Source organism: Lynx rufus, unplaced genomic scaffold (assembly GCF_022079265.1).
Source record: "Lynx rufus isolate CCGP_SWC_20201006 ecotype Redwood Valley unplaced genomic scaffold, mLynRuf1.p SCAF_11, whole genome shotgun sequence".
Taxonomy (NCBI): Eukaryota; Metazoa; Chordata; class Mammalia; order Carnivora; family Felidae; genus Lynx; species Lynx rufus.
In genome coordinates, this window is record NW_025814825.1 from 16,536,692 (window position 1) to 16,820,858 (window position 284,167).

General features: G+C 41.3%; 4 protein-coding genes across 7 annotated transcripts; 1 reads left to right on the plus strand and 3 right to left on the minus strand.

Moving 5' to 3' along the window:
• The first annotated feature begins 15,877 nt into the window (after positions 1-15,877).
• On the plus strand, positions 15,878-206,466 carry KAT6B (lysine acetyltransferase 6B). 4 transcript variants are annotated; one of them, XM_047073003.1, is made up of 18 exons: positions 15,878-16,441; positions 26,837-26,906; positions 31,073-31,951; positions 137,792-137,900; positions 149,790-149,905; positions 150,154-150,235; positions 152,707-152,839; positions 155,595-156,526; positions 157,541-157,662; positions 159,259-159,374; positions 161,641-161,782; positions 164,826-164,987; positions 168,256-168,349; positions 195,104-195,335; positions 195,640-195,799; positions 196,398-196,787; positions 199,507-199,798; positions 202,347-206,466. In XM_047073003.1, the coding sequence occupies exons 3-18, from the start codon at positions 31,331-31,333 to the stop codon at positions 204,872-204,874; spliced, it is 6,231 nt and encodes a 2,076-aa protein (XP_046928959.1). In that variant the 5' UTR covers positions 15,878-16,441; positions 26,837-26,906; positions 31,073-31,330; the 3' UTR covers positions 204,875-206,466. The 4 variants fall into 4 exon arrangements, with proteins under 4 accessions (XP_046928959.1, XP_046928960.1, XP_046928962.1 ...); XM_047073004.1 differs by having other exon boundaries at positions 15,879-16,441; positions 155,595-155,977; XM_047073006.1 differs by having other exon boundaries at positions 15,880-16,441; positions 155,595-155,650.
• Positions 206,467-211,923: 5,457 nt separating this feature from the next.
• DUSP29 (dual specificity phosphatase 29) lies at positions 211,924-234,145 on the minus strand. Its single transcript, XM_047072041.1, has 3 exons — positions 233,946-234,145; positions 219,726-219,946; positions 211,924-212,168 (listed from the first exon to the last, which is right to left on the minus strand). The coding sequence occupies exons 1-3, from the start codon at positions 234,143-234,145 to the stop codon at positions 211,924-211,926; spliced, it is 666 nt and encodes a 221-aa protein (XP_046927997.1).
• A 34,098-nt stretch (positions 234,146-268,243) lies between these two features.
• LOC124507304 (dual specificity protein phosphatase 13) lies at positions 268,244-279,015 on the minus strand. Its single transcript, XM_047073703.1, has 6 exons — positions 279,007-279,015; positions 276,856-277,059; positions 275,755-275,849; positions 272,013-272,186; positions 269,168-269,388; positions 268,244-268,446 (listed from the first exon to the last, which is right to left on the minus strand). The coding sequence occupies exons 1-6, from the start codon at positions 279,013-279,015 to the stop codon at positions 268,244-268,246; spliced, it is 906 nt and encodes a 301-aa protein (XP_046929659.1).
• A 309-nt stretch (positions 279,016-279,324) lies between these two features.
• On the minus strand, positions 279,325-282,265 carry LOC124506038 (dual specificity protein phosphatase 13). The gene is made up of 3 exons (XM_047072051.1): positions 282,117-282,265; positions 281,128-281,345; positions 279,325-279,524 (listed from the first exon to the last, which is right to left on the minus strand). Exons 1-3 carry the CDS (start codon positions 282,263-282,265, stop codon positions 279,325-279,327), a joined length of 567 nt encoding a protein of 188 aa, XP_046928007.1.
• Between the last annotated feature and the right edge of the window lie 1,902 nt (positions 282,266-284,167).

Below are 284,167 nucleotides of genomic sequence, written 5' to 3' on the forward strand. Positions count from 1 at the left end.
TCATTATCTGAGCCAGAGTCGGACACCCAACTGACTGAGCCACCCAAGCACCCCTCAAATAATGTTTCTTATAAAAGTTTTAAACATCACAAATGTGCAGAACAAAGACTGTGAAAGCCTCCCATAATCCCACATTCCTGAGATAATCATTGTTTGTAATTTAATGTAGGTTTTCCAGATTTTTTTGCTATGCATATATTAAAATATAAACTAATGAATATTCTCACAATATTAATAACCGTATCTAATCTGTTTTGCAAATTGTTTTTTCCATTTAACAATATATATTGGACGTGTTCCATACATATTAGATCATGCAGATCTACCTCATTCTTTCAAAGCCAATTGACAACCAATTGTATCATCCTATATGGTGTGCCATAGTCTGTTTAATCAGCCCTTATTGGTGAACAGTTGAGTGAGCAGTTTCCATCTTTTCATTATTACAGAAAAGTTACAGAAAGCATGTTTTTTTCTGCACTCGTGCAAGTATTTTTTATAGGAAAGAGACCCAGTGTGGAATTGCTTGGTCCACAGGTAAAGACATCTTAAATCTATTTATTTATTTTTTTAATGTTTACTTACTTATTTTGAGAGAGAGAGTGAGAGAGAGAGAGAGAGAGAGGGCATGCAGAGAGAAAATCCCAAGCAGGCTCTGTGCTGTCAACACAGAGCCCAATGCAGAGCTCAATCTCATGACTGTGAGATCATGATCTGAGCCAAAATCAAGAGTCAGACGCTTAACCCACTAAGCCATCCAGGTGCCCCAAAGACATCTTAAGTTTAAACAGATGCCATAAATGTGTATGAAAGTGTATAAAAGTATTTTTTGCCACATTCCTGGGATATAATTAATCTATCTAATCTTTGCCGGTCTGATCAATTTAAACTGATATTTCATTATAGTTTAAATTTGTTTAATTCTCTGTGAATTTGAGCCTCTTTTAATCTATGAATCAAACATCAGAACTTGAGGGAGGAGTGGAGAAAAAGAATAATGGAAACAGAGAGGCTGGGCCTGGAGAGGTAGACCAACTCTAGCAGGCTAAGTGCCTTGAGCTTTAGGCAGACGTGACTATGAACCATACTACAAGTTAGAAGGTTCAAACTAAGGAGTGACTGAGGTCACATTCTCTGCATTCAGATTTGGTGTCGTTCAGTAGAGCCTGAAAGCCTCCAGCCTGTCTCTGCCTGTATTTCTGGTTTCCTCAGAGAAACTCTGCTGCTGACCAGCCAATTCCCCACCCCCATCAGCAGCCTTCCCTTTTCAAATACACTAGTGCTTAAGTAGGGTTTCACTCAAAGATGGTGGACTTTGGGCTCATTGGAAGATTGAAATACTTAAATCGTTAGTAGAAGAAATTTTTGTAAAATTGTAATACATGAATTCCTATATTTCTCCATGTGTACAGTTAATAGCCAAAACCATTTCCTGCTTGGGACCTGAATTCAGAAAATTCAGTGTTTAGCCTCAGAATTAATTCACTGAGTCAGCCAATGTTTCCAAAAGGCTTCCTGAGTGTTACCAGGTATTGTTGCTAGACACAGGGATGCAAAGGAGAACAAAAGAGACCTGGTCTGGGGAAAACAACTTTTTTATTTTAATATAAACTGTCAATATCCAAATATTATAAACAGATGCAAAAAATGACTGACATGTGTTTAAATGAATAAACACAAGGATCACCTGGCTGACTCAGTTGGTGGAACATGTGACTCTTGATCATGGGGTGGTGAGCTCAACCCCCATGTTGAGCATAAAGGTTACTAAAAAAAAGCAAATCCAAAACCAACAAGAAAGAATACACACTAAGTGAAAAAAATTTATTTTATCGTGTTTATTTTTTTTTTAATTTTTAAAAATGTTTATTTATTTTTGAGAGGAAGAGAGTGTGAGCAGAGAAGGGGCAGAGAGAGGAGACACAGAACCCGAAGCAGGACCCAGGCTCTGAACTGTCATCACAGAGCCCAATGTGGGGCTCGAACTCACTGTGAGATCATGATCTGAGCAGAAGACAGATGCTTAACGAACTGAGCTACCCAGGAACCCCTATCATGTTTAAAATTTACCAAGTTTGGGGTGCCTGGGTGGCTCAGTCAGGTGAGCGGACGACTCTTGGTTTCGACTCAGGTCATGATCTCACGGGTTTGTGGGTTCGAGCCCTGCATTGGGCTCTGCATTGACAGTGTGGAGCCTGCTTGGAATTCTCTCTCTCCCATGCTCTCTGCCCCACCCCCGCTCTCTCTCTCTCTAAATAAATAAATAAACTTAAAAAAATAAAATTTGCAAGATAGTACAAATATATAGAAAATAGTGTATTAGAAAGTTGCAAGTGAATATGAACTATAATGAAAAAATTCATTTCAAAATGTGACTCACTTGATAATTTGGTTACAAATGCATGCGGGGTGCCTAGATGGCTCAGTAGATTAAGCATCCAACTCTTGATTTCAGCTCATGTCATGATCTCATGGTCGTGGGATAGAGCCCTGAGTGGGGCCCTGCAATGACAGTGCAGAGCCTGCTTGGGATTCTTTCTCTCTCCCTCTCTCTGTTCCTCCCCTGCTCGAGCTCTCTCTCTCTCTCTAAGTAAATAAATAAACCTTTATAAAAACAAAAAGAAGAAGCATGAGCAATCAAAGGTATTTTTATCAAAAATGCATAATCTGAATCTAATCATGGGAAAACATCAGAAAACCCAAACTAAAGGAAATTCTACATAACAACTGGCCAGTAACCTTTAAAAACATCAGGATCATAAAGACTAAATTGAGGAACTCTTCCAGTTTAAAGGAAATTAAGAAGACAAAACAACTAAATGCAGCCACGATTAGATCCTGGTCTGGGAACAAAAAAAACTATTAAGGGCTTTATTGGGACAATTAGTGAAATTTGAATACGAACTGTAATTTAACAATGTTAGATTTTCTGAATTTGATAATTGTACTATAATTATTTAAAAGGCTGTCCTTAATGTTAGCAGCAAAGATAGAACTATTTAGGGGTAAAAATCCAAATTTGCTCTCATAGTTCATTAAAAAGATCAATAGCATGTATTGCATATACAGAGACAAAGCAAATGTAGCAAAAATAATGGGTGAATCTAGGTGAGGAGTGTATTTGTTGAATTGTTTTTGCAACTTTTCTGTAAATTTGACATACTTTTCAAAATAAAAACCTTGAAATAAGGCTTTAATATGTGCAAAAATATAAAAATAATCTCTGATATCTCTGGTCTGGCTGGAGTCATAGTTTAGAGGGGTTCTTTCTTGGAAGAGGGGGCTAAACCACGTGAGTAGAGCAGATCAGACGCCTGAACACAGCCCTCCTTGTGTCACATGGGTGTCCCTTGCTCATGAAATGTGGCTCTTACAAAAATGATACTGATGGCTAAGCTCCAAAATTCAGTCAGCGCGAGGACAAGTTTTAATTTCGTATGTCTGCCCAATTTTGCTCCTGATCAGCAAGCAATATATGAGACCTTGGCAGCAACACTTAGCCTGGCCCACCTCTGCTAAAGCCTGAAAATTGTTCTGTACTCTCTTCCTCTTCCTTTTTTTAAGTTTGAATTTTCTTAGTCCTTCCTGGTGGGGCCAGGAATGCTCCAAAATCTCCATAGATTAGGGTTAATCATTTGCATGACACAATCTGAGCCACCCTGTTCTCAGTTGTTTTAGAAAGGGACTTTCCTTTTTCTCCCAGGCCTCTGAGAAGACAAGTTGAAGAAGGTCTTCTGAAGCTCACCCAGGCTCTGTGGGTGGGAGTGTGCCTGTCAGCCTGCTTACTGGGGACCCAGAGCACAGTGAGTCTACAAGGGGCTGAGCTGGGGGTGAGGTGGGTGGGAGGCTGGGGGTGGATTTGTCAACTCATGTGTCCTTGAATGTTGAGGCTGCTGACTCTCTGAGGCTGGGATAATACTGTGAAAATTCGCTACATTTTGGTCACAATTTTGTCACGTGATTATTTCATGGCAGTGGCAGAAGTTGATAAAAATCGAGAATGTTTTCTTTGTGTACTATGTAAATTTACCTGCAAGACCACAAGTTCTTGGCACTTAACTCAAGGTGGGACTACTGTCACTGTGGGTGCCCACTGGGGCTTCACAGGGTGAACTAGATGGTAGTTATGGTCCCTGCCCTGAAGGAGCTCCGAGAGAACGAGAAGTCAGTGGGTGCGGCCAGTCGAGAGTGTTACAGCACAGAAAAAGCAATTGTTTAGAACCTAGACAATGTGCATTTTTTAAAAACAAGGTGAATGGCAAAACCGCCAAAAAAAGTTTTAAAATAAGTGATTTTTAAACTGGAGGAAAAACACATTTGTTTAAGTGTCAGCCAAAGTGGTAAAACAATGCAAAATGAATAAATAAATAAGACCCACTACCCGATAGAAACTGAGACCAATGGTACTTGAGCCAACAATTCAGTGAAAAGGAAATACAAATGGCTCTTAAACATATGAAAAGGTGTTCAACTTCACTCATAATAAGAGAAATGCAAATTGAATTTCAATAGGATGCCACTTTCACCTTGACCAAGAATAAAAGGTTGATAATATTGTTGTGGAGAGCTGGGGAAACAGCGAGAGTGTGCATTGGAGCCCCCTCCCTGTGGGGCAAGTTGGCCATAGCTTTTGAAATTTAAAATGTACATCCTTTGACCCAACAGTTCCAATGCTAGACACTTACCCTGCAGACACGCTTAAAACTTGCAAAATGTCATACTATTAAGTGAAAAAAAAGCAAGATACAGAACAGTGCATATCATATGCTATCAACAGAGTTTATATATAAAACCATGTAGCTCTACCATAATTTTCTTAACTTTTCCCCTAATGCTGGGTACATGGTTGGTTTCCATGATCTTATGATTATAAGCAATGCTAGATAGACATCTTTTGTGCATGAATCTTTCTTACATCTCATATTATTTCCTTGGGACAGTCCAGATTACTGGGCTAAAGAGAATTTATAACAACCATTGCAGCAACCATCACTATTTGTTAAGCAGCCTTTATTTTTTCTCTTCATCCTGACGAAAGCCCTGTGAGGTAGGGAGGAGCGAGCGGCCCCACTTTCCTCATATTTGAGGAAAGGGATTTAAAAGAGGCAAAGTGACTTGTCCTAGAGCACACAGCAGTAAGGGTGGGTGGTGAGAACTCATATCTTGCTTGACTCCCAAGCCCCTGACTTAGAGCCCACTCCTCTGAGTGGAGTTTTTTTAAGGCTCTCGATAAACATTGTCAAATTACTTTCCGGAAGTCTCACACCAGCTCCCAACTATCACTCCCAACTGAGTGCTAAATTTTGTCACACTTGGGCCAGTGTTAGGGATTCCATATTTTCATTTTGCTATTTTGGAAGGAAAAAAATATCGTCTCACAGGTCTTCGATAACTAGTGAATCTGAACATTTTTCATATATTTATTAGCTATTTGTGCTTTTTCTCTTTTGTTAAGTGTACACAGTTGACTATATATATTTTTAAATATATAAAACTTTATTACAAATGTAACATGTCAATGGGGCACCTGGGTGACTCAACTCTTGCTTTCAGCTGAGCTCATGGTTTCACGGTTTGTGAGTTTGAGCCCAGGGTCCAGCTCTGCGCTGACAGTGTAGGGCCTGCTCGGCATTCAGTCTCTCTCTGCTCCTCCCGTGCTAGTTCTGTCTCTCAAAATAAATAAATAAACTTAAAAAAATGTAACATGTCAATTCTTATCTAGTCTCAGTTAAGACACCTGCTCAAATGGGCAAAAGCAGCAGGGAAGACAACCAGATGGGTTCTGGCTCTGGAGATTTAAGTCCAGGAGGCGTGCGGCCACTGTGGGAGAAATCGGGCACATTCAGATTGAGACAGGTGGCAGCAAGGACTTGGGTGTGGTGTTTAAATAAACCCAACACTAGGATGTGCCATCTATGTATTGCTTTCTGCTAAAGCAACAGATGATGGTGGTCTGGGGCCATCATCCCTGGAACGGCCTTTCTTTCTGATTGTTGATGTCAGGCTGGTGATGGCCTCACGACCCGCTGGCTGGAGCGCCCGGAAACAGACGCACATTTTCAGCGCAGAGTAAGCTCTTCCAGGAGCCAACCTGTCAGTTTCCAGAACCTTCTGCCTGATTTCCCCAGCCACTAGGGTCATGACCAGCCAGGAGAAGGAAGGCTGCCTGAGGGTTCCAGGACTGTGGAGGGTGCAGAGGCCACGCCAGGCCCGGACTCAGGCTCTGGCTCACTCTTTGTGCCAGGAAGGGAGCAGGTGCTTTGCTCAGGGAGGCAGGGGATACGGTGGCCTGGAGGTGCGGGGTTCCGGGAGGCAGGCCCGCGGGGAAGTGAGGCCAAGACACCAGAAGTGGGGAGGGCTAGCAGGAGGCTTCTGTCAAAGCCCGCTTCTCACTGTGAGTTTTGTGCGCCTGACAGCGGCCCTTCAGCAAGGTGAATTCTTTCGGAAAGGGTCTCATTCACACACTGCCAAGACAGCCGCGACCTATTCTTGAATTCACACAAAAATTAAAAGCAAGACAACAGCCTGGCTAATTTAGCAACTTGCGGGATGCAGCTGGTGCTCCTTTGCACGCCGAAAAGGCTCGGCCTTCCGGCCCCCACCCCCGCCCCGGGGAGGTCTCGCTGGAGTTATTTCGTATCCTGCAGTTCCAGGCCGGATTGTGACAGCTGAGTGACTTAGCTGGCACCGTGGGATGCGGAATGACAAAGGCTCAGAGCATCGCCCGGTGGCGGGGGGGTGGTGAGGGCTGGCGGGGGAGGGCACGGCGGGCACCCGGCTCTCGCCGCTGCCTGGGGGAAGCCTTGGTGTCTTCCCCCCTTCCATCTGTCTCTGTAAAATGATTCTTGTAGGAATTAAGTGAGAGACTTTTCCAAACCAAAAAGTGGTTACTACGGTGTCCTTACAGCCTGGAAGTGGTTGGGCCTCAGGCTTCTTCAAGGCTTGGCCTTGGACGGTTGTTTTCTCTGCAGCTGCCAGCAGCGCCTCCCCTTTCTCTTTTCCATCCAGTGCCAGGGTTCCTTCCTTCTGCCCGAGACCATATTGCTCTCCCTGGCCTCCCTCCGTCGTGCCTGGAGGTCTGGCCGGTCTGGCCAAGGGCCTCGGGCCTAGGTGACTGGGAGAGGGCGTGGGTTCTCAGGGTTGCTCCTGGTCCACAGGCGCCCCCTGGACAGTATGAGGAGGGCAGGTTGCTCAGTACTTCCCCGGATCCTGAACAGCCCCAAGCACCTTCATGGGGCAGTGGCCTCAGGGGGCCAGGCTGAGTGTAAGGTTGAGCCAGGTGGGAATTCTGATCTCTTGCCAACTGCTGACTCAACACCTGGGGAGCCACAGTTTCTTTGTTTGTAAAATAGAAGTTAATAGTATTTGAAAAGGAATTTTGTGATGATGAAATGAGCCAATTCAGGGAAATCAGTGCTCTAAGTACTGCCCAAGTGCTAGCTATTATTAATAATATAGTTACACTGAGCACCCTAAAACCATGTTCAGCAAACATGCTCTGTCAGTCCACTTGAACATCCTAAGTTCCCACACTGTTTATCCTTAGAGGTTTCACGTGGAACGACAGAATTATACAACCCAACAACCAACATGAGCCCCCTTACTCCTTTAATTAACAGGAATAGCATGTGCTTCTAGCCACATTGCAAATCAGCTCCTAGGTCATTTGTCATTTTTTAGAGCTCCAAGACTAGGTTGAAGGGCTACAAAAAGGGTACTGAATGGATTGGGACAGAATTTCTTTCTCTTAATGTTTTATTTATTTTTGGGAGATAGAGAGACAGAGTGGGGGAGGGGCAGAGAGAGAGGGAGGCACAGAATCTGAAGCAGGCTCCAGATTCTGAGCTGTCAGCTCAGAGCCCAATGTGGGACTCGAACCCACAAAGCGCAGGATCATGACCTGGGCCGAAGTCAGACACTCAACCGATTGAGCCACCCAGGTCCCCCTTTTAATAACTTTTTTAATGTTTTATTCATTTTGGGGGGCAGAATTTCTTACTCTTAAGAAGCAGCTGTATTCCCAAGGAATGTCCGTATTTCCAAAATCTCAACTTAAACACTGGTAAGAAAGTTAATTATTTGGAAGCCAACAAAGTCACACTGAAGAGCTAAGGTTATTCTGACTTGTTTTTCTCCCCTGTTAGGGCAAAGCAGTAGATTCTAGCCTGAGAATGACATCACTGCTTCAGGCTTTTTCAGCTTTTATTCAGATGGAGAAACAAATCCACTTTTTAATTCTTTTGGTCTCATCAATAGTTTTGCTAACTTACTACAGGGAGGTTCCAACATAACTTGATATATCTGGTGTTTCTGTCACAACCATGGCTGGTGGGCAGTCAGCTGGGGTGTTTGGAGGAAAGGATAATTAGTGGGAAGGGAAGTGTTTTTACCTCGATGGCACAGTCACTGAGATGTATGTAAGAAAGGTATTTGTAAAGTATTGTGTTTTACGAATATATTAATTTAGGTTATGCAACCCTACTACCTGCTGTGGTAGACAAACTTCAACATCTCTTTGGCTTCACACAACAAAATTTGTTTCTCCTATTACATGTCAAAGCAAGTGGCGTGGGTAGGAAGAAGATTGGGGAGAATCTGCTCCATTCAGTCACTCAAGGGCCCAGGCTAATAGTGGCTCTGTCAACTTGTAGCTCCTTATCTGGGACACATGACTTCTCAGATGCTTCGGAAGGGAAAGAGGGAGATGGAGAATTAACACCCTGATTCTTAACTTTCTTGACCCAGAAGAAATGCATACCACTTCTGCTCATTATCCATTGGCCGAAACTAGCCACATGGTTCTAACCTAATTGAAAGGAAGGCTGTGAAATGTAGGGGAGCACAGGGAATAGCTGGTGAACATTAATCTCTCTGCCAGAGACTAAGATACTACAAACTACAAATCAACTGAACATGGAGTTACTTCAGGTCATTTGCTATGATTCAGGAAACAAAATCAGGAGCCGTTATAGACTGTTTACTAAAGGTTATCACTCAGTGTGTGGCATTACAATTGAAAGAAAACAAGAACTCAGTCCCAGCCAATAGATATGTGTCAAGTGACATCAGCCACTGAAGTGAGGCACATAAAGTGGATTAATAGGCCACAAACTCTAGAAGGGGGCAGTTAAAACTTTTGTGGGAATAGAAAGGAGTGCCTCAAAGTATGGAACTCTTGATCTTAGAAAATTAGAAGGAACTGGTTTCAATCTATGTATGTATGTATATATACAGTAGCAAAAAAATTAGCAAATGTAGTATATGATAAATAAAACACACCCATTGGTCAAATGCTAAAATGTTAAAATGTCCAAAGATATTCCTCAACAAACATACATAAACTTAGAAAAAGTGGTTTAGATTTGGTAACAGAAAGTACTGTTTTACAGTGGTTAGGAAATGTATCTATCCAAACTTCATATATTTAATGAATGCCCATGATGTGTAAAACACTGTATAAGAAATCTTTAAGCTTATGAAGTTTATAGCCCAATTTATGAATTTTAGAAGACAGGCTTTAGATAAGCAGATAGATAACAGATTATTTTTTAATGTTTATTTATTTAATTTTTTAAGGTTTATTCATTTTTCAGAGACAGAGACAGAGTGTGAGTGGGAAGGGGCAGAGAGAGAGGGAGACACAGAATCTGGAGTAGGCTCCAGGCTCTGAGCTGTCAGCCACAGAGCCCGATGTGGGACTGACGGACCTTGAGATCATGACCTGAGCTGAAGTTGGACACTTAACCAACTGAGCCACTCAGGCATCCCAATGTTTATTTATTTTTGAGAGAGAGAGACAGGATGAGTGGGGAAGAGACAGAGAGAGAAGGGGACAGTTTCCAAGGTAGGCTCTGCTGCTGATAGCAGAGAGCCCAACGAGGGGCCGAAGTCTGATGCTTAACTAACTGAGCCACCCAGGAGCCCCAGATAACAGATTCTTAACCTCTATTTTACTCAGTATCATTTATTACCACCATGTTCAAGGCTAGTTGGGGAATATAAAGGTGAACCAAACCCAATCCCAACCTTTAAGGAGTTTATGGCTAAGTTTGTTATGATCAAGCTCAATCATGTTCTCCCACAAGCAGTTTGTTACTAATACCAGGAAGGGCATCAAGCTGGTAAAATGGCTCACCAGACTGATCTCCTTAGCCTTTTTTGAGGTGTTTTATGTTTGTTAACTGGAATGAGGGGAGGTTGACTGCTGGAAAGACTATGTTAGGCTCTTTGTAATTCCATTGAAAATTGGAATTTTTCTAGACATGGAATTATTATGATATATGCCTACCGTCTGATAGTCTCAACATTCTAGTATGTTCTAGTAAGTTACTTTTTACTACTCTAGTTTCCTTAGCGGAAAAAAAATTTTTAACGTTTATTTATTTAGAGAGGGTGGGGGAAGAGAGAAGGAAAGAGAACTGCAAGTAAGCAGGCTCTGCACTGTCAGTGAAGAACCTGATGCAGGGCTTAATCTCAAGAACCTGTTGAGATTCTTAATCTCAAGAACTGACAGAGTTGCCAGTTTCCCCCAAATTTCAAAATTGAAACAAATGGAGATCATTAAATTAACAGTTGGGTAGTTCAAATTTTCTTTGGGATAGCCTGATGCTAAAAACTGAATCCTTATTAAGACTCTCTTATGATTAGTAAAAAAAGGCCACCACACCTTTGAGTCTCAACAAAAAAAGATCCCTGAGAACTCTGTCCTCGCTAAAATTCGCAACATTTAGCTAATTTTGATATCTTTTACCATCCTCATTTCTTCGGAATTTCTCACTTGATGCTGAGGCATCCTGCTGGTTTGTATAAATCAATGGTTATTTACTCTGATGGCACAGGGTACTTAAAAAAAAACCTGAGGGGTGCTTGGCTGACTCAGTAGAGCAGGTGACTCTTAATCTCCAAGTCATGAGTTCAAGCCCCATGTTGGGTGTGGAGCCTGGAGTCATGAGTTCAAGCTCTATGTTGGGCGTGGAGCCTAATGCAACAAAAACAACACATACGAAAAAGACACCCCCCCCCCCATGAATGGGGCCACACCCCCAGGGATATTTATTTAAGCAGCCTCAGGTGGTTAAGGCTGCTTAAGGTGGTTAAGCGCTAGGCTGGTTGAAAAATTCCTCAGGTGATTCTAATGTACACCCAGTCCTGGGAACCACAGGTATGTATGGATGGTGTTTCTTTATTAAGTACCGTTTATTGTCAGGTACAGGGCAGTTACACAAATGATCAAGCTGGTCTATGAAGTAGAAAAGCTAATGAGGAAAACAGGAAGGCAAAATGTGACAAGAGAGTGTGATAAGCACTTTTATTTATTCCGTAGTTCAACAAATAATAACAGTGTACTTAACAAATGCCAGGGATGGAGTAAAGGGTATTCTCAAAGTCCTATGGGCTAACTGCAAAGACCAGTAAAACTTCATAGAAGAGGCAGTAGCCAAGGAGGGATTGGGAGTAATCCTTCTTCAAGGTTTCCATCAGGTAAAGTAGGGAGGGCGGGTATGGCTGTAGAGGGAACAGTGTGTGCTGTGTATGGAGGAGTGTGTTGGGCTGGGAGAAGCTAGAGATGAGTGATAGGTTGTGTGCAGATGTACAAGCCTTAGAGGTAGATTAAAGAGTTTAGACCCAATCCAGAATGCATTTTAAAGACATTAAAGGCTTTTAAAGGATGCACAAATGGGGTATAGATACAGAACATCAGTATTTAGGCTATTCATACACAAAACTGTAGATTGAATTTGTTAGCCTATTTAAAACTGATGATGTGACCTATCATCCCCAACCCCCTCTGCCCTTGACTGATATAATTAGATATTGTGACCTTGTGGGGACAGTTTCGGTCAATGAGAGAGGATTCCATGTGGCAGTGGGAAGTAGGATGCAGACCAATGCTTTTTAAGTGACTTACTGAAGTAAGTAGAATTCACCATGTACTGAAGTCTGGACAAATCAGTTCGGGTTCCCTGTTTGCTGCTTGCTTACCTAATTTCCTTCAGAAGGACTTGTTAGTACGTCTGTAGATGTGATACCTCTTATCAGGCTGTTTGTCTGACTTGCCTCAGAGCTAGTAAACAAACCCAATAGATCAAACCCTCCAGGTTTCCTTCAGCTCCTGAAGCTCTTCTGCATTCTTTTTTTTACCCTTACTTAGGACTCAAGGACAAATAGGCCAAACCGTGGAATCATCCCAGTACTAGAGATATACTTAACCTGGTTAAGACATTCACGGAATAAACATTCCTTTTCAGCTGGGGAAGAAGAGGATTCAGCCTAGCCAGTGGTTCTCCAATTCAGTGATCATAAGCTTGAAGTCAAGTCTTGGGCTAAAAATGTAGAGCTGGGAGCCCCACTTGACACCTATTGAATCAGAATCTCTGGGTAGGCCAAGGAAACTGTGTTTTAAGCACTCATTCCCAGATCATTTTGGTGCCAGTGATCTGTGAACCACACTGAGCAGTATAAATGTAGTTGTCAGTAATTCTGGCCTGAGGTGGCCACTGGCAGCTGTTTTGGGGGAGGGAGGAGTGGTTAAATGAGCCCCTGTATTCATAATTGTCCAGCACAGTCAGCTTGCGAATTTTGCAGGATGCTTGGTTTTCAGTTCAAGTTATTTCTAGGTTAACTTCTTAATTGAGCTGTTTAGCTCAGCAGAGGACTTGAGATACCACAGATAAGAGACAGGTTTAGGAGTAAGCATTAAGTATCTCTGGCTGTGTTTCTGTTATCCTTTCCAGTCCCACTTAACTGAAGAGCCAGGATTTCTCAAAGGACAAGTAACTTTAGAGGGAAGTATCAAGGGGAAAGCAACACATTCCCTTTCCTTGCCATGCCCGTTAGAGAACTATGTTTGTTAAGAAAAGAATCTCAAAAAACACATCAAGATGTTGGCTAAAGATGTTTCTTCTGTGTTTGCCAGCTCCTGGGGTTACAGGAGTACAAGTTTTAGGCAAATAAGGCCCACTTCTCTCTAAAGGTGTCTCTTCTTGATGCACTGGAAATCCATGTGGCTAACTCATTAGTGATAGCAAGTGTTAGATGCTCATAAATCTCCCACAATTCATTGGCTGAAGACATCTTAAATGTGGACATTTTGGCTTTTAGTGTCTTTGGTTGCTTCTTTAGCGAACTTCAGTTTGAGTGTACAGATTTGGGGTCTTGAAACTTGTTTTCAATTAAGACATGGTTTATTTTTATTGCTTGAGATAAAATGCAGTCTGGGGGACTCAAATCTAAGTTACAAAATAATGTGCATCTGGGCAGACCATAGGGGGAAAAAAAAGAACATAAAGGCTAACTTGTCTGCCAGGATTCTTAAGTTTACTTAGTAACTTCATGGAGAATAAAAACCCCAGCACCTGCATTATAAAAAGAGCACACCTTATAAATGTCCTACTCTTTGAAATACCTAAATGAACTAGGCTGAATTATGAACTAATGGCTTGTAAAAAATTCACCTTGAGCCAGCTACTGAAGATACTAAATAAGAGATAAAGGCTGAGGAAACCCAACACGCTGTTTGTTTGTTTTATCAGTAATGTAGCTCAAAAGTAGCCAAGCCAGTGGTGGATGGGGAACTTTCCCTGTGTTTTGTTTCCCTGAGCTGAGCCTGCAAATGCCAAGATTTAATCTAAAGAGGTTTGTGTTTTAAAAACTAACAACCAAGTAATAAAACACCTATAAAAGGGGTTTATAATGGAACTGGTGACAGTTTTGAGTGTAGTATTACAACTCTTCTGCTCCCCTCTCCCTTTTTCTATTCTTTCATCCAACTCCGTGCCCTTTGTCTTAGCTCCTTTCTCACCTTGTTGTCAAGAAGCATGTAAGTAGGGGCAGCTCACACCCCAGAGGTGCAAGCATCTTTAAAAAGTGAAGTGTGTATTGTGCTCTGCATTTGATGACAGGGTTGTGCTGCTTGTTTTGTCTGAGATAAGTTGCTCTAACAAAGTACCTACCTAGTTTGCACAGTGGTTTTGAATGGGAAGTTGGAGATGCTGCTGCGGTGTCAGTGGCATGAGGATGTTGGGAGTCAACCAGGGCAGGAGGCCCCGGGCCTCTCCCTGGCACCCTGCCTCACCCTGATCTGCTAGAGCCCAAGATCTGCCTGACTCCAGGGTCAGACTTCAGTCAACAGGTGGTTTTCCACCCAGGCCATCAAGCCTGAAACTTGGTTCTTTTACAAAGCCAAAGTTCTCCCCCTCCGGAAGAAATGGCGCCTCAGAAGGGAAACTTCATACTCAAACTCTGTAGGAGCCATTTCTCGGGACTACTTTTCTTATTTTCCGAAGTCGCCCCTGCCAGCATCCCATCCATCCTCAGGAATAGCGAGGGACGGTCTTTTCAGTCTGGAGGGCGCTGGGAGGCACGAGGGCAGCGTGAGAGTGGCCTCGCCTGGGCGGCCAGAGGAGCCCCGGCCTCCCTCGTGTGGGCCTCAGGAACTCGGGGGGCCCAGGGGAAGCCTGGAAAACCGAACTTAGCCATCAGCCTTCGTTCGAACGCTGGCTAGAGGGGGAAGGGCCCCCCAGCGGTCTTTCCCCGACTCCCCCCCGCCCCCAGCACCTCTGCCATCCCTCTGCACCGCCTAAGAAAGCACTCAAAACGCAGCTGAGCTCTACAGCTCATCTCAGGCTGGGAGAGGGCATCTTGAGGGGGCAGTTTCCCCCTCCAGCCCACGTCTGACATCCCCACTCCCACCCAAGGATGCTGCCGCCGTGCCCTGTCCGCGGTCGCTGAATGTCACTGCTCCCTCTTCCTCCTGATCAGGGTAGACACAGCTCCCGAGGCATCTCCCACCCCAAAACTGCCGCGATCACCCGAGGGTGTAACGCCCGGGCGGAGGACGAAGTTTGGGGCCCACAGCAGCGGGAGGGGGGACGCGTTGGCGAGGACCGCACCTCTCAGTCCCAGCCCTGGCGGGCACACTCCCCGCCCCAAACGGCCCAGGCTTCCCCATCCTCCCGCGGACACCGGCATCCCCGCCCTCCCCCGAGGGCGGCGAGCGGAGCCCCCCAGGGCGGAGGCAGGTACCCCCGGGGCGGGGACTGGGGCGGGCGGGGTCCAGGCTGCGCCCCCGGCCGGGCCGGGCGGGCTAGCTGGCGGCGCGGGGGGAGCGGGGCTGGGCGGCGCTGCCTCGGGCTCTGTGCGCTGCAGCCCGGAGCCGAGGAGGAGGAGGCGGAGGAGGAGAAGGAGGCGGCGGCGGTGGGTCCCGGGCGGGGGGAGCGCGGCGCTGCGGACCCGGGCGGCTGGCAAAGGACGAGGCGGAGGCTGAGGAAGGCAGCGGGGAGACCCGGGCTGCAGCAACAAAGGGCAGCAAGCGATTGGCCGGGCTGCAGGCGAGGTTAGCCGGGGACCGGGGTGGCTGGAGGCAGCGGCGAACGGTGCACGTGCTTGCAGACACGGGCTAGTGTGGAGCCGGGGGGTGCACGCCCGGCGGGTAGGGGCTTGCTCCCCCTCGGCATGGGATGGCGAGTAGGCTGCAGCGACATCGCTCTGCCTGCACCCGGCCTTGGGCTTGCAGGGTAGGGGTGTGTGGGGGGTAAGGATGCGAGCCAGGGGGCGGGCGAGTAGTCGCCCGGGACGGGACGGGAGAGGGTGGAGGAGGGGGCGGGATGGAACGCTCCGGGCGGCGCGCCCGTCCGCGCGCTCCACCGCGGGAGCTGGTGACTGAGAACCTCGAATTTTAACTTCGCGTGCCCGCCCGCGCGCGCCCGCCCGCTCCCACCCCTAAATCCTGCGGCCGCCGCCAGCGATCAGCTCTCACACAAACTTTAGCTGCGGGCTAGGGGATTTGGGGTTGAGTGGGGGAGGGGAGAGGGAAAAGGCCCTCTGATTGGCGTTGTATGCAGCCAATAAGGCCAAGCGCCTCTTCTGCCAGTAGACCCAATCCATTTCTAGAGGTTGAGGGGGTGGGTAGGTGGAAGTAGAGGTGGCGCGGTGTCTGGGAGAGAGAAAAAGGGCTAGACCAATAGGTGCCCAGAAGAGGCGGGCCCAGCAGTCTGTTGATTGGTACTGGCAGTGGACCCACCCCCGGGGTGGTTCCGGAGGGGGGGGATGATGGGTCGAGGGGTGTGTCTATGCGGAGGCGAGATGACCGGCAGGAACCTGCCCCAATGGGCTGCAGGGTGGTTAGTGTGTGGGTGACGGACAGACCCGCAGGCCAACGGGTGGCCATAAGTGTCTGTGGTCTCCTCCAATGGAGCAGCGCCGGGGCGGGGCCGCGGCTCGGGTTTAATGAGACTCCATTGGGCTGTAATCAGTGTCATGTCGGATTCATGTCAACGACAACAACAGGGGGACACAAAATGGCGGCGGCTTAGCTCCTACCCCTGGCGGCGGAGGCAACGGTGGCGGAGGCGACGGCACCTCCTCCAGGCGGCAGCCGCGGCTTCTTTCTCAGGCAGCGGCAGCGCCCCCGGCAGGCGCGGTGGCGGTGGCGCGCGGCCAGGTCTGTCACCCACCCCGCGCATTCCCAGGGGGAGGAGACTGGACGGGAGGGGGGGCGGAAGGTGGGGGAGATCGGGAGCTTGTGACGCCCCTCCCACAGGCCTCTGCGCGAGGGTCACCGCGGGGCCGCTCGGGGTCAGGCTGCCCCTGAGCGTGACGGTAGGGGGCGGGGGGGAAAAGGGAGGAGGGACAGGCCCCGCCCCTCAGCGGGGCCTCCAGGGCAATGGGCGGGGCTCGAGGGTGGAGGGGGCGGGGTCATATCTGGGTGGGGGCGGGGCTCGGGTGGTCGGAAGGCGAGGGTTTGGAGGGGTTTTCTGAGTGGGAGTGACCTGGTAGGAATGGTGGTGGGGGGGGCAGTGAGTGTCTGGGCAAGACTGGTGAGGGGGTGGCGGGTGGGAGGAGAAACTGGAGGTGTGCAAGCAGGTGTAAAGTGAGAGTAGGGAGTGGTGCAACATTGGAGATGTGGAAGGGGGACCGAGGGCTATGTGAGGGCAGGTGAAATGATGCAAAAGGATGGGATTGCAGTTATCTGAGGACAGTAAGAATAGGTTTGGGTGTGGTGGATGTGGAGTGGAGTTGAGAGAGCAGTAAAGAGTAGATATCGGATTGGGGGAAGTATTGGGGAAAAGTGAGGAGCAAGTACAGTGTAGTGAAGCAGGTATCTGGGTATATTGGCATATTGGAATTGTAAAGGAGGTTTGGGGTCTATGAAGCATTAAAAAACATGGAAGAACGGTATGGATATGCTTGTGAGAGTCTTGAACGATAAGACTGCAGAGCAGAACTTGCATAATATATCTGTAGTAGATCTTACGAAGATGGGGGGATTCAGGGGGTGGAGAAAAGGCGGCAGGTGTGAAAAAAAATGGGTGGGGCTGGGCAGTGGATCTAGGTGAATGTGATTTGGTGGACTAAACCAGGATTGGGGATAGGGCAAAGAAAGGTGTTAGTTTGGGAGACCAGGTTGTTGACAGGCTGAATTTCTTGGGTGAAACTTGAGCTGGAGTCTTGAGGTAGGGCAGGGTGTCTATTTCAGGGGGACACCTTAGTACTACCTTGGGAAAGACATTGTGTCTTTTGAATGTACAAGTACTAAAGTACTTGGTATGGCAAGAGTATGGGCAGAGTGCAGGAAATTAGTTGTGGGAGACAAGGGGCAAAGGCAGAGGGACTAGATTGCAAGTGGTTTCCTGTGCTCCATGAAGGTGTTTAAGCTCTGCAATTGGGAGAAGGTGTTAGGATGTGATAGAGAGAGTATTGCACAGAAGTTGTGAGAGAATAGTGATAAAGAATGAAAGACGTGGAAAATAGGTAATGAGAACCAGTGAACCAAGTATCAAGTATGTTTGGGGTGGAGGTAGGTACTAAGAAATTCAAAGTAAAGAGTATAGAAAGACTCTTCGGAATATGGACAGGAGGTGAAAGTAGCAAATGGGAATTAATTATGCTAGGATAATGTTAGTTTTGTGGTGCTCCAAAAAAGTTATCATTATTATTTTGGTATAAATGTGAGTAAAGTACATTCTTCCTGTCTTACTTGTGTAGCCTAGATTTTCTGGGATAGCCCTGAAATAACACACTCCCATTTTTACATAAATTCTTCACACATGTATCAAAATGAATTGGGGCAATCTTTTTATGTTTTTAAGAAGGATAGGAAAATATTGCATATTTCAGTAAGCGGTAAGATTTTTACCTGAGAACTTCTACTTAGGGTTGAAGGTTGGGGAGCTGAAATGATGATTTAAAAAAAAAAAAAAAGGGAAGATAAAGGAAGGTTGTAACGTTAAAGGAGGAACTTAGGGGAATGACTGGTCGGTGCTGATGACATGGTCAGTTGAAGTTTTGCCTACGAGCTACACTCAGGCCTCTGAGTAAAGTGGGTGTTATGTCATTGCCGTTATGCCAGATGTTTATCTCATGTACTTTTTGTGAAGATAAGATGGAAACTGTCAGATGTAAGGCATAATGTGAATGAAAAGTAAAATAGGGTGAGTGTTGGAAGGTAGTTGAGGAATTTTAATAAGTAATTTTAATGGACTTCAAAAAACTTCATGGGTTTTTACATACCAGTTAGAAGAATCCTTAACCAACTGGTCTGGCTTTATTAAATGCCAGGATTCTTAACAGGTGACTTTTCAGTCTCTTAGATCGTTTTCCTCAAAATACCTTCAGTTTTCCACATGCGTATACTTGCTTGTATTTGTATAAAGTGAGCAGGAAGGAAATTGTTTTATGAAAGTGGGGATGTGTGAGCTATAGTGATCAGTCTTTGTTTGCAGAATGGTAATGATGCATGGATGGGAGAAGTGTGATGAAGGGATGTTTTTCTTCTCTTATAATGCTTGAATCTGCATTTCCAAAACACCTTACAGCACCTTTTTGTAGGACTCACAATCTTGCACAATTTGTTTTTTTTTTTTTTTTTTAATCATCCATTCTACTGTTGCTGGATATTTGAGTTTTTTTTAAAAATGTAGTTTATTGTCAAATTGGTTTCCATATGACACCCAGTGCTCATTCCAACAAGTGCCCTTCTCAATGCCCATCACTCACTTTCCCCTCTCCCCCGCCTCCCACCAACCCTCAGTTTGTTCTCAGTATTTAAGAGTCTCTTATGGTTTGCCTCCCTCCCTCTCTGTAACTTCCCCCCTCCCCCTCCCCCATGGTCTTATGTTAAGTTTCTCAAGATCCACATATGAGTGAAAACAATATGGTATCTGTCTTTCTCTGACTGACTTATTTCACTTAGCATAATACCCTCCAGTTCCATCCACATTGTTGCAAATGGCAAGATTTCATTCTTTCTCATTGTCAAGTAGTATTCCATTGTATATATAAACCACATTTTCTTTATCTGTTCGTCAGTTGATGGACTTTAGGCTCTTTCCATAATTTGGCTATTGTTGAAAGTGCTGCTATAAACATTGGGGTACATGGGCCCCTATGCATTAGCACTCCTGTATCCCTTGGGTAAATTCCTAGCAATGCTATTGCTGGGTCATAAGGTAGTTCTATTTTTAATTTTTTGAGGAACCTCCATACTGTTTTCCAGAGTGGCTGCACCAGTTTGCATTCCCACCAACAGTGCAAGAGGGTTCCCGTTTCTCCACATCCTTGCCAGCATCTATAGTCTCCTGACTTGTTCATTTTAGCCACTCTGACTGGCGTGAGGTGGACTGGTGTCAGAGTGGACTCACAATCTTGCACAATTTTTTTTTTTTTTTTTTTAATCATCCATTCTGTTGCTGGGTATTTGAGTTTTTTCCACTTTGGGGAAATTGTGTACAAAGCTGCTGTGAGTGTTCTTGTACTGTCATGTGGGTACACGTGTGCATATGTTTCTCTAAGGTGTACACCTGGGAATGGAATTGCTGTACATAGACAGGGTGACCATTTATCCTAGCTTATGCCTGTTGTCACAGTGTATAACCCCTTTAATTCACAAAAGTGTCTGGATGATGAGTTGTATGATCACTCTAGTCATGAGGTATGCTTGTCTTCAACTTGACTAGGTACCAGACTGTTTTACAAAGTGGTGTACCAGACCACAGTCCTTCCTATGGTATGTGAGAATTCCCATTGCTTCTTGTCCTCTCCAGAACTCCGATTCATAGCTTTTCAAATTAGCCAATCTGAACTGCATTTGACTGGTTAGTAATCAGGTTGAGTGGCTTTTCATATATTTATTGGCTACTTGGATTTCCTTGTTTGTAAAATTCCTGTTCAGTTCTGCCCCGTATTTATTTATTTTTTAAACTGGACCTTGTGTCTTTTACTGGTATTTCAAAGTTCTTTATGTACTCTAGATACCGATCCTTTGCATATGTATGTTGCAAACGTCTACTTCCATATTGTGGTTTGCCTTTTCACTCTCTTTATGGTGTCTTTTAATGAACAGAAGTTCTTCATTTTAATGGAGTCAAATTTATTGGTGTTTTCTTTATGGTTAGTGCTTTTTGTGTCCTGTTTTAAGACTCTTTTCCCACCCTTAGGTCAAGAAGATATTCTTGTATTATTTTCTAAAATCTTGATTGACCTTAAAAGATCTATGATTATGAGTAAAATACACTGTTCTTGACCCCATCCTTGCCATTACAAATCTATTTTTGGTTTGGCCACTTTCTTCTGCTCTGTCTTGAATTTTTACTTGTGCTGACTTCCCCTGTCTCTTAGGAGAAAATGGTCATATAGACAGAAATTCAGCTAGATTAGATTTCACAGGTCTCCAGCTGACTTGTATTGCCCTTTTTCCTTTTATGAGCTTGCATTTCATTGTGTTCCTGCTATATGTCTGCCACCATCCTTGGTTCTTTCATATTTGTTATCTCAACTATTCCTCTTAACAGTTCTGCAAAACAGAGATGTATAATCTTTTTCATGGAGGAGAAAACGGAGACTTAGATTGATTGACGTGTCCGATATCCCACAGTTTAGGTAGCTGGCAAAGTGGGGACTTGATCCCTGAACTCTCTAGGTATGTCCCATCCCAGCATACCTCCTTGTTGAATAAGATTTCAGATGCCTATTTGATAATATCCAAAATCAAGGAGAGTAACTTTCTTACCTATAATGTAACATGTCCCAATTAAAGCACATGTAGTTACTGTGAAACTCAATAAAATTATTGGCCTCTCTGTGTATATTAAAGTAAGTAAAGTTAGGGGCACCTGGGTGGCTCAGTTGGTTGAATGTCCGACTTCAGCTCAGGTCATGATCTCCTGGTTTGTGGGTTTGAGCCCCATGTTGGGCTTTGCACTAACAGCGCAGAGCCTGTTTTCGATTTTCTCTCTCCCTCTCTCTCTGCCCCTCCCCTGCCCATGCTCGTGCACGCACGCGCGCTCTCTCTCAAAAATAAATAAATGTTAAAACAAATTTTTAGAAAGTAAGTAAAGCTAGAGTAGTCAGTGGACCTTAAGGGGTCCTGGGATAGGTGATAGAGGTCCTGTAAACCCTTGAAATTGTATGCAAATGTCATACATTTTTAAAAATAGATCTTTAATTTTCTTGAGGTCCTCAAGGGGGAACCCTAATTTGTTTTCAGGCTGTACAGGATACCCTGTTTGAAGACATTTGTAATAAAGTTAATGGAGTATTCTCCAATGATCTGTATTTTCAAAATAATCTTTTAAAAATTCAGAGTTTTTTTCCCCAATACATTATTCTCAGTCTTTGTCATTAAAACCTGGTTAAAGCTAATTTACAATTAGGAAGAAATCCAGGATTGAATAGGAATTTTTAAATGCCAAAAAAAGACCTTCTAAATTTAGTTGATTATTTCTTAAATGAGAGTGCTTAGTTATAATATCATCATTACTAATCAGTGTACCCTGGCTCCAAAGGCCTGATGACTTCAAATGACTTTTCATCTTGTCTCTAAAATCCTCTGTTTTACAAGGGATCAAATTTCCTGTGAGGTTCCTAACAGTGTGATTAAAGTTTAGAGACTGAAACTATTGAGCGCTTAAATGTAGGAATGACTATGCAAGCCTAATTCTTGGGCTTCACCAGGAGATTTGGGGCATGTCTCTACTAATTTGTGATGATGATGCTGAAACTAATCTTTGCTAGGGATTATGGAAGCCATAATAGTTTATTGATGGTTCAGTTATTGTTTGTTGAAGCAGATATACACAATTATAGTTTAATGACATAACAAGGATATTGTCAACTAGGAGAGCATGACATGAAAAATTAAACTTCCAATTAATATAATATGTATTAGTTGAAATGATAATTTTCATGGTGATTTAGCCTCTTAGAAATCCTTGGAAAACATTATTAGCTTGTGAATTGGAAACTCTCTATGTTAATGAGTAGTGAGAAAGAATTTAGTATTATTCCCAAAAAAAGGGGGGAATTTAATATTCATTTCAATTAACAGTTATTGAGTGCCTACTCTGGGCTTGCTGCTGAGTTAGACTCTTAAGTTGAACAAGATTGTTGTTGGGAGAGATGAAATACTGGTTGCTTTTGTTTGTTCAGTCATCCTTCACTCCAGTCTATACTGGATGGATATTATTGCCAGAGTGATTCAAACATTCAACAAATTTGTGCATGTGTGGGTGCACTTCACTATGCCGTACTGTGTCACTACTCCTGCGTTAGCTTCCTATTACTTCATATGTCATGTTCACACACCTCAGCCTGGCTTTTGTTACATCCAGCTTTATTTCTTACTTCTCTTCAACACATACTGGCTCTAGGCATGCATATGGGCTCAGCGTCCCTTTTATTAGGCAGTTCATTCTTAGCTCCTGTGCCTTCTGCTAGATTCCCTTCATTCATTCACTGATGCATTCATTTAACAAATAGGCACTGAACCCCTCTTATGTTCAAGTTGTGGTCCTGGGAAATCTAGGGGCATACAAAGGTGAAATCAAACATGAATCCTATTTTTTTTTTTAATGTTTATTTATTTGGGGGAGAGACAGAGACAGAGAGACAGAGAGGGAGAGAGAGAGAGGCAGAGAGGGGAGGACAGAGAATCTGATGCGGAACTTGAACTCACAAACCTTGAGATCATGACCTGAGCCAAAGTCAGATGCTTAACTGACTGAGCCACCCAGACGCCCAAACACGAATCCTGTTCTTAAGAATTTCCCAATTCTGGTAAGGGAGAGGAGGTAAACACATAAATGAGCACAGTACAAAGTAGAAAATGAATGCTAAAATACTAAGATAGCTAAAAGCTTCCTGTTAGACAAAGACATGTAGGGCTTCTGAGAAGGTGTTCATTTTTACTGGACCATGAAGGATTTGAATTTTTACTTCATTTGGGTGAAGAAACTGGGCGGTTATCCAAGTTCCGCCTGGTCTTTCAAGGTCCAGTTTATGTCCCATCCATCCAAGGGGTGTTTTACTCACTCAGCAAGGTAAAGTTACAGTTGTTTCCAGACTTTTTCCCTTTTGTAATCAGAGGAACCCTTTCAGTGAAGCAAATCTTATGGAGAGACCCATTATAAATGGGACAGTTAAAGTAGAGCTGCTTAGTTGGGTGCAAGGAGTTATGTGGCCTTAGTGTTTAAGCCACAGGGGTACCTGCAGGTGATATCCAAGACACTTACTCACAAGAGATCCAAGGAGTCTAGTTTGAAAGCCAGTGAAGAGACAGGAAAGAGTTTAGGTTTTAACATTTGAATTAAAATCCTTCATGACTTAGTGGTCTGAAGTCTTGACCAAGTCATGTCTCAGTTTTCCTTTTGCAAAATGGGGCAACAGTGCTACCTTACAGGGTTGTTTTAATGTTTACTGATAATCTGTGTAAAGTGCCTGTTCCACAGTAGGTGTTAGAAAATGGTTAGCATTATAGTTTAGTGCTTTCTTTTTTTTAAGTGATATATTGAGGTGAAATTTACATAATATAAATGTAACTGTTTAAAGCGAACAATTCATTGGCACCTGGGTGGCTTAGTTGGTTAAGCCTCCTACTCTTGATTTTGACTCGAGTCATGAGATCCAGTCCCATATCCAACTTGGGATTCTCTTTCTCCCGTGCTTTCTCTCTCTTTTAAAAGAAAGAAATTGAACAATTCAGTGACACTTAGTACATTCACAGTGTTGTGTGACCACCACCTTTGTCTCGTTCCAAAATATTTTTATCAATCTAAAATAAAATCCCTTACCCGTTAAGCAATTTCTCCTCATTCCTTCACTCCCCGGGCCCTACCAATCTATATTCTACGTATGGGTTTACCTATTCTGGATGTTCCATATAAATGGAATTATACTATATGACTTTTTGTGTCTGGGTTCTTTTCTAACAAATATCACCATATGGATGCTGTTCGATGTTGTCAGACAGCAGATATTTGTTAACTGAGGACACTATTTTGAGCAACTGTGCCAATAGTCTGTGCTGGATGGTTATAGAAGAAAAAAATTAAGGTCTCTTTAAGCAGTGTATGTTCTGTTTCAGAAGATACTGTTAAGATTTGTGGGTCCTCACTCAGTTACATAACAGGCTATGAAAAAATCCAGGAGCATATAAAAGTGAGAGAGCTAAAAATAACTTAGCAAGTAAGACCCAGGATGACAAAAGAGTAAACTCTATTGTTAATCTTTACTTTAAGCACTGTTTTTGGCTCATCTGTAATCTCATGACTCAAGTATTATGACATTGATTTTGAAACAACACACAGCTTTATTGAAAGCTGTGAGGAGGTTTCACATAATATTTATGATCCAGGGTATTTTGACTCTTCTTATGCTGACATGAATATTTCTGAATAGTGTTGATATTTATATGATACTAATGAAGCCAAAAGCTCGTGTTGGACTAAGCATTTCTCTAGATCTGTTTAGAATAGTTTGTAATGAATGATGTAAATACATCCATACAACCATATAATTTACTGATATTATTTTCTAGTTAAAAATAAAGTGATTGAAGCCCTTAGAAAATAGAATAATTTAATTTGATGTAGCGTGAGTCCTCAGAATTAATTTGGAATAATTCACTCCCTTTTTGGTAGCCTTTTAGTCCAACTTTCATTTTATAGAAAAAAATGAAAAGAGAATAATGATTTTTTAGGGTTGTTCTTGTGATAGAATGTCCTATCTACATGTGAAACAAATCTTGGTGCTCTGAAAAAGAGAAGTGGTGTGGATAATTGCAAATTGGGGAAAAAAGCATTTCTGTTTGACTTTTGAATGAATTATGCTTTTTTTTTTCTTTTGCTTATAGATTTGTCTTTCTAGTTAGATACTGCTTAGACTAAAATTAGTTTTCAATCTATTCTCTTAGTGTATACCAATTTACAGTGTGGCCATTGGGATGTCAGAAACAAACTTGCCTAAGATTAAAAAATTTGCTGTGGATAATATACAAAGTGGATGTGTTTAGTTGACAATTGGCTACAGATAAGAGACTACTGATTCTTTTCCTCTCCTAGCTGTGTGTGTGTGTATGCTTTAACACAGATTCCGCTTGTAGCATAGAGCTGCTGAGTTACATCTGCTTCTGCCTAATTAACTCTGTTGGTTGGTGTCAGATGAGAGCTAATTTTAAGATTAAATTGAAGAGTGTGGTGTGTGTCTAGTTGGGGGAGGGGAGAAGGAGGATGTAAGGTTGCTTGGTTGTTTTGTATAAGATAAAAATGAAATTATTCACGGTATTGCTTTAAATTTATTTTTTGCCTTTGAAGTGAACATGATCACTGTTGTCCACTGTTGTCCTAAAGTGTGATCTGTGTTAATACATATTTAGTATTGTGAAAGCTGGTACATCCTTCTCTTAGGTACAATTATTGGCCATATCTTGATTATCCAGTCAGTACATTGATGCCAGGTGACCTCTGGGTGAAATAGTGAAAGTTTCCTGGGAAAGTTAATACTGAGCTTCAAACAATAATTGACTTTTTTTCCCAGACAAAATGTTATACCTGCCTGGCTATTTGAGTAATACCAATTTTTTTTTCCTCATGATGAGATTCTTGCTTAGACTCTATCACAGTCTGGAGGACAGATCTGGTTATCTTAAAGAAGAACAAAATTTCTTTCTTTTTTTTTGAGAGAGAGAGAGAGAGAGAGAGAGAGAGAGAGAGAGAGTGTGTGTGTGTGTGTGCGCGCGTGCATGTAAATGAGCAGGGGAGGGGCAGAGAGAGGAGAGAGAATTTAAGCAGGCTCTGCTGAGCACAGAGCCCTATGCAGGGCTTGATTTCACAACTCTGAGATCATGACCTGAGCAAAAATCAGAGTTGGACGCTTAACTGACTGAGCCACCCAGGCACCCCCCCAATTTTTTTTTTTAAGTTTGTTTATTTTGAGAGAGAGAGAATGTGCACATGCAAGCAGAGGAGAGCAGAGACAGAGAATCCCAAGCAGGCTGTGTGCTGTCAGTGCAAAGCACCACACAGGGCTTGATCTCACTAACCTGGAGATCACGACCTGAGCCAAAATCAAGAGTTGGACGTTTAACCAACTGAGCCACCCAGGCACCCCCAAAATTTCTTTTTTTTTTTTTAACGTTTATTTATTATTGAGAGACAGACATAGAGCATGAGCAGGGGAGGGGTAGAGAGAGGGGGAGACACAGAATCTGAAGTAGCTCCAGGCTCTGAGCTGTCAGCACAGAGCCTGACGTGGGGCTTGAACTCACAAACTGCAAGATCATGACCTGAGTCGAGGTCGGTTGCCTAACCAACTGAGCCACCTAGGCACCCCCAAAATTTATTTTTTTAAGCACTGCTTTGGGGCTTCCATTTCCTGTTCTGAATTCCATGTTCTTAAAAACCCTTTAGTGGTAGGAAAGAGTTAATACAACACCAAAAGTAAAGTGCTAATAAACTCATAGTAGTTGTTTGTATTGGATAGTTGTGAAGATCCATAGATGGTTCCTGAATTTGAGGGATGTCCTTATGCCCAAATTAACATTTACTTTTTTTTCCTTTGGCAGATTTGCTTGAAGATCTGGACAATCTTCTTTTTTGTCATGGACTGTTAAAACATTTGGAGTTCCAATTCTGGTATTTTCCCTTATTTTATTATATTTTTAAGATATAAAATGTCAGTCTTATTGAAATGTGTTGATAATGGATATGAACAATTCTTTTGATTGTATGTAAAGATTGTGGTATTAGCTTGTCATGAAGGTATATTATGCATGTTTATTAGTTTTTGTTTTTTTGTTGTTTTTTTTTTTATTTTTTTTTCAACGTTTATTTATTTTTGGGACAGAGAGACAGAGCATGAACAGGGGAGGGGCAGAGAGAGAGGGAGACACAGAATCGGAAACAGGCTCCAGGCTCTGAGCCATCAGCCCAGAGCCTGACGTGGGGCTCGAACTCACGGACCGCGAGATCGTGACCTGGCTGAAGTCGGACGCTTAACCGACTGCGCCACCCAGGCGCCCCTAGTTTTTGTTTTAATGTGTGTTCATTTACCTGTGTAACCAGAGTGCCTGAGAGCACTGTTGGATACTTTTCTGTGACCTCTTCTTCTGCTTCCTGCAGTTGTATTTTGTGCAATCAAATTAAATTAGTTGATTTATCCTAAATAATTACTTGGACATCGTGAAATGTCTTCTAATGAAATTTTGCCCCAAACCATTTTACTTTGGAAAGACGTGTCCTATTCTAAACTTACTAACACAGAATGATTCCATGTTCCATCTTGAAAGTAGTTGCACAATGAAAGCCAGTGATTTCATTCCTAAACACACCATATTCCAAGTCTAACATTTTTTCAATGATTTATATAATGACACAAGGGGAGCGTTTATTAGATTTGCAGATGACATAGATGACAGAACCAGGATCCAAAATGATCTAACAAGTTGGAAGATAGACCCAAACCAACAAAATGAACTTGAACTGTAATAAATTTTAAATCCCGGCATTTATATTTGCACAAGGAAGGGAATGGAAGGAGTCAGCTTGACAGCATTTTTGAAAGAAGATCTGGGATTTTTTGTTGGACTGCATGCTTAGCATGAGTCAATTGTGTGGCAAGGCTGTTAAGAAAGTTCATGTAACCTTGAGTTCCATTTATACTTGGATAATGCCCGGACTGCCAGATTTTAGGATGGACGTTAGCCAAACTAGTGAGCCAACCAAAAGAAGGAGGTGCTTGGAAACCATGTGGTAGGAAGTGTTAAGGGTGGATATGAGTGGTCTAAATAAAGTAGGTAGAATGGAGTTGACTTTTAGTGATTTTTTTTTAAACAGTTCTTATTTTCAAATATTTGAAGGCTTGTCATATTTAGAATTAATAAGAGTTTCTTGAGATTGTTCTATGGAAGCCAGGACTAGAGGGTAGAAGTTAGAGGAGGACAGATTTTGCCTTTTGTGAACAAGAAATATATTATTACAGTTAGAGCTCTCCAACAGTGGAGAGAACTCCCTCAAAAAGCAACAAATTCTCCATCACTGGAAGTATTTTGAGACTTGATGGCCCATCTGTTGAGGTTATTGAACAAGGGATCTTTTACTGGATAACTAGGGATTAGATGGGATGACCTGTACAGTCCCTTTAGCCACACATTTCTGAATCTGAAAAAATGGAGTGAACCTACAGTTTACTGATTGCAAAGAGGACAATCCTTTTTAAACTGCCTCTTTCAAGCTGACTGAGCAAGTACGGTTCAGTGGCCCAGTTTTTCAGCAGCAGAGGAAATGTTATGTTTTTCATTATATCTGGCTAAAGTTTTGTGTGGTTTTTTTAAATTTTTTTAAAGTTTATTTTTGAGGGGCGCCTGGGTGGCGCAGTCGGTTAAGCGTCCGACTTCAGCCAGGTCACGATCTCGCCGTCCGTGAGTTCGAGCCCCGCGTCAGGCTCTGGGCTGATGGCTCAGAGCCTGGAGCCTGTTTCTGATTCTGTGTCTCCCTCTCTCTCTGCCCCTCCCCCGTTCATGCTCTGTCTCTCTCTGTCCCAAAAATAAATAAACGTTTAAAAAAAATAATAATAATTTAAAGTTTATTTTTGAGAGTGAGAGAGACATTGCAAGCGGGGGCAGAGAGAGAGAAACATAGAATCTGAAGCCAGCTCCAGGCTCTGAGCTGTCAGCACAGAGCCCGACGTGGGCTCAAACCCACAAGCCATGAGAATCATGACCTGAGCTGAAGTCGGACGCTTAACTGACTGAGCCACCCAGGCACCCCGTATCTGGCTAAAGTTTTGAGGAAAGACACTTATTTTCCCTTTTAGATACATTAAATAAATAACCAGAGATAAATTTAATTTTGTATTTTATGAGACATGTTTCAAAGCATGTAGATATTCTATTAATGGAAGTGATGATAGCTACTGTATATTGTATATTAGATATCATATTCACTTAATTCTCTTAATACTCCTGTGAGGGACATATTATTACCCTACAGGTAAGGTGACTGACACTCATCCAGGGTTTCTCCACTAGATGTTGGTAGAGCTGGTATTCATACCATTAGTCCGATTGCAGAGGCAGATCTAGCTGGCACAGGCAGTTGTGGCTCAGGTGAAGATAGCACAGGACTTCGATTTTAGAATAATGGCATTTGAGCCTTAAGTTTTACTATTGACTGTAACCTTGAGTTCTGTCTTTTCCTGAACCTTAGCTTACCCACAGAATTGACTTGCAGATTAAATGACAAGTTAGGTGTGTGCATACTCTGTAAACTTTAAACTCTAAAAAGAGTTAAGATGTGTATATTACTAGTGGAAGGCAAGATTAGAACCCAGATCTGATCTATCTCCCAGGCGAGGGCACTTTCTTCTGGTGTTCTTTGCAAGTGTACCCAATATATAGATTGGCGATATAAGGTGGTTTTGTTGTACACCAGAGGCTCTCAGAGAGCAATACCACTGTTTACCTGGAATCAGATTTGCATGAACCTTCCTTGTATTGAGCCAGGTATTAAGATACCTAGAATGGTATATTATTTAAAAGGTGAAGGGTTAAAGGGGTGCCTGGGTGGCTCAGTCGGTTGAGCGTCTGACTTCGGCTCAGGTCATGATCTCGCAGTTGACAAGCTTGAGCCCTGCGTTGGGCCTTGTGCTGACAGCCCAGAGCCTGGAGCCTGCTTCAGATTCTGTGTCTCCTTCTCTCTCTGCCCCTTCCCTGCTCATGGTCTGTCTCTCTCTGTCTCAAAAATAAATAAACATTAAAAACAAAAAATTAAAAAAAAAAGGTGAAGGGTTATGTTACCATATTAGTTTCAGTTTTCCAACCTGTGGGTTAGAGAGTGTCACAGACCCTTTGCAAAGGGATGGGAGGATATGATTCCATAGAAGTGGCTAGATGAGAAATTTTCTTATGTGTGACTTGGGAAATATCTAGCTGAAATAGAAGAATCAGGATTATTGGATTATTGCCTTTTTTAAGTTGAAGATTTTTTTTTTTTAAAGTATTTATTTTGAACAAGCATGCATGCCAACAGAGGAGGAGCAGAGAGAGAGAGAATCCCAAGTAGGTTCAACGCTGTCAGCACAGAGCCTGACATGGGGCTCATTCCCACAAACTGTGAGATCATGACCTGAGCTGAAATCAAGAGTCAGACACTTAACTGACTGAGCCACCCAAGCACCCCTCTCATCCTTATGATTTTCTTAATAACATTTTCTTTTCTCTAGCTAACTTTATTTTAAAAATACAGTATGTAATAAATATAACTTACAAAATGTGTTAATCAACCGTTTATGGTTATTGGAAAGGCTTCCAGTTAATAGTAGGCTATTAGTAGTTAAGTTTTTGGGGAGTCAAAAGTTATAGGTAGATTTTTGACTATGTGGGGGTTGATGCCCCAATCCCTCATATTGTTCGAGTCAGCTATACTTTCATCAGATTTTTTGTGTCGTAGACTTACTCTTTGAGGTTGGTTTTATGTTTAGAATAGACATATATCTTGAGCTACTCATGTAATGTTATTAATTTCAATAAAGGTTAATCTATTAAATAAGTACGTAGGTGTTATCTTTTCAGTGCCCCATAATGACTTCATAATAAATAACAAGTGAGAGTCCTAAAAAAAATTTCCTTCTCAGACCGTGACCCAATTTCTGGTTAGGAAATATAGTCACTGTGGCTTTGTTACATAACACTTGCCTGTCATTACTTCTGTGGGCCTTTTGCATCTGAAAAGTAATACTAAAGAGTCTTTTATTTTTCAAAGTTCCATTATTAAGGACCTTTTCCCCCTTTTTATCCTTTAAGGTCTTGATTTCCTTGTTAAAGATGTTCTTCACCGGAATGCAGTCTTTCCCGTTGGTCAAATAAGACAACTATCAACATTGCCTGTGTGTCCTGTTTTTAATCTCTTAAGGATGGATGTTTGTGAGGTTTTGTTTAATACGGTCTGGAATATTTTGCCCATTTGTTGAATTGTAAATGACTTTTAAATGTTCAAGTTCTGTTAAATACAAGGAGAACCTCTATGGGTAACTTTGGTATTGAAGAAGTCATTTGTCAACCATGGTAAAACTTGCAAACCCACTTTATACAGAGTGGATTCTTGAAGCTATACAGAAAATAAAAAAGCAAAAGCAAAGGCCCTCTGAAGAGAGAATCTGCCATGCAGTCAGCACTTCCCATGGGTTGGATAAGAAGACAGTCTCTGAACAGCTGGAACTCAGTGTTCAGGATGGCTCAGTTCTTAAAGTCACCAACAAAGGCCTTGCCTCCTATAAGGACCCAGACAACCCTGGGCGCTTTTCATCAGTTAAACCAGGCACTTTTCCTAAGTCAACCAAGGGGTCTAGGGGATCATGTAATGATCTCCGCAATGTGGATTGGAATAAACTTTTAAGGAGAGCAATTGAAGGACTCGAGGAGCCAAATGGCTCCTCCCTGAAGAACATCGAGAAGTATCTCAGAAGTCAAAGTGATCTCATAAGCACCACCAACAACCCAGCCTTTCAGCAGCGGCTGCGACTAGGGGCCAAACGTGCAGTGAACAATGGGAGGTTACTGAAAGATGGACCGCAGTACAGGGTCAATTATGGAAGCTTAGACTGCAAAGGGGCTCCCAAGTATCCCAGTGCTTTCCCGTCCTCGCTACCACCTGTCAGCCTTCTACCCCATGAGAAAGATCAGGTAAGTAAAGACAATATATTCTAAGTATTGCCCATCTGTCTTGTACAGTTTCAGTTAAATTCTATATGTACAAAAGTTCTGAGTGAAGTTGAATAAAATCATATCTTTTGCTTTAGAGCAGGCTTTTATATTTTAAAGTGTATATATTGTTTTTTAATATAAATTGTTCTATACTGTTTTACTATGTATTAGGGGTTTCCTTATTGGGAAGAATTTAATGTGATGATTATGCAATTTGTTTTTTAAACACTAGTTGCTAATTGGTGAGTTAAATAATGTTTCTTATACTAAGAAAGGCCATTGTATATTTTTCTCTTTAAAAAATATTAAATTATTTATAATTTATCTTTTCAGCTTTATTGAGGTATAATTGATACATTTTTCTCTTTATTATTTTCAGAGAAGACAGCTCTATAGACTAGTTAATTATATTAATACCGATAACCTGTGCATTCCTGGAATTGTTTTAATGTGTGACCTAAATCCTGCGTATTTCAATTTGAAGTAATTTATTATTATCTGATTCTCAGTGGGTGAAAGTGAATGTTTATTTTGTGTCATGCCATATCTTTTACTGTTTAGTTTCTCTGGGTCTTATGTTATTTCTGGAGTATTTATACATATATGACAGTTTTCTCACTTATACATATAAATGACTTCTGTAATTTAAATCTTTGATCGAGTAGGATTTTTGTTTCATTTCAAAGCTACTGAAGGTGTCTCCCAAACTAAAACCTAAGTAGAGCAATAGCAAATTGTTTATAATAATTTAGGCCTTTCATTGTTGGCAGAAAGAGTAGTTGTAGGCATTGACTACATTTCTAGGAGTGATGGAAACACAAGTGTTAAGGAAAGTTGTGCACCTGATAGCTTGTTTTTCTTCTTTGGGTACTGCCAGCTCTTGAGATGGACTCTACTTCCCTCAGTGGTTTAAGCTGATAGAGACCCAGCTCTAGAAACTGGGTAGGACCCAGTGATTTGCCTTTCTAGCCTGCCTGCCTGCCTTCCTTCCTTCCTTTCTTCCTTCCTACCTTCCTTCCTTCCTTTCTTCCTTTCTTCCTTCCTTCCTTCCCTCCTTCCCTCCCTCCCTCCCTCCCTCCCTCCCTCCATCTTTCTTTTTCTCTTTTCTTTCTTCCTTTTTCTTCTTTCTTCCTTTCTTTCTTTCTTTCTTTCTTTCTTTCTTTCTTTCTTTCTTTCTTGAATTTATTTATTTATTTAGAGAAAGCATGAGTTGGGAAGGGGGCAAGAGGGTGAGAGAGAGAATCTTAAGCAGGCTCCATGCTCAGAGCCGAGCCCAGTGCAGGGCTTGATCCCACAACTCTGGGATCATGACCTGTACTGAAATCAAGAGTGCTCACCGACTGAACCAACAAAGAGCCTAAATCATGATGATCAACAGACTGAACCACCTAGGTTTAATTTTTTTTAAGTACTCTCCATACCCAAAGTGGGGCTTGAACCTACAAACTCTAGGTTGAGGGTCGCATGCTGTACTGACTGAGCCAGCCAGGTACCCTCTAGTATTTCTTTCTTTCTTTTTTTTAACATTTGTTTATTTTAGAGAGGGAGAGAGAGAGAGAGAGGGAAAGCACACATGAGTGCAAACAGAGGAGAGGCAGAGAGAGAGAGAGGGGACAAAGTATCTGAAGTGGGCTCTGTGCTGACAGCATTGAGCCCCACCCAGGGCTCGAACGCATGAACTGTGAGATCATGACCTGAGCTGAAGTCGGATGTTCAACCAACTGAGCCACCCAGGCACCCCTGTATTTATTTCTTAATTTTATTTTTATTAGTTTTCCTCACATTTATTTTATCTTTCGGTGGTATTTGTGTTAACAACCCTCAATTCTTTGTGAGAAAATGTGTTCTTAAAGAAGTAAGTTACCTATAAAAAATTTTATTTTAATAATATTTGTTTCAAAAAAGTGTACTGAGTGACTCAAATCCTAATTCTTGTGTCTGACAAAGCCACGTTAAGCACTTAGGTTTCTCATTAAATATTTTTTATAAAAGCTTATATATACCATGAGGAAATTCCTTAAAGGAATATAGATCCATTTCTTGATGGATTTGGATATCTTTGTTTTCAAAACCTGTACATTACCCTGAGGTATATTAAGATTTTATAATTACCAGGTACCTGGACTAATTCAGGCAGCTTTAGGTAATTTAATAGTATTTTTCAATAAATTTGTCATCCAGGTAGAAGTCACTACAAATGCTCCAGTCCCTTTTTTATCCTTTCTTTAACCTTGCCCATCATTTCTTGCTAACCTTATCATTTTTTTTTCATGCGGCATCTCTTTAGAAGTATTTTTAGTCTAAAGGAAAATTCATGTCTGGAAGTGTCTAGGATTGAGAACAGAGTAATTTATTGCTTAGCATGCAATTGTTACTGCTCCTTCTATGATGCTGATCTTTTCATATTGTCCAATTAGCATCATCATAGAACAAGGAAAACAGAGGAAATGAGTCCTAGAATTTTTACTTTATGATTTTACTTGATCTAATTCTTAAAAAAGAACAAATAAAAATAAAAATCTTATCAAGTCAGTTTGGCCACAAGGTATTGGATTGTTTGTGTGGTATATTTGCAATAGTATTTTACCTTGGTGAAAATATAATATTGCCCTTTGAGATTACAAGTGGTAAATAGTTTAAAACCATGTAAAATTGGTAAGTAATTGTAATAGAAATTCTTAACCTGGGTCTATGAATGAACTTGGGAAAGATAGGTCACAAATCCCCAGAAATCTAATATAAAGTTATCAGTATCCATGCGTTTTTCTAGAGTTAGGGCCTATTGCTTTTTGTTGTTGTTTTTGTTTTAATCAGATTCTCAAAGGGATCCAAAATGTCAAATAGCCAATGTAAGTATGTTAATACTGTAGAAAATATTTGTTGTTTCTTATACTAAAACCATAATGTATTGCTGGTTTTTGATTTTTCTTACTTTAGCTTCTGTACTTGGATCTGAATGTAGACTGGTTGTACTATGGTTTCGTGTATATAGGACTTTCTCTAATATATTCGAAGGGCAGATTATCATTGTTCTTGATGTGCTAGAAATTTATAGATTTTGCATTGTGGGAAGACATTTATGATATAAAAGACAACTGTACAGAGATGGAGTTATCTCACAATTTAGTCAACTAATGTCTCAGAGAAGTGTTTTTGCTGTGCAGTTCCATTTAATTGTGAAAATGAAACAAAAATAGTAAAAATAATAACTAACATTTCTTAAGTGTTAAATGCTGGCAGTATTCCAAGTGCTTTTACATTTATTATCTCCTTGACTTGTCACAATAACTGTGAGGGCCATAAGATTATTATCCTTGTTTTGCACATGAAAAAGTGGGACTCAAAGCCTAAGTAATTTGTCATATCACTTATAGAGCTAGTGAGTGGTGAAGCCAGCATTCTAAGAAGATAGTGTGATTCCAGACCTCTTTACTGCTGGGCTGTATACTGGTTAACATTGCTGGCTTTTCATTAACAGTAAAAGTATTTCTTACATTTCCTCAACTGTTTAGAAGCTGTTTTCCCCCAACAAATAGATTTCTGGTATTTTAAATTTGATAGTTGCAGTGAGCTTATTACAGTTTTTAAAGCAGGTGCTATTTATAATATTAGCAATATGGAAAAATAGTAGGGAAAGTAGTAAATCTGTGTCTAATTAGATTTAACATCATCATCATTCCTATGCATGGCTGCTAGGAAGAATACAATGCAAGTTAAAATAGAAGGGCTTCTTCCTTTCTGAAATGTAATTGCACATCTTCTGATAGTCTAGAATTCAAATTGGATATTACCACACTGGCTCCTTAGCATAACTTCTTTGTATTTATTTAAGAAAGCTCTCTTTGGTGAGGTGATATGGAAATGAATTAAACCACTGAAGATAAAACTTTATCTTTGACTTGGTGAGGGAACTCCTAAAGGATAGTATTAGTGTTTCTCATTAAAAGTGGTAAAGCTCAATTAGGTCAGATTATGAGGACTTTGGAAAGTCAAATATTCTAAGAGAGACTTCAGTTATCACCACACACTTTGTAGCATTAAGATTCCATTTGAATATTTGAGCTTTAGCATTTTTATGAAATCAGTTCAATTTTAAACAGAGTCCTTGGTATTTCACTTTATTGGGAGTATTTTGCTATAATTTATTAAGTATCAAATATTGGTATGTTTCCAGTACAGTACAAAATATGGGAATTCTCATTTTAGGCTGCTATAGTTGGAAAGGGAGATGCTTCTAATATCAGGTAGGTCTTTTGATGTTTTTTGTTGGAGAAATGAAATCTTACAGAAGCCTTCAAACAGAATTACAAAAACAATGATACTGTCCCTAAGAAAAAAAGTGAAGATGAGTTTATGGTCCAAAATGGGGCTGAGAGACAAAATTGTGTTAAAAATCACTTGTGGTCTTGGCTCGTTCAGTTTGTTATTCTGTTTGCCCCCCACTCCCTTCTAGGGAGATATTTTATTAGGGCTTTGGCAATGTTATTAGTATGAAATATTTCCATAAAAATAATATTAACATACATCCTACATCACTTTTGTGTAAATGTCATAAATAAAAGAACTTTATTTTTAGATTCCTTTCTTTGGTTTTCACCACTTTGTCTTCGCCTCTCCAGTCCCATTATCCCTGCCCTAGAGAGACCCTCCTTGTCTTTTTCTGGGACTTTTCCAATTGCCTGTACTTTGTGAAGGACCATTCACTAGTCCATATTGTTCTTTGATGTGGCAGGCTTCCAGAAGTCTCTCGGCCCTAGGGGAATCGTTCATAGTCTCAGACTCTGGATCTTTTTGGCAGAAATGTGTGTATTTTTTTTATCTGCTAATTATAGAGAGTCCAAGTGTCCTCCTCTCTGTTGACCTTCTTAGTTTTCCTTTGAATTGGTGTCCTTTGTATTGCAGATGTCACATTTCTCAAAGAGTGCTTAGCTATGTGTATTCAGCTGAAAGTTGGATAAAGCCCTAAACATTGCAAAATATACTCTTTGTATAACCTGGATTTTGGAATTGGTATGGATGAAAGTCAGTTTTAGAATGACTAAAGTCAGACAGAAACCTATTACAATGTGGAAGACTAGATAGATCAAATACCTGCTGTTTCAGGGTCAGGAAAGAAAAAAATATTGTAGTTTATGTTGTTCCTATAATTAAGCTTCAGTAGTTCTTCCAAATAGCAGACTATCTAAGCACTGCTTTTGTGAGCAGATAATACCAGTTGTTGAGACATTATTGAGAGAGCACTTGGATTGTCTCAAACTAGTTAGTTGGGTCAAGGGAAAGATAAAATGAAGAGTGAATGAGTCTTTCTGTTGTACTCAGAGGCATGACAGCTTGTTCCACTTTTGAGCTTTTATCAAGATGGGACTTGTCTAGACTTCTAATGAAATAGGCTTCAGGTAAAGTAGTAACATTAGGTCAGGATTTTTGACTGTGAAAATGAGTCTTAAACATTCTTTTTAACTCTTTGGATCTTAGACAGTTTTGATACTTGCAGCTGCCTTTTCGGCAACACATCATCTTGTCCTGAATCACACACACACACACACAGATACATACATATACAACACACATACATACACACATACATACGTATACATACACACATATGTATACACACACATATATATAGTCTATTTTCTTATTTCCTAATGGTATTTTCCAAGCATTAGGGATGCTAAGGGTGTGGTGTTTTGACTAATTCTGGATATTTTCAGCAGCTTTCAGGGACTTACTGTTGTATTCCATATACCTGTTTGGCTTACATAACAGCTACATTTGTTATACTCACAGTGCCAAGAAAATCAATGTTTTATCGCTTTGAAGTTACTTAACAGGTGATGTTTGCTAATTTATTATGATGGTATCTGGGATGGCAAAGGTTTTTATTCATTCTTTCTCTTCAAACCTTATGTAGTAAGTAGTACATTTTAATGTTTCTCAGAATGAAGGTCTATATTTTATGTATTTTCTTTGTACCTTAATGTACAAAGGGTACATGAGAAAATGCCATTGTTTTATCTTTGCAATGGCAAATTTTGATTGTAAATCCATGACTTCTTGTTTTGTTTACAAACAATTTTCTTGGCTGGTACATTAAACCACAGTAGATTTGATGAAACTGTTCATCTCTAGTTATGCCAACATTCAAATGTGAATCTGCATCTTCTCAGGTACTTTGATCTTTCTGATCTATTAATATTTCTTAGTACATAAACATCAATTAGCTTACTAAATTAAAGTTAGCAAATGAGTCAGCCATGTAACTTGTTTGTGACATTTTGAGTTAGCAGGGCCATGAGAAAAAAATATTTTTATTTGTGTGGAGGTGCTCTTATCTCCCTGTCTTCAGGTGGTGATGTGAGTTTATACATGTAAGAAATGGAGGTATGGTGGTGCACGTTGTGAAATGCTAATCCCTATTATTGGGCTTCTGCTTGGGGCTGGACTGCTTTCCCTGAGATGTCCTCAGGAGTTGCAAACTGCATACTGTTGTTTTCCTTTTATAAATGAGCTTTTAATTAGCAGAATATTAATGTGGAGTCTAACTTTTTTGTTTTATGAAAGGTAGTATTTTGAAAAATCTGCAAAATGAACTATATGGGCAAAAGTTCTAGAGTGAATGGTATTAGATTTAAACTGTGAATCTGGCCTTTACAAAGCTACAAAATAAATACTAATCAGTGGTGTAAGTAAAATCCAGGAAGGATTTGTGTTAATTTGACAAGTAGGTTTAGAGTTCTTTAGCCATTATTTTTTAGAAACCAGCTTTGTTCATACATCCTTTCTCTAATTTGCTTCACTTTTGATCTTTGATAAAACCAGCTGCAATTTTGTTTCATTAACAAACTTAACTGTTTAACAGATGTTTGTTTTGGCTTGATTGTGTCCTTTCTATTAGAAACAGCATAACATACATAGAAACCATGCTGAGCCTTTTCCTGTCTGTAGCTAGATAGGCGTTTCAGAAGAACAACTTAATTTTATTTACAAGTTCAATTTTTGTTCTTCTGTACTATTATTGTAGGTATACAAACATTTTAGCTCTTGTTCCCCCTGTCAGGGAGGTCTTTTGTTCTTAATCCTCCATCTGTTAGTCCGGTACCCTCCCCCTCCCCCCTTTTTTAGCTTTACAAAATCTTAGCATGCAGGGAAAAAGGTATTGCAGAAGAGGTAATTGAGATATCAATGACTCTTCTACAGTTCAAGGGAGGGAATGGGACTAGCCTGGTGAATTTAGATAATTTCTTCCATCTTCTTTGATGTCAGTAAGCTGCCATATGGACAGCAATGAGGCCTACAGGAAGGAGGTGAGCTTTGGTCTGGGCTGCCTGTGATACTCAAAGAGATGTGGGCTGGAAGCCAGAGGCAGGCAGTCCTTGAATGTTTCTGTAGTTGTTTCTGATACGGCCAGTCCCGATTTTTGTCCGTGGTTTATTGCCATGCTTGTGACTCTCTTAGATCATACATGGGAATGATAAAATTCAAGAGAGGTAAAGTTTATATGCAGTAAGAGAAATAATAATAAGAGAAGCAAGGAATACTCAAACTAAAATAAAGTATTAAAGGACATCAAATGATGATTCCTATTTGATATTTGATCTTGTTTCCAAAACTGGTATTTTAATAATCATATAGGAGCTTCTACCTTATATCAAAACCCAACCTTAGGAGCACCTGGGTGACTTGGCTTAGTCAGTTGAGTGTCCCACTCTTGATTTCTGCTCAGGTCATGATCTCGGGGTTGTGAGATTGAGCCCCCCCCCACCCCTCACCGCATCCCCCTTGGGCTCTGCACTGGGTGGGGGGGCCTTCTTGAGATTCTCTTTCTCTCTCTCTCTCTCTCTCTCTCCCTCCCTCCCTCCCTCCCTCTTGCTCTCCCTCTCCCCCTCTCTTCCTCCCTCTGCCCCTCCCCAGTTTATGTGCACACAAGCTTGCCAGCCTCTCTCACAAACAACCCAACCCAGAGCCTTGAGATGTGAGTAATGCTGCAGAAAACAGGATCTGCTAGTGGAAGAATGTGGGATCTTTGAAGAACATTAGCTATTCCAGTTAGATTGCTGGCAGGTTGTGAGGAAACTAGAAAAGATAGGCAGTGGAGGGAACCAGAAAGGTATTTCCCCCTTAACTTTGTAATTTGTGAAATTGCAATATTTCAGAAAAGTTGAAAGAGTAATACAGTAAGTGCTGTGTTTCTTTTACTTGGATTTACCGATTGTTAAGCATTTTGTTACATTTGTTCTTTCTCCCTCTTTTAAGTGTGTATGTATACACAAATACGTATACTTACTCATAATTTTTGGTTGAACTGTTCGAAAATAAGTGGTAGACACTATGATACTAAGATGTTATGACATTAAGTCATAATAATTATATACTGAGGAACATTTTCCTATTACTATTTTATGTAAGAAATTTAGTAGTGAAACAAGAGTGTTATCCAATAGACAGTCCATATTTTCCCAAATGGCTTCTTTTGTTTTTAATGTTTATTTATTTTTGAGAGAGAGAGTGAGCGAGCTTGAGAGGAGGAGGTGCAGAGAGAGATGGAGACACAGAATCCAAAGCAGGCTCCAGGTTCTGAGCTGTCATCACAGAGCCTCATGTGGGGCTCAAACTCATGGACCATGAGATTGTGACCTGAGCTGAAGTTGGGCACTTAACCACTGAGCCACCCAGGTGCCTCATAACTTTTGTTTTTAATCTGGGATCCAGTTAAGGATTGTGCATTGCATTTGGTTGTTAAATCTTTTTTTTGTTTTATTTTAACTTTATTTATTTATTTTGAGAGCAATAAACTGTGCAGAGAGGGAGAAAAGAATTCTAAGCAGGCTCCACAGTGTCAGCACAGAGCCTGATGTGGGCTTGAACTCACAATCTGCGAGATCATGACCTGAACAGAAACCAAGAGTCAGATGCTTAACCAACTGAACTACCCAGGCGCCCTTCTTTTTTTTTTTTCTTTTTTTTTTTTTAAAGACAGTGAGAGAGTAAGCACTAGTGGGGAAGAGAAGGGGGGGTGGAGAGAGAGAGAATGAGAGAGAACGAGAGAGAACGAGAGAGAACATGAATCCCAAGCAGGCTCCATGCTTAGCATGGAACTTGACATGACACTTGGGCTTGATCTCATATGACTCTGAGATCATGACCTAGGCTGAAATCAAGAGTCAGCTAAGCCACCCAGGCACCCTGATTATTGTATCTTTAGTAGAGAACAGTTTTCCCTCTTTTTTTGCTTTTCACATCAGTGACTTTTTTTGTTGTTTATTTTTAAATTATTTTTTAAAATTATTTTAAAAAATATATTTTTGAGTATAGTTGACAATAATACATCAGTGACATTTTTGACAAGTCTAGGCCATTGTCTTATAGGATGTCTCACAGTTAGTGTTTATCTGATTGTGTTCTCATGATCAAAATCAAGTAAACATTTTTGGCAAGAATATTGTGGGAGTGATGTGTATTTCCTCTTGTCCTGTCAGGAGATAATATCCTTTTAGATTGTGTCATTACTGGTGGTGCTTATTTGGCCATTTGGTTAAGGTGCTTATCTGTTAGATCTATCTTTATAATGGCATGTTTTCTTTTTTGTAGTTAGTAAGTAAGTAATTTGTAGAGTGATACTTAGACCATGTGAATAACTTTTCATTTGTGTCTATTATTTCCTATTAGTGCTACAACAAATTACCACGGACTTAGTGTCTTAAAACAATGCAAATTTATTGTCTTATGGTTCTATAGGTCAGAAATCCAACATGGGTCCCATTGGGTTAAAATCAAAGTGTGGGCAGGGGAGTCTCTAGGGGAAGAATGTGTTTTATCACCTTTTCCAGCTTCTGTGTGCTGCCTAAATTCCTTGGCTCTGGCTCCCTCCCTCATCTTTAAAACCAGCAGTACTGCATCTCTCAGACCATTTTTCCGTAATCACATCTTACTCTGACCACAGCCTGGACAGCTTTTAAAGGATTCATGTGATTAGGTTGGAGCCACTTAGATAATCCTGGATAATCTCCCCATCTCAAAGTCCTTAACTTAATCACACCTATAGGGTCACTTTGCCATATAAGGTGACAGATTCACAGGTTCTTAGCATTAGGAAGTGGACACTGGTGGTGTTGGTGGGGATGCATTATTCTGCCTGTCACACAGTGGTTTCAGTATCCTCACCTAAATTAGTTTTTACAGTGGAGGTTGCAAATCTTGGAAGGTTTGGGGGCTATGATATAACACGGTCTAAGTCTGCTTAGCAAAGAATGAATCACAGTTTATGGGGGTAATGCTAGCTGAAGGCTGGGAGTCAAGAGGCCTGAGCTCTAGGTCTGACGGTACATCCTAAATCATTTCCATGAGAGCAGGAACAGGGACTTGCCTCCTGCTTCCACTTAGCGTTTCTTTACTCACAAGTTGAATTGAAGGATGGATTTGGCACTAATAGCTTGAGAGTTTTTAACAATGGGAGTTTGGATATCCAAATGTTCCCTGAGAAGTGCATTTAAAGTTGTAGAGAGAAAGGTCTGTCTTTAAATGCCCACAGAATGCATAGGACAACTTAATAAGATAGGCTCTTTTGTGACATTTTAAATACTAAGTAACAACTGAAGAATTTTATGTCTATTATTTAAATTTGAATCCTCAATTAGAAAAATCTAAATAGGCTGAAAAAGAAACTGAGTTATTTTAAAATGAACGATTATCATGCTTACAATGTTATGTCAATTATATCTCAATAAAGGTGGAAAAAAAGAAAAATATGCAGGTAGATGGATGTTGTATTTTCAGTTCTTAGTAAAAACTCAGAAAAGATAAATATCAAATCAAGATTCACAAAGGCAGTTAACCCCAAGGATTCTTTTCCTTTCATTTCATAGTGTTTTAGTAGAATCTTCTGCAGTAGCTGTACTTAGTTGGAATGTTTTGGAAATACTGACTGTTCCAACTGTTAAAGAATAACAGTTTAGTTATCAGCCTATAAATGTGCTTTCTAGAGCTGAAAAAAAAGATGATCTTCTCATCTAATGAGCTCTGACCCTCTGTAAACCTTCCAACTTATCTCATTTTCCACCAGCTATTGAAATATAACAAGATGCCAACAATTACATCCTCACAAAGCATTTATACCAACTTATAAAATTACCTCTTTATTGGAAAATTGTGTAATATCTTGATTTCAATTTAGCATGGCATGTTGGTTAGCAATAAATCTTACTGGGGTATGAACACAATCCTGTAGGCAGTTCGCAGAGCATTGATCAGGTGCAAATTGTGTGTATTTTTCTAGCTTCTGAAAATTTCAGAGCAAAATGAAATAAATAGGTATCACTGAGACCAGTGCTTTTTAGGTCCTATTTTAATCTGACATAGAAGAACATCGCCATGTATCTTGCAAGAAATGCCTTGACCCTCCTGAAATTCATTATTTGTGTTTTTGACTCTTGCATTTCCCCATTTTGTCTGTGATATACAACAGAAACAAAAGAATATGGTTAAAACATGTACCTTGTAAAGTGTGCATAATAAACAGTTCATACTAGATTTGAAGGCTCTATATAGAGTACATAAGAAGATGTTAATATTAAACTCATACTGCTTACTATGGACCAGGCAAAGTTCTAAATATTTATTATATACAAAATACTATTCTATGGACTCTGAGAAATAAGTACTGTTATTAACGGAATTTTACAGATGAAGAAACAGACCAGAGAAATCAGTGATGAGGGTGGGAGCTAGACATTAGAAGTTCTTGAAAAGCTGGGTAATGTCAGTGTGCAGCAGAAGTTTGGGAATCACTGCCCAAGGCTAACTTTCTTTTATAGATGTGCAATAGAGTCTACTCAGGTGGTTGAGGAAATAGTCTAGATGTGTTAATTGGACAAGGCCCTTGTTCCTCCTGAAAGGGATCTTAGAGATGATTCTAAAGAAGGAGGCTCTGGAGCCAGAATGCTTGGTTCAAATCCTGACTTTTTCCATTGCCCAAGTCGAGTCTGTCTCAGTTTCCTCAGCTGACAAATGGAGATAATAATAGCCCAAGACTGAGTAGGGATAGTTTGCTCCAACTGCCTAGCCCTCAGATAGCGAGGTAGTGAGCTTTTCCTGGGCCATGCTAGAAAGGGCACCTGAGCAGGGTCCAGGGTGTGGAAGGGGCAGTGGCCCTTCTGCTCTTGAGGGAAAAGTGTAAATTGATGTCCTTATCATCTTCTAAAGAAGATCTCCTTTCCTACTGGACACTTGCTCTAGTCACACAGGCCATGAGTGGCTAAAATCCACATTTCTGTGTTGTTGTTTCCCTACTTCTTGTTATTTAAAAATCAGAAAAAGCATATGTTTTTAGAGGAATACATGCTCATTGTACAAAACTTTGAAAAATACAGAAAGGTTCAAGGGATGATGCACCATGACTGCAAATTTATTCCAAAGGTAATTACTGATAAAAACTGTTTTTTCTTCCATTCTTTTTTTCCCTACATGTATATATTTGTTATATTTAAATAACAAGAGGAATATATTAACTATATATATTTATATGTTCCTTTCTACATTTAAAATCTGTTGTGAGCCTTTCCCCATATTCCTTATTCTTTGCAGTGTGACTTTTTTTTTTTTAAGTTTATTTATTTATTTTGAGAGAAGAGAGTGCGAGCAGGGGACGGAGAAAGAGAGAATCCCAAGCAGGTCCCCCACAGCACAGAGCCCCATAGTAACAATGGAACCCAGAGCCTGCTGAATCTCACAAAGTATACCTGAGCTGAAATCAAGAGTTGGTTGCTTAACTGACTGAGCCAAGCAAGTGCCTCACAGTGTGACTTTAAATGGCTGGTAGTGTTTCCTATGTCTTTGTGTTTTAACATTTTTTAAAATGTTTTTTATTTTATTTTTGACAGAGAGAGAGATACAGAGCACGAGCGGGGAGGGGCAGAGAGAGAGAGAGGGGAGACACAGGATCCGAAGCAGGCTCCAGGCTCTGAGCTGTCAACACAGAGCCTGACGAGGGGCTCGAACTCATGAACTCTGAGATTATGACCTGGGCCAAAGTCAGCGCTGAACTGACTGAGCCACCCAGGTGCCCCTGTGTCTCAACATTTAGGACGTTCCTAACTGTTTTGCTATTACAGATAATACTGCTACTAAAAATTTGCATATACATAGGTAATTATTTCCCATAGGATAGATTATTGAAGGACATATACTGGGGCATAAACATGAATTCTTTTTCTAAGGCTTTCGGAACATATTGTCAAAAAGTAAGCCGAGCATGAGAGGCCTTAGGCGTCTACTTGCTTCCTAGCCCTTTTTATCTTGCTAATGTGGTAGAGGGAAGAGTGGATTCCTGTTAGTTTCCTTTGCAGTTCTTTGATTATGAATAACTTGAACATGTTTTATGTTTAATGGTCATTGTTCAATAACTGTAGTGTGACTCTCTCCTCATCCTTCATCCTGTACCCCAGAGGCAACTGTCTTCAACACTTTCCCCCCGCATCTTCAACTCTTTATGCCACATTTAGTCATTTCTTCTGGAAGTTAGAGTTCTGTGTTTTTAAATAACATTCTTATAATGCTGTTTCTTGAATTTCAACGTTAGCCATTTTCTATTGACCTCTTGTCGAGGGAAAATAAGGATAAAGTTCTCTTATATGCATATTCCCTTCCCATTGCCTTTCATCTCAGTGTTAAGCCTTCATTTTTGCCTAGGTCATTATTTGTATTCCGTGTTTATATTTTTATGAGATTTTTATGAGTATGCAAATAGTATTCTATTGGAGCCGTGGAATATACTATATACTATTATCAATTTTTGTAATTTTTATTGGTTATTTTTAGAATACTCTTCCCCATCCTGAATTCAGAGAAGTCATTTACTAATATTTCCTTCTAGTTTTTTGTTGTTTTTAGTGGTGTCATACTTAAGTCATTAAAATCATCTATAATTTTTATTTTGGTAAATGGTGTAAGGATCTGCTTTTTGTTTGCTTGCTTTAATAGCAAATTGATTGTTTCAGTAGAATCTATTACAATTCTTACTTTCCCCACTAATTTATGATGCCTTTAGGAAATTATATAGCAACTTTATATCAATCAGAAATCTAGATCTCTCTTAAACAGTTTCACTTTTTGCCTTTGAAAATTTTAATTAAATTAACTTTCCAACTTTTATTTCACTTAACCTCATTTAACCTGTGGTGCTGTCTGTCTCCAGTTTTACTTTGGAATGTAGGGGAGGAGGTGGGGGGAGCAAAATGCAATTGGCCTCCTTGGTGCAGTATTCCCATTTCCAAGGATTGCTGGAATACATAGATTCCTTGAAATCACTTGCCCCTTAAATTGTGCAGGACTCCAGAGGGTCTTAGCTGTGTCAGCCAGCCTGTGTTTCACTAACTTCCTGTCATCATTTTGTGAAACTGAGTGTTCCAATTTATTTTAGCTGATTAGCTGTTGGCTTTAATGATGTAAATGCGTTTGTCAGAGATCCTTGCTGTATTAAATCTGACACAGTTGGAAGAGAGTGGGTTTCTTTTTGGGCACGCCTTGAGCTGCTGCTTATCAGACTCTGGCCCCTACCCTGCCGCCTGACTTTTCCAGCCACCTCATCCTCATTTACCATTGTTCAAAGGTTTACACTGGGCTGTAAATTTCCTAAACTTACCTTTTTTTTTTTTTTTTTTAAACTGGTTTCTAATTTCATTCCATTGTGGTCAGAGAACGTAGTTTGTGTGATTTCAACCCTTTTTCATTTATTGAGGCTTGCTTTATGGCTTAACCTATGTTGTATCCTGAAAAATGTTCCATGTGCACTTAAGAAGGTGTACTCTGCTGTTGCTGGTTGGAGACATCTATAGATGTCTATTAGATCTAGTTGATTTGTAGTGCTGTTCAAGACTTCTGTTTCTTTGTTGATCTTATGTTTGATTATTCTGTTATTTAAAGTATAATATTCAAGAGTCAATAATTGTTAGATTGTCTGTGTTTTCAATACTGTCATTTTTTCTTAACCTATTTTGAGGCCTGTTGTCAGGTGCATATATATTTGTTATTGCTATATTTTTGATTTATTGACCCTTTCATCATTATACAATGTCCTTTTTTTCTTCTAGTAAGGACTTTTATCTTGTCCTTTTTCTGTTATTAATGTAGCCAATTCACTTTTCTTTGGTTACTGTTTGCATGGTATGACTTTTTCCATGATGTTAATGAATACTAGTGATAGTGAATATGTTTTGGGGGTAATACTTCAATATGTCCCCTAAAACTTGATGCTGGTTTATGTACTTATTATGTTAATGAGGTTTTATCAGGTGTGGATTTTAAATTTTATTAAATGTCTTTTCAGGATTTGTGGAGATGATTTTTCTCCTTTAATCTTTTTTAAAAATTATTATTATTTTTTTTGATGTTTATTTATTATTGAGAGACAGAGAGACACAGAGTGTGAGTAGGGGAGAGGCAGAGAGGGGGGAGACACAGAATCTGAAGCAGACTTCAGGCTCTGAGCTGTCAGCACAGGGCCCGGCACAGGGCTTGAACCCAGAAACTGCAAGATCATGACCTGAGCTGAAGTCAGATGCTTAACCAACTGAGCCACCCAGGTCCCCTTCTCTTTTAATCTTTAATGTCATTAATTATACTAACCAGTTTCTTAATATTTAACATCCCACATGTTCACGGTATATTCTTAGTTTAATGAGTGACAAGTGCTTTGAATAGTACATTTTCCTGGCATATTTTAAAATTTCAGTCTTGGGACGCCCGGGTGGCTCAGTCGGTTGAGTGTCCAACTTTGGCTCAGGTCATGATCTCACAGTTTGTAAGTTTGAGCCCCACATCGTGCTCTGTGCTGACAGCTTCGGTTTCTGTGTCTCCCTCTCTCTCTGCCCTTCCCCTGCTTACACTCTTTCTCTTTCTCAAAAATAAATAAACATTAAAAACATTTTTTAAATTTCAGTCTTAGTAAATATACCCCCAACATTTTATAAACATGTCTGTTTAGTAAAGAAATGTTCTTATTAGTAAGCTTATTCCCTATTGCCAATCCTTTTGTTATGCTTATATTAGGGGACCAGATTGTGTGTGTGTGTGTGTGTGTGTGTGTGTGTGTGTGCGCGTGCGCGCGCACGAGAGGGGCAGAGAAGGACGGGGAGAGAGCCCTGCATGTTCTTCCCCTAAAACAGCTTTCCAAAGACAGCCACAATTAGTGATTTGTATGTATTCTTCCAAGCCTCCTTTTGTGAATTAAAAAAAATTTTTTTAATTGCTTTGGAGATAGTTCTCTTAAAAAATTTTTTTTAGTGGTCATTTATTTTTGAGAGAGAGAGAGAGAGAGACAGAGCATGAGTCGGGGAGGGGGCAGAGAGCAACAGAGGCAGAATTCAAAGTAGGCTCCAGACTCTGAGGTGTCAGCACAGAGCCTGATGCTGGGCTCGAACTCATGAACTGCAAGATCATGACCTGAGCCAAAGCCAGACACTTAACCTACTGAGCCACCCAGGTGCACCCCCACTTTTTAAAAATTTTTTCCGAAGCCCTTTTAAAGCAGTTGTAAATAAATATTTTGTGTGTGTGTATAACAAAAAATAGATCCATACTTTGGTGTTTTTTTGTTATTTTGAATTTTTTTTTTAAGATGCATAAGAAATGTATGAGGGGCACCTGGCTGGCAATAGAGCATGTGACTCTTGATCTTGGGGTTGTGAGTTGGGTGTAGAGATTACTTATAAATAAAATCTTAAAAAGGTTTTTTTTTTTTGTTTTAAATTAAAATAGTATGAGTGCATTCTTCTTGGGAAAGTTCTAATGCTAGAAAGAAAACAATGGCCCATACAAACTCCCTGAATTTCAGTCATCTTATCTGTAACATAGGAATAAAAAAATATTCTTCATGGGACCATCAATTAGGATTTGATGAGATAATGTGTTTAAGCACGTAGCACAATGTTCAATAGAAGAGACGAGTTAGTTATTTTGAACACGTATCAGCTCTGGAGTTTCTAATGAAACGCATTTTGGCACGTAACTGTATGACCTGACAGTGATCTTTTGACTTTTGTCTTTGTTCAAGATCCTCTAAAAAAGAGAAGGTCTTAAATATTTTCCTTCATAGCTTTGTGTGCTATAAATATAAGTTTAGTTTAATAGCAGAGGTCTTTTTTTTCTTCTTTATTAATTATTTACATTATTTTCCCCCTCATTCCCCTCCAGCCATTACTCAATTCATTGTTTTTGAAGTAAAATGTGCCTCCTTCACAATTTTTGCCAGTTTTATATATTGTCTGTATTAATGATTTTCTTAGTGTTTTCTTTTAGATTACCCCACTAAGAGAGCTATAACAAACCAAATGCCATGAGTAACTTTGGTTTCTGGACCAGATATTGGGGGATAATTAGATAATTTGAATTTGAATCAGATATTAGAAGAAATTAAAGCATTAATGGGGCTCCTGGCTGGCTCAGTCAGCAGGGCATGTGACTCTTGATCTCGAGTTTGTAAGTTTGAGCCCCACATTAGGTGTAGAGATTACTTAAAAATAAAATCCTAAAAAAAAAAAAGACATTAATGTTAATGTGCTTCATGTGCTAATGGCATTTGGTTCTCTATGATCACGTCCTTGTAAGTTAGGATGCACTTTCTGAAATATTAATGGTGAAGTGTTATGCTGCTGCAACTTGTTTTTAAATGGTTCAGCAATTATAACAAAAGTGTGTGTGTGTAAATACGTGTGTATAAGTATAGATACAGGTGTAGATAAACATATGAGGCAAAAATGTTAATTGGTGACTCTTGGTGAAGGGAATATAAGCGTTGAGTGTACTACTTTAGTTTTTCTGTAGGCTTGAAATTTTTTAAAAATGTAAACTTGGAAAAAGAAATGTAATTAGAATACTAATTAAAAATTAAATCACCTCACTTTCTTTAATAGATCTGCTGAAAAAGGAAATTTTATTATTACCATAAGTGGAAAACAAGCATCCGTTGTCATAAATAGAAGGTAACCGTAAAAGTTACTTTCAAAGTTTTATTAAAATGTGGCTGGATCTTTTTATCTGCCAGGACTCTCAGCCTGAGGCTTGCTCTCTCAAAGGAACACTAGCACTAGCAAACATTACAGAGGTGTTAAAGACATATTAGCACCAAACTGAAACTTTCTCCTTGACTTAATGAGAGAATATGAAAGAAAATTAAAAAGGGAATAGCTTTATGATTTTGTGTGATTCAGGTCACCTCAAAGCGTCACCATACTTGGGAAACACTGACTCCATTGATGTAAGTGTTAGAAAGAAAATAAACTTCTGTACTGAATTCTGCTTATAATGCTCTTCTATGTTGAATTGCCATCTTTATTATTTGGTAGTTTTGATCACTACAGATGTATGTAGAGCTGAATGGTATCCTGGCCTAAGGCAGATGTCAGATTTCGCAGTCTAAATTGTCGTTGGTTTTTTGCTCTGATGTTGCTCTTGTGGTTGAGGTTTTGCTGAGGTTTTGTTTTGTTTTTTTCTTTCTTTTCTTTCCTGCTATATTGTTCCTGCTGTTATTTGGAAGCCACTAGGTTGCTTTGCCTCTTGAACAATGAAAGGATCCAGATCGAGTCTGCCTCACATTTTGTTATCCCAGTACAAGACTCAATTGAATAAAACATATTACCCATCTGGCCTGGAAATCTCAGTGGCACTCAAAATAACTTACTAACAAGTTGTTGGATCATGATATCTTGATTTTCTGAAAGTTCAGCTTCTTTTTAGCTGTTGCTAAGAGAGAAATTTCATTGACATGAGGGACACGAGGACATGTCTGCACGCTGCCAGTTGTTTTATAGGCATTTGGCTCTGCCGCCTTGCAGATGGTTAGACTCTGGGTGGTGGGTAAATGAAATGTGTGCTGATTATCTTATTGAATTAAGGTAACCTTTTGTCGTTCATTGAATTCTGTAGACCAGTTGGTCAGTGAGCAGCTGCTCTGTGTGGCTTGGTTTGAGTTTTGAAGCACACAAAGACTATCTTAAAGGGTGGTCAGTCTAATCCAGGTATTCAACAAAGCAATAGTGAAAGCCTTCTTCTCTTTTGACACTGTTTTCTGTTCTGATGGAAATGATTGAACAAAAACGTTTTTGCTTTTTGCTCAATTAACTAAGTGATTAAAGCAATGGTTTTTTGAGTGTTTGGCTGAATGCTTCAGAATTTTTTTGACCTAATGTTTTAAGTGGAAGAAAATATCTTATCCCAACATTTGATGTTAGAAGCGTTCTAATTTAATGGCAGAGTCTACGTTTGAAGATGCGTGATAGACTAGTGGAATTGTTTTTTAAGATTATCTTCACAAATATTCTGGAAATTAAAGCATGCTTCAGTGGTGCCGTTTCTTGGCAAATTCTAGCTGTGAAAATCTACCATATTTAAAAATTTTTTCTAAATGTTTATTTATTTTTGACAGAGAGAGAGACAGAGCATGAGCGGGGGAGGGGCAGAGAGAGAGGGAGACACAGAATCCAAAGCAGGCTCCAGGCTCTGAGCTGTCAGCACAGAGCCCGACGCGGGGCTCGAACTCACAGACTGTGAGATCATGACCTGAGGCAAAGTTGGACGCTCCACCGACTGAGCCACACAGGCGCCCCTAAAATCTACCATATTTTTATATGGATTCTATCTCAATGTCTGCAAACTGTTTCAGGTGGCTGCTGCTGCTGCTGCTTCTTCTTCTTCTTCTTCTTCTTCTTTTTTTTTTTTTTTGAGTAAACTCTACCTTGAGCTCACAACCCCAAGATCAAGAGTCACCTGCTCTACCAGTTGATCTAGCTGGGCGCCCCAGGAGTGCGAGTGGGGGCGGGGGGGGGAGAGAGAGAGAGAGAGAGAGAGAAAGAGAAAGAGAAAGAATCTTAAGCAGACTGTACACTTAGCCCATGACCCTGGGATCATGATCCAAACTGAAATCAAGAGTTGGATACTCAACCAGTTGAGCCACCCAGGTGCCCCAAATATTTTCCATTCTAAAAGTAATTCTTTAAAAAGGCTTTTCCAGAACTCTTTGAACTTCCCATCTAAATGAAGTCCATTTAGTAATTCCAATGAAATGCTCTATACTTTTTCTTATTACCCCTTCTTATAGTCTATATATTTATTGGTCTGGTTACTTTTTAACTTCAGTTGTCCCCTCCAGGTGGGAAAGCTTCACAAACACAGAGACCTTACTTCTTTGCTCACCTCTGTTGAATGAGTGAATGTGAATCATGTTTTCTGATCCTGTGTTAAAGGTAACATAAAGACATTTTATTTTATTTTATTTTATTTGTTTTGTTTTGTTTTGTTTTTTAAATGTTTTATTTATTTTTGAGAGAGAGAGAGAGAGCAGGAGTGGGGGAGGGACAGAGAGAGAGGGGAACAGAAGATCTGAAGCAGGCTTTGTGCTGACAGTAGGGAGCCTGATGCTGGGCTCCAACTCACAAACCTTGAGATCATGACCTGAGCTGAAGTCGGACGCTTAAGCAACTGAGCCACCCAGGCACCCCAACATATAGACATTTTAAATGTGAGATTGAAATGGAAAGTCCTAAGGGCAGGTTAGTTAATTGGAATTTCAGACTTTGGTTGGCATTTTACACTTGAAAGCTGCTCACTTGGGCTATTCTGTATCTTGATCTAGGGTGAGGGAAGTCAAGAATCTATTTAATGATGACCAGTGAGTCTCCCAATCAGATACCTGCTAATTTCAAATAGATCCATTTTATCTCTTCATTTTCATTTTACTTGTTTGAACTTTAAATTGTCTATTGAAAGAGATTATTTTAGTTGCTTCTTTTCTCCTGTGAAACACTTTTATGAGCTAATGAAGCAAATTAAACAATATGAATGTTTGTAGTATAAAAGACATTAGGATTTATAACTATTTGAGACTTGAATTTGGTTGAAAGAAGAGATTGTATTATACCTAACCCTGTGGGATATACAGTGATTATTAGGAAGGTCTAAAATAAATCAGATACTTCAGGTGTGTAAGAAAGCCAACTGCCTGATACTGTAACAATCTTACTAGGATAATCTGTAGATATCTGCAGATGGAAAAAAAAATAGAGTCAAATAGAAACAAAAGTCTTTTTTTTTTTTTAAGTTTATTTATTTTGAGATGGAGATAGCATGAGTGGGGGAGGGGCAGAGAGAGGGAGAATCCGAAGGAGGCTTCACGCTGTCAGCGCAGAGCCCAAACCCATGAAACATTAGATCATGACCTGAGCCGATACCAGGAGTCAGAGGCTTAACTGACTGAGCCACCCAGGTGCCCCCAAAAGTCATTTTTAATGTCTGACATTCTAAAAACTGGTTTTGAACTTAGGGGTGAAGATCAGCCTTTGAGTCATTGGAAAGCAAATGGAAACAAGAGTTCATCTCAAACACCCTTCTCTTTAATTCTTCAGGCTTTGTCCATGTATCCTCTGCTGCCAGAGCCTGCTTGTTTCTTCTGTAAGCTCATCCTTCTCATGTTCCTGTGGATTCTTCCACAGCCCTTCCTCTCTCCTTTGTACTGTCCTATGTCATGATCCATGTAGCAGAGTGTTTGCTAAGTAACCACATACTCCAGAACTTGTGCTGCACATTCAAATGGAAGTTAGATGTGCCTCCTGTACTGGCAGTGTCGGTGCATGGATGTGCGCGTCAGGCCGAGACTAGAACCAGCAGCACTAGAAGAAAACTACCACTAGTATTAATTAACAGAGATACACCCCTCATGTGGCCACATGTTACACGGCCATAACATTCTAGCAGCCTTTTTGCTTCTTCTGCTGCTTTTTTTCTTTTAACAGAGGTGTAATTGACATACAACATTATATTAGTTTCAGGAGTACAACATAATGGTGAGATATTTGTGTATATTGTGAAATGGTCACCCCAGCAAGTCTGGTTAGCATTTGTTACCGTATGTAGTTACGGAATTTTTTTTTCCTGTTGTGAGAACTTGTTCACTTCTTCTTTGACAGCCTCCTCACCTCTAGTAATTTCTCCTCTGAACTATTGTAGCGTTACTGATTGTCTGTCTTATTGGTACTACCTATAACTCCTCAGTTCTGTGGGCCTTGACATTATGGGCAATAGAGATGAAGACTATGTCGTTTTTAAAATTTAAATTAAAATTTTTTAAAGTTTTATTTTAATTACCTGGTGCTCATCGTGACAAGTGGCACTCCTTAATCCCTATCACTTATTTCACCACCCCCTCCTCTGGTAACCAGCAATTTGTTTTCTGTAGTTAAGAGTCTGTTTCTTGGTTTCTTCATCTCTCTCTTTTTTCCTCCTTTGCTCATTTGTTTTGTTTCTGAAATTCCACATATGAGTGAAATTATGTGGTATGTGTCCTGCTCTGACTTATTTCACTTAGAATTATATTCTCCAGCTCCATCCATGTTGTTGCAAATGGCAAGATATCATTCTTTTTACAGATAAATAATATTCTATTTGTGTGTGTGTGTGTGTGTGTGTGTGTGTGTGTATACACACACCACTTCTTTATTTATCAGTCCCTGGACACTTGGGCTGCTTCCATATCTTGCCTATTGTAATAATGCTGCTGTGAACATAAGGGTGCATACATTCCTTTGAAATAGTGTTTTTGTATTCTTTGGATAAATACCCAGTAGTGTGATTGCTGGATGATAGGATAGTTCTATTTTTAACTTTTTGAGGAACCTCCATACTGTTTTCCATAGTGGTTATACCAATTTGCATTCCCACCAACAGTGCAAGAAGGTTCCTTTTTCTCCACATCCTTGCCAACACTTTTTGTTTCTTGAGTTTTTTATTTTAGCTGTTCTGACAGGTGTGAGGTGATAATCTCACTGTAGCTTTGATTTGCATTCCTTGATAAGTGATGATGAGCATCTTTTCATGTGTCTGCTGGCCATTCATGTGTCTTTTTTGGAGAAATGTCTGTTCATGTCTTCTGCCCATTTTTTTTTTAAATTGGATTATTTGGTTTTTGGGTGTTGAGGTGTATCAGTTCTTCATATGTTTTGGATACTCTTTATCAAATATGTCATTTGTAAATATCTTCTCCCATTTAGCAAGCTGCCTTTTAGTTTTGTTGACTGTTTCCTTCAATGTGCAGAACCTTTTTATTTTGATGTAGTTCCAGTGTAATTTTGTGTTTATTTCCCTTGTCTCAGGGGACCTATCTAGAAAAAAGTTGCTATGGCCAGTGTCAGAGCAGGTACTGCCTATACTCTCTTCTAGGATTTTTATGGTTTTAGGTCTCACATTTAGATCTTTAATCATTTGGCTTTGGCTATTTGGGGTCTTTTGTAGTTCCATACAAATTTTAGGATTTTTTTTGTTCTAGTTTTGTGAAAAAATACTGTTGGTATTTTGATAGGGATTGCAATAAATTTACATTTTGCTTTGGTTAGTATGGACATTTTAACCATATTTGTTCTTCCAGTCCATGAGCATGGGATGTGTTTCCATTTGTGTTGTCTTCAATTTCTTTCATTAGTGTTTTATAGTTTTCAGAGTATAAGTCTTATACCCATTTGGTTAGATTTATTCCTAGGTATCTTATTATTTTTGTGCAGTTGTAAATGGGATTGTTTTGTTAATTTTTCTTTCCACTGCTTCATTATTGGTAGAGAGAAATGCAGCAGATTTCTGTAGATTGATTTTGTGTCCTGTGACTTTACTGAATTTGTTTATCGGCTCTAGCAGTTTTTTGGTGGAGTCTTTTGGGTTTTCTGTATCATGGTATCTGTAAATAGAGAAAGTTTTACTTCTTCCTTACTGGTTTGGGTGCCTTGTATTTCTTTTCATCGTCTGATTGCTGGGGCTAGAATTTCCAGTGCTCTGTTGAATAAATGTGTTGAGAGTAGACATTCTTGTCTTATTCTTGACCTTAAGGGAAAAGGTCTCAGTTTTTCCCCATTAAGGATGATGTTAGCTGTGAGTTTTTCATATATGGCCTTTATTATGTTGAAGTATGTTCCTTCTAAACCTACTTTGTTGAGGGTTTTTATCATGAATGGATGTTTTACTTGTCAAATGGTTTTTCTGAGGATAGAGAATATGTCTTAACCTTATTTTTATCATCCGCTCTGTGGTCTCTCTCTGCCTCTCCCCACTTTTCTCCTCCCCCCCGCCCAAACAAACAAATTTTAATAAAGGATAATTTACTGTTGCCCAGTTGTGTGCCATAATTTACGTCCTCCTCATTTCTGTTCAGGAGCCTATTTTCCTTTTAGGTTTAAAGGGCCTGCACTCACTCTCTTGCTTCCCTGTTCTCTCAGATGGGCTAAGGAATAGACATTATCCTCACTAAACATGAGGAAATTGAGGCCCAGAGAGGTAGGGTCACACATACAGGAGTCAGACCCCATCTTCTGACTCCAAAACCAGTCCTTTTTTTTTTTTTTTTAAATTATTATTATAATTTTTTTATACCACTGCAGGCTTCCCTTTCAGGCTGAGGATGTGTATCTTTCCAGCACTATAAACCACCTGGTTCTGGTGTGTGTTCTTGGGCTTTTTTTTTTTTTTTTTTAATGTTTGTTTATTTTTGAGACAGAGGATGTGCGAGTGTGAGCGGGGCAGAGAGAGACGGGGACAGAGGATCCAAAGTGGGCTCTGTGCTGTGACAGCAGCAAGCCTGATGCAGGCAGGGCTTGAACTCATGAACCGTGGGGTCATGTCCTGAGCTGAAGTCAGATGCTCAACCAACTGAGCCACCCAGGTGCCCCTAATCTATCTTGGTCTTATTCACCTTGGTAACCTTCACAGTGCTCACCTTAGGGCGATTGTTAATGTTGAATCCCTCCCAGTTGTGACTATATACTATCTACTGTCCTTCCTGTGGAAGAGAAGGGGTCTTATTGACTTGTATCTATCAGTGTGCAGTCTTACCCAGGGATGTCATTGAAATGACCACTTTGGTTTTTTAGCAGTTTATTTATTCTTTCATTTAGTCATTCAAAAATATTTATTGAGTGCATACTCTGAGCCAAGCATTGTTCTCAGAGTTCTCACCCTGCTTTCATGGAATTTAGATTTTCCTTGGACAGTTGATGATAAACAAATAAACCAACAAGGTAATTATAGACTGTAAGTGACATGAAAGAAATCAAGAGAAAAGTGAGAGAGAAATACCAAGGAGTGAGGCTGTAGACATCATGCTCTGGAAAGTTCCTGAGGAGAGATGAAAGGATGAGAAGGGGTCACCTGCGGGGAGAGCTTAAGGAGGGAAGGCTTCAGTGCTTGTGTTTGAGGAAGAAAAAGGCATCTCATGTGGCTATAGCAGAGAGACCCAGAGAAGGGCAGCAGAGTTTAAAGCTGGGGAACAATATAGTCCGATTTGTGTTTTTAACATCACTGAGAGACATGATAATTAAATGAAATGTGTGTCCCTGGACTGGATTTTTTTTTTTTTTTTGGCTTCCAAGGATGTTATTAAGACAAATGGCAGAATTTGACTATACATCAAATATTAGATAACAGTATTATATCAATGTTAAGTGTCCTGAATTTGATAATCCAATGTCTTCATGAGGAGAATGTCCTTGTTCTTAAGAGGGGTGAAGGGTTGTGATCTTTACAGCTTATTCTCAAATTGTTCAATAAAAAAAGAGGGATCAGAGATGGCAAATTGTTAAGAGGATATGTGTGTTTATTGTAATATTCTTGTAACTTTACTGTAGAGTTGAAAATTTTTCAAAATAAAACTTTAAAGGTCACTGAGGCTGAGGTATGGAAGAAGTTATGGAGGGGAAAGAGGCAGGTGGGCTCGCAGGAGGCTGTTGGGATGATGGCTGCACACACTGGGGTGTAACTGGAGAGGGAGAGAGGGGGACAGATCAGGAAATATGTTTTGGAGATGGAACAGACAGCTTGTTAATGGATTGGATGTGGTGGCCAAGGGGACAAGCAGGAGGTAGAAGTTGTTCCCTGGGGCTCCTTGATAGTTATGGACTGAATTCCAGTAGAATCTTACCCTTCCTAAAGTGCGTTCACTCCCAGTCTGCCTTACTCAAGTCAGCCCCTCTATGGGTAGTTACCACAGGAATTTATTTCACAGGTGAGGGGAGGCCCAGGGAGGTGAAGTGACTAATTCGAAGTTAGCACATATAGGCAGAAAATTTATTTTCTTTCTCCCTTTCTTCCTCCCTTCTTCCCTCCCTCCCTCCCTCTTCTTGCTTTCTCTTTCTTTTCTTTCTTTCTTTTCTTTCTTTCTTTTTCTCTTTCTTTCTTTCTTTCTGAAAATTTACTTTCTTTACCCAGAAAACTAAATGCAGTCATGGGATTAGTGCTCTTCAAACTGAATTCTCTCCCATTAGATTGTTGTGTAATCAGTGAAATAAAGGGCTACTATCATCAAACAAACAAACAAACTGAATAAATAGCATGTACTTACCCATGTAGAAAGGGTAAATAATGTCTCATGGAACTTCTGTTTCAGTTAAATAGGTATATACTAGGTCATGATATAAAACATATTTTTTACTTTGAATTACAATCAAAAGTTGGAAAGCCATGCAGAGGATTGTTGTAAACAGAAATCTTGCAGTTCCCATGGGAGTAAGAAAGCAAAAGACAAACTCACTTGGGTGGCTACTGTTGGCTGTCTTGTGTTGTTTATTTCTTTAATGATTGATGGGCTATAAGTCAGTGTTTTCTTAGTTGACTTCATAGTCATCCCCTACTTTCAGTCTTAAAGTGCTTGCTTTGTGCCAGGCATTGTTCTAGGCAGTAGGAGTGAGGAGGACAGACATGACTCTCAAGCAGCTTACATTAAATGTGTTACCAAGTACAAACATAAGATTCCTTCAGTATTAAGTGATAGGTGCTCCAAAGATCCAGTAGGACTGGTCTGGGAAGGTGATGTTTGAGTTCAGACCTGGGTGAAACTGAAGATGCAGCTTTGCCTCAGGGAAGAGTGTCGCAAGCAGAAGCAGTAGCTGTGGCAAAAGCCATGAGTTGAAGACAAGCTAAGGGTGTCAGAGGGACAGAAAGATGGCCCTTGAAACTGTAGTGTGGGGATCCAGGCAGAGTGGAAGGAGAGGAGATCAGATTTAATATATTTTTTGAAGATAAAACCAACAGGACTTAATAATAAATTGGATGTAGGATGTAGAGGGAGGATGCATCTGGGTGGATAATGATGCTGTTTACTGGTAGGGAAGGCTGGAAGCTGATGCAGAAATGTGACTTGGGAGCCAAAGAAATCTATAGTTCTGTATCTGGCCATGAAGTTCAGAGGCCTGTTGGACATCCAGATAGAGACCCACGGTGGTCAGTTTGATAGTCAGGATCTTGGGTAGGAGGTCTGAACTAGAGATACAAGTTTGAGACCCATGAGTGTATAGCTGGAATGGGGCTGATAAGCTTATCTGGGCAAGGATGTAGATTGGAAGAGCAGAGGTCTGAGGCCAGATTCCCAGGACAGGTAAGAGAAAGGAGCATCAGTGACAAAGGAGGAAAGCCATGTAGGAGCTTAGAGGAGAGGGGAGGACTTACTACCAATTTATGTAGCATTGACTCCCCACTTTTGAGCCCTGGACTTATTAGCAGTAAGGGAAGTTACTTATCTTGAGAACTTAATCCTCTGTGTGAGATATACGTGCTTTAAACTTCTAAAATGTTTTATTTAATACATTGGTGATAATAGTACTCATTTCACAGAGCTGTTTGGTAAATTAAATTAGTTAATACACACAGAGTGCTTCAAACAGTCTCTGGCACATAGTAAGAACTTAATAACTGTGAGTTGTTTGTGGCAGTGGTGCTTATTATAAGAAATCAATTTGGGCTTAAGGTCTAGATTCCAGATTAGTAAAGAAGAAAGAGAATAGTAGTGTTGGCTTTTCATCTGAATGTGTTATGTGATAATCAATTTTGTTTAGCTGGTTCCCTGAGTTGCACATTAAAGCAGTCTTGAACAATGAGGGGCCTTGTTACTAGAGTGCCATTAAATGGTGATATCAAGTGACCCTAAAAATCAAAGTAATGGAAAATTGTCTTTTTTTTTTTTCTAAAATATTTAATTTGCTGTTTTTTCATAACATCTCAACCTTCCTTTCAAGGTCAGGAGGAGATACTAATTTTTACTATACTGCTACATCTTCACACAAATTATCATCTGAAGGAGCTTCTTAGAATTGACAAATGAACTTTGTTTTCCTTCCCAGGAGGAACTTGTTAAACCAATAAAGTTCAAAATTCTAATTCCCATTCCTTACTAGTGTGTACCATTTTATTCATCTCGAATAAACATACAACCTCAAGCACCCTACTAGGCAAATAGATTCCTTTTTAATTAGTGGTTCTATATACAGAATTTTATCATAGTGAAATTTATAAACCAAAAGGGAACAAATATTTACACTTGCAACTTCATGTCAACATTGCCCTGAAAATGTAAATGTATCTCCCATGTTTCTACTACAGCAGTAGAAAAATAAGCTTCAACTTCTTAGGAGCATGTCTGCTCTGTTATGTAGGGAATGTGGAAGATACATAGAAGTGTTCTTTCTTCGTGACTGGCATTAGTTTTTTTCACACAAAGACTTGTTTTATTAAAAGCTAATCTTTATTTATCTATCTATCTATCTATCTATCTATCTATTTATTTATTTATTTTTGTAGTACTATTTCTTAGGCATCTTTAAGTACCAAGGCAAAGTTTTATTTTGAGGAGTTATTGCATTTGTAGTTACCATAAAGAATTATTTCTCAATTTAAGTAGACCTTTTTTATTCCAAGGCAAAATTAAGCCAACCACAAGGGTTTCTGGGAACAGAATAATGCTGAGGTTTCGTGTGTCAATATGAGCAGCCTAATACTTTACAAAGGAAGATTTTATTTATTTACTTAGTTATTTATGTTTTTTATCTTGAGAGAGAGCGCGCGCCTGCATGAACTGGGGAGGGGTGGAGAGAGAGAATCCCAAGCAGGCTCCGCACTGTCAGCACAGGGCTCCATCTCATGAACCACAAGATTATGACCTGAGCTAAAATCAGGAGTTGGATGCTTTACCGACTGAATTACCCAGGCACCCCTACAAAGGAACATTTTAAGTGATGCTTAAATAATAATGGTTTAAAGATCTCAACTGAAATGAAAAAGCTTATTAAAATGTATTGAAATAATTTAGAAAAGGGGGGATGATTTTGCCAAGATTTCGGAGAGGACTAATTTTTTTTCAAGGTTTTACTACAGTTTTGATTGAGCTGCATTAAATGATTCAGTCTAATTTCATCTATTACATGTAGTTATACTATTCCTGCATCCCAAAATGATTTTAGGTCACTTAGGTCATTAAAATATTTTTTATATAATAATCTGTTTTTCAGAGCATCAAAAATAATTAAGATGAAAGAACAAGATCAACCCTGTGTCTAGAATGAATAATTTAGTTCTAAATATCCTAGAAGCTAAGGAGACAGCTGGGGTTTTTAAGATTTTCATTGTCAGATAGGGAAGCATAGAAGTTTGAGAAGAAAGAATTTTTTCCCTGCTTTTTCTGAATTTAAGGACAATTTATTTTGGATTCTAATCCTATATAGTCAACAATGAGTAATACCGTTGACAGTCTTTCTTCCCACTCCTCTCTCCTCTTCCCCCAAAGGGAAACACCTGATTGTAAAAATAATGCATGCATACTGTTTATATTAAAAGAAAAATTTCAGACAAGTCAGAAATACATGTATTGAAATTTTCTTGAATGATACTATTTCTCAATTCACAGAAAGGGGTGGCATTACATCATAACTAAATGGAGATGCTTTGTGTGTGTGTGTGTGTGTGTGTGTGTGTGTGTGTGTGTGTGTTTAAGACTTTTTAATGTTTATTTTTTGAGAGAGAGAGCATGAACCGAGCATGAGCGGGGGAGGGGCAGAGAGAGAGCGAGAGAGAGGGAGACATAGGATCTGAAGCAGGCTCCAGGCTCTGAGCTGTCAGTAGAGAGCCTGACAGCTCGTAGAGGCCACGTAGAGGCCACGAGATCATAACCTGAGCCAAAGTTGGACACTAAACTAAGTGAACCACTCAGGTGCCCGTGTTTTTTTGTTTTTAATTTTAACTAGGCCCCACACCCAACATGCAGCTCAACTCATACCCTTAAATGAAGAGTCCCATGCTCTACTGACTAAGCCAGCCAGGTGCCCCGGTGGAAACATTTTTGTGAGCCACTTTGATGATAATAAGTTTAGCATTTATTGGGCATCTCAGATTTGCCTGTACTAGGAATATAGAAATGAGTAAGACACCACTCTTTACCTTAAGAAACTCCAGGATTAGTGGGGTTCACTTAACTCATCAGATAAGTGACTCATCAGATATTTGATATTCGCTGAGTACCTAATATGGATATAGTACATAGTGGTCAACAGGGTCTAGTAAGGTGTATCAGTAACTAACCATACAACTCATGCTAATGTTGTGTCTTGAGTGCCTGGGCTTGTAGGGAACAAATTACCTTGAGAGCAGAAAAAGAATTTTGTTTTGTTGGGGAAGACTTTCCCCAGAGGGAGGAACTTTTAGGTTGCAAGTGAGTATCACAGTGTACCAGATAGCCCAGAAATGGGGAGGGCGTTCTAGGCAGAGGGAATAGCAAGCCGAGTTTTGGAGTTTTGGAGGTGTGATCAGACCCGTATCTATGACCAGTGCTAAGTAGCAGATGGCCAAACACAGTGTATGGCTCAGGGAAGTGTGTTGGAAAATGAAGCTGTGAAAAGATGGTAGAGTTGTGTCCAGCAAAAAGAAAAAAAAAATTGGCCCTTAGTTTGTAAATAGACTTAAAAAAAAATTTTTTTTTTTGTTTATTTATTTTTGAGAGAGAGACACACACAGAGTATGAGCAGGGGAAGGGCAGAGAGAGAGAGGGAGACACAGTGTCTAAAGCGGGCTCCAGGCTCTGTCAGCAGCGGATTCCTATGTGGGGCTGGAATTCACTAACCATGAGATCATGACCTGAGCCCAAGTTGGACGGAGACTTAACCGACTGAGCCACCCAGGCACCCCTGTAAATAGGCTTTTAAGGCAGAGGAGGAAGGATTTATATTTTAGGTACAACACAGGTGGAAGAGCGGAACATTGATTGTGGGGTGGAAAGATTAGAGGCATGGATTGAGATGCTAAGTGAGGTAAGAACAGCATCTGTGTGGGTTGAGAGAATGAATCAAAATGCAGAGACATTTCTAATCTAAGTTGTGTGCTCTGAGAGCCAGGAGTCTGTGAAGGATGATGGTTGCAGAGGAGAGAACAGGGAATACAGACCTTCAAGGATTAAACTAGGAAGTGGGCCTGTTCATTATTACTGTATATTCTGAGCAGTTTTACTTTTCATATTGTTTCCTTTAAGTAATAATTGTATGAGTAAATATCTTTTTTTTTTTAAAATACAAAAACTGCTCCCTCTTGGCTTATTCTGGGGATTGAGCCCACGATGTTGGTGTTCCTGCCACATCCTACCTAACTGAGCTAACTAGCCACCAAGCAGCTAGCCCTCTATATTAGTATCTTTTTTTTTTTTAATTTTTAAATGTTTATTTATTTTTGAGAGAGAGAGTGGAGAGAGAGGAAGACACAGAATCTGAAGCAGGCTCCAGGCTCTGATCTGTCTCCACAGACCCCGACATGGGGCTCAAACCCACGAACTGTGAGATAATGACCTGAGCCAAAGTTGGACACCCAACCGACTGAGCCACCCAGGCGCCCCTATATTAGTAAATATATTAACAGAAAGGTTACCTTTTGGGGGCACCTAGGTGGCTCTGTCGGTTAAGTGTCTGTCTCTTGGTTTCAGCTCAGGTCATGATCTCACAACTCGAGTTTGAGTCCTGCGTGGGGCTGTGTGCTATCAGCGTAGAGCCTGCCTGGGATTCTCTGTCTCCCTTTCTCTCTGCCCCTCCCCTGTTCACATTCTCTCTCTAAATAAAATAAATAAATAAATATTTTAAAAATAAAATAATTAACATTAAGAAATTTCACTTTTATCCACAGGATACCTGATTATCTAATACATATAAATTTTTAAGTCTTTAAGAGTAAAGCCTCTTTATAATAAAATCAAACTTGTTTGAAAAATATTTTTTTAAAAGAAACCATGATAAAGATGCATGTGCCACTGTGTAGCCTCGAATTACCCTCTCCTCATTTAGGCAGATGTTGCACGTTTTAGGACATCCTAGTCCATTCCCCATAGCCCTGGGGCAGAGGCAGGGGCAGTCTTCCGGCTGATACTGGATTTGGATACTGGCTCCTCCACCTTCAAACTACGTGACTTTGGGTCTTTCACTTTATCTCGGAGCCATAGTCTTCTCATCTGCCAAGTGGAAAGATTAGTATCTTTTGAAGCTTTAAAAGAAAAAGCATTTGTTGGTTCAAATTGGAACATATCTAAGAAAACTGGCTGACACTTTGAAGAGGCCAGTTTGAGGTTGTAGACTTGACATTCACACCTATTTCATGACCATGGAAAACAAACTATTCACATTTCAGCTTTTTAAAAATGACCCAGCTGTATACCCAGCAAACACCCCTAACCCATGTCTGGCCCAAGCCTTATTCACCCCTGAGCTCTTTTTTTTTTAAACCTCCTTGGTAAAATATACATACCTGCTGTAAAAAAAAAAAAAAAAAAACGAGAGAGAGAGAACAGTTTGCTCTTTTAAGTTCTTTTCCACGACTATCTTTAGGTCTGGAATAGCCAGACCTCTTAAGCGGTAGCTGCCTCTTAAGAAGTCTCACAGATAATGTAAGTTAGGGATATGCCCACCTCAAATAATGGAGAGCTTCAGTGGAGATTGAACATGTGGGAGTTCTTTGTCTCTTGCAGCAGTCGTGGGGAGTAACTCCGAGGCTGGCACAGCCAGCTGCCTGTACTGCCACAGTGTCATCCAGACCCAGGGCCCGTGCATGTCTCCCCTTCACCATCTTTAGCATAGAGGTTTTCCTCATGTTCTTAGAAGTAATTTCGTGTCTAGGCATCACTTCTCTATTCTAGCAGGAAACAGAGGGAATGGGCCAAGGGTAACAGCAAAAGATTTCTCTTGGTGAGGCTTTTCCTTCTTATCAGGAAATGAGGGAACCCCTTTCCCACCAGGGGCTTCTGCTTATATCCCATTAACCTGAGCTGAGTCACATGGCTATCCGTAGTGCAGGTAGTCACGGAGGTCAAGAAGTTAGCTTTCCAGTCTTCTTGGTTAGAAATGCAAAGGAGAAGGTGGTGGGAATGGGTTTGTTTGTATCAGTCTACACAGTAGCTGCTCTTCTTAGGGCAACATTATCTTACAGTTACCCATGTCTGGGTCTTATCTAGGATGACCAGTGTCCTGGTTTGCCTGGGACTGAGATTTCCTGGAATGCAGGACTTTGTGTGCTATAACCTGGACAGTCCTAGGAAAACCAGGATGATTGTTACCCTAGTCCTTTCATATTCTCTTTGGCAAATGTATCATCTCTTGAGGATGGAGCCACCTTGACCAGGCTTACAAAGACTGAAAAGCAGCTTAATAATTTAATTAAAAAAAATTTAATAACATAGGATAGTAACTTAATTATAAATTATACAAAATAATGACTAAACTATTAAATAATAATTCACAATGAGAAATAAGTGATATTGAATCAGTGGAGCATATTGGAAGAAGAACTTCGTGGAGCTGCCTAATGCATGTGAGATTTTGACCAGGTATCTTAGAGCTGCAATGTTGCCCAACTCTAGCGGGGCTCTGATCACAGCAGCCTGGGATTAATTCTGTAATATTTTTTAGTAATTGACAGATTATACCAAAAAGAATTGTATGTTATCTCAGGCAGGGTGTATGCGTGAAACTCTGTTACAGGCATGCACTAGCTAGCACACATGTAGGGGTGGAGTATTAGACATCAGAGGGTCTCCTGACACTGAGCTTTCTGCTGAGGTTGACCTTGAAAGCAGTCTTAATGGGGCACATGGGTGGCTCACTCAGTTAAGCATCTGACTTCGGCTCAGGTCATGATCTCATGGTTCGTGGGTTCGAGTCCCACATCGGGCTCTATCCTGACAGCTCAGAGCCTGGAGCCTGCTTCGGATTCTGTTCTCCCTCTCTCTCTGCCCCTCTCCTGCTTGCACTCTGCCTCTCGCTCTCAAAAATAAATATTAAAAAAAAAAAGAAAGAAAAAAGCAGTCTTAATGTAGACCCTTGGTGGGTGACATGGTTGGGAGAATAGGATCAGAAAGAACCTTTTTTCCCCCTCCTCTACCCTTCTGCCTGAAGCTGAGATCTGGTCTGGATGGATGTATCTGCCGGCTGCAGGAATCTGGATCCTCCTCCTCTTCACTTCATTTAGAACCGGAGCCCTGCCCCTTCTTCAAGATTTCCTCTGCTCTCCTCCCTTCCCTGTTTGAACAGATTCCTCTTATTTCTCCTCTTACTAGGAGAAATAGGAATCTGGCTCACTGCCTCTTTTCCTTCACTTCATTATAAAACTGTGTGATGCATATTTTATATTTTCTTGCATGTTTGACTTTCAGTTAATATTTAACGATAATTTCATTCTGTAGACATCCTCTTATCTGATATCTTGGAACTCGTCCCTGTACCTCTTAATTCTAGCCTCTGATGGTAAAGTTTTTTGGGGGTTGGGGGGGGGAAGTGTGCTATTTAGACATATTCTCTTATTAGTGAGGTATTACTTAGTATGTGACTAATGCTATGCGTCTGTAACCAGTTGTTGTTCCACCCCGTGAGTCCTGACGTAATTTAGAAAGAATTCTTTCTTTGTTAAAGACCTTTTCTACGTGGGCCACATGTTTACAGACCTATTTCGTAGTAATTTGTGGTTTTTTAGGTATGTCAATAGAGATGCTGTAGCAGTATGCCTGGATTCTGTTAGATAAACATTTTGTAAGATTGCTTACTTTAAAAACCTGTCTTTGTTTAAAAAGTTAATTTCTTCTCTAATGTCTTAGTAAAGAAATTTTTTAGTAAATCTGATAAATTCTAGTTAAAACATTTTGTTTTTAGTATTTTAAGCCTTTTAACATTTTGTTTTTTAATATTGTAAACCTTGAAACCTCTTGAAGGTTGATATATTAGTACTTTTTTTTGTCTGCATACTTTCTTTTGAATTTTAAGAAATCTGTACTAGAATCTGTAACATGCTTAAAATATACTTTTGATGATCATATGGGTTTTTATTACAAACAGCTAAATAAAATTTTCAATGAATGATAGTGTGCATATGGTAATATATTTCTCATAATTTATATGCTATTGGGAGAGTGACTCACGAACTGTTTTCTCTTGAGTTCCTGAGAGTTTATAAAAAGATTACAAACAATTGGCGACAGAATTGAAATAGTGAATGTGTAAAGTGGAAGGGAAAAATATTTCTCATTTGTTCCTCTCTTACCTTGGTGAAATTTTTACCACTTAAAATTTTCCAGTAAATTCAAGGTCAGTACATGAGTCTAATATGGTTGTACGCATCATGGTCTAAGGATTTCCTGTCTTGTCACATGACATGTGTGTTCCCAGAGGAGAAAATACAGTTTGATTCCATGATGATAAATAGCAGTTCAAGGACACTGGAGTCAGGTAGAAAAGGATGATCACTGTTTGAGGACTATGAGGTAGTATGAAGGGGAAAGGAAGGGATGAAAGGGATGATATCACTAAGCTCCCAATTGTTGGTCACCGCTAATAACTCTAGCTGCCCTTCTGGCAGTATTTGAGGCATATATTTCCTTTGACTTTTACATTAGTAGGATGTCATAGGCCTTAGGATCCAGCATAAACCTGAGCTGAAAACAAGTTGGAGTTGTTTGTGACTTGCTAGAGTTGTCCTTAAGGTAGAGCACATCTCTGTGAGAACTAGCGAATGACCCTGGCCAATTAAAGCTCAGTTTATTAGACAGTGTCATGGACAACCCAATGAGAACACACAAATACTTAGAAACATGTGTAAAATTCAGACTCCTAATGCACTGTTTTATACCTTGACACTCCTGGATAAGTTATCTTGGTTTTTACCCCCAGGCTTCCCCTTCTGTACATCGTTATCCACCTGGGTTTTGATTTATTTTTCATTGTGCACTTATTATCCCTCTCATTGCCTCACTCTGTGGGAGAAACTTTTTCATTGCAGTGTGGTGTAACTTTGCTGCCTGGGACTTTTAACTTGAAAGTCTTAATGTCCTAGAAGTCTACAAAAGAAATAGATCCTTTTTCTTTTACTCCCTATATGTGTGTTTTATCTTTTAAGGAATGTTGGCATTTACTGAGGAGTGGGATGGGGGATGCCCCAGGTAGAGGTTTGTTTTCATTCACAGTTTCTTAACATACTCATGGCAACCTTGCTCCTAGCTTCAGATTTTGAGTTCTTAGAGGACTTGGATGTTTTGGGTTTGTATGCATACATTTTGAAATCCCTGGGTTGAAAATTTCCTAGATGTTTGCACCCTCTACTCAACCTAGGACATTAAGGGTTATATACAAATTAGCCCCCTAAATGACCATTAACTAGAAATGTTATCTGTCCAAAGAAAGGATTCATGTGACTCCAAGTATGCGTTACCCTCTATATAGCATATTAATTTTGGCAACAGAGATAGATGAGAATTTTGCTGCGTTTAAATTTTTCATTGTGATGAGACAAATCTATTATTATAAAAGCTCTACTCATCAGTGAGAGTGTTTCCTTCTGTTGTTTTAATTAAAGGAGCAGTGTATTTTTAAATTTAATTATGGCACTTTGATGATCTGATACTGGCTTCAAGCTAAGAGTTCTTTAGGTTTCCAAGATTTATGATGCATCTAGAGCAGAGCTGATCAAAAGAATGACGGAAATCTTCAATGTCTACACTGTTCAACAAGATAGCCACATGTGGCTGTTGGGCACTTAAAATGTGGCTAGTGAGACTGAGGAATTAAATTTCAAATTTTCTTTAAAATTAGAATTTAAGGGGTGCCTGGGTGGCTCAGTCAGTTAAGTTTCTGGCTCTTGATTTCCACTCAGGTCATGATCTCACAGTTGTGAGATCGAGCCCTGTGTTGGGCTCTGTGCTGACAGGGCAGAGCCTGCTTCAGAGTCTCTCTCTGCCCCTTTTCCTGCTCTCTCTCTCTCTCTCTCTCAAAATAAATAAACACTAAAAAATAAAATTAGAATTTAGTCACACATGGTTAGTGGTTACCATATTAGATAGCACAGATCTAGAGCATGTAGAAAATGTCCATTTAGTATAATGGCATCCTGGGCTTTCAAGTTTCCTTATTTTTGGTTGGGAAGTTGAGGCAGGTTAAATTTGAAATTGATAACGGATAGTATTGCTCTTAGCCATAGAGAAAGACTTCTTTAATGAAGATGTGAGTTTATCAGACTTAAATATATTAGAAGTGAACTTTTTTAAGAAGGTAAATACTCATTCCAAAAATAATTCCAGTATAATTAATTGAACAAATATTTAGAAGATATTTCCTGGGGCGCCTGGGTGGCGCAGTCGGTTGAGCGTCCGACTTCAGCCAGGTCACGATCTCGCGGTCCGTGAGTTCGAGCCCCGCGTTGGGCTCTGGGCTGATGGCTCGGAGCCTGGAGCCTGCTTCCGATTCTGTGTCTCCCTCTCTCTCTGCACCTCCCCCATTCATGCTCTGTCTCTCTCTGTCCCCCCCAAAAAATAAACGTTGAAAAAAAAAAAAAATTAAAAAAAAAAAAAAAAAAAAAAAAAGAAGATATTTCCTGTGTATAAAGAATCGTACTAACTGTGGAAGTCAGAGGTGAGTGGAACTTAGGTGGTCCCCTCAAGGAGCTTTCTATTTGAGTTTCCGAGAGGCTCTGATAGGCCAAAGGGTGAGCTCTATCCTTGAGCACAGAATGCCTCGTGGGGCATTATCATCAGGATTTGTCCTCAGTGCTTTACAGGAGGACTGGGTCCATAACAGTACGAAGAGGAACTGTTTATATCTGGGAATATAGAGTTTCATATCAACTCTGACATACAAGATTAATTTTGGTTGAGAGAGGGTTGAGGTAGGATTGGGATTTCTTCAGGTGTGCAAGAAGTCCTGCTGAGTTCCAGATGTGTTTGAGCAGGCCCTTCGGGTCGTCCCCACTTCTGGGAGATGGACTTTCCCGGGACTCTGGAATGCTGGAGGAAGGGACATTGGACATGGACCCTTCCCCACCCATGCGCCCCCTTACCTAGGTGAGGAGGAATTCTTGATAATGCTGAGTTTGGCTCAACAACCAAGCGTGTCTAATGGAGGTAAATATTCCCTTAAACAGAAATACAGAGATTGTTAGACAAGCCAGATTTTTAAAAGTCACAGTAAGAATCCAGTTTTTTTCCCCCTCCCAACTGGCAAGACCCTACCTGAGTTCACTTTGCTGTGCTCTTAGTTGGAAACCCAAGGGCGAAGGAAAAGCCACAGAAAAACAGGTTGCATCTACTGCTACTGAACAGCCACCTTACATGCTCTGTGTTTTTAGCTAAATAAATCATGAACTTATAGCAGAGAAGTGTAGGTTCCCACCAGTCTATGACCCATCTACAACCCTGTGCTTCCTACTGAGCCACTAACCAGAGCTCACTGAACACTGCTTGGAGTCAGGGAACTCGGAACCCAACTGTCCTGGGCCCTCTTTCTGGCAGTTGGGTGAGTTGTGAGGGCCTGAAGGGTGAAGCTCAGACAGGCTGGAGCAGTAGGTTATAGATTAAGAAAGGGAGACTGTGTAAACAGTGGTGAGCTGGACACAGAGGAATTATTGATCTGATCTTATGGTGCAGATGTAGAAGGAGAAGAGCCCTCCTTTTCCCCTCTGCTCCCTGGGACAGGGGACTTGTGTCACGTGGACTGTGTCTTGGCGGCTGGGCCTGTCAGGATCGAGTCAGCAGAGTTACCCAATGCTCTGGGGTTTGTTTTTGCCAGGTCAGGGATACAGTAGTTCTTCAGGCAGTCTCTTATATCTGAGACTGAGAGAAAATGGGGAGATGGGTTAACAGTCTTCACACGAGTGACCAGACACTATTGGCTCAGGATCTCAGCCATGAATAGTGGGATGCTTGCCTCTCTATGCTTGGTCCTTGGTGTCTGGCCTTGGGCCATGATGTCAGCCTGGCTAGGCTGGCACATGTAGCCTGGAATGGGTTGGCGCACATTGCCTGGAATGGGTTAGGCTTCTGCTTCAGACAGTAAGGAAGGGAACTGGCTAGTCCTTCCTGAAATAGTGCCCACAGGCTGGCAGTGCACTGACTGGCACCTGCCCCTTTCAGAGGTGGGCTGGGGATAATTGTAGAAATTTTTCAGTGTATGGGTTGTGAGAGTACCCCAAGCACTGTCAGGCCAGAACATCAGTGGAGTTTGCAAAGAATGGGTTAACTATTAGAAGAAAATATTTCCAAAAGTAAGGTAATCCCGAGTGCAGATGAGAAAAGATGGGTAAATTTGACTTTTTAAAGATTTGGAATGTCTGTATCACTAAAGACAAAAATGCAAATATAATTAAAAGATAAATGGGAGACCGGGAGAAAATAGGCCATGTGTAATAGACAAAGGATAAATACAGAGAATATAAGGAGCCTTCTGCAAAACAATGCAATATTATTTTCTCCCATTAGATTGGCAGAAATTAAAAAGATTAATAATCTGTTTTGATAACTGAGGAAAATGGGTATCATTTATATATGGTGAATGTATTTGTTCAGACCTTTTTGGGAGGGCAGCTTGGCACTATTTATGTAAATAAGGCCAGGTATCTTTGATTCAGTAATTCTGTGTCTAGCAATATACACATGTGTACACTCTCATCCCATCATTGTTAGTAATAGTTAAAATATGGAATAATTAAATACATGGTGGTATAGCCAGCATATGGAATATTACGCAACACCTAAAAAATGTAGATTGGTAGGCAGCTGATGTGGGAAACTCCCCCTGATATATTTTTACTGAGAAAAATAAATTATAGAAATACAACATTCATGTAAAAAAAAAAAAACTTGCAAAACTAGATATATTTCTATATGTATTGTATTTTATAGATTCTGTATGTGTTGTGTGTATGAAATCTCTGTATAAAATCATTTCAATTCAATCCATGCTTTTCATGGATTCTAAAGCATGTTTTTCACATGTCAACATTTCTAAAATCAGTATATCTAACAAGTGGTGGCATGGTTTAATAGTTAAACTTTTTTTCTTTCTTGGTGAAGCGTAATGTATATTCTAAGTGATAAGATTAGATTTAATGGCCAACGATACATAAATGCATTGATAAAGGACTCTTGGGAAGGACTGAGATGGGATTGAGGAGATGTCAATAGACACTTGACTTTACCTGTATTATATGTATTATTTGAAAAAAAATTTTTTAACAGTGAAAATGAATTCCCTTCTCTGAACCATATCTCTCTACCTCTGACCTTATACTTGATACTGAGCTTCATCTGAGAACTTTAAGGCCCAGACAGCTAAGAGATTGTTCAGCTCCATTAAAAAGCTAAGTAGCGGGGCACCTGGGTGGCTCAGTCGGTTAGGCGGCCGACTTCAGCTCAGGTCATGATCTCGCGGTCTGTGAGTTCGAGCCCCGCGTCGGGCTCTGTGCTGACAGCTCAGAGCCTGGAGCCTGTTTCGGATTCTGTGTCTCCCTCTCTCTGACCCTCCCCCGTTCATGCTCTGTCTCTCTCTGTCTCAAAAATAAATAAACGTTAAAAAAAAAAAATTAAAAAAAAAAAAAAGCTAAGTAGCTTTAAGATTCAGTGAGAGAGAATTGTGTGCTGAGGTCCAAGGGGGAACAAGACTCTAGAGCCCAGGGCCAGTGCTCCATCTTAACCTCCACTGTCTATGTGAAGAGGCTGAAGGTTTCAATCTACAAGTTGGTGCCTGGTTAGCCAGGGGTAATTACTGCAGGGTTCCCCATCTACCTATTGGGGCTTCCCTCTGGCAAACCCAGTCGGTGGTATCCCATCCACTGTTTGGATGAGGAAATTGTATGGTGAGACAGAAGATAGGCCAAACGAAGGAACGTTACCAACGACATTGAAAGGAGAATGGATTGTCTTGGTAGAGAACTGAACCTTAGTGGGGAAGAACCAAAGTAGTTAAATGGGTTTTTATATCTGCAAGGTGTAACAAAGCAGGTAGAAGATGACCTGCCATAGGTGAGGGGTTTGGTGTGTTGTGCCCTGAAGGCTGGACCCTGGGACCCTTCTATGTAAACAGGGTATTGTATGGGTGTCTCCCCGTAAGTGAGAGCTGTGTTGTAAAGATACACACTGAAAGTTTAGTAGGGATGTTATAAACAAAGATGCCTATTAAAAAGGTACAGAGTGTAGTCTATTATAAGAGAACAGCCAGAGCTGTGGGAGCCAGAGGAAGGAAAGAGCAGTCGCTGGAAAATCCAGGAAGACTTCTTGGCCAAGGTGTCATTTGGGGTAGTAGAATTTGGATTTTTAAGGAGGGATGCAAAGGAAAGGAAGGAGGGCTCACCACTGTGAACGGAGGCACAAAGGAGAATATGAGCAACTGTGTGAGCAGTACAGTTTCCTTGGTACAGGCACACAAACAGGCATATAGAACAGGTATATAAAAGGGAAACAGTAGGAAGTAAGATTTAAACAGGTAGCTTATGACCAGATCACAGAGAGCTGAGAATGTCAGGTTTAGGAGTTTGACCTTGACTCAGTAGGCTCATGTTTTACATTTAATCTTTGGGTTACCAGGTGTTTTTGTAACATCACTGGTTTAGCTTTTATTTAATTCAGTCACTTCAAGTTCATTTTCTAAGGGTTTATGATATAGGTTTAAATTTTATGTTAAAAGTATATGGAACATAGGAGTTTCTTGCACGTACTACAAACTTTGGTTTTTCTCTCTGCCTGCCTGCATTTGCAAATAACCACTTCACTTTCAAAGGAGATGCTAGTATTTACCCCTGCCTAATGAAAGTAATGAACGGACTCCTGCATGAAGAGGAGAAATTGATCATGAAAGATGTACAGAGTAAAGTTAGTGAGAGATAAAAATGGGTGAACATTGTTTAAGCAAAGCTGTGATCCATATTCCCTTTGCTCTACCATGATCTGGAAAATCTTTTGTCCTGGCAATTCCTTACAGCCTTCTTTTAAACCTGGCTACCTTTCCATTGCCAGCTCAACCTCCATGTTAGCTGATGCTACTACTTCAAGCGCTGCTTTGGGTAAGGAGCCTCCTTTCTGGATTCTGGCTTGGGCTCCCCAGGTGCCTTGCTGAGCTGAGCTGACCTTAGGAATCTGAAATGTAGAGGGTCAGTTTGCAGTAGGGAAATGTGGTAGCAACTTGCTTTTTTTTGCCATGATGTAACTTAATCAGATCCTCTTGTCTTTCCCTGAATGGTATGAGCAGTTGCACTGAAATGCTTACTCATCTGTGCCTGTGATGCTTTAAAAAATAGTAATTTTACTAATATGTTACAACATGCATTATTTATTATTTTAACAAATGGATTTTTAAACAAGCAACAATTTACAAATTTAAACATGACAATTAACATGATATGACATAAAAAATTAAATAATCTCCTGGCGTCTTTGTTATCAGGATTGCATTAATGATCTTAGCCCTTCTGGGAGCTTTCATTTTTTGTTAACTCTGACTGATGATGGCAGACTGTGGTGGTAATATGCTTTTATAAATTATTTTTTAGACAAAATGATATTGGCATGTAATGTGGACTGCCAGAAATAACATTGTTTATCATTGCCAGTATTGTTTTGTTTTGACTTATATTCTGAGTTCTTTAAAGATGTCCACTATAGGTTGCATACTGGTGGGCCGTGGTAGGGTTTACCTTCTGCTTGGAAGCCGGTGTAGGTCAAATTGATGGGGCTTTGGGGTGATGGTGGGGTTCGGATCTGACAGCCAAGAAAGAATTCTTGAAGACATCTTTGGTGCAAAAGTGATTTTATTAAAGCATGGGGACAGGACCCACGGGTAGAAAGACCTGCACTGGGGTTGTGAAGAGGGGCTGCTTATATACCTTAAGGTTATGGGGATGGGGGGGGTGGTTAAGGGCAGCATAAGTCTCTGAGGAATTTTGGAAGCAAGGTTTCCAGGACCTTGAGGGACTAGCTGTTGTTAGAAAAACACCATTTATTACTGTTTAGTAAAAGCTCAGTCATGAGACCCTTCAGATGTATTACCAGGCCATGTGCTTGGAGTATAATTACCAACATATAATTGGGGGTTAAAGATAAAGGAGGCTTGCAAAGGAATTTTTATGTGTTTAAGGAGACTCACAGGATCCTGGGGGGTCAGGATAATGTTAAGCCAAGATCCCCTTTTGCGCCTAGCAAAGTGTCATCATTGAGGCAGCTGAGCTCCTAGAGGAAGGTCACTGCCTGTTTCAAGGACTTGTCAATGAGCTGTAGGCAGTAAGGGAATTTAATTTTTCATTTGCCTGTGTTTCCCACATAAGCACTTAAACCCCCTTACATCTTGATGAGGGTGATATTAGGGCTCCAGGAAACAGAGTCTATAGGTTTCTGGAGATTAGGCTATGGATAAGATTGCCTTTTTCTTGCCGTTTACTAAGTTATGTTTACTAAGTTATCAGTAAACTGAAGGAGACTCCTGTCTTGCATGACTGTGATTTCTATCAGTCAACCATCTGCTTTCTTCCCTTTCCCCTACTCTTGGGCAGCCAGCCAGGAGTGTCCGAGGAATATCACACATATCCCACCTGGGCGGGGGGAGGTGCTGTTACCCTGTACTTCGCCCTCAGCTTGTCCCGCACTACCTCATTAAAATGAGGGTTTCCTGTTCTCGCCTCCTAGGAGTTATGGTGTGGGTTCACTACTTAGGCCCAGCGCTCTGACTGCTCTTACCCTGGAGTTTGAATCGGGAGAGAAAGTTCTAAAATGCAGAGACAGTTAGTGGCAGAGTTATTAGTAAAATTACCAAGATTTCCTTCCTGCATAGTCTTACTTGAACATGGGCCTAGCCTTTACTTTTGTATATTTTGCACTGATACCTCTAACCACCTTTGTGCACATAATCAGAACTTTTCAGCATTGGGTGGCAGACAGTCCAAGCTTTTGCATGGTGACACAGCCTGCCAATCAACGGTTTGTGTTTAGTGTTGATATCTTCTTCTGTGCTTGTTTGTGCTGTTATTTGAGTTTAATAGAGTTGAATTTCACATTGTCCTCTGAGGAATTTTAGGCCTCATGGAGGTACCTTGGGCACCTGATAACAAAGTACCTCAGTTTGATGGAGTCCTTATGGTTTTTCTCTCCTATTATTATACAGATATATTACAGCAGGTTAAATGGGAGTTTTCCTGTTGTCTAAAATTTTGATCCAGGTCCCAAAGCTGTTGCCAGTAGGTGTTAAGTACACACATTGTCTGAAGAGAGACTCTAGAATCATCCATTGCAGGGTTTGTCAAGCGGTGGCCAAATGGGTTTAACAACTATATGCCCTCCACCCTATAACCCAGGCTGTGTCAGGGAGACTAGAAATGTATTCCATGCAAGGAACTCCTAGGAGTAGAGAGTGTTCTTCCCTGGGGGAAGTGAGAGTCCCCTCTCCCTATCCTCCTCCCAGTCATTTGAGAGAGGCCTGAGCTGGTATGTATGGGATTAAAATGGAATCCTATGGAAGAGTTGTTGAGACTGTAGTGTGTCTCTCCTGGAGTTTGGAGATGTTTGTGAGCACAGATACTGAAAGCAACGTTGTGGCTGGAGCTACCCTGGGGGGTGGGAGGTTAGTGTGTGGAGAGGGGACAGCAAATGCTTGACATTTCCTGCTGGCCAGGAGGTCTGCCTGGAGGGCAGCTGTGAATCATCTTGAAAGACTTTCCCTGGTACAAAGACAGCCTGCTGGGCCAGCTGTGTAGGACCCCAGCAGAAAGAAGCTGTGGGTGAACTACAGGGGCAGGAGCTGAGAGGAGGTAGTGAGAGATGAGCCAAGGGCCCCCATTGCCTGCATTTGAACTCCTGCAACTGGGAGCTGTTTTACAGGCCAGGGGACCACAGACGATTGGATAGACTTCTCTGTTTCCTTTTCTTCACACTTGCCTCTTGTCACTCTCTGACCCCTGCCCTGTCCTTACACTGGTATCAGGGGAAAAGCTTCACATTGGATGAAATTGGTTTTGATTTAGACTAGATTGGACCTGAAAGTTTGGCTATATTCATTTAAGGTCATGATTTCTTTTTTAAACTCTAGCTAACCCTCAGTAGTTCTAGGTTACTGAACCCTGAAAACTCCATCCATGATGGAACAATCAGCAGTCTCAGCACCAGTAGACTAGAGCTGTATTTTATAATTCTGTGCAGTTTCATTTATTTTGTGCCCTGCAGATTTCAGGCATTCAGCTTACCAGTAATTACTGTGTCATCAGAAAAAGTTCAAACTTCACTCTAAACAGAACACTGTAAATTTGATAACTCACTGTACAGCTAATACGTGTTGTTTTCCCATATTGACATTAGGAACTCTTTATGAATTAGCCTGGAACTTTGCAACCTTTAATTGTAATTTTTTGTTTTTGTTATTGGTTTGTTTGTTTTATTGTGAAAAAGGTAACATAAAATTTACCATTCTAACCATTTTTAAAGTGTAAAACATATAGTACACTATGTTAAAAAAAGTATAGGATAGTAGTGTTATGTGTGTATTATTGTGTAACAGTTCTCTACAACTTTTTTATCTTGTAAAACTGAAACTCATTACCCATTAAACACTAATCCCTTCTCCCCCAACCCTCCTCCACACCCTTAACTACCATTCTACTTTAAAAAAAATTTTTTTTTAGTTTATTTTTTTATTTTGGGAGAGAGCACAAGTGGGGGAGGGGCAGAGAGAGAGAGAGAGAGAGAGGCCAAGAAAGAGAGAGTCCCAAGCAGGCTCTGCACTGACAGTGGGGGCTGGAACTCATGAGCTGTGAGATCATAACTTGATCTGAAGTCAGATGCTTAATCAACTGAGCCACCTGGGCACCTCTAAATATTTTTAATATTTTATTTAAGTAAAGGGATTTAAGTGTAAAGACACCGAATGTGGGGCTTGAATTTATAATCCTGAGATTAAGATTATGCTCTGCCAACTGAGCCAGCCAGGTGCCCCTAACTATTCTACTTTTATGGGTTTGATTACCATAGATACAGTAAAGCCTTGGTTTGTGAGCATAATTCATTCCAGAAATATGCTTGTAATCCAAAGCACTTGTATATCAAAGCAAATTTCCCCATAAGAAATAATGGAAACTCAGATTATTCGTTCCACAACCCAAAAATATTCATATAAAAATGATTACAATACTGTAATGTAATACAAAATAATAAAGAAAATACAATAGATAAAAAAATAAATTAACCAACCCTTACCTTTGAAAGCCTTCGTGGCTGGTGTGAGGGAGAAAAGAGAGAGGAGGGTTATTCTGTAGGACGACTTTCACTATCACTAAGCAAATCACTGCTATCTCTTGGCTCAATGGAATCTTCTTCTGCATGGGGGCCATTGTATACTCTCACATGGATGTTGACTACAGTACAGTATTAAACTCTTGTCAAATATTGTATTTAATGTAACTGGCAATAAGGCAGCAGTGGAAAGGGTCTATATCTGTAGGCACCCTGGTCTAGAATGAAGCAAAGCATTTCTCAGCTTACTCTTGTAGGGAAAAGCAAAGGACTGTCCATAGGTGCTTTGAAGTGACAAAACATACACTAATCCAGTTGTGGGCACCTCCCAACATTCTGAAAAATCACTGATTTCTGCCAAACACCACCACCTGAGACTGAGCATCTGTGCATGGGAGATGATCACCCACAGTCCACAGCAAGTGAGCGAGCGAGTGAGAGAGAGAAGAACCTTTGGCTTAGTTGTGATCATGTGACATTTGGCGTCATATACTACTCATATTGCAATTCATTGCTCGTTTGTCAAGGTAAAATTTATTAGAAATGTATGCTCATCTTGGGCAACAGTCACAGAACAAGTTACCTGCAATCCAAGGTTTTCTGTATTTCACATAAGTGGAATCATGCAATATTTGTTTTTTTGTGACTGGCTTATTTAAGTTAGCATAATATCCCCAAAGTTTATCCATATTGTAGCGTATGACAGGATTTCCTTCTTCTTTTAAGGCTGAGTAATATTCCAGTGTGTGTATATATGGCAGTTTCTTTACTCATTCATCTGTTGATGGACATTTGGGTTGCTTCCACCTCTTGGCTATTGTGAATAATGCTGCAATGAACATGTTGCAAATACCTCTTTAGGATACTGTTTTCATTTCTTTTGGATATATTCCCAGAAGTAGGATTGCTAGATCATATGGTGATTCTATTTTTAATTGTTTGAGAAGCCTCTATATTGTTTTCCATAATGGCCACAGGAAATTACATTCCCACCAATAGCGCGCAAGGGTTCGAACTTCTCCACATCCTCACTAACACTTGTAATTTTCTGTTCTTTTGATAGAGGCCATCCTGATGAATGTGAGGGCTTCTCTCATTGTGGTTTTGGTTTGCATTATTATTATGATTAGTGATGTCGAATTACTTTTCATGTACATGCTGGCCATTTTCAAGTCTTTTGCCCATTTTAAAAATCATATTTTTGGTTGTTGAGTTGTAGCAGTTCTTTTTATATTCTGGATATTAACTCTTATCAGATACATGGTTTGAAAATATTTTCTTCCATTTCTTAAGTTGCCTTTTCATTTTGTCTTTTAATCATATGTGTGTGTGTGTGTGTGTGTGTGTGTGTGTGTGTGTATTGCAGTTAAAACAGTATAATTGTTAAATACTTTGGAATACTGAAAAGTTTAGGAGATAATAGGACAGATTTTGATCAGGTCGTAAGTATCTTCCCAGCAAGCTCCATTGAGTGTGGCATAAAGCTTGAACTAATTCCATAGTTTGACTGAAAGAAATACTCTTCCATAATCCTGTTCCCATCAATTTCTCCAGCTTTGTGCATCCCATCTTCATGCCTCCTTATTATCCCCCACTCCTCCTCTGCCCAAAGATTCCCTAAAATACTCTGTTTCATCCATGGTACCCTTTCCTGTACTGTTGTTTCTTTTACTTGGACTATGGAATGCCTTCCTTCCCCTCTTGTTTCTTCCTTCCCCTCTTGTTTTACCTTGTTTTTCAGACTCCTTCTCCTGTAAGACATGGTTCAAAGACATCCTGGGTAGCTCAGTCGGTTGAGCATCTGACTCTTGGTTTTGGCTCAGGATGAGATCATCATCTCACAGTTTGTGGGTTCAAGCTCCCCATCGGGCTCTGCAGCTGGCAGCATGGAACCTGCTTGGGATTCTCTCTCTCTCTCTCTCTCTCTCTCTCTCTGTTCCTCCCCCACTCGAGCTATCTCTGTCTCTCTCAAAATAAATGAATGTAAACAAAACAAAACAAAACATGGCTCAAATGTGGAGATTCTCCACTCAACCAGTCAGTCACAGCTTCCTTCTCTCCATAACTTCTTAGATGTCGCTTGTGTTAGAACACTTGTCTGGAGGTAATATGAGGATCTTTATAACCCTCTTCCCTTCTACCCCAGCACTATAAGCTTCTGGAGCATCCAGCTTGGTGTTCTCTTATTTTTCCTTCATTCCTGAGGATCTACCATAATATCTGGCACATGATGTTATCTCTACTTTTAATGATTATGGGTGGAAAGAAAGGGCAAGTGCTTTTTTTTAAAGAAACAACAGAACTTTTACCAATTGTGCTTCTAAATATCCTTTCTCTTTTAATTTTATCTGGTAAGATTTTGGCAGCTAATTGTGGATTTTATGAACTTACACTGGGTTGCTTTTGTCTTCTGTTATAAAAGCAATAATTAGAGGAAATGATCCTTTTGAGAGGTTGCTTAATGAATTCTGCTTCATTTAAATGTGCTGCTTTAAATCTTATTTCAAATAAACTGTACTAATGCCCAAATTATTTCACTGTAGCTCAGTATTGAACTAAAGTATTATGATGATTAATTTCCTTCTGTTAAATTCCTCGTAGTCTTCTCTGGTGGTTGTGGTGGGGCTGAACAATCAAAAAAGAATTTATTGACTTTACATTTAGTATGGTTTACTCTGCTTGATTATATTGTTCCAAGTATGAATTTGTGTGTGGTATAAGATTTTGCTGTATTGGAGTTCTGTTAAACAAATTACTTTGTATTTTATTAACTTGGTGTTTAATGGTTTAAGATTTCAAAAAGCCTTTTCCTAAGTATTTGAATGCTTTTGTTACGATACCATGGCCTAACCTGGTCTCACTGCATCCTTCTCCACCCTTGAAACAAGCCCAGGCACAGACAACACACTCAGGCACACATCCCAGGGAGCCCTTCCTGCTCCCCTCCTCCTCACCTTAGCATGACATGAAATGTCTGTCCCAGAAATAATCTGATTGTATACCTAGAGCAGTACACAGAGTGGTGGCCCATGTCTAGTAGCCATTGTTTTGCAGCTCCTCTCCCCGCTGTGGCAGCCCGCGGGCATGTGTAGCTTCCCGTTGGTCCATTAGGTTGATTAGTTCCTTTAACTTCCTTTAAGCCTTGTGGGCAGGGGACGTCCAGTAAGGCACAACTACCTGGAGACTTTCTTTTTTTCTGTTACCTCATAACAAGGCATGCTGCTTGCATCCTGCAGAATATAAAAGATGTACTGAGCATCTATTTTATGTGGTAGCAGTGAGCTTCATCTGAGATGGACTTGATTTTTAAATGATTTCAACTTGCGTCATGATTTAAATCACTAGTCAGGAAATGTCAGCTTTTCTATAAAAAATACATCTTATTAAAAATTTAAATGTATTCATCACAGTTCACTTTCAGTAAATGAACACTATGAACCTAAAAGTAGGAATCTATGTTGCTTTTTTGACTCCAAAAATTGAAAATTTATGAACTATTCTGTTTCTTAGTACTTGAAAATTTCATAGGAAGTTAGCTAGAATTCAGTTGCAGATATTTTTGCTGTGTTAAATTAGCTTTTTAACCATACCAAGCCTAGCATAGACATTTAAAATTTTTTTATTCTACAAAACACAATAGGCTCTTATATATATTTGCTGGACATTTTCTTTGTCAATAATAAACTGTATGTTTAATAAAAACAGACAATAATAATACCTACTATGCAACTTTTTTCAGTACATGTGAAATGTATTTGTCAACCAGGCAGAGTGACCTAGAATTTGGAGCCTCGTGAGTTGAGGTGTGTAGCTTCCTTGTTTTGTAGTCACTGGAGGCAGGGTTTTCATGGGGAACTCTGTAGGCCATAAAAGGACCTGTCTCTTGTACCGGCCCTGTGACTTTGTACAAGTTGGGATTAATCTCTTTGAGCTTCGTTTTCTCATAAAATTGGAAGAGGATTAGGATCATAGCACATGATATTAACTACTTTATTTTTTCTAAATTCTAGATTTTTCTGCTTCTATTTGTATATTGTTTTTATTTTTGAAACGATGTTTTATTTATTTTGAGAGAGAGAGAGCAAGAGCACGTGTACAAGTGGGGGAGGGACAGAGAAAGAGGGAGAGAGAATCCCAAGCAGGCTCCGTGCTGTCAGCACAGAGTCTGACGTGGGGCTTGATCTCACGTGAAATGTGAGATCACGACCTGAGCAGAAATCAAGTGTGGGATGCTTAACCGACTGAGCCACCCAGGCATCCCTGTGTGTTGCTTTTAGATGTTGAAATGTCAGTGGATTTCATCTCAATGAGCCTTCTGCCCACTTATATAGTGGGTAAGGTGGGTATTACTCTTGTGAAGCTAAGAAAACAGGGTCAAGAGAAATTTTGTGTATTGTCTGTTTTATCTTCACATGGTCAGTCAGTGGCTGAGCAAGAACTCCTGCTTGGGTCTCCTGGCTTCATATCCCGTGGTCTTTCCATTGAAATGCTATTTAATATGCTGTGGCAGAAAAAAAGAAGCAATTCTCTACTAATAGTCACCTTCATTTTCCAATGTAATTATACCTTCGGGGAGAAAAATGAACCTTTGATTTTTCATCTCCCAAATTATTCCTTAAATTAGACAATATATCACCATTCTAAGTGGATTTTAAAAATTCCACAATCCAACAAATGGCTCTTGAATAATTTTTCCTTAGCTTCAAGTTGGATTGTAGAGGTTTTTAATGCTAGGAATCTGTACACTATAACCACTTCTTTGGGGATGAAGTTGATCTCTACTCCTGAAGAGTGATCATCTGTTTTCTTGTAAAGAAACCTGAACACATGATGTTTGGCAATATTGTAGTGAAACAGTGTCCACAAGTAACACATTAATACCAGCTTCTTTATTTTTGGTCAGTTCTTACATAGCTGGAATGTATAATCCTTGTTCTAGTCTATATTGAACTAACTACATTATTTAAAATACCTTAGGTTTAGGAAGCCTTCATGTTTCTTATTTTCTTTCTTTTTTTTTTTTTTTGATGTTTATTTATTTTTGAGAGATAGAGACAGAGTATAAGTGGGGGAAGGGCAGAGAGAGAGGGAGACATAGAATCTGAAGCAGGCTCCAGACTTGGAACTGTCAGCGCAGAGCCTGACAAGGAGCTCGAACCCACAAATCGTGAGATCATGACCTGAGCAAAAGCTGGATGCTTAACTGACTGAGCCACCTAAGGCGCCGCCTTTATATTCTTTTTAATATACAGCAATAAGAAATTTAAAACTTTAAATCAATTACACATATGAAACAGTAAGAAAGCAGTGCAAAATAAAAATCTCTGGGTAATGTAGAAGCTGAAGTTCTATAGAACTTAAGAGAGAGATCAGTAGGATTTCGTACAGCAAGCATGTGATTTAACTGTGCCTTGGGTCAGAATAGCAATGTTAATAGTTACCTAGAGACATCTAATATTCAAAACAGAAAGTGGAGGTGGACTAGGCTCAATTGGCTCCTGTTGTCCAGAGGATGTGGTCAGGGCTCTTTCTCTGCATCTTGACGTCTGCTCCCTCCCTACACACATTTTGCATTTTGGCTCTCTTCTTGGGATGGGAAAATGGCTGCCCATATGTCCTGCCAGGTGAGCAATTCCAGCCCCCAAAGACTTTTCTATCCTGGCATGCATATAGAAACACCCTGCCTGAGGCATGTGCCCAACCATTAGACCAGCCACCGTCCCCAGAAGCCTGGGGATTGTGGTTTGAGGGTGTGTCTATCCAAGGGAGTGGGGGGGGAGGGCACCGTGAGTGACACCTCTCCAGGACCAGTAATGGAAGTGGCGCTCCCCAGAAGAAAGGGGGTTGTGTATCAATAAAAAGGGAAGATAGGAAATGTGCATAGCAACCACAAATTATAGCAGTTACAGTCTATGTCATATGCAGTTTTTAAATTGTTCACTGGGTTCAGTTATAGGGGACACATACCTGTCACCTGTCAGGTATGGGAGACACCGAAAATACTCTTAAGTAATTCTAGACTGTTTGTCTGGTGTCATTCCCTGTTATAGGAGTTTTTAAAGTAGCAAGTCTTCAACTACTATTTTAACTAATGCACCATGAAAGTTTATACTCTTAGTGTCCCAAATGTTTGTGCTTTAAAATATTTATATGTGCCTTTTATATTCATGCTTTTGTAAGTTAAAAAAATGTAGTCACCATGGTCATCTATTTGGATGTGGCAACCCTCCATTTTATAAAATAATTACTGTTGAATCAAAATTTTTGCTCAACGTGTGCTATCAAGTTACCTATCAAAGCCCACTGAATGAATGATTAAAAGGTTCAGATCAAAAGCAACTGGCTTAACTTCGTGGAGGTTTTCATCCTTTAATTTAAAATGTGTCTGTGTCTAACTGATTATCTCTCACATTTTGTAAAGAAATATTGACGTCCTGTAAAGTGTGCGGTGACCTCACTTCTGGCTGTGTGGGCAGGTTTCACTGCAGGCCTCCGAAGCATTGATATTCCTGTAACCTTTGAGGCAAGATGTGTGTATAGTGTATTAATGAGCTGGTTGAAGTGATGTACAGTAATTTCATCCTTGGGTAAAAACAGATGTGAAAGATTCTGTTTTAATATTTAATCAGGCTCCAAGCCTCTGTTGGCTTGTTTAAGTTGACCTGACAGCATTATACCTGGAAACACTTTGAATTAAACTCTGAGTGCTTGACCTTGTTCAAACAGTTGTAATTTAATAAGGCTGCTGTCTTGGTGGAGATAGCGTGGCTAATAGGCAAATCCTTTTCTGGCTGGGATTGCTCTGTTTGTGAGTGCTGGGGGTGGGGAGATTCAGAGATTCCCATGTTCCCACCAGCTTTTGGGAGGAACTAGACAAGAAGTAAAAAAAAGAAAAAAAAAAGAAGGAAGAAAGAGAATAAAAGCAAAATTAAGAAATTGTCTTTTAGAACACCTTTAAAAACTTGTCTTTTATTTTAATTTTTAGCCTTATAGAAATAATATTTTTAATGTCATTTTACTTGGACTCATTTTGGTCAAAAGGAATGAAAAAATCGTTTATTAGAAAGTGGGGGCTGGAAAATTCTCAGAAATCAAAGGAAGAGCCTTAAGATGCTAACTCTGGCCAAAGGTCCACCTGTCCATCCATCCCTCTGTCTGCCCATCTGTCTGCCATCCACCCATCCATTCTCCTCTAGTCCCATCTGCTTTCTGTCTTTGCCTTCCTTTGCACAGGGCTTGCTCTGTTCCCTGCTCTCCTGTGTTGCTTCCTCCTTCACTCTGCAGCTTTTCTTCTACCTCATAGCATCTGTTTATTCATCATTTCTGTTCCCCATGCTGTCAGTTTGTTGTGGCCCTTATTAGTTTCATCTCTCTTATATCCTTTCAGCTCTAGTTTCTGCTATTAACAAGTTTTTCTTGTTCAGATTTCAGATAATGGGGTCTCTACTAATGTGTTGTGTTATATAAAAACTGCCTGTGTTTTCTAGATCAGGGGGCTGTGGCTATGCACAGGACAGGTTTTGGCTTAAAGGAAACGTTGGTTGGACTAAATGCCATGACTTCCCCAATATAAATTGTGTGTGTGTGTGTGTGTATGTGTGTGTGTGTGTGTGTGTGTGTGTGTATACTATATGTCTATATGTATTTTTTTTCCCCTGGTTATAAAAGTGCTACATGCTTATTGAAAAAAATGAGAACATTTAAAAAATTAATAAAAATATGATTTTATTAAAACCTGCTATAATCCCACTATTGAGCGAGCTAACAACTTTGGTATATTTCCTCTTATATTTTTTCTTGTTTACACATGAAAATTTGTGTATGCATTAAATACTCCCCAAATTAAGATCATATTGGTAATTTTTTCATATTGGTAATATTTTAAAGGTCTACATATATATTAGTCACCAGTGACATTTGTAGGAATACTTCTGGCTATGAGCATTGTGTTAAAAGCCCTGTAGTTTGGTGTGAATATTAATTCTTGTACTTCTGACTATATTAAGTGTGGCATCGTTAGTCATTTTATATTATCTTCTCTTCAAGTTGCATTACTTATCAGTCCCTTTGAGAGGGCTTAACTTGTGTATATTTTCATTTTGTATGTATTTCCATGCTTAACGTAGCGCCTCATAGTAAGTGGTTGTTCAGTGTTTGGTCTATGCTTTTTGCTTAGTTCTTTTTAAATGTAATTTCTGTGTGTGCTCAAAGTATGTTGATAAAGGAAATACCCTAACTGCTTTAAGATGAATTCGATTTTTGACAGTCCATGTGGTATATGAGATATCTTCTGTAGGGAGCTGACTGGTTCTTCTCTTTCAGGAATGCTCCCAGGGCTAACCTTCATTATCTTACTAGATTTGCCGTGGTCTGGGGTCCCTGGGTGGCTCTGTTGGTTGAGCATCTGACTCTTGATTTCATCTCAGGTCATGATCCTAGGGTCGTGGGATTGAGCCCTGCGTTGGGTTACACACTGAGTGGGGAGCCTGCTTAAGATTCCCACCCTCTTCTCCCCCTTTCTCCCTCAGCACCTCTTCACATCTCCCAATCTCTCTCTCTCTCTCTCTCTCTCTCTCTCTCTCTCTCTCTCTCTCTGTCTCTGTCTCTAAAAAGATTTTCCATGGTCTGGTGTGGTAGGCAGAATTCTAAGAATGACCTCTTTAATGACCCTTGCCTTTTGTGTAACCCTTTGAGTTTGAGTGGAACCTGTGAATGTGTTGAGGTAGCACTCCCATGATTACATTACTTCACATGGCAAAAGCATCCAGGTTGGCTAAACTAATCACACAAAGCCCATTGAAAACAGTTTGTTCTGGTTACCGGGAAGAAAGAGGTTAGAAGCATGAGTAGGATTCAATTAAGTGTGTTGTTGCTGGCTTTGAACATGGCAGGGACATGTACCAAAGAATGTTGTTAGCTTCTAGAAGCTGAATGTGACTCCCCCAGCTGACAACCAGGAAAGAAACAGGGACCTCAGTTCTATAACCACTGGGAACTGAATTCTGTCAAAAACCTAAATTATCTTGGAAGTGGATTCTTCCCAAGAGGCTCCAGATAAGAGCCCATCCTAGCCAGAACCTTTATTTTGGCCCTTTGAGACCTTAAGCAGAGAACCTAGTCAAGGCTGCCTGGACTTGTTTTAAGCCACTGTGCCAATAGAAAACGAATATATTTCTGGGTCTGGCTGATTCTAAGCTTTGTGAGATTATTCCTGACTTTCTCAGGATATCAAGGGTAGAGCTTTCTTGTAGGGACAGACTTGCATTAGCCTAGCCAAAGAAATAGATATATGAAGTTAGGGGACCAGTAAATTTATTTGTTTGCCTGAGGAGTAATTGTCCCAAGGACCAAGATAGTCAGTTTGTATGGTCAATATATTATCTCCCTGAGGGGAGACCTGTGTAGGAAGCCAAACTTCTATTAGTGAGCATGGCATTTAACCAGAACAGTTAGATGATTGGAGTTTTTCTGTCTCACGACAGGGATGCCTTCCCTCTGTCCTGGACAATTTTTAGATGGTCGCTGCCAACTTATCTGGAGACTTGCTGTATTAGTTTTCAGTTGCTGTGTTAACAAGTCACCACAGTTGGCAGCTAAAACCAACACATTTAACATCTGACTCCTCATAGGTCAGGAGTCCAGGCATGGATTAGTTGGGTCCTCTGCTCTGGGTCTCACCAAGCTGAGATCAAAATGTCAGCTCAGGGCTGTGATCTCATCTGAGGGTTAGGGTCTTTTTCCAAGCTCACTGACTGTGGGCAGAGATCAGTTCCTTGTGGTTGTAGGACTGAGGCCCTGTGCTCCTAGAGGGTGTCTTGCTACATGGCCCACTCTACTGCATAGCTTTTTGTTTCTTCAAGGTCATTTTGACAATCTCTTATATGCTCCCCATCTTTCTATTCTGTGGTCCTCTAAAAAACCTCAGTTGGATTAAGGCAAGCCCATCCTGGATGATCTCCCTCCTGATGGGCTCAAAATAAGTGGATGTGGGATCTTAATTACATCAGCACCCCCCCCCCCCCGCCTTGGTCATCTAACATAACCTAATCATGGGAGTGAACTCCATCATACTCCTGGTCCTGCTCACACTCACGGGAAGTTGTATATTCTAGAAGGCCATCTTAGAATCCTGCCTACCACTCCATTAGTCTCTGCATCCACTGCTGACTGACCACCTTGCTGTCTGACACTTTCTTTCTATAGCTGCGTTAATATATCCAGCGCTTAGCGGTCCAGGCTTGGAAACTATTTCGTGTCCCCAAAGTTACTACATAGTTCTACTCTTCTTCAGAATGTGTTGATCTTAAAGTTTATATTTGTGAAGGCAATTTTATTTCTCTTCTCTTTCTCCCTTACTAATTGAGGGATGGGATGACGCATAATGTCTACTGTAATTTCCAAGGTCTTGACAGCAGTGGCCTCTCTTTGTAATTTTATGGTCTAAGGATTTTAGATTATTAAACAGATTCTACCCTCACTGAACTTTTGAGGATTATAACTTAACTTTCTACTTACTAGATAGAGAAATTGAGAAGAAATGAGTTGCTTGCACAGTTAAATTTTTAACCGTTGAAGAAATGCAAATACATTTTTACTTATTTATTTCCTGCATTCTCTCAATGTGATGACTTCCAGTAAAAGGCATAGTCTAAAATTGAAGCAATTAAGAAAAAAATTTTCTATTATGGAGATTTTGACAGTACATAAACATAGATGTCTTTGCTCATTAAAATGAATGCTAAGGAGTCTAGAATGTTTTCATGAGGTAGATTTTTGCCCATCTGTTGTGAGAGATCATTGCCTCAGGCCACAGTGGCCAGGAATATGGCAGAATTAAACCTGCCTCACTCTCTAGGGAAACTGTCAAGAAATGGGCAATGAATTAATAAGTAAAAAGTGTTCTGTGAGCTATAGGCAGTCAGTTGTTGATTGATAGAAAAGGTAGGAGGAAGGCTAATGGAAGATGACATTCAAACTCAGCTGTTGACTCTCAAGTTGAGTAGAACTTGGGGTATCTGCTGTCTTTTGCTCATTTTTCCTGAGTCGTAGTAGCTTGTAGGTTAAACCTGCAGACCTGGAAATCGGGCTGCACAGAGTAAATCCTCATTCTCCCATTTACCCCAGTCTCCTGAGCCTCTCTTTCCCTATCTGTGAAATGAAGGTTAAAAGAGACCTGCTGTAAGACACTTTTACTGTATGCTGAGTGCTGGTACTAATGGTGGACCAAGGAGAGGCGGCTATGTGGGAGCCATCAGCCCCAGCAGGGAGAAGTTAGAATTGTTTAGCATTGCCAGTGCAAAATGACAATAAAAAGCAGACTGACTTTTAGTCAGTTTATTACTGTTTTAAAATTCTCTACAGACAAGGTACCCCCTTATTCCCTGCACCATGGGTAGACTACTCCTTCTGTCTACCTCTTGAAATGCCATTCACTGCCTTGCATGTAAGTGTCCAAAATGTATGCTGTTACTGCTCTTCTCGCATTTGAACTCAGCTCAAATGTTTTCATTAATATCTTTTCATTATGTTTTCATTAGAGAGGAAATGCTTGGTAAACATGGTCTAATAGAAGTATGTACAAAAATTGATGGAATAAAAATAATGAGGCATTTTTAGTATAGTTTATAAACGATTAAGGTTAAAATTCAGCAAATCTGACCTGAAAAATGGAAAAATCAAATAACTGATTAATCAAAACATATTTTTGCTTTTTCTCTGTCTGAATCCTAAATTTTGTGATATTTATATTTCAGACATGTACACGAATACATGAAATGTATCTTTTGGTCTTCCATTTTTGTCTATAAACCATGCTTAAAAGACTTTAGTGAACAAACTTACAGTGTAAGCCTGTGCTTGGCAATCAAGATGATTTCCAGTCTTGGCCTCAGCCCACTTTCCCTGACTCATTACCCCAGACTCTCTGTTCAGCTAAATTTATTGTCTCTCTGCTCTGCCACTTCTGGAGCTTCAGCCCCTGGAACACTTGCTCTCCACTCCACCTGTCCCAAACTACCCATCCACACCCAGATACACAAACCTGCCCGGTCCCAGTTCTGCAATTTTTTTTTTTAAGTTTATTTTTTAAGTTTATTTATTTTTGAGAGAGAGAGAGAGAGAGCGCATGCAGGAAGAGCAGAAAGACGGGGAGAATCTCAAGCAGGTTCCCCACTGTCAGCATGGAGCCAAATGCAGGGCTTGAACTCATGAACCATGAGATTTCATGACCTAAGCCGAAATCAAAAGTTGGACACAGTCAAATGAACCACCCAGGCGCCCCCAAAGTTCTGCAATTTTAAGTCCCTTTAGCTCAGGGAAACCTCTCATTCCAGACCCCTTTACTGCACTTTAGTGGTGCTAAATCCTTACTGTACTTACAGGGCTCATTCTTCCTGCCTACAGATGCTGGTTGAATTTTCTCATGACATTCAAGACTGGGTGGTCTTTAGGTACTGCAGAGGGTGGGCTAAAGCTGGTGGAAATGGTCACTCCTTTACTTGCCTTCCTCAATTTCTCTTGTCCCATTCTCTTTTCAGGACACATTCTTCTCACATCTACCTCTCCTCTCCACTCTCACTACAGACAGCCAAACCCACCAGAATTTGCTTAGACTAAGTAGGCGAGAACCTTCAGAATAATTCAGAAGGGATCTTAGAGATCACTCACTGCAGAAGTCTCTTGAGAAGGGTTATCCTGTTCTGTTTGCACACCTCCAGTTTCCAGTTTGGCTGCCCTGTTTGTCAGGTACAACCTTCATATGGAGCCTAAAACTTCTCTTCCCTCTGGTGCTCTCCAGTGCAGTTTTATCAGATAAGCCTTTCACAGTGTGAAATATGTTAAAATATTAAGTTATTCATTTGAATCTTGTGAAATTGGTGATGTTGGACTGTTTTTGACCTATAAAAATGGCAACTTTATATGGGTCAACCTAATATATTCTTCTTGATTTTCTGCTTTTCCAGTTTTATATTCTTCTAATTAAATACTGTTCTATCCTTTAAGTCTTTAATATAAGTTCTTGGTTCCTTTTTACTTTCTATATATATTTTTTATTATTTTGTGTTTATCCTTACCCCTGTAGACCCCAAGGATTTGGCCCATTGCAGCTCAGATTCCACCTTGGCTCCTCTTCCCCAGATGAACTAGAGGAACTGTGAATTGTTCCCCAGATTCTCAGAATTTTAGACTCTGAACCAAGGTTTGTTTGTTTCTTTCTTTCTTTCTTTCTTTCTCTCTCTCTCTCTCTCTCTCTCTCTCTCTCTTTCTTTCTTTCTTTCTTTCTTTCTTTCTTTCTTTCTTTCTTTCTTTCTTTCTTTCTTTCTTTCTTCTTTCTTTTAAATTAGGCTTCACACTCAGCATGGAGCCCAACACAGAGCTTGAACTCACCACCCTGAGATCAAGACCTGAGCTGAGATCAAGAGTCAGACACTTGGGGCACCTGGGTGGCTCAGTCAGTTAAGTGTCTCAGTGTCTCTTGATCTCAGCTCAGGTCATGATCTCAGGGTCGTGAGTTCAAGCCCCACATTAGGCTCTTCGCTGGCAGCTTGGTGCCTGCTTGGGATTCTGTCTCTCCCTTTTGCCCCGCCCCCACTGGTGCTCCCTCTCTTTCTGTCTCTTCCCTGCTCTCTGTCTCTCGCTTTTTCTCTCAAAATAAATAAATAAACTTAAAAAAAAAAAAGAGTTGGACACTTAACTGACTGAGCCACCCAGGTGTCCCTGAACCCAGGTTTCTTAATCATAATATCCACAAATACAAAAAATATGATGAGGTTAAGGGTGGTGGGAAGTAAATAATGAGGACATGAAAAACCCGAAAAGTAATGGTAAAACATGGTTATCTCAGCCTTACTGAAGTGTAAATGGGGCCGGGCCTGTTCCCTAAAATCAATTGCAAAATTTATCCTCTTGATTGTGTAGAAGGATGGTTTCTTGTCCAGTTCTTTATTGGCTAGATATTAGTTCTTTACCTTTTCTCTTTTCAGATGAACTTTTGTGGAGCAGTTGTAGTATTTATGTGATGAGCAGAGTGCCTAGCTTCCAAGCCGCACCCCCAACAACTTAGATCCCAAACCATTTTCAGGGAGGAAGTTAATATACTTTTGTATTCAGCTGTCTCTTTCCCCTAATGTTCTCACTGGTTTACTCTACTGCTTTATTGAAGTCGTGGACCTACTGAGTAGGATGGACATAGGAAAGACCTTCCATTGCCCTTGCTCTATTAATCAGTCTTTGGTTTTCCAATAAATTTGTGAATTCGCCTGTCTTTAAGCTCATTTTTGTCTTTAAACCATTTTTCTCATTTCTCCATAATTATAGCATGAAAAGAATGTATTACTTGGTTTTGTGGGTGGCATTTTCTGTCACTAAGTTCCAACAACCTTAATCAAAGTTGCAGTTTAGTGCTTAGTGACTCTCATGTTGGCTTCATTCATTCACTCATTCATTCATTCATTTAAAGTTTTTGCAGAGAGTAAGTGCAGTGTTTTCCTGTCATTTTCTGAATTTTTGTCCTATGTGTGCACGTGTGCGTGCAGGCATACATGTGCCATTTGCTCACGTTCAGATTTCTGGCATCTCAGCCACTCCCCTCGACTTTTCAGACTTACTGGACTACAAGTCTGCAACCTCCTTGTATATAAGAGGAAGTTTGTCTAGGCCTGGAAACTTGAACTTCTATAGAGCAGATAGCATCACTCATCTTTTATGGACGAAGGCAAGGAGTATAAATGTATATATATACATATATATGTTTATATATACATACATACATACATACATACATACATACATACATACACATACATGCACAGAAGCCATGTCCTCTCTTACCATTTCTTCTCCCATCTTGGGCTTGAGTTGTTTATCTTGTCTAGCCTACTCCTTGCCATTTTCAAGATCCTTTCCTTTGACTCTTGACAGAGGATTTTGTGTATTTTTCTTCATTCTTGAAAGAACATATTTTTAAATATATTTTGAGATTGGGTACTTTATTTTGTAATGGATCTTTCTTCTGAAATCTTCAAAGTAATATTTTTCTTTGATTTCTGTGAGTAGCCTAGCAAAATGTGGTATGTGTGAGAATATTTGGTAAACACTATTTGGATTCCTCTGAGATTCATGCTCTTATGTATATGTGGCTCTATGTGGGAACATTTTTTTTAATCAGTTGAACATAATTTTTAACTGTCTTCACTCACTTTAGGTCTTGGTCTACCTGCTATTCATGCCATGCTTATAGAACAATGTCATTGGTTTCTCTTGATGCCTTTTCTTTCTTCTCATTATGATTTATTATTATTCTTTTGTAATATTTGAGATTCTTGCATCCATTTCAAATTATCTTTCTTTTAAAATTTTTTGATACATTTTCTAGAATGACTGTGTTATGTCCATAATCTGGAGGAAGAACATAGTGTTTGTGATTACTTTATATATATATTTTTATTTTTAAGTAATCTCTACACCCAACGTGGGGCTCAAACTCAGCCTTGAGATCAAGAGTTGCATGCTCCACCAACTGAGCCAGCCAGGTGCCACTGTGATTACTTTTTAAAAAGCAAATTGTTTTCCAGAATTATATTTCCTTTTATATTACAAAGGATTTCTAGACTGGTTTTCCTTCTAAGCATATCTTTAGTAACTATTGAGTTCAGCGTACAAATAATCCTAATTTCTAGGCTGCCTGGGCATGTTCCTCGAATGTCTTGTATATATATGTGTGATAGTTAAAGGTTGAAGGGGAGAGGGTTGGAAGAAGAATTCCAACTTTTAATAGATTTTCTCAGCTATATAACTTCCTATATTGTGAATCTGTTTACGCAGAAGTTCAGCCATGTGTCTTGGATTTAGCTCTCTGTATGTATTGTAGAAAGGTTATTTATTTTGTGGGCACTTTGCTTTCCCCTTTTTCTCCATTTCTCCCTTTTTTTTTTTAATTTTTTTTAACGTTTTATTTATTTTTGAGACAGAGAGAGACAGAGCATTAACGGGGGAGGGGCAGAGAGAGAGGGAGACACAGAATCAGAAGCAGGCTCCAGGCTCTGAGCCATCAGCCCAGAGCCCGACGCGGGGCTCGAACTCATGGACCGCGAGATCGTGACCTGAGCCGAAGTCGGACGCCCAACCGACTGAGCCACCCAGGCGCCCCGATTTCTCCCTTTTTAACATCAATTATAACACTTGTGAATGCACTTTGCAATATGGGCAGCCATATTCAATTTTTAGGCTTTCAAAATTGCAAGTGCAAAGGAAGCTATGATGTACTATCCTGTATTTTTTTAAAATTCTTTTTAGAGAGAGAGTGTACTAGCGGGGGAGAGAGGTAGAGAGAGAGAAAGAATCTTAAGCAGGCCCCACACTTAGCAGGGAGCTTGACACGTGGCTCGATACTGTGACCCTGGGATCATGATCTGAGCTGAAATCAGGAGTTGGACACTCAATCAATCAAGCCACTCAGGTGTCCCTGTCCTGTATTTTTACACATATTGGGGGACTTTCCCTCATTTCTTGCTAGGTGGTATTGCCTAGTTATGGCCAAGTTCATTATTGACTTAATGTAATTTAGTGCTCTCCCTGATGTCCGTGTCTCTGTGATGGAACAAGCAGAGTGATCGTGTCGCAGTGTGCCTGCTTGGCAGGGGCTCTTTAACATGGCTCCCCAACATTGACCCCAGGGGAGTCTGCACCTGGAGCAGCTGTCTGCCCCTGACAGTAGAGTGTCCTTGTTGCTATTGATTGGGTTGTTCAGTCAAGTACAAAAAAGGATCTAACCATAAATGTTAGTTATATGGTGATCCTGAAGATAAATAAGTGTCATGTGAAGTATTACTTGAATTTGGGATATAAAGAGAGGGAAAAGAGTAGGTAGAGTAGTTAGAAGGTTGGTGTAACAAGCTATTCAGTGTAGTTATTTTGTATGTTGGGAAAGTCTGCAGATATCTTTTATTAGGGAAATCTGTAGTTAAGCACCCGCCTGGTAAAACTTTCAAATAGATTTGTAAATACTGTCATAATGTTAATTGCTTCTAGAATTCACAAAGATTGAATTAGACTTGGGTCATTGTAAAGAAGTGCATTCCCTGACATTGGTAGAGCAAAAACTTGTATCTTAGTAATTTGCCCTTTTGAGAGAGTGCACAATGGTGAAAGAAAACTTGTATGCCCAAGGCCCGCTAATAGATCTGCTTCTGGAGACATGAAAAACCTGACCTGTGGGCATCACCTAGGGCTTCCCTAGCAGACAGCTGTGCCTAGCACCTGTGCCTCCTGCTTCTCCAGCTCTCGCAGGCCTGTACAACAGACCCGGCCTCTAGCCTAGCATGAGCTCTGTTATTTATTTAGCAAGACTGGTAGCATTTTCTTCTGACAGTGTATCACTGTGCTTTCTCAAAGTATAATTAGTTAATCCAGAAATTAAAAATCCTAGGACAGAAAACAGATGCTGTTCTCACACACACATACAAAAAAATGAGAAATAAAATTCAATCAAATTTATTATTTAAATGAATTCTTTTTAAATTGAATTGTTATGTGGGTAGCTTTCAGCATAATTTTCCTGATATTAGATGCTTAAAACTAATTTGGATTTAGTTAATTCAGTATTTATCATGTTTAATTCTTATTTACTGCAAAGATTAAAGCAATTTATTTCTTCTGGAAAATTTTAGGATCTTATGAGTAAGGGACTTCAGCCAAAATTGGTAACTTTTTCAAGCAGCTGGCTCAAGAAATTAGGAATTTCTTTAATTATAAGCCATCTTTTTTAGAATTCAGCAATTTAAAAGTCCTTCATAGCTATGTTATGATTCCAATGTGCACTCATTACAAATTGATTTGTTTTTCTGTTGACACATTCTACTTTGTATTCAAAGCCCAATTTTATACAGTTTCTTTAAAAGCAAAGAAAACATCTTTGAAAATACAGCTTTTCATTAAAACATTCTCACTTTGGCAAAAGTAGTGGTAAACATAATGATAAATTATTGCTATGTGTAGCTTAAGAGATCCAGCTGTTTAAAGCATCAGTGCAAGTCTGTGTGTATTTTTGAGAGTCATGCTACAGGCTGATAAATACATACCTCATCCATACATTCCATTGTAAGCATTCTGATTTTTCCTCGCTTCCTGGAATAGACTATGCTCCATGTACTTCCACTTCTCTTCATATAAGGTGCCTCATCTGCCAAGAACCCTACCTCACACCTCTACTCCCTTTGTCTAGCTAACTTGTGCTCACCCGTTAGATCCCCAGTGTAAATATGCCTGAATTCTGGGAGGCCTTCCCTGCCTAGATCCTGAGCTTCCATTGCCTCCTGTTTTTCACTAACATGACACAATCACATTTATTAGTATTGTCTCATTGTAAACCCCAGTAAAGCCAGGGCTTTATCTTTCTGTATCCTCCACTCTACCACAATGCCTGACGCATAATAAATTTCAGGAAATATCTGTAGAATGAAAGAGTGTTTCCTTTCTTCATCCTAGGTCTTTCAGACAAAGAATTATCTAGTTACCTTTGTCTGAAATCGAAACGGTTTCAAAAGATTACATGTGCTGGTGGATCAGTTCAAATCCACCACTCCAACATTGCCCATTGCCACTGTTACCGGTGTTCCAAAGATGATTTAAAATTCAGTTATATTCCTTGTGATTGGAGCACTTATAATTTTTTTTATACCTATGTTGCCATTGTCGTGACTCTGTGAGACATCATAATGCCTTAATGGTATTGTAGATCACTTTTGCATGTTCACTTCCATCTATAGTTCTAAATGTTTTATTGAATTGGTGCTTTCCTTGATAATTGACATTTTTCCATAAGTTAAACTGACCTCACATTTATATTTTTACAATCTAAACAATTTTATCAGTGACATAGTTTTCTATTCTATTTTGTAGCATGGTGCAGTGCTTTTTCTATAGATCTTAGTTTTATGTCAAGTGATGTGTCAGAATGAAATACCTACCCAGTAGTGCTGCATTTCATGTATTATGATCTACATATTCTTCTGTGTATTACCGAATTTCATATTATCCACAGAGTGCTTATGGTGATGGCTCAGAGTCATGTATCTTTATTGACTATATTGGCGGTAGGCATATTTGCAGCTGTATTAAATTTGCTTTGTACTTCTTACATAATTTATTTGCTTGGCCTTGTTTTTTAATTAATACTTAATGCATGTGTTCATGAATTTATTCTTGGTGAAAATTCAGATTGTATACATATGGCAGTGGTTTCTTTGACCTGACCCATTATTTATTTACATTGTGCATCTGATTACTTTGTATGAAACTGAACATTTCCTTGTGACATTTCTATAATTTTGATGAAATAATCCAATTCTTCAAGCATTTTTAAAAAAATTATTTTGAAAATAATACAGAAAAGTTACAAAAATAGTAGATTGGTATATACCCTTTACCCAGCTTCCCCCAAAGTTAACTACTTACATAACCATAATACTGTTATTAACCAGAAATTCACCCATATAATGCTATTACAACTATTTTTTAAAGTTTATTTATTTATTTTGAGAGAGAGCACATATGAGCACATGATGTGAATGAGGGAGGGGCAGAGAGAGGGAGAGAGAGAATCCCAAGCAGGTTCATCATTGGTATAATGCTATTAAGTAAGCTACAGTCCTTAGTTGAATTTCACCAGTTTTTCACCCACTCTATTTTTTCTGTCCCAGGATCCAGTTCAGGATCCCACATTGCCTTTAGTTGTTGTTTCTTGTTTATCTCTTCCAGCCTGCCATGCTTCCTTGTTCTTTTCATTTTCTTTCATCCCCTTAGCCAATAGTGTGGAATGCTTACTATGGCCTCATCACTAAGATTGGTCTTGGAAGCAGGGAGATAAAAGAATGGGAAAGACATGACCCTCACCTTCTAGCTCCAATGACATAGACAGCATATATACAATGGCAACACAATAACTTAGTACCTTCTATAGAAGGCATTTGTACCATATGAATAGAAGAGAGTTACAGAGGTAGGTTTTCCAGAAGAAATGACATCTGGTAGAGGTCTTACAGAATGAGAGAACTTTTGTTTTTGGAGAACTGGCATGAAAGAGGAAGACATTGGGAGCAGGCAACAATATTTGGCATGGGTGCATGAATGACTGTGGTGACTTTGCAAACTGGCAAATACTGAAAAGGAATGGAGCATAGGGTATATGGTAAGCATAGTGAGAGATGAAACTAGAAATATAGTTAGGAACCACACATTTCATTGTTTTTAAATGATAGATAAATATATTTATTCTCATACTTCTGAGTCAAGTTTTCGCTTTTTTTTCTTTCTCTTTCTCTTTCTCTTTTTCTTTTTCTTTTTCTTTTTCTTTTTCTTTTTCTTTTTCTTTTTTTAAGAGAGAAAGAGAAAGGGTGGGGTGGGGCAGAGAGGAAGACTGGGGATCTCTCCCATGTGAGGAGACGATGACATTAGCCGAAGTCTCAGCGATGACCTGATGCCCAATCACTCAATCAGTTGAGCTACTCGGGTGCCCTTTGGCTTTTTTTCTTTTCTTTTTTTTTTTTTTTTTTAATTTCAAGTTAGCCATACTTGAACTTTTAATTTGTGATTCGTGTTTCTAATTCTAGAAGGCACATTAAGATTTTATTGTCTTTTTGGAGAAACAGAAAACAAATAATTATTTTTAAGTCTTTCAGTAGCACCTAATATTTTAAAAGTTCTCATAATAATGATAATATGAATTCATTGTATAATATCTATTGAGCAGCTATTATGTGATAGACACTGTCTTAGGTGAGGGACATAGCAGCAAAGAAAACTGAAAAATTCCTGCACATTCCAGTGGTTCTGGTGGTAATATAATTTTACCTTTATTTCACATTCTGGGATTATTTTTGCCAGATATAGATTCTGGGTGGTCAATTTCTTTGGACATATTGAAGATGTTCCATTGTCTTATGACTTTGTTTGTCAGTCTAAGGCAGGTGCCTTTTCTCTGTTTTTTAAGCTATTTTCTTTGGTTTTTATCTTTAAAGTTTAGCTATGATATGCCTAGATACAGATAAATTTCACTTTGCTGTGGCTCTGAGGATTGGTATCTTTCATTAGTTCAGGAAAATACTCAGCCATTATTTATTTACATATTGTTTCTGCTTCATCCTCTTTCTTCTCTTTCTGGGTTTTCAATTAAACATGTTATAATTTCTCACTATATGCCTTGTGCCTTTTACCCCCTCTTCTGTATTTTTCATTTTTTATCTCTCTGAGCTATAGTCAGAATAATTTCTTCTCAATTGCAATTTACTAATTCTCCCTGCAGTCTAATCTGCCATTAAACTCATTCATTGATTTCCTAACTTCAATTATTACATATTTGTATATTTTAGTAACATGATTTTTAATTTTTTTTAAATGTTTATTTATTTTTGAAGGAGAGAGAGAGAGAGAGAGAGTGTGTGTGAGCAGGGGAGGGGCAGAGAGAGAGGGAGACAGAATCTGATGCAGGCTCCAGGCCCTGAGCTGTCAGCACAGAGCCAGATGCAGGGCTCGAACTCATAAGCTGTGAGATCATAAGCTGTGACCTGAGCCAAAGTTGGATGCTTAACTGACTGAGCCACCCAGGAGCCCCTATATGATTTTTATTTAGTTATTTTTCTTTAAAAATTTTTTTAAAAATGTTTATTTTTTGAGAGAGACAGAGGACAAGCTGGGGAGGGGCAGGGAGAGAAGGGGACAGGATCCTAAGCAGGCTCTGCGCTGACAGCAGAGAGCCCCATGTGGGGCTCAAACCCATGAACCGTGCAATCATGACCTGAGCCAAAGACAGATGCTTAACCAACTGAGCCACCTGGGCACCCCAGTTATTTTTCAAACTTGTCACATTTTATAGTTGACCGTTGCCGAATTTTTGAGCTTGGTTTTTATCTCTTTGAATATAGTAAGGGTAATTGTATTTTAATCTTTGCTTGTATTTTCAATATCTGATATATCTGTGGGTCTGATGCTGTTGTTTATTGTTTCTGCTAGTTCTGACTCATGGCATCTTTTCTTTTCATGTACTTGATTATATGTTGGATTTTTTTTTTTTTTGGAAAAAATACTTATAATTTGAGGTCTAGAATTTCCATGTGCTTCTGCCTTATGCCTATGTTGAGCAATTCAAGGCCTCAGTCCAGGTTCACAATTCAGGTATTGTGATTTAGGCTGCAAATCCATGTGTAGGCTCATTATGTATAGTTCATGCCCCTGCACCCCACCCCCCCCCACCCCCATCTTATGTGTGGCTTAGCTCACATTAGGGGTTAGCCTGCTGGAGACCCCCAACATTTTAGCCATAGAGGCCACCACAATTTCATCTCAGGTTCTCTTCTAGATTGGTAGATAATCTCAGGACCAAAGTGTCTCCGAGGGTTGGGATTATTGCCCCAGCTTCCTTTCCTCACCAATCTTGGACAGATAATTTAACCCTATCTCAGCTCTTTTGGTGCTTATGTGAAGTTATATTTATTTTCTTCAGCTTTTTACATGTCTTTTTAGCAGGAGGATTGGTGTGAATTGCCTATTCTGCCATCCCCAGAACAATGTCTCCAGCATTTACTGCCTAAACTCTATCAATGTTTTAGTTGGATTTTTTTTTTTTAACATTTGTTAATCTTAGCTTTTCAACCAGATCATAAACTTTGTGGGTGAGGGCTTTGTTTTATATTTCTTATCTGTATCACATAGCATTTATTATAATGGTAACTGGAAATTGGTTTTTTATAACTATCTCTTGGTTGATTGATTAGATTAAAGCAGCAATTTTCCAACCTCTGGTGTTTTCCCCTCTTTGTTCTTAAAGCTGCTTTTGTCCCTCAAAAAGAGATTTGTTATAACTTAAAAATAGCATGTCCATTTTTTTCCTTTCCTTTAACTGTTTCACCCCAAGGTGAGAAAACCCAAATTAAACTAACCACTAAAAGCCTTACATAAAGTGGTGTGGTACACAGGGAGCTTTTCTGAATATTAATTTGTGTGTGTTCTAAAAGGAAAGATTATTTAGATGTTTAGGAATCTAAGATTTTGGTAATGAAAAATTTATATAATGATTTCTTTTGAGCTTGATTTTCTGTTGATTTATTTTTGTTTCTTCCATTTCGCCTTAAATGGTTTCCTAATGTAAATGGATTATTATAATCTAAGTATTTTTAAAGTTTTACTGAGTACAAAGTTTCATCTTTTTTGTGCATCTACCCAAGTATGTTCTAACCATAGAGTAAGAAGCTGTAGATGTGCTTCTCTTATTATCTTACATTAACATGCACCGAATACTTGGTATATTAAAATTGAACTTGCCTATTATATTCTTGATCCCCTTCCAAATTTATCCTTGCTTTGGTGGGCAGCGGGGAGATCCCAAAACCAGGACTGCAAGACCCTTATAATTCTTCCTCACCATTGGTTCTTCAGTACTTTTGGCAATTCTCTAATGGCTGCTTGAACTATTGGTTGTCAGACTAACCTGATTTGTTTCACTTGTAGACGAAATGGCTTAAGCCACTGTTGATTTTTGTGGCAGCTCAGTTGCTTGGAGCAAGGTGCTAATGAGACATGGGTCATAGGTCCAGGCTCTGAGTGGGTTGGTAAGCTTTGCTCTGGCCCATGGCCACAGACCCTGACTCCCCCTTGCCAGCTGTCTTGCACATGTATGCCATGGCTCATTATGGGGACAGAGCAGGGGGTGTAGATAAGACAAGGCAAATCTATCATCTCTGCCAGAAAAGACAACTCCTACTGATAGGTCAGTAACCTTTTCATTGGAAGAACAGCACATTAGTGTTAGCTTCCATAGACATGTCCATCTGAGGCTTTTTCTTAAAATAACTTTTGTGATTGTATGGGCTGTCTGAAGCAAATCTAGAATACTGCTCAATTAAAAAAAAACAAACCTGAGTATAAGGATGCCACTTTAGTTTGTAAAAGATCTTTGTTCTCAAATCAGAGGCTTTTTTTTTTAAGTGTCTCACCCATTATATTATATACCACAGGGAGAGCTTTTAATTTTTTTTTTTTACGTTTATTTATTTTTGATAGAGACAGAGCACAAGTAGGGGCGGGGCAGAGAGAGAAGGAGACACAGAATCCAAAGCAGGCTCCAGGCTCCGAGCTGTCAGCACAGACCCCGATGTGGGGCTCGAACCCACAAACCGCGAGATCATGACCTGAGCCAAAGTCGGACGCCCAACTGACTGAGCTATCCAGGCGCCCTGCAAATCAGAGATTCTTAAGTCAAATTTGGTAACGCACTAGAAATGAACTACAAAATTGCTATTATGAAGAAACCTATCAAATTTAGGAACCATCTTCCAGGCAACTTTACCTCCACCCTAAACCAAAAAAAGGCCCTTTTGATCCTCCAAAGAGAAATAAAGGAAGTAGGGAGGAAGGAAAGAAGATAAATACATATATAGATAGATGGAATGGTGCTCAAAGATGGAACTTTTCTAGAAAAGCATCAGAGTTTGGTCTTTTAGAGCATTTTAGCAGGTAATATCTTGAAGGACCCAACAGATAGTTGAACAGATTTTCCCTTTGGGGACTTAGTTTTTGTGGTCTAAATTAATCTGTCTAGGGGCGCCTGGGTGGCTCAGTTGGTTAAGTGGCCGACTTCGGCTCAGGTCATGATCTCGCGGTCCGTGAGTTTGAGCCCCGTGTCGGGCTCTGTGCTGACAGCTCAGAGCCTGGAGCCTGTTTCAGATTCTGTGTCTCCCTCTCTCTGACCCTCCCCTGTTCATGCTCTGTCTCTCTCTGTCTCAAAAATAAATAAACGTAAAAAAAATTTTTTTTTAAATAAATTAATCTGTCTAGGGATTTAGACATTTCTCCATGATATATTTCGAGTTCATAGATGATCTGATTCTGTTATGACTTGAATTCTTACTTGGTAGAAAACAAAGGAAGAGGGGAGAGTGTGTGCACACGTGCTTGTGTGTGTGACTTCCTAAAGGTATTGCAGGCTCCATGGTAAACTTTTTGGCTTATGTCAGTGAATCCTAGAGTATGGTGTTGTACCACTGGTGGTGGACTGTGGACAAACACCTCCCTTCTATAGTCCTACTTTTAATACATATTAGAGGTGGGGTGGGGGAATGCTTGCTTCAAACCTGTCATTTCATGGATATTATTGCTTAAGATGAGTTTCTTTTTATATACATTTTTTAAAAGAGCAAAAGTGAGTCAAGTTAAAAAGTTAGAAAATAGTAGCATAGATGATATGTGGATGAAGCAAAATCACTGAGGGTAGTCTAGGAATGACAGAATTGGGAAACACTGAATTGTACCTTGTGGCAGAAGAAACCGCAGGCCTTCAGAAGCAGGCAGAGGTTATTGGAAAGATTCAAGTCCTGATATTAACTAGAAGGTAACAAAGTTGGTTTCTTAAGTTCCTGTTTACTGCATGTAGGCTCAAGATCTTAAGAGTTATATTTAATACAGATCTTTGAGAAATAAACTCAAGACAATTTTACTGAGGAATTATAGGCAAACAATCTTATTGTTAGAAGTAATGTGGAGTGCGAGAAGTCTCACATTCATTCATTCACTTATTCATTAATTCAACCAATATTTCCTGAGCACTTACTGTATGTCAGGCACTCTTGTAGGCACTGGGTATATAGTAAGGAACAAAACATGCCTCTGCCCTCATGGAATTCATTTACATTCTAATGGAAGAGACAGATAATAAACCAGTAAATGTATAGTATGTCACCTGGTGATAATTACTATGGAGATAAGTAAAGAAGGGTTACTGAGTGACAGGGTTGGGGAGACAAGATTGCTATTTTAATTAGTTTGATTAGAAAGGCCTCCCTGAGAAAATGATATTTGATTCTGAAAGAAGTGAAGGAGCATGCCATGCTTGGGGAAGGAGTATTCTAGAAGGAGGGAAACGCCACCCCAAAGTACCATGATAATGAAAGTGTGTTCTGACATGTTTGAGAAATAGGAAGGAGGCCAGTGTAGCTGGATTAAGTGAGAAGGGCCAGTAGTAAGGGATGAGGGTAGAGACAGGAAGGAAGGGCTCCAGCCAAGCCTTGGGATCCAGTGTAAGGCCTCTGGCTTGGTTTGGGAGTAAGTTGGGAAGCCTTTGCAAGGTTTTGAGCAGATGAGGAAGATAATCTGACTGACTTTTTTAACAAGGCTGCTGTGTTGAGAATGAATTAACTGTAGGGTAGCACCAAGGAGGCCAGCTTAGGAGGGTATTGCTGTAAATCAAGCAAGAGATATGATGGCTTAGACTAGTGTTGACGGTGGAGATGGAGGTCAGATTCTGTATATATTTTGAAGTAGAGCCAACAGAATTTATAGATAGACTTCAGTGTACAGTATTATAAAAAGAGAAGACTTCAAGGTTATTGGCCTGAGTAGTTGGAAGGATGAAATTATCATTTACTGAGATGAACAGAGGTAGTAGTGAGAGTAAAGGGGAAAGACTGCATGTGGTAGATGGTGGGCTGTACCTTTAAATTTTTTTAAACTTATCTTTATTTAAAATAGTCCCACTGCTTGCTCCAGTACACACAAAGGACCTGTACTTGCTTTTATTCTGAATTTGTTACTGTAGATTTCCTGGAATACGTCTTTAAAAACTATAAATAACATTGTCATAATCTAGTTCATTTTGCTCAGAATTTTTTTTAACTTCCTTCATAAGCTCTTGACTTCCAAATAGCAATGTATTCTGCCAATTTGGTGACTAATTGGGTTAGAGGTTAAGAGCAAGACATTCTTATAAACATCAATGGGAGTGGTGTATCCAAATGAAAGCTTTTATTAGGCAAAGATTCAAAGAATGGGAATGACTAAAAAATATGTTCCAAGTGAAGTGAATATTAAGAGTTTTAACTTTGAAAGGAAGGGACATTACCCTTGGAAATACCTTAGGTTGGATGTTTCTGACTTAATTCTTCTGGTCAGGTTTCAAAAATGAAGAGGTATTCATTACCAATGAACATCACTTTTTAATCATGAAATTGACATTTAAAACTTGGAAATTGTACTACTTGCTTCTCACTGTGCTGATTGGACATTCCAGTCCTTTTGCCAAAAAAATAGAATGTTGGGTTGCGTGTCTTGCAGCCAAGAGAGCCACTCTTCTGTCTCTCCATAGGCCAGTTAAATGTTTCCTAGTGCTCTGTGATGAAATCAGATGATGGAATCTGTCAGTTTGCTCTATTGAATTATTTTTTTCAACTTTGTTTTAATTGAGCCTTTGGGACATAAACTATTTCTTAACATCTGAAAGCTGAAGGTCTAATACTGGAATTTATGGGATGTTAGAAGAGATCTTTTAGCCTCTATATCCAAACCAAAATGTAAAATCTCTTTTTTTCATTGTGGGATAATCATTCTATACTTCCCTCCCCCTAGGCCTCGCCCCTACTCTCCCCTCCCCCCAACCCACAAAATTTTCAATGAAGAGGATTTCCTAAGTAGGTCTAGGGTTAGTCTGTTCCAGTCTTTCTTTATAATAGCATTTCTTTTTGATAATCCTCACAAAGGCACTGGTAATCACAGTGGTTGGCAGAGAATAAAGCATTCTGTGAAACCTATACCTGGAAATTGAGTCACTTTTATTGCTAAATTTCTTTCACAGAATAACATAGGTTCTGCTGGACAAGTATTTGTTATAAAAGCAAATTATTAAGGGGCAGAAACTGTCTGTATAGGGTTATGTGTAGGAGGATAGCTGAACTGGATTATTTGTTCCTTTATCTGTGTTTTCAAAGCTCTTTAACAGTAACTTTTATAACACTCATTACATAGTGTTATCATTAGTTTTTAGGTGTCATTCTATTTTGTAGAGTGGGAATTCTTTTATAACACAGTGCCTGATAGACCTTTATTCATTCACTGAAAGAATGTATTGAGTGCTCGTTATGTGCCAGACATGGATATGCCATGTGTGCAGGAGATAGAGCAGTAAGCAGAACAGATGCAGTTTGTACCACAATGGAGCTTACAACCCACGGCGGGGCGGAGGGCAGGGCAGCCAGGACACAAATCATCACACAGATAGATAGCCATGCAGTTGCGATGGCAGTAGGTGCAAGGCACAGTGGCTGTGTAACTGGGTATCCAATATGGATACTAATAGGTACATTGTGAACGCAATAAATAATTGTTGAATTTGATCTTGGAATTGGATGGACACTTGAAGTTTTAGACTACTCAGAAATGAAATGTGTTTTTAAAAACAAGACCCCACTGTATGTATATTGCTTAGGAGAGAAGATATAAATGATTTATTTTATGTAGTTTTAAAAATAACCTGACCCAGGTCCTTTCTTGGGCTCATCCTCTGAACATGTTGTACATGCTCTGGTCTTCTTCACCTACCCATGTACACAGCCTACACCTTTCAAGACCCAGCCTACATGTCACCTTCTTCCTTCCATGTCATCTCACAACCACTTTAGGACAAGGACGACTTTATATTTACCTGGGAAATCCTAGAGGTTGGTCCTCCACTTCACATGGAGGCAGACAGAAGTTCAATGAATCAGTGAATCTGTTTCCATACCTTCCTTGGTATATATTGGAGACCTCTGCTTGGCTCTCCCAGGAAGGAGTGACCTCTAGTCAAGTCCCCTGTGTGTCTCATTTGGGGATATCCATCCTTCCTCTTCTTATACAGGGTTGTGAGGATTAAATGTAATAGTGAAGTGAGAGTTTAGCGTATTCAGTAAATGTAACAAGGCGGTGGAGTCATCATAATCAACATTAATTATTACTACACTACTGTTCTTCAGAATGCACATTCCAGAAATATAATTGAAAATCTTACTGAGGGCACTAGTGTTCTAGGTTTGACCTGGATGTAGACGTAATGAACAGTTCTCTACCAATTAGTGTGTTGGCCCAGCATAGGTGCTTGACAAGGCCCCTTTCAGACTTCTGTACATCACTTCAACCCTCCACCCCGATAGTACAGACTGCTAATGAATTAGGAGTCCTATCTGTCAACTGGCAAGGGACTGCCTAGAGCAGATTCCTGTGGAGTGAGACCTCACTGTTTCTGTGAATATAAAGAAACCTCTCAGGAAAGCCTGAATGATTCAGGAAATCTGAACTGAGGAGCCAGCGGCTCGGCAGGGGGCACCTCTCTTTGGCTGACTAGAGCCTGCTGTAAGAAACATTTTTTTTGACCCTGACAGACTTGTTGAGGAAATTGAAAATCTCCTTAAAAAAAAAAAAAAAAAAAAAAAAAAAAAAAAGTTCATTTAAAATCCTTTCTGGCTTGGAATATCAGGAAGTCATGATGGGCTAGATTGTTCCCTGGGCGGCCAGGGGATAAGGAAGCCTCAGGGAGCCCTGGGTTCTCTCAGGCACCCATTTCCGCAGCCCCTCACCCCTCACCCTTCCTCAGGTGTCTTTCTCAGGCAGGCTTGCAGCGGAGAACGCTGTTTTTCCTGTCCACTTGCCTTTGTGGATACCCCCTGGCCATTTGCAAGCATCCAGTACCACTGCAGTGCATCTGGAGACTGGCAGCTTTACAGTGATCTTTGCCCTTGGACCCCGTGCTCTCAGCCTAGGGACTATGCAGATCACAGTGGTCATAGTGCTGCTTTACAGTGCTTGTAGATAGAGAAGAGGAGGCTTATGCCAGCTGACCCAGGTCATGAGTCAGATGTCTGAACTCATCAGCGAAGAGTGCTCCAGGGGAAAGAAATGGTATACCAGGCATTTGATTATTTGGAAATTTCTTTTAACTGAAACTCCTGTATTTCATCAAGGGTAATATGGATGGGTGTACAATGCAAAACTCGAGGAGAATAAATTGTGTTTTGTATACCTGGTAATATCCTATTCTTTACTCTGCTCAAAATGGGTGAAATTGTTAATCCTACCCTATAAACCAGGATATTTGAATCAAGCAAGTATCCCTTGCCTGTGCCAGATGCAAGAGTTGGTTTTCTCTTTGCCTGGTTAAATTATCACTTAATAGGTAAGCAGTATTTTGAAAGTCTGTTATATCCTGATGGTGCATTAGGCCCTGAAGAGGATGTAAAACGTTTAAGACCCTCTTCCAAGAAACTAGTGGTGTGATTGAGGGAATAAGACTTACGCATGTGAAACAGAGAATGCTAGATGGTTTCAGTAGGAATCATTGTGTAATAGTGTATGATTTCAGTTTTAAGTACTATGCATGCGGGAAGGAAAAAAAGATGAAAAGTAAATATTATTTAGTAAAATCTTCCAGTACAGGAGAAATAAATGTTTGCAATATTTTCTATTCTCTCAGTAAGAAAAACTTGAATTACTGATTTAATCACCATGGAGATCCTGGATTTTATTCTGTACCTTAAAATCCTTAGCTTAACCTTTTTGGAGAAAGACATCTTTAGTTTTCTTACATAATTCTTCAAAAGATTTCATAGTCCTTTTCTTGAAAAATTAAGACATCAAGTCGGCAAGTATTTACTGAGCACTGACCTTGGGCCAATGCATGTACATTTTTTAGTTGTTAGACCACAGTAGAGTAACCCTAGAATAATGCCTTGTAAGATGACTTTGATAAGTGCAAGATGGTGAGTTGAGCTTTAAGCCAAGAACCTTGGTTTTCTCTTACTGAATGTTTTTCTCTTTTGTTGTATGGTAGGACTTAGAAAATGTTTGGACTGTTTTTGTCGAAGGTGTGTTCTCACCCTTGTCAGGGTTTGTTTAGTGATTTATAATTAGATAAAAATTTGCAAAGTTTTTGAGCTCTATGATGGGAAATGCTATGTAATATGAGGTAGTGGTGATTTGGGCCTCGTCACAGATCTGCTATGATTCTATGCCTATCTCTACCAGAGATTCTTTCCTCTTAATGGAATTTGAAAGTAATCATTTATCTTGAATGAAATTGGTTTCTTCTACCTAATGCTGGGGAATTTAGTTTTCTAACTGGAATGTCTGATCTATTTTATGTGCCTGCCAAAAAAAATCCCCAAATACTGGCCGCCTGAGCTCTGGCTAATGTTTCCAGGCTCTCTGTTTTGAAAACATTCCGTTTCCACCCTGTGTTACAGATGCTCTTGCATACAGTGAAATCCTGTGATAAATATTTTTCAGTGAACATAAAGTATTTGAAAAATAAACGAATGGCAGTGTTATCATTAGTCATACATTGACTGAGTGCCACCAGTGTATTCATCGTCATGTGTCGGACATAGTCCAAGACACAGTCCCTGCATTTAGTGGTTTTAGAGTCTAATTATCTGTGAAATGGTCATGTTGAAAAAAACCAAGGAACCATCGGTTGAACAATTTGTTTGCAATTATGATTAATAACCTGCTCTGGGTAATTAATGGGAAAATATATGTGGCTCTTACTGGGCTGCTAGTTTCAGATATATAAGCACTAAGTGTGTACTCAGTAATTCACAGTAAATAAAATAATTTCTTTATACATCCTAGATCTCTTTCTTAACTGTGTTTTAACCCACTCAAGAAAATAGTGAGCGCAAACAGGTGGTTCTGCCATTCTTTATGGTAATGTTGTTTAGGTCTCAAAAATCCATCAATAACAAATTATATTATTTGAAAAATGATTGCTTTTCACAGACTCATTATCCTTACAATATTTCTCCTTTCGAGATTATTTCATGATACTGTGAAAATACTTAATATCTATTTAGGCTTCTTTTGTCCTGCATATACAGTATTTATTTTGCATTAGATAAAATGAAAACATATGAAGGATAGGTCTACAGAATGTAAATATCTATTTGCTTTCAGTATTCAGATGGGAGTTTTGTGGGCAAAGTATTTAACAATGTTTGTGTAAATTTACCTGTAAATTTGACTCACATAGACTTAGCTGAAATGAGATGGTGAGTATAGATATAAAAAATTATGGGGGCACCTAGGTGGCTCAGTTGGTTAAGCATCAGACTCTTGATTTGAGCTCAGGTCGTGATCTCATGGTTCATGAGATCAAGCCCCATATTGGGCTCTGTGGTGACAGTGCAGAGCCTGCTTGGGAGTCTCTCCCCCCCCCCCCCCGCCCCTCCTGTGCGCCTGCGTGTGCGCGCGCGCACACACACACACACACACACACAGTCTCTCTCTCTCTTTCTTTCTCTAAGTAAATAAATAAACATTAAAAAATTTTTATGTATTTGAGTAGGATTTCCCCCCACTTGTATATAGGTGAAGTTTTTGGTAATTTTTTCCCAAGAATGATTATATATGGTCCACTTGATTCCATTATAGAAACTTTTTTTATTGGATGTGATAAGAATTGGTTGGTTAATTTAAAAAATTGGTTAAAAGTAAGCAATAGAAAGGAGCGCCTGGGTGGCTCAGTTGGTTCGGCGTCCAACTTCAGTTCAGGTCATGATCTCATGGTTCATGAGTTCGAGCCCCACGTTGGGCTCTGTGCTAACAGCTCAGAGCCTGGACCCTACTTCAGATTCTGTGTCTCCCTCTCTCTCTGTTCCTCCCCTGCTTGCACTCTGTTTTTCTTTCTCAAAAATAAATAAAGATTTAAAAAAAATTTTTTTAAAGTAAGGAATAGAAAATGATATATAAAAACATTTAGTTAATATTTTAATTTAATAAGATACATATATTTGCCAGTTATATAATGGAGGCTCCAGGCTTTTCTTTGAGCATGGGTTGGATTTCCCCATCTTTTTTGTCAAGAATTTTCAATCTCAGTTTCCTTAGAGGTACTTGTGAAGCAGTCTGAATACAGAGTTCTTCTAGATTATGATTTTCTCCAAATCTTATAATAATTTTTTTCACTGTTATTCACACTGATCTAAAAACATTCAACTAAATGTCTATAGAGACTATAACTCTTTTTGTATGCATAGGTTATTGGATGTTGGAGAACAGTGTTTAATGAAGGTATTTAATTACAGTAACAGGCATAGCTCACATAAACAGATTTGAAAACACACAATTAAGGACAGAACTCAACAGGTGGAAGCAGAAGTGCACAGGTGTCCTGGACAATAGTTTATTAGCCACTAGTGTTGAGCATTTTGTGGGGAAATAAAGAACTCTGTATTGCTGAGGCTGTCACATGGTGGACAGAGAGCTTTGGGCTTTTTGTTTGTTTTTTTATTTTGAGAGAGTGAGAGCAAGCAGGGGAGGGGCAGAGAGAGAAGGAAGGAGAGAATCTCAAGCAGGCTCCTTGCTGAGCATGGAGCTGGAAGTGGGACTTGATCTCATGACTATGAGATCCTGACCTGGGCCAAAATCAAGAGTAAGACGTTTAACCGACTGAACCACCCAGGCTCCCCTGCTTGTTTGTTTTTTAATATGAGGCTTTTGCCAGTTTGGTTCTCCATCTGAAGGATCTCCTTTTTTTCCCTGTTCCTGCCTGGATCCTTGCTCAAGTCCAAGTCCATATATTTTAATTGCAATAGCCACCACCCCTCCCTTTGTATCCATGTCCTTAACCTCTGCTGTTTGTTTCCAAATAAAATCTCTCCCACCTTCCATTTAAAAATTTGCATCGAAATTCACCTCTTTATAGAAGCCCTATGTATTAACTCAACTTTATACTTCTATTGATAATTTATGTTCTATCTGTACAACTTTAATGAGACAAAACTTCAAAAACCTGAATTTTAGTATCAAGTAAGTGTGCAAATATTTCTTTGGCCATATGAACTTCTAAAAGAAAATAGGACAAGTTTTCTTCCCTAGTTTTATTGAGATACAATAGAATGTAACAATTTTTGGGATGTTTAATTGTCAAAACTGCTCCCACTACCTTCATTAAAAGAAATTTTTTTAAATGTTTATTTATTTTTTGAGAGAGAGAGAGAGAGAGCGAGCAGAGGAGAGGCAGAGAGAGAGGTAGACACAGAATCTGAAGCAGGCTCCAGGCTCTCAGCTCTCAGCACAGAGCCTGACATGGGGCTTGAACTCATGAACGGGGCTCAAACTCATGAACGGCGATATCATGACCTGAGCTGAAGTTGGATGCTCACCCCACCCTGCCTTCATTTTAAAAGGGATAGAGGTAGGGAAAAAATTGTGGCCAAGGAACTGGCCTTTGAGAATGTGACTTGCTAACTTTCCACAGTATATACTATTGAAGAATGCAAGAAACATGTGTTTGTGGGATTTTGTTGTCTGACAGCATGTCCTTGAATTGCATATGTATATTCATTCCCCATGTAATTTGTAAGCTCTTAAAGGCACGGGTCATATGTTCTCAGTCTTTGAGTTTTCTATGGCATAATGGGTAGAGAGTCGGTGCTCTTGTAGCATGTGAAATAAGTAGCAGGTACTGAAAAAAATGTTGGCCAAAAAAAAAAAAAAATCTACATTAAATACAAAACAGCTCATAGCTGCTAACATTTTTTTAATTTAATTAACACATGCTATACACTGTCTAAAGTACTTTATATATGTGATCTCATGTAATTTACACAACTGTTGTTACTCCCATTTTACAGATACAGAAACTAAAGGAAGAGTCAAATACTTGGCTGAGGTCATACTAGAAAATAGTAAAGCTAGGAATCAAACCTTAATAAGTCTGATTTCAGATTCTATGCCCTTAATTCCTTTCCTACACAACCTTTCAGAAACTTTCTTTAAGAAGTTCTGAAAACTTAGATGAAATATAAATTTTCTCTTAACCAGACTAAATGAAAAGCTAAAAAGTAATCCGTAGTAGAAGTAGATTTATGCTAAATAGGAAGCCTTGGAAAGACCTCATTAGCAAATGAGAGACTGGGAGACCAATCATGGTATTGTCTGCTACCCAATGAGAACAATATCTGCTTATGCTGTGAACCCTTTCATTTATACATACAACACCTGAATGAGGAATGTATATTTATCAGCTCTCACATCTCATTGCTGGGCGACATCAGGGAGCTCTTTTTTTAGGATAGCTGTCCATCTGTTCTCCTCTAGGAACTCCTGGATCTGTGCCACTGCCACTTGGCTGCTGGCTTCAAGAGAGCCTAAATCAGTGAGTTGCTCACACCAGGGAGAACAAACAGGCTCTTCTCCTTAAAGTGTCTGTAATTATATGACCATAATTAGAAATAAAACCTTCTTTATATAATTTGCAGCTCATGAGGAAAGACTTTCTGCTTACACACCATTTTCCCCTCTATTGTCTCACATGCAGATCAGGAAATAGGTTACTTGGCCTAACAATAGACCATTGAATCTAGTGGAGAGATCCAGATTCCCTACACCCCCTCATTTTGCCTTGTGGCCTTGGGGTTATCCCTGGCCCTTCCTCAGCCTTTGGTGTGTAGTGTTACAGGATTTGCTAATATAGCAATATAGGAGGTATTGCATGTGGCAACCTTAATTTCTTGCTCTTAGTTCTTTGGGAAAAAAGAGATAACCCAAAAATAAATAATTCATGAGTGAAGATACTAGTTTTGTTGCTTGTTTTTGCGGGTTGAGTTTGTTGTCATTATTGTAAACATTAACATTGTTGGGGTGATTCTACAGTGTTCAAAGAGATTTAGGTCACTGTTGATTTTTGCCTGATGCTTTGGGATTGAGTAGATGCTGATTAATTCATGAGCCCCAACTGCAAGGTAGATGTTCATTATCGATTAGATATGCCCCTGGTTGTATGCTGTTAAAAAGGAGGGCTCAGTTGTGAAATACTCCTAAAGCTAAATCAATAAGCTACTAAAGTTGTTTCTCCCCATAAATGTTTATATTTTATCCCTTCAATGAAATGAGAAAGACTGGTAGGAATTCTGTGATCTGGACTGTTAAGAAAACTGGTCATATCTTAGGAACAGTATGCTTGTATGTTAACCATTCCAGATGAGTATAAATTATTCATATGCACATCTTAGCTGAGGATAACTGACTTAATGGAGGAGACAACATAACAGTTTTCTTTGGAAAATTATCATCTTTTTTCTGGTGACATGGGTAGAGAACTTTGCTCAGAGCATGCCCAAATACCACTAAAAATTTCAAGGGATTTGAGATATAGTTCCTCATAGTGTAAGAGTTTTAAAATGTCTATGACTTCTGTTATGATCATGGCCAGTAACTGCTAAGCAATTAGCTGTACCAGCAAAGGCATTAGGAAATTTTCTGCCTTGGCAATATTTTCTGAAGACTATTGAATTTAGAGCAATTTCTTGCTTTTGCCCCTCAACATACAGACTTGTCCAGAATAACAGCAGTCTTTAGAAATCATCATGAAATCCACTAAATTCAGTAGTTTCTAGGCCTGTCCATCTCCTCTCCTTGCCTTCTCTTCCAAGTTCCTAGAGTGGGAGATTACTCCTGCTGTGAGGACTTCCTGACCATGCCTACCCCTTCCTTGAATCTTTACAGTGGTTTCTCATTTCCTTTTGGATCTACTATAGTTGTTCACCCCATGCATCAAAGCCAGTCACCAGCAGGCTCTGGATTATCTCATTACTCTCATCTGCTGCTTAGGTCCCCAGCTTTCTCTCTCCCTCTCCTGTCTCTCTCTCTCCCTCCCTCTGTGTCTCTCTCTCTCTCTCTCTCTCTCTCCCTCCCTCCCTCCCTCTCCCTCTCTCTCCCTCCCTCTCTCTATCTCTCTCTCTCCCTCTGTGTGTGTGTCTCTCTCTTTCCCTCCATCTCCCCCCCTCCCCCCACACACACTCATTTCAGGTTGCTCTAGAGAGCACCATGCTTGTGGAACTCATTACATTAGTCTTTTGAGCCATCTCCCAAATTGTCATTTTCTTAGACTCTTGTTCTTTTTTCTTCTGGTCTAAATAACTCCTGAAATCCCATCTTCTGTAAAAGTCAGTTTGAATTAAGTGGAGAATTGCTGATGGTCTCCTCTTCATCTCCTTTCACAATAATAGACATCCCATAGCTTCTTCCTCTAATATTTACTCCCATTATAAACTCCCCTCCTCTTCCCACTTCCCAAATGACCCTTGCCCTTGACTTATGTGTAATAACAGTGTATCCCATTCCTGTTCCGGTTACTGTTCTTCATTTAGAGACTCACACGGGGGTGAACTAAGCAGGTTCTAAGGTCAACTGCCTGACTTGGAATCTGAGCTCTACCACTTGCAGCTGTGCTCTTTTGGGCCCATTATGTGAGCTGTCTGTGCCACAGTTTCCTCCTTAATAAGAGTGGGACAATAATAACACCCACCTGAGATTTTGAAATAATTGAAGCACTTCACACAGTACCTGGTGCAAAATAAGTATGCAATAAATATTAGCTGTTATTATTATTATTATTAACAGGGTGGAGATAATGAAGGGCACACCGCCATATTTTATACACACACACACATCTACACATACACATTCATAGTTACATAGTTTGGAAAAACATTCAGAATTGCAATATAACTTTTTTTTTAAAGAAATGAAAAAAATACATATTTGTAAACACAAAACACACAAAGTAAAGTTGAACAAAATCCTGGCTGAGGCAAGGGTTCAGGAAGCACTGTACCAGTTGTTTCTGCACATATACTAAAGATCTGACATTAGTGGTTTGGTCTTTGCTTAAAAGCACCAGAGCCCCGCGTCCAACTTTTGATTTTTGCTCAGGTCATGATCTCACGGTTCGTGGGTTTGAGCCCTGTGTCAGGCTCTGCGCTGTGCAGAGCCTGCTTGGAATTTCTCTCTCTCTCTCTCCCTCTCCCTCTCCCTCTCCCTCCCTCCCTCCCTCTCTCTCTCTCTCTCTCTTTCTCTGCCCCTCCCCCATGCACTCTCTCTCAAAATAAATAAATAAATACATATTAAAAAAAATAAATAAAAACTAAAAGCACCAGAGCCCCCATATGTATGTATGGGCACTTGCGTGCTGTTGTGTGTAATGATTAGGGTGACAGGGTTTCTTTAAGAAAATATCAAAAGCAGACACTAGTCTACCTAATTCAAGTAAACAAAAGAGGAATTACTTAAAATTTAAAAAGGGGATAGTGTAAGGGACAATGCCTTCTTTAAAAATGACTTGGGGCGGGAACTGTTCACATAAATCTGGATCTTTTTATGCATACCCCTTTAAAGTCAGATATATCTTGGGGCGCCTGGGTGGCGCAGTCGGTTAAGTGTCCGACTTCAGCCAGGTCACGATCTCGCGGTCCGTGAGTTCGAGCCCCGCGTCGGGCTCTGTGCTGACTGCTCAGAGCCTGGAGCCTGTTTCCGATTCTGTGTCTCCCTCTCTCTCTGCCCCTCCCCCGTTCATGCTCTGTCTCTCTCTGTCCCAAAAATAAATAAACGTTGAAAAAAAAAAAAAAAAAAAAGTCAGATATATCTTCAGTGCAGCTTGTATTTGGCATGAGAATAATGAATTGCTTTTGTTTTCCTGATTTTGTTGCTTGTAAATATTCTGTTAAGGAATTTTATAAACATGGTGAAGGTAATCCCGGGCTGATGTGTATATTTTCTTTCTTTCTTTCCTTCTTTCCTTCTTTCTTTCTTTCTTTCTTTGGTGTATTTTCTAAGTAGAAAACTTACAAGCTTATATTGATTACTTACATTTTAAAATATTGACTAGATATTAGTGGATTGCTTTTAAATTAATGTGTTATTCCTGATTTACCAGGAGTGTATCAGTGAAACATTTATTTAGAAAACAGAAATAATTTTAAGTAGGAAAATGGAATCTTCTAAAAATAACAATAAATGATTTAATGTACTGATATTGTTTGTGTGATATTGGTGGACCCAGAAGTATGAAGTGTGCATATGACTAATAAAGCCATAAATAAATATATATATTTTTATTGACATTACTCATATCTGAGAGGTTGCTACTCTTGTTGGTATAAAAATTTCTTGGATTTCCTTATTTTTATTTATTTAGGTCATTTCACAACTTCTATCATTTTAGGTTTTATTAATGCCTGTTTTGTAAAATAAAATTATTAGAGAAATTATGAGGGAGTGTAACATGAAAGAGGTGACCAGAGCTACCCTATTTCATGTTTATAATTTTCGTTTCTTTTCAAATGTAGATTTATTCCTAGTGATACAAATTGCTGTTTTCTTTGGCAGGCACTAGAAGCAAGTCTATGTGAAATTATGTAATGTCTGAAAAGTTATATTCATGATTAATTGGCCTATCCGAGAATGGTATTTGTGTGGAATAAGGCGATCATGCTTTTTATTTGGCATTGAGTTAAAGCGCCCCTGTTCAGATCAGGTTACTCTACAGGGCTTTTTGACTGAGAACTGTATGTTTAGCTTGATCTCTAAAAAGCATAAAATGTAGCTTCGAAGCCAAATATGCTGGAATTCATATTGTAACCAAAGTTAGTCTTCGGATAACTTCAAAAGAAACCTCTTTGACTCTGTCACACTTTAGTTAACAAATAAAGCCAAGAGATTTAAAAGCAACATTATCAACTCTGTGGCCTTTGAACACATAGCCAGTCTTGATTATCCTGGGATGGATTAGTCGTAGTGTCAAATAATAGTTTAAAATTCCTCCTGACCTCGATCCAAACTGATCAGTTGAAACGAACTATTTATTTATCTGAACTGGGCTTTACAGGAACTAGAAAGTAAGGCCTGGAAATAATTGTCTTCTCCTGTGTGTCAACTTGAGAAATGATGACATCCATTACTACAGAGTGATGTTCAACTTGATAACCGGAGACAGGGCTCTGCAGTGGTCCTGGAGCCTAATTGTCTTGGGAAAATCAACTTCATTTTTCTCATCTATAATGTGGAAATAATAGTATTTACCTTCTGATACTTTAATGATTAATTAAGTGCTTACACAAATATCTGTTCAGAGTGAGTACTCTTCAAATGTTTGCCGCTACCAATCCCTGTCACTACCACTGCTGCTGTCACTACTGCTACTAACTACAAGTGCTCCCCTATCAGCTACTACTGTGACTATTATAATAGCTCCTCCTTCAAGGCCTTAATGCCAGGGTTTTGCTCTTTGGTGAATCCTCATCCTGAAATGGGAAATCCTATCCCAAAGTTGAATATTAGTAATTTGGAGGTTACTGTTTAAAAGCGTCTTTATTCTTACTACTTAAAGGTGTGGACCACAGATCAGCAGCATCAGGATCACCAGGGAGCTTGTTAGAAATGTAGAATCCTTGGCCCCATCCCAGAACTGCTGGATCAGAATCTGCATTTTACCAAGATCTCTAGGTGTTTTGTTTGCATTTTAAGGTTTGAAAAGCACTAATCTACGTAATTTCCTGTCAGCCCCCCCCTCCCAAACTATCCTCAAAATCATCTGAATAATTGAGAGATCACTACCACCAGTGGACTACCAACAGTATCACGTGAGCCAGGCCTTCACAGTAGACATATGGCAGGTAATTGGAAAGAGAAGGAGGTAGGGAGAGAGGAATAAAAACCATGCCTGACAATACTAATGTTATAATTCTCTAGATGGGTCTGTGCTTGCTGATTTCAGATTGTTCTTTGTTGGGACACTGATTATGGAGAAGAATGCTGAAATTTTATGAGTTGATGTCTGTCAAATTTACTTTGGAGAGTTTCCTTTTAACTCACAGTCTCAGCAATTATTACACACACACCCTTTTTTTTCTCTTATACACGCCCGCGCGCGCGCACACACACACACACACACACACAGCAGTTCTCTTATGATCATACTTTAATTAACTCTTTGGTTTAAACATGATGTCCTTTATGTGCTGATCCTGCAAGATCATTGAGTAAGAGAGTAGCAGTTCATTTACTGTTCTTCTCTCTGTTGTTTGGCTAGTGTTTTTACCGCTGTGTGGCTTGTTTCCTTCAATGTAAATGTTGTGAGGATATACAAAAACATTGATGAACCGCGAATTATGAATGGTTGTGGAAGCAGAGCTTTATTTCTATTATTATATAATAGGGGAGAAGGAAAAGTACTCATTTTTGTTTTAAAATATGAACTTTGAATCCATTGTTTGTAAATTGATTGAAAAATTTAAGTTAAATTGACAAGAAAAAATTGATAAAATGTTAGGAATATACAATAGCACAACTTCATGCAGTTACAAATGTCTGTGTTGTGTGACTTGGCAATCTCACATCTAGGAATTTATCCTACAGGTATATTTGCACATTCAAATGCACACATGTACATTTTTGTAGAAGCAAGAGAGGTAATAACCCCAATATCTATTAGAATGAGAGTGGTTTAGTTGTACCTCACTTTTGTTTTTTCCTTTTTAAAGATGTTACATGTTTGTATATGCTAGGCCTGTCAACAAAACTTTGGAAAGGGGATTTGAGTGCCCAGGGATTAGACATAACAGGGAGACTTCTTTTCTACTCTGTATATCTTTGTACTTTTTTTTGTAACCAGGTATATATGTAATTTTTAAAACAACAAAATAACCCTAGCATTGAAGATATTTAAGCCATGTCTTTTTAAGTAAACTCTCAATGTGGGTCTCAAACTTGTGACCCCAAGATCCAGAGTCTGATCCAGAGTCAGTCTATGTTCCACTGACTGAGACAGCCAGGTGCCCCTTAAGCCATATCTTTTAACACTTAAGTATTTTTTGTTGTTGTTACTTTTAAAGCGTGTTCACGTATATAAACTCATGTCTCTGGGGCTCTTAGAACTACAGTTACTAAGAGTAGGCAATGAATCTCAGTAGTCTCATTGCTTTGTACTTAGTGTCCCACTCTTTAGACTCTCCTGAGCATAAACTGCTAGATACCCTAATCACTGGAAGCAGTGATTCTTTAACCTGGGGTACCACTGGAATCTTCTTGAAGCTTTTAAAAAATTAAGATGCCTAATCCAACCCTAGATATATAAATATAAATCATAAATATTAATATTAATATGTGTGTGTATGTATATGTATATATGTTAGGGGAGGGACAGGAAGAGAATCTCAAGTAGACCCCACACTCAGTGCAGAACCACACAGAGCCCGACCTGGGGCTCGATCTCAGGACTGCAAGATCATGACCTGAGCCAAAATGAAGAGTCAGATGTTTAACTAACTGAGCCACCCAGGTGCCCCTAGGCACGCGTATTTTTAAAAAGCTACATAGGTGATTCTGCTGTTCACACCTGGTTAAGAACCACTGTCTAGAGAACAATTCCTGGTAGGATTACTCTTATACTAAAATACTAGCTGATATCCCCTCCCTCCCAAAGCCTCCAAGGAGTGAATGAGTGAATACTCTACATCCAAGGGAAAGGGAGTCTCACTCTGAATAGCCACATGGCTCTCTCTGTTGTATTAGGATAATTATGAAAATGACAGTGATGATAACAAACCAGGTTTCTGCATTGGAATCAACATTTTCTGCGAATTAAGAACGTTGACGGTAAATACGGTAGATCAAAAGCTGGTTCTTTGAAAATCTCCAGATAGATCCAAAAAAGGAGGAAAACACAAATTAACAGTATCAGAATAGAAGAGGGGACATCACTAAAGATGTAAAAAAGAATAATAAAGCAATATTATGAGCAATTTTATGCCAGTAAATAAACTTGGATGAAATGGGAAAATTCCTTGAATGCTCAAATCACCACAGCAAACCCACAAATGTGCCAGTGCACGCATGCGTGCGTGTACACACACACACATGCACACACACAAATCTGAATAGCTCTATATTTATTAAAGAAATTGAGTTCATAATTTAAAACTGGGCTACAAATAAAACTCCAGGTGCAGACAACAGAAATTGTGAAGTCTATCATACATTCAATAAGGCAAATATTAGAGAATTCTTTCAGAAAGTAGGGCGAAACACATTCCAATTCATTTTATGAGACCAGCATTACTTGGATACCAAAACTAACAGAAGACATTGCAAAAAAGAGAAAATATGGAACAGTATTCCTCATGACATAAACACAAATCTTTCAAAAAAATATATTGGCAAGTTAACCAGAAACATATAAAAACGATAATATATTGAGGTTTATCCAGAATGGGATTTATCCAGAAATGCAAGGATGGTTTAATACTTTAAAATGAAGACAACATTTGATTATCTCAATAGACATAGGAAAAGCAATTGACAAAACTAAAAATCGATTTATGATTAAAAAAAAAAAAAAACCTCTCAGCCAACTAGGAATAGAAGGAACTTCATCAGCCTGATACAAAGCATCTTAAAACAAAGCACATAGCTAACATCATTACTAATGGTAAAAGACCAACCACTTTCTTCCTAAAGTGAGGAATAAGACAAGTATGCCCCCTTTCATCATTCCTATTTTGCAGTGTACTGGGGTTCCTAGCCAATGTAATAAGACACGATAAAGAAATGAGAAGCATACAGATTGGGAGAAAGAACTAAACCTGTCTCTAGATTTAGATCATAATTGTCTATACAGAAGATCTTTTTTTTTTTTTTTAATGTTTACTTTTGAGAGAGAGAAAGAGACAGAGTATGAGCAAGGGAGGGGCAGAAGGAGAGGGAGACACAGAATCCAAAGCAGGCTCCAGGCTCTGAGCTGTCAGCACAACTGACAGTCAGACACTCAACCAAGTGAGCATAGAAGATCTTTTTTTTAAATTTTTTTTTTTAACGTTTATTTATTTTTGAGACAGAGAGAGACAGAGCATGAACGGGGGGAGGGGCAGAGAGAGAGGGAGACACAGAATCAGAAATAGGCTCCAGGCTCTGAGCCATCAGCCCAGAGCCTGACGCGGGGCTCGAACTCACTGACCGCGAGATCGTGACCTGGCTGAAGTCGGACGCTTAACCGACTGCGCCACCCAGGCGCCCCTACATAGAAGATCTTAAGGAATCTTCTGTAGTGGAAAGCTACTAAAACCAGGGTGAACTTAAGTAAAGATATAAGATTAATATACGAAACCTGGTTGTATTTCTATATAGTAGCAACAAACATTCAAAAATTGAAATATCATTTACAATAGCATCAAATAATATGAAAGGATATAGGGATAAATTTAGCAAAATATAAACAAAAGGTATACCCTAAAAACTGTAAAGCATTTTTGAAAGAAATTAAAGAAGATGTAAGTAAATGGAGAAATAACCGTGTTCATCAATTGGAAAACTCAGTAAAGTTTCAAAGTCAATACTCCTCAAACTTATCTACATAGTCAACACAATCCCAGTAAAGATCCCAGCAGACTTTTTTCTAGACAAGCCAACTTTAAAAGTTATATGGTGATGCAAAGAACCTAGAATAGCTAAAACAAATTTGTAAACAAAAGAGGAAAGTTGAAGAAGTAATACAGTGGAAAGAAGAAAATTTTCTCAATAAGTAATTCTGGAATAACTGGATATATATATATATATATATATATATATATATATATACAGAAAAAAGTGAATTTTGATTCTTATCTGACTCCATATGCAAAAATTAATTAACCAAAAATGGGTCATAGACAATATAAGGATTAAAACCACACAATCAGAAGAAAATACAGGACAAAGCCCTTGTACTTGGGAATCGGCAAAGATTTCTTAGGTGGACATAAAGATTAGAGTTGATAAATGGGATCAAAATTAAAAACTGATATTTTTCAAAAGAAATTGTTAGGGAAATGAAGAGACAAGCCATAGTATGAGAGAAAATATTCACAATACATGTATTTTATTATATGTATACATATGTACAAAGGTACAAAGGACTTGTATTCAGTAGACATATCTGAGAGACTCTTACAACTCAGTAAGACAACCCAATTTAAAAAATTGGTGTTGTTGGGGCACCTGGGTGGCTCAATCCAACTCTTGGTTGTTCAACTCTTGGTTTGGGCTCAGCTCATGGTCCTAGGGTCGTGGGATTGAGCTCTGTCGTGGGATTGAGCTCTGTGTCCAGCTCCACCCTGAGCCCACGCTCAAGCCTGCTTGAGATATTCATTCTCTCTCTCTCTCTCTCTCTCTCTCTCTCTCTCTCTGGCCCTCTCCCCCACTTGTGCTCTCTCTCAAATTAAAAATTAAACATTTTTTTTTTTAAGAAAAGGTGTTACAGGTTGTGTTCTTCAGCAAGTAGTTTCTGAGAGAAAAGTTTTGTGTGTAGGGCATTTATTAAGGGATGCCCTTAGTATTATCACCTGCAGTGAGAGGAAGGGCAACAAAGCTGCATCAGGTAGAGAGAGGAGTTGAGCAGTGATACAGCTTCGTAATAACCTTGGCTGACTTCATATGTAGTTCTGGAGCTAGATTGATTCTTCAGAGTTGGGACAATCTAGACAAGAGTTGGGTCACGTTGAGCATGCCTTTATATTACTTTATCAGTTGGTAATGAGGACTTGTAATACTTGGATGTGGGCCACCCCAGAAAGGGGCATGTCCCATGACCTTGGGTGACATGACTCTACAGCTGAAGCAATCCCTGAAGAGAGTGACAACTGAAAACTACCGGTAGCATTCTCACTAGCTGGGGCAACAGATTTTTCACCATAAAAGGGTCTGGCAGTATGTTGCCGTAGACCTTGATGACAAGCTGAAGAGTCTAACAGAAAATGAACAAAAGAAGGTATATGAATGGCCATTAAGCACATGAAAACATATCCAACATCATTAGCTATCAAGGATATACCAGTTGATAAGCGCAATGAGACAGGCCTATGCACTGTCTAGAATGGTTAAATTAAAAAGACTGGCAATGCCAAGTGCAAGTACTGGGAGTATAGAATGGTACTATCACTATGGAAAAAGTGACACTTTCTATAAAATCCAACATGTACTTACCATTATGACCCAGGAATTCCACTCCTGAGTATTTACCAAAGAGAAATGAAAACATACATACAGAAAGGCTTTGACACAAATGTTCATATAAGCTTTATTCCTACAGCACAAAACTGTAGGGTGCAGGGTGGTTGGGTGGCTCATTCTGTGGAGCAGCCAGCTCTTGTTTTCAGCTCAGGTCATGATTCCAGGGTTGTGGGATCAAGCCCCACATTGGGCTCCATGTTGAGCATGGAGCCTGCTTAAGATTCTCTCTCTTCCTCTGCCCCTCTTCCATGATCGCTCTCTATCTAAAATAAATTTTAAAAAACACAACACTACAGTGTGCAAATGTCCATCAATAGGTGAATGGATAAACTAATTTAGATATATGGATACATTGAAGAGTAAACTATTCACATGCAACAATATGGATCGATGTAAAAAAACATGCTGTGTATAAGGATATAACAAAATTGAGTACATACTGTATGATTTCATATATAAAATTCTAGAACAGCCAAAGTAACGTAGTGTTAGCAGATCAATAGTTGCCTGCGTCTACAGAGGAATGGGACTGCAGAAAGGTTTAAGGGAATTTTTTTTATTTTTAATTCCAGTATAGTTAACATACAGTGTTATATTAGTGTCAGGTGTACAATAAAGTGATTCAACAATTCTGTGCATTACCCAGTGCTCATCATAAGTGTACTTTTAATCCCCTTCACCTATTTCACTCCTGAGACAACTTTCTGAGGTGATAAAAGGGTTTTATTTCTTAATTGTTGTGATAATTATATGACTATATGTATTTGTCCAAACTTTAAAAGGGTGCATTTTGTTATATTTTTTTATACCTTAGTAAAGTTGATTGTTTTTTTTAAGTAAAATTCAAGAAGAAAAACAAATGAGGGTTTATGTTAATGAGGGACATTAGTTGTTCTTTTAACTTTGTTTTCTGGTAATGTTTTCATCTGATTTGGTATCAGAATTATGCTGGCCTAGTAAAATTAGTTGAGAAATATTTCCTCTTTCTCTGTTTTTTGAAGTAGATCATGTAAAATTGGTATTGTATTCTTTTTTAAGTTTATTTATTTATTTTGTGAGAGAAAGAGAGAGAGAGAGTGTGTGTGGGAGAGAGAGAGAGAGAGAGAACAGGAGGAGGAGGGGCAGAGAGAGAGGGACAGAGAGAATCCCAAGCAGGCTTCACACTGTCAGCATAGAACCTGACATGGAGCTTGATCCCACAAACCTTGAGATCATGACCTGAGCCAAGATCAAGAGCTTAACCAGCTGAGCCATTCAGGTGCACCTGGTATCTCATTCTTAAATCTTTGAAAGATTTAGCCAGCAAAGCTGTCTGGACCTGGAGTTCTTCATAGGGGTTTTTAAGTTATGAATCCTTTTTTTTTTTAATGGATTTAGAGTTATTCAGAGGTTCTATTTCCTCTTGTGTTGGTTTTGTTAATTCAGTCTGTCAATAAAGTTATCATTTTATCTCAGTTGCTAATTTATTGGCATAAAGCTGTTCATAATATTTCCATCATTTTAATATCTTCAAGATCTGTAGTGATATCTCCTTCTTATTTTGGTAATTAACTTTTTTCCTTTTCTTGATTAATCTAGTTACAGGATTTTAATAAAGTTCAGCATCGGGGCGCCTGGGTGGCGCAGTCGGTTGGGCGTCCGACTTCAGCCAGGTCACGATCTCGCGGTCCGTGAGTTCGAGCCCCGCGTCAGGCTCTGGGCTGATGGCTCGGAGCCTGGAGCCTGTTTCCGATTCTGTGTCTGCCTCTCTCTCTGCCCCTCCCCCGTTCATGCTCTGTCTCTCTCTGTCCCAAAAATAAATAAACGTTGAAAAAAAAATTAAAAAAAAAAAAAAAAAAAAGTTCAGCATCTTCTTACCTTATGACACAGCAGTTCCATTCCTAGGTATTTACTCAAGAGATGAAAACACAGGTCCACAAAAGTACTTATGTAAGAATGTTCATAATAGTTTTATTCATTTTAACTCTAAGCTGAAAACAAATGCTGGGCAACCAAAGAGAGAATACACAAGTTTTTGTGTATTTTATAATAAAATACTAGTCAGTAGTAAATAGAAATGTATTATTGATATGCAGCAGTATGAATGAATATGATAATACAGTGAGTTGAAAGAAATCCCACTAAAAGAATTTGGTCTTTGGTTCCATTTACATGCAATTCTAGAGCAGACCAAATCACACTGTGGTGGAAGTCAGAGCAGTAGCTGCTTGGGAAGGAATGTAGAAAGGAATTGACTGGGAGGAGTCAGGAGAGAACTTCTGGGGTTATGGAGTGTTCTCTATCTTGATAGAGATGTATGGGTTACGAGTGTATGCGTTTATTCAAAACTCCGATCTGTCCATTTCATTATATGTGAAATACACATTAACTCGGTTGTACGATAATGTGAATGTACTTAGTGCCACTGAACTTTACAGTTAAAAATAGGTAAAGTGGTACATATTATGTATCTTTTACAATTAAAAAAATGTAAGAGGGTCATTGTGAAGGTTGTAAATGGGCAAACAATTAAAAATTCTTTATTGTTCCCCATAACCTTGTGCTGTTATATTCTTATTTCTTTATTTACCATTTATATACTAAAGTAAAAATGTAATTTAGAAGATGATGAGAAAGTACCAAGTATGAGAAGTAATGTTATATTTATATATTCAACACATTTATCAAATATCTACAGTGTGTATAATTCTTCATTACGTGTTGTAATTTAGATAAACAAACCAGGATCTCCTTCAAAGAGCTCACTGTGTACTAAATTTTGACTTAAAATATTTAAAAAAAAGATTTCACAGAAATAAAGAGCTTTCCTCTACCTAATGAATACCCTTTAGTAGGTTTCTGTAAGACTCGAAATATTCTAGGAAATTGAGCTTAAAAATCTTTGCCCCAAGGGTAAAGCCTATGACATCTGGTGTTTCTCTTCCTGGCCTTGCTGTAACTTGCATTGGTAGGGGTGAGGCTTATGTTTTGTGCAATGATGTGCAGCCTGCAGTGATGCTGGAGCACCAAAGAGCAGAGTGTCACCAATAATGTTCATATAAGTGCTTGGGTGGTGCCTGACCTAAAGCATTAGTAGATCTAGAATCCCCACCACAAAGAGGTTTAGGGCAGACTCCAAAAAAACAAGGTCAGAGCTCTTGACATTCAGATAGTGATTATCCAAACAATCCTCATTTCCTACCGCTTATGACTCCTGTAATTGAAAGGGTCAAAGATAGTCTGAAAGTGAGGAAAAAACAAAAGCAGGAAAGTCAAGGGCATGGAAATTCTGTACACCAGATGGTTTATGTGCCCACAGGGCAATTGAGAATTAAGTATGTTAAAGGAACTACACTACTTCTGTTGGTTCTGTGACAACAAGCACTTGGAGTACCAATTCTGTTTGGCATAGTTGGATGCCGAGTAAACATCAGTAACTTATTGAATAGTACATAGCATCTCAACTGACATATAAAACTCTGTGAATGCAGAACATTGCCAGGGGCGGCGGTGGTGGTGGTGATGGTGATAATATTGACAAAGTGACTAACGTGATTTTTCTAGCTTGTTAATATCCACCTACCTGTGTCTCCTCTCTTCACTCCCCTATTTGGATCTAATTACAATATATTCAGTAGCCTGTGTGTCCCCTGAGCAGTTAATGTAGCAATTCTTGGTGGAATTGGTAATGAGAATGGCTGTGATTCACATTGTGCCTAGGTGGACTAGTAGGCACTACATCTAGATTAAAATGGATGCCTTGGGGAAACTGAGGAAGCCAGCTATAGGATTCAAACTATAAGACATTCTGGAAAAAGTAAAACAATGGATACAGTAAAGAAAGATAAGAAAGGGAGACAAAGGATCCAAAGTAGCCTCCATTCTTATAGCAGAGAGCCCGATGTGGGGCTCAAACTCACAAGGTCATGACCTGATCTAAAATCCAGAGTTGGATGCTTGGGGTGTCTGGGTGGCTCAGTTGGTTAAGTGTCCGACTCTTGGTTTTGGCTCAGGTCATGATCTCACGGTTCATGAGTTCTAGTCCCACATCAGGCTCTGTGCTGGCAGTGCAGAGCCTGCTTGGGATTCTCAATCTCTCTCTCTCTCTCTCTCTCTCTCTCTCTCTCTCAATAAATAAACTTAAAAAAAAATGAGTTGGATGCTTAATGTACTAAGCCACCCAGGTGTCCTGAATAGGCAGATTTTTTAGGGCAGTGAAAATACTCTGTATGGTACCATGATGGTAGATACATGTCATCATAAATTTGTCTAAACCCATAGAATGTACAACACCAAGAGAGAAGCCTGATGTAGTCTGTGGGTGATAATGATGTGTCAGTGTAGGTTCTTCACTTATAACAGAGGTACCACTCTGGTGGAAAATGTTAATAATAGCGGGGGGGGGGGGTCTATGCATGTGTGGGGCAGGGGAATATGGGAAATTTCTGTACCTTCAATTTTGCTGTGAACCTAAAACTGCTCTAAAAAATAATGAAGTTTGAAAAAAATACATTAAAGATTTGTGACACTTGAATATGAATTGATTTTAAAATTCCATTTTTCAAAACCTAGAATAGAGTTTATATTATATTGCTAATATTGTGACATGCTTGCCAAACAGAATAGTTTGTAAATCCTAAGCAGACTTCCTGTAACCATGTGTTGAATTTCCAGCTGTGTTGAATCAGACTTTGATCCCTCTTAAGAAGATAAATGCAGTATCTGCAGTTTCTAATGGTAAGGGTGGAGGAGAGATGTTCAGATGAAATCTTAAAAGCCAAGTAAGTCCCTGTCCAGATAAGAAATTAAAGATGCTGGGTAAGCCAATATTATTTCATTGGCTTCCCCACCCCCATTCAAATTTGTAGGCTTTATCTCCAAAAGCAAAAACAAACAAATAACAACAACAACAAAATATGAGATGTTATTGTTAAATGCAGTGTACCAGATTAGATTTGATTCCTTCCAATAGAATCACTTTCCTTAATCAGCACTCTTATAAATGGCATACCTGCCTAATTAGAACAAGTTCTAGACTACAGATACAGTGTGAGCATTTCAATTAGCTCCACACAATTGATAACTGTTGGGGCTGAGGTTCTTAGAAAGTCTTCCCCTCCTTCCTTTTCTTATTTCTTTTTGGCCATGCTTTTAATGTTTTATACTTTTGAATTAGCCTTTTGATTGTGCGCATTTCCCAGTATTGGTCATTGATACTGTTTTTGTTTCTAAGTGATTGTTTAAATGAAAAAGGAAGTGACATATTTATGGATATGTATAGTGATGCTTTTAAATATTTTTATTTTATTAGATTTAATTTACTTGTCACTCTTAAAATACAGAGAACCCTCTTCATGGTGACAAGAAGGTAAAATACAGCAGTCACATTTAAGATCTCCATACATTAGCAATAATAAATCCTTTTGCCCAGAGTAATGCAGAAACTCAATCCAGAGCCAGTGGGGATAATGTAGTGCTCCTTCACAGAACCAATTACCCACAGAGAAGTATAATAAGCAGGGGAGGCGATATAATAAAAATCTATATGGTAAGTGTAAAATTATGGTAAAATTGTTGCCTGTGAAAAGTCTTACACTTAAGTGTAATTATCTTCTGGAAAAAATTATTTAGACATATATTGAGGTCAAAATTCATAATAGAACTGCAAGAACAGCCTTAGAGTAAAACAAAAGGGTCCGTTTGTGTAGAGAAAATGGCAATAGACATGTTACAAACAAGGTTCTGTTGTGACGCTGAAGGATCTGAAGTAGTCCTGATACTGCCATGAAAGTGAGCTGGTCACCAAACCTTCCTGCAGAGGCATGGCTGTACTGACCACAGTGTAGCACATGCCGATGGGAACAAGATAATCCTCTTAAAATTCAAGACATTTTAGATCATCACAGGAAGTCTCTACGTTTAGAGTTAGTGTATTTCCATAGACTACATCTTACGGCAGATTGCCCTAGAGGGAAATCCTGAGTGTGCATGATTTATATCCTAATTAGAAGTGGGCTTGATCAGTTGAATAAGTGGGTTAAGTGGCAGGAAATGAAATCTAGTTCTTTATTTGGTAGGTATCAAGCAGAGTACCTAAGTGGCCAAAAAAAAAAAAAAAAGAGTTACCCTAAAAACAATGTAAACATTTTTCAACCTCTCTTGTCCCACTGCTATCAGTTGTGAAGTTTGTGGGAAATTATTCACTACCAATAATAAAGCACCAGAGTTTGTAAAATACTAGGGTGGCTCAGTGGTTAAGTGGCCACCCATTGATTTTGGCTCAGGTCATGATCTCATAGCTGTGGGATCGAGTCCTGCGTCAGCTTCCATGCTTAGCATGGAGCCTGCTTGGGATTCTCTCTCTCCCCCTCTCTCTGCCCCTCCCCCAGTTGCTCTCTCTCTTTCTCTTTCTCAAAATAGATAAACGTTAAAAAAATCTAAAAAAATTGTAAAATGTTTTTAATAAATTGAACGGATTTAATGCTCTTGTTATAATTTTGTTATTCTCACTGCAATGTATTCATCTTCCTTGACTATTACTACTTTTTTTTGTATTCTTTTCTTTTTTTTTTAATGTTTATTCATTTTTGAGAGAGAGACAGAGACAGAGCACAAGTTGGGGAGGGGCAGAGAGGCAGGGAGACACAGAATCCAAAGCAGGCTCCAGGTTCCCAGCTGTCAGCGGAGAGCCTGACGCGGGGCTCCAACCCACAAACTGTGAGATCATGACCTGAGCGGAAGAGGGTCGCTTAACCGACTGAGCCAACCAGGCGCCCCTTTTGTATTCTTTCTTAAGAGGGAAGAAAGGCAAGGAGGCTCACAATTAGGTACTGGCACGGCCTCAGATCTATTTTATATATAACCTATAGTGAGTGACTTCTCGCTGAGCAAGCCCCAACCCATTGTGGTGAGATAATTTCCTTCCAGCTGATATTTAAATTTTGGTTCTGTCTTGTCAGGTTATACCCAGAAAAGTATAATTGTGCCCAAATGGTCATTCATTATCAATGATGAGAGTAGAAAAAAAGCCTTCAGATTAGACAGTGATGGAAGCCATCTTGCCACTGATGACTGCTTTACATGTCATATTATAGTTATTAAGGATATATGTTAAAGGACAATACTCTTTGGAACCTGTTGAACCAGAGGATCCACTTCCTAACCTAAAAGCAGTTTGTTCATCTATTCAACAAATGTACTTTGAAGCTGGAGCTACAGCGGTGAACAAAGTCTCTGCCCGCAGAATGGAGCTTTGATAGTTCAGTAAGTGAAACAAAATAGGCAAATGATAGAATTTGTCAATATGTCTAGCAGTAAGGAATGCTATGCAGAAAAATAAAGCAAGGCCTGGGGGACCCAGAGTGGTGCTGGTGGAAAGCAGTTTCAGAGAGAGAATGGGCAGGGATCAGCCTTTCCAATAAGGTGATATCTGAATCAAGCTCCAAAGGAAATGAGGGACCAGCCGCGGGAAAGTGGAAGAGCAAAGGGCTTGCAGTCAGCCGAATGGGTCTTTCTGTCTTGATAGTTATGTGACCTTAGGGAGGCCTTGAATTTACCACAGCCCTGTCTCACAGGCTGTGTTTGTCACTAGTGAGACACTTGAGGAAAGCATTTGGTAAACAGCAAAGCATTACCTAAACATCAGGTTTCAGTACAAGATGATAAAAGGGTGCAATTTATTTTTTTTTTTTAATTTTTTTTCAACGTTTTTATTTATTTTTGGGACAGAGAGAGACAGAGCATGAATTGGGGAGGGGCAGAGAGAGAGGGAGACACAGAATCGGAAACAGGCTCCAGGCTCTGAGCCATCAGCCCAGAGCCTGACGCGGGGCTCGAACTCACGGACGGCGAGATCGTGACCTGGCTGAAGTCGGACGCTTAACCGACTGCGCCACCCAGGCGCCCCAAAAGGGTGCAATTTAAAGACATGCATACGGAAGAGACTTTTTATACAACTCATTCTGAGTTACTGAATTAAGTTGTCTGAGCTAAAGTGTTGAGAATACTCCAAAGATGAACTGCTTGACACTTAGGTATAAAGGATTTATGTTCGTCTTTGTTTACTTTTGTGGTAGTATTCATTTACAGTTTTGTATTTGTGCCTTACTTCCTTGGGCATCTTTTTCTTTTCTCTTTCTTTGAGCTTTCCTTTTATTAGATCAGGCCTCTTGGCTCTCAGTTGAGACATTTTCTATCCTGTTCTTTTATTCCTTGATTAATTCATTAAAAAAAAAACACACATAACAACCCTCTAAAATTAATATTTATCATGGAGACTCACAGAGTCAAAGTCTATTATATAATAATTCTAAACTCCACAACAGTTCATTTGTGCTGATATTTATTAAGGACTTGAAGTTGTTTGTTCTTTTTATTTTTATAAACAAAGTGAATTTTGCAATAATCATAATATTTGAATAGAGCTTTATAGTTTACAAAGTACTTTCACACATTCACATTTGGACTTTAGTGACCCCAGAGCCAGACAATGCAGACACTATTGTGCTGCCCTATTTTACCGATGAGGAAACCTGAGGTTCAAAGATCAATATTTAAATCCAGGTTTTATAATGATGTAAGTATGAATAGATGAATGAAAAATGCTGAGTTGTTTTTAACATTTGGAACTACTTAAATGGTGTGTATTATAAGTAGATTTAAGAAGGTTCTAGAAGACTCGAGATGAATCATTCCATAGGGGATGATGGAAAGAGAGAGCTGTGTCCCTGATCATTGTGATTGGACATCATGGAGACAGAGCCTCTTTTTGTGTCATTGTCAAAGAGGATGTGCACCTGGCTCCAATCTAGCATGAACTTTTATTTTTCTTTACTTACTTAGACTGATGTGATTTACAAACGTGTTGTTTCCTTTAGGGCAGAAACAAAAGTAGCCATAAGCAAATATAAAGCTAAAAATTATCTGAATTAATTAATCCAATTATTTAATTGGAATTAAAGCCTGTTTTCTCAGAAAAGGTTATTTTATTTTGTGGTCAAGGGTGCTGAGGACTTTTAAAATATCTTTTTAAGTAAAATAGAATCAATAAAAAAAAAAATAGAGCAGAGCTGGGAAGAGCCTTAGATATTATCGATCCATGGAACCATTAAAATATCTGATCTTGAAGGGACCTTTAAAGAGTCCCAGATCTCCAATTTGTTTGAGGTTGCTTTGTCTACTGTAGTACCCTCACTGTCCTGATGGAGCCCATCCAGCCTCTCCATGGTCTCTACCGATTACAGGGGCCATCCCAAAATAATCCATTCCATGAAGACTGTATGATACCACTTGTATGAGGTACCTAGAATAGTCAAACCCATGGAGACAGAAAGTAGAAGGGGGGAAATAGGGAGTTAGACTCTAATGGGGACAGTTTTATTTAGTTTGGGAAGATGAAAAACTTCTGGTAATGGTGTGGTATTGGTTGCATGAATATACTTAATGCCACTGAACAGTATACTTAAAAATGGTTAATGTGCTGGGGCGCCTGGGTGGCTCAGTCGGTTAAGCGGCCAGCTTCAGCTCAGGTCACGATCTCGCCATCCGTGGGTTCGAGCCCCGCGTCGGGCTCTGGGCTGATGGCTCAGAGCCTGGAGCCTGCTTCCGATTCTGTGTCTCCCTCTGTCTCTGCCCCTCCCCCGTTCATGCTCTGTCTCTCTCTGTCTCAAAAATAAATAAACGTTAAAAAAAAATTTTTTTTTTAAAATGGTTAATGTGCTAAATTTTGTGTTGTGTATAATTTACCAAAAATTTTAAAAATAAAATAAAGAAAGCAATTAAAAACAATCCATTCGATTTCTGGACATTTCTGTTGGAAAGTTTAACTCCTTCTACCAGAAGCCCTGTTCAAGTTTATATTCCGGAGCCATGGCAAGTTTCCCTGGAGGAAGACTTCTACCTTGTCCCTTCCGAGCAATCTGTTCGAGGCTGACTAGCCCCAGTTCCTTCAAAAGGTCATCCTATTTTGTTTTATTTTATAATTTACCTGAATCATTATCAGGATAATCTATTGGTTCTTATTCCATATGTATTGCTCTCTTTTCCTTGCTTGTTCAGTGTGTCTCCCTTTTAATTTATTTGTTGAAGGAAACTGGGTCATTTGTCCTCGAGAGTGTTGGTACTTTCACCAACACTATAATGAGTTGACAGTTCTTCTGTCCTCTATATTGCCTGTGAATCATTAATTGGATTGAGATTCTTTATTTTATAAATGCTTGTAATCCAATTACATAATAATCCATTGTTGATCTTTTTTTAATAGTGGAAGGGGTACTGTTTTAGCCCCTACCCCCATCCCCAGTAATTTGTTTGGAAAATTGTACACATGCAGAAAAATTGAAAGAACAATATGTTGAACACCCATGTACCCTTTACATAGACTCACCAACCTTTATCACCTTTAATACATGTACAAATACACAATTTTCCCCCCGATCTTTTGAGCCAAAGTTATCAGGACACTTTACTCCAAAATATTTTAGCACATGATTGCTAAGAATAAGGACATTCTCCCATAGAAACACAATTGTGTTGATGTAGGAAATTTATGTTCTACCTAATTTATATATTGTCTATGCTTTATGTATTTCCCACATTATCCAAATAATGTCCTTAATAGCTGTGGGTATTATTACTATTTTTAATCCAGAATCTATACAAGGATCACAAACTGTATTTAGTTTTCAGGCCACCTTAGTCGCCTAAATTGGTTCTGTGCTTTATTGGGTCTTATGTAACATTGACATTTCCCAAAGATTCCAGGCCAGTTGTTTTACAGAATGTCTCTAAATTTGGATTTGCCTGATTGGTTCCTTATGATTAGATTCAGGGTAAATAATTCCAGCAAAAATACTACGTAGGCTGTGCTGAATCCTTTAGTGCAACACTTGGGAGGCACATGATGTCAGTTTGTCATGTACGGTGATAGTGTTGATCACTTGGTTAAGCAGGTATCTCTATTGTAAAGCTACCTTTTTGCTTTGGTGAACACAGAGTTGTGTTTCAATTCCCGTTCCACAGTTGAACTCATGCAATTTTAGAAAAGCTACCTAACTTCTCAGATCCTCAATTGCCTCCCTAAAATGGGTGTTGTATAAATATTTCTGGCAGAATTGTTAAGATAATTAAATGAGATAGTGTATAAAGTGACCTCTAACCTATCAGCTACACCAGGACCTTTGCACGGGAGATGAGGAGGAATTGCTTCCTGAGCAGGTTGCAGAGTCAGAACCTATCCATGGATGTTAATTCTCCAGATTAGTTTGAAATTTTCAGTAATGTTGATAAGAAAATGTGATCAACACGTTAGGTACCTTTAGGAAATTTCAAAGAAAGTGATTAAGAGTTAGGAGATGTTTGGTTTCATTTTCAGACCTCTTAAATATGATTTGTCTGCAGTGGTCTTATGTAGAATCGAATTGCCATTTATTCAGACCTCTTTCTGACTGCAATCCATTTTAATCTATTACCAGGGATTATTTTTTGAAACAGTTTATATGAAGTCTGATTGAGAATAGTGAATCATAATAATTTTGTGACCCATTTACATGCATTACTGTAAAAGTTTCATTTCTTACAAGTGACAATTTTTTAAAGTTAATTAGACTCGGCTACACTGAGGTTAGCAAAAAGTGCTTTGAATTATCAATAATTCAGCAGGGCAGACATTTCTGTATAATGCAGTGGTTTTATAGAGTATTGTGAGATAGTTATCCCTAAAATAAATGGTTGTGAGCATACATCAGCGTGGTGGGGTTCACTTGAATGTAGCGTGAAGTGATAGCATCTATGCTTTCTATTATTGGGCAGAGTGTGGGACATCAGTCTTTCTGGCCATGAACTACTAGCAACCTTTGTCCTTTGTGTTACCTTTAGTTAAAAACGAAAAATGAGCACGAGTGCTGGCTGATGGCCATGTCTTTCTCACAGCTAAAAATTCATCAGGGAAAGAAAAATGGGATTGCAGATTTGGATTTGTTTCATTGCATGAATGATATGTGACATTTTGTAAATTATTTATCACCGCAAGGATGGCAGCAATGGCTTGAGCATTGTTATATCAAATGAAAGCAGGAATCCCATTAGTACAAGGACTGGGTTTTAGCTAGAATCTATCAGGGGAATGTTGTCACTTTAAAACCAGATTGTTCTTTTAATTGCTATTTAAAGGAACAAAAGTGTTCCCAAGGTACTACAGTTGAGCAGTTGCAAGTAATAACTATGGATCCATAATTATGCCGTGCTGATTATCTGGCATTTAAAAAATTGTGGCTGGAGTCAGTGACCAATTTGTTGTTGCTTGTCTTTTTTGGTTTTTCTGGTACAAAGTGTTTTATACTCTGCTTTTTAAATGTGGCTACAAAAATACATTTGCGTAGCTACTTCAGAAATTAAAGCCTGTGCATATTAAGAGAACAAATTAAACTGAAAATAAGGGCAAGATAATGAATACTCACATTGTATGATGAAATTAATAATCATATTGAACAATTTTGCACATCCTCAGTCATAAGATGAATTGTGTTTTTTGATGACATGTTTTCACAGTGAACCAAGACATTTGTTGGAATCATTATAACCATTTGAAATCATATCTTAGAGATGAGGGTTTCTTCTTTTAACTAGCATATGTTCCTTCCGTTTATTCAGCTAACATATATTTTGAGTGCCTACTATGTATCAGGCAATGTATTAATTAGGCATTTGGGATAGAGTAGCTGAACAAATAAGGGTTTATTTTGTGCTGATACATATTTAAGAAGTTAGACCTTGCAAAATCTTATTCTTAATTTACATTAAAAAGATTTATGATTATGCTAACTTTTCTTGCCCTGAATTTTTGATTCTTGAGATTCAAATATAAATACATATAGCTACATTCAGATGGCTAGAGACAACATGTGTGAAGCCTTGGAATATGCAATAAAATTTTAATTTTCATACAGTTTTGGCTGTTCAAAATAAATGTGACCAGATCTGTAGACACAGTCAACTTATTCATATGAATGGGAATATTAGCATCACTGGTAGTCATAAATAACAATGCAGACACTGAGATGTATATGCAGACTTATACATTGTTAACAGCAGTTTCCTCAGAGGCAAGGGGTACTAGGGGATTAGACAAATGTTTTGTTTTTTATTTTATTAATGTGGGGATGTCAGAGATTGAGACTTTATCTCCTTTGTGTGGCATGGTGTGGTTTAATTTGGAAGACCTTGGTGCCAGAAAGACCTTGTTAGTGATCCTTTGAGCTTCCCAAGTGATCTGACATCATTTTAAAGTTCTTGTTTATTATGTCACCTAACAACATGCCAATATTGTATATCAAAAATTTAAGAGATGAATAATAGTGGCCTGCACTAGAACATTTGACAAAGTTTAGTTAAACAATCTGAACTAATTAGATGGTATTCATAAATTATAATGCTGAATAGATGAATCAATTTATTATAGGCATATGGATTATGGGAACAATTGATATTTCAAGTGAATCTGTTTGTTTAAAGTAATCTCTGTACCCAATGTGGGACTTGAACTCATGACCCCAAAATCAAGAGTCACATCCTCTACCGACTGAGCCAGCCAGGCACCCCTGAAAAGAGTCTTTAATAATATTCATTTCAGGAAGGTTATATAATGTATAAAGGTCTTAGATTTCATTGGCTTACTATAAATTACTTCTGAATCTTACTATTATACTTCAGTGCATTATTCAGGTAATACTTTAGCATCAAATGACTGAAGAGATTTTTTTAAATTAGAAAATGTTGTTTTGTATCCCTTACTCAGCAGTTTCTCTTTGTTAAGGAAATACATAAGAAGCTTTGAGTTTAATATTTTGTCGTTAATTTTGAAATGGAAAACTGAGTATTTTTTCATTTTAATTTTGTCACAGCCCCGTGCCGATCCCATTCCGATATGTAGCTTCTGTTTGGGGACTAAAGAATCAAATCGTGAAAAGAAACCAGAAGAACTCCTCTCTTGTGCAGATTGTGGCAGTAGTGGTAAGTTGGTATTTTTTTGTATAGTTGCTCCTCTATAACTTGTATGCTATTTATATCTCTATCAAAACTGCATTTGTTTTTTAAAGCAATTATTTGGTAATAGCATAGGTTTTAAATTTAATAAGTAAGTGCAACTAGAGAGGAAAAATGTATGTTTATATTAGCACTGACATAAAGGTACCATGTATGTTTATATAGTAGTAGTAGTATTAATATTTATAATTAAGCTTTGATTTCATACCAGCATTGGTAACTCAATGTGGAGTATTTTGCAGGAAAATTCAGTGTAGAGAATTCTACGTTTTCAGGCTGAATACAACTAGAATCGCTTGTTTTATATAATCTGCAGTTTCAATTTAAGAGATCCTGGAGTTGGAATATATAGTGTTTCAGGTCATGACACCTACTGGTGAAATATAATATTACAACCCAGCTCTGTGTGACTCTGAATGAAAGGGACAGTGTTCTGGAAACTGCAGGACAGAGTCAAGAAATCATCAGGCATGAAAAAATTCAGATTGCCTAGAATAAGATAGGAAAAGAGTGGTCTATAAAGAAGGCGATGTTGAAATCAAGGAATTGCTGGGTAAGGACTCTGGACCAATCGTTGGCAAATTGTAGTATTCAGGATGCTGTCAAGTAGCTGTCACCTGTGCTTTTTTCCTCAATCTGAGTTTTTAAGACCACATCTCCAGTTCTAAAATGGAAAATAAAAGTCAAATTGTGCTTACCAAGCCAGTCTTCCTTCTTGCTAATTAGATGATAGTTGCCTACATTCTCTCTTTCTGTCTCTCTCTCTCTCTCTAGTTGTATGTATGAATATACACACACAGACCCTCCAGCCGACTGAGTGGCAGTTAATTGGATTAAAAAAATAATCTCTTTGTTAATCTTTAAATTTCCTTCTCTCTGTTCTTCTCTCTTCTATCACTTTTCCCCCACAGTGTTATTTTAACATTCATAAGCAAGTATTTCTGTAGTTATAATTATCTTTAAGAACAACAGCAAGCCTGCAAAAAGCCACAGAATACCATCATTTAGGAAATCAGTATAGTGTAGTGGTTAAGAACAAACTCAAGAGCCAGCCTTGCCCCAGTTCCTGTACCTTGAGTTAGTTACTTAACTATTTTGTGCCTTGATTTCATCACTAGAAAATTAGATAATGGTAGCACCTACCTCTTGGATTTTGTGGGAGTTCAATGAAAGAACACAGGTAAATAGCCTAGCACAGGGTCTACAGTAACTATGGTAAGTGTGCTGTAAATGTCAGCCATTGTCATTATTTGCCATGTTTGCTATTGTCCTTGATTGCTCCAAGTAATTTCAAATCTTATCACCATTTTTGACAGCTGTTTGATGGTTGGATAGAGGAAATGTTTCATGCTGAGGAATGACAGTGTTGTGTAATGATTCTCCCTCCTCCTATAAAGGTTTAACTTGGTAGGCTGTATGTGGTTCTGCAGTTTTCAGGACCCTTCTAGGAAGGGAGAGCCTTGCAAATAAGACATTTCAAACTCTGCCTGAGAAATGCATTCTGACAGTCTTTTTGATGGGCTTTACAGATTCATTAAAATTCTTTACCTGCCCATGGTATCATGGATAGTGACAAAAGGGCATGGAAACATTATCTGTATGTTCAGTTTAATAAATTTCAACCCTACAATCTCCCTGTTTTATCCTGGTAAAGTAGTCCCTCACTCATCACTTCTGACTCTGGAGTTATCTTTTGGGTTTTCTCACGAGGCTCATTCTGAATGAATTATTCTTTTGTTTAACTGCCTGATCAGTTTAGTGGTGTTCACTTGTCTAGGGTTTACCCTTTGTTATTTTTAAGGTGGTACTTTAAAAACTACCTTCACTGGTTTGTTTTGTTTTTTTTTTTTTTTAGTGTATCTATTTGTCTGGATGCCGAGACAGATTAAAAGTGCACTTAAATGTAGGAAGAAAAGTTCCCTTCATATATTTCCTTACCTCTGCTGATACACTTACTTGAGTTGATAAGGAATTTGAGATCATTATCTACCAGATCATAACTTCAAGGCCTCCTTCACAAGGTATAAAGGTGTAATTCTAAACAGGTAGATCTTAGATTTTCTGATGTAATCAATCTCCTTCGTCTTTCCCAGATTGAAGACCTGCCAAAGGAGAGGTTTGATCTCCTTTATACTTTGAGGTCACCGAAATTTTTTCCCCCTAAAGTTTCTTATTTTACCAGGGTATGTAGGTGTAATGTTAGGTTTTCTCTTCAAAAACACTTTTGTTTTCTCTTTTAACAAATGGAGAATGGACTAAGGATACCGTCTGGAAGGCTTATATAACTAGGGTCATTTTGTGAGCCGGCCTTTCCTCCTCCTTTCAGGTAGAAAAAGCCAGAGGCTTTGGAGTCAAGGTATGGGTCATGGCAGAAATTCAAGCCCTTGGGGGCATCGTGTCCCTTTGTTTAGGATAGAGGATCTCCAAGAGCTGCTCTGGACTCCACCATGGGGACTGGCTCAGTGTTGAGGTTCACCTAATATTCCCTTCAATGTGCTTTGCCAGTCTGGATTTAGCTACTTTAGTCAAAACAACAACAACAACAACACTGTTCCTAGCTCAGGGCGATGCATTGTAGACATTTACTTCATCTGGTACATCAGAGGAGTAGACTTTGTTATTTGCTACTCTTTAAATAGAAGAATCAAAATAAAATATGGGTCATCTTTGGAGAGCTTGAGGGGATTCTTGTAGTTATAATGTTCTGTTGTGACACTTGATAATTATAGAGGAAAAAACAATAACATAGGCTGGCATGGCTCAACAGTACCCTCTAATAATGGTAGAAACCCCATTGTCCAGTCCAGTCCAGTCCAGTTTCTCCAATGGGAATTACAGAGAGGTTGGTACCCCTAGTTGGCCTTATGGAAATGGCCACTATCTCACACTCAGAAGAGTCCACTGGTTCTAGGATTGAATTGAAACTGTTTGTAATGATCAAAGGACTCCCTAATGTAAAATGTTCATGTGAAAAAAATACCCAAAGCAGTATAAAACCAGAAAAAGGAAATATAGATGGCAGCCTATAAGGAGGATCATTCTTAAATGTGTTTCCCATATGTGCCTTTTGGTTTGTAGTTGCCTCTGTCTGAAGTACCATTTGTATGATGTCACACTTAAGCTCTGCTTAGATTTCATAGATGAGAGTAATAAATGTTTCCTTCTCCTTACATCATAAAGTAAGCCAATTAGAAATGTCTCTATTTTTAAAGTGGCTTAGTGCTGCAAATGGGCAGTACTTTATTTAACTATGTTTTTCCTGCTGAAAGTTCCTTTGAGAAAATAATTCAGGTTTACAGACAGTAAAAATAAGAGGTGAGGTGCCGAGTGCACGGAGCCCCAAATGTGGTTTTCCAGTTTTCTGCTTGCTGGCTGTGTAAGTGCAGTTTTCATATCTGTAAAATGTGGAGGGTGATGTCTGCAACCCTGCACCCATAGCGCTGTTGTGAGCATCCAGTGAGATAATGATATGAAGATTATCGGTAACTATAAAACATTACACAAGCATGAAGGATTATTCTAACCACTAATATGAATGAGGGAATCATCAGATAGTCTTCAGGTCTTTGGAAATGTTGGGACTAGGAAGTGATTTTACTTGACTTTCATGGATCAGCCTACTTTGAAATTAACACTGTTATATTCTCTTTGCCTCATTAAGACCAAATTATCTTTAATTAGCTTCACATAAGTATTAGATATTATACCAAATGAAATTTTGTGTCTGCTGCTCAGATTGCTGGGTGGTTAAATCTTACTTACAGATGAGTTGTGTGCATGTGTGTTTTCAAATTAGCAAATCTAAGATAAGTGTACAGTTCCAAATTACAGCTTTATTCTAAGTGGAAGCTCATGGAAACTGGAGACAGAGGCCGCTGTGATGCAGCTGGGAAGGCAAGAACCACACCTTTGTACAGTAAAGGGAGCACAAGCTGTGGCATCAGATGTCATTCTGCCCTCAGACCTGAAGTCTCTGCTGGGTTTCTTTAATTGTGTGTTAACCCTGAACAAAACTTGCCTGCCTTCTTCTCCCAGACTGAACTGGTAGGTGCAGTATGCAGATAAGTAGGTATATAAAGAAAGATCACTCGTTTCTTTGGGTCACTGTGAAAAAATTCCCAGGGATTGGTTGGTTAGTTATCCAGTTTCACACCAAGTCGATCCTGATTGAATGATTAGGTTGGGAAGGAGACCCTTGACTACAGAGAAACCTAAAGATGGACTCCAAAGAGGAATACATAGATTGGAGGAGGAAGGACTGATGAACCCCACCTTCTCCAAGCCCGCAGCTGGATTGATTATCCAAGTGCAGAAACTTTGCTCATGGCCTTTTATTTCACTGAAATTGTGCTTGTTAGGATTAACAGTGACTTCCATGTAGCAAAATCTGAAGGTCACGTTTCAATCTGTATCAGATTCTAGTGCACATCTCTCAATTCACACCAGGTAGTCCTCAGCCCCGTGTGGCCTGTTGAGAATCTTTTTCCTTAAGTGTTCTTTTCTTTTGGCTTCTGTGATCTCATATTCTCTGTGTTTTCTGTCACCACTTCCTTGTATATATTTTTTGTTAGCTTCTTTGTCTCTATCCATCCCCTAAATGTTTCTTCAGGCTTCTGTCCTTAGCCCTGTGCTTCTTTGCTTCATAGCTTCAGATACTTAGATATAAATGCCTTCAGAATTTCTCCACTTGGATGCCCTGTAGGCTTTGCAGAATTAAGTATCCCAAACAGGCTATCAACCTTGCAGTGCCCCTGCCACCCCAAAACAATGAACACTACGATAACAACAGAAATCTCAGCAAACTGACTTCTTTCTTCTCCTCAGGGATTTCCCATTTCAGCGAATGGCTATTCAGTCAGTTCCACAAGCCATCCTGTGTTCTGTTCTCACACCAAGGAATCGCTGAAAATACATGGATTCTGTGTCCTAATCTATATTACACATCCTCAGTAAATCCACACACTCCCACCAAACCCGCTCAGATCTGTTATTATAATAACCTAAATAGGGGCGCCTGGGTGGCGCAGTCGGTTGAGCGTCCGACTTCAGCCAGGTCACGATCTCGCGGTCCGTGAGTTCGAGCCCCGCGTCAGGCTCTGGGCTCATGGCTCAGAGCCTGGAGCCTGTTTCCGATTCTGTGTCTCCCTCTCTCTCTGCCCCTCCCCAATTCATGCTCTGTCTCTCTCTGTCCCAAAAATAAATAAACGTTGAAAAAAAAAATAAAAAAAAAAATAAAAAAAAAAATAACCTAAATATAATCTTGACTCTCTTTCCCCTCCTCATCTATTTTCCATGCTGCAAGGCTAAGTGAAAGTTTTAAACTTTAAATCTATTCACAGATTTAGTGGCTACCAATTACCCTTAGGAAAAATCCAAATTCTTTAATATAGTCCCCAAATCCTCTTCAGATTGGGCTCCTGTTCGACCTATTTTGCATCACTACCCCCACCCCGTATATTGTGCACACTAGTTCTGTTGAACCTTTCTTTTGTGAGTGTGCGGTGTTCCCCTGTCCCTCAGCACATTCTAGCTTCTCCCACCTTGCCCTTCAACTGGTCCCATCTAATCCCATTCATCCTATGGGTCTCTCTTCTGTAGGAAGGTGTTCTTCTAACCTGCTAGATTCACCCATATCTCTGAGCTGCCCATTGTTACATATTAGTTCTAATTCTTATTTAATGTGTCTCTTTCCTGCTAGACTATGCCTGTCTTGTCCTTACCCTGTCTCAGATAGACAGATGGTTGATCAGATAGCCAGTCCGAGGGTCCCAGTGTCAGAGTGTTTATTAGTTTTCCATTGGTGCTGTAACAAATTACCACAAAGTTGTTGACGGAATTCATTTCCTTGGGTTTGTTTCTAGGACCAAGACCCCCATTTTCTTTTTCTTCCTTCCTTTCTTTCTTTTAAAAATTTTTTTAACGTTTATTTATTTTTGAGAGAAAGAGACAGAGTGTGAGGGGGAGAGGGACAGAGAAAGAGGAAGACACACAATTAGAAGCAGGCTCCAGGCTCTGAGCTGTCAGCACAGAGCCCGATACGGGGCTCAAACCCCTGAACCGTGAGATCATGACCTGAAGCTGAAGTCGGATGCTCAACCAACTAAGCCACCCAGACGCCCCGTCTGTCTGTTCTTCCTTCCTTCCTTCCTTCCTTCCTTCCTTCCTTCCTTCCTTCCTTCCTTCCTTCCTTCCTTCCTTTCTCTCCCTCCCTCCCTCTCTTTTCTTTTCTTTTCTTTTCTTTTCTTTTCTTTTCTTTTCTTTTCTTTTCTTTTCTTTCCCTTTCTTTCTTTCTTTCTTTCTTTCTTTCTTTCTTTCAACAAATACTTGTCTATATGTGTGTATATGTGTGTGTGCATATATATAATATATTATTTTAATTCCAGTTTAGTTAATGTACAGTGTTATATTAGTTTCAGGGGTACAATATAGTGATTCAACAACTTTAAATATTACTCAGTGCTCTATCAAGGTAAGTGTACTCTTAATCCCCTTCACCCATCCCCCCACTCACCTCCCTTCTGATAACCTTCTGTTTGTTCTCTAGATAGTTAAGAGTCTGATTCTTGGTTTGTTTTTTCCCCTTTGTTTTGTTTCTTAAATTCCACATATGAATGAAATCATATAGTATTTGTCTTTCTCCGACTGACTTATTTCACTTAACATTATAATCTCTAGATTCATTCATGTCATTGCAAATGCCAAGATTTAATTCTTTTTTATGGCTAAATAATATTCTCTCATACACACACACACACACACACACACACACACACACACACACCACATCTTTATCCATTCATCTATCAATGGTCGCTTGGGCTGCCTCCATAATTTGGCTATTGTAAATAATGCTGCTATAAACATTGGGGTGCATATATCCTTTCAAATTAGTGTTTTTGATTCTTTGGGTAAATACCCAGTATTGCAATGACTGGATCATATGATAATTCTATTTTTAACTTTTTTGGGAACCTCCATAATGTTTTCCACAGTGGCTGCACCAGTTTGCATTCCCACCAACAGTGCACAAGAATTCCTTTCTGTCCACATCTTTGCCAACACTTGTTGTTTCTTGTGTTTTTCATTTTAGCCATTCTGACAGGTGTGAAGTGATAACTCATCATAGTTTAGATTTGCATTTCTCTGATAAGTGATGATGAGCATTTTTTCATGTGTCTGCTGACCATCTCTATGTCTTTAGAGAATTGTCTATCGGTGTTCTGCCCATTTTTTATTGGATTATCTGTTGAGTGTTCAGTTGTATCAGCTCTTTATATATTTTGGACACTAACCCTTAATCGGTTATGTCATTTGCAAATATCTTTTTCCATTCAGTAAGTTGCCTTTTAGTTTTATTGATTATTTCCTTCACTATGCAGAATCTTTTTATTTTGATGTAGTTCCACTGGTTTAATTTTGCAATTATTTTCCTTGCCTCAGGACACATATCTAGAAAAATATTGCTACAGACAGTGTCAGAGAAAGTACTGTCTGTGCTTTATTCTAGGAGTTTTATGATTTCAGGTCTCACATTTAGGTCCTTCGTCCATTTTGAGTTTATTTTTGTCAATGATGTAATAGAAAGTGGTTCAGCTACATTCTTTTGCATGTAGCTGTCTAGTTTTCCCAGCACCATTTGTTGAAGAGACTATCTTTTTTCCTATTGCATGTTCTTGCCTTCTTTGTCAAAGATTAATTGACCATATAATCATGAGTTTGTTTCAGGCTTTTTATTCTGTTCCATTGACCTATGTCCATTTTTGTGCCAGTACCATATTGTTTTGATTACTACAGCTTTGTAGTATAATGTGAAATCTGAAATTTTCATACCTCCTGCTTTGTTTTTCTTTTTCAAGATTGCTTTCGCTATTCAGAGTCTTTTTTGTTTCCATACAAATTTTAGGGTTGTTTATTCTAGTTCTGTGAAAAATACTACTGGTATTTTGTTAGGGATTAGGATTAGGTTAAATCTGTAGATTACTTTGGGGAGTATGGACATTTTAACAATATTTGTTCATCCAACCTGTGGGCATGAACATCTTTCCATTTCTCTGCATCATCTTAAATTTCTTTCATCAGTGTTTTATAGTTTACAGTGTAAAGTCTTTCACTTTTCTTGGTTAAGTTTATTCCTAGGTATTTTATTATTTTTGATGCAATTGTAAATGAGATTGTTTTCTCAGTTTCTCTTTATTCTGCTTCATTATTAGTGGATAGAAATGCAGCAGATTTCGGGGGCACCTGGGTGGCTCAGTTGGTGAAATGTTCGACTCTTGATTTCCGTTCAGGTCATGATCTCATGGTTTGTTGGCTCAAGCCCCACATCTGTCTCTGCACTGACCGTGTGGAGCCAGCTTGAGATTCTCTCTGTCTGTCTGTCTGTCTCTCTCAAAATAAGTAAATAAACATTAACAAAGAAATGCAACGGATTTCTGTACACTGATTTTGTATCCTTCGACCTTACTGAATTCATTTATCAGGACTAGTTGTTTTTTCATAAAATCTTTTGAGGCTTCTATATATAGTACCATGTCATCTACAAATAGTGAAAGTTTTACTGTTTCCTTACCAATTTGGATGCCTTTTATTCCTTTTTCTTATCTGATTGCTATGGCTAGGACTTCCAGGACTCTGTTGAATAAAAGGGGTGAGAGTGGACATTCTTGGCTTCTTCCTGACCTTCAGGGGGAAAGCCCTCAGGGTTTTCTTGTTGTTTTGTTTTGTTTTGTTTTAAAGATTTTATTATTTTTTTAAGTAAACTTTCTGCCCAACATGGGGCTTGAACTCAAAACCCCATGACCTAGAGTCATATACTCTACCAACTGAGCTAGCCAGGCACACTCAAAACTCTCAGTTTTTCACCATTGTGTACGTTAGCTGTGCCAAGATCCCCATTTTGTTGTTGGCTGATAGGTGAATGACATTTCCTGCTTCAAAAGGCCACCCATATTTCTTGGCTTCTGGTCTCCCCTTTCTTCCATCTTCAAAGCTAGCAAAACTGGGTGGAGTCTTTCACATCTTCCTTTTATCATCTCATTTTACTAACCCGTCTGGAAAAGATGCTTCTGTTTTTAGGTACTTGTTATTAGGTCGGGTCTACACATATAACCCAGAATAATTTCCTCATCTCCAGACCTGTACCCTTAGTCATATCTGCAAAGTCCTGTTTACTGTGTCAGGTAATATAGTTACAGGTTATGTAGGGATTACAGCATAGACATCTTTGGGGGGCATTATTCTGTCTACTACAAAGCCCATAGTTTTTTTCTCCCACAGAGAAAAAGTTTTTACTTCCTCCAAAAATTATTTTTACTGGTTTGTGGTTTCATTGGTATTTTTTTAATTTTAAACAGTATTCCTTTGGTTTTGCTAGATAAAACTGCTGTAAGCGACTATGCTTCATATGTATTCATAATAAGAAAGAATGAGTGAATAAATACACATTATTCTTTCAAATCTGGTTGACTGCACATCACAAAACAAACTCCAAAAAGACAAACCACTATGAATTGTGTGAGCAGAGGGAACTTAACATTTTAGAGGGAATTGTTGAGTTTTTGGAATGAGTAAATAGGAGGTAAGGAATTGCATTATCAATAGCATTTTTTGTCCTTTATCTAATTACTATAATTGTGTAGTGGTGTTTCAAGCTCAGTTACAGTCTTTTGTGTTAATTTAAAGTGGCCGTGAGAAAATAAAATGGAAATGTTTCTTCATCCCTCAGCATCCTTTACAGAATCATAGAAATTTAGAGCTGGAAGGGATCTATGGCCAATTCTCTTGAGCTAAATAAAGGTAAGATTGCTGCCTAAAGGGAAGATAGGCTGAAGATTTTAGAATTTGACAGGGTAGCTTAAATGGTAGTTTTGAGATATAATAGTGCTTAAAGTGAGAGAAAGCAATAAGAGGAGGAATATTCCTTGCTCTTGATTGACAGTGGCTGAAATCCTTTAATTTTTAAAATGTGTAATTATTAAAAAGTATTTTCCATAGGATCTCAGTGAGAATAAGTAGTAAACTAAAATAAGATGTGAATTACCTTAGTTACTGAATATTAAGCTAAGGTACAAAAGCAGATTTAAATGTAGAGAAAAATTCAGTGCATGAAATTGAGGTCATATGTGCTGGTGATGTATGACTTACAGGAAGTAATAAAAAGGGGGGGAAAAGAAGTAAATGGTATACTTTTAAGCTGATGGGACCCATTTTAAGCGTGGAATTTAAATTGCTGTTCTTTAAAACTTGAGTTCTTACCCCCATAACTATATGGGGGGGGGGGGAGGGAGAACCCTGATCAAAGTAGATCTCTCCCCTCTCCTTTCAGAGTACACTTCTTAAAGTAGGCAAGCAAGCTGTCTTTGTTTGCTATTCCTGAGCAGAAAGAGGTGATTGATACCATTTTTATATATTTAAACTTCCTCCCCCTGTACTCATTTGAATGAGAGGAACCCTTCTAAAAGAATGGTGTCATAGGTTAAATGCATCTGCCTGGGTGTCTCTGAAGCCTGAGTTTGTAATCCTATGACAACATTTTATTTGCTCAACATCTTAAATACAGATGTTTAGAATTTTTTTTTTTTTTTTTTTTTTTTAGCTCAGGAATAGTGTGCTTTTATTAACGGTATTGATGATTGATTTTGAATGTTTTTACTTCAAAAAGCCAAATCTCCTAGTGGGTGGAATTTTATGAAGCACCTGTTAAGCTTTAGGGAGGAGGACCTTTTTGGCAGCAACCCAAAAAACATATTTAAACAATGAGCCTGCCAAAGTCAGGAAATTATAAAACAGTTTTGAAATTGCAGAATCTGCTTTTTTTATTACCCTCAGGTTTCTTTTGCAGCTTGGTTATAAGTTCTTTCACATGGGATTTACTAATGTTCTTACTATTTTAAGACCAGATTTAGAAAAAATAAAATCAAGTTTAGGGATCTCAGGTTTATGTGATAAAAGACCATCACATTTTAAACTGAACTGCCTTCCAAAGAGACTAGACTCAGACTCCCAAGCCTTTTGGAGGAATCTATTACTCAGTGTAGGTTGGGTGGCTTCCTTGAATGGTGTTGCTGCTTAGGGTCTCGAGTTTTGCTCTGTGAAGTGAGTGCTGCTAGATAAAGTGTGCCCAAAACTGTGTGGAAAAGGTGAGCACTCAGAAAAATGGGGGAAACCTGCTGAGCGTGTTCTTCTTGGCATATTCCATTTGGCGTGGATCTTCCAACTTCTTAACTCTCAGATTCACAATTTGTGCTTCTACTTTCAGAATTTAAGTTCAAGGACCAGGGGCAAGATGGCAATAGTATCTTCTTTCCATATCCCAGCAATGGGGTATTCTCTGTATACTGTTGGTTTATTTATTTATTTTTATTTTTATTTTTTTGGCATTTATAGTTGTATTATTAAGCAGCCCAGTTTACTTAGCTGTCATTTTAAGTTTTATGATTCCAGTATACAGAGCAGGAATTATTTGAACTTCGGTAACTCCTCTCACCATCCAGCACACCAGCAAACATTGGGTCATTGGTGGCTGATGAGGAGGGCCAGGGCAAGAGGTTAACAGAAGGCACAGGAATGAGAACATGATTTGAGCATGTATCTTCAAGTTCTCCAAGACTTTTGATTGGAACCTGGTATAAATTTTCCAAATTTCTCTTAAGGAATCATTTGTATAATCACTCAGTTACATACAGGGGAAAAAAGGCAGAGAGGGAAATATCATTTGGATTCTCTGATCTTTTTGTATTTTCCAGTTCTTTAGGTCTTTAACTGGCATTATCACTATCTATGAACAATGAGGGAATGGGAGTTTAAAAAAATCTAAAGCACCATTCCCATAAAGCAATTTGCTCTTTATTCTTGTAGGACACCCATCCTGTTTGAAATTTTGTCCTGAATTAACAACAAATGTAAAGGCCTTAAGGTGGCAGTGCATCGAGTGCAAGACATGCAGTGCATGTAGAATCCAAGGCAAAAATGCAGTAAGTATGGCTTTCAGTAGTCCATCTCCAGGTAAATTGCTAGTTCTCAGTGTTAAGGTTTGTCATTCTTGTAGACAGTTGCTATTTTCTATTTGAAGATTTAAATACACGTGATTTCAAGTTTCAGCAGGGATCATGGTACCCCTTCGTTATATTTAATTACTGTTAAGCAGATAATAAGAGAATTTGTGGCCTTTTACAGTTAGTTGGTTTCAGTCTCAACGACTCTCTAATATGTTATCTTACAGGATAATATGCTTTTTTGTGACTCCTGTGATAGAGGATTCCATATGGAGTGCTGTGACCCCCCACTTTCCAGAATGCCAAAAGGTGAACTTTTAAAACATAGTAAAAATGTGTTTTATTACATACTCATTAGCCTTGTCCAGCTCAGAGGGATACAGGTTCCTTAAGCACTTTTTCATCCCTTCCACCTCCTTATACTTGTGGGTTTGGCACATGTTGTGAGCAGAGAAGTGTAAAAGCATTTAGTTTATGGGTAATGTAATAAAGACTCTAATTCAAGCACAAGGGTAAGAAAGAGACCATTCCTTTCCCAAAACCATTCCCTTATTAGGATCAATTTAGATTAGGTAGGTCAGAAGTTTCGAACACTCTCCATGTTATTCAGTACCATGCTCAGAGGTGAGAAATCACCTATTTCCCATAATGGTTGTAATGATGTCTCCAAATTCCTACGAAATGAGCTACCCCCATTTTCTTGGCCATTAGTTGATAATTTGAACATGAGCATCGGAACTATTTTATATGGATATATCCATATGGAATATGGACTTTTGTCTCTGTCTCAGTCTCCTTTCATCATTTTATAATATATTAAACATTAAAAATAACTGCCATATTACAAAATTTATTCATTTTTATTGTGAAAGATTTAGTAAATACAGAGTGGCAGAACAGAATAAAAAGAACAGTCCATTAGGAATTCCCTCTCAGCTCGCTACACACCTTTTAAAAAGAAACAGAACATTTTATACATGTTTTTGTAATCTTTTGTTTTTTCCATCTTTATAAGATTCTAACATCCTCACATCATTAGATGTTCTCCTAAACACAGTTTTTAATGAGTGCATAGAACTCCATAGTATAGAGCTGGGGTAGCAAACCTGTTGACTGTGGGCCACAGTCATACTTTGTTGGTACATATACATATACATATACATATACATATACATATACATATACATATACATATACATATACATATACGTATACATATACGTATACATATACATATATTTTGAAGACTTCTTTAAAGGCATTACAGGTGAGCTGATACAATATTTTTAAAATTTTGAATTTGCTTCCTTTAGGTGGAGTTTGCATGTTGCCCCAATCTCACTACTCCCTCTTGTCTTGAATTCCAGCTTGCTTCAGTTGGGTGGTTCCTGAACATATTTGATTTTGCAACCCCATGTATAAACAAATCATAAGTTACTTAACCCCCAATGGTGGATATTACAAATGTTTTCAATTTTTTCTACCACAATTATTTCCTTAAGATAAATTCCTAGGGGAGGAATTGCTGGATCAAAAGCTATGTACATGAAAGGTTCTATCAGTTTTCAGACAGACCACCAGTGTGTGAGAATATCTGTTTCCCTGTATTGTAACCAACACTTACCATTACTCTATTTCATTGAGTGTGAGACACATTTTATAAAAAATCAGATGCATTTTATAGTCCATAGTGTCTCATTCTCAATGAAATACAGTGGTATTATTTACAATTTGTACCAATTTGATATAATAGAAAAAAGGTCTGATTCTTTTTTTAAGTAATGACATTGAACATATTTTATGTTTGATTATTAGCTATTTGTGTATCATTGTAAAATGCTTGTTTTTACCCATTAATCATTTTTCTGTTGGGGTTTTAACCTTTTCTTACTGATTTGTAGAAGTTCTCTATATTTTTATATAGTCCAGTCCATGAATCTTTTTCTTTATGGCTTCAGTCTTAAACACCAGTCATGCTTAAATTAAATAAATAACCACATATTTTTCCTGGTACTTGGTAACATTTAATTTTGTCATAATATTCATCTGCCTAGAATTTATTTTTATAAAGGATAAGAAATAATTCTTTTCCTTCCATATAGATGGTTATTTGTTCTGTCACCACTTCACTGAGTCATTTCATCCTTTCCCCACTGACTTGAAATATGACCTTTTTGATAGGCTAAACTTCTATAGGTTTCAGTTGTTTTGGTATAAAAATTCTTGTCCAGTGACCTATTTCTCTATACCAGATGTATAGTTTTAATTCTTGTAGCTTCAGAGTCCTTAAAAATTTTGTTTTAATTAAAAGTTATATTTTATACTGATTTTTTTTTTTTTTTTTTTAGCGTGGAAGATTTCCAGAAAGAAATAAAATAAATTCCTTTTCCCAGAGATTCTAAAAACCAATTAACTTAAAAACATCTCCCTCTAATCAAAAGATATCTAATATCCGGCAGGATCGGGTTTTCATGTGTGTTTATGTGGTAGAGGGAGGTTTGGTGACATGTTGCAGAAAGCCTCATAGAAGGGTTCTGAGATAGGGACAGCCCTCTGTTCTCACCACCTTGACCCTGGTTGGGGCAGGGGCGGGGGTGGGGGGAGTGACCTTTAATGAAGGCTTCCTGAGGAGAATGACAAAAGGGAATATCTACGTTCTAGAGTAAAGTTCTGCATACAGGCATATATCCTTGGACAGCTTATTTCCACTGCAGTTTATATTTAATATCTTTCCTAAAATGAAACATTAAAATACTTTTCTCATATATATATTAATTCAGGGATGTGGATTTGCCAAGTCTGCAGACCAAAGAAAAAGGGAAGAAAACTACTTCATGAGAAAGCTGCACAAATAAAACGACGATATGCAAAACCCATTGGACGACCGAAAAATAAATTAAAGCAACGATTGTTGTAGGTTGAGATCTTATCAAAAGAAATCTTTTATCTTATGCTTTAAAATACAGGCGATTGTAACCCCCTTAGATTCTATTATCTTTTTAGCATCGTTTTAGAAACTCAAGGGACAAGGAATAGTGCTCCTTTTGCATAGCTGTGGAAATTTTTTGAAAATAACATTTTTAATTACAATTGGCATTTGGGGATCTTCTGTTGGCAGTATCTGTGATGATAAGTGACATTTTTCAAGCAGCAAGATGGAAGCAGAATGTAAGAATTGGAAAGAATCATTCTGCCTACTTTATTACTGGCTGAGCATTAGAAGAGCTTAATTACATAAATATTTTTGTGGGGATTTTAAAACAAGAGAGGGATTTGTTCACATCTATAGTGAATCTCTTATCACTCCAGATAGCATTTTAGAAACACGACTTCTCTTTTCTGGTGCTAATTTAGTATTACAACATTTAAGATCCCTTGTATGAAATAGGAGTTTCCAAGAAACCTATAAATGACTCTCCTCATGTTTGCACACAAAGAGTTAGAACCATTCAGTATGTGCACATGTGTTCAGATATACAGATGAAATAATATGTTCGCAGTGGCCTGCACATCTACTATGATAATCTACTAACCTGTTGCCATATAGTTGCCATTAAAGCCCAGTGGAACATTCAACCGGAGTTACTTAGAGAAGTAGAGAAAAGATAAGGGGAGAAGTGGATGTGTTTTTTTAACCTTCGAATATAGAATTGGCTTTCAACATCAAATAAGGTGTTAATAAATGAAATCAACAGAGTTGCATATCTGAAGTAGTTCTATCAATAAGACCTTCTCCAGTCTCTTTAGGCTTTAGTGAAAGGGCCATTGTGATGTAGAAATGAATAGATGCTCTGCACACACTGTGAGCAAACACCAGTTATCTTACTTGTTACTCTTCCCCCTAATTTGATCTGAAGCAATTCACTACCTTACCTGCTCTCAGAAAAACAATATTCTCCTGCACCTCTGTCTCCCAGAGGAGAAATAGAACAATGAATAGAGTTTTCTGTGAAAGCCCTTTTAACTGGTGGACATACTTAAATGGAATTTTTGTTAATTTCTAGAGGCACACATGAAACATTTATGAATAAAATCTTTCATATTAGCATCATTTGAAGTAGAATTTATATGTTTTTGCATTCATCCTGTGTAAGCATTGTTCTCAAAATGGGACTGTATCCTTAGGGCCCAATTAAAAAAACCAAATTAGGATATAAACTTTCTAAACAAAGGACACAGCTGAAAATTGCATCTGGCACCAGTCCTAACTTTTTGTTTGTCCAAAATTGTCCTTTGAGCTTAGGAATTTTTAAGACAGTCTAGGGAGTTTTCCTTTTTACATGCTTTATAAGCATATTATCCTTTCTGGGCAATCGATTCCAGATACAGTCCAAATGCGGTATTGTAATGTGAAACATTTTAGCTTGGATGACTGTTTATTGGTAACCCTTCCTGTGACACAAGATCTCCAGTGAGATCTCCAGCGTTAACCCGATTTGGCTCTATCAGTGGTGTCGGGCAAAGCTCCTGGCCGCAGAGCTGCCTCAGATGAGCCCGGTGGCTCACCCTGTCGTTCTGCACCAGAATCCACTTGAGCCGACTGCTGAAATTCATCATTAATGTGCAAGATGACCACTAAAATGTGCTCTTCTGTTTGTAATTAAGATATTTTTATAATTTGATATCATATCATTTTCAGGCTTCCATTTCTTCATTATGAGCCTTCAGCTAAATTGATAATTTTGAAAGTGCATTCTTGGGCCCCAGCACTACCATAATTCACATGCAAATGTTTCTATTGTATAAAATTCTGCTGCAAAATGGGTAGCTTTCCAAGCCCTAGCCTGAGGTGAAGGCAGGCAGCTGCTGTTCCTCTAAGCAGCTGTGGTGGTGGAGTGACCTCTGGTCCATGTTGACCACACACAGCTGTATGGCAGAACCATCGTCAAATGAACTGAAATAGCGTACAGAGATTCTGATGCCAAGTATCTGATAATGACCATGGTAAATGTGCTGCTTCTTCACCAGACTTTCCATGCCATGTCTGACCCGCTGTAGCTTTTCTTTAATCATTTCTTCAGTTTTTGCTATTGTTGTCCTTTTCTCAGCAATATTTTATGCTGTAATTAATCGTCTCCTCTACTTAGAGAGTATTATTGGTTATGTTATCATCCTAAGCATAAACTGCCCAGAGGAAGAAGCTTTCTTTAACATTTTCTTAAAAAAAAAAAAAAGTTACTAATTTATAGATCTACCCAAATTCTATTTGTATATAAATTTTCCAATTGAGTTAAAATTGCTTCTAACTAGAGATTAGATAAGCTTATTCTTTCACTTCTAGATAATACGACTTATTAAAAGACGTAGGAAACCATAATTATTTGTGACTACACAAGGGGTAACTTTTTTATTTAAGTATAATGAAGGCATTTGTGTTATTTTAGTCTCTTCAAAACTTTTCTTACTCCTATTGCCCTTGGGTCCACATGGCTTCTTCCAGTGCCTCTTGGATGGGTCCTGGGAGAATCATGACATGCAAATGTGACGGCTGCTACTTGTTTCTACAAACATCTTGGTGGAGGCACACACACAAAAATAGTTCTTAGGGTTGCAGTCCAGCTTCTTAAGTTTAAGCACATTGAATGCATCTAGTTGCTATAAATTTGTTTTCGATACCTTTATAATTCTATTATTAAATGCTGATACTATTCTCTAAATTTTTGCCTAGGTCTGTAACCAGTGATGAAGGATCCATGAATGCATTCACAGGAAGGGGGTCACCTGGTAGGGGTCAAAAGACTAAAGTCTGTACCACACCTTCATCTGGTCATGCTGCATCTGGGAAGGACTCAAGCAGCAGATTGGCTGTTACAGACCTCACTCGGCCTGGTGCCACCACCAAAATCACCACCACCTCCACCTACATTTCTGCCTCTACACTTAAAGTTAACAAGAAAACCAAAGGGCTCATTGATGGCCTTACTAAGTTTTTTACACCATCACCTGATGGTCGCAGATCACGAGGTGAAATAATAGACTTTTCAAAGCACTACCGTCCAAGGAAAAAGGTCTCTCAGAAACAGTCATGCACTTCTCATGTGTTGGCTACAGGTACCACACAAAAGCTAAAACCTCCACCTTCTTCATTTCCACCCCCAACCCCCATCTCCGGTCAGAGCCCCAGTTCACAAAAGTCCAGCACTTCCGCCTCTTCTACCTCTCCCCAGAGTTCTTCCAGCCAGTCCAGTGTGCCCTCCTTTAGCAGTCTTACTAATAACAGCCAGCTGAAGGCACTCTTTGATGGACTTTCTCATATCTATACCACTCAGGGACAGTCTCGAAAAAAGGGACACCCAAGTTATGCACCACCCAAACGTATGCGTCGTAAATCTGAATTATCTTCCACGGCAAAATCTAAAGCCCATTTCTTTGGAAAACGAGATATTAGAAGTAGGTTTCTTGCTCACTCCTCCTCCTCTAGCTGGGGGATGGCTAGAGGACGTATTTTTAAAGCAATTGCTCACTTCAAGCGAACAACTTTCCTTAAAAAGCACAGGATGCTAGGCAGATTAAAATATAAAGTGACCCCTCAGATGGGGACCCCCTCACCAGGGAAGGGGAGCTTGACAGACGGAAGGATTAAACCTGATCAGGATGATGGTAAGCAAAAGGTCAAAGCTCCAACCAAACCTGCGTCCCGTCCCTTTCTCCCCAACCCCGAAAACAATAAATCAATCAATTCCTATTTGTCACATAGGTCTTAGCTATTTCTCTTGTTCTCACTTCACTTTCATACAGAAGCAGTGAAACTTTGACCTTTTTCTAATGCTGACTAAACCTCCAAAATCTTGGTTTTTTTCCAACTAATACTCTCCCACCTTTTATTATTTATTTCCATCTGTAGTGACACTAGGACCCCCAGATGCCTTCATAGTGTTGCTTATGGCTTTGTAGTCCCGCATGAGTAGCCACTGTCATGCTTCTGCCACGCACTTTGCTATGCCCGCCTCCTCAGCCCCAGCGCTGCCTGCACACGCTGTCAGCGCTTCCCACGGCAGGGGGGTAGGGGGGTGGGGTGGGTTCAGCTGCTCATTTCAGCTCCCTCTGCTCCATTGCTTTCTCATGACAAAGTTCATCCTGCTTCCTTCTCAACAACGCCTGATCTGTGATCCTGTGAAGTGTGCTTTTGGGTGAGAGTGTGTCTGTGTGTGTAGTCACAGTAGGGAGAAAACTGATTTCATGATTTCCTTGAACAAATTGGCCCGTTACATTTGCTACCCTTTATAAAACAAAAAACAAAAATGTGTCATTTCGACAACGTGGTTGATTTTTTTTTTTAATCTCAAAAGGGGTAATGGGAATTCTATAATGAGACATTGATGTAATTTCTGATCTCAGTTGAAAAATATGATTTTGCTTTGTGTTACTCTTACTTTCCCTCATTTATTTATTGAAACTATAAACAGATGACAGTGGTAATTCAGATAAAAATTTGGGTCCAGCAGGGAAAGGGCACTGCTGGATCTTTGAGCAGTGCTTGGATATGAAAGTTTCTAAAGCTTAAAAACAATCCCTATTTGCCCGCTATGCTAATTTGGTGCCATTTTGGTAATATATGGTGGTTATTCATGATTCAAGTCAGTGAATACGCTTTCTGCTGGTTTTAAATGACAGATACTGAAATCAAAATAAGCATCAAACAAGAAAGTACAGATATAAATGTGCTTGGAAACAAGGATACCGTTACTGAAGAGGACTTGGATGTTTTTAAGCAGGCCCAGGAACTTTCTTGGGAGGTAAGGCTAGGATACCACATTATAGCAACAAGGATAATATGTGAGTTTTACATAGATGACCATTATGAAATTACTGCTTTGATTTGATAGAAAATCCCCCTCAAGATCCTTTGTGGTCCTTTAACTGTTATCATGATGGTTTTTGTGGAAGAAGACATAGGTTCAAAAGCAGTGGCTCTGTAGAGTTTTCTGTACTCTCAAAGTTGATAAGGGCTCAGCTGGTCTCACAAAAGGTAACAGCAGCTGAGGCAGATTTGGGAAGGTGCTTCTAGGTGTGAAGGACTAGATTTCTGATTATTTTTGCTGAAATTTAGAAAATAGTTTTAAATGGTTAAAAAGAAGAACATCACGTTTAAGTTTACCAGTCCATCTTCCAACACAGATGGTCAGCCATATGAAAAATGTCTTGTAATTTTAACACTTTGGCATTGATTAAGGCAATATTTTGTTGCATGATCAGCTATAATCACTTTTAGTTTCATTGTCCAGTAATTTATTTAAATGATCCCACTTAAAAGGGTAACTCTAGTTAGTTTATTGTCACCAAAACATTGAAAGGTAAGGCTTTGGGACTTCCCAAAAACAGATTTATAATGAAGTATGAATTTTTATGTCAGTAGACCACATTTAGTTTCTTTGGCAAACTATTCACAGAGAGACTCCCTATCCTACCTAACCCACCTCACTTTCTTTTTTCTGGGGGGAGGGGGATAGCAGTCTCTTAAGCTTTATTTTTTCGTAGCAGCCACTTGGGCTAAATACTTCTGATGGTTTCTTATTTAAGGGGCTATTGGATACTTCCATTCCTCATTCTGCTCCTTCAGTATGCTTTGTAATTGTTTTCATTTGGCTAGGATAAATGTCAAAAATTCTCCGACTTTGAGATTTGAAGTCCTTAAATATTATCAAATTTCCAGCCTACTTCTGGCATTCATAGGTAGACATGATGAACAACAACAGGCCATTATCTGAAACATGTAAACATTTAAGCCCTTCCTTTCTTTCCAACACAGTAACACCGGCATTTCATTCAAGAACATTTCTTGTCTATATCAGGCACTGTGCTAGACACTGGGAATAACACAGTGAATCAGGAAGGCAAAGTTCTTAACCTCGTGCTTGGAGTGAGGGGAGTAAAGGAGATGGATATTAAAATGCAGACTTTCACAATCTTAGGATTGTGATTTCACAATTTTGGGATCACTGGTAGTTCATGGAGGAACAGTGCTCATGGAGGAACTGTAAGAGTGTGTAACAGCCATGTCATCTTATAATTTATTCAGTTATAATACATTGTACCAGATCATTAAATTCAGTTCAATAGACATTTTTATGTATTTACCTTTGTACTCATTTCCTGTCTTGGTAATACTGTTTCTTAGGGTATTAGTTTGTTTGTATATGAATCTTACACTGAATTTATTATTTTACAAGGCCCTATGATGTGTTTTCAACAACCTGAAAATTCACAATTAAGATTAGTGTTCTGTTCTTGATAGGTTTTCATATCCACTAGTGAAAGAACCAAAATGTAAGTGAATAAATTCTCTTCTAATACATGTATTTTATTTCCTTCCTTTTCTTTTTCTCTGACAGAAAATAGAGTGTGAAAGTGGGGTGGAAGACTGTGGCCGGTACCCTTCTGTAATAGAATTCGGGAAATATGAAATCCAAACCTGGTACTCCTCGCCTTACCCACAGGAATATGCAAGGTAATGGAATATCCTGGAAGGTCTATAACTTTAATGTCATGTATGTGAGGAATGGAAATACTCAGTTCTAAAGCAAGAATTAGATGATTTTTTTAGGACATAAATTTTGATCGTCAAATCCAAGTGCTTCCAAGTCCAAGACTATTACTTTGTGCCAGCATCGTTTTATACTAGTATTCGCTGTTCTATGTAAACTCCTTCCACTCCTTTGTTACACAGTCATTGTAAATTTTTCCTTTTAGCTTTTAAGACCATGCTTTGTCTCTGGTTAATTGGACAACTGTTCTTTGTGTTTGAAACCAAATAAGGAGGAAAAAACCTAGCCATTGTAAAATACTTGGTAGTTTCTTCTCAGTTGCCCTTTTCATTTTCCTAATTAGGCTTGTTAGTTTTCTCTCTGATTTCTGACATTTTGTTTTCAAGTTTTTTACAGAAATGTAGCAGAAGAATGAAAAATCAAAGAAAGTAGGTGGTCGTGGGTAGCCTTAAGAGACCTTTCCCCAGATCTTTTAGAACTATTTGTGACTAACTTGTTAAAAATGAAGAGAAAATAGTGATATTAGAGTTTTCTTTTGTCTTGATCTAAGATTAGCTGTGAAATTGTCTTGAACTAATATATCTAAAAGTGGGTATCTTGTGAACAGATTTCTTCCTTCTGATACATCAGGATACACTTTAATAGTATCAAATGTTTTAGCCTGCAAAGTTTCTGGTAATCTCAAACTTGCTTTTCTTCTAGAATAGATCTTGTCCTTTTCTCTACCTGATGGGTGGCTAACCCATCATCTACTAGAGAAAATGAGGAGGGTGTTTTAGAAGTTCAGTGGCAGAGTAAGATTCAGGAGTCTTGGTTTCTCTTTCCAGCTTATATCACTTGCCTATGTGTTCTTGAACAATTTTTTTTTTAATTTTTTTTTCCACGTTTTTATTTATTTTTGGGACAGAGAGAGACAGAGCATGAACGGGGGAGGGTCAGAGAGAGAGGGAGACACAGAATCGGAAACAGGCTCCAGGCTCTGAGCCATCAGCCCAGGGCCTGACGCGGGGCTCGAACTCCAGGACCGCGAGATCGTGACCTGGCTGAAGTCGGACGCTTAACCGACTGCGCCACCCAGGCGCCCCTTGAACAATTTTTTTAAAAAATACTTAGGAGCTTTAATTTCTTTTTTTTTTTTTTTTTTAATTTTTTTTTTCAACGTTTATTTATTTTTGGGACAGAGAGAGACAGAGCATGAACAGGGGAGGGGCAGAGAGAGAGGGAGACACAGAATCGGAAGCAGGCTCCAGGCTCTGAGCCATCAGCCCAGAGCCCGATGCGGGGCTCGAACTCACGGACCGCGAGATCGTGACCTGGCTGAAGTCGGACGCTTAACCGACTGCGCCACCCAGGCGCCCCAGGAGCTTTAATTTCTATGGATAATCTTAAGTCATGTGTTCTGAGAGCTTTGAGTAAAATTTGTATATAACTCCAAGATTTGAAGTTACTATTATCTGAGTCTGTAGCTAATTTTCGCCCAAATCATTCTATCCTTTCTTATACCCCAAAGACCTGGAAAGTGCTTCTAAACATTTTCTTACAATACTAGCAATGTGTTTAAATGTGATCGGGCACACATTAAAAATGTTACAATTTTAAAGGTGGAGAAAAAGTCATCATGGGTGAGAAATCTGTGTAATGTTATTCAGAGTCAGTGGAATTGGTAGAAACTAAAATCTTTTTGATTTTTCTACATTTATTGTCATATATATTTATGATAATAATTATATCCATAAATGGAAATTTTAACAATTAAATTCCAGGACTTCTCTGCCTTATAAATCATTTTTTAAAATAATGAATTCACCTTCCTCTGGGTAAAAGACTATTACAGTTACACCACTGACCATATATACTGTTGAAACTATGACATGAAATCTGAAATTTGAAAAATGTGCATGGTTACCTGACAAGAGGCCATCTTTATTGTCGATTTTCCGAGTAGTGGTTCCAAGTCTAAAAACCTGTCTGTTTGTATGACATTTCTAAGGAAACAAATTATTTGTTCACAAAATAATGGCAGCAAATATTATTTTACTGAAAAATAGTGTAAGGTTTGTACATTCTCTTTACTACTGGCTTTTTTTTTTTCTTCTTTTGAAACGATTTCTTTCAAATACTGTTGTAGAGTCTTATTATGATTTGGAGAAAATTGAACGGTGTTTAATATTTTTTTCCCTGAACAGTATAATCAATCTGATAGATTCTTTGATTTTAAAATTTTAACAGATTACCAAAGCTTTACCTGTGTGAATTCTGTCTTAAATATATGAAAAGTAAAAATATTTTGTTAAGACACTCAAAGAAATGTGGATGGTTTCATCCTCCAGCAAATGAAATTTACCGAAGGAAAGACCTTTCAGTATTTGAGGTAAGCATGTGTAAATAAAAAACTCAGCTTGTGAAACCTAGTACTTACAGTTGTTGATTATGTACTGATTTGTTTCTAGAAGGTACACAGTATATTCGATTTCAGCATTCAAATTCAGACTGCTCTGTAAAATATCTCCATGTTTTGGAATGTTTAACCATATTGAGCAACCATTTAGATTGATGATGAATTCCTACTTCATCACATTAACTTTTTTGTCTTCTCCCAAATCCCTGTCTGCACCAGATATATTCACCAGTGAATTTATGATCTTCTCAGCTCTTTGTAAATTCTACTTTCTTTGGCAGGAGAAATTAGCTTTGTTCAGCAGCTCCAGCCAATGTCTGGCAGGTGCTCACTCTTCCAGGGAATTGAGCAGCTGTACATATCTCCTCAGTACACAACCACCTGTATTTCCATCCATTTCTTGGCAGAGTGGATAATCCTTTTGGTGAGACCCCAGCAGATGCTGGGACTGCCCCCCTCATCTGGAGAGATGGCCACCCCTGGAGAAATCTGCTGTTCACAGGAACCCCTTGTGGCCACGTGTCTGTCATTGTGGGTTCTTAAAGACATTTTGTGTTTTCAGAATTGATTTAGTAGCAAAGGTCTTTGCCTGTATACCATTTCATTGTTTAATCATGTTCTGTTGTCAGTTTCAAGGATCCAGTTGAGCTGTGTCACTTGTGCCTTGAGGAGACCATGCCTCTCTTTTGTGTTATTACCTATTCTCGGGGATCCTTAATTCTCTCCTTTATTCTCGTTACTCCAGTTGAGCACTTCCATTGCCCTGTCTTATTTTTTTCTGTTACCCATCTTGGTGCATTGTTTTCATGCATGGGTGCTCAGAACAAGCCTTCCTTACATAGACGTGATGTCTTTTTCTCTGAAATACACTTTTTCCTTAGGTTTCTCTACTTTTGAGTTGTTCAGACTGAAATTTATTATCCTGCCCCACATTTCACTTTAGTTCTGGTCTGTAATGTCTTGCATATATTTAATATTGGGAAGAGTCATACATAGGTTTCTCTCTCGCAGACGAGACAGGGCCCACTACTTTTTCCAAAGGCTGATCAGAGAACACAGTAACTCCAGCTGCACCTTAGCATTTTTTAAAGACCCTCTTCCTTGTTATATCAGGCTCTTTTGATAAGCCTAAAGGAAGGAAGGGTATTGTTGCTGGGAAGATTTAATAATATAGTAGTTCTTAATAAAGGGTAGGCAGAGGGTTTCTCAGCCTGGGCACAATACACTTTTCAGCCTAAATAATTCTTTGATGTAGGGGCACCCTGTGCATTGTTGGGTGTTTAGTAGCATCCCTGGCCTCTATACTAAATGCCAGTAGCAGCACATTGCTTCCAGTTGTAACAAGCAGAATTTCCTCCAGACATAGTCACTGTCCCTTGAGAGTCAAAATCACTCCCATTGAGGACCCCTGGGCTAGAGGGAGATCTGAATGCAAGTTGCGTAGTCTTGGGATGCTACTTAGTCAGCCCCACCTAATTGAGTCAACAGAGCTATGCTCATGTTAAGTAACTGTTAAGTAAATTAGTATGAATCTGCTTGTGGGGTTGAAGCTCTCATAAATCCTAGGAGAGTCTTCCAGTCTTGTTAGGCTGTTAAGAATGGTCTGCTATTTCAGGGCAGGTGCTTTTGAACCATAACCAAGATGAGAGGGGAAAAATGAAAAGCCAATTAGTAAAATTTATACATAAAAATATTTGAAGGAATTGGATTATCTGTGCCAAGATCCCTAGTCTAGAATCCGAGTTAATACTTAGAGAACAGCATGTAGGAAACTTTTCTCTTAGCAGTTTCCTAAGTAACTTATAAAATAAATGAAGAGTAATCATAAATTCCTATTTTTCTTGTCTTTATCCCTCTTTAAAGCATGGATATTAGACCTTACACAGCTGATAAGAATTTGCTTCAGCATCATCCTCTCTCTGTTTTTCTGCTTCATGGACACATACATCTCTGTCTTTCCTTTTTGTAATGTCCTATCATTTCCAAAAGGACCATACTCTCAAATACATAAAAACTTCCTTTAATTAAAGAGAGAATTGTATCCTCTGTATCTGTTGCCCATATTTGATTATGTTGCTATGTGTGGGACCTAGGTTTCATCCAAGGGAAATAGTTATATGAAGTCTAAAAATAATTTGTGCAATATGAGAACCTGTATGGTCCACAGGAGACTGGAGAATGGTCAAGTTCATTGTTACAGAGCTCTGGTTAGCAAATATCCATTTCCCCTAAGAATAGTGCTAGGGAAATTCTTGAATCTGCTGTGCTTTTGGTTTTCAACATGTAACTACATTTGATCAAAGAAATTGGCATCTGTGCCTAGCCTCCTGTCTATAACTATCAGTATCACAGCTTGATTCTTTTATTTTGAAGACAAGTAGACTGTAATCATGGTACTTATTGTAGGTTGAAATTCATCTCACTTTCTCAGTAAGTATTCCCAACATAGAAATTTGATCTCTTCCAATTATATTTAAAATGATGCTTGGGATAAAACCAAAATGGAATCCTCTTTTGCTAATCTACACTTCTGAGGAATCAGAATAATACTGTTCATTTATTTCATTTTTACATGAAGTCCTTTTGAAAACAATGTAAAGTTTAACTTCCTTGAGCAGTATTTTGATGTGTTGACATTTCTTTAATTCAGATTTACTTCTTTCAAACAGAGAAGACATGCCTGATCATTTTTTACTTGCAATACATTACAATTAAAAATGAGTCTTTCACTGGTGCTTTTGGCTCTCTTCATGTAGCTTAAAGAGAAATTTAAGCTAACTTAAATTAAATTAAAGCTAACTTAAATTCACCCTAATTTAAGAGAAAAAATGGAATTTTTATTTGCCAAGTGACAGCTGTTTTCTGGTTGACTTTATATGTGCTTAATGGAGTATTTTAATCTCTCAGTTTGGGATTTGGAAATAAAATTATATACTTTCCCAAATATCATATAAAAATGATTTTATATTGAGCAATATTTTTATGTTAAATAATGTTGTCTGTTTCTCTTTGCTAGGTTGATGGGAATATGAGCAAAATTTATTGCCAAAACCTTTGCTTGTTAGCCAAGCTCTTCCTGGACCACAAAACGTTGTATTATGATGTCGAGCCATTCCTTTTTTATGTCCTTACAAAAAATGATGAAAAGGGCTGTCATCTGGTTGGATACTTCTCTAAGGTAAAACAAGAGCCAGTATGACCTTCATTTTCGTATTCAAAATGTTTTTGGGAGAGCCCAGTTCTTTGAACAGGGCCTTTTTTTTATGACTATAATTTGAATAAGTGACACATTCTGCAAAGCTCGGGTTCTTGTTCAGAGCTTATTAAGACAAACAAACAGTAAAGGTTGTGCCTAGAAAGTGTGTAGAGGACCTCAGCACAGTTTGCTGCTGTCTTGACTGTCAGCAACCATGTAATGTTATAATTGCTGCCTTGCAGACCACCTAGCATCTTTGATTTTTTTTTTTTTTTTTAATGTTAAGCTTATTTTCCTTTCCCTCCCTAAGTGGTGTCAACCTGAAGGTTTCAGAGTAGTGTAGCATTTAAGAGATGGTTCTCATTTCTCCTCACTGTATTCCCTCTGTGGTCATCAGTATCGCAGTGAGTTGGAACGTTGGCATTTGGACAGTCAAGGTGATATAATGACTGGGTTTACTCATTTGTCTTTTACACTCTATGCTATTGTTGTAAGATCTAAAGCGGCCTCGCCTTTAGAAAGCCTGAGTATCTCCAGCTGTTAATACAGGGAAGCCCTTGACATATTGAGTGGTTAGTTTGTCTTTTTTACTCACATTCCTCTGTTCAAAGGCTTCTGAAAATAACTCATAGGCAATAAGGAAAAACTGAGTCAGGTAATAAGCTTAACTTTTCTTAGGCACCTACAAGATAGTTTAATGTGCCAGGGTGGTAAATTATAAGATTTCTATGCACACGGTAAATGATCTGAACCCTGTATTTTATTTATTTTATGATACATTTTGGCATGTTGAGTGATAAATGAATTTTAATGAATCTTACATAATGTAAATGGAATGCTTATGGAAGTGTCATTTTCATGGAATATCAAAAGATAGAATATATTTGAAGGTCCTTTATAAACTGCAATTCTTCTAAATTTGAGAATCAATCCAGAAGTCGTAAATGAAACTATGAATGAGTGACAGCATTCATGAGAAATAGCCTCAGTATTTTAATCCACACGTTTGGTAAAGCTCCAAAACAACAAAAAAGACAAAGTTAATTTGCACATAACAGATTCAAAAGATGACAGAGCATTAACACAAGATAAAACACTAAATAGGAAATCTGCTTATATAATGTGTAAAATATCTTACCTTTGTATAGGTTTATAAAAATCGTTTTCTCCAATGACTCAAAAAGAATAGTGGTCATGGGGTGCCTGGCTGCCTCAGTCAGTGGAACATGTGACTCTTGGTCTTGGGGTTTACATTCAAGCCCCACATGGGGTGTAGAGATTACTTAAAAATAAAATCTTAAAAAAAGAGGAGACAAGAATAGTGGTCATGATTTTCCTTCCTGTTAGAAAATGGCATTTCTTTAAATGTGTCTGTATTTTAATGTAGATGCTTAATGGTGCCTGCTGTTTTTGGTCCTGTCTTGTCTCAAGTTGGCCTCTGGGTCTAGAGTTGATGGTGTCTGTTAAGGTTTTAGTCTCTGCCTCTCTTCTCCCAGGGGACCCACCATCATACTTAGAACAAGCTAAACTTTTCTCATTTTGTCACAGCTTCTTTTACAGCATGGCAGCAACTACTGTTATCTCTTACTGTACATGGAAAACTCATTCTTTGGCAGTGCTGTAAAACAAAAATCTAAAAAATAAGCATTTTAAAAGTCTAGGTGCATGCAAATTAAACCATATTGTAATGTGCCATTTGGAGTGTGAAGGACTATGGCCCTTTGGGGTTATACTTAAACCAAATTCTAGAGGTTATAGCCAGAGGAACGTCCAAGATGTCCTAGAAGAGTTCGGTGTAAATCATTCCATGCTTTTGACTTCCCAAACAGATAGTAGTAGATGATTTTAAACAGGAGAGAAAGAAGAAACAGTTATTTTATCCATAGATTAGAATTTAGCTGTAGTAACACGTGTTAAAGGGTAGGGTGGGGTGGAGGGGAGGGTTGGACTGTATTACAATGTCTAAAGGAAGGAATGGTTTGGGACCAAAAAAAATGACATAAAGGAGGAATCCTTTCAATCCACAATACTTGTCTTTTTAGATAGAGTGACTCATTTGTCTGACTTTGCAAAGAATACTAATTACTTGAACGCTTGGCACAATGTGCACATCCAGTGATGGACAGTCCAGTTTCTTAGGGAAACTGACACATGATTTCTTCCTCCTCATTTCTTAGAGACTCCCAAGGACAGCTACAAATGTGCAAGTGTTGGGAGCACATCTTTTTCACAAAGAAGTCTCTAATTCTGCCCTGTAGGGTTTTTTCCACAACAATTTCCTGTGATCTTTCAAATAGGTTCATTAAAGATCTGGGTGTTCTGAAGTTATTCTTTCATGTGGTTAGTACCATTTGTGGTCAGTCTTATTTGTGGTTTATATTTGGCCAGAGCATTCACAACCTCAAAAGCCTTTTCCAGATCTTCTCGGTGCAGGCTCTGGCTGCTTCTGTGTACTCTCAGTTAAATATTGCTGCTTTGATGCCACATCCTATGAGGATTGCAAATTTTTCCTTAACTATAAGAACTGCTTCCCTCCATATTCTTCTCATTCTTCCTCCTAGTTTTATACTGTTGGTAACATTTTGGCCTCATTTTTGTGTGGAGGCTTTGGGGTTTCTTGTTGCTCTTGTCTTTTTTGTTTTGATTTGTTTTCTTGGTTTGAAACGCAGATTGATTATTTCTCGAGCTTTTTACTTTGAATGTTTATCCATGAGACAGATGTATTTGTGCCGCTCTACCTGCACATACACTATTTTAGTTTTCACTGGTCAAGTCAGAAGACAGATGTTACAAATTTGTAAGTTATTTAGCAAGGTAGCCAGCTAAATCCTACCTTAACCCCCTGGGTGACTCTCTGGATGGTTTTTTGGTGTTGTTGTTGGTGTTGTTGTTGTTGTTGTTGTTGTTGTCATTGTTCCCCCACCTCCCAAGTTGTCTGAGCAAAGAAGTCATTTCTTGCATAATGTCTGTGTTCGGTTTCATTTGGCTCATATTTACTTGGATTCTTTATTCATATTTTATGGTACCAACTTTCAAGGATAAAAATGCAAATTGAGAGGCATGCCTGGAGTTGATGGTTTGTTGTTAGCTGATAGTTTGATTGATCAACACAGTAGGATTATTCTGCTTGATCCTGACCTAACACATTGGCTCACCTTAGTGGTCTATTGTACAAGGACACTGGCAGGTGCAGGGAATTGCCCACTTCAGCAAAGCTCTGACATACTTGATCTGTTTCTCCTTCCCTCAGGAAAAGCTTTGCCAGCAGAAGTATAATGTCTCCTGCATAATGATCATGCCCCAGCACCAAAGGCAAGGATTTGGACGGTTTCTCATTGATTTCAGTAAGTGAAGTGCTTTACTCACTTTCATGATCCAGGGAACTGATGGCTGTTAAAGGAAAGAGTAACACATAAAACTTTATTTAACATACTTTGTTGTTTTTATCAACAGATAACAGGTTTTCTTTTTATATTTGCATAGGTTAGAAAATCTTCCTCAAGTGAAAAATGTACTGCTGCTCACTTATTGTGCTCTAGGAAATTGAGACTAGATTTCTCAGCAGTGTCACTAGCTCACAAAGCCATTACCCTGAATGAACCGGCAGAATTACATTCCATTCCATGGTGCTCATGCTCATTAGCACCAGAAGAGGCAATTATTTGTGATTAAAGCTAAAGGAAGTATTATTTAAAAGGATTTTCAGCTTTCTAAAATTTTACCTATAATCTTATCAGTACAGAGCAAGAAAGGGATATCTGTATTTAGAAAAACAATTCTTTAGGTGGCTTATCCGATGAGCCTTTGTACTAGAAATAACTATCTTGTTTTGTTAATTTCCCTTTTTTATTATAGAAATTATTACAATGTTTTATCTAGAGGTTGCCCAAGAAATTATTTTTTATACACAATTGTATCTTCAGAGTCTCTTCGATTAAAATTGGAATCCTCTATAAAAATGTGCACAGGATAATGTAAAAAATATTGGTAGTTTTTCCTCCTTGTTTGTATTATGTAGGGTATGTAAATGTAGTGCTAAGGCGACGTATGAAGAATTGATTCAAAATATCCAAGTAACACAAAGGCCAGGTATCTCATGAGAATAGTAATTTCTGACCATGTAAAAATCTGTCACTAGGAACGGTGCACTCCTTCATTAGCAGATTGTAGTCTATCTGATTTTAAACGGAAAGAAGGAAAATGTAGGAAATGACTTCATCTTCATAAGGTGCATATCACATGCAAAAACCACAGTGTAAATATGCTCGAGGAAAATCACCAAGAAGTAATGTTGAGTTCAAATCTATATTATAAGATACTGAAATATTAAAGCTGGGGTATGAAATGACCATATAGTAGTTTTGGACTGATTTGCACACTTTATTGTCATTGAAAGATATTGTTCTTTTTTTTTAAGTATTTTTTATTGACTATTTTTATATATTCAGATAACATTTCTAGTTATTAATTAATTATCTTAGTCTTATTTTTTGTTTCCTGATCTAGTTATCCTACAGAGGGCCATCTTACTAGGAGTTTACCATTTTTATCTTACAGAGTTCTAGGTGCAATCACTTCTATGGGCAAGTCCCTTTTTTTGTGTGGCCGCAATTTAGAAGCTGTTCATCAACATTATAGTTTCTAATGTGCATAGCAACCATCTGAGCCTTAACCTTTTGATACTTTGAGTATCTGCATGCCCACAGAATAAGGCAAGCTCCTTGGCTCAGTGTTCAAGGTCTCCCAACACCTAGTTCCAGCCAGTTTTTTGAAGTGTTTTCATGGGCTAATCTCTTTTTCTGTAGATTTTCTGAGCATGTTTCCATATTTCCATTCTCTGTGCAATCCCTTCCCTGAAATGACCACTTTTTCCTTCTCCAGCCTCAGTCTGTTCAGAATCCTACCCATTATTAAGAGCCACCTCAAGAGCGTCTTTTGCTTGATCCCACCTCTTGGAGATTCATCTCATTCCCTTCTTGGCTCCATATCTCTCTGGCATAGCACTTAGACTCAATTCCTGCTTTTGTGGTGATAACTGATGTTGAATGTCATATTTCCAACTCACTGTAAACTCCTTGGGTAACTTCTTCTTTGTTTTCAGTAGGACAGTACAGTCAATAATCTGCATTGGATGTATTTTTTTCTTGTTTTGAATTGAATCTCCAACGTGATATATGGTCACTGCCCACAATAACTTTCCACCTAAAATTAAAAAGGGACTAGTACTGACTGGATAAAAGTGCAAGTCTCTAAATATGGTAGCATCTTATTTGTACAACACAATCTGGTAATGAGGCGTTTTATTTTACATAAGAGAATAACCCAAGAACAAAGACATTCCCTTCAAGTACTAAATCTTTATGTTAGCCACTTTAGTGAAAACTGTATTTGAATCTGCCCTGTATTTTTAAACAGGAACTATGGAGCCCATTGGAACTTTTCTGGATTGCTCAGGGCCATCATGACAAATGCCATCCATTAGGGTGTGCCTGGGTAGTACAGTGCGGAGGGTATATTTTTAGATTTTCTCTTTCCTGTACCCTTGACATTGCCCCTAACATGAGATTGGGTTAAGGAGTGTGGGTGAATGATTTGAATGAAGTTGGAAAGGAGTTGGTGTTATTCCTTCAGAGGAATGGAAAGTAGGGGACGGATTTTATAATACTCAAAAAATGGGAACTGGTGTAAGCCCAATAGAAATTAAATTTAAAGCCAAAAAAATTCCTTGGTCACAAAGGTTTTAAAGAAGATAGAGTAGGCTGCTGAAAAAATGATAGCATCTCCTTCTTTGGAGTTACTTAAAATAATGGTAGATAAATATCTTCCCAGAATGATTTAGATCCAATCTTACAGAGTGAGGAGATAAACCCCATGACCTCTCATAATCCTTGTCAACCTCATAATTAATTCAGAACTCAGGGCAAAACAGATAACCAAGGTTACTGCTTTTCTAAAATGTGCTATGTTTTTAAGGTCCTTTTAATGGTTAGATTTATTTTATTTCTATTTTGTACGTGAGCCTGAGGGACTTTTGGTCAGGGGATATATTTTCAGTAATTCAAATAAAGTTGTAAGGCAGGAAAATGTTTTGTCTATAGTAACTGCTAGTTTAGGAAGCCAAAACGAGATAGCAGTAGGAAGAAAGCTGTCGCTGCCCACTTACACAAAGGATTAGAGATACAGGTGCAATGCATTGTGTAGTGTGTATGTAAAGAACTGCAAATCCAGAGCTTTGAACACTATTCTCCGGGATAGTCCAAATAGGAGGAATGGTCATGTATGGGATCAGATGCTGCCCTTGGAATAAGTTGTCTTCTCACTCTTCCCGGGACAGCCTGTCTCCAGTTTGTCAGAGCATGGCTCCCCAGTACGTCATTTGCAGAACTTGGCCAGAGTGATTTAAGGGTACCAGCTCCCAGCCTGCTTATAAACCACCTCATGGGTTTTGTGACTCTTTGCTCAGAACTTAAGTGGGAAGTGAAAGGAGTGACAAGGTTGAAGCTGGTAGCACATCTCTTTCTCCTGGAATCTGAGATTCCTTCTCTTAGTCAGGAAATTTTTAAGTCCTCCCCATCTCTGTCCACACACACATAGACACACACCTCAATCATGAGTTCATACTGTAACCTTGCATTCCAGATCAACGCCACCACACGGTTTTATTCTATCTTTCCACATTTCTATATTTGTAAGTCTCTTCTCTGACAGTGAGAAACTGGACTTGCAATTATCCACAACATATTTCCTTATGTGCTCAGCCCTAGACTACACATTAAGTAGTTGCAGAATTGCTTACTCATACCATCTAGAAATCCAAACCTCCTAACTAGAGGTCAATATTTGTATATGGGTTTTTCTTTTTTTTTCAACTTTATGTTGAGTGTATTTAGTCAAAATACTGTGTTCAAATGTTACTTGACTTCATTCTTTTTGATTTTTCCACCTTCAGTGTAGTTATTCATTTGAAATATAGTTAGGCTTATTTGTTTGTTATCCACATTTCAGTTTTTTCTCTGTCTTTGTTGCCTTTTGTTTTGAAAACATAAAACATGATTTTCAAAGTTAAAACTGTATTAAAGGGTACACTCAGAGAAGTGTCACTTCCCTTCTTCATTCCCTCTACCCACCCCCAGCCCTCAGTTCTTTCCTGCAAAACACCAGCCTCATTGGTTTCTCTTTTATCCTTCCCATGTTTCTTTTTGTACAAATGAGAAGATGTGTGTTTTCTAATTTCTCCTTTCTTACACAAAAGTGATCATACTATAGATAGTCTTTTACAGTTTGCTTTTTTCCAATTAACTGAAAACCCTGGCTCACTCCATTACTACTTCCTAGGGATTTTCTTACTGTCTTCTGTAGCTGCATGGTACTCCAATCATGTGGATGTCCATAGTTTATGCACCTGCTCCCCTGACATGGGCATAGAGGGTGTTTCCAGTATTTCACAGTTTTAAAAGGGTGCAATGAGTAGCCTTGGGCACATTTGGACTGATACATACTAATGTAGCAGTTTTAGTTTGTTATGTGTACTGTTGTTTAGGACTCTGCTTGGCTGGGCAGTAGATAAGCTGATAATGAGTTGTCTTTTACTCAGGCCTGCAGAGCCAGAACCCTGCCTGGGGAACAGGATGCAAAACCCATCCTCCTCAACTGACCCAGTGAAAGCAAACTGATTCAGCAGTAGGTTGCAGAATGTTGTGCCAGGTAGTGGTGAAAGAAGTTGGCATCATTAACTTACTGGTGTGTTTGTTGTAAATGCACTTATCTGATTCTAAACTGGATAATGGAGGAGAACGAAAAGAGTGACTTCATTCATTTTTTACCTCTCCGTGAAACGTTTGGTGACTAGGGGCACCCTGGTCTACACTCTACTAAACACCAGTGACAAAAATGAAGAAGACATAGTTCTTTCTGGGTGGTCAAGTTCACTAACAAGTCAACAGTTGCTGGATAGTATGTTCGTATAGTATATATTGGGAGCTCATAAGAAGTTGCATGAAAACATTCCTGACTAAGGGGATCTAAATCATGACTGTGTGAGGAAACACATCAGATGTTTGGGCAACTACAAAAGAAACTCCAGGTAGATGAAAGACTTAGATAATTAACAAAAAATGAAAACACAAAAACTTTTAAAAAGTGAAAAAAGGATATAAAATTATATGGTCAAGGACATCCTAAGCAATAAGCATTAAACCAATGAAAGAAATCACAAAAGAATATACACATGGGATTGACTATATAAAATGGTAAAATGTATTAATATTTAAAAGCAACCATAATGGGAAAGACGTTGGCAACGCACATGCCAAACAACTCTTTGATGGCTATAGTATTTAAACAAATATTTAAAAGGAAAGGTTTGATAGTGTTAAAGCATAAACCTTAATAGAAAAACGAGCAGACGACATAGAGGACATGAATGCAGAACGCACAGAAAAGGAGCATCCTTGGTGGCAGCCACACTGCTGACATGTACTGAGAGTCTCCTGTGTGCCAGCCACTTTCCTAAGATTCCTGACCCATCCAACCCTCACAACGCCAATTGAGACATTTTATTCTTGGTATATGTGTAAGGAAACCAAGGCACAGTTAACACAAACAATAAATAGTGCACCTGCAATTTAAGTCCGAGCACTTGGACTCTTAGCCTCTTTGCTCCAAAGTCTGTCAAGTACAAATGGCTAATTAAAATGTGGGGGGAAATGGTTGGTGATTTAAAAATATAAATTCAAATAACTGAAAGATTATAATTTTTTGCCTACCAAATTAGCAAAGCCTTTAAAATATACCCATATTTGGGGCGCCTGGGTGGCGCAGTCGGTTAAGCGTCCGACTTCAGCCAGGTCACGATCTCGCGGTCCGTGGGTTCGAGCCCCGCGTCGGGCTCTGGGCTGATGGCTCAGAGCCTGGAGCCTGTTTCCGATTCTGTGTCTCCCTCTCTCTCTGCCCCTCCCCCGTTCATGCTCTGTCTCTCTCTGTCCCAAAAATAAATAAAAACGTAGGGAAAAAAAAAATTAAAAAAAAATAAATAAATAAAATAAAAAATAAAATATACCCATATTTAAGTTGACATAGATGGACACTGTTACATTTACACTGGAAAAAGTATAAATTGTTAGACATTTTCCAGAACTTTGACAGTATATATCAAAAACATCTGAAAGGAATTTATTCTAAGAAAATCAACATACTTTAATCAGTATGCATTAATTTCATATTTAATGTAACAACATGTTTTGTGTTATTTTTTTAAATACTGGACATCCCTCCTCACTTCACCCTCTTCCCCAATTATAGCAATATAAACTCATAGTAGAAAGTTAGAAAAACATAGATAAATTACCAAGAGAAAATTAAACCCCTCAGACTTGTGGTACTCAAAGAGTTAATGTTTTAGTATATTGTCTGTCACAGTGTCATTATTTATTAATAGAAACAAAAACTGAAATAGCCTTGATAATTCAAAGATAAGAGAGAACCATTCCCCTGAGAAAATTGTGGTACATCCATATAAAGGAGTATTATTAGCTACTTAGAATTAAGAATTATGTTCTAAAGAATTGTTAATAAAATAACAAGATGCTTATAATAAGCAAATTTCAAAATTGTGTGTGCGCACACACACATACACACATATATATGTTCTCAATTGTGTAAAAAGTATACGCAAAGAAAGTAAAGAAACACAGTTCTAGATCATCTCTAGAATTAGAATTACAGGCAATTTTTCTTTTCTTACTCATACTTTTTACTGTAACTAAAAAGAAAACTAAGAAAAATCTGTGAAGGCCTGACCTAGGGGAGTGTGGCAATGAGGCTACATGGAAACAAGGCAGGTATTTTCCTGTTTATTCTGCAGCAGGTAGAACTCTACCTGGCACCTCGTGGTGCTGAGTCAATGCTAGATGAATGGATGAATGAACTGAACTTGGAAAGGTAGTGAGTGCAGCTTTGATCATGTTGCCTGCACTTTGATTTTGAAGATCCACATGCAGCTTTCCTTGGAGTTTGGAGCTCAGCAGGGGTATGCATTAAAAGGAGCTCCTGGCATACTGGCATAGTGGGCATACTGTGGTAGTTGAAACCATAGTTGTGGGTGAGGACAACTCGGGGAGAGTGTAGGGAAACAGCACTGAGGGTGGAGTGCTTGAAGTTCCAACATTTTAGGGACTAGGAAGGGTTTTGAGGATGAGGAGGTTATCAAGGAAATTGAGAAGGGTCCAGAAGTAGGAAGAGGATTGAAGAGAATGGTTTCAGGGAAGCCAAGAGGTCAGCCTTGCAACAACAGTAGTCAAAATCATAGCTGATCTTTGTGGACCACTTAAGTGTGTCAGGCACTTGTCACCTATCTGAATTACACAGGTTAATTTGCTCAATCCTTGCAGAGACCTAAGGAGGTTGGTTACTGTTATCATCTCTCTTTTGGAGGCACAGGGACATTAAGAAACTTGTCCAAGATCACTCCCCAGCCAGTGTTTAGTGCCCCAGAGAAGATTAATACACAGTGTAAGAAATATACTTTCAAGGACTGTGGTTTGAGTGGAATTTAAAAAGTGAATTCAGAAAGCTTGACCATCAAGGGCTGGGGGCACAGGAGCCTGGCTTTTGTTTTTAAGCTCCAGAGATTGGAACACTGGTGGAAAGAAGACCGGGGAGTAGTGACGGAAAAAAACAAAAGGTGATATCTAGATGGGTTGTTTAATACAGATTCAGAAGATGGGGCGCCTGGGTGGCTCAGTCGGTTAAGTGTCCAACTTCGGCTCAGGTCATGATATCACGGGCCATGAGTTCGAGCCCTGCATCGGGCTCTGTGCTGACAGCTCAGAGCCTGGAGCCTGCTTCGGCTTCTGTGTCTCCCTCTCTCTCTGACCCTCCCCCGTTCATGCTCTGTCTCTCTCTGCTTCAAAAATAAATGAACATTAAAAAAAAATTTTTTTAAATACAGATTCAGAAGAGGCATTTGACGAAATTCAATCTTCTTTCCTAATTTTAGATAATCATACATACTAACTAGAATTATAAGAATTCTAAATCTTATTATTAACTCTTTTTCTTGTTCGTTTTAGCCTTGGCATAATCTTGGAGAAGCTATAAAGAGTAGATGATAGTGGGTCCAAAAGTCTACAAACTTACACCTTTGGTTTTTTTGAGACTAGTGTATAGGCAACATGTTTATCAGTTACATAAATTATCTGCTAACTGTACATTTAGGCTTTCTTTTTTTAATTAGTGTCTGTTTATTTGTAGACTAATCATGTAAGTTTATAAGCAGATTCAATTCTTGGCTTTCTTTATCCAATATTAAAATATCCTGTAATGTCTCAGGGTTTGTCCTTCATGGAATAGGACTCAAGAGGAAGTAGGAGTGATTGAATTAGGTACTCATTTCAGAAGTCTCCTTTACTGACCTTTTCTGTGATTTAAATAGAGGGGTTTCACTGTGGGTTTCATGAGGAGTATCTACTATTTAAAAACTAAGTCTGTATTTAGTGAGTGCTGCTGGAAGGTGGGTGCAGATGACCCAGTTTTGTGCCTACAAATTATGACTTCGGTCACATTTTAAGTATAGTTAGCAATGTTCTATGTACTTCTCTTTTCTTAAAAATGGCACACGCACACATGCGCATAAGAAAATAAAAATGTAAGAAAAATAAAAAATATAAGAAACCTTGAGTACAGCTTAGTATCTAGTTTTTTTTCTCACTGAGAATTAGCAGGTTAATCTTCTACACCTTATTCTTTAGCCCTTTTGGTTCTAATGACAGGCATCTGTCTCTTAGTTAGGTACCTAGAAAGTCCCAGGCTTATCTTTTCTTAGTCTCCTTTTTAAAACTCTTGGCTGGTTTCCTAAGGAAGTGCTCCTTAGAACAAGAAAGCATTTTCTACCTGGTTTCCCGCTTCCTACTTCTCTGCCCTTCTAGGTCCATCAAGGAGAATTAGAAAGAAAGCTACATACCTCATCTCTACCTAGTGATCTTGAGAGGGTAACCATATCCTCTCTCAAAGAGAAAACTTCTTCCTCCACATCTTAGATCCTACTGGCTTAAATGTTGTAATGTACAATACCTAAATTCAGGAATACATGTCATAGTAGTTGAGATTGTCAGCTAGCAACTTCCAGTTTTAACAGTCTGCCTTCTAAATACAATTTGAGTTAAACTTAAGAATACTTTTATTTTTTAAAAAATAGAACTACCCTACGACCCAGCAGTTGCACTACTAGGTATTTATCAAAGGGATACAGGTATGCTGTTTCAAAGGGACACATGCACCCCAGTGTTTAGAGCAGCACTATTAACAATAGCCAAAATATGGGAAGAGCCCAAATGACCATTGATGGATGAATGAATAAAGAAGATGTGATACACACACACACACACACACACACACACACACACACACACACACAATGGAGTATTACTTGGCAATCAAAAAGAATGAAATCTTGCCATTCGCAACTACGTGGATGGAACTAGAGGGTATTATGCCAAAGGAAATTAGTCAGAGAAAGACAAATATCATATGACTTCACTCATAAGAGGACTTTAAGACACAGAAGAGATGAACAGGGAAGGGAAGCAAAAATAACTTAAAAACAGGGAGGGGGACAAAATAGAAGAGACTCTTAAATATGGAGAACAAACAGAGGGTTACTAGAGGGGTTCTTTGAGGGGGGGATACTAAATGGGTAAGGGGCATCAAGGAATCTACCCCTGAAATCATTGTTGCACTATATGCTAACTAACTTGGATGTAAGTGTAAAAAAAAAAAAAAAAGAATACTTTTATTCTTTTATTTTTTATTTTTTAAGAAATTAAGTTGAATACAAACCAAGCTATGACAAACTTTGATTTTGTTTGTTTGTTTTATTTTAAGAGAGAGAGAGCATGAGCATGAGCCAGTAGGAGCAGAGAAGGAGAGAAAGAGTATCCCAAGCAGGCTGTGCACTGTCAGTGCAGAGCCCGGTGCAGGGCTCAAACTCACAAACCATGAGATCATGAACTTAGATCAAGAGATGGATGCTCAACTGACTGAGCCACCCAGGCACCCCTAAGTAGGAGTGTTAATTTAGGAATCCAGTTGGTTGGATTCTAGTAAGCCATGTTTTTTTTTTGTTTTGTTTTGTTTTTTTTAATTTTTTTTTTCAACGCTTTTATTTATTTTTGGGACAGAGAGAGACAGAGCATGAACGGGGGAGGGGCAGAGAGAGAGGGAGACACAGAGTCGGAAACAGGCTCCAGGCTCTGAGCCATCAGCCCAGAGCCTGACGCGGGGCTCGAACTCACGGACCGTGAGATCGTGACCTGGCTGAAGTCGGACACTTAACCAACTGCGCCACCCAGGCGCCCCATAGTAAGCCATGTTTTACCTGACTGTTGGTAAACTCTAAGGAGCTGAGACTGTATATACAGGGGTCACTAACTTCTCTCTGAAGACAAGTCAAGTATAATTTCAGGATAAGCAGATTCTTCCCAGAAACTGGGTCCTAGCCTGACAAGCCCTGGTGACATATCCCATTTCTCTAGCAAGAGTTTTTGGGCGTTGCTGCACTTTCCTTTAGGTGATCCGAGAATGGTTATAGGTAAGCTCAGATCGTAATACCTTCAGCCCCATGGTGGCCAGAACTCAGATGCCTCTCACCTCATCCTTAGCAGCCTTTTCCTTTTACCCCAGCGAGACATGGGAATTTTGTCTCATCCATGATGGGGTAGAGGTCATGAAGCACACAATTGGGGCATCGTTTCTCCCTTTAGGTTGCAATATAAATATTTCACTCTCCCCCATTTCTGAGCCCCATAAGCCAAGCATCAAAGGTGTGTTTGAGGGACTGTAACAATGGCTCTTGGGGACATGTTATATGACTTAAACCCTCTTACTCCCTGTAAACAAATTGAATAAAGGAGCTATAAATTTGACATGTGGTATTTATTTGCTTATGCAACTTTTGCTTAATCGTTTTCTCTTTTTTCAGTGGCACTGACCATAAAAAATGCTAAAGGCTGAGCAAGTGCAAAGTCATTTAGAAAGTTGCATGGGTCTTTCATATATTTGTTGTTTATTGCCCATTTCCTTCACCAAAAGTAAGATTCCCAGGGGTAGAGACTGTTCTCTAGTCCCACCTCCTAGAAGAGCCTGACACGTAGTAGGTCCTTACTATTTGTTTAACTAAATGTTAAATGAATTACCATGAGGGGAGCTTTCTTGATGTGCTTTCTCTCCCCATATGTGATTCTTATGAAGAAGAATTGTGTTTTATTAGAACATCATCAGTCAGCTGTTGGTTCACTTCCTTCCAAATGCTGTCCGGTGTGCCCTGCTCCTTTCGAGGTCTGGTGCTTTTGTTTCAGTGCAGCCTCTTCAAAAGAAAGAAGATTGCCATTATCCACTATAAACCTCAGGCAGAGATGAGGGCTGTGACAGAATTCACAGTTACACACGGTTGGAGAAAAACTTCTCTTTTCCTGACTTTTATCAGATAATTCATTTCTTTATGCATTTATTTTGGAAGGAAAACTCCCAACTTTACTGTTCAGGAACTGTCAGGAAAGCTTTTTGCTTTGCGTAACTTTCCCTGGCAGCTCACCTCCCTGGGTGAGCGCAGTCAAAGCGATCACTGATGAATAGTAAGTTAGGCTTTTGAAATGGGGCTCAAGTCTTTTCCAGCCTTTTCTGAGAGAGTAACCCGTCTCCACACCTCCACCACGACACTTGATCAGACCAGCAGCTGTGTCTTCAGAGTTTTGCTGGCTTTTGTTAGACATGTTTGACTTCTAGAATCAAGTATAATTTTATATTATAATATTTTAATAGGATTCTAGTTTATAATATGATAAGGAAAATGACTACTTTTCCTTATTTTCTCATTATGTTGCGCTAAAAGCCTTTGCCATGACTGTTTATTACACTGGGCTGAAATGCAATGTATTTTAATATGTTAAAGATAACATCAAGGTTGGAAATTGAGCTCTCCGTGATTTATTCAGAGGTTGACTGTTACCGAATGCATTGAAATGAGTTGCATGAGGCAGTGTAGCTAACGATTTATTTATGTATCTTTTTTTTTAACAAAGCTTGTCATAAATATGAGCAAATAAATATAGCTCTTATGCAATAGTTTATATTCATTGTTTCAATGAAAACATTGTAAATATGAAGCATACAGTCTGTAGCTACCATTTTGCCTTACATAGTTCCGAATTTTTTCAAGATTTGGCACGCAGGTGGATTTTTACTAATCTTTTGTCTGTTTGGATTTCTAACATTGACCGGCATTTGTAGTGAGTCATTTCAAAATGCTGCTACCAGGGAAATTCTGTTCACGTAATTAATATCGACAAACCTGTGTTCAACAGTAAATGGAACCTTAACAGCACCATCACGAGAGCCAGGCTGATTCACTGCTGAACTCCAAGCCATGAGCACAGTGGGATGCACATAGTAGGCGTGCCAAAGAAAAATTTGTTGTGGGAGTGAGTGAATAAAGGCATGCCCAGATCTTATCTGTGCTCTTCTCTGTGTCCCCGACAACACCTGCCTCATTCACCTGGCTGCCTTATGGCAATTGGTGCTTAACCTGAGATCTCTACCCAGTCTCTGTGTTTTCCACTTCTTTATACCCTCCTCACTTCCTTCAGGAAATATGCTTTACGTGGGCTGTACCAGGGTTGGCCTAGGTGATAAGGATAAAGGATAAAGGTGAGGATGAAGGATGCCAGCCTTGCCCACAGAGCCATGGGTGGTCAGTGGTCAGACACACAGGATTCATCCCAGGTGTGTGATGCTCCGTGTTTGGGTGGCACACGGGGTTGTGCCAGTACTGAAGGGGAAATGCCTCCAACTCCCTTTTCATTTTCCCAGTTAAGCAAATGCATCATCAAAACAAGATCAAGAAAGATTTTGTTCTGATTGGTTGAGATTAATACTATACCTGGTTTTAGTTTCGAGGGAACCATTCCCCTTAAACGTATTTTCCAGCTTGTAGAATTATGTTTGAAACACAATATTCTAAGGTAATAGTTGGATGATGTCCTCTCATAATGGTGTTTCTATCCAGCACATCTATAATTTCAGCTGTCTGTAGGGTAGTATTTTTTTTTTCCACATCAATTTGTTTTGGGTGAAGCAAAAGATTTTCTCTCATTTGTTTAGAATTCTGGTAGGAAAATACGAGTTAGGAATCTGAGTTTTTTCCTCCACCATCAATTTGTGGTTAGTTTGTTTTTACTGTAGTATTAGTCCTACATTTTTACATGTACTAATACAAAAACCTCTGTTTTGTAATTTTTTCTATGGAGTCCTGCTTTGGGTTAACATCGTAGAGGAGCTCCTTTTTTCAACAAAATTGTTTTAAATTAAAATTTTAAATGCTTTCAAATAGCTGAGTGGATTAAGAGCAATTCAGTTATGCATGTAACTATTTGTCCACATTGAAAAAATATATATAATGTGATTATATAGCAGGAGGAATTGAGAAAGTGTTGGTGACATCTTGAGAAAATATAGGCAGACCTTACTGTATACGGTGTATTTGCATATATCCTTTTTGAGGGGCAAACTGAATCATTTAAAGTGAAGTAGAGTTCTTAATGTAAAAAGGAGCATTTCTTCATTCATACTAGACAACAAGAAAGAAAAAATTACTAGGGTCTTGTCAAAAGGATTCAGGATTTAACTTGAAGAGGTTCCCACTGGACAACGAATATAACAGTAAGGACAACAATTGCGATTAAAACTCATTAAATGTTTAAACTCACACATTTGTAATGACATTTAAAAACAAATTAAGGGGCTCCTTGGGTGGCTTAGTTGGTTAAGTGTCCAACTTCGGCTCAGGTCATGATCTCACGGTTCGTGAGTTCGAGCCCCACATGGGGCTCTCTCCTGTCGGTGCAGAGCCCGCTTTGGGCCTCTGTCCCCCTTCTCTCTGACCCTCCCCCATTTGCTGTCTCTCTCTCTCTCTCTCTCTTCCTCTCTCTCAGAAATAAATAAACATTAAAAAAAATTTAGAGGATGATAAGAATCAGTTCATTATCTTAAAAACTGGCAAAAAAGCATTGAACTTGCTTTTGATACCACTAAGTAACCAAATAGTAAATGAGGGAAGACATCTTTTTTTTTAATAATAATAAAAAAAAAATGATTACTATTTTTTTTGAGAGAGAAAGAGACAGAGTACAAGTGGGGGAAGGGCAGAGACAAGGAGACACAGAATCCAAAGCAGGCTCCAGGCTCTGAGCTGTCAGCACACAGTGCACAGTCCAATGCAGGGCTCAAACTCACAAACCACGAGATCGTGACCTGAGCCAAAGTCGGATGCTTAACAGATTGAGCCACCCAGGCGCCCGAAGGGAAAACATCTTTTTATAAACATATTCCAACTAACAAGTGAAATGACAGAATTAAGATATGACCATTTTGCAATTCTGCCAATGAATTAACTGATCTACCTAGACATCGAACTTCAACAGCAGCACACATTGTGAAAAGGGGGACAACCAGAAATTACATGTCTCCTGATCAAGGGACATACCGTCACCTATAGTTTTGCCAGAGGATCAAGCCTAAAGTCTGATCAAGCCTCTGGCATTTTTCAGAACACAGAGGAAAGAGAAATAAATAGAACTGCATCACGTGAATGCAATCAGCAAAAACCAGACTGGAAACTCTGTAGGTCAAATGGCCCTAGTTCATCAATAGATTAATTATAAGGAAAAGAAAGGGGGTGGTGAGGGGAACCCATAGACTAAAAGAGACTTGAAAGATATATTTTTTCTAATGGACAATACTATATTGTAGTACCTGGGGACATTTGAGTGATAAAAGTATAAGGAAACACAAAGGATTGTTATGAAAGTTGGGATAGTGGTTACTTGTGAGGGGAAAAGGAGGGATGATTGGGATGGGACAAATGAAACATTTTTCAGGACGGCTGGCAAACTTCTATTTCTTGGTCCTGGGTGATGATTACAGAGGTAACCAGTAAATGTTATTTGTTTAATGGCATTTTCTAGATCTGTGTTTTATTTTTGCCTTTTTTGTTTTTAACAAAAGTGAAGGTCTTAAAATGGGCGTTCACACCCAATGGTATCTATTTTGGAGCTTAGATTTTTGTAACTCTTAAAATGAAAACTTTGGTTTATTGGTGGCATTATGTTAATGATGTTTTTAAAAGAGATACAGTTTTTCATCTTTACTGCTTTAAAATCAAAATGCAAGTACATGGGTATTTGGGTATTGGGATCTTCTCCACTTCAGACTTTGCAGAGCCAGGTTTTTTTTTGAAGGAAATGTACTGAAATTTACCAGAATCGTATCCTCTGAAGTGCTGAGTTGAGTCCATTAGAAAACTGCATTCCTGTAAATTGTGCTTCCACTCTTAAACCTGGAGAAGCATAATTCAAGGGTGGTGTGTTAACAGATGGTGATAAAATGGTGTATTTAGACAAAGAATGGCCAGGCAGGTGTGGATGGGGGAGAAAATAGGGAACAGAGAGGCCAGAGAGATGGAGAACAGACACTGTAGCATTGGAACATCTCTTGTTGCCTTTCTCTCCATCCCTCCATCTGTCTCTCCCCTTTTGCCCTCTCCTCTCTCACCCTGTCTCACTTCCTTTCTTTCTTTTTTTTTTCTTTTTGATATAAAATGAGGGAAAGCAACACTGGCAGACACCATAACTATATAAAATTGCCCTTCCTTCCTCCTAGAATGCTGGGTGTTCAGCAGTTCCGATGTTTGGGACAGATCTTTAAGCACCAGGAACCATGCTTTACAAAAGAGAAAAGATGTTAAAATTTAGATTTTAAGAAAGGGAAGGTAAAAGCCTGGAATGTCTTAAAATATGCTGAGATGAAGTTTTGCTGATTATTTATTGCAAAACAGGCTTCCGTCTTCTTAAGATGATGGTTCTCTGTTCATAGATTAGAAGCCCTGCCCTGTGGTTTGCCCAGTGTTGAAGCTATTCCCCATGAATTTCAGGAAGTTAATGAGATTTTTTTCCTACCAAAACAGAAGATATGTCTGAGGACTCTGACAGCCTTCTACCCCTGCAGCTTTTCCCTTGCATCCTGTTAAAAACTTGGAAACCATAATGAATGTTTTTAGAGAGAAAATAAAATGAATGACGCCTGTGAATTTGTTTTAAATGTTGTTTATTTTAACAAATAATTTAGATAAATCTTTCCTGAAAAGGAAGAGAAATCATCAAGTTTCATCAATAATCTGGAGCTTTTCAGAGGATTACTTTGAAATACCTCCCTGCCAACTTTTCATAAATTGAGTATAACCTTTCTTTGACCTTATCACACATAATTAAATAGCTGTTGAAGGGTTAAAACCAACTAAAAAGCAATTCTGTATCTTGATCTCTATTCTCCTGCAAAATTATACAGGAAGTTTCTTTTGGTTCTCAAGCGGGGTAATTACAAGAGACAGTTACATAATTTACAGTTTCAATCTGCTCGTCCATAATCACACACTTCCACCTAGTTGTATATACCCCCATGAGTATCTGCCTTGTACTTTGATTTGTAAATGATGATTGCAGTGTGATTGATTGCTTGCCTGTAGCATATTGAATTGATTCTTAAAAATGAACTTTAGCTGTTAACATGTCTATTTGAGTTCCTGTTATTTATGTAGTTTGTGGTTCTTGCGTTCAAGCAGATGCATAGTAGTTAAGAAATTAAACTCCCAGAGCTTTTTTCCTTATTAAATTTAGAAAAGGGAGTGTCTGTATACAACCTAACTAGAAGAGTGCCCGGAACACAGTAGGCACTCAACTGTGGAACACACTACGAAACCATTCCAGTCCTTTGAAAGTTGAATGGAGATTCTTTGATTAACAGTGACCCCACAGTAAAAGGCTTACAGGGATAATATTGGTATATCGTGGCCAAAGCTGGGCTAATATTAATACATTGTTACTGAAATCTCAACTCTTAAGTGCTGCTGGCATTAGGGAGGCAGTCTCAACAGTGGACTTGGAGAAAGCTATCGCCTACTAACTGAAGGGGTAGTAACTGACGTCTTTAAATACTGCTGGTGATGATATTTCATACGGTTTTGTGTTTCCCAACAGCTAACGTCTAATTTAGCCAATTTGGACTTTAAGATTCCTGTAAGATCAACGGCTAGATGCCTACATGACACCTAATCTGCTGGCAAACCAGCCAGTCTCTTGGTTGAACACCTCATGCCACCCCAGCTTCCACCCTAGCCTGTATGTGCCGCATGTGTGTCAGAATGGGCTCGGTGGTAACCCTGTGGGGACACCACCATTTATCGCCAGAGGCTTTTTACCTCAAATCCTGTTTGAAAGAGAATGGGAGATAAATAAAAAATCAGCTTAAAAGAGAAGCTTTCGATTTCTGTAGACCAGTGGGATAGGACTGTTTGTCTGGATGACCTGAGGAGAACCGAAGATAGTTTCTTTACCTTTACATTTTCAGCATTAATTGATCAATCAGATTGGGTGATGGTCTGTGCTTTGATTTTAGAATGTTATCTCAAAAACTGACAGATTCCCTTTGAAATGTAATTCAAAAACAAAGAAAACTTATAGAGAGATTTGTATTCTCCACTTTTTCCTTTCTTCAATCTTGCTCTATATCTGTGTTTGCTGTGTGAAAGCTTATCACTTAGAATTACAACATTGTTCTGTTTTAGAAAATTATAGCTGGTACACACACACACACACACACACACACACACACACACACACACGATTTGGGGCGGGTTGTGGGAGAACAAATGGAAAGGAGAGTCGCTTAGGGCTTGGTTCTGAAATCACTGGCAGTGTCCACGCTTCCCCCTTAGTCTACGGGTAGGATTAGACCCTACAACGAGATGTGAACTATCACAGCTACACCCGCAGAACCTTAGACCTATAATAGTGAGCAAAAGAAACTCTAGTTTTTGCTTTTATTAGCTTACTTAAGGAGCATTTCCATTGTAATGTTTTAGCAACAGGAGAATGGTCTTACAGGTGAGGCATTACAAGTTATATGCAATTATTCTCTTGGAGCAGTTGCGTTTTTTGAAGTATGCATGTTTTTAATGCAGTGTTTAAAAACTTACAATTTCTCAGTGGTAAATTTTTGTTAGCAGGATTTTGTTTCTTAGAAATTGTGAAAAATTTAACCGAGTTTTAACTTGGAAAAATTAAATTAATTTCTGAAACAGTTTTTCAGATTGAATCTCTCACATGGACTTTTACCTATTTATAAGAAAGGAAATAATTTTAAAATGCCAAATAGTTTCATCTTAAGAATTTTGTGTGTGTGTGTAAATTTGTTTTTCCTAAAATGTGCCAGGATTTAAAAGTGATTTGAGCTGTGGAAAATCAAAAGAGGTCAAAGAGGAGGGCATTATTCTGACATGTCTTTCAAATTTGTATTCAAAGGCCATGATAGTGCTTTATCATTACCTAACTAGATGTGCCTCTGGGGGTGAATCAGAGCTTTAGTTAGATTTGTAATAGGCAGTGGGCTTCATGAAGAATGTGGTTACTTCCCAGTTATATTTAAAGAAAGTTATTTTTAAAAATTCCTCCCCAAACAGTTTAGTTTGGGAATAAGTGATATTGACGAGACCTCTTGTTCTATTATCATTTAAACCTTTGTCAGCGGTGCAAGGAAATTGAGAGAGACTGAATCTATTTCATATATGGTCATTTTCTTGGAACAGAAAATTATATTCTCCTAATCCACCAGGCCAGAACCTTGCTGGTGTGGTGACTCAATGCCATATATAAACAAATATTCCTTAAACTTCTAAATAAATAAAACTCCTGTGAAGTCTGTCACAGAGCTTTCTTTCCCCAGTGACCATCTCCTCCCTAGCCTCAACTCTTAGATGTGTCCATTTCCCCCAGGATTCACCATCTACTTGGATTTGTCATTAGTCACCACTGCTACTAGCATAGCCCTTTGGGGTGGCAGAGGTGGAGAAGGGGGATTGGTGTTTACCATTCTGGCCATGGTGTCATCCTCGGGACCCTTTGCTTAATATAACCCGTAATGCATCTCTGACCAGACTAACCTGAAAGAAGCAAGAGTTGAGATTGGGGTAAGGCACAGACATCTGTAGTTTGTAAAAGCCCCTACGTGATCCTAATGTACAATCAGGGTTGAGAACACTGGGCTAGCCTAGAGGATAAAGAAAGGAGAAATAGAGACATTCTTGGTGATTTAGATTATCAGTTACACAATTACCATTAATTCATTTTTGGCCTCTGACTGTGTCATAGAGGTCTGTCTCTGGCCCTGGTCATCCTCAATTCAGAAGCTTGTTCACAGGTGTTTCACCCTCCTCAAAGGGCACCACAGAGGAGGAGCATCCTCTTTCCTGCTGCCTGATGCCCTATTTGTGAGTTCATATAATAGGTGAGTTCCTATATTCCCTGGGTGACTGACATACAGAATGACCACCTCCTTCAAGGGAATCCACACCCAGTCACAGAATCATGGAACTCATCTGTTAAGTTCCAGCATGATCTGTAGGTTGTGCACAAACATACAGCGGCAGGGGAGTCATGCCTCTACCATACACACCTTCCACTGGGTAGGGTTGAAGAAGCATCATTCCTCTTGCAGTGGACTTGGCCAGGAAGCCGGGGGGGGTGGGGGTGGTACTCAATTCAATAAGAAAGTCTAGAGGTACCTCCACATAACTGAGCTAGAGCCCAGTATCCTAAGCAGTCTATGAGGAGCTTGTGAGAAGAGAGATCTTAAAAGGGCACTTAGAGAGACAGTCTAGTTTGTGACCCAGAGTAACCAGCCTTTCTTCCCCAGAGACCCGCTGTCTCCTTCCTCTGGGTTTCACAGGCTCAGACCATTTTCCCAGGGACACACTTGGGTCTTCGAGAACATTTGGGTCTTTGTTTCATCTGTCCTGGGACTGTCTCAGGGTTCTTCTGACGCCCTCAAGCAGTCATTGTTATTGTGGTTTGAAGGGCTTGCTGTTTCCTAAGGATAGTCCTTGAAGTTAAGGACTTAAGGGCCAAAGGGAATTTGGGGGGCACAGAACTATTCTTGCTGTGAACTGCAGTCGCCACTTTCTTAAGATCATTATTGAGGCAGAATATGTGGGGGTTTTTTCATGGCTTCTTTCTTTAATTAAATTTATATTTGGGTGGTTAGCTGGGGGGTAGGGGGAGGAGAACTTTTGTCTGAGGCACTGGAGTAAATGGAATGATTTTCAGATGCCTAAGGGAAAAGTAAGAAAAGCTCTTCTTAATCTGACCTTATAGAGCAGTCAGTCTTCTTCCTTTTGTCCACGTTTCCTTTCCCCTACATGAAGTATACCTGGTCACCCAAACGATCACCTTGAAATTTCATTCATTTACTATGTTGAACAATGATAATAGCTAACACCTATGTTGTGTTTCAGTAACATGCCAAGCATGGTTCTGCATCCTTTGTGCTTATTCGTTTAATTCTTACTATAACCCTAAGAGATAGGTATGATTATTCTCCAAATTTTATTGGTGAGGGACCTGAAACACAGAGAGATTAAATAACTTGCCCAGCCAACGTCACGTAGTTGGTACATAGTAGACCCTGGATTCCATTCCAGGCAGTCTGGCTCTAGCACCCTTGCTCTTAACCAACCTGTAGTGCCTCTTATGACCTGCCATACTTTATTTAGTAAATGCCGTATTGTTTTAAAATACCTGTGGCCTTGGCGCCCAACTTTTAAAAATTCTTGTCAGTTTTTATGTAAAGCGGATAGTCTCAAAGTATGATCCAGGGACTCCTGGGGATCCCTAAGGCCCTTTTAGGGACTCTACAAGGTCATAACTATTTTCAAAGTAATACTAAAGTACTACTTGTCCATTTCACTCTTAGGAATGTACATTGGCATTTTCAAGAACTTTCATGACCTGTGATAATCACAACAGATTGAGTACCAAAGCAAATATGAGAACGTAGCTTCTCTCTTAAGCCAGACATTGAAGAGATTTGGAAAAATATGAAACAGTGCCAGTCTCCTCACTATTTTTTTTAATTTTAGACAATATTTTTTCGTAAAAAATATGTTAACCCTTAATGGGTTTATTGGTTCTTAATTAATGAGTATTTGTCAAATTTCTCTAAAAATTAATAGATAATGGCTCTTATAAACAGAAGCTCTTAAATAATTTTTTTTTTTTTAATGTAAAGAGGTCTAGAAACCAAAAACTTTGAGAACCACTGATTTAACGTATAAACCCTTGGAATGCAAGTGTGGCCCATAGTATAGGAACTTGTTAGAAATGTAGGGTCTCCGGCCTACTGAATCAGAATCGAGTTGTAATGAGAGGTGACTGTATAATGAAGGTTGAGAAGCACAGGCATAGAATTTATGAAAAAAGCCACTCAGCAACTCAGTGATCTCTTGCTAAATATCAGTCTGGTGGGGCTTTGGAGATTCCTGGACCCACTTCTCTACCACCAAGTTGCTGGGTGAGGAAGGTCTCCTCGCCAAGCTGAGATTGTTTAGTCCTCCCATCCAGTGGCTCTCCTATTGCATACGATGGTTTTAACATCCTCATCAAAACTAGCAGCTCCATAGCAGAATTTATAGCAGTGGTCCTCAAATTTGTGTGCATCATAACCACCTGGAGGGCTTATTGAAACGGAAGTGCTGGGGCCTTCCCACAGTGTTTCTGGTTCATAGGTCTAAGAATTTGTGATTTTAACAAGTTACCGGGTGATGCTGATACTGCCAGTCTGGGGGACTTCTATAAGAAGTAGACTGAGAAGTCTGTGGAAAAGTCAAGCAATATTTAAGTTGTTACGTAATTAATTACTTCAAGCCCATAGAATTGTGAGAGAATGTCTTAAACATTCACATTTTCAAAACCAACCTCTTAAAGTATAAAATATCTCAAAAATTCAAAATTTCCATTTTTGCTAGGGAGGCATCTATATCTTTTAATAAATGGATGGGTGCCTGGGTGGCTCAGTCGGTTAAGCAGCCGACTTCGGCTCAGGTCATGATCTCACGGTCCGTGAGTTCGAGCCCCGCGTCGGGCTCTGTGCTGACAGCTTAGAGCCTGGAGCCTGTTTCAGATTCTGTGTCTCCCTCTCTCTGACCCTCCCCCGTTCATGCTCTGTCTCTCTCTGTCTCAAAAATAAATAAATGTTAAAAAAAAATTTTTTTTTAATAAAAAATAAAAAAATAAATGGAAAGTAGTAAGGAATCAGGCAGGTTACAGGTCATCTGGAGCACTCTAGTTCTCTGAAAACAGTAGGAAGAGTAAGGTTCAGTTTCCTTTTTTACTAATTGCAAAATCATCACAAAATTTCAGCAGGTTCTTTATCACTATTTAAACTGATAACACGCCATTCATCCACTTGGTCACAGGGCTGCTTAACCCTAGAAACCAGTAACAGATGACACAGACCAGTGAATTTCCATCCTTAATCATGAGATACATGGTTAGAGCCATCTGATTTCCTCTGCTCAAGACCTGCCATAAATCCCTGGCCTGGTGTCAGTTCCCAGGCTTGCAAACCCAGTGCTGTCTACTGATAATGAACCTTTCAGCAAGGTTTGCTGAGCTAAACAGGTGTCTGATGAAAGGTGTGTAATCCTTGAAGATTATCTTCTCCTAAAAGCAGCCAGTAACCCCAGACTCACACAATCCAGACAGATGGGAATTGGGAGTAGCTTGCCAAAGTTCACACTTTGTATTTGAGGAGGTTCATATGGTTTGGTTCCAGATGGTAGAAGATGAAGGTGTGCAGGAGTGAAGAGTGGCTGCCTTTGTGGGGGGAAATCCTTATCCATGAAAATTATTCCACTTCTGGTCCAGCCTACAATCTTGAAATATTACTAGTTTAAAGGAAGGAATGTTTCACATTAAACAAGGGTTAGCCTTGCAGTTAATACGCTGGGAGCTCAATTAATTTGGGAATTTAGGTCTGCAAAAACAAATCTTGACCTTGTCCAGATAGTTCCTTCCTTATCCTAAAAGATCTGTTTACACAAAGGCAACTTTCTACCACTTTAACCATTTCAAACACAAGCAATCATGATTCTCTTCCTACAAGTAGGTCAGCCTTAACAGAGGTGAGGTAAATTTGGGTCCTACGTAATCGGTACAGCTTAGACATGCTTACCTTTTGCAGACACAACATTGGTCTTAACTTTCCCTTTAAGCAAACACCTTGATAATCTTTTGAATTAGTGTGTGGTCCATACACCAAAACTGAGACCTCACCTTCCATTGGGTAAGTAGTTCCAGTGAAGCAAAAGAGAAAGCCACCTTTCTGTAGTATCAAGATAGTTGATGTGGGTGAAGAGTTGATGGGCCATTTTCCAATTACAAGTCTCCTGATCACAGAATAAGTGCTGTTCACCTGCACCTCTAGCTCACAGACAATTTAAAGGTAATAATTTCACTAGCAATTAATTATACTGCAGCTACTGGGATTTGTCCTCCAAACACCACTTTGTTTTTAGTCTGAACAGCCAGGTTTCCCCAGAGATAGTTCAGGTTTTCTGATTCAGAGTGCCCTCCGTTAAGGAAAGGTGTGAGAGGGGCACCTGGCTGGCTCAGTCATTTGAGCGTCTGACTTCGGCTCAGGTTATATGATCTCACGGCTCATGAGTTCGAGCTGCGTATCGGCCCCAAGAGCCTGGGGCCTGCCTTGGATTCTGTGTCTCCCTCTCTCTGCCCCACCCCTGCTCGTGCTCTGTCTCTCTCTCAAAATAAATAGACATTAAAAAGAAAAGGAAAGGTGTGAGAGCACCATGGGAATCTGTTCACCAGGGGTGTAGTGTACTTGTTTCAGATCTTCAGGATAATACACCGGCTTCCAAGATAAGTGCTTTTTATTTCCCTGCATCTTACATCAATTATTTGGAATCTTTTTGGTAAGTTAAATTTAAGAGCTGTAACATTAAATCACCACATCACTATAATTACTCAACAACTAAATGAACTAAATGTTCTTACCAAAAATTGTTCTGTCAATTGGCTATATAGTAATTCTGATTTGAGGAGCCTAAAAAAAGTAGAAGGAAACAAAAGATGGCTAGAAATTCATTATTTAAATCATTCCGTGTTAAAAGGTCAGAGTAGTGAAGTGCTACCAGCTACAGCTTTTTTTTTTTTTTTAATGTTTATTTATTTATTTTTGAGGGAGAGGGAGAGAGAAAGAGACAGCATGAGCAAGCAAGGGGCAGAGAGACAGGGAGAGAGAGAATCCCAAGCAGGCTCCACACTATGATTGCAGAGCCTGATGCAGGGCTCAGAGTCACACACTGTGAGAACATGACCTGACACAAAATCAAGAGTCGGATGCTTCAACGACTGAGCAACCCAGACGCCTTCCCAGTTACAACTTTTTTGAGGGAAAGTGCTGCAGGTAAAATTTAAATTCTGTATTGCAGCAACTTAGTCCACCTATGGAGTAGACGTGGACATTTTTTCTTCTAAGCTATCCATTTTAACACATTACAAGTGATTTCACTTAACTAGTAAGGAATCAGAAATTTACCTTTGGTCATTCTTATTTTGGAGATGAATTGCATTTAATCTAAACATTTCTCCTTTCGGAGGAGACTTCGTGGACTCATAAATGGCTCTCAGCTTAATGCAAGTTCTTTCCATTGCTGTAAGACCCTCGAGGGTCTCATGAGTCAGAGAAGGAAAAACTAACATCAGGCAATGCAGTGATGCCTTTGGACCATGGCATTGTGTGGTCTGAAATGCTGGTGCACATCATCCCTGAAGACCTGCTTGATGTTTTCTAGTTGGAGTTTTGGCTTGCAGTTTTTCTTCCCCAGCACCCAGGAAATTACCACTTGCTGGCAGGTGTTGGTAACCTTCCTGCTTTGTAGCCTTCACTAGTGCCATATGGAGGTGTTTGCTGTGAAAATCCAGTGGGCTTCCCGGGCTCAATGTACACATGCTCCCTGCCACCACCTCCCCAACCCCCTTCGAGTCCCAGGACTCTCCCGTGGCAGTGTCAGCCACAGACTGCGGATTGTGTCCGAGAGTGTCCCAAGAGACAGCCACTTAGCGAGGTGGGAATTGCAGGTGCTGAAAAGTTTATGCCTAAAGGCTCTCCACAGACCCCAGGTTGCCTGAGAGTTCCAGTGGCCTGACCAATTTAGGCTGAGGCCATGATAAGCTATATTTGTACTGCCTCGGGGTGTGAAAACATGAGCAGCTGTATAAAATATGTTTTGGGGGGATTTTGGCTGAGCCCAGGGTAGAGACTGAGGGAAGAGAAGACAGAACAAAGAAATCCATGTGCTTCCTGGGTAAGACTGCTCATAGTAGAACCTAAGGTAGGAAGGAAGGGCACATACCGCCTTCTGACCACTTTAATTGTATAGAAAGCTTTCTGCTGAGCTGAGAGACTGAGGCTTTCTGTCCCTAACTGGGAGGTTCAGATAAGAACCAGTGAGGGACTGCGGATCAAGGGGATAGTTCCACAGCCATGGTACTATGGTCCTCTCCCCTCGCAGTAGTACAGAGCCGGGTCCTCCAGCCAACTGAGTAGATTTCTCAGCATGTGCCAAGCACTTAGGAGGCAGGTGATGGATGTGCCAATTATCTGTGCTCTGGGGTTTGGGCACTCTTTGTACTTGAGCGACAGAGAGCTCTTCTCCATATTGACAGGGCATGATCTGGGCTGGATTCAGCACCGTGGTCATCACTGTTAGCATTCCGGACACACTGCTCTTGAAAGCCTCTGGATGCAGCTGAATGACGCGTCGACAGTGGTTTGACTGTAAAATTTGGTGGTGCTTGTTTACCATTCAATCAAATACATTACTCTTAAGCATGAGTTAAAGAGACAAATAAGTCAAAAGACTGCAGGAAAGCCTAAAGTTAAATGTGTGCTTATTCTTTATCATGGCATTCAGATTAAAACCATCAAAATGCAAAATGCTGTGGTTACACCCCTATAGGGTGTAGGTCAGTTTGGGTTTCTTGTTCTATATTTCTGCATTATTTACAGTGATTTTGAGGGATAGGAAAATGCATCAGAGGCTTGATTTTGTCCTTCTAAGAAAAAATCCAAAATTGAGAAAATTCTTGAGAATGCAGCCATTTTGGAAATGTAGATAAAGAAGAAAAATGCTGAAGATTTGGGTGGTTTACAGAGCAGCATGATTTTGTAATTGCTGCCACCTACTGTATGTGGTTGATGTTTGTTTAAATTTAGGAAGTTCATGAAGGTGAGGCTATTGAAATTGATAATTAGAGCAAGGTAGACATCATTAGTTTACAGCATTCCTTCTCTACTCCATAAGTGGCTCTTAATTACCAAGACAGCCGCCAGCTTTCATTCATTACCTTCAAGTGGATTTAAAGTTTTAAATCATTTAAAAAATCCCTTTGCCAAGAACCTTCACAGTAATGCTGCAGAACGCATATTCAGAAGCTTACCATGCTCGGGGATTTCCTGAGTATACATAAAACAGTTTGTTTTAAGGAGGTTGTTTTGTTTTAATTTGTGGGAGCAACATTCTGGGGTTGGATTATAAATTAATTTACATGAAAGAGGTGAAAATAGAGCTAGTAGAGCTGATGTGAGTTGCAGCAGTCGACTTAAAAGACATTCTTTTATTAGTCCTAAAACAAAGCTTCAGATCAGCCGGCTAGTTAAATGTAACAAGCAATATAGAATCTGAGTCAACAGAGACCCTTCTCTTTTATTAAGATCCAGCTGTCAAAGGGTCATTAGGTCCTTCCTGTGGAAAACAACTTGCCCATTAATGTTTAGGGTGGTCCCTTGACAGGATTTCTAAGTGCCTGACATTTCGATTTTGAGAAAATCTAAAGCTGGTGGGAAACTTGGATGTTGAAATTTATCAGAAGTAACGTCCTCAACCTTAGCTTTGTTAAATATGCCATGACATATATTTGAAATGCAGCCTCTAGCAATGTGAATTGACTTACAGTGCTACTGTAAAGGATTCATAAGCATAAACTTCATGGAGATCAAATCACTATAACTGGGAAGAGACTGCATACATAAAGTTTGATGTGATGTTTTTACCTTATTGCTACTTATATTATTTTGAGGGGCCCCTATCCCAATGTCTAAAAACACCACGGTGAAGTCATCTTTGGCTTTTTCTGCCCTAGGCTATTTGCTTTCTAGAAGAGAAGGCCAAGCAGGGTCTCCTGAAAAGCCACTCTCCGATCTGGGCCGTCTCTCCTACCTGGCCTATTGGAAGAGTGTCATCTTAGAATATCTCTACCACCACCAGGAGAGGCACATCAGCATCAAGGCGATCAGCAGAGCTACAGGCATGTGCCCACATGACATCGCCACCACTCTGCAGCACCTCCATATGATTGACAAGAGGGATGGCAGGTGAGTACCGATGCCGGGGCATCACTGGCTGCCTCTCAAGCATCTTACACCAGAAAGTGTCCCAGGAGTTAGGTGGCCTCATTCCAGTTTAAGATAAGAGGTTCCCCCAAAGGTATTATCCAAACCTTTCTCCTAAACAGAAAACAGGAAATGATACTGTTTTGCTGGTCAGATTTCAATTTGCTATATTTTTTCATTGATGAGCTCTCTGATTTTTCCTAACCTAGTAGCATTTGTCAACGTGTGTAGGTGAAATGAAATTTCAGCTTTTGATTGCACTTTGTTCTGCCTCATCACATTACAGATTTGTCATCATTAGAAGGGAAAAGTTGATACTGGGCCACATGGAAAAGCTGAAAACCTGTTCCCGGACCAATGAACTTGATCCAGAGAGTCTAAGATGGACCCCAATTTTAATTTCTAATGCTGCAGTTTCTGAAGAAGAGCGCGAAGCTGAGAAAGAGGTAATGATTGACTTTGTCTGCCTAAGTTGTGTGACTTCACTCCTGCAGCATTCTTAGGCTGAGAAAGTCATTAACATCGTTGTCAAAGGCTTGGTTATGTAGAAAGAGCTTGTGAAATGATATGGCACTAATTTATCCTAACTGAGGTTGCATGGTAAGACATGATAATTTTATTGAATTGAGTATGAAAAATGAAACATTTATCATTGATCACAAAGCAGCATTTTTCACTACTGACAGCATGTAATCAGATCACATTTGGTGCTGAGCTCCAAGGCTGCAATGTCAATCGATTCTTTGTGTTTATGAACTTGCTTAAAGTGCTCCATGCCAGTGAGCATGTAATGTAGTGATAAAGGACTCAAATCAATTCGCTGCATCATTAATACTGCTAAATATCCCATGAAACCCAATCTTCTTTGATTTGTTATCCTAACTGATGCAAAAGAGTCCTGAGATGATGCAGCTGGAATGTTGCTTGGCTGGCTGACTGTTCTGTTCAGAAACAACTTAAGAGATCCTTTGCCTTTGATCCTTAGAGGCTGTCTTAACTGCCCTTTCACTGGCCCACCATTTTTACCCTCCCCCCCCCCCTTAGGCCGAGCGGCTAATGGAACAAGCTAGCTGCTGGGAAAAGGAGGAGCAAGAAATCCTGTCCTCTAGAGCGAACAGTAGGCAATCACCTGCAAAAGTACAATCGAAAAATAAATATTTGCATTCCCCGGAGAGCCGGCCAGTGGCAGGGGAGCGAGGGCAGCTTATGGAGCTGTCTAAAGAGAGCAGTGAAGAGGAGGAGGAGGAGGAAGAGGAGGAGGAGGAGGAGGAGGAGGAAGAGGAGGAGGAGGAGGAGGAAGAAGAGGAAGAGGAGGAGGAGGAGGAAGAGGAGGAGGAAGAAGAGGAAGAGGAGGAAGAGGAGGAGGAAGAAGAAAATATTCAGAGTTCTCCTCCAAGATTGACTAAACCACAATCAGTTGCTATAAAGAGAAAGGTATGTGTGTTTAGATTTTCAGTGAGTCAGTTTCAATCAAATCTTATTTGTCATTGCAAACATTCTATTAGTATTTGTTTCACTCTCTATTCTTTAGAAGTAGTCTGTATTCAGTCCTGCTGATCATATATCATCATCCTTTATCTTACAGTCATGATTGTGTTTACTTTTTGAGGTTAGTGCTGTTTTGTTAAAGGAGGGACAGGCGGGCTTCCTAGTCTAGTAGTTACTGCCACCTGCTGGTTTGTGGGACTAGAGAAGTCAGGCTATGCGAACAGAAAAGAACCCTGGAGAGCACTTCAACCACCCTTCAGTGTGTTTTGATGAAAACACCAAAGCCTAGGAAGGCTACGAGACTTGTCCAAGGTCATACAGCTCCACAGAGATGGAGCTAGAGCCAGATGAGTGCTCAGACTCCAACCCCAGCACTCCTGATAATATTATTTCTTATCATAATATTCTATATTATATAGATTATATTATTTTATATTATATAGATATAAATAAATTTATTCTATATTATGTAGATAGATAACATTATATTATAATATTCTAACAATTCTATGCGAAGAACAAGAAAAATATTATCAGAAAAATATTAATATTTTTCTTGTTCTTCGCATAGAATTGTTAGAAGGTACTTCAGCCTCTCCATACTGATGCTAATGTTTTGCATTGGTGGCCAAGTACACAATTTCTCATAGCCTGGTGGTCACTGTAGATATACCTTGTGCACAAGGTAAAAAATTGATCTTGTCTTTAGGTGATTGTTTAACCCAGATCTGATATTTTTGTCTTCAGTATCTATCTGTGACATAGTAAGGAACCAGATATTATTAGTGTAGCTAAGACTTACAGAAATAACACAAGTTGCAGCTCCGCCCCAAGGCCATCCTATGTACTGTGCGTCAGAGTACCTGCTGTTGTAAATCCCAGCTTGGTGCGCTTTCTTCTAAGCCTGATAGTCTTTTAATGGAAGGGCAGCTGTGGGGAAGGGGTAGAAAAGAGCTCTCCATAAAGTAAACTTCAGACTTGTGAGTAATCTTGGATTTCTTACCAGACAAATTTATTCAGGTATTATGTATACTACAAAAGAAATCTGTTTTAAAAACAACAAAACCAGGATTATCCAAGGTACGATATGGACTCCCATCATATAAATTGACTCAATTTAAAGAAAACTAGTTCTTTGGGGTGCCTGGGTGGCTCAGTCAGTTAAGCGTCTGACTTTTCGGCTTGGGTCGTGATCTTGCGGTTCATGTGTTCAAGCCCCGCATCAGGCTCTGTGCTGACAGCTCAGAGCCTGGAGCCAGCTTCAGATTCTGTGTCTCCCCGTCTCTCTCTGCCCCTCCCCTGCTCACGCTCTGTGTCTGTCTCAAAAATAAACAAACATTAAAAAAATAAAGAAAACTAGTTCTTTACATTGGTTGTACTCACGTTTGGGAAAATTAGTGAGTTAGGGAGGGCAGGCCAACTGGGAGTGTTAATAACCATAAATGTTAATTACAGAATATGATTATCAGGTTTATACGTGAACATTCAGAGAGTTAATGTGAGCAACAGTAATTCTTGGATACAGTTTACTTAGACTTTGAGTTTTTGTTGTTGTTGTTGTTGTTGTTGTTGTTCTTTAGAGAGAAACAGAGAGAAAGAATATGTGAGCAAGGGAGGGGCATAGAGAGAAGGAAAGAAACTCAAGTAGGCTCCATGCCCAGTGCATGGGGCTCAATCTCATGAACCGTGCGTGAGATCATGACCTGAGCCGAAATCAAGAGTCGGGACACTTAACTGACTGAGCCACCCAGGCACCGTAAGAGTTTGAGTTTTAACCAAGCATATTGAACCTTCTTTGCAATATATTTTAAATAATTTTTCAGGCCCACTATTGACACATTCCATTTAAGCAGCAAATCTGTTATTCCTATATTTTAATTTTGTTTCATTAAATGCTTTTTTGCATGGGCAAAAGTATTTTATAATTGCTACCAACCTGTAGTACAGTCAGAAAAAAAATTTTCGTATCTTCTATAAATAGGACAGATTTCACATGTCTTTTAATTTTTTAGATGCCTTGTATAATAAAATACTTTATAAAGTTGTCAGTTGCTGACATCCCTGTAGTCACCAATACATGACTCTCTTAACATTTTAAACATTAAATAATCCTTTCTTCTAGTACCCTATCTTCTTCCCTTTTCATTGTTCCTGAAGTCTTATGAAATAGGGAACAATTAGGTTAACCTTGTATGCCATCAAACTTCCTGTAGCATTTTGCATAGAAAAGGTGCTCCTTGAACAGTTATCAAGTATTAAATGAGTGACCCAGTGGCTAGTTGGTTATTGCAACATTTATGGAAACATCTGTGTCCATGAGGACTTAATAGCTATAATGTAGAATATTGAAGTCTGCAAGTACCATAGGAAAATATATTCTAGAAAAGCAAACCTTAGCTTTTTAAAGTCTACAGTTCAGCTGCGGTGATGTTCCCTCTCAAAGCATCTTCTTGAGTAAACAACTGTTTTATTTGGAAAACACTTGCCTGTGTAGTTGGAGCCCGAGAGGGATGTTAAACATCAAATGGAAGGTTAAGTACAAAGGCATTACAGAAGTCTTTACGTGTAAGATTCTGAGACATGCCTTCAGTACATGTTTGCTGCATATCAACTCAACCATTTAATTTCTCATGAGCTCTTATGTATTGTTTGGAATTAATTTCAGCGGCCTTTTGTACTAAAGAAGAAAAGGGGTCGTAAACGCAGGAGGATCAACAGCAGTGTAACAACTGAGACCATTTCTGAGACGACAGAAGTACTGAATGAGCCCTTTGACAACTCAGATGAAGAGAGGCCAATGCCGCACCTGGAGCCTACCTGTGAGATTGAAGTGGAGGAAGATGGAGGGAAGCCAGTCCTGAGAAAAGCATTCCAACATCAGCCTGGGAAGAAAAGAAAAACAGAGGAAGAGGAAGAAAAAGACAATCATTGTTTTAAGAATGCTGACCCTTGTAGAAGTAAGTGGAAGAATTATAAAAATCTTATCCTTGTGAATATCTTGTGTGTTACTGCCAAAAGGCAGGCACCTGAAGTTATACCCAAAGGCATCTCTGAGGTTGTGTCGACCCACCAGGAATAAGTGCTCATCTGTCTATTCTCATTCATAAAAGGTTCTATCCCTTCTTCCTGGAATTGAATTTTATTTTAAACAACTTCTAAGGCCAGAACATTCCTCTAGGTGGGTTCATCTTAGAAATTGGCTTGTCCTCAAAAACTTTGAAGTCTCTCAGTAAGAAATACACTGCGTCTCCTTGATTCTACTAAGTGCTTTTTTTCACATTAAATATTTCCAGAATCAGGGTTTATATTACTGTGAGCATTGAATGCAATAATTTCTTTTTTCCTATAAAAAATCGATGGCACATCTTATAATTAGTGGTGTCTTAGGATATATTATTATCAAGAATCATTTCAACTCACCCACACCATCAGTATTAGCTTTGATAATATAGGATAATGTAGAAATCAGGAAATTGTCCTTCCTTTTAAATTACTAATTCAAAATTTGCTGTTGGCAGAGACACCCCACCCCATCCTCTAAAAACAAATACTAACACCAGTGAATCAACTTTGATATCCAGTTTAAAAGCAACCATTCCTTGCCTTTTGGGCTGGGAACTTAAGCTCCCAGCTGAATCATGAGGATTTGTGGGGCAATCTATCCACTCTACAGCTGAAAGGACTGTATTTAAAAACTTATTCCAACATCTCTTCCATCTAGGAAGAGGCCATCTCATTTCTTTGGGAACTGCAGGTATCTCTCTTGCTTTTGAAAAGTCACAACTTTAAGGGCATGAGCAAGCATCTTCCTGATTTTTATAATTAATAGGTATACTATTACTACATACAGTAGTGTCCTGAGGGAATAACATCTTGCCCGGGGTATAAAGAATCTCAAGCCTTCCCCCCCCACACCCCATTTCTTTAAACAAACAAACAACAACAACAACAAACTATAGCAAGACACCATTTTTTGTGTGGACATTGAGCCTTATTTCCAGTTCTTAACTCCCTTCTCAGGAGCCTGTAAATGAATCATCACTACCTTTTATTCTCCACTTTGTGCCATTTGTCTTTAAAATCCTAAGTGGCCATATTACTTCTGATTCCTTTCAAGATCTTCTTTCTTAAAAAATTAATCATCAGAAAACTCATCTTCTGATTTAGAGAGGTGTTCCTACAAAAGCTGTAGGTCCAGTAACATGTGGACTCCAGGGGCACTGGCATGGTTATTACTGTGAATAGAAATAAAATCATTTGAGCATCTTGCAGTGACTGTTAATTGGGTGTTGTACTTTGAACTTCTGAAGGAATCCCTCTACATCACTTATGTGTTCTCAGCTAGCCAATTTGAGTGTAGTACTTGCAGGTAAGTTTATGGGTAATCCTTTTATTACATAGATGAGCTAAGGCTTACCCTGCTCTGCACTGACTGGATTAGAAATCCCTCCATTCTGACAAAAAAAGATCTCTGTTCCACATTGAATGTAAAATCTTCTGTTTGTTCTCCACAGTAATGTTTGTAATAAGGCTATTTTTCTTTGTAAAGCTTTTCCTTTACATTGACTCCTCCAGGAGATGAGTTTGAGCTTTAACTTTCTAAAGGTCTCATGAAGACTTAGGTATTTTATATTTGCATTTATTCATATATTTATTTGTTTGCTTGCTTATATTTCTACAAATATACTTACAAATTGGTTTATATTCATATGTGTGTAAAGGTACAGTAAAAATAATATTAGCTGAGTTAAAATGAACATGACAGTTTTGGTTTGTTTCTTATTTACTTTAATATTCAAACCTTACATTTGAGCAACAAATTGATCAAAATACAATGTGGACAGAATTAGTGATAAAAAGAATGCCAGTTGTTTAAATATTCAATCGTTTCATGGTAACTACATCATAGTTTGTATCATGCAAAAATGATGATCCTCTAGTATAGATAACAGATGCATTTGTATTTTGGAGTTATGTCTTCATTTGTTTCGGAGGTACACAGTTTATTCTTATGTCAGAGAGAACATTCAAATCAAAGTAAATAATGTCATCCGAGATCATTTAAATCTAGTAAATGTCCACAAACAGAAATTTACTTTCTCAGGACAGATATGTGAGTTAGGCTTCTATTCATTTTACATTGTGGAATGAATTCCAGGCTTTTACATCAGAGAATGTCTTATTTGTTAAACTCAAATAAGAGTATTATAGTTGTCTGTATCCGTGTGCTTTCTATAAAAAGCACAACTTTCTGTCAGAGGTCGGGAGGGAAGTGGAGAGAGGGAATATAAAATACATATATTACTTTCCCAGACCTGGACTGTTTACTCGGTTTATAGCACAATATGATTCTGTATTCGTTTTGATTATGTCTTTATCATCGACTCTTGAAATCAAAAGCAGTGTTTACTGATTAATTGAAAAGAATGAATTCAAGTTGTTCAAGGTTATGCTTTCTAAGACTTTGTTTTTCTTCCTCTTGTTTCTCTCTGTCTCCTCGCTAAGACAATATGGATGATGATACAGATAACTTGAAAGAAGGCAGTAGAGACAATCTTGAACCTCTAAAGTGCAAACAAGTGTGGCCAAAAGGAACAAAACGTAGTCTATCTAAGTGGAGGCCAAACAAAGAGAGGAAGACCGGATTTAAACTGAACTTGTACACCCCGCCAGAAACACCCATGGAACCTGATGACCAGATAACAGTAGAAGAACAGAAGGAGACTCCAGAAGGCAAAACCAGCCCTACTCCCACCAGGATTGAGGAGGAAGTCAAGGAAGCCGTGGAACCCCTGCTGCCTCGGGATGAAAACACAAGGGATGAAACATGTGCACCGATAAGTCCAAATAAATCACCAGGTGAAAAACCAGAAGATGATCTAATCAAACCCGAGGAGGAAGAAGAGGAGGAAGAAGAAGAGGAAGAGGAGGAAGAAGAAGAAAATGTACAAAAAGACCCAGGTGGTGCTAAAAATCAGGAAAAAGAGGAACCAGAAGTCTTCACGGACAAAGAAGACCCTGTTCCTCTGGATGATCATGAAGAGGAGGAGGAAGAGGATGAAGAGCCATCTCACAATGAGGGTCATGAAGCAGATGATGAAGATGACAGTCACATGGAGTGTGGAGAAGCAGAGAAGGAAGAACGCCCAAGAGAATCCTTTAAAGAAGTACTAGAAAACCAGGAGGCTTTTTTAGACCTTAGTGTCCAGCCTAGTCATTCGAACTCAGAGGTCCTAATGGAGTGTGGCGTTGACCTTGCAGCTGCGTGTAACAGTGAACCTAAGGAGCTTTCTGGAGACACTGAAGCTGCACCTGAATCTGATGAGGAATCCCCAGAAGAACAGGCACAGAAGCAGGACCAAAAGAGTGGCGAAGAAGTGGATTCTGAGTTCAAAGAGAGAAACACGACGGCCATGGAAATTGACTCTGAGACCGTTCAGGCAGTTCAATCTTTGACCCAGGAGAATAGTGAACAGGACGACACTTTTCAGGATTGTGCTGAGACTCAAGAGGCCTGCAGAAGCCTACAAAACTACACCCATGCAGACCAAAGCCCACAGATAGCCGCCACTCTAGATGATTGCCAGCAGTCAGACCACAGTAGCCCAGTTTCATCCGTCCATTCCCATCCTGGCCAGTCAGTACGTTCTGTCAACAGCCCAAGTGTCCCTGCCCTGGAAAACAGCTATGCCCAAATCAGCCCGGATCAAAGTGCCATCTCCGTGCCGTCTTTGCAAAACATGGAAACCAGTCCAATGATGGATGTCCCGTCAGTTTCAGATCATTCCCAGCAAGTCGTGGACAGTGGATTTAGTGACCTGGGCAGTATCGAGAGCACAACCGAGAACTACGAGAACCCTAGTAGCTATGATTCTACTATGGGCGGCAGCATTTGCGGAAACGGCTCTTCACAGAACAGCTGCTCCTATAGCAACCTCACCTCTAGCAATCTGACACAGAGCAGCTGTGCTGTCACCCAGCAGATGTCCAACATCAGTGGGAGCTGCAGCATGCTGCAGCAAACCAGCATCAGTTCTCCCCCAACCTGCAGCGTCAAGTCTCCTCAAGGCTGTGTGGTGGAGAGGCCTCCGAGCAGCAGCCAGCAGCTGGCTCAGTGTAGCATGGCCGCTAACTTCACCCCACCGATGCAGCTGGCCGACATCCCTGAGACTGGCAACGCCAACATTGGCTTATATGAACGAATGGGTCAGAGTGATTTTGGGGCTGGGCATTACCCACAGCCATCAGCCACCTTCAGCCTTGCCAAACTACAGCAGTTAACTAATACACTTATTGATCATTCATTGCCTTACAGCCATTCCGCTGCTGTAACTTCCTATGCAAACAGTGCCTCTTTGTCCACACCATTAAGTAACACAGGGCTTGTCCAGCTTTCTCAGTCTCCGCACTCTGTCCCTGGGGGACCCCAAGCACAAGCTACAATGACCCCACCCCCCAACCTGACTCCTCCTCCGATGAATCTGCCACCGCCTCTTTTGCAACGGAACATGGCTGCATCAAACATTGGCATCTCTCACAGCCAAAGACTGCAAACCCAGATTGCCAGCAAGGGCCACGTCTCCATGAGAACCAAATCGGCATCTCTGTCACCAGCCGCTGCCACCCATCAGTCTCAGATCTATGGGCGCTCCCAGACTGTAGCCATGCAGGGTCCTGCACGGACTTTAACGATGCAGAGAGGTATGAACATGAGTGTGAACCTGATGCCAGCCCCAGCCTACAATGTCAACTCTGTGAACATGAACATGAATACTCTCAATGCCATGAATGGGTACAGCATGTCCCAGCCTATGATGAACAGCGGCTACCACAGCAATCATGGCTACATGAATCAAACACCCCAATACCCTATGCAGATGCAGATGGGCATGATGGGAACCCAGCCATATGCCCAGCAGCCAATGCAGACCCCGCCCCATGGTAACATGATGTACACGGCCCCCGGACATCACGGCTACATGAACACGGGCATGTCCAAACAGTCTCTCAATGGGTCCTACATGAGAAGGTAGGCAACATGGGCAGTCACAAGATCCCCCTGGGCATCACTATTGGATTGAATCTGCACAAATACCTTCGAAGAGTACGATTTCAAAACCAGCAATTGGTGTGAATGCAAAAACATTTGTTGGCACCATTTATTTAAAAAAAAAAAAAAAGCTGTATGCAGCAGAAAGCCTTATACAAGTTGTTTTTCTTTTTTTCCTTTTTCTTTTTTTGGTATCTTTGTTTCTGTTACTTTTATATGGAATTCTCTGCAAAGGAAGGCCTCTCTGGACTACAATTTGAAGGCAGCCACTTGTTGTGCCTGCTTCCATGAAATGATGTGGATATCAAGCCCCGCCCCACCAAATTATCTGTTTTAATACTGAACCTAGAACTTTTTTTTTTCTTCCCTGTCCACTCCATGTAAATGCCTTTAGCATTTCAGTTATTGTATATTTTGTTTAAGGTGACACTTCAGCATGCCGCTAATGTCTTTGTTAGTGACAGTGCATTTTGTAGTACTGTACAAGTGTTGTGCTAACAGTAAGCCATTTCTTAAGTTTTTTGCCTTGATTAGGGTGCCCTAATTTGAGGGTTTAAAAAAAATTATATTTTTGTTAATTATAAAACTGTAAAGAGCTATAAAAGCTATTCCCATTTGGTTAGTCAAAAGGGGTTTTATTGCTAAATGTTTGGTGTAAAGTTGAGACCCTTTTCCATTTTGGTGACAGATTTCTTTGGGGAAAAAAGGCAGCTTTCTGTTTTATAAATGCAGACTTCTGTTTATTGAATGAAGCATATCTCAGTGTTTATCTGTCAGGTTTTGAAACATTTCATATATGTCCAAATACTTGGCAGGATTTAAAAAAAAATAGTGAATTTGGTGTAAAGTTGCTATTTTATGGAAATGCCTCTAACTTTACATTTTCATTCCATCTGTAGATTTTTCTATCTTTATAAAATATTGGAGTTATTTTTTAAGGAAAAATAGAGAAGTAGCTTGTGAATAGCTCAAACTAAGCTTACAGATCGCATGTAAAAAAGCAAAAAAAAGTTATTTGTGTCTGTTTATATTGCTTCCTTTTTTGTAGCCTTTGTACCTGTACAGGGTGACTGTAAGGGCCAAGCAGGAGAGGCGTAATCCTTGTATAAAATAGGAGCCAGCGACACTCTTGTATTTATCTGTTCTCTTTTTAGTCAGTCACTTCAAAAAAAAGAAGAAAAAAAACCAACAAAAAAAAAGCTGTACATTTTAACATAAAATAAATTATGATGAGCCATTTTTAGCCTCTTGTGTCCTGTCATATTATGATTGATAGAGAATGACCAATGGAACTGTATCATGTGTCACATCTCAGAACACATACACATTTTGGGAAAATAAATTATTTAGTGTAAATTGGAGTTATGAGATTTTCTGATTTGTTTTGACTTTGGGGGAGGGGGTTGGCAATAAATAAGAGTAATATCTAATAAAACCATCACATATACCAAATACCTATTTAATAAATTAATTTATAATGGATTTTAATGCTTTTCATGAAAGTTTATTTTATGCTGGTGCATACCTTCTGTATGCCAATCATTGTCTTTAAAATAAAGTGAATTTGTTTTTTTCTTTTTGACTTTGATCTTCATTTGCAAAGGGATCCTATACAAATATTCAGTTGCCTCATCTGTACCGTCTGTGTAAACACCCCTCAGGGCCTTAGCACAGTGGTAGCAAACTTCATTTTTATAAAAGTTAATACCCAAACACCCAATTTGGGATTGTACATTTGAAAAATCATCTCAAAAAAAAAAAAAAAAAGGTGTGAAAGTTTTGCTCTTGTGAATGAATGATTGGATGTTTTCTTTAGAGTCTAAAGTTTAGACCAAAAACAAAAAGTCATTGTTTACAAACACTATTCTATGGCATTCAGAGAAACTTCTGTCTGACTGTTAAAACAGTTTATTATTTGAGCTTCTAGCCTAGAAATAAATGCCTCACTTGGCATCCATGGGAACTGGCCCATTAAGCTCCCAATGTGTCTAAATGTGGGTGCTCACGACTCTCCTGTCACTTCTTTTATATCACGCAGAGGGAGAACGTTTTTCCATCAGTGGTTCAACACAAATCAAGTGTTGTATAGACATAGACACAAACTTTCAAGTAGACTCAGAATAAAACCGAAAAGGCAGGCTAGTGCACATGCCCCAGGATCACAGGACACTGTAGAGGGAGGAGGCCCAATGGGGTTTTGCTTTGCGCTCTCACCCTTACTAGGTTTCCTTCACAGTTACAAAGCGTTCTGGGTTTAGCATCTAGCAAGACGTTGTCTTTAGGTCCTTTCTTTCCACAAATGCCCAGTCCGTGAGGGAATTCTCTGTAGTGGCTGAGGGAGAGCTCATGAAAAGACACTTCTGCAAGGGCTTTAGTCACAAAGGGAAGAAGAGAAACTAATAGGAAGGAAAACCTAATCCAGCTTCAGAGAGGGAGGTGACGGTGTGCCGCTAGTTAGGGAGTAGCCATGAATCTTAACAGCCCAGTGGGTGCACCTGTCAGGCAAGAGGCTGCCTGAGCCTAAGAGCTGGGGTGGAGGCCTGCTAACAAGCTGATATGGAAGCTTCCACAGGCCCCATCTTGAAACTTTCACATATGTAGTCTCTTTCCTCTTCTGTTGAGATCCTTTGGGACTGAGATTCCCTTGTGTTTTCCTTTTGCCATGGCCTGCTAATCACACCCTGTGGTTTGTGTGAAACTGGGGTTCCATCACCCCCACACCCTGCCTTCCTCACAGTCCTCCAGGGAGCTTGTGGGCAAGTTCTGGTCACTGCCCCAGACCTACCAGATCAGAATCCAAGAACACTACTAGGGACTCCTTGTGTCATAGGCTCCCAAGGGACTGCAGCATATCCAGGTACAGGACCCCCTCTGCTGGCCCCTATCTCCAGCATTCATGGGCAGAACAGAAAGGCTTGGGGGGAGAGAAACTGCTGATCTGAGGTGGCCTCAGAACACTGCACACTCTTCCTTACTCACCCACTCTCACTAGAGAAAGCAATTCAGACCAAAATGTGACACCAAGGATCCTGGAAAACAGGAACTTGGATTCATCAGAACTGAAATGGAGTCACCATCAGGTTGAGATTCATTAACAAGCCATGTTTTTTAAGCCCAGTAATCTGTTCTTTCATTTACCTTATAAGAGTCTTGAGTGGTCATCAGCTGTCGACCTTTTCTTTTGAATCGCTCAAGCGGTGCCTACCCAGGTGTGAAGGCATCGGCCTTCCTTGCCGACACTCTGTTTCAGAAATGATGACTCACAATACTGTTACCAAGCTTTCATAAACAGCCTTCCCACGTGATCCACACGCCTACCCTGTGCAGGAAATGGGGCCATTGTCTCCGGTGTCAGATGAGGAGATGGGGCTCAAAGAACCTATCTTAATTGCCCAAACTCACTCAGCTAACATTTGGAAGCTGAAACAAACCCAATTCTCCAAATGGCAGCCCTTCTTCCTACACGTAACTCTGAAAAGACTGTAAGTTGTCATCTCTCTGATTTCAAGGCTCAGCTAACAAATTCACGATGCTACAGGAACTATTAAGTGCCATACAAATAAACTTTACTTTGTTATAAGCAAGCATTGTCTCCAGTGTACAGTCAACAGACTACCAGTACTGTTAAATTATGAAACTATGCCCAGGTGTCCATAATTCCACACTCCTGGTTTTTCTTCTTCCTTCTCTGTCCTCTTTCCTGGTTCTCCCTCTGCCACCCAGGCCCAGCTCTAAACACTGATGTTGAAGCACTCAGGCCTGGGACTTCCTCCCTTTTCTCATTATCTCACCCAGGATGATGAGTTCCAACACCACCTACGCACAGATAACACCCAGAATTACACCTCCAGTTGTGAACATTCCTCTGAGCTCCTAGATTCAAGGTCCAATGACACGGGATACTTTATGTATGTCTTACAGACGTAACTGGTGATCTCCAGCCCTCTCCCCCCATTTCTGCCCTGGCCAACCTCATCTCCATACTCAGGCAAGAAACCGAATCAATAGCTTTCATTTTTCTTTGCCCTCTCATCAGGTTCTGTCGACTCTCCAGGATAATTCCAAAATAATCTTGAGTAGTAGTCCCCTGGAGCTGTCTCAGTCCAGGCCACCATCCTCTCCTGTCTAGGGTTCCAAAAGCTTCCTGTCTGGTCTTCTTGCCTCCCTTCTTAATTCCCAACAATCCATTCTCCATACTTCAGCCAGAGTGATCTCCTTAAAACATAGGTCATACCATTCCCCTGCTTAAAACCATTCGGTGGCTTTTCTCTGTACTTGAAATAGAATCTAGCTTCTATAACCAACGTCTTCCAATTTCCCCCTACCTATGGGCTCCAGCTTCACTGAGGGGCATTTCCTCAAAAATATACCTCTTTATCACCCTGGGGCTTTCACCAGGGCTGTTCTGTTCCTCAGCCTAGAATGACTCCCCCTTTGGAGGGTGTGCTCCTTCAAGTCTCAGCTCACCCCATCTCCTCAGGTCTTCACCCCATCCCCAATTGTCCTTCACCTCAGTACCTGTTTGCCTCATTGCACTTTATCACAACATGCCTTTTTGTTTTTACTTTTGGCTTTCTAACCCAATTTTTGGCATGCGGTAGGTTCTCAATGAATACTTATTGGCCAAATAAATAATTTACTTCTGAAGACTTGAAATGCTTTTGCAAAAATTTCTGTTCCTCCTTTCTCCCACCTCTGGCCCCCAGGAGCCATCTTGCAGAGACCAGAACTCCAACTTTAAAGTTCTCTGCTCCTGCTGTCCTCAGTAAGACTCACAGCCCCACAAAGAGATGGGCCCATGTAGGAAAGTATAGAGAAGCTCAAGAGAACACCAGCATTTCATCCTACCATACATCCCACAATGGATTCATTTAAATGTAAGTATGTCATTATGATGTATTAAATGTAATATTTCATTAAAATGGAAATACTAATTTCTTTCTAGACAAGGAATATATTAGACCTAGGAGATAAATGAGTTTTGAGTGGGTTATTGGAATCCTGTGATGGGAAAGTCCAGGTAAGGTGCCTCTGGGACCCTAGACCTCCTTTTGGTCTATATCTCTTTCCCATTAGCCTGTGTATGGCTCCCCTCACACTCAGATCCAAGTCCTTATGAGGACCTGACTACTCTTGGACCACGATGACTCTCTCAGAGCAGTCCCAGGAAGCCAGGCCCAGCCACCAAGGGCCCAAGCCACAAGTCCTCTCCTGTGGCACAAAATCAGGGCAGCCCACCTAAACTCACAGGGAAGTTTTACAAGGCTGCTGGGCCCCCCGACACTATCCTTCCTCCATCAAGAACTTCCTCTTTCATTCTGCTGAAAACCATAACCAAATCGAAGGACCAAGCCCCTTTTCAAATTTTCTTACACAGGCATTTATCACACTCTTTTTGCTTTCTCCGGACAGTTTTCGTTTCTGGTCCTTGACCTCTGGCATCTCCATCAGCATTTCTCTTTGGGTTCTGTCTAGTTTAGGGTTCCTGGTTCCAGAAGCCATCTCTATCTGCTTGATGTCTCCTGCTGTTTTCTCCTCGAGAACGAAAATCACACAGGCAGGGCACCTGGCTTAGCTCTCAGGGGCAGGGAAATTCCACACCTGAGCTCACCTGGCTGCCTTGTTCTCCCATTCCACAGCAAACACATTTGCAAATGCTTTCTGGTATGACTGAAAACAAGCCTGTGTTGCTTTGACTAGAATCAAAATGAAAGGAGTTTCTCCAAGTGCCAGTTCCCTAAAGAATATCCCCCTTCTTTTTTCCAAAATTGTAAAGTTAAACTTGTCCACAATTCATTTAATTTTTCTGGGTGGTGGCAGCTCTGGCTAGGATTCTGCGAGCCCTGGCTCCCGAGGAAGGTAGAAGAGCACAAGGCAAGGGCCAGTGTACGGGACTCAGGACAGCAACCACCCCTCCCCCCGCCCCCCCCCCCCCGCCCTATCCCTAATAAATGAGTTGCTCTCTGCAGGTTGCAGACAGCGGCATCTATGAGTGGTGATCCAAGCCTGGGGATTCCGTGGAAAAGAGGATGCAGGAGATGGTAAGGAAATACAGATGCCCCAGAGAAGGGGCCTGCTAATAAGCTATGCAGACTCGTCTGTAACACAGCTCTCCCGGGCACTTTTCTGCAGCTAAAAAATAAATTTATATTTTACAATTATTTTTTAAGAATATGACTTTTGGGGGCACCTGAATGACTCAGTTGGTTAAGCGTCTGACTCTTGATTTTGGCTCAGGTCATGGTCTCACGGTTCATGGGATTGAGCCCTGTGTCAGGTTCTGTGCTGAAAGCCTGAAGGCTGCTTGTGATTCTCTCTCTCCCTCTCTCTCTCTCTGCCACTCCCCTGCATGTGTGAACTCTCTCTCTCTCTCTCTCTCAAAATAAATAAACATAAAAAAAAAAAGAGGGGCGCCTGAGTGGCGCAGTCGGTTAAGCGTCCGACTTCAGCCAGGTCACGATCTCGCGGTCCGTGAGTTCGAGCCCCGCGTCAGGCTCTGGGCTGATGGCTCGGAGCCTGGAGCCTGTTTCCGATTCTGTGTCTCCCTCTCTCTCTGCCCCTCCCCCGTTCATGCTCTGTCTCTCTCTGTCCCAAAAAATAAATAAAAAACGTTGAAAAAAAATTAAAAAAAAAAAAAAAAAAAAAAGAATGTGACTTTCAGACAAAGCCAAACATTTAATCACAGCACAATGCCTACATATTTTCCAATCCTTTTCTGCTTCCATCTTACCAGAAAATAATAATAATGATGACAATAATAATAATAATAATAAAATACAGGCACCTTTGTGCAGAACTGTGTGCTCATCTGTAACCAATTCTGCTGAGAAGGCAGTCTGCCCCATTCTGCTATGAAGCCAAGTCCTCATCCAGGAGGCAGATTTGAATCCCCCCCCCCATTCATCAGCATACACCTGAGAAGTTTAAGATTGAAGGAAGTCAAGCTTTGGTTCACTGTCCCAGGTCACAGGGCAGGGCTATTTCAGCCTCCCTCTCTATTCCCGAGTATCTCTGTGGGCCCTGCTAGGGGTGCTATGGCTCCTTCTCACCAGCCTTCTCACTGTTGTCACTGTGCTTGGCCTGTCGCCTCTGCTGCACCAGCTGCTTGTCCAGTTCCCGGAGCTGCTTCAGAAAGCCCCGGTTGGGTAGGACACAGCGGTTCTTGGCCACTTGTTGAATGGCGTCCACCAGGGTCATGTTCTTGTGAATCATCAGGTAGGCCAGGACCAGGGTTGCTGAACGGCTGCGGCCCATGACACAGTGAACCAGGATCTTACCTGAAATGCAGTGGGAAGAAGAGGTACCACACTATACTGGTAATCATTGCATTCTTCACCACCATGTGCTCTCGGGGGGAGGGGGGGAACACCGATTTCCCTTAAGAATATCCTTAATGAAGCAATACAAATTAATTTTTATCAAATTTCAGCCTTTGGTTACACTTCTGCTTAATATTTTGCGTGATGAAATGGTATGTACACTTAAAGCACTTTGGCTGAGTGCCAAAGTAAGATGGTTATCTCAAGAACAAGCACATAGGAGGTAGAGTTGCAAGCTGAATTAGCCACTGTTTCATGAAACACTGTTTTTACTTAAAAGAGCAAATGACAGAAAAACCATGATAATTCACACTTGGATATTTGGCAGACTTTGTCTCAGAAGTGAACAAAGTAGGGAGCCTGGCTTCCAACTCCTACAAAGTAGAGAGTTGGAAGAGCATGCAACTCTTGATCTCAGGGTTGTGAGTTTGAGCCCCACGTTGAGTGTACTGATTGCTCAAAAATAAAATCTTAAAAAAAAAAAAGTGAACAAAATAGGCCTTTCATGTCAAAGGAAATAACCAATGGTGTTTGTTGCCAGTGATAAAATTCAGGCTTTTGAGGAAAATAGAATTTTGGAAAACTTGTATCTATTACTGTGGGGTTGACAGTTTCCCAATACTTTTAGATTTTTCTGTTAAGATTGGTGGTGATATTAACAAATGTGTTCTTTTGAAAACATACAATGAAAAGTGTCAACATTTGGAAGATCTACATAACTTAGTGAACCAATATTTTCCAAATGACCAATGTGGGATATTACAAAGTCATGCGTGAGTAAAAAAAAATCCATTCAAAGTGCAAGACAGACCAATGGATTTTCATATAACAGAGTACGTATGAAGTTTATGTATATGGTTTCAGATTGCAAGGCATCATAGCTAGCCTTTAAGAAACTATTACTTGTCAAGTTTTGGTGTAGTATTAAAGAAAAATATCCATAATTACCAGAAAAGGCTATTAAAATATCCTTCCCTTCTCCATCTACATGTCTGAATGAAGCTGGATTTTCTTTATATACTTCAACCAAAACAACACTACCATGGCATCAGCTAGGCCCGGCTTCACAGTGTGAAGCAGCTTCTGCACCCTTCAGGTCTGCATTTGGTAGTGCTCTCGAGCTCACACAGTAGTACATCAATGTGCGTTATCTCATTTTATCCTTAACAGAAACTTCAAGGTTTCATTATCATCATTCCTGCCTCACAGATGGGAAACAGGCTCAGAGTGGTGAAATGACATGCCAGAGGTCACCCAAAAAGCAGGTGCCATGGCTAGAAATAGTTAAAAGCAACTTGTTACTGAGGCCCTTCTGTGTGCTAGCCGCTGGCCACTGTGCTCAGGGGACAGAGAAAGTAATGAGATTAGGCTCTCCAGCTGTCCCCACCAATGCCATCCCAGTGGCTGCCCTCTCGTGTGTTTGTGGGATAGGGGCAGCTTGAGCTATGTGACTTGTGACCCCAGTGATGTCTCTTCCTGAGTCTCAGGCCTGTGGATCAGAAGGATGACCAAAAAGACACTTATGAACATCACTGAGCTTCTGGAACATCAGGATATGAGAACAGCTTGTTGAAGAATACTTCTGAACAGACATGGCTCCCCCGTGTCCTTCTCACCTCCACCCCCTCACCTGTGCCAGGGGACCATGCCCAGGACCATGCCCAGGCAGAGTGAGAAATCCAAGAGGGCCTGACCATCAGGCACAGGATTCTCTCTCCCCTCCTCCCAGCTGGCAAGGCCTGCACATCTTGCCCATCAGGAAGAACTCCAGGATGGCCTCTCCACACACACAGGGCTGGCGCAGAAAGGTGCTTCATAAGGAACTGTTCATTTTGTCACAATTCATTTTCACGAATCTCCACAAGCTTACCAGGCGGCCCTGCAATCCCACCTGCCATGATGCTGAGCTACAAGAGTGTGACCGCACCACATTTCCCTTGGGCACATTCGCTAGAAAGGAAGGCAAGAAGCAGGGCCTGCTTCTTTTTTGCTGGGTCGGGTTTGGGGGAAGCTGGCCCTGGCTCTTGCATGGCATGGTTGTGCTCCTGGACTGGAATGTCTACCTCTGGCATTCTAATCCCCACAGACTGTTCCAGAGGCTGGCTGGCTTCTTGCCAGCTATGCTGATAACTAAAGCGTTTCTTCCTCTCCTGGCAAAAAGGGTAATTCTTTCTGTCACGACTAAATGCTTGAAACAGACGAAAGCTGTAGTTCATTAAGTCTTTTGGGAGCCTGAAGTCTGTTAAGTGGGAGGAGGGGAGGGGAGAAAAATGGCAAAGGGAGATGGAGGGGGTTGGAGGAGAAAGGGGGAAGGGAGAGAAGGGCGTGCTCAGCTCCAGCAGAAACTCCTGGAGCTGAATTTTGGTTTTACAAAAGCGGCGTGAATGCCCTCAGCCATGTGAGCTTGGTAGGTAGGTCTTCCTCCCTTGGTAAAGGGCCTGTCTCAGCACCCTCCAGGCACTGCTCTCTCTTTGCTCTGTGGCTCTGCTAAGCACCACCCTTTGGGGCCCAGCATCGGGTGGTGAGAAAGCTCTCAGAGGGTTCAGGAGACAAGGGCAAGGAGACCTGCACGGGGCCTGCTCCCGGAATGGCCCATACTGGAGAAACTAGGAGGCTGTTAGACACCAGCCAGAGTTAGGACCCTAAGTGAAGGCAGCTTTGTCAGGGCACACATTTCCTAGATCAGTGGCTTTCACTTCTTTGTGTGCCCCCTGAAAACACAACACACAGTTCACAGTTTACATGTACATAGCCCTACCTCGCCCCCAGATCGTCCAAGTACATTTTTACATAGTACTCGATCAGCACGACATACTGATCAGCACGATCAGCACGACTCGATCAGCACGACAGACTGATGATGAAATTATCATCTCCATTTTACAGAAGAGATAATGTGCAAAGAAGTGAGCGGCCCTGTTTGCACAGCTGGGAAGTGACAGAACCATGCATGATTTGAGCCCAGGCTCCCTGACACCAGATTCAGAGCTCTATGTGATATCACAAGTGTGTGTGTATCAGACAAAAGTTCCACAAGGTAATATGAACTTTTACTACGTGCAATGCATGCTGCTATATTCAATTATTTTCTAATCAATTCATTCTTTTTAAGGAAATGCTGGCTGCACTCACTAATCTCATTTTATGACACACCAATAGGTCACAATCTATGTTTGAGAAATGGTGATTTCAATTTAATAATTCCCCTTAGCCTTTACCAAAAGGTGAATTCCCACAGTCTTATAAAGAAAACCCATATCCAGAATCTCTGCTGCTCCCCAATTGCGTATTTTCAACTGGTGACCAAAAGATAGGCCTCTGTCACTCAAATCATATATACAGGCCAAGCCTGTTAACCCACCGACCCCACCAACCCCCACCCTCAACTCAACCCCACCCCTGCCAGCTGTGACCTCTCATAAACAGCCTCCTTCCTTGGTTTTGGGGGATACTCTTTGCCTGTCTCTTGCTCACTCACCTCCCTCAGCAGCCTGCAAAGGCATCATTCATACTTCTCCCAAAACACTTCTGGGGGTGTGGAAGCCATCAGAAGAAGGGTCCACGTTATGTTTTGAACTGCTGGGGGGCAGGCCTGTGTGTGCTGCAGTAGGGCAGAGGATCCTTAAAATACCCTGAATATCTGGTCTGGTTAAAGCTTGGAGGCACCAGAAGACCACGCTCCTGCTCAAAAGCAGACTCGCTTTGTTTATTCATACCTGCCTTAGCCATAATAGATTTTAAGATGCCTTCAGAAGCAGGCTGTGGACTGTTTAAGAAAAAGAAAGAAAGAACAAACAGAGAGTGGTGATACTAAAATCTGATCTTTAGAGCCTTACAGTATCTGCCCCGGGATTTCCTAGAAGATTTCATTAAATTAAGCCCACACTACTTCACCTCTGAGGATGCCATGGCAGGAGGAGTGTAGGCAGTCCAAATGGGGTTCCCATGGCAGTATTTTGTCAGTACTTCTTTCTCTGCTGAAGAATGACAAGTTCAGTTGTTTCAGATGTCATAACCAGCAGGAGTGCCTCACCTTTCATGATTTTTGGTGACCTCTTATACAGTTAGGTCACCGAGTGCTCAAAATAAGAGCAAAGGACTCTCCTGAGAGGTCCAAATGACAGAAGGAATTCCCGCTGGCCTCTGATCAGCTCTGTGACCCTGGGCACATCACTTAGCTTCTCCAGGCCTCTGTTTCCCCAGCTCTTGGGGCAAAACACTGGACTAGATTATTTCTGAGATTTTCCAAGAGTGACTGCGGTTGCCTGGAGAGTTCTTTCGTAAGAGATGCATCAGGGTAGGATAGGGGTGGGAGTGGGCCCCATGGGGCTCACTACAAGCCCTGGGCACAGCTCTATAGCACCACGAGAAAGGTTTTTTCAACAAGAATAAACAAGACTGGATGTGAGGGGCAGCAGTGAGAAACAGTGTACGCTTGGCTGAAACTAGCCAAGGAAGAACAGGAAAGACAAGAGAGGGGAGAGAAAGAGAGATGCCTTGCCTTTGGGCCAGACTGTCCATCAACACCTCTTACATCAAGAGTATAATAAGAAACATACGAGTGATCCTGGCTCTAAAATGCTACAGTAGTGTCCCCTAGATCTCCAATGAACGACTAGACACACCACATGGCATGAAGGCTGAGCACATGCCATCCCCACTGGATGGAGTCTATGACAATGTCATTGCTGGGCTAATGAGTATTTTTATTTTGTTACTCTGACTATTTAGCACAGGTTACAAACTGACAGTCACTGGATATCTTTTGTTTGGCCTTTGCAGTATTGTAAGAAGTTTTCAATTTGTTGCCAACACTTAAAAATTGGGCAATTTCACATTAAAATCCAGATTGGAAACTTTTCCTGAAAAATCAGATCTACCACATTTGCACTGATTCTCACAAGATGCTGGCTGAGACTGAATAGCAGCTGCCCCCTTTGGAAAATGTATGGGGCTCTCCACTTAGCTATAAGCACCCTCTACCCACACTCCTCTGCTTTCCACACAGCTAGCTTCATTTTTTTTTTTTTTTTTACATTCCCTGCTAGGTTCTGCAGAGTTCACATTTGATCTGAGCCCCAGACTTGAGGATATTCAATTGTGAAGGGCACTGAGAAGGGACCCCAGCCTCCCTCCTGGCAATGAGGTCATGTCCTGCTCGCTTCACCAGCCAACTATTCTAGTCCCACACTTCTGCCCACTGATTCTAATCCCTGCATGTTCTCTGATCTGGGCATATACTTTTCTCTCTTGACCCTTTCTTTGCTAGGTGCTTTTGACCATATGGTCCATTAGGACCCACACGGGCCTGACATCGCCACATCAATGCTCTGTGATCTGCTCAGGCCTAAGTATGACTTGAGAGCCCCATTCTTTCCTAATTTAGCAGGGGTGGGGGGTGGGGGGCGAAAGACTCTAAAATGTTGTGCCAGGAACTGAAAACAAGCTGTCATACGAGTCTATTGTACTAGTTCAAAGTTGGAATGTCTTTTTTCCTTTTGGGATTGGAAACTTTATTATTATGATGCACACATGCTAGTGTGGTTATGTGCTTCATGGTGCACAACCTCTCTTTATCAAACACATCTGAGAACCTGCTGTGCACCAGGTTCTCTGCTAAGTGCTCTGTGTGGGTTACTCCTGATCCTCATTATAACCTTTCAGGGTAAATATTTTCATCACCAGATTGAGAAACCAAGGCTTAGAGAAATCACATTGTTAGTAAGTTGTGAATTTGATCCCCGCCCTGTCTTCTCTAAAGCCTGCCAGACCCCTTCCATTAAGAGAAAGTTTGAAGATACAGTAATGGCAAAAGAGTACATTAAACAGAAACTGAAGGATTGGGTTGTTGTAGCTTTTTGTTTTTTCTTGTCAAATATGTTTTCAGTTAACTTCAAATAATCTGAGGCAAATTTTACCTCATGTTGATGAGTCAGAGTCCAGTTGCTTTTTGATACTGCTTGGAAACCCAGAATGTGCATAATACAAAAGATGGTCCATAAATAGACTCATAAAAGCACGACTTTGAAATGAAGCATCCCTTAATATAAGCACTTAGGCTCTGTAGGTTTTTCTTCTTTTCATTGTGACATTGCTTTCTGAACCAAAATAATGGCAAATCCTTGGTGCCTATGGCTACCTGTGGGCCCAGGACCACTTTGGGATGGCCATCAAGGTCTGGGACTTGGCCTGCGCCCAACCTGCAGATTGCAAATTCCTGAAGCAGGCCAGCTGGTCAGGCAGTGAGCCTCATAATCCCAGACTCTTGTGGCAAGAAAGGGTTTCAGTAGTTGGATATCCTGAATTATGTGATGGTCCTATAAAGGAGTATGACGCGTGTGTCTGAAATCAGAGCACAGAGGAGGGAGTTGAAGTCCCTCTGGCCTCTATAAAATGCCCTGAGTTACACCCTGCAGCAATAACTGCACATTGTTTTACCCCCAATGCATACCTAAGCCATGCCTTTCTCTCTAAAATAGCCTTGTAGACTTAACCTGGATTAGACCAGCTAAAACTGTATTTTGAGTGCAAGGACTAGCACTGTGATTTTAAAAAATGGATAATTGGGGCACCTGAGTGGCTCAGTCAGTTGAGCAACCGAGTTTTGGTTTTGGCTCAGGTCATGATCTCCCAGTTCATGGAATCTGAGCTGAAATCAAGAGTCAGACACCTAACGGACTGAGCCACCCAGGCACCTCCACATGGTTTGTGGGATTGAGCCCCTGCACTGGAGTCTATGCTGACAGCTTAGAGACTCCTCGGGATTCTCTCTCCCCCTCACTCTTTGTCCTTTCCCTGCTGTCTCTCTCTCTCTCTCTCAAAATAAATAAATAAACTTAAAAATTAAAAAAAAAAAGAATGGATAATTAACCTTGGGAAACTTGGACACCATGAGTGCAAAACTCAGATTCTCAAATATATTTTGCCATATATAAAGGCTAGATTGTCAGCTTTCTATAGGAGGCCTAACTAGACGGAGTATGTGGGAAGGAGGGGATTGGGGGAGGCTGCCAGCTTGGTTGGTTGGCTGGCAGGAAAATCTGAAGTCTCTCCATAGATTCCCAGTCAAGTCAGCTTCCTGAAGGTTTTCTGGCATTGAAGCCCCTAGCTATTAGTCAGGTTTGGGTGCGGGCACAATTAGTGTCTGGGCTGTAGTCCCAGGTTTGAGGGCATCCAGACGTCCCTGCTGCTCCAAGGATTGCTGATGAGCCTTAGGGGATTGGGATTCAGACCAAATGCCTTTCCTCTGAACCCTCTCGATCCTGATTCCCCACAGAGGCGATCAAGGCCCGAACCCCACCAGCCGCATGCTCAGTGTGGTTCTTGTGTTCCTGGGCCTCGGACATTCCCAGCTTAATCACACACAACCCCCGCAGAACCGGCTTCAACAGTGCGCAGATCCCGCCTCCAGCCAAGGTGAGGGGCGGGGCTTCGTGGGGGAGGGCTTAGTGGGGCGGGGCGGGGCCTCGGGCGGGTTTGTTGGGGTTGGACCACCAAGGGTCACAGGTCTCTTACTGTGGTCGTGGCTGAGCGCTGCGTCGATGAAAGCGGCCGCCGGGTAGAAGAAGACGCTGAGGTCGAAGGTGGGCAGGTCGTCCGCCTCAACACCGTGGTATTCGATGGCCATGTCGCTGTAGTAGTCGGGCCCAGTGTCCACGTTCCAGCGGCCGTGGGCTGCATTCAGCACGTGCGTGAAGCCCGCCTTCTGCAGCCCGTAGCGGTCCAGTGCCGTAGTTCTGGGCACGAGGGGAGAGGCTGGTTGGCTAAGTGGTGTCATAGCCTGGATCTAGGGTGAAACTCGGGGCCCGCCAATGGGTTTATGCCATCAGTTCCAAAATAAAACCTAGTCACTGCAGTGAAGGACTTCCCTGGTCCAAAACCCTGATTACTGACCCCTTGACCGCTTGTTTCTGGATAGGCTGGTTCGAGAAGGGAGAGAGTGGAGGGTGAATCGATCGTCCATTCATTCTTTCATCATTCACCATAAACAGAAGAGCTTAGTGCTAGACACTGTGGTGGTTGCAGGAGTGCACTTGTTACCTGCCAACTCCCCTAGAAGACCGCCAGAATAATCTGTTCATCCAGCAAAGCTGAATGTAAGGGAGGGGGTCACCTTCACAGAGCCTCAGGAAACCCTTTAAAGCAGGTCGCTCCTCTGAACCTTCCAGACGTTTATAGGGTTTGGTGGGCTGGGGCTGGAATGACTGATTTAAGATGGTGTTACAGTGCAAAGATTTTATTGAGATCGGGCAAAATTCTTGACATTGATGTTCACAGGGTTGGTGAACACGGTGCAGAACCCTTGCTTTGATAAGTGAATCATTGCCTAGTTTGGCAAAGCGTTTTTCTAAGGAGAGGTATTTGAGCTGTCTATTGTTTGAGTTGATTTCAGGAGCCAACAGTGAAGTTATTTTCTGATTTATAGCCTTATCTTTCTAGACAGGAATTTCCAGGAAGAAAGAATAAAGCCATGTTGAAGTAGGTGGCCTTGGAATATGCGGCAGAGGTAGGTTGTCAGAGGAACCAGGAGTTATTTCTGTCTAGAAGGGCCAAGGGAGGCTTTATGGGAGAGGGCTGTTTGAGTTTGTCTTACTACAAATGTTAACACGGTGATGGAGGGGAAGAGGGAAGCAAGGGCAGGGAATTAGCACTACTTACAGTGTGGAGGCTGGAGATAATGAAGCCCTTTTAGGAAATGCTTATTATTTCCTGCAGTCAGTCATTTATCACAAATAATGATTTAAAATCTATTGTGTGCCTGTCACTGTCCTGGGTGCCGATGGTGCAACAGTGAACAGGTTAGTCAAGGTCTCTCGGGACCTCACTCTCAGACAATGCACTCCCTTCTACCTCAAACCCACTATGACCGAAGGATGAAATAGCAAAAAAGTGGGGCAACTGGGTGGCTCAGTCTGTTGAGCGTCCGACTTCGGCTCAGGTCATGATCTCACGATTTGTGGGTTCAAGCCCTGCATCAGGCTCTGTGCTGCCAGCTCAGAGTCTAGAGCCTGCTTCAGATTCTGTGTCTCCCTCTCTGCCCCTCCCCTGCTCATGCCCTGTCTCTCTCTGTCTCTCAAAAATAAATAAATGTTAAAAAAAATTTTTTTTAAGTTCAGATGGCAGTAAAAGCTGTGCTGATGACTGTGGTCCTGCTTTATGTAAGGTGGTCAGGCAAGGCCTTGCCAGGAGGTAGTATTTGAGCTAAGACTGAGGGATGAGAAGGAGTTAGGCAGGGGTAGAGTTGGAGGAAAAGTGTTTCATCCAGGCCTAGGGAACAGCAAGTGCCAAGAACAGAATGGAAACAAGCATGGCTGTAGTAGCAAGGGGGATAGTGGTACAAGAGGAAGTTGGAGAGATAGGCAGGGGCTGGGTCATGGTAGACCTTGTAGGCCAAGGAAAGAGTCTGCATTTTACTCTAAGTGTGGTGGAACATCACATGCTACAGAGGGTTTAAGGAAGGGGTGAACATCGTTTACTTTTTTAAAGACCAGTCTGGGGATGTGTGGAGATGGATTGGAGAGGGGGAAAAATGGAATCAGGGAGCTCTGTTGGAGACTGTTGCAGTTGTACAGCCAGGAGAGGAAGGTGGTTGGACCAGGGTGGGATCACAGCAGGGCTTGCTGAGGGACTGGGAGAGGGGCAGGGAGGAGGAGGCTGGTATGGCCAGATCATAGGATGTGAGAGGAGAGGAGAGGAAAGTCTGGAGGAGTGTGAGGTTGGAACACGGAAGTGCTTGGATCTGTATTTGGGGCGGGGTGGGGGGGGGGGTAGGGGTGGGGGTCAAGGAGAGTGGTTGAGGAGGGGTGATCCCAACTAGATTTTAACAGCACAAAGAGCAGTCTACAGCTCAGGAAAGATGACAAGGGCCTGGAACCATAATAATAAGAGGCCAGAAGTGACATTTTGCTCCAGCTGAGGACTCATCTCAAGGTCACTGGTAAAAGGTAGACAGAAGGGACCATATTGGTTACCAACAGTGATCAATACCCTGGGCCAAGAGGAGCCTTGCAGCAGGAAACATGCCACGGCCCCTTGGCCAAGGGCCCCCCATCTGTTGCTGGTTTCCTGGAGCTTTTTCTTGGTCATGAGAGGAACCATGATGGAGTCCAGTGTTTGGGAAAGAGAGATCCAAACACAGGCATTGAGCTTTTAGAAACATTTGCAAACAGCCCATTGGAATTGAGCTGTGGAATGGTGGAGAGTTCCACCAACCCCCTCAGCTAGACTTTGGTGCTGCCATCCTGACTATGGACTACATTCTGCTTTCAGTTTTTCCTCAGAAAGACCTGTTTTTCATTTTTCTTCTTGTCCCAAAGTATGTATACAACAAACACTATGCTTTTGGGACATAGATCTGAGCTCAATTAATGCCTCCACTAATGCAGTCCATCTTGCTGAGTAGCAATCCACCTCACTTTGAGGTTGAGCTCAGTGGAAAAATTAAAATGAACTGTCCTTGACAGGAAGTTCCTACCCACCATAAAGACTGTTATCTCTGGGTTCAGCAGCTGGGTTTCAACATAATCAAATAGTAGTTTGAATAAATAGCAATTTGCACTTTGTTGCTTTTGGGGTCAAGGATCAGGGTAAATATGTGACAAGACTCGTTGCATGACACCTCCACAGTCAGACCACAGAGCTGGTTTTAGCTGTCTGAGGGAGAGAAAAGGGCTCCTGGGGAGGATCAGACCTGGTGGGTGTCTGAAGCCCACTGCAGGTTTTGGGGCGTCCTATGGCTACCTGAGCCGGGAAGGGAGGCAGTGTCCTTACGCACCACTCTGGGATTTCCCCCAGTTTCCTCATTCAGAGTCCTCCTCTCCTTTCCTCCTTCTTTACTCAGAGTCCAGTTGAGAGCTCAGAAGAGTATCCATGGCAAAATGAGGATCTGCAAAGAGCAAGTCTTAGTAGTCTTGGTATATAGTGGCTGTGATGGAGGCAGATCCCCAATTGGTCCAAATGCCTGGCTCAGCAATTATTGGGAGTAGGATGGGTCAGAGGGTTCTCCCTAGCACTGTATTGTTGTTTTCTTAAATTTTAGGGCCATCTGCTTACGTATGTTATGTGGGGAAGAGACTAAGAAATATGCTTCTGCTTTGGAGAAAAGCTCAGGAGAAAAACAGACTTGCCAACTTACTTCTAGAATCTAGATGATGCAGGAGCCTTAGTTTCTGGTTTAGTTAAAAATCCTTATGTAAGCAATTTGTTTATTTAAGAAATTATGTCATAAAAATGTGTCATCTGATTACAAAAATAACACTTGCCCAGTGCAGATTATGAAAAACAGGGGCGCCTGGGTGGCTCAGTCAGTTAAGCATCCAACTTTGGCTCAGGTCATGATCTCACAGTTTGTGGGTTCGAGCCCTGTGTCGGGCTCTGCTCTGACAGCGTGGAGCCTGGAGCCTGGATCCTGCTTCCTATTCTGTGTCTCCCTCTTTCTCTCTCTCTCTGCCCCTCCCTGCTCATGGTCTCTTTCTCTCTCTCTCTCAAAAATAAGTAAACATTAAAAAATTTTTTTTAAATATGAAAAACATATTCCTTCCCACATGCAAAAAAATCACCTGTATTTCTACCACCTAGAGATAAAGTCTCTTTGCTTTTTGATATAAGATTCCTCAGTTGCTTTTCTATGCATAGATTTAGATATTTTATATAGAGATTTGTTTGGGGGGTACAATACTACATGTAAGTTTCAAAACCTTTGACATGGTGATAAATTGTAAACATCTGCCTCTGTCGACATACAGCCTTCAATAGCTGCCTGCTGTTCCATTCTGTAGGGAAATCTCAATTTTACCTCACCAAGCCCCTACTTCTGGATATTTGTCTCCTCTCTCCCCCTCTTGCTCTTGCTCTCTATCTTTATCTCTTTCATGAAGAGGGAGTGGCAGGTATTATAAGAAACACTATAAATGAACAACTTTGCTTTATTTCTTTGGGCACATCTCTGATTACGTCCTTAGAAGAAATTTTAGGTAGAATTTTGGGGTCAATGGGTATGAGCATTTTTAACACATGTGCTGTGTTGCTAAATTATCCTCCTTAAAGCTTGCTCATTTTGCATTCTTTGCTAATTTCACTGGCAAAAAAAAAAAAAAGGAAGGAGAAGAAGAGGAAAAGATATCTCATTTTCATTCATTGTAGCAATAAGGCTGGACATTTTATCACACATTTGTTGGACTCATGCAGTTTACTTTTGAAGAACATTGCCATATCTCTGTTTCTGACCCAATTCCCTTTATCTCCTCTCACTGTGAACCTCTGGCCTGGCCCTGGATTCTTACTGCAGATTGGAGGGCCAGAGAAGTGACTCCCCTCTTGCATGGCCCAGTTTCCTCATTCGGAGTCCTCCCCTCCTTCCTCCTTATCTGGCCTGACCCAGCCTCCTTTCAGCTCCTCTGAAGTTTCTTCAGGAAGCTTGTTTCAACCCACTATCCTTGAGGAATGGCGAATAAGAGCACTCTTGGTGAAGCAGTCTCCTTGGGCAGCACTCCTGACATTCCACTTTTCCAGGCCTCTTGCCGCCCCAGCCGAAATACCTCAGCATCTACCCCAAAGCCCGTTACGCCCCACTCCCCGGGTGTATGCTCTGGCGCAGAGGGGAGGAGGGACATGCATGTATACATCTATTCAAGCCCTCCCTCAGCTCCCTTGTGGTGGGAAACCAGCTGCTCCCACATTGTCAGGATTCTACATTGGGCACTGAAGAAAGTCCACTAGTGACTGGGCGTTCTCCATACCCTTGTGTCTGTGAAGACCCACCTATTTCCTGCACCTGACTGTGGACTCTTGTTTGCCAATAGCCTGTATCCTGTACTCTGGCACTCTGTTCATTCTGGTGCATATGACACTTTGGTGTTCGCGTGTTATTTCATGGGCATGACCCTGATGGAGACCTTCTCCTTTGGAGTCTCGACCACACCTACTGCTTACAGGTGGATTTTAAAAGCAGGCATATTTCTAGCTTTTGATCTCCATCAATTCTCCATCAATTTCATCAATGAAAGTGAAATTCCCTGGCTTTCTAGTTTCTTGGGTGTTCTTGTTACTTGCTGACGATGAAACTGTTTGGTTTTGAGGCCCTTCGGAACACACAGGGCTGGCAGGTGCAGTTTATACACTTACACTGCTGCACGAGCTAAAACAACTGAACCTCTGGGACCTTCAGCTTTCTTTCTTTGTCAAACTGAACCAATTACACTGGCAGTACTTTTCCTTACAGGATTCTTGTAAATTGAATGATGCCATACTCGAGTTTCTTTGAAAGGTTAAAAGATAAATTTAAGAGAAGAAAGCAGTAGAAAGATGTACAGCAAAATGTTAACAGTGGCTATCTCTGGGTAAAGGGATTATAGAGAATTTTAATTTTCTTCTTTTTGTCTGTGTTTTGTAAATATCCGTGATGAGTAGGTCATATATTCACTTAACATGCAAGTGTTTACCATGATTTTTATTGATATTTTCTTAGTTCTTGGGAGACACTGGCTATTCAAAGATATAAGGTGACCCCAGCATTTTTAATTCTTGTCAGATATCCCTTCATCATCTGCCCCAAGAAGGGAGGCTAAGAGGGGAAAGAGAATACTCGGAGGCTTGGATTTGAGAAGTGATATTGTATTAATAATTACACTAGGCATTTTGCTAACCATGAAAGGAAGTGGTTGATGTTGCTTGAGGCCTTCACTGAGAAGCCTACTGGAAAAGCCCAGCCAGGTCTCCCCATTCACTTTGCCCATGACTGGTGCCCAGTTGTATCTAAGTCACCTTTGGTACTTGGAGGTTCAGAATCCAGGCTTTCCAACTCTTTCCACTAACATTCAGCACGTTAAATTGGCAACTGTGGCTGTGTTTTCACTGCATCCTAAACCACGGTCCACCCTGGAGAAGCAGGTCAAGTTTGAGCTCTGCTTGGTGCCTGAAGGCTGAGTTAATTCCTTCTTTTTGTGGGGAAAGGTTGCAGCTGTCCAGGTGTCCGGGAAGCCCTCTCATAGGCTGAGGGCCAGCTAAGCTGACTGACTTGCTTTCTCCTCACTTTCCAGCCTCCTCAACTACAGGCCAGGCCTGGAGATGCCTCTGCTTTCAAGGCTGTTGGTCTGGTTGGGAGGAGAAAAGCAGAAAGGGCAAGATAGCAAGACCACTTGAAAGTGAGCTCAGGCTGAGTAGGGCTGACCACAGGGAGGAATCAGGCTTTAAGGGGAAGGGCAGCTGTCTGTTGATGACCTCAAAAGCCAGACCTTGGAGGCAACTATAGTTTTAATAAAAATGGAGAGCTGCTCAGCACCCCCGCCATTCAAGCGGCAGAGCAAGTTAGCGCCGTGGCGTTGGCTCACGGGATGCTGACATCAGGAGGGAGAAGAGAGATTTCTCAATTTTCCTGTTCCAGCCAAGCCTATGGGAGGCTGTCCTGCCTGGGAATTTGCAATCACTTTGACAGTAACCAGGATATTTCCCCTCCTGCTGACTACAAGGGAAAAAAAGAAAAATGAAAAAAGATTTCTCTAAGCAAATGAAAAATGTGAATGAGATTAAAGAGAGAATATTTAAATTACAGAAACTCAGTGCTTTCAAGCATACTCAAGCACTTTTGAAGCACCCATTTAGGGACTGCTGATTGATAAGAGGCGATGAATTATTCTTATCTCATCATTGACGCAAGTCCCTGGCTCTCTGGAGGGCAACACTTGGTTAACCTAATTTGAATCTAATTTGAATGACTTAAAAGTAATAAAACAAGTATGTGCTTGAACCTAATGAAGCCTAATTTATTTAATAGCACATTTCTTAAGGAATTTTATTTTAGAGCTGGAAGAGACCTTTGAAATCATCCTTGTATTTTACAAATAAAGAAACTGAGTCCCAGAACAGTAAAATGTTTTGCCAAAGGCCGCACATAATGACCACCAGCACGGGGGCTTGAACTCTGTGCCCTGAATCCCATTTGAGGCCTTTTGCCCTACTCCATCCATGCTGACCCTAAAATTCCCACTTGTAGCAGATTCAGACCCCCTACCGAGCTATGGGAAATGGGTGGGAAGAGGGTGGCTGTGCCTGGAGCCGGGATGACATTCTGGTGAAAATCTCTGATCGTCGGCCTGTTTTCTTGTCCCAGTGCCTCCATTAATCCAGCACACTCAACACCACCCAGATCCTCACAGGGCTGCAGTGGTGGTGTCAACTCTGCCCTCCCTGGGCTGGTAAGCAATAGGGACTTGGAGTCATCAGGCACTCCACGTGGTGAATCCTCTCGGGATAATCTTGGATTGAGAAAATGCTGTAGAAGTTCTGAAATCCACAGGCCCATTGGGTTTTGGTGTGGCACTGCCTCCTTAGGCCTCAGGCCACCTGGGTTCCTGGAAGGCCAGGACAGTATCTGTGGGGGCAATTGAGGCACGAGCCTGAAAAAGCCCATTAGGCGGAAACTTCCTTGCAGCCTGAACTTGAGTTCATGATAGCATCTCATGGGAGAAATTTGACCAGGAGTATTTCCCGTCTCAACGCTGCCCTTAACACAGAAGGACCTTAATGGCAAAGCACAATGACAGTTCTTTATCTTTTACACTGTGAGCTGAGTTTCCAGAACCTGCCTGATCTGTAATAGTTCACACTTATTGGGTGTGCCACACACGGTGCTAAGTGGCATATGTATTAACTCATTGAATCCACATCTTATAGGTAAAGAAATTGAATCTCAGAAAGCATGAGGGACTTGCCCAAGGCCACATGGGGACCAGTGTTTGACTAGGCACTGTGGCTTCGGAGCAGATGCTCAGCCCTTCTGCCTCTCTCCATGAAGAAGCCCTTGAGGGGAGAGGAGGGAGAAAAAGTGACCTGCTTCTTTGGGCTAAGTCTGGTCCCCAGAGGGTCCCAGGCATCACCAGCTACCCCAGAACATCCATCCTCACTCCTGGATCCTAACCACCCTCACTTCCAGAGCCTTGATACCTTTCAAAAATTGTAGGTGCTTTTAAGGAAAGGAAGAAAAAATCAAGCTAAATGCAACTTTCAAATTAAAACTGAGACTTTGTGCATGAGGAGCCAGCCGTGAGCTTTTTGCTGCTTTGGGCAATACCTACAGAGAGACCAAGAAACAAAGGCAACCTTGCCTGCTCTCAGCAGGGTTTTAACCTCCATGTGGCTGCATTGGCAGTGGAATTAATTGCTCTCTCAATAAGCATTTGTGAGTCTCATTAGCCTTGTAAGCTGGTGTCTAGGAGGGACCCTGAGCAGAGATGAGGATAAGCACCATGAAGCATCATGCCATGCTGACTTGTGCCCCCCGCCCCCACTGTGCACGCAGGTCACACACACTGACCGTGGAGCCTGCCTAGACTGTATATGTGTGTGTTTGTTTTGGGGCTCTACCAGGCAGAGCTGGAATGAATCGAAAGGGCAGTAACATTTTCTTGGTTGAAGGAACAAGGTTGCGGTCAGATGTCAAGGAGGCAAGCATATCTTACTGCATCACACCCTGTTGTCTGGCACTCTGTTAACTAGAACTTGACTGTTCTGCTCAGACACTCAGTGGCTTCCTGAAGAGAGTCGCTCAGTGGGCATTCAGTCTTCCACAAGCTGGCCCTGACCTACCTTCCCGTGTTTCTTTCTCACTAGGTAACAATAACGATAACATTTGTATTTGTCTTACAAAACGTTCTCATATTCCATATTTCTTTGAATCTTCGTACTGATCATTTTTGGAGATGAGGGCATAGGCCCAGAAAGGTAAAAGGACCTGCCCAAAGCCACTACACCTGCAGTAGATTGTGGCTGTGGTCGATTATGCATTACCACTTGGAATATTTGACAGGTTACACTTTCCTGTCCTATTAACATGAGGGTTTGGCTTGAACTTGCTTTAGCCACTAAAACGTGGGCAGAAGTGGCATGTGTCACTTCTGAGTCAGCTCGTGACTTTCCATGGCCCTTCTCTCCAAGAAACTGGCAATATCCCAGATAGGGGCTGCTCTGTCAGCCTGGGTCCTGAGGCCTAGAGTGACGTGGATGTGGAGCAGTAAGGATTGGCCCCCCCATGGACGTGGCATGTGCATGAGAAATAACCCTCTGCTGTGGTAAGCCACCAAGACGTTGGGGTCATCTGTTACTGCAGCACAGCTAAGTCTGAGCTGACCACATGGCGGTCAAACATAGCTCAGTTCTAGACACCCTGAAAGTGTACATCTACCACATCTATCCCTGGTATTCTAGACACACCATCCTGCTTATTCTCACCTCCGTGCATTTCTTCATCTTGCTCCCTCTGCCCAGAACTCTGTTGAAATCCTACCCATCTTCCAGAGTCATGCTTGGAATTCACCTCTTCTGTGACACTTTCTCAGAATCATAATAGTACCAAACACTTAGTGGCATTTACTTACTATGTGCCAAGCACTTTGTTTTAATTCATTTCATATTCACCCCACGGAATGAGCCCTATCTCTGTTGCCACATAAAGTGAAGAGAGGTAAAATAAGTTGTCCAAGATCACATAAGTGGTGGCTGGCAGAGCCAAGACTCGAACCCCACACTCCTTCTATTCCACTACCCCTTCTCCTTCTGTTCCCTGTTACATTTCTACACATCTCTTCTCCGTAGCTATAAAACAGCTTCTTTATCTGATTGACCACATTTCTTTTCTTTTTTTTTTAATGTTTTATTTATATTTGAGAGAGAGAGAGAGAGAGAGAGAGAGAGACAGAGTTCGAGCAGGGGAGGGGCAGAGAGGGAGGGAGACAGAATCCAAAGCAGGCTCCAGGCTCCCGAGCTGTCAGCACAGAGCCTGACGTGGGGCTTGAACCCGTGAACTGTGAGATCATGACCTGAGCCAGTCAGACGCTTAACTGACTGAGCCACCCAGGCACCCCTTTTCTTTTCTTTTTTTAAAGGTTTTAAGTAATCTATCACTTCTCGGCCTTTTGGCAAAGATCAAGTGACGATTTTAAATAATCTCTACACCCACATGTAGGGCTTGAACTCAGAACCCCGAGATCAAGAGTCACATGCCCCACCGTCTGAGCAAGCCAGGTGCCCCTTGACCACATTTTCTTGATCTGAGTTTAGGTATAAGTTATACCACTTACTGGTGGTATGACCTTGGGCTGGTCACTTAATTTCTCTGAGCCTCAGTTTCCTCTTTGTATTCCCCACAGCTCCTAGCAAGTTTCCCAGTAAATACTAACTGAGCAAATGGATAAACTTTCTGAGCCCTGGTTTGCCCATTTGTAAAATAAGAGTAATAATGGTACTTCCTTGGTTGTTGAGTTTAAATGATGCCTAGCAACAGGGCACAACACACAGTAAGATATATACAACACAACAAGCTATTGTTATTAATTATTATAAGCTGTAGGAAATGTAAATATAGTGTATAAAATACAGAGAAAAAACTTACTTCTCACTATGCAGATTGAGGAAAGCTAGCTTTATGGCAGAAGTGACTTGAGTGGTTTTTGCAGAATGTATAGAATCTGGACACAGAAAGGAGGTGGGGGGCAGGGCATTTTAGGCAAAGAGAACAGCATAGATAAAGAGCCAGAGACAGTGTAGATCTTAAAATCTTAATCTCTCTTCCCTCAGGTATACCACGATTAGGGTCATATCTAAGGAAATAATCCTAAATATGAAAAGATTTTATGCATAAAGACGTCCATTGCAGCATTATTTATAAAAGTGAGAACATAGAAATAATGATATGTCCAACAATAGGGAAGTGGTTAAATAAATGACCTTACATCCACCTGATATATTATTATCTGATAGATAATATTATATTATAATTAAAAGTATGAGAAATACGTCATAAGGGAAAAGTTTATGAATGATGCTATGTGGGGAAAAAAAAAGGAATAATCAATACGATTACAACTACATAAAAATAAGTTTTAAAACCAAAATAATACACAGAAATTCCAGGTGGAAATCCTGTCCTTTGATTTCTTATCCTTAAGAGTAAGGAGTAGCTTCAGAGTAATGGGGTTTGGTGATTGCTCTGAGAGATTTAAGTTTTCTTCCTTACGTTAATCACTACTTTATTATTAGAGCTAACTTTTATTGAGTGCTCACTACGTACTAGGCACTACACGGATACTTTACATAATTATCTCAATCCATACAACCCAATGAGGAAGATTCTCTTGTTAACCTACTACAAATAGAGAAATTAAAACATATATTTATACAATAAACATATATTACTTTTATAATAGGAAAACCATATATTTACTGAATTTAATATTTTATAATTAAAAGATAAGAGATTCAGATCCTCCCCCCCCCCATTTTGCTACTTCAATGATAAAATACACATTGTTGTGCATATTTCCTTACGTATTGATACTATTATTTCTATAAATCACATTTCTTAAAGTGATATTTGGGGTCAAAATGTATATGTACCTTTTTAAATTTTGAACTAATTTTGGAGTTAATCTTAGGGAAGTTGCAAAACCAGTACAGAGATTGGCAATAAAAAAGAATAAAATACTCGTCCATGCTACAACTTGGATGAACCTTGAAAACATTATGCTAAGTGAAAGAAGCCAGACACAAAAGTCATATATTATGATTCCATTTATATAGGAAATGCCCAGAATAGGTAAATCTATAGAAATAGAAAGCAGATGGGTGGTTGCCTAAGACTGTGAAAAGATGGAGAATGGACAGTTTTCAGGTGGTTTCCTTTGGAGGAGATGAAAATGCTTTGAAATGAGTGGTGCTGGTTGTACAACTTTTTAACTATAATAAAAAAAAATCACTGAACTCTGCACTTTAAAAGGGTGATTTTATGGAATATGAGCTATATCTGAATTAAGCTGTTATTTAAAAAAAAAGAAAACAGGGGTGCCTGGCTGGCTCAGTTGATTAAGCGTCCAACTTTGGCTCAGGTCATTATCTCATGGCTTTGTTGGTTCGAGCCCCGCATCAGGCTCTATGCTGACAGTGTGGAGTCTGCTTAGGATTCTCTGTCTCCTTCTGTCTGTGACCCTCCCCTACTCCCTCTCTCTCTCTCTATCTCTCTCAAAAATAAACTTTTAAAAAATTAAAAAAAAAACAGTACAGAGAGTCCCATAAACCCCTCACTGATGTTCCCCTAATGTTCACAACTGGGAAACGATTGGATAAATCAGAGTACAGCTCTCCTATGAGATAGTAAAAGTACCCAAAGCATGATTCCTTTTTTTCTCCTAAAAATTATTTAAAAGAATCAAAAACCCTTTATATGTGTGTGTGTGTTACCTTACATTTGCAGCAGCACACATAAAGTAGTGGGAGTATGAAAGTGAGCTTAATACTGGTTACTTGGTGGCAGAATTAAGGCGGACAGAGGGAGATTAGCAGTTTGTTTTTATAACCCTCTAGTTTAATTTAGTATAAAAAGACATGTAATTTTTCTAACTTTTTCAATTTAGAATTATTAAGGAGGGGCACCTGGGTGGCTCAGTGGGTTAAGCATCTGACTTCAACTCAGGTCATGACCTCGTGGTTCGTGAGCTCAAGGCCTACCTGGGCTGTCTGCTGTCAGCATGGAGCCAGCTTTGGATCCTCTGTCTCCCTCTCGCTGCCCCTCCCCCGCTCGTGCATGCAATCTCTCTCTCTTAAAAATAAACAAACATTGAAAACACTTTTAAATATTAAGGGAAAAAAAAGGCAAGGGATGCTGCCCCTGGATTTCCCATGACTAGGCAGTCATCTCCAGGTTTTATGCAGCATGGTGTTTATTAACATCACACACGCAGGGGTCCTACACCATCAGCTCCTGGGAGAGATGGAACCTGAGCAGGAATCCTGGGGAATAGATGGAGGAGTAGGAGTACTGGTTAAGATAAAAGCTTCTGGGTTAGGCAGAACTGCGTTTGAATCCCAGATTCTGCCACCTACTGAGCTGTGGACCTTGGACCAGTTGCTTAACTGCCCTGTCCCTTGATTTCTGATCCTTAAAATGGGAGTAATTGGATGACTTTCATTGGGCTATAATGAAAACAAAATGAGCTCATTCATGCAAGATGCTTAACACTGTGACTAGAACATGGTATTCAGTAAGTGAAAGGAATTATTATTATTAATATTATTTATAGTAGACATTTTCCAGTTGTTGGAGGAATGGGAAACAGTGGCTATAAAAATCTAGAGGAGGGGACGGTGACCTCAACTTTGCTAGACCTAACATGTTCCCAACACATAAGTTGATGTGCTCCTGTGTCATCAATCTGAGAACTGACTTTGTTCTTGCCACTCTTATACCCAGCTAAAACAAAAGGCTCCGGTTCCCAGCCTCCCTTGCAGCTAGAGGCAGGGGAGGTCTTGGGAGACACTTTCTTCTGGAAAGATGCACTTACTTTCTCTTTATGTTTCTGTGGCCTGGATCCCACAGATGGTGGCTGGAGCTCTATCAGCACTATTGGCTCATGCAACAACTTTGAGGAGGGAAACCATACCCTTGGGATGGTGGAGCAGAGCACAGGAGCCTGAGACGCTGATGACCCTGGAGTCACCACGCCAGCCCCAGCTTACCTTCCTCTGCACCTCTTTTATATAAGAGAGAAATAAACCTCTATGTTGCATAAGCCCTTTCTCTGGGTTTTCTATAATGTGAAGATAAACCCAGCCCTAATTGAGTTCTCACAATACAACTAACCCAAAAAGCAAAAGCTCATGTCTAGGAGGGAGTGAGGGGTGTGAGCTGGGGAGGGGCTGGCTGCCTTCTCCTGGGTGAGGCCAGAGGTGAGGCTTGGCCTGGACACTTACTCATCGCCGATGTAGAGCTGGGGCCAGACCTCGTTGACATGGGTGTACTGGGGACTGCCCTTCCAGAAGAGACGCTCCAGCTCAAAGGCTCCGGGGGTACAGTAGTCCTCTGCTTCTACCTCCCCCTCCACCTTCGGCAGCAGCCTCTTGGCAGATGGGTAGGCATTTTTGAGACTTGTCTTTGGTTCTCTGGATGTCATTTTGAAGCCAAGGGATTTTCTTTCGTTTCTGCAATTGGTCATGAGAGAGGGTCAGGATTTGAGTTAGCAGGAGGCAGAGGTAGGGAAAGGCCTTTACAAAAAGAGGTGGGAATAAACTGATCTTAAGATTCAACAGGCATTTCCCCTGCCTGCTGTGCTTCTGCTTCCTTTTCTCGGGCCACAGAAGTAACCAAGGAGGGCCATGATGGCAGTTAAACACTTCAGCAACATTCCATTCTCCTTCAGCGCAGTAGTGCTGGGGGCCCTCTGACATGGGCCGAGGAGGATTTGCAGCAGAGTCAAGACAGGCTTCAAGCCTCAGAAATCCCTGTGGGCAGCCAGTCCCTTGCCTCCTTTCTTTTAGCTTTTACCCCTTCTTTGGTCCTAGTTTTTCTTTTATCTGACTAAAATCTGCTGGTTCTGACCATTTTGAATCCTAATAGGAAGGGCCAGAAGATTCCTACCATTTCAGGCCTGGGATACTCAACACCTGCAGGGAGCCATTAGCCACGGGACAGGGCACACCTGTAAATCCAGAGCCCATTTGAGCCAAGCAGCCATGCACGTTCTGGAATCTCCAGGAGCCCTCGGGTAGAAGGAGGCTTGGCTGCATGAGGGTTCCTCAATGCATTAGGACAGTTGAAGGCAATGTTGTTGGCTGCTCTCACGCTAGGGGCTGGCAGTTGTGCTAACTTACCAGGGGTCAGAAGAGATGTTCCAAGCTGTAAAGCTGTGTTTGCAGATTGAAATGCATATTTGGAGACCTTGTCAGGCTCTGCAAATGGAATGTGGGAGAAGAGTTTCCACTGTCCCCAAAGAAAGGAATTTGCTGTGGAATTGGGCAGTGTTTGTTCCCTGAGCTGAGTGACTGATGCATCTACACTCAGACAGCCTGAGGGGAGGTTATGCTCTGAGACTAGAGGCAAGGAGAAAAAAGGCAGAGTGACTGAGAAATGTGCAGGTGAGTGATGGGGAGGGAGTGTTATTCATTTAACAAATACTTAGCTGGCACTTACTTTGCACCAGGCACTGTTCCAGTGCTTTACAATTACTAATTCATTTAATCTTCTTAACAACCCTATGAGGTAGGCATTATTGTTATCTCTATTTTACAGATGAGGAACATTGTAAATTGAGGCTGTTTATAACACATGGTCTTAGTCTTCTGAGAAGCAAATAACTGCTGAGAGGGTGGGGTGAGGGTAGGGATGCATTGTGAGGGGGGCACACTAGGGATTTGAAGAACATAAAAAAAAAGTTTGCTAGCTTCAAAGACTGCTAGGATCATGCCAGGGACTGAGAACACAACACAGAGAGGCTCCCGCTTGTCAAAAACGGGACAATTTGAGCATGATTAATAAAAATAACTGCAATGGGTTAAAACAAATCAGACATTTAAATCGTAATGACACTTAAAACAATTACTCACTGTTGGAAGATGTAAGGGACTAGCTCATTATTTTGAAGACAGACAAGTAAAGGGAAAGAATCTAGCATTTACTGTTCCTTTCTGATACAAACTGTACTACTGGGTAGATGAGGAAGATTTGCTCTTTTATAGAAGTATCCCAGATAATAAAGATGGAAGAAAGCCCCTTTTTATAACACTTGATGAACTAATGGATATAGGCATTCAACTCTGACCGCTACAGAAGAGACAATCAGACATTATGGGTCTTCTGTTGGGAGGACATGCCATCACCAGAAGAGTCTTCTCTTCTGGAAAGAAAAACCTGTCTTAGCAGAGTCCTCAGAGTCTGAACCTAACAATTAATTTGCAGGAGATTCAAAGAACAGCTAAATTATAACATGGGTTTTTACCTTTTATTTTTTATTTTTTTAATTAATTTATTTTTTAGTTTTGTTAAGGTAACTTTTTTCATTTCTAAATTTTTTTAAATTATTTTTTAATTGTGTACACACTGTGTACAGTGTGCTAGGTTTTTACCTTTTAGAAATACGTATTGAAATATTCACAGATGAATGATATGATATCTGGGATCTGCTTCAAAAATAATATACTTGGGGGGTGCCTGGGTGACTCAGTCGGTTAAGCATCCAACTTAGGCTCAAGTCATGATCTTGCGATTCATGAGTTTGAGCCCTGCATTGGGCTCAGTGCTGCCAGCTCAGAGCCTGGAGCCTACTTCCGATTCTGTGTCTCCCTCTCTCTCTGCCCCTCTCCCATTCGTGGTCTGTCTCTCTCAAAAATAAGTAAAAAAACATTAAAAAATGATAATAATATACCTGGAAAATTCTAAGAATATATTGTGTATGGGGTGGGGGGTAAAATGGAGGTATGTATGATAGGCAGGATTGGCCATGGATGGTGGTGGTTGGGGTTGGATGATGGTTGCAAGGTAGAGTTACTGTTTTTCTCTTTGTGTGTCTTTGAAATTTTTCACTAAAAAATGTTAAGAAGAGGGGCACCTGGGTGCCTCAGTCAGTTGAGTGTCTGACTTTGGTTCAGGTCATGATCTCGTGGTTTGTGAGTTGGAGCCCTACATCGGTCTCTGTGCTGACAGCTCAGAGCCTGGAGCCTGCTTTGGATTCTGTGTCTCCCTCTGTCTCTTTATCCCTCCCCTGCTCACACTCTGTCTCTCTCTCTCTCTCTCTCTCAAAAATAAATAAACATTAAAAGAATGGTTTTTTAAATGTTAGGAAGAAAAGGAGAGGGCTGAAACTGCTCTGGGGAACTGGATTCTCCCAAGTTTACAGCGGATGAATTAAAGGATCACTAGCCAGCAGTGTGTCTTTGGGGATCCTGGGAAGCCAGGATCCGTGACTTTCTCCTGCAGTGTCCTGAGTTGGTGGTTGGGGCAACAGAGGTGGTCCTTCTGTGGATTCTCTCAAAGTGTGATCTAAAGACCACCTCTGTCTGAATAATCTGGCACTTGCTAGAAATACAGATTCCTGGGTGGCACCCTTGACCAGAGCCAAGGACATAGGAGTCTGTAGTTTTTTTTCAAAAATTTTTTACATTCATTTATTTTTGAGAGGCAGAGAGACAGAGCATAAGTGGGAAGGGGCAGCGAGAGAAGGAGACAGAATCCAAAGCAGCCTCCAGGCCCTGAGCTGTCAGCATAGAGCCTGACGCAGGGCTCGAACTCACAACCCATGAGATCATGACCTGAGCCAAAGTCGGACGCTTAACCAACTGAGCCACAGGTGCCCCTAGGAGTCTGTATTTTAACAAGCTCCCAAATAAGTCTGATGCTCATTGAGGACTGATAATGATTGCCCAAGCATGTGGCTAGAGAGTCAAGGAGCTGGTGAGTCAAGAGAAGGATAGCAAGGGTGTTCAAAATATGTTCTATCTTCTCATTGAAGTAGAGGCCATATATTTAGCCCAGAATAAGGTGCAGGGCTGGGAGGAGGGAAGAGCTGGATGACCTTACCTGGAGATTCCCTGCCCTGGGTTGATTTCTCTAGGCCCAGTGTCTGACATGTAGTGAATGAATGGAGGGAGTGAATGAATGACTGAAGGGTGGATGAATGAGGGATTGCGAGGCCTGTGCTAGGGACTCAGCCAGAGCTGATGAGGCAGAACTGAACCTTTTAGCCAATGGAGGAGGGACAAAGGTGAGCAAAGTGCACAATGCAGGACGGATAGTCTCCTGTGGTTGCTTAGGCCCAAACTCTGCTCTAGGGCCTGACTGCTGGTGTTTCCAGTCACAAAGGGAAGAGTTGTTTTCAGGGATGGCCAGAAACTTCTGCTGCAGGAAACAGCCCACAAAACCCTGTCTGCCACTAAGGAGGCCTCAGAAGAGGTGATTTTAGGGTGATGCTGGAGTAAACTGCATTCTGAAACCTCTGCCTGCCTCCTTTGATCACTGAAGCTGACCTCACCCTTGCTGAGGCTGTTGCTCCTTCATTACACTGTGGAAGGAGCCATCCCCAACCCCATCTCCGTGCTGAAAGCCTCGGCTGGATTTCCAGACAGAAGAGGAAGTGGTGCGGTCTACCCAGAGCGGCTTGGCACGCAGAGGGAGCTCTGGGATCCATTATCCTCCAGTGTGCAGATTTGATGGGGGAAGAGAACAAAGCGCAGAACAGTCCAGAAACCACAGACCTGTAATCTTTCCAAATCCTGAAGGCGGCTTGTGTGCATCCCTCTCTGCATGGCTCCCAAATTTCTGAATCTCAGAGAAGCCGAGAGCGTCTGTTTCCCAGACCACAGCCAAAATGGAAGGGGAAGACAAATCTGTTCTGTTTGGTTTCCATAGATTCGACCCAGAGATTAACTGCCAAGGTCTTGATGACACACACAATATCAATCACGGGCTAAATGTCATAATGAGAACTGGGCAGGTTGTCAAGAGAGGCCTCCAGGTTTCTGTTACAGCTTCATATTTAAAGGTTCGGTCCCAGGAAACCAAATGCCAACTTGAAGGCTACTCGGCGTATGTATGGCATCAGCCTCCTCAAAGGATAGCAGACTCAGGCTCCTTCCTGGAGGGGCCAGGAAGGTAACATAGAGGGGAGGTAGGGTGCATGTTAAAGAATAAAACAAACAAAAAAACCCTAACAGTTGGCCTCAGGTAGGAGACAACAGGGAGTGGTAGGGACTGTGGTAGTATAGAAAACAAATGCTCCCCTGAAGGGTGCGGCTGCTTGCCCTTCCCTGTGGGAATGTAAGCCAGATTGTCTGATATTTTTATAAGAAGTCAGAAAGCCAGAATTTTGTGAGAAATCCGCTGGTTTTTAAATGTAGGCAGCTGAAGGAGATGCTGTCCTTGCCCTGTTCCATTCCTCAGCTCAGATTGCTGGGGTAGAAGTGGACAGTTCCCTCCTACACAAAAGGCATCCTCCCTCAAGCCCCTGTATTTCCTTGCTCGAGGGTATTTTCTGGTCTTTGTGCTGGTCGGGCCTAAAATAAGAGGAGTTACCCTCAGAAAGTTATTTGCAAATGAGGGGCAGGAGTTGGTGGAGGAGTACCCCAGCTTCACCACCCCCCCCCCCCTTGCTCAGTGGGATCTCAGTGGGAAGTCCGTTCTCCACGGTCTCCTGGAGGCTCCGCCCTGTGCTCCAGCCCCAGTTGCCCTGATTGGTGACCTCACGCAAGTCCCGTGCTGGCTCTCTTCCCTCAGACTTGCTTCACTCTGCGCCACACTCCTGGAGCACCTTGCAAATAAACAACTTGAACCCAAACCCTCATCTCAGGGTCAGCTGTTGAGGGAAACTAACCTAAGATACTTACTGCTAATTTTAAAACATTTGAAGATACTTTGATGACAGAGAATTCAGGGGCCAAGTGATACTTGACCACTAAGGCCTAGAATGGCATTTCTCTCTGTGAAATGGTGGCCCTGACTTTCAGGTACTATTTCCAGAAATAATTAACACAGGGACCCCTTTTTAATTCTGACTCCGTTTCAGAATTTTCAATGGTACAGCTTAACGTTTGGTTAAAGATTTCCCCTGCCCAATGAGGGAAGGCTTTGAATGAATTCAAAACTATAATTGCAACACCATGATTTGACTTTATGTAAAAACAAAACAAAACACCTTATATAGTTTTGTTTTGTTTTTTAAACTAGAAGAAAAACATCAAAATGTCAATGCTGTGAGCAAGTGGCAGGACTCAGGGAGATTTTTTTTCTGTTTTCTATTTTGGGAGTCTTTGAATAAATAATCATATTTTATAATAAATAACCATGTCTATATTTTTAAACTGTGCTGACCAAACAGAACAGCTGGGCAGGAAGCTGCCTGTGACTTCTAATTTGTGATTTCCACTCTATCTTACTTGCTCCCAGGACCTGGCTCTTTCCTGGGGCCCCTCTCCCTCCCTGTCCCTCTCTCCCTGTATTCACTGGCTTGAGGCCCTTCTCTGTTCTCACAGCTCCAACAATTACTCAAGACTCTCAGATCTACATAATTCATGTTCCCTAGGCTTCACTTTCTTCTTTGATAACATGGAGTTATAGGGGTGCCTGAGTGGCTCAGTCCATTAAGTGACTGACTCTTGGTTTCAGCTGAGCTCGTGATCTCATGGTTTGTGAGATTGAGCCCCGTGTCAGGCTCTGTGCTGACAGCATGTAGCCTGCTTGGGATTCTCTCCCACCCTGTCTCTCTCTGCCCCTCTCCCTGCTCCTCAGAGCATGCTCTCGCTCCCAAAATAAATACACATTTTGGGGCACCTGGGTGGCTCAGTCGGTTAAGCGTCCGACTTCAGCCAGGTCACGATCTCGCGGTCCGTGAGTTCGAGCCCCACGTCGGGCTCTGGGCTGATGGCTCAGAGCCTGGAGCCTGCTTCCCATTCCGTGTCTCCCTCTCTCTCTGCCCCTCCCCCATTCATGCTCTGTCTCTCTCTGTCTCAAAAATAAATAAACGTTGAAAATAAATAAATAAATAAATAAATAAATACACATTTTAAAAAACGGAGCTGTAACAAGAAGGGAAAGATGGTTTTAAAAACAAACAAAAGGGCACCTGGGTGGCTCAGTCTGTTGAGCATCTGACTTCGGCTCAGGTCATGATCTCACGGTTCATGAGTTCGAGCCCCACATTGGGCTCTGTGCTGACAGCTCAGAGCCTGGAACCTGCTTCATATTCTGGGTATCCCTCTCTCTCTCTCTGCCCCTCCCCTGCTCATGCTGTTTCTGTCTCTCAAAAATAAGTAAACATTAAAAAAAACAAGCAAACAAACAAAAAACCTAACCTAAACTCTTTCTAAGGTGGAGGATGGGAGAAGCCAGGTAGAGAGATTCATTACTTATTTCAGTGGGAAAATGAAATCTCTATGTAGACCCCTATGCCTACAAAGACTGGCCAGATAACCGTGGAATGTGAGTCACAGAACAGGCCTCCTGCTCAACAAAAATTACCATTTGAGGACCCTTTGGATGAGAAAAAGTTAAGTCCCGAAGCATGATTGGGAAGACAAAGAGAGCTAAATTGTTCTGTACAGGGGGGGAGGGGGGGTTCTGAGCCTCCTAGAACATTCCAGAAGAGGTGAGGGGCCCTGCTGGTGGGAAGGGCGGGAGGGTCACAGGCAGCCATGTGTGTAGTGTCCAGGGCGTACAGTTCTGGGGAGAGCAAGGATTCCCAGGGCTTCACTGGGCAGTGCCCTAAAGCCATGTCAGCCCTCTATTTTGTCACCCTAAACCTTGAAACTGTTAGATGCAACAGGCAGCTGTGTTGGTGGTGGTTTTGAGAAATCAAAGGGAAAGAGGCTTGAGCAGGTAGAGAGAAGAGACCAGAAGTATGTTCAGCGTTCACCCAAATAATTAACACTGGTTATATACTTATTTTAGGATGATGAAATTATATGTGATTTTTCTTCTTTTTTTTTCTTTTAAGAAACAATCTATCCTAAAATTTCTGTGTTGAACATGTATTACTTGAGTATATGAAGGGATGGGGGAAGTCTGTGCAAGTTCTATTTTAGGATTGTTCTGGACAAAGGAGATGCTCACCCTAACCTGTGGATTAGGCACAGGAAGGTGACCTTCAGGACAAGGCCTAGCCAGGTGTTCCTTACATCTTGCATGGCACCGAGTGCCCTCCCAGTCAGTGTGAGCTCCCCAAAGGCAGAGCCGTGTCCTGCTCGAGGCCTCTGGTAGCAGAGTAGGTCATGTCAGAAAATCATTCTAATCCCTCAGTGCTTCCTGAGAAACCAGGGGAGAATTAAGTTTTGTGTGTCCTGAAGCTTATACAATTTGTATAAGAAAAGGAAAACCGGGGTGCCTGGGTGGCTCAGTTGAGTGTCCAACTTCAGCTCAGGTCATGATCTTGCAGTTTGTGAGTTCGAGCCTGCGTCGGGCTCTGTGCTGACAGCTCAGAGCCTGGAGCCTGCTTCAGATTTTGTTGCCCTGTCTCTCTGTCCCTCCCTGACTCGCTCTCTGTCTTTCACTCTCTAAAAACAAATAAAAATTTAAAAAAGAAAAGAAAAGAAAAGAAAAGAGAAAAGAAAAAGGAAAACCAAAGGGCATGTGGGTGGCTCAGTGGGTTAAGCATCTGACTTCAGCTCAGGTCATGATTTCACAGTTCATGAGTTCAGACCCCGCATCAGGTGGGCACAAAGCCACACTTCTGGTAAAACACAAGTCCTGCTTCAGGTGAGCCCCACTTCTCTCTCTCTCTTTCCCTCTCTGCTCACTTGTGCCCTCTCCCCCCACCAAAAAATAGAAAAGGAAAACCAAATAGGTGCAGGGCTTGGAAGAGGGCTATGTAAGTGTGGGGTTCTGAAGCTTTGGGGTAAATCTACCTCTGAAACTTCCTTCCCCTCTGACTGTGGACAGACCTCAGGTGAAGAGGGCAGCACCCTTTCCTTGTCCCATGGCGTCATCAGAGCCAGCATCCTTGACTTGCCTTACCTAGTCTCGGTTTAGTCTGAGTCAGCCAACATTAGCTCTGGTGGGTCAAAAATGAGTATGAGTGGCTTTGTTTTCTTTTTGGCTTCACTTCATCCATTAGACCTGGCCCTGCCCTCCACCTCCAGGCTTTCCTCACACATCCCTCTGTTATGCACCAGGTATGGGCTGGCCCAGAGAGGTCTCTGCCTTCTAGAGGCTTTTGGCCTAATGGAGCAATTTATAAGCTAATCTTCAGACAGTCTCCTCTCCCTTTGAAGTCATTCTGTATCTGTGCATGTGTGTACATTGCGTATTTACCTTCCTGATGCACTGGGATCATGGGGGAAAGTTAGTCTGTATTTAAATACATGCACACCACACTTCTTCCATGACACCACCCAAGTGGGGCTTGGAATGTGCCTTGAAAGAAGAGGGAGAGTAAAAATGTTACTGTGGTTGGATAAATTTCTCTACTAGGAGAGTGATACCTTCTGCTGAGGTATGTGAAGGGATGGAATTTGGCAGCAGTGTATGTATATAAATAAACATTTTTAATTTACTGCAAGTCAGTGCTTGTCTTTACGCATCTTAAATCTATAAAAATGATCCCAACTAGAAAATAAAAGTTGTGGATTTTAAAAAAAATTAAAACCTGGACGTGAAAACCCAGGAATTTTTTGTTGCCTATAATTTAATTCTTAACATATCTGACACAATCCAAGTTTAACAGATTTTTTTTTTCTTTTGGATTCTGGCAAGTATGTTAACAGGAGGCAATTATGTGAATTAATATAAAGTCCTTTTATTAAAAAAACAGAAATGCTTTCATTTAAAGAGGTAATTTAATATTCCTTCTGTGATGGTGTTGATGTCATAACTTGTTTGATTAACTCTTCAAATGGTTTCAAAGCGCTTCAGGGTGGTAATTTATGAACTCCTAATTGATTTCCCCAATCTTGGTTTGGCAGAGTTGAGCCTCCCGGAAACCATGAGGAGGCTGGACGCCCATACTCTACTTCCTTTTCAGACACGGGAGCAGGCTGGGATGGACTACCTCTGCAGCCTGGCCCCGGGTGAGGAAGAGGAGGCTCTAGTACAGGGACAAGAGACCATGGCGTTGTTGTTCCTGACTCCTAAGCGGCTCAGCTTTTTGCCTCCTCTGAAGATGTGTGGAAATACTGTAGGCAGTTTCACAGCTCATGAATTCAGGAATAGATGGCCTTTTAGACCACAACTTACAAAAACTATCTCCCACTGTGCATCACCTCAGAACATGAGGCTTCTTTGAGGCCGGAAAAGACGAGGTGGGGTGGACTACGGAAGTGTGCCCCTCACCGTGGGCCCGCCACCTTTTCATTTCCCCATCTAGGCCACTATTACTCGCTAGGCCTGTCTCTGAGTACTGTACAGAGGAGGCTCTGGGCCTTGGGAAGGTTTTTGGCCAAGTACTCACATTTGAAGCTGCCATGAAAGTTCACTGAGAAATCAAGGCCTGGCAGGACCCAGGGAAATGATGATACAGTTATTACTTTTATTTGTTTTTATATGTTTTAATGTTTATTTCTTTATTTTGAGAGAGTGAGAGGAAGCGAGCACAAGAGGGGAAGGGGCAGAGAGAGGGAGAGAGAGAATCCCAAGCGGGGTCCGTGCTGATCAGTAAAGACCGCGAGATCATGACCTGAGTTGAAATCAAGAGTTGGACACTTAACGACTGAGCCACCCAGGTGCCCCCATTGTTACTTTTATTGTGTGCCCAGTGATAATCTGCTCTCAAAACCTCCTAGACAGAGAATGACTGTCCTTACTTTACAGATGAGCAAAATGAGGGTCAGAGATTAGTAACATGACACACAGGTGGTAAGACTTGGGCTCCACCCAGGCAGCCACGTATCCCAACCCATGTCAGTAGACAGTCATTATATTCTTGGCCACAAAGTTTACACTCCTGAGGGTGGGCTTGGGCCTTTCAGTTTTGTGCTGCCAGAGTGTGTGTGTCCCAGAGTATGTGCAGTTGTGGAGACAGCTCTCTCTGGCCTTGGAGTCTCAATACCTGGGCTTCAGCTTCCTCATCTGAGGATAGGGATAGTATCCACCTAACTGGTTCCTGGATTAAATGAGATGATATAACTCTTTGGTACATTGACACGGGCCCAGAAAATGTTCCACGAAAGGGGACAAGGAAGCAGTGGGGAGGCTGGATAGAGAATTCCCAACTGTGTTGGAAGCTAAGTTCTGAGCCAAAAGTAGGGACTATAAGTAGAACAGTTTGGCCAGGGCCAAGCATCTTTGTGGTGTTGTTATGGCAGATGGGATGGGGCATAAATAAGCCTGAACATTTTCCTATGGGTGATGGGGCTCATTTGCTCGTGTGCAAAGTATAAGAAGGCTTTGGGGAGGAGGAGAAAGGACTCTCTCCATCTTGTTGATGTCTGGTGGCCGTGCCAGACTGCTATGAGACTTGACCTCCTATTTACTGTGGACTTGGTGGACCCACTTCCAGTGATCAAGGGTCACTGGAAGCAAAAATTCAAACACCGTCTGCTCTGGAGGCAGACTGCAAAGGACAAATGGAGCTGTGACCCCTGGCCCCACTATCTGGAGTGGCTGTTCCCTGGGGACCAGACCCAGGTTGGAGTTCAGGCATCAAGGGAAGCGGGAGAGTAAGATGTCACCCCTGCTCCCACCCCACCAAGGGGCCCCAGAGCACAGTGCCTGTGCCATCAGACTCTAAGATACACTGTATTCTGGCCTTGACTACTGTCTTGGATGTATGATGTGGGCAAACCACTTCACTTCTTTGTGTCTCAGCTTCCTCGTCTGAAAATGGAGATGATGAGGTACCTCCCTCATAGGGCTGTTGCAGTTCTGTGGAGTAAGTGAGTTAATACTTATAAGAAAAGCTTTTGGAACCATGCCTGACACATCAGCACCAGGAAACATTCAGATTCACAAGGGTTGTGCAGAGCCAACCTCTGGCTCTATGGAGGGCAGGCTGCCCCCTCCCCAAGTGGACTCAGCCTGGCCTCAGCAGGGTTACAGGAAATGCTAACAGCCAAGTCTCCAGCCTCAGTGCCCCTGCTCTGCTCCTCACCCCTTGTGGGGTAGACAGTAGCCACAGGAACCCCACCCTCAGAGAGGACTCAGAGTTCCCTCCAACACAATCCATCCTAGGACAGAAATGTTCCCAGTGAGGGCTTCCAGCTTATCACATGGTGGAGAACTGTTGCCTCCCTTGTCACCCTCCACACACATTTGCCCCCTAAAGAGGCCCCTAAGTCTTCAGACCCTCTCCCACGTCCCAATCCCCAACCCCAGGCCCAAGGCTCATTTCCCTGTACAAGACTCAGCTCAGAAGCCCTTCAACTGTTGTTTATAAATGTCCCTTGGTGGGACCAAAGTGGTTTTCTCATAAATAGAACAAGGAGGGGCTACAAGCCATAGGTCAGGGCAACTGAACAAATACCAAGTACCAGGGACACTCCGGTGCTGGGGCCATAAGTGAGGAGGCCTCTCTAAACATGCACCTCATGCCCCCTCCCTTCTAACTTGGTAGCTTTTTCCCTTGAACATTTTCAGGCTTTCCTGAACAGTCAGAGCTCGCAATCCCCACAGCTCTCAGGTTCCAGGCTCACAAGGAGCGGTTGGGCCACAGGAAAAGGGCACCAGAGTCTACGAGGTGAACCCTGCTCTGAGACACAGTATGACTTCCCACCTTCTTATCTACACACGCTGCCGTCTTGGTCAAGTGACTCTGTCCCTCCGTGACCCAATCTCCCCACCTTTACCAGGGCAGTCATCCCCATCCTTATCCTCCCACCAGGACTGGGAAAAGCTTTAAAAATGGCCACTCACTCTTTCCAAATGATGCTTAGCATTATCCAGAACACAGAAAGAATTCTCACCCCTGGGATTTTGAGTGCCGTGTTTGTAATTTGTGCTGCCCTGCACATAATGTGAGTCACTACAGTGTTTCTATCACCCTTCCTGCTGAGATTTTTTTCCCCTCCACTAGCTAAGTGGACAAATGTAGAACTTTGCTGGAAACGATACGTGATACAATCCATCCAGTGCCTCACAAGGGCCCAATGAGCTTTAACCCACCCCATTATCCTTTAGAAATGGTCACTGAACTAGAAGCTCAGATTTAGAGGGAGGGAAGTGGAGAAAATTCCATGGAGTCCCTAGAGAAAGATGGGGCAACAAGAAGCCTATCATACTAAAAGAATGTCAGCTCTTCTCTGCCACTCTAGAAACAGAGTAGAAAGGGGTCTTCTAAGCCTCACACCCAGACCCCCAAAGAACACTTGACTGGACCCAAGAGGAGTCAGCCTCCCCACCAAAGGTCCTTACCTGTGTGCGCTGGGGCCTGGCCGGGTCAGGAGGTGCTGGTCTGTGGGGTGTGTGGCAGCTGCACACCCGGCCACCTCGACTGGCATCCAAGAGCCTATTTTTAGGGTCAGATCTGCTGACGCTGACCTTGCGTGCTGCCCAGGCTGAGAAGAGACCCGTGGCATCTGTTTGCAAAATGATGTGCCAGTGTGACCTGAAACCCTTGACTTTGGGAGACCTGTACCTGGAGCCCACATGCTTGTCCCTAGCCCAGCCACAGAGGCAGGACACATGGCTATCCAGGGCGGGGACAGACAGGGGGATTTCCCAGCTTTGTGTTCTTGGGATGGACGAGGCCAGGTGTCTGTGGGGCCCTGCCCTGGACTCTGTTCCAGAACGACTGGAACAGGGGAGGTTTGCCAGCTAATGTGGAGCCTGTGGGAAGGTTGGGAGCACCCAGACTGGAGACGGACTCTCCACTGCCATTTTTTCCGGGAATTTGGGCAGCCATCTCTGGGGGGGTCGATGGAATAGATGCTGCAGTATGGGTGGGTTGTGATCAGTGAAACACAGCAGATAGAGACTCTGTAAGCTTGGGTTCATTTGCACTGTGTCATTTCATGTGAGACCTCCAACGAGTGTCCAACCCTTCTGGGCTTCAGTGGGGAAAATAATCATAATGCTGTCCTCTTGTGGTTATGAGGATTAAGTAAGATGAAGTATGGAAAATACTTAGCACAGTGCCTGGTGCGTGGTAAATACTTTTAAAATGCTAGATGATAGGGGGCGCCTGCATGGCTTAGTCAGTTAAGCATCTAATTCTTGGTTTAGGCTCAGGTCATGATCTCACGGTTCATGGGTTTAAGCCCCACATCAGGCTCTGCGCTGATGGTGAGGAACCTGCTTGGGATTCTCTCTCTCCCTCTCTCTCTCTCTGCCCCACTCCCACTGTCTCTCACACATGCATGCTCTCAAAAATAAATAAATGTTTTTTTATTAATGCTCGATGATATTAGGATGCCCAAAATATTTCCAATCCAACAGTTACTCCCAGGTCTTTCTTCCTGGTGGTGCCTTCTGTCAACCCCGCCTCCTTGGCTCTAGGTCTCTTTGCTCCAGGAGCCCCCTACCATGCCCTACTACTATGACTCTCCTTTTAAGTGCTGAGGGCCGTAGTCCTGTCAAGCCTTCTCTAATATTCTATTAAAATCTTACCAGGGCTGCGGCACCTGGGTGGCTCAGTCGGTTGAGTGCCTGACTTCAGCTCAGATCACTATCTCAGGGTTCATGAGTTTGAACCCCGCATCAGGCTCACTGCTATCAGTGCACAGCCTGCTTGGGATTCTCTGTCTTCCTCTCTCCCTGCCCCTCCTCCACTGGCATTCTCTATCTCAAAAATAAATAAGCATAAGAAAAAAATCTTTCCAGGGCTTCCTACAGTTCCTTATAATGAATGAGGTGTTTTTCCATCCTTCCCCATCCTTGTCACCACCCCCCACCCCGACTTTGAGCATACTTTAATGTGTGAAAGATTGGGGGGGAGGGGTCACCAGTCTCCCCATATACTTCACTTAACAGAGTCCTCTTGTGTTGGGGTCATTATATTGTCCTCTGCAATTCTGTATTCTGCAAACCAAAAATCCTCCCCACAATTTGCATGTTTAGCTACTGCCAGTGTTATTTAGGGGGATTACTTCTACTAGTATGTTTCATTGTGAAAGACTGCTTTTACTGATTTCTTGGTGCAAAGAATATTCACAAGGCAGAGACTCAGGACCTGAGTGTATAAAAGGTCAAAATGTCAGGGCCCAAATGTCCTTGCTGTCAAGTGCTGGAGTCAGAGCAGCAGGGTCAAAAGGCCCTTCTGCAATTACCCCAGGAACTAAAGGAGTCAGAGATTCTGGAACTGACAACGGGTGAAGAACGATTTCTGTCTAGCTAGGAGCCCAGGGGGTGGTCCCAGCCCCTGCCCTAACCCCAGACCAAGTCAAGGTTAAGGAAGCAAAAGGGACCTCTGAAGATGTAGGTTCAGCAGGGGGAAAAAATCAAATATCTAAAGACATCTGAGATAGATGATTAATAAGTGTGGGAGATAATATTTCACACTGTCTAGAGGGATATTGAAATAAAGCCAAGAAAAAAATGGGGTGAGTTGCTGGATTATCATCTGCATTAGAGCAGACCCTACAATGTAGTTGATGAGAAGACTGGTGCCCCTCTCCCCACACCCCTCATGCCCCCAATCCTTCACACATTAACATATGCCCAGGGGTGCCTGGGTGGCTCAGTCGGTTCAGTATCCGACTCTTGATTTGGGGTCAGGTCATGATCTCACAGTTCGTGAGATCAAGCCTGGCAATGGGCTCTGTGCTGGCAGCTTGGAGCCTGCTCGGGATTCTCTCTCTCCCCTCTCTCTGCTCCTGCCCCACTCACACTCTTTCTCTTTCTCTCAAAATAAACACTTAAAAAAATAATAAAGTATCCCTCAAAAAGTGTGACAAGAATAGGGAAGGGTGGGAAGCCACATCATTAATTATGAGGAATTATAGGAAACCCTGGGAAGATTTTATTAGGAAAGAGTGGTGGTGGTGTCAGGAGACATCCAGCCTGTCTTCTAGCAGCTGGAGGGCTGACCTGTGATGGAAACAATAGCATTCTCTGCACAGCTCTCAGGGCAGAACTCAGGCAATGGGTAGTTCCCCCAGGTGCTGTCTTATGTGGACTCAGCAGATACACCATTATGCCAGGATGGGAGTGAGCCAGGTAACCGGCCGGACCTGGAGATGTGTCTGTCTGTTCCAAACTCCAAGGATAGTCTGCCAGGGTTCTGTGCAACAGCAAACTGCACTAGCGCAGGTAAAGTATGATCTGTAGAAACAGCTGTTATTTTCATTGTAGCTTCTTGGGAATTTACCTATGGCAGCATTTGACAAGGGTTTCTCCCTATGCCACTTCTCTGACCCACGTTATTTTCATTAGCAAACTTCTTTTCCCCAGAATTTCCCTGTGCTTTTCTCCACCACTCTTTGCCCCAACTTCTGTGGATCAGAATCCCACTTAGGCCCAGTGGTAAGTGCGGTAGGCAGAATGAACTCCCCAGCCAAAGATGTCCACATCCTAATCCGTGGGATGTATGTATATGTCATGTTACAAGGCAAAGGGGAGTTAAAGTTGCAGATGAAATTAAGGTTGCTAATCATTTGACCTTAATATGGGGAGAGTGTCCTGGATCATTCAGGTGGGTCCAGTGTAATTACAAAGGTTCTTAAATGGGGAAGAGAAAGGGGCACCTGGCAGGCTCAGTACGAAGAACATGTGACCCTTGATCTTGGGGTCGTGAGTTCGAGCCCCATGCAGAGTGTAGTGGTTAAATAAATAAAACTTTAAAAAGTGGAAGAGAGAAGCAGCAGAGGAAGTTGGCGTGATGCAGTGTGAGATAGACTCAACTCCTCTTATTGGTTTGGAAGATGGAAGGAGGGGCCACAGCCAGGTTGGGAAAGGCAAGGAAACAGATTCTCCCCTAGAACCTGCAGAAAGAATGCTGTCCTGCCAATACCTTGATTTTAGCCCAGTGAGACTCATGTCAGAATTCTACCCTACAGAACTGTAAGATCATAAATGTGTTATTTTAAGCCACTAAGTTTGAGATAATTTGTTACAGCAGCAGTAGGAAACTAATATGTGATATTTGATTAATACATGACTTTTCTGAGTCCAAAACATCCAGAGGGATCGTAGTGCTCTGTGGACACCTGAGTTTATGTGGATGCTGAATCCAGCTAGAGTCCAGGGGTGAGGACCCCCACCCAGAGGGCAGAGGGCATGTTTCCATAGCAGATGTGTGTATTCTGATGACCATAAGTCCTCTGCTCTCCCAGAGGTCTCTCTCTTCTTTCATATTAAAAAAAACAAAACAGGGATGCTTGGGTGGCTCAGTTGGTTAAGCGTCTGACTTCTGCTCAGGTCACGATCTTACAGCTCATGAGTTCAAGCCCCGCGTCGGGCTCTTTGCTGACAGCTCAGAGCCTAGAGCCTGCTTTGGATTCTGTGTCTTCATCTCTCTCTCTGCCCCTCCCCTGTTTGTGCTCTTTCTCTCTGTCTCAAAAACAAATAAACATTAAAAAAATTAAAAAAAAAAAAAAAGCAGGGGCTCCTGGCTGGCTCAGTCAGTAGAGCATGCAACTCGATCTTGGGATTGTGAGTTCGAGCCCCACATTGGATGTAGAAATTACACAAAAATAAAAGCTTAAAAACAAAAACAACAAAACAAAGCAAACAACCCACCCAATGCCATTCTGTGTGGCAGAAGGGACCATGGCACAGAACAGGAGACAACTCCAAATTCAATGCCTGGCCTCCTATTATTAAAAGGTTGTTGGCTGGGCCCCTTCCCCAGGGATTTCTCCCTGAGGACTTCTGTCCACAAACTTCTGTCCCTGTCCCTGACCTGTTCGTAAGGCTCCTCTCTATGTGCTACCACAGGTTTCCTTTTTTTCCATTCTTGGTCTCTCACCTTCCTCTCTAGAACTGACTCTTTTAGGGGAGCTCCAGATCCCTCTTCCCTTATGATCACACAGAGCAGGTGCTCCCTCTCAGTCTCAGTTTCCCAAGCAGGCTAAGCCTGGGGCCTCCCGCTGTCATCAAAAAGCCCCCTATAAGGCATTTTCCTAGATATGTCATCAGTCCAAAAGGGGAATTTTTTGACTCCTCTAGATAATGACATCCATAGACCCCAGAAACAGGAGGCCCTGCCCTAAGCTTGGTTCTTAGAGGTCCCTGCATATCGCAAACCTACAGTGGTTGGGACACTGCTACCTACCTGTTAGAATGGCTAAAAACAAATAAACAAAAACCCAACAATACCAAACTCTGGTAAGAATGTTGGGGGGTGCTGGAACTGTTCTGTATCTTGGTCATGGTGATGGTTACACACATCCATAAAAGCAAGAGGAGTGAATTTTGCTATATATAAATTTAGAAACAAAAAGGATACACGGGTACCTCTTTCACTTGGGATCTGGCTTTTGACACTGGAAGAACGTGACCCGAAGCTGTATCCACTTTTGTGACAAACACCATTCTTGCTCTGTGTCCTCAAAACAAAAGGTAACTGAGTCTGAATTCCATGCAGGTTGGTGGGTTGTGTTGCTGCTAACCTTGGAGTACAGGGAGGATTCGAGGTGTGGAAGTGCTGAGGTGAGACAGAAGATGTCTTATTCAGCTTACCCAGTTGTCCACTCTACAAAAAGCTGAGCGCCCTTGGTGTCTCTGTGTTCTGCTTCAGGGTTTTGGGTAGGATCCAGAATTCGTGTGATATTCACAACTGTTCCACAACAGCTGAAGAATAAGTATGTTGGTGTATTGATTCATAATATTCTTTCACGTATACATAGGTAGGTCCAGATATAATGAGTGTGAAGCATAATGCCAATTCTTTACATTGGCTAATAGAATTGTCAATGATTTTATTTTTATAACAATAGTCTTCAAGAACCTTCAAAGAAGTCAGTTAATATTTTCAGGTTCATATAGATAATTTTGATTTAAAACCTTGATATTCAATAATTACATATCCCCTTTTATTTTTTAAAGTTTACTTATTTTGAGAGAGAGAGAGAGAGAGAGCACACGTGGGGGAAGAGCAGAGAGAGAGAGAATGAGAATCCCAAGCAGGATCCACACTGTCAGCATCAAGCCTGACGTGGGGTTCAAACCCAAGAATTGTGAGAACATGACCTGAGCTGAAGTTGGACACTTAACCAACTGAGCCCCCCAGGCGCCCCACCCCCCACTACCTTTTATTTTTAATAGAAACTTTGAATGCTTTAGAAATATAACTCTTCTGAAAATATGCATGGAAATCATTTTAGTTTTTTTATTGTTTTCATTTAATTTACATTTTGATTAAAATAATATTTACCTGTGTTCACTTTGAATTCGAGTACATTTTATTTTTGATTCTTCAGATCAGCACTGTCCAACAGAAAGATAATGCAAGCCATGTATGCAATTCAACATTTTCTAGTAGCCACATTAAAGAGTAAAAAGAAACAGGTGAAATTAAATTTAATAAAATAATTTAGTTAACTGACTCTACCCCAAATATTATCATTTCAGCATGTAATCGATATGAAAAATTATTGAGATATTTGACATTCTTTTCTTCCAGATGAAGTCTTTGAAATCTGTGAGTACTTTACACTTAACAGCACACCTCAACTTGGACTAGCCACGTTTAAAGTGGTCAATAGCCCCACGGTGCTGATAGCTTGCATACTGGACAGCCTGGGTCTAGGTCACTGAGGATGAGACAAGTGAGTGTCGAGATGGGAATATAGAATGGGGACTTGCATTTGTCCTTCTGCCCAGGCCTGGCCTGCCTCATGACCATAGACCATCCCTCCTCCCAGCCTGAGTTGTCCCCAGTCCCTGAAACCTGTTGTGTAGGTGCCTTAGGAGTTTCTGTGCCCCCACCCCACCCCCCAGGAATTTGCTGGCAGCTGGCTGTGCCATGTCTGTTGTGAAGCTGTCACTCTTGACTCTGATAGCCAAGCAACGTGAGGACATTGTGTTTGGAGAGAAGGTCTAAGGGCCAAGGATGTTTCTCTGAAATCGATACCTCTGTTTATCTCTCTGGCTATCAAAATACTGGGAGTGCCTGCTGCCAGCCTCCTGCTGGGGGGCTCTGGAGCCCTTAGGACTGAGGGCATGGGCAGTGGGGCAGTGGCCCCCTGCACTCCTCCCTTTCCCAGGAGGTTAAATGCCACTTGAGCCCTGTTCAAGTCTGTCAGTGATCTTGGCAAATGGGTAAATTGTGTCTCTATTAGCACCTCTGTCTTCATGCCAGAACTAGTTTATTTTACAGATAGATGGCTGTTTCCTCTTCACGGCCTGTTAGTGCATCAAAGTGACATTGATGAGCCTTGACAGTGTGTGATTATTTGTGTGTGGGAGGCAGGAAAGCAGAGGAGTGAAGGGCATGTGCTTTTGAAACATAAGGACTTGGGTTCAAATCCTGTCGCTGCCACTTGGCCCTGAGCTAGTGCAAGTCCCTTAACTTCTCTGAGCCTGTCCATTGGAAATAATAACAGGATCTTACCTATAGGGTTATTTTGCAGATTAAATAAGATAATGCATGTGAAGCTCTTGGCTTGGAAGAAGCAACCAATACATGCTAGTCATTGCTATTCTTTTTCTCATTCTCCTTTGACTCTGGTTAATTGTGTTAGTGCTCACTGGATGGATTAAGAAGTCCCTATAAAGATTTAAATTAACAAACTATTTGTTAGGAACCAAAATCTCCCTGTGGATTTAACAGACATTTACTGAGGTAACACCCTATTCTGTGTCCAGGTTTTGTTCTGGAAGCAGGTGGCAGAACAGGGAGGCTGGAAATCAGGCCCTGTCTTGGGTGAACTCACTGTCCAATAGGGAAGCAGAGCTCCCAGTGAACACTAGCAGCTCAGCAAGTGAGGGCTGTGATGGGGTGCACAAGGGCCAAGGGTTGCCCAGAAGAGCCGAGAGACTCAGTAAAAATGCTCAGAGAAGGCCAACTTTAGCACTGGGAGAAGAAGGCTGGATGGAAGTGTCATATGATAATATGTTGGTCATCCATGAACCCAGTAGGCACTCAGTCAATACTTGTTGCCATGAGAGTGATATTACCTCAAACTGTCATGGACATTTTTGTTCAATGATAGGCATTAGCTAACCTATAATAGTTTAGTCATGACAGGTACCTTGAGCTAATCCTACCAGCCAGAGTGAGTTCAACTTTTTAAAAAAATGTTTTAATTTAAATCCAACTTAGTTAACATATAGTGTAGTAATGGTTTCAGGAGTAGAACCCAGTGATTCATCACTTACATACACAAGCCAGTGCTCATCCCAACAAGTGCCCTCCTTAATGCCCATCACCCATTTATCCCATCCCCCCATCCAACTCTTCCAGCAACCCTCAGTTTGTTCTCTGTATTTAAGAATCTCATACTTTGCTTCTCTCTCCGTTTTTATTTTTCCTTCCCTTCCCCTATGTTCATCTGTTTTGTTTCTTTTTTTTTAATTTTTTTTAACGTTTATTTATTTTTGAGACAGAGAGAGACAGAGCATGAATGGGGGAGGGCCAGAGAGAGAGGGAGACACAGAATCTGAAACAGGCTCCAGGCTCTGAGCTGTCAGCACAGAGCCCGACGCGGGGCTTGAACTCACAGACCGCAAGATCATGACCTGAGCCGAAGTCGGACGCTTTAACCGACTGAGCCACCCAGGCGCCCCTCTGTTTTGTTTCTTAAAGTCCACATATGAGTGAAATCATGATATCTGTCTTTCTCTGACTGACGTATTTCACTTAGCATGATACAATCTAGTTCCATCCATGTTGTTGCAAATGGCAAGAGTTTATTCTTTTTGATCACTGAGTAATATTCCATTGTGTGTGTGTGTGTGTGTGTGTGTGTGTGTGTGTGTGTGTGTGTGTATACCACATCTTCTTTATCTGTTCATCAGTCAGTGGACATTTGGCCTCTTTCCATAATTTGGCTATTGTCTATAGTGCTGCTATAAACATTGGGGTGCATTGCCTCTTCAAATCATCATTTTTTTATCCTATGGATAAATACCTAGTAGTGCAATACTGGGTCATAGGGTAGTTCTATTTTTAATTTTTTGAGGAACCACCATACTGTTTTCCAGAGTGGCTGCACCAGTTTGCATTCCTACCAACAGTGCAAAAGGATTCCCCTTTCTCTGCATCCTCACCAACATCTGTGGTTGCCTGAGTTGTTAATTTTAGCCATTCTGACAGGTGTGAGGTGATATCTCATTGTGGTTTTGATTTGTATTTCCCCTATGATGAGTGATGTTGAGCATCTTTTCATGAATCTGTTAGCCATCTGGATGTCTTCTATGGAAAAGTGTCTGTTCATGTCTTTTGCCCACTTCTTCACTGGATTATTTGATTTTGAGGTATTGAGTTTGATAAGTTCTTTATAGATTTTGGATACTAACCCTTTATCTGATATGTCATTTGCAAATATCTTCTCCCATTTTGTAGGCTGCCCTTTCATTTTCTTGATTGTTTCCTTCACTGTGCATAAGGTTTTTATCTTGATGAGGTCCCAATAGTTCATTTTTGCTTTTGTTTCCCTTGCCTCTGGAGACATATCAAGTAAGAAGTTGCTGCAGCTGAGGTCAAAGAGGTTGTTTCCTGTTTTCTCTTATAGGATTTTAATGGTTTCTTACATTTAGGTCTTACATCCATTTTGAATTTTTGTGTATGGTATAAGAAAGTGATTCAGGTTCATTCTTCTGCATGTCATTGTCCAATTTTTGGAATGTGCTCAATATTAGGAAGGGATTGACTTTACACATTGCACCTGATCAGTCAGGATCAAGCAAAGGACAGAATTCACCAGAGATGGTTCACATGAAAAGATGTTAGGGGCATCTCAGTGGCTCATTCAGTTAAGTGTCTGGCTTTGGCCCACGTCATGATCTCACGGTCTGTTGGTTCAAACCACACACTGGGCTCTCTGCTGTCAGCTTCGGATTCTCTATCCTCTTCTCTGTCTGCCCCTTCCCCACTTATGTGCACACACTCTCTCTCTCTCAAAAATAATAAAAAATAAAAAATAAGTTAAAAAAAGAAAATATGTTAATGAAGGGATTACATACAGAGTATGAGCAGAGTTAAGGGAACAAATAAGTAATGCTGAAGCACCTAAGAGGTAGCAACAGTGGAAAGCCATAGAATACAGATGTGTTCAACCCAGCAGATGAGGACAACACTCTCAGGGATGGCAGAACAATGAGGTGGAAGAAACGTGGGTTCCTACATGACCTCTTGAAGCCAAGTCCCCTTGCCTATCTGGACTGCCCATCTATCTCTGTACAGCAATGTGAGAGAGAAATAAACATTTGTCCATTTAAGCCATTGTATTTTTAAGTGTCTATTATAGTAACCTAATCTAATGCATTCAAAGGCCAGTGTGGTTGCAATACAGAGAGTGAGGGAGAGAACATTAGCAGATGAGAACCTATAACCACAGGGCCTTGTAGCCTTGGGAAGGAGTTTGGATTTTATTCTATGGAGGATGCTTACATGATCTAATTTGGATTTTTAACATTTTTAAGTTTATTTATTTGAGAGAGAGCATGCGCACATACACGAGAGGGGGAGGAGCAGAGAGGAAGAGATAGAATCCCAAGCAGGCTCAGTACTGTTAGTGAAGAACCCAATACAGGGCTTGATCCCACGAACTGTGTGAGACCATGATCTGAGCCAAAGTCAAGAGTCAGATGCTTAACTGACTGAACCACCCAGCACCCCCTTCGCATTTGTAAGAACATTTCCACTGGTATGTGGAGAATGGAATGTGGTAAACAAAAGGTGAGTCAGTGAGGGGATTATTCTGGTTGTTCAGGAAAGAGATGCTAGTGGCTTCGTCAAGGATAGTAGTGGCAGTTTGTGAGAAGTGGCTTCGATTCTGAGTATGTTTTGGTGGTAGATGATAAAGAATCACCTGATAACTTTGACTTTGAGGGGTTTGCATGTTCAGGAATAAATGAACAACATAACAATAGAACTATTATTGTTATTGTTTTAATAAAGTCTTTCTGACCCTGATGATATAACTTTTCCCTGCACAAGGTGCTGATGGATTGAGTTAGGAAAGAAATTCATGTTTTATTAAGCAACTTACTACTTTGGTATCTGTGCTCACGGTCTCAGATTGCCCCTGAGGCCAGTCTTGGGGAGAGAGTACAGCCCAGACCCAAAGAGGCCCTCATCACTGCGATCAGTTTGGCTTGCAGTGGGTTGAAAATTCACTCAGTCTGTATATCCCCATATAACACCTACTATGTATGAGGCAGTATTCTAGAAACTGAGGGAAAAGTCACAGCAAGACATATTATGTCACTCCCCTTATGTTGTTGCTCTTCTTTTCACTGAGATGTATAAAGAAAGTGAGGCATCTTTGTTTTCCTTTAGCTCATCTATCTTCCCCACAATCCTGCTGGGAATTCAGGACACTTAATTTGCTAAATAATAATACCACTATCTCTTCCCAGTTAAAAGCTCAAGCTCTCAGAATTCTGCCTTCCCAAGATGGATTATGGATGTACCTCCTGGTTTACTGCAAGAGGCAAGGTGGGGAGGAGGTATTGATGTTATGGGGTCCCTTGAGCCTGGCTGCTGCTGCTCTTGGACAAAATGATTTCCCTCCAGATGCCTAAGTGGGGAAAGAGTAAAGTGCCCCACTTTTCACTTTGTCTTTGGGACACTGTCCTAGACAATGGAGGTCACCATCTGTAGACCTCTCTGCCAGCTCTCCTTCCTCCTTCCTCAACCATCCATTTGCTTTTCCTTTCTTACCAGAACATCCTCTGGGCCTCCTCCTTTCCCATTTGGCCTTCCTTTCCCATTTCTCTGGGGCCATAAGGGAAGAATGACTTCCAGGTAGGTGTGACTGATGTACAAGTAATTTTTAATGTAAGTATGTTCTCTGTAATATTTAGGACATGTTTATACTAAAAAATCATTTGTTGCTTACCTGAAATTCAAATCTAATTTCTCCAGTAAATCTACTTCTAGGGAACTAAGTTATGGCAAAGAGCAATGAAAAACACCGCTGTACAATATTTTCAAAGTACTCTATTATGCCCCAAATAAGGCTTACCCCCTGCTGGCCTCTTGGCTGGACAGACTTAGAGGAGCTTCAGAAAGGTTTTCCTCTACCTCCTCCCTAGCAAAGGCTGTTCCAGTTCCTTAGAGGAACTCATCATGTGTGTGTATGGCATGTGTGTATGAGATGGAGGGTGGAGGGATGGTGAAGGAAACCACCTTTGGCTTCCTGCCCTTCACCCCTCAATCTCACCAGGCAGCCCTCCTTGGGATGTGGGTAGCCCTATTCTGCTAGCAAAGTGATTGCTTACCTAGAATTTTTATGAGGACATTTTTATTGAGCTGTAATTGAAAAGAAAAAAATTCCAAGACATTCCAGATTTTTCTCATAAGCCTCCTTCAGAAATGTGTGTGTGTGCATGCATGTGTGTGCATGTGTGTGTGTGGTGTGTGAGTGAGTGTGTGTGTGTGTGTGTGTGTGTGTGTGACATTTAATTTTTCTCTCTTCTTCTCTAAATTATGGACCAGAATGAAGATGAGCTGGGAGTCTGGAGAGCCTGTAAAACTCTTTTCATTAAGCAAATATTCTACTGTTTGGAGAATTGGGGTTTTATGTAAGAGGGCTGCATTTGTCATTACAGCCTAATATCCTAATGTAAGTTTACAACCCTACTTAAGAAACCTGTAATAGAATGCAGAGCCTGTTATGTATGTAAAACTGCTCGGTAAAAGTTTATAAATCATACAGATTTATTTTAAAGAATGCGAAACTAAATCCAGATGATGGCCTTTTAGAAACAGACTGGTTTTGAATACCACATTGTGCCCCACTGCTGTCCTGAGAAGCTGCAGGAAAAGACTACATCTGTCCTGGGGTCTCTGTGACCAGCCCTCTCACCCTCCCCATTCAGGAAAGATAGAGATCCAGATCTTCTTTCCCAACACCCTGGTTGTTTCAGCAGGAAGGAAAGAAACTCAAGCTTTTGTTGAGCAACTAATATGTGCTAAGTGCTGGGCTCCTTCTCTGTCTTCATCCTCACAACAGACCTATGCAATGCTATTATCCTCTCCATTTTTACTCTTGGGCAATGTAAGGTTCAGAGGGGTAAGCTATCTGTTCAGGCTCACACAGGTTGTTAAAGGATGGAGTCTGAGTGAAAACCTAAGTCCACGTATATCCAAGGCTCCTGTTCTTCCCATCTCTTCTTCCCATTATTCCACTCCTACCCCAGGCAGCTCCACATGGTGGTGGTCATGGTGTATGTTATAGTCTCCTTGGCTAGACACATATTGCCACTTCTCAGGAGGGACAAAGCTGGATTGGGGGTGAGAGAGGGCAGGCCGGGCACCTCTGTGCAGTGGCCATTTCTGGAACAGTCCTGAATTCACTGACCCACTGTCCTGCCAGATGGACTCATTCTTGTCAGACCATGGCTGTGGTCTTATTGCAGTTCATGAAATGAATAGATGAGGTTCTTTGGGGCCAAAAGGTAGACTCAGAATCAAGTGACCTCAGAGATTCATTGGAAGAACACACTTGAAAACAAGGATCTCCTGGAGAATGGGAATGTCTCCCAGGATATACCGTGACTCTGGTGCCCAGGTTAACATGGGGTCTCCTCAAGTTTAGGCTGCTCCTCACCCCGTGGCTCTGGCTTTCTTTAGACTTGGCTCTTCTCTGCTTGGCTTCTGCCTTCTGACTCCGTCTGCTCCTCTACCATCTGACTTCCTCTCTTCCTCTGCCATCTGACTCCCTCTGTTTCTCTACTTCGAGACTTCCGCTGCCTTACAGCTCCTGCTTCCCGACTTCTCTCGGGGTACCTCTCCACTCATCCTGCTACCGTCTCCCACTCAAATTCTCCAAAAGAGAGGACCTTATTGGGTCAGCAGTCTTGTCTGGGAAAGAGCACCCATCAGTGGCAGCCTCTCATATCAGACCACCCCACAGGCCTCTCACTACCTGTGGGTCAGGAGACTTAACAGTTAAGGCCTGATTTGGCTGCAAGTAACAGAGACTTGAAAAATAGTGGCCTAAACAGGATAAGCCTTTCTTTCTTTAGTAAAGGAAGTGTGGAGGCAGAGGCAGTCAGGACGAGCAGGGAACCCAGCCAGTGCTATTCACATTTAAGGCAGCACTGTGGAGAGGAGAAATCCAAGGACACTCTCCTTCACCTGTTAAAGAGACGTATCAGAAGTTCCACACAATAATTCCACTTATATTTTATTGGCCAGAATGTAGTCATTTGGCCACACTTACCAGCAAGGGAAGTTGGGAGAGGTTCTATGTTAGCTGGGTACATTTCCAGCCAGCTAATAACTGAGGTTCTTTACCAAAAGGGGAGGATATTAGAAGCAAGTAGAAGTCTGTGCCCAGGTGCCCATCCTGATGTAACTACCTATAGCTAGGACAGCAGAGCCTTATTGTAGAGAGTATGTGATGCCAGGAATACCTGAGAAAGGACTACGTGCCAGTATTGGCATGATGGGGCCCTTGCATGGCTGGTACAGGGTGCATATCTTTATTTGTGTGGTGTGGTCTAAACGGAACTAGAAGCATCCCCTCATTTCTTCTCCCAAGTTTCCCCTTAGTTGTCCTGTCTGCAAGTTCACCATTCAAGTAAAACAATGGCTTCCCCCAACATCCCTTTTAAAGCCTGCACATGATCCTGGGAAAATCAACCTGTACTCAATTATTTATGTATTTTTTTCATGTCTGCCTAAGCAGCAACCCTCATCCCCGGTCACTGCCAAAGTCAGGATAGCCCTAGGAGGCAACAGCACTAAGCCAGAATCCTGGAAAGCTTGATAGCTAGTCTTTTGGGGTCCCACTTGTAGGTCCCAAGAGTCCCATTTTAGGCCCAGAGGATATAGGAAGCAAAGCCCAAATACCTGTAAAGGGATGTGAAAAGGGAAGGGTGTGGAGAGAGGACACACATATGGGCTTATGAAAGGTTCTGAAGTGGCAGCTGAGGTGCAGGAAATCTCAGAGTAGGGGAAATTCTAACAGCCCTCAAGGAGAGAGGACCAGGCGGACCAGATATCAAATGGCTCAGGAAGCATGGATAAGGAAGTTAATGCAGAAGTCTGGGGGAATGAGCTGGGAAGAACAGAGTGATCTGAGGAAAGTGAGAATACTGATAGCTGGTTCCTCTTGCCTGCCAGAGAGGGCAGTACCTGTGGAGGTGGGGGTGGGGTATTATTTTCCTTTGAGTTTTCCTCAAACCAAGTTTCCCCAAGACCCCAATGGCTGCAGAGTCCATACTGTGGCTGCCCCCCTTACCCTCCGTGGGGTTGGAAATGGAGGAGGCAGCTGTCTAGATGAGGCTGAGAGGTAGAGGCCAGTAGATCCACAGGGATCCCTGTTAGCCTGGAAATCCTGGGCTCCTCAGCAGGAGTCTGTTGGCCTGGTAGGTAGGGTGAGTGGAGCTTAGGACAGAGCTTGGGAGAGAGGTGCCCACCCTGCCCATCTCAAGGCCTTTGCCACCAGTATTCCCCTTGAGCCCCTAACTATCTTCCAATCTTGAGCGGGGCTCTGAGCAGATGTAAGACAGAACTCTCTTGTCCTCTCTCTTCCCCTGTAGATATGGGAGCTCATCTTCATGAACTCTGCAGCAGTGGAATGGAATAATGTGGCTGTTCTGTCCCTCCCTCATTCACCCCATTCCTCCAGAGGCTAATTTGGTGTTCAAAAGCCAGGGCTTTTGGTCATAGGTTCTGCTGCTGTGCCGGTTATGTGTTCATGCATAATCAACTATCCCAAAACTTAGTGACTTAAAACAAGAGCATTTTCTTATATCTCATGATTTTATGGGTCCTTAATTCGGGCAGGCTTGGATAGACTATTCTTCTGTTCCATGTGACATTGATGGAGGCCACTCAGTGGTATATAATAGCTGACAGACATGCTGGTCTGGAGAGTCCAAGATGGATTCATTTAAATATCTAGTGCCTTGAAAGGGAGGCTGGAAGGCTAGACTCAACTGAGACTGTTGACCTGTTTGACTACACATGGACTCTCTAGCATGGTGGTCTTAGAGCAGTATGACTTCTTGTATAGTGATTCAGGGCTCCTAGGGTGTTCTCAGAGACCCAGGCAGAGATTATAAGGCATCTTATGACCCAGCTTCAGAAGTCCCAGAATGCTACTTCTCAAAATTCTATTGGCAGGCGAGTCACTAAGGCCAACCCAGAATAAAAGTTCAGGAAGTATAGTATGACCACTGTCAGCTGAGTGACCTTGAGAAAGGTTACTTAAACCCTTTGAGCCTCAGTTTTCACATCTATAAGATAGGAATACTGTAATAGTATCTACCTCTTATGGCCTATGAGAATTAAATAATTATATGTCTAATCAACAACTGCTGTCTAAAAGCCTGCTTATGATCACCAGCATCTGCAGTTTCCTCTTCTTGGGCACCCTGCTAGACTACATTTCTCAGCCTTCCTTGTAGTTGGATGTGACCATGTGACTGAGTTCTGCTCATGGAACTAGAGGGGACAAGATATATCTGGCCTCTACATCCTCCATGCTTGCTCCCCCTACCCTCCATGCCCCCATCAGCCTGTGTTGCAAGGAAGAAATAAAGTTTTGCTTGTCAGAGCCATTAGCCTACCCTGACTAGTGCAATGATACATACTAAGCTCTCAATTAAAATTAGGGGTCCTCCTGGGGCACCTGGTGACTCAGTAGGTTAAGCATCCTACTCTTGATTTCAGCTCAGGTCATGATCTCATGGTTCATGAGATAGAGCCCCACGTCCAGCTCTGCGCTGATAGCCCAGAGCCTGCTGGAGATTCTCTCTCTCCTTATCTCTCTGCCCCTTGCCCACTCACTCGTGTGTGCTTGTGCATGCACTCTCTCTCTCTCAAAATAAATAAATAAACATTGAAAAAAAAATAAAGTTAGGGACTCACAGGCCTAACCTCTATACACCTGTGTTCTCATCTGTACAATGGGGGTGATGTTAGGAACCTACCCCATAGGGTGGTGAGGATTGGATGAAATAATATATAGTTTGACTTAATGGCTTAGCTCCTCTTTGATCACAATGAAACGTCATCATTACCTTTCTCTTGAAACAAAATTATGTGAGTTTGCAGTATTTTAGGTCAGAAGCCAATAAAAATGATACCATTTTAATTCAGAATACGTCCTAAAATCCATTTGATATGGGTTTCAGAACCTAAATATATAGAATAGGATGTTTCTAAGTTTAAAAGTTAATTTATTTTTGATGTTTTTTTTTTTATTTTTTTTTAAATTTTTTTTCAATGTTTTTTATTTATTTTTGGGACAGAGAGAGACAGAGCATGAACGGGGGAGGGGCAGAGAGAGAGGGAGACACAGAATCGGAAACAGGCTCCAGGCTCCGAGCCATCAGCCCAGAGCCTGACGCAGAGCTCGAACTCACGGACCGCGAGATCGTGACCTGGCTGAAGTCGGACGCTTAACCGACTGCGCCACCCAGGCGCCCTATTTTTGATGTTTTAAATTAGGAAATATTTTAAGAACACAAAAGAAAAGATGTAATAAGCACCTACATTCCCACAACTCAATATGGTCAAATCTTAACATTTTGTTATATTTGATATGTGTTTTTTTTCATAAAGAAATAAAACCCTATGGATGAAACTGGGAAAATAAATGATGTCTCATTTATTTAGCATAGTGCTTGACATATGCAAAGCAGTCCGTAACAGTCAGCAAGTTTTTTTTAACTTTTTATTTTGAAATAATTTTACATGTATACAGTTATAAAGATAATGGAGATGTTTCTTGTATACCCACCACCCAGCTTCCTCTGTTAACCTCTTACATAACCATGACATATTTATCAAAAAGATTAAAATTGTCGTAACACTATTAACTGCAAACTTTTCCCAGATTCTACCAGTTTTCTTACTTATGTCCTTTTGTTCCAAAATACTATGTGGCATTTAGGTTAGCTAATTTTTGTTTTTCATTTAAGTTTATTTATTTATTTATTTTGAGAGAGTGTGTGTGTGCACGAGTGGGAGAGGGGCAGAGAGAGAAGGAGAGAGAGAGAATCCCAAGCAAGCTTTGCACTGTGAGTGCAGAGCCCAACGCGGGGCTCGATCCCACAATCTGTGAGATCACGACCTGAGCCAAGATCAAGAGCTTAACCAGCTAAGCCACCCAGGCGTCCCTGTTAGCTAATTTTTAATCGTTCATTCAACACTGAGAGCACTGCCAACTTTTAGTCCAACATGCTGTTCTGTGTAGCAGATGATGCCAGGGGCCCATGTACTATGTGCTGTGGCTCTCATTTTGGGGAGCTATCATTTTGGGGAGCATTCCACCTGTTGCACAAAGCACTTTCTATATTCCCCATGTGATCCTTACAATAATCCTATATGTTGGCTATTATTACTCTTACATCACAGGTGAGGAAAATGAGGTATGGAGAGATTAACTGAGGTCAGACACCTCAGGTAAAGGGCAAAGTAGGATTTGAACCCAGCTCCAAAGTCATGCTGTTATCAAGACCCCCACTGCCCTAGAGAAGAAGGGGAGCAGATGCATCATCATAGACTTCCCAGGGCAAGTGTGGCAGGCAGGAAGTCTTCCTGATGGAGGTGCCAGTCTGGAGCTCCGCCTCTGTTTCCTCTGATGCTCTGGGGAATGTTTGGCCTTCCTACCACATGCCTCATCAGGGCTTCCCTCCCTCTTTTCCCTGCAGCCCCATTTTCTGAGCCCAAGCCTCAGAGCTCTAAGATGACCTGCTGTAACTCAAGCCCCAGGGTGTGGTTCTGTCCTAGATTCTGGGCACCCCAGCCTAGTTAGCAGGGACAGGCTGCCCACACTCATAGACCCGGATGTTGATTTAGAGACTGACTTCTGGAACCACTATTTTGGGTCCCGCTGACAGTGCATTAGCAAGAAATAGCAACAAGGGCTGAGTTGTCAGGCAGAGGGGGGATCCACGGGAATTGGGGGTGGGCAGGCTGGTCTACTGAGCAGGGACTAGCTTTGTCTACTCTGGAGAATTATAGGCCCCACCAACCTGAGAATGAATCGAGAACAGTTTTCCATCCCCAGATTGGAGAGGTGCCCTGCCTGGTTGGGCACAGCAGCAGCAGCCCTTCTGCAATCCTCCAGCTGGGATGTATGTTTACCCTTTGGAAAAGGCTCAGAGAGCACCTGAGGTAGCCAACCACCAGCCATTAATGGGACCAAGTGCTGTAGGGAGGAGAGCAGGGAGCTGGCAGGGCAGTTCCTGCCCTTTGAGGCCAGAGCCCAGAGGTCCCACATCCCTGCAGCAACATTCCAACCGCGTTTCATCTTCTCTGAGCCTTGGGTTGTTCAATTTTAAAATGGGGGTGTTAATCCCTATGTCTCAGACAAGGCAGCATAGGTTTGCTCAGTTTTATGATTTGCAGGAGGAGGAGCAGGGGCTAAAACACAGCCTGTGCTCAGCTCACTCAGACGGGCACCCTGACCTGGAGCTACGTCTGCTTGGGAGAAAGGGACACCTTTTCCTCAACCAAGCCCAGGAGCAATTATGCCTGAAAGGTTGGTTTGCTCCCAAGGGGGGACCTTGTCTGATTTGTACAGAGGAAAAGCACTTGCCATCTGGAAATAGGCAAGATGGCAGAGAAGGGCAAGGACCCCTCTGCCCAGAAGGCAGAGCTGGCCCCAGAGAGTGTTGGTAGGGAGTGAGGAGGCAGGGTCAAGGTGACCAAAGAAGAACAAGATGTGCTGGGAAGAAGGCGTCAGGGTGCCCAAGTGGTGAGCATGCGGGCAGAGCTGGGGGAAGCAAAGGTACCCTCTGGAGGCAGGCCTGCTCCTGGGGCTGGCTGGGACCCACTCCCCCTGGTGACCTCCATAGAGGAGACCTGGTGCCAGCAGTGCCAACCTGTAGTTGTGGTCCACACAAGCACAGAGCTATGCCTGAGGGCAGGGTCATAACCAGAGTGTGGGAGCCATGGGAGTTTTGAGACCATGGGAAGAAGCCTGGTCAGAAACAGCCAGTTGGAAGAGAATGATAAGGCACCAGTAAATTATGATTCAGAGTGACAGGTGATGTCATAGAAGGTGGGTGGACATTTTGGTGGTTCGAAGAGGAGCACTTCTCTCAGGTTTGGAGGGTCCAGGAGGGCTTCCCAAAAGTAACTGCTAAACTGAGACCTCATAGAGACCCCAGTGAAAGTGGGGGAGGGTGGTACACTCAGGTCGTACAACCTGAAGCATGTTTCAAAGTGCCAGAAGGAAGAGAATGTGGTGCATTCTGGAAACTGCAAGTGGATCTACCATTTCTTAATTACACAGTGTGTATAGAAACAGAATTACAAGAGATAAGGCTAGAGATACAAGAAGTTTCTCAGATAATGAAGCATCTTTACACTTTGTCAAGGTGTTTGTACTTAGGGGGTTGTAAGCAGAGTGGCGATGTGATCAGATTTCCATTTTAGTAAGATTGTGTATGGAGATTGGAGGGGCAGGGCTTGAGGCAGAGAGACCAATAGTAGGCTGCTGCAAGGATCCAGTGAGAGGTGAGGGTGGCTTGAACTTGGATCCTCACAACAAAGATGAAGCTAAGTGAGCGGGTCCCAAAGGTATTGAGGAAGTAGAATCAATAGGCTAATTGTAGGAGGGGACATGATACCCATCACTGACTTGAGCAATGGTGGCTGTCAGAACTCTTCACGAAAATGAAGAACTAGGAAGAGTTCAGCTGGTGGGGTGAGGCTGCGGGAAAGCTCAGCTGAGTTTGAAATTCAAGTGCAGTATTCACATAGAGGTGGGCAGTGGGATACAGAGGTTTGAAGCTCAGGAGAGCAAACCGGGCTGCCTCAGAGGAGTCATCAGCCTAGAGATGTGAACTGAGGCTGGGGTGGGGGCAAAGGGTCCCCCCCAGCAGAGTGAGAACTGTGAGGAAGAGAAGAGGCAGTGGCCAGAACCATGAGAAACCTTGAGGCTTAAGGGTCAGCTGGAAGAGACAAGGGCTAAAATAGGAGCAGCCTGAGAGGTGGGAGGAGAGCAGCCCATGACACTTTGCTCCAGTTGAGGAACCTGGGGCTTTTCATATTGTGCTATTAGGGCACAAAACGAAGAATCTTGGAACTAAATGTTTTGCTGCTTCATAAAACCATTCTTCACCCAGGACTCTTGGGCTGTCTCTTCCCTAGACCCTCTTCTCTCAGTTGGTGCTTGTTTTAGTCTGTCCTTTTGAAAGTACGCATAAGTGAAAAGATTCAAGAGATGTTATTTGTACAGCAAGTTTTGATGATCGCTTTTTGATGGGGTGGGCATGGAGGAGGATGGTGACGGACTGAACCTTGGTCTTTATTCAGACAACCTTGCTCTTGGGTGATGATATGAGGAGGACAAGATGAGGAAAAGGCCAGCTAATTCTCAGCGCTGGTACTCCCAGTCCTCCCTTTTGTACCCAAGGCAGATACTACTAATTGATCCTCATGTGCCCTCTTTCTTCACAAAGACTCAACATGGACTCAGACTCTCTCTGTAGGCTGCCAACATGCTGACTCAGAGCTGGCAAGCCTTCTGGACTCTCGTGGCCATCCTGAAAGTAAGCCACCACCCCCACAAACCACCAGAAGATCTCCTGTCTTTATTATGATGAACATTTTATTATAGAGACAGACTGAACTCTCTTTTGTATAAAGAATCTTTGGATTGGGTCAGGGAAATCCACCTGCTAAAGGTCACCACTCAATTCTCCCTGCTTCTGCCTCAGCTAAGCCCCCACTTGTTATTTATACCTCAAGGTCACTGGAAACAGCAGAGGCTGCTGTCCCCAGGGCCAGGCTGGTTGGGTTGGGCCATGCTGGCCAGAAGGTCAGGGCTTCTGGCTGCTCACCAAGTCAGAGCCGCCCCGTCTCCCGCCCCAGTCGGTTGTCCAGAACCTGGAGCTGCTGGAGGAAGCCCGAGTTGGGGCAGATATCACGGTGGGCCTGCACCGTCTGGATGGCCTCCACCAGCGTCATGTTCTCGCAGATCATGAGGAAGGCCAGGACAACTGTAGCAGAGCGGCTCACCCCCATAGCACAGTGTACCAGCACACGGCCTGTTGGAAAGACCCAACCTAGCGTCAGCTACCTGCCCTCACACTGACCACCCACCCCAGCAGGAATTGGAGATGCTTCTGGCCATCCTTCAGCCCACCTATCACAGCACCCTGGAATACTGACAATGTTCTTACAGTGAGATGGGGCAGCTGAGGCCCAGAGAGGGAAAGGGACTGGCTTAAGGTCACGGAGCAAGTTAGTGGCCCAGCTAAGGTTAACAGCTGGGATTCCCTTCTCCAGGTCCAAGGTGCTTCTTCTGGCATCCTTTCCAACTCTGCCATCCTGTTGTAAAGGGTGGGAGAGGGGACAGTATTCCTGGAGTCCCCTGGATTTGTGGTTGATTAGAGGGAGTGTCCCTTACCCCCTTAGTTCTGCTCTCTCCTCTATCCCTGCAGCCCTATGCCAAGGCCTCATCTTAGAGGGGTCTGTTTAGCCTTTGCTAGGTTGTGTACCTTCTGCCCAACGCCAGACCTCTTACTGAGGGATGGTTACCCTGAACCACATCAGGCCTTAGCTATGTCTGTGATTGTTGGTCCCCTGAAGGGGACACTCGCTAAATGGTAGTAGCTATTTGCTCCATGGGGTGGGAGGGTTGTTGAAGATGTTTGTAACTCTGGACACCCCACCCACCAGTGCTACTGGGAAAAGTGCCCCAGATCCCACCCCCTCACCACCATCCCTACCCCCACCTCCACCCCAGTGTCTTCCCCAGCAGTTCACCTTTAGGAACACTGAGGGCAGTCCGGATGTATCGAGCAACAGGCAGAAAGTAGACACTGAGGTCAAAGAAGGGGTTGTCATCAGCCTCAATGCCATAGTACTCCAAGGGCATTCCGCGGTAAAACTTGGCACCTGTGTCCACTTGAAACTTGCCTGCAGCAACATTCACGACATGGGTGATGCCCAGCTGGGTCAGCTTGTTCTTGTCCCGGGCTGCATACCTGCAGGGAGGGCATGGGGACGTTGAGAGGTGGGGCAGGTCTCATTGGGTCACCTCTGGCTGGCCTGGAACTTGTCCCCTTCCCTCCTCTGCCACCCCTCCTCCAAGTGTGAGACTGGAAACAGTGAACAGGCCCAGATGATCAAGACTCCGTTTCATGCAGCCCAACTTTTCTAGAGGGCAGTTTGGCCACATGCATCAGAAGCCTTAAAAATATGCATAATAGGGGCGCCTGGGTGGCGCAGTCGGTTAAGCGTCCGACTTCAGCCAGGTCACGATCTCGCGGTCCGTGAGTTCGAGCCCCGCGTCAGGCTCTGGGCTGATGGCTCAGAGCCTGGAGCCTGTTTCTGATTCTGTGTCTCCCTCTCTCTCTGCTCCTCCCCCGTTCATGCTCTGTCTCTCTCTGTCCCAAAAATAAATAAACGTTGAAAAAAAAAATTTAAAAAAAAAAAAATATATGCATAATATATTGGGACACCTGGGTACCTCAGTCGGTTGGGCGGCCGACTACAGCTCAGGTCATGATCTCGCGGTCTGTGAGTTAGAGCCCTGCATCGGGCTCTGTCCTGAGCGCTCAGAGTCTGGAGCCTGCTTCCGATTCTGTGTCTCCCTCTCTCTCTGCCCCTTCCCTGCTTGCTCTCAGTCTCTCTCTCTCTCTCTCTCAAAAATAATAAACAACAAAAAAAGTAAAGAATATATGCATAATATATACATCCTTTGCCTCAGCAAGTCCCCTTCTAGGAACTTGAAAAAAAACCCAAAATGTGCCCACAGACATATATAAATTGGACCTGATGATATTCAAGATAGTGAAAAATTGGAAAAAATCACTATCTTGTAATAGGAGACTGAGTATGGTATATCTAAATGAAATACTATGCAACTACTAAAATGTTGTAGATTGTTGCAGGTAAACAAGGAAAGGTGTTTGTGCTATATTGAGCACCTGTGAAAAATGCAGGCTACATTGGGGCGCCTGGATGGCTCAGTCAGTTAAGCGTCTGACCCTTGGTTTCAGCTCAGGTCATGATCTCACAGTTTGGTGAGTTCTGGCCCTACATTGGGCTCTTCCCTGGCAGCTCAGAGCTTGCTTAGGATTCTCTCTCTCTCCCTGTCTCTCTGCTCTTCCCTCACTAGCACTGTCTCTGTCTTTCTCAAATAAATAAATAAACTTAAAAAGAATGCAGGATACAGAACTTTGTTTAAAAATGTTTTCAAAGGATGTGTGGTTCCATTCAAAAAGCTTTAAAAAAAAATCTTTCTACATAAAGTAGATTACAAAATGGGACTAGAAAGAGGTATCATTTCTGTAAAAAAAAAAAGTGACAAAGCGTTTATGTCTGTATATTTTTATTTTTAATGTTTATTTATTTTTGAGAGAGAGAGAGAGACAGAGCACAAGCGGAGGAGGGGCAGAGAGAGAGGGAGACACAGAATCTGAAGCAGGCTCCAGGCTCTGAGCGCTCAGCACAGAGCCCGATGCGGGGCTTGAAATCACAGACTGCGAGATCATGACCTGAGCAAGTAGGATGCTTAACTGACTGAGCCACCTACATGCCCCATGTGTGTGTATTTTTAAAAAGTCAACAAGGATTTTATAACTGGTTATCTGGTGCGGGGAAAGCATATTTGCCATATTATTTATAAGATATTGAATCATATTTTCTAAATATTAGGGAAAATGTCTGAAATCCACATATATTCATCCATATATTCCAAATTTTAGGAAAACTTTTGGGGAAATGACTCACAATTCTACTTTCTTTATACATATACACCCTATAGAAACTTGGTGTGTGTATTCCCAGGAACCATGTACTAGACTGTTCCTAGGATCACTGTTCATAATAGCCAAAAAGTGAAAACAACTCAAATGCCCACGTACAATAGAATGGATAAACTATGGGATAGTCATACAAACAAATAGTATGCAGCAATGCAAAATGACTGAGCTTCAGCTGCATATAATGCAAGTGAATTTTACAACACTGAGCAAAGGATGCCAGGCACAAAGGATCCACAATAGGATTCCATTCATATGACTTTAAAAGACAAACAAAACTAACTACATTGTCAGGTATATAGGTGTTAAAACCATAAAGAAAAGCAAGGAAATAATTATTTCAATACTTAGTAGTTATCTACAAGGAAAGGGATTATGATGAGTGGGACTTCTAGGGCATAAGTAATGTCCTATTTCTTGTCCTGGATGGCAAAACGGTTCATATGTGCTCTATACACTTTTCTTTTTTTCTTTTTCTTTTCTTTCTCTCTCTTTTTTTTTTTTTTTAATTTTAGAGGGGGAGAGAGAGAGTGCATGTGTGTGAGTGGGAGAGGGGGCAGAAGGAGAGAGAGAGCAGAGCCAGATATAGGGCTCAATCCGAAGACTCTGGGATCGTGATCTGAGCTGAAATCAAGAGTTGGACACTCAACTGAATGACCCCCTCTATGCACTTTTCTTATGTGTATTCTGTTTCCACAGCTAAAATTAATAGTAATACAGAAGGAAAGGAACATGTGGAAAGAAATGGTGGGAGGCAAAGAGGGTGCCACCTCTGCTCTTGGAGGACTCTCGGAGAGGCTCTCCTTCTGTCCCCTCTACCTCCCACCGTGGGTAGTACTTACGCATCTCCTAGGAAGAGGTTGGGCCAGACCTCATCGATGTGGCTCAGCATGGCAGCCCGACGGACCCACAGCAAGCGCTGTAGGGAGGCCAGTGTGGGTGGCTGGTAGGGGGACAGCCGGACTGCCCCATGGATCTTGGGCCTCCGGAGGTCCTGCTTCTGCAGCGAGTTCATTCTGAAACACAGTGGACACTGTGGTGGTTGGGGGCAGGATCCCTACCTGTGGGTCAAGCTGATGGAAAGGCCCAGGCATGGTGCAGTGCCCAGGTGCCACTGGGATGCTGCAAAAAGGGCCTCAGTTATTTTGGATGAGGTTATTAACCAGCTCAGGTGGGGCTGAGGCCTAGACCCTTTCCCCAGGGAACAAGGGAATCAATCCCTTGTCACCCCTGTGAAGCTGAGAAGCTCTCTCCTGCACTTCCCAGAGGTCCCTGATGGTGGAAGCTTTGGCCAAGGGGCCCTCGGAGCTCCCTGTTTGTAACAACTAGTCAGTGAAGACCCTGTCCCTTAAGTCACAGGTACTTGGGACTTTATAGGGATGAGGACTTCAGATGACTGTGGCTCTCAGAGGGCACCTACGAAGGCCCCCACAACCTGGCAGCTCATCTCAAGCTCCCTCCTCTGCTACTTCCCCAGGTCCCCATTCCCTCCCAGTTTCAGGTGCTTGAAGGGCAGAGCCCATCTCAGGAATAAGGGGGCCTGGGCCATGAACTGACATTTGTTGGTATTTCTGTGCTAAGTAAACTGATGCTCTTATAGGCCTGAGGCCTCACTTGGGTTAGTTCCCTATTTTACATAGGAGGAAGCTGAAGGTCAGGAGAATTTTTAAGTGATGCCCAAAGCCATATGGGTGATAAGTAGCAAGGCTGGGTTTTCTATCCAGTTGTGTTCCTTCCGTTCTGTCTCTAAGCCTTCCACTTGCCATCGTTGGGGACTCCAGAGAATGGTCACTACTAATCCGTCTGTCTCTACATGAGAGCCTAGTGTTGGGGTCACACATCTGCCTATAGGCCCTGGGATTTTCCTCCTTACCCCCATGACTCAGGCCAGTGCTGAAGATCAGGCCTCACCCAGGGAGGGTGAGTTGTGTCAGGAGTCATCTGGCTGAGGGTATCCGGGACCCTGCAGAGCTGGGTTATCTGTGGCACCAGAACCTGGGTCTGGTGCTGTGCTGGGAAGGAGTGCCTATCTTGGCTAATTGTCCCTGGTCCCCTCAACCAGTAACTAGGGAAGGTACAAACTGGGAAGAACATCTTTTCTCTTTGGTAGGCAGTTCCAGGACCAGGAAGAGAAATGGGCACCCAGGAGGCCACTGGCTTGGCCAAGCTCACCCAGCGGGTAGCCGGTGGGCAGGGTGGAAGTGAAGACCCAGCTTTCCCCTTCATCCCCCACTGTGACCTCTCAGGGCAGGCTGAATGGCCTGCCACCTACCTAGGGCATGGTCTGGGGCCAGGAATGGGGGAGTGGGTACAGGGACAGGACTCAGCACATGAGCGGAACTGGGCTAGGGCAGGTTCCGCCCAGAACACAAACGCTGTGAAGCGGCTAGAATTCCAGGTCCTTCCCTTGGAGCCTGTGGGGGTGGGGTCTGAGAGCAGACCTAGGCTGCTGTAGACTGAAGCACAGTCCTTCAAACCCTCTCTGCTTGGCATCTCTTTGGGATGAAAGGCTTTTGGCCCTGAGCTTCCCATGTCCAATGGAAGCTACCTGAAGTGGTGGAAAGAGAACTTTGGAGGGAGGGAGGACAGCATGGCCATAACTCATTTGGTGGCCTCCAGCAAGTCTTTGCTCCTGTCTGGCCGATGGTCTGTCTAATGTTTAAGATCCTGGCCTTGCCTGACTTTAGGATTCCCTGGGGGTGTGACCTGAGAATGAGAGCAGTGGCTGGGTTTGCGGTAGCTACAGGGTAGGGAGTGGCATAGTGTGTTGGGGTGGAGAAAGCCCCAGGCCCCAGGGTTGTCCAACAGCCACAGAGCTGCAGGAGATGGAGCTCTGGGAAGCCTGGCAGACCCACGCTGGCCTCTGAGCTTGGCGTGGGGTACTTCCGCCACCCTGTGGCCATTGGGTGCATCGCAGTCCAGCTGTGCCAGGGAGTAGGCAGCCAGGCTCTGGCTGATACAGAGCTTGTCCCAAGGGGGCTCCTGGGAAGAGGAGGAACCAGCAGAGGGATCAGGAATTGGGGGCTGTTAGGCCACAGCCCATGTTTCAATCTCCTAGGGGCCTTAGACCCAAGTCTGAAGAATGGGGGCCTTTTCCTTGGACTTTGGGGTACTCCTTGTCTGGTCCCACCTAGGTTCTCATGCCTGATGTTCACAGATGTACCCCACATTTGTCCACTCTGTCCTACTGGGGGTCCAGCCCCCTGCACAAGAACTCATCCTTCAAGCTCCAGGCACATCCAAGGAAGGGAAGTCAGTGGCTACAGCAGCTCCTCTGGTTTCTGCTGCCCCCGGACCTGGACTGACTCCTCCTCCCACATCTCCTTGGCCACCACAGAGTGAAGCATGCGCCCAACATTTAGTAGGGACAGGTCAGGCCTGGCTCTTCTCCTCATTCACTCTGGCCCTCATTCTGCCTCCTTCTTGTGTCTTCTCCCTAAGCTGAATACCTGCCTCTGTGGGCAGTGGTTTCTCTGCTCTTGTGCTGCCGCTGTTGACAAGTTTAGGTATTTGTTTTCTGTCTTTGTGTGTGTCCCTCCTCCTGTCTATGCTGCTCTCCCCAGCCTCTCGTAGGAGCTCATGCTCCTCCACAGCCCCTGACACACCACTCTGCCTGCTGGCAGGCCAAGGCACAGGCCTCCTTGGGGCGGGGGGCAGCTCTTGCCATCCACCTCCTCAGCTGAAGCTCCAGACGTCCCCCTGGCCTTCCCTCCTCCCCAGGCTCTCTGCTTCCCCCTCCTCCTCCCCAAGCAGACCAGATGGGACTGTGGCCACAGGAGAGTTGAGGCCAGAGATCTCAGGGCAAGACGAGTGAGGAGTCTGGTAAAGGAAGCCTCGGGGAGGGTGGCAGGCGGGCAGCCAACATGAGCTGCCAGTGGGGCTCTGCACTCAGCACGCAGGCCCTGGAGGAGGACAGATCTGGGCAGTTCTCAGGTCAGGTGTTTGTATGGTCTTCTTCGAGCCAGTTTTTTCATGGGGCTGCTGTGAGAATTTCATGAAATACTAAATGTAAGGCACCTCCCACAGGGTCTGCCTTATGGTAGATGCCTTCAGAATGGTGCATCTTACTATTATTATCATTACTACTATTATTACTCTTACCCTTTCAAGCCTCAGCCATATCCTGGGTAGAGGGTAACCTCCCCCAGGACAGTGAGGCTTAGTCTCTGTTTCTTTGTGTCTCTTAAGGTTTTTTTCCTCCGTCCAGCAATAATTGTTATTATATTCACCACCTACTAAGGATAGACTGTGTACCAGACAGAGCTAAATGCTTACATTTTCTCATTGGATCATCACGGTACCCTTATAAAGCAGATAACGTTATCATCCCCATTTTACAGATGAGGAAACTGAGGCTCAGAGAGATTAAGTGATGTGTTCAAGGTCACGCGGCCAGTAAGCATGGGATCCAGGATTTGAGCCCACATCTTTCTGACTATTCTGCTCTTGTCTGTGCCTGTATCTCTAGCCCACTCTGTCCTCCAATCTAACCCAGTCCCTCCACAACACACATAGACACAGGTGCCCTGACCCTCATGACTCAGCATGCTCTGTGGCCCCCCTGAAATAGGGGCACTCACCCACCTGTGGGGATATCTGGCCCAGGCTGTGGTCTTCTCTGACGGCCACTTTGTGCTGCCGGCTTCCAGCTGCCTGTCTCCGCACACTTGATGCTGTTTCTATTTTTTGATTTGAGTTTAATTATAAAGCATGATGTGCTGCTCCCCTCTTCTGGCCTCCCCCTGACACTCCCAACTCACCCACTGGGTCCCTGGCATGGTCAGTGCCAAGCCCAGCCAGGCATCTGGCCTTGCTGGGAGTGGAGGCAGCTCGCAGGGGTCTGCTATGGTGTGTATGCATATGTGGAGCAGGGAGAAAGAAGATCCAATAAGCCATTTTAAAAGCTCCCTTGGCCTTCGAGGGTGGTATGAAGGATGGGAAGAAAGTTAGAGCTAGAAGGATCTTCCATGGAGGAGGACAGAAAAGAGACTAGCCAAAACCAGACACAAACTGGCAGTGATGTCAACATCAGAACCCAGGTCCAGGGGTGCTTAGTTGGGAGCTGAGGATTATAGGACTGGCCCAGGATTAAGATCTAGAAGACCCAGGCTGAGGGAAGTGTGGGTACACTTAACAAAGCTGTAAGTGGGGTTCAGAGCAGGCCTTTAGACCTGCGTTGGCCTGCCATCAGAGGCTGTGTGTCCAGAAGCCACTCTGCCCTCTGCCAGGCTCCTCTTTCCTCCAGAAAGTATTCCTAACCCAGGTCTCACTGTCCCTTGAGGTCAGCAAGATGGTGTTTTAGGTCCTTCCAAGGCCACTGTGGTCAGTTAAGGACCTTGGATTTAGGCCTGTTAAGAATCCTTCCTGCTCTCCAGATACCCTTCTCATATAGACTTCAGGACTCCTCCACACACACTCCCAGATGACAGACACACACAGAGACATATGCACACCTGCGGCCACACCTACAGGGTGACTCTGAAGTCTGAACTCCAGGGAGCTAGGGCTCAGCCCCTGCTGGGGTCCCCTGAGCCCTGGGGAGAGCTGGTGGAGGCAGCTATGGCTAAGGGCAATCATGAACACTTAGAGTCCCCTCCCGCTCTCCTCCCATCCTCCCACCCCAGGAAACTTGGAGCCCCTGCCTAAGGAGCCTCAGGATTGGCTGAGAAGGCAGACCATTCCCACCTGCAGGGACTGAAGATAGTGGCTGGCAGGGAGTGCAGGCAGCGGGAGGAAGCAGATGGAGTAGCAGGCTCTAGGGCGGACTCCACACTGGGTTCTTACCATCTTCTTGGAATCCACCTGGGCCAGAGCCTCCAGCAGCACCAACAGGACCAGTGCCAGGGCAGCAAAGTGGCACAGCCCTGCGGCTGGGAGTAATGACCAGCTCTGGGGAAGAGATGAGCTCCATGTTATAGGCAGGCAACCCAAGTCCCAGAATGGCTGGGACTTGTCAGGGCAGAGGCAAGAACTGCCATCTAAACCTGCCTCTGCCTTGAGTCCTCTATGTAAGGTCAGGTGGGTACAGGTGCTGGGAGAAATAAGGCAGGTCTGGGGCCTAGGGCTCATGGAGAGAAATGACCTCTCCCCAAGGCCCCCTCATCTTTCGGAGTCCCTAGGTCTGCTGTGTATGGCCATATAGGCTGCACACTGCACAACTCCTGGGGACTCCAGTAGCACAGGCTGTCTGGTGGGTGGCACCTCAAGGAAGTGTGCAGTGCTGCAGCCCAACTGATTTCCCCCAAGCCACCTGATGGAGAGATACTGAAGTTGGAGGTCAGGGCATTTAAGGGTTCCAAGCCAAGGAAGTGGGGCAGTTGGGCATAACCAGAGATCTGCTTTCCACCAGTTTCCTGAAACCTGTTTAGAGGAGAGAGCAGGATGGGAACATGCCATTCTTGTCTCCCTCTTGGCTCCGCATACCCACAGAGCTCCGCACAGTGGTTTCCCACCCAGCTCAGCCCTAGGCCTAATCCCAACCACGGCTATAACCCTAATTTTCTTCCATTACACTCACCCCCAAACTCTAAACCTATCTCTCCGTCCTGCTCTGATCCCCATCCCCAAGATGCTCATCCTTCTGAAAGTATCAGGAAGGGGTCAGTGTTGCTACATGGCTCCCTGGCAGTGGTGCCAGTTACCAATTCAGAAACAAGAACAGCTTTTAGTGGGGGGCAGGGCAGAGGGAAATTCAGTCCACATCCTGGGAAGCTCTTGGTAGGAAAAAGCTACCACTTTTCCAACTCCCAAGAGAGCCCAGGCCCATCACCCACCCCTAGCTGGCAACCCCTCTGAGCCAGTGGGCACTGAGGCACAGAGCCCAAGTCAGGGTTGAGGAGAGATGAGGGAAGGCACAGCATGGGTAGGAGGCTTAGCTCCCTGGCTGATGGCCCTCAAGGGGGATGTGAATGTGAGGCAGGTGGGCTACTGGGGACAGACAAAACAGACCCAGCCTCAGCATGGTGAGAGAAGAAGGGCAGGTGACACCGCAGCTCCCTCACAATGCTGGTGCCAGCACAGCCACTCCACCACAGGAAGAGACGTCCCTGTGGCCTCCCAGCTGAGCTGGAGGAAAACAGGGCTGATGCCAAAGAAATTGAAGTAACACCTCGGTGACCGTTTGTGGGCCAGGAGCCTGAGAAGCAGTGTTGCTGTTGGGAGCAGCCAACTCCTTCTACTAGGCAGCTGGGGATACAGGAGGCCCCCATCAGGAGTGGGGAGACCTGGGGGAGGAAGTGTTGAGGATCTGTTCCTCTTCTGTAACTTAAGGACCATCTGCTAATGCTGTGAATGCACTGCACATGGGGCCGCAGGACGGAGGGTAAACGGAAGTAGAAAGGAGCTGGATAGACCTTTAATGTCCTACAGGGGTCCTCAGAACCTGAGAGGGAATGAAGTTAGGGAGGCTGCTTCTGTGGATCTCTGAGATCAGACTGATTGGGGGAGGACAGGTAGGGAGTGGGGTACTGGGTCTGAGGCAAGGAATGGAATGGCATGATGGCAGGAGAACTTTATATCAAGCTGGGCTCAGGTAAGGAGGCCATGGCTGGTGGCAGGAGTACCTGTACTCCTTCTCCATTGTGAGAAGGGTGAGGCAGGGCTGATGTGAAAATTAGCTAAGCCTGGAGTGACAGCTGTAGCCCCACTTTCCCCCCAGAGCTGGAGCTGGGGTCTGGACCTGGGAAGGAGGTATGCAGAGGTGTGGGAATGTCCAGACAGCCCACAGGTGTCAGGACTGGCGGTGTTGCTGCCTTAGTGGGGTTCAGGTGAGCCCCCACTGGCTTTTGGCCAAGGAAACAGGGCAGCCCACATCAGAACCAGGTAAGAAGGCCTCACCTCTTCCATTATATGCTTTACACCTCTTTCCTTCCTAACATTTCCATCCTCTCAGGGGTCTGAAGAACATGAGTAGGCTGCAGGAGAAAGGCTCCTTCTGGAAGGTTGCCTTAGCCAGGCCCCTTCAACCCTCCCTCTGGCTACACATAGTCCTGACAACCCACTTCTTAACTGGTCCCATTCCATGTCCCCCGCCAACCCTCACAGGCCTTCCCTTTCCTGGTTCCCCATCCAGCCCTGACCTGACCTCTCACTTCTTAACTGCACCCAGTCTTGCCCCTCACCTCCTCATTCCCTGCCCAGCCCTCACCTGGCCCCTCAGCTCCGGCCTGCACCCCGCAGCTGCTGGTCCAGCTGGCAGAGCTGGTGGAGGAAGCCTCGGTTGGGAAAGACCCATCGGTGTTGCCTCACGGTGATCACTGCCTCGCGCAGGGACAGCTGCTGGTGTAGCATGAGGTAGGCCAGCACCAGTGTGGCAGAGCGGCTCACCCCTACCACACAGTGCACCAGGACCTTGGCTGAGGAAGACATCCCGGTGAAAGACCCTTTCCCACCAGCTGGCCCACCCAAGGGCAGGGGTAGGGACCCAAGTTCCTTTCCCCGCTCTGCCTTGGGTGTACTATGTAACCCTGGGCAAACCATTCAGCCTTTAGGGTTCCCAGTTTCCTGATCAGTCAAATGGGTATATCGACACCCTTTGCCTCCCCTTGGGATAGGGTCCAAACTCCTTAACACACGGCTTACAAGACCCTCCGTGAGCTGGCCCCTGCTAACCTTACAGCTTCATCTCAGGCTGTCTCACCCCAACCTTCAGATCTAAGAACACTGGGTAACTTTCAGTTCCTTAAAGCTCTTATGGTCTCTGGCCTCCAGCCCTAGAACATGCTATTCCAACTACCTATAGCTTCTCTAACTCATGGTCTGACTAATGTTTAGTACTCATCTGTCAGGTTTCAGCTAAGACATGATTTCCTTGTACAGGCTTTCCTGACCACTCATGGTATCACTTGAATCACAGAGCAGCTCATCCTTTTTGCATGTGGCCCAGTGAATACTGCTGTAGAGGGAAGTCTCCTCACCTCCTGGTCCTTTGGACTGAGCACTCTTGCCCTGTCCCTGGTCTCCCACGTCTCTTCACATTTACCCATTCAAAGGAATAGTACCCACAATACTCCACATTCTGACCATCTTTCCACAAAACATATAATGGCAAGTTCCATTAGAGCAGGGATCCTGCCTCGTCTAAGTGTGGATTTAGTACCTAGCTCAGTGCCTGGCACAGAAAAAATAATAAATAGCTGGTAAATGAATGCTTGTAAAACGAATGTCAAAGTGCTCTGGATGTTAAAGAGTGCTGTGAGCCATAGTCTTGTCTTTCCTGTCACATAGATGAGAAACTGAAGTCCAGAGAGGGACACTGGCTTGCCCAGGGTCAGGTAAGAAGGGGCATGGCCCTTACCCAGGATGAACACAGAGTGCGGGCTCCAGCTTCCCTAGCCTCCTTTGTTCTACCCTGGGTATTAGAAGTTTGTTGGTTTTTTAGGGGCATATGGGTGGCTTAGTCAGTTAAGTGTCCGACTTCAGCTCAGGTCATGATCTCACAGTTTGTGGATTTGAACCCCGCATTGGGCTCTGTGCTGACAGCTCAGAGCCTGGAGCCTGCCTTGGGTTCTGTGTCTCCCTCTCTCTATGCCCCTCCCCCACTTATGCTCTGTCTCTGTCTCTCATAAATGAATAAACGTTAAAAAAAATTTTTTTTTAAAGTTTGCTTTCTTTTCCATTTGAAAATACTTTAGAAACCAGACATCTAGTTACTAAATGGCAATTTCTCAAAGCTGAATGATGCAGAGAAAGAACTGTTCTGCTATTTGTGAAACTTGGCTTTCAGTCCCAGGACTGCTCCTAACTCGTGACATGACCTTGTATTCTAGGCCTCAGTTTCCCTCACTATGAAGCAATGAAGTTGGATAAATTGTAGTAGCACTGAGCAGAAGATTTTTAAAAACCTGAAGGCTTTTGAAAAACTAGAAATGGGAGGGCACTGATATTTGAGGGGAAACTTGATATCTCGCCCCCCAATGACTGAGCAGGTTGGAATATGAGTTCAGACCCAACTCCTACCCCCGGGTGTGCTGAGGGCACGGTGGATGAAGTCAGCTGCTGAGGAGAAGTAGGCACTGATGTCGAAATTGGGGAGGTCGTGGGCTGGCACGCCCAGGTAGCTCACACTGCTGCCGTAGAAGTCAGGGCTGCCCTGACAGTAGAGTCCGCCGTGGGCTGCATTCAGCACATGGGTGATGCCCAGCTTCCATAGCTCAAAGCGGTTATTTGCCGTGGCCCTAGGAAGGGGAGGAATGGGGCTGTTTGCTGGCTAAGCCATGGGGTCCAGAAGAGAGGTTTGGTCTGGCCCCCTGCTTCAGAGGGACAGAGCTATCAATATCCAAAGGGAGCCAAGAAGGAACCCAGTAAACTTGAGCCCCACCCTCAGAGCTTTCTGGTGGAAGGGTTGTTGGTGGTATAGGGAGTTATCTTCAGACCCTCTTTGCTACCTGAGGTGATCTACTCCTGCCTTAGCCAAGACAGGAAGGAAAGAATTGCTTCAGTTCTGGAATCCAGCTGCCCCTCCTTTCCTGCCCCATGCCCTCCCACGGACATCTGGCCTCTTGTGGCCACCACCTCGTACCTGTTTCTAATTTGCAAATGTTTAATGACACCTTCCCTGATTCACCTTCCTCACCCACTCTGTGTCCAGAGGAGGCTGGACTCAGGAAGGGGAGCTCTCTGTCCATCCCATGTCATACCAGAAAGCACCATTCCCCAGGTCTCTATCCCTGAGACTCGCCAATTGTCCAGGATATATCAGAAGATTTCAGAATCCTCTGGGAGCGCCAATCATCCAGGCAGGCAAAAGCTTCCTCCCCCTGGTGGTCACATCTGATCACTGCACTCACCCCAGCACACAGGAGTCCTAGAGTCAGTCCCTGGCCTGAGATGTGCAGAACAGAACTATTTCTCCTTGTGCCACCTAACCCCTCATCTCTGATAAAGAGCCCAAGAACTGTCTCTCCTTGTCCCCTTCCCCACACCCTTTCCGACGAGCTATCACTCACGCATCTCCTATGTAAAGGTTGGGCCAAACTTCGTCCACGTGGCTGCAAGAAACTTTCCCTGCCCTCAGGAGCTCCTCCAGTTCCAGAACGCTGGGGCAAGGCGTGGCTTCGGCATCTCCCCTCAGCACTGGGACTGAGGCTTCAGCCATGGGCCAGCCCACCCAGCCCTCTGTCTCCGCGGTCACTCCTCTTCTGCCTCTCCAGTGTCATTTCTCCTTCCTGGAGATTGGCAGGGACAGGTGGGACAGAAGCAAGTGACTCAGCAAGTCGTGGGGCCTCCAGAGAGAACAGGACATTTTTCCCCCCAAGTTACTCCCCTAACCCGAAACTCCATGACAACATAGAATCCATCATATCTCTGCAAGTTATTTTACTTCTCCACCTGGGTTTCTTCATCTGTAAAGTAAGGATAATTGCAATTACTTCAAAGAATTGTGAGGATTAAATGAAACAAAGGATATTCTGTATCTAACACATCGTAATGCCTAACATTTGTTGAACTAAGAGGCTTTGGGCCCTGAGGAAGGCTATTTAGTTCTGAGGACTGAGTTAAAATAGAGATCCAGGGTGGAGAGGGGTGATTGATTCCAAGGATGAGTCATAAAAAAAGCTCCGCAGGTCTGGGTGGGCTACCAATTGGGTGGGAACCATATGGCTGCTGAGTGAGCCTCTGGATTATGCAGCCCAGGGAAAGTTTCGAGGGTTGTGGAGTCATAGAAATGTGGAGAGGAGGCAAGGAGGACTTCATCTCAAGGATGCCATGGGGTTTGTGGGGGAAGGTTTGAACAATGGTTCTGTACTGAAGATGGCTTTCTCAAAAGAGAAAGCTGAAATGGGCTGTGTATATCAAAGTGGGGAGAAGGGAAGTGAATGTTGCCCTAGACTTCTGAAGAGCCAAAAGGACTGTCATCAGAAACATTTTGGGGGCACCTGGGTGGCTCAGTCGGTTGAGCGTCCGACTCCGGCTCAGGGCGCGATCTCGTGGTCTGTGAGTTCGAGCCCTGCGTCAGGCTCTGTGCTGACATCTCAGAGCCTGGAGCCTGCTTCAGATTCCGTGTCTCCCTCTCTCTCTGCCCTCCCCTGCTCATACTCTGTCTCTCTGTCAAAAATAAATAAACATTAAAAAAAAATTAGAAACATTTTGGGGATGGGAGGGAGATTCCCCTGCTTACAAGGGCGTTTGTCCCCACAACAGAAACTAAGAAAGCTCTATATCTGCCCTCCTGTCAGAGGCAGTTATGGGCAAAAGAGGTAAGAGGACTTGCCCGCTCTCAGGTGAGTTCGTGAAGGCTCTGATGGGTTGGGAGGAATATGATTTGCTGTGGTGATGGGGTTTTGAGGTGGTGGGAGTTTAGAGCTGACGGCCAAGAAAGAATCCTTGAAGACATCTTTGGTGCAAAAAGGTGATTTTATTAAAGCCTGGGGACAGGACCCTGGGCAGAAAGAGCTATGAAGAGTGACTGGTTATATACAATGGAGTTGGGGGAGGTAAAGTCCAGAGGAAGTTTCTTAAAGAGATTTCCATAGCTAAGACTCACAGATTACTGAAGGCCTAGCTATTGTCAAACTAAAGTTGTTTTTCCCTCTAGCAAAGCATTATCTTTAAGACAGTAGGGAGTTCCTGGAGATAAAACTATTGATAAGATTGCCTTTTTCTTGTAATTTGTAAAATGATGGAGAGTCTCAGTTTAACCATTTGTTTTCTTTTTTTTTTTTTTTTTCAACGTTTATTTATTTTTGGGACAGAGAGAGACAGAGCATGAACGGGGGAGGGGCAGAGAGAGAGGGAGACACAGAATCGGAAACAGGCTCCAGGCTCTGAGCCATCAGCCCAGAGCCCGACGCGGGGCTCGAACTCCCGGACCGCGAGATCGTGACCTGGCTGAAGTCGGACGCTTAACCGACTGCGCCACCCAGGCGCCCCTGTTTTCTTTTTTTTTTTTTAATGTTTATTTATTTTTGAGAGAGAGAAACAGAGAGTAAGTGGGGGAGGGGCAGAAAGAGAGGGAGACACACAATCAGAAGCAGGCTCCAGGCTCTGAGCTGTCAGC

Coding starts and splice junctions, on each gene's coding strand:
- LOC124507304 (XM_047073703.1), bottom strand. Junction 275,850..276,855: donor ACTATCTTCAGTCCCTGCAG/GTGGGAATGGTC, acceptor ATCAAAAAATAG/AAACAGCATCAAGTGTGCGG. Junction 268,447..269,167: donor TGCCCTCAGTGTTCCTAAAG/GTGAACTGCTGG, acceptor TCTTTCCAACAG/GCCGTGTGCTGGTACACTGT.
- DUSP29 (XM_047072041.1), bottom strand. CDS start 234,145: ATGACATCCAGAGAACCAAAGACAAGTCTCAAAAATGCCTACCCATCT. Junction 219,947..233,945: donor CAGCTCTACATCGGCGATGA/GTAAGTGTCCAG, acceptor CCTCGTGCCCAG/AACTACGGCACTGGACCGCT. Junction 212,169..219,725: donor AGCGCTCAGCCACGACCACA/GTAAGAGACCTG, acceptor ACTGCATTTCAG/GTAAGATCCTGGTTCACTGT.
- LOC124506038 (XM_047072051.1), bottom strand. CDS start 282,265: ATGGCTGAAGCCTCAGTCCCAGTGCTGAGGGGAGATGCCGAAGCCACG. Junction 281,346..282,116: donor AACCTTTACATAGGAGATGC/GTGAGTGATAGC, acceptor TCCCCTTCCTAG/GGCCACGGCAAATAACCGCT. Junction 279,525..281,127: donor TGCCCTCAGCACACCCGGGG/GTAGGAGTTGGG, acceptor TGTCTTCCTCAG/CCAAGGTCCTGGTGCACTGT.
- KAT6B (XM_047073003.1), top strand. CDS start 31,331: ATGGTAAAACTTGCAAACCCACTTTATACAGAGTGGATTCTTGAAGCT. Junction 150,236..152,706: donor ACTTTCCAGAATGCCAAAAG/GTGAACTTTTAA, acceptor ATATTAATTCAG/GGATGTGGATTTGCCAAGTC. Junction 161,783..164,825: donor AAGACCTTTCAGTATTTGAG/GTAAGCATGTGT, acceptor TCTCTTTGCTAG/GTTGATGGGAATATGAGCAA.